The 288,358-nt window shown below is 45.3% G+C and overlaps 4 protein-coding genes, 1 long non-coding RNA gene, 1 other non-coding gene and 1 pseudogene across 24 annotated transcripts; 3 read left to right on the top strand and 4 right to left on the bottom strand.

The window, feature by feature from the left end:
• Positions 1-19,720: 19,720 nt before the first annotated feature.
• On the bottom strand, positions 19,721-72,851 carry KIF14 (kinesin family member 14). 4 transcript variants are annotated; one of them, XM_089906283.1, is made up of 32 exons: positions 72,777-72,851; positions 69,811-72,247; positions 69,093-69,620; positions 68,426-68,993; positions 66,303-66,557; positions 65,692-65,779; positions 61,964-62,062; positions 60,919-60,971; positions 59,606-59,636; positions 59,067-59,174; positions 57,578-57,694; positions 56,731-56,846; positions 55,322-55,494; positions 54,205-54,352; positions 53,847-53,910; positions 53,067-53,251; positions 49,923-50,025; positions 48,933-49,093; positions 46,099-46,246; positions 45,577-45,729; positions 43,969-44,095; positions 41,810-41,903; positions 41,155-41,287; positions 38,137-38,237; positions 34,286-34,371; positions 31,255-31,479; positions 30,900-31,081; positions 28,204-28,362; positions 27,475-27,597; positions 23,779-23,853; positions 22,830-22,968; positions 19,721-22,467 (listed from the first exon to the last, which is right to left on the bottom strand). In XM_089906283.1, the coding sequence occupies exons 3-32, from the start codon at positions 69,505-69,507 to the stop codon at positions 22,085-22,087; spliced, it is 4,812 nt and encodes a 1,603-aa protein (XP_089762409.1). In that variant the 5' UTR covers positions 69,508-69,620; positions 69,811-72,247; positions 72,777-72,851; the 3' UTR covers positions 19,721-22,084. The 4 variants fall into 4 exon arrangements, with proteins under 4 accessions (XP_089762409.1, XP_089762404.1, XP_089762418.1 ...); XM_089906278.1 differs by having other exon boundaries at positions 68,426-69,620; positions 72,075-72,247; XM_089906287.1 differs by lacking the exons at positions 66,303-66,557; positions 68,426-68,993; positions 69,093-69,620; positions 69,811-72,247; positions 72,777-72,851 and having other exon boundaries at positions 19,722-22,467; positions 61,964-62,057; positions 65,692-65,721.
• Positions 72,852-85,706: 12,855 nt separating this feature from the next.
• DDX59 (DEAD-box helicase 59) lies at positions 85,707-110,062 on the bottom strand. Of its 6 annotated transcripts, XM_089906259.1 has the most exons (9): positions 109,886-110,062; positions 108,951-109,016; positions 107,924-108,744; positions 106,703-106,870; positions 103,726-103,815; positions 96,043-96,294; positions 94,658-94,810; positions 94,014-94,142; positions 88,215-89,126 (listed from the first exon to the last, which is right to left on the bottom strand). In XM_089906259.1, exons 3-9 carry the CDS (start codon positions 108,731-108,733, stop codon positions 88,863-88,865), a joined length of 1,866 nt encoding a protein of 621 aa, XP_089762385.1. In that variant the 5' UTR covers positions 108,734-108,744; positions 108,951-109,016; positions 109,886-110,062; the 3' UTR covers positions 88,215-88,862. The 6 variants fall into 6 exon arrangements, with proteins under 6 accessions (XP_089762391.1, XP_089762385.1, XP_022417720.1 ...); XM_022562012.3 differs by lacking the exon at positions 108,951-109,016; XM_022562013.3 differs by lacking the exon at positions 109,886-110,062 and having other exon boundaries at positions 108,951-109,642.
• On the top strand, positions 109,459-152,465 carry LOC149750407 (uncharacterized). Of its 2 annotated transcripts, XR_016391829.1 has the most exons (3): positions 109,463-110,660; positions 126,536-126,703; positions 128,241-152,465. It is a non-coding gene; the product is annotated as an uncharacterized LOC149750407 (long non-coding RNA). The 2 variants fall into 2 exon arrangements; XR_016391828.1 differs by having other exon boundaries at positions 109,459-110,660; positions 126,536-152,465.
• Positions 152,466-164,899: 12,434 nt separating this feature from the next.
• Positions 164,900-267,640, top strand: CAMSAP2 (calmodulin regulated spectrin associated protein family member 2). 10 transcript variants are annotated; one of them, XM_089906240.1, is made up of 19 exons: positions 164,900-165,411; positions 183,810-184,069; positions 221,303-221,464; positions 230,107-230,190; positions 236,024-236,056; positions 238,872-239,013; positions 239,309-239,448; positions 244,172-244,265; positions 246,308-246,392; positions 249,239-249,321; positions 249,590-249,659; positions 249,973-252,136; positions 254,825-254,961; positions 255,377-255,597; positions 257,878-257,950; positions 258,702-258,817; positions 260,358-260,476; positions 264,204-264,261; positions 265,340-267,636. In XM_089906240.1, coding segments are annotated over exons 1-19 (4,182 nt in total). In that variant the 5' UTR covers positions 164,900-165,272; the 3' UTR covers positions 265,342-267,636. The 10 variants fall into 10 exon arrangements, with proteins under 10 accessions (XP_089762366.1, XP_089762349.1, XP_089762356.1 ...); XM_089906223.1 differs by having other exon boundaries at positions 264,204-267,640; XM_089906230.1 differs by lacking the exons at positions 264,204-264,261; positions 265,340-267,636 and adding an exon at positions 261,115-264,038 and having other exon boundaries at positions 249,287-249,321.
• LOC111168358 (glycerol-3-phosphate acyltransferase 3 pseudogene) lies at positions 203,799-205,935 on the bottom strand (annotated as a pseudogene).
• LOC115802237 (small nucleolar RNA SNORA62/SNORA6 family) lies at positions 214,920-215,064 on the bottom strand. The gene has a single exon (XR_004022657.1). It is a non-coding gene; the product is annotated as a small nucleolar RNA SNORA62/SNORA6 family (small nucleolar RNA).
• A 6,224-nt stretch (positions 267,641-273,864) lies between the features above and the next one.
• Positions 273,865-275,949, top strand: GPR25 (G protein-coupled receptor 25). Its single transcript, XM_022561972.3, has one exon. It carries the CDS (start codon positions 273,955-273,957, stop codon positions 275,065-275,067), a length of 1,113 nt encoding a protein of 370 aa, XP_022417680.1. The 5' UTR covers positions 273,865-273,954; the 3' UTR covers positions 275,068-275,949.
• Positions 275,950-288,358: the final 12,409 nt, after the last annotated feature.

The following is a 288,358-nucleotide window of genomic DNA, read 5'->3' as shown; positions in this document are numbered from 1 at the left end:
CTGAAAGGAGGGGAGTCCCAGAACCTAAAGGAGCGTGGGGCGCCTACAAGGGCTGGGATCCCTGAGTGGCTTCATGGAGCAGAGTCCCCGCCCCCGCCCACCCGCTGGATTGTGACCCAGGGAGAAATCAAGGGCTCTGTGGAAGCCACAGAATCTGAGTCCTCCCAGACCAGTAAGACTCCAAGGCAGTGCTTTTGAAGTTATAAACACTGCTTTTTTTTGTACAAGAAAGACATCCTACATTGCAGTCATTTTAACTTAAAGCGCTCACGCCTGAATAAAGCACTCTTGCTCTACGTTTATAATTAATTCACACTCTCACGGGAGAGTTAAGATAGCATGTTTCATGAACTCAAGCACCATCCATTATTTTTAAGATCTGGGCTCTGACCGTGACTCAGCAGAGGAAATCACTTCTTTGATGACACATCAACCCACAGGATGGGGGAGGAGACAAAGCACAAGGGCGGGTGGCTGTGTTCACACCGACAGAGCCCCCCAACCCTGAGGTGGGGAGCCCCGCTGGTTACCTTGGAAACGCAGGCACACACGGGGCGGGGCATTGTATTTACATCAAAGCCACTTCCACTCTGTAACATACACGTACGTGGAGCTTCTCCTTTTGCATTTGCCCACTTACCTCCCTGGTAGGTTTCAAGGCATCCACTGATATCTTTTTCCCTTTCTAATGGTTCTGACAAGGAAATAGGTTCTGTTCGATATGAGTCACCGAGAGAGCTGTTATTTGCCGCTAATGTTCCTGTGTCATCCGCCAGCGACTTTCGGGGGCATCCTTGTGTTGGATTCGAATTAGAAATGCACCCGAACCAAGCGGAGAAAGCGGCTTGGTTTGGTGGTGGTGGTGGTGGGATGAACTGGGACATTGGGATTGACATGTATTCACTGATGTGTATAAAATGGATGACTAATAAGGAAAAATATATTTAAAAAAAGAAAATTATACCATTGGAATTTCTCTGTTTTCAAAATCATATACCTGGGGATCGTTCTTAAATAAGGAATCAGACCAAAACAAGAATAACAACAGGAATTCATCAGTGAGGGGAGAGTGTTAGGGATCTCGTCCCCCACACTCACCAGCTGACCACACCGTGGCATCCCAAAACATGTGGCCTCTCTCTGACCTCAGAAACCTTCTGGGGCTTCCTCATTAAACTCTGGTTAGTTGTTCTCACCATTCAACCATCCACCTGTCACATGTGGACAGAACCTGTTGGCCGCTCTTGGATTCACTGCAGACTTCTGTTTTCTGTCTCCCACGCCAGCCATGGAGCTGGCCAAATAGGTCCCTTCTGCATGTGCTTTTGAGGGAAATTTTCACAAGCGATTGATTCACACCACCGTGAACAGACCTCCAAACCTCAGCTCTATAATCAGTTACCCAACAGCCCTTGGAAACTTTGTTTTGGAAACAGGAAATTTTCAACTATTCATTATCAGTAGAAATGAAAGACGAGAAATGGCATTACTGCTGAGAGAGAACATTATCTGTGAATGGATGAGGACTGAAAACTTCAGGAGAGTCCACATGGAATCAGTGTCGTCAGGGTTAAAAAATAAGTCCCGAAAGGCTTTCACCAGGTCCTTAAGAATAAAATTACAAAAAGTGGAAAAAAAAAAGAAATGCACCCGAGAAATTTCATGGAGAAAGACTGTATTTCCATTGAGACATAGGAGTATGAAATTCAAATACAAAACCATTCTTTAACACTTGACAGAATTATTTTAACATTTACCTGAGAAAATAGACAGTTGAGAATAGGTAGGAAATTTTGGCAGAGAAGAAAAGTGAAGGAGGAGTTGCCTAATTAAAATTAATTTAAAGACAAATTAATTAAAACACTGTGGTGATGACATGAGAATAAATACATAGATCACTGGAACAGGAAAAAATGGTTATAAAATGGGCCCTCAAATATTTAAGATATTAGTGTATTATATTTATATTTTTAATTTATTTTAGTTTTGGCTGCGTTGGGTCTTTGTTGCGGTGCGCGGGCTTCTCATCGCGGTGGCTTCTCTTGTTGCGGAGCACGGGCTCTGGGCACGTGGGCTTCAGTAGCTGTGGCACGTGGGCTCAGTAGTTGTGGCTCGCGGGCTCTAGAGCACAGACTCAGTAGTTGTGGCTCACGGGCTTAGTTGCTCCGCGGCATGTGGGATCTTCCTGGACCAGGGCACGAACCCGTGTCCCTGCATTGGCAGGCGGATTCTTAACCACTGTGCCACCAGGGAAGCCCCTATTATATTTATTTTTTAAATCACAGATCAATGAGGAGGAGATGGAGTGTGTGAAAAATAATTTTTTTTTTAACGGTCAATTATTTGGGGAAAAATTCTTCTTACCTCTTCTCGTACAGCAAAATAAACTCCAAATTCATTGAAGAATTTAAAGTGAAAGCATTAACAAGAGCTAGAAAAATATGATGGTGACTATTTATACACTCTGAGGATAGGATAAGATTTTCTAGACATAAAATTTATGGAAAGGAAAAAATGGAATAAAATACTGATCAATTTTGACCTCATAAAATTTTAAGTGACTGTAATTCAAAGATATAATAAGCAAAATTAAAAGGCAAACCAGAAATTGAAAACTATTTGCAATACATATGACAGAAGTTTAATATACTCATAAATCTACTAAACAAACTGGAATAAAAACAAACCAAAATGAAACAAATAAAAACCCACTAATGCCTTCACAGAAAGATGAGCAAAAAGTGTAAACAATTTCTTCACAAAAGAAGCAATATAGGGCTTCCCTGGTGGCGCAGTGGTTGAGAGTCCGCCTGCCGATGCAGGGGACGCGGGTTCGTGACCCGGTCCGGGAAGATCCCACATGCCGCGGAGCGGCTGGGCCCGTGAGCCATGGCCGCTGAGCCTGCGCGTCCGGAGCCTGTGCTTCGCAACGGGAGAGGCCACAACAGTGAGAGGCCCGCGTACCGGAAAAAAAAAATTTTTTTTTACTCCTAAAAAATGCTAACCATCATCTGAGCCTTCAGCGAGTCCTAATACTTTTGCTGATGGAGGGTCTCGCCTTGACGTTGACGGATGCTGACGAATCAGGGTGCTGGTTGCTGAAGGCTGCTCACACATCTTCTGACCCCTCACACCCTCAAGACCTACAATCTTGTCCCCACTCACCTTCCCCTCGTCCGCTCCGTCCCTGCACCGCCTCTGTGCTCCTTGTGGCTGGGGGCAGCCCCTGGCCCCCCTCCTCCTGGAGGGAACGGTGCCTGCTTTCCCGACCTCCATGCTGCCCTGATCTCCTCTTCACCCTCTCGCCCGCCTCCCTGGGGGCCTCCACTCCCCACCCCCATCCACAGCCATGTCCACCCCTACCGGTGGGAGGAGCCCCGAGGGCAGGGATGCTGGGCCTGACACCGCAGGCACGTGGTTCAGGCTGGCTATTGGGTGCTGATGGGAGAAAAGGACGAGGGGTCAGGAGGCGGGTGGGGAGAGAGGGAGGAGGTTAAAGAAGGAGCTGGAACCAAAAGGCAGCAGGACGCTCCAGGTTTTCTGTTTGTTTCTTTTTGTTTGTTTCAGGGTTTTTTTGGCTTTTAGGTTTTGGGGTGTTTTGTTTGTTTGTTTTTGCAGCTAAAGACAGAGGACTGATAGACTCTGACCTCCATGTTTGGATTGTTTGATGCCTAGTCTTGGTTCTTTAAAAATACAAGAGGAAAAAAAAAAAAATACAAGATGGACTTCCCTGGCAGTCCAGTGGTTAGGACTCAGCGCTTTCAGTGCGGTGGCCTGGGTTCAGTCCCTGGCCGGGGAACTAAGATGCCGCAAGCCGCGGGGCACAGCGCCCCCAAATAAATAAATAAATAAAGTAAAAATACAAGAAAATGGGACTGGGTGAGGGGAAGCATGGAAGAGGAAGTCTTGGAGATGCAGGTACTTACAGCCAGCCGCTCTCGACCTGCTGAAGGTGCTCAGGGAGAGAGCAGACAGCACGTAGCTCAGCCTCCCTCCCAGGCAGCAGCTACCTACCAGACACTCAGCTGGACAGGCCCCTTGTGTTTGCGGTAGAAGGAGGTCTAACCCGCTGGCTTCCTGCTCCCGTCGTCACGAAACTACGTTTGCCTCCATCCAGCTCATTCCTTTCAAGTTTTCTAATCAATTTAGTGAGATTCAAAAGCACGTATGATTCCATCAGACGTACAAAGTGACATATTCCACCATTATTCATTGACGATTCGTTTGTGGTAGCAAAACAACCCAAATGTCAATTAATGAGGGATTTGTTAACTAAGTTACGGCTCACACAAGGGGATTCCATGCAGCCATAAAATGGAACCAGGAAGCTCTTTGTGAACTGACTTGAAGATGATTTCGAGATAATGTTCCATGAACAAAGTAGAGTGTCTCTAGAATGCGCTATTTGATTAAAAAAGAGAAAAATTTAAAAATATATGCATATGCTTATAAATGCATAAAATATCTACTGAAGGACCCATAAGAAACTGCGAATCTGGGTGGCTGGGGTACAGGACGGGAAGAAGGCTTTTTAATCGGAGGTTATTGGGCACCTTTTGGATTTCAAACCGGGTGAACGCGTTGCCTCGTCAGGAAATAAATTAGATTAAAACCTTCATTAGTGACAGTGTAAGTGGTTTTGTCCAGGGACTGTGCACAATGATCACACAGACACAGCCCCCGCCCTCTAGGAGCCTGGGACAGAATCAACTCAGTGCCAGGAGGTGACCCCACAAAAGCCACCCCCCCAAAAGGAGCCTCCCAGCAGGTCAGGGTGGCGCCCCCAGAGCATGTGGCCTCCGAGACCCAGAATGCTGACCTCTGTCTGCCTTGTGGTCCCTCCGGACTTTTGGGTGTTCACGTGTCGCGAATTATTGCAGGTTTATTTTCTTTCAATTACGACCTGCCCTGTTCTGATTCGTACTTGTAAAAGGAATGTATGTAGCACGCGGTCTTTAAGCAGGAACTGGATTCGTCTCAGCAGGAGTGGTGAAGGAAACACCTCGGAGCCAGCTCCCCGTCTGAGTTTTCATATCTGTTGTCACCAGGCTACAAGGCACCGAAGCTGGGAGATTCTGCGGATTTACAGCGGCAGTTAAAGGAACATTATTGGGGTCTTGCTTTCTTCCCGCCCAGGTGCTTCTCAAACGACCCTACCATCCTCAAACCTCAGGAAAAATCTAAGTTAACTAGGATTTTTATTCTACTCCTGCATCAGGGGGAAAGCAGCTCGTTAGTGTGAGAAATGGCTTATTAAATGATGCATTAAAATACACTCAGCTTTTTGTTTGGGTTCTGCTGACACTTCATCCTCCACCAACTCACCTACCCCTGTTACATCACCAGTGAAAATTAATATTCCGGGTGATGCTGAGCCTGCGGGGCCTAAACCGCCGAAGAAAGACCTGCTTGTGTACCTCGTATGAAGACACTGAAGTCGTATTTTAAAAAATGCTTTAATGCCAGACACAGAAGGACAAATATCACATGACATCGCTTACATCGCTTATATCTAAAAAAAGGGCACAAATGAACTCATTTACAAAACAGAAGTAGAGTCATCGATGTAGAAAACAACCTTATGGTTACCAGGGGAGGGATAAATTGGGAGATTGGGACTGACATATACACACGACTATACGTGAAATAGATAACTAATAAGGACCTGCTGTACTGCACAGGGAATTCTACTCAATACTCTGTAGTGGCCTACATGGGAAAGGAATCTAAAAAAGAGTAGATATGTCTATGTATAACAATCACTTTGCTGTACACCTGAAACTAACACAACATTGTAAGTCAACTATATTCCAATAAAATTTTTTTAAGTAATAAAATTTAGGTGTGTTTATTACATTAAAAACTTAATAAACAGGAAAGAATTCATGAAATGTAAAATATTAAATGAGAAAAGCAAGATGCAGCATGCTAAAACCTTGTGTGTGTGTGTCTGTGTGCGTGTACCAAAAAAATTAAAATTACTGGTGGCACAGTGGTTGAGAATCCGCCTGCCAATGCAGGGGACACGGTTCGAGCCCTGGTCCAGGAAGATCCCACATGCCGCGGAGCAAATAAGCCCCTGCGCCACTACTGAGCCTGCGAGCCACAATTACTGAAGCCCACACTCCTAGAGCCCGTGCTCTGCAACAAGAGAAGACACCGCAATGAGAAGCTCGCGCTCGGCAACAACGAAGAGTAGCCCCCGCTCACCCCAACTAGAGAAAAAGCCCGCGCGCAGCAACGAAGACCCAACGCAGCCATTAAAAAAAAAAAAATTAAAACTTTAGAGCAGTTATTATTTCTGTGCAGTAAGGACTATGGATGATATTTATTTTCTTTACTTTCTCAATTTTTCTTACATTTTTACAAATGAGCTTTATAATATTTTCATAAGCAGATCCAAAAAATCTGAGCTTTAGAGAAATGTACTTCATTCAGCATACTCTACGAAGGCACGACATGGGGGCCATAAGTTTAGCAAGACTTCCAGCAGCTCCAGAAGGGTGACTCCTAAATATTCAATTTGCTAGACCCCTGTGTCCCCTGCATCGGCAGGCGGACTCTCAACCACTGCGCCACCAGGGAAGCCCGACCTGATAATTCTTAAGTCGAATAAACTCACTGGCCCAAGATTGCTCTTGGTAGATAAGCTGATCTACCATTTGAACTTCAGCCTCATGTATTTTCAGATTGACTAGAGTTGCACCTAACCCTTTGTATCTCCACCTGAGCCCAATTTGCACTGCAGCTATGACCAGATCTTAGCTAATCAACCTAGACACCCCTACACATTACAAGTCAAAGCAAAGGAGAGATGTTTGCCCTAAACTCTCTCACTTATAGAATTTGGCCAACATTTACGGAATCCAAACATGATACAATTTTGTGCCTGGGGAATTTTGGATAGTATTGTCTCAGAAAATAAAGATGGTGGAAGTCCTTGACTAAAAAAAAAAAGCAGACACAGCCCAGGCCACGTGGGCTCTGCCCCCTGCAAATTCTCACGTGCCTCCGAAGCTCAGTGTAAATACGCAGGGAACTTTGTTTTTAAAACATTCAGTAAAGGTCAGAGAGGAAGACACCTGGAGATTCTCTGACTGCCTGGGGTTACCAGCGCTGCATGTGTTTCTTGCTCTGGGTCAGAACGGATGGAACCCACACTTTCCAGAGCAATGTGGCACGGACTATGGAAATCCAGGGAGGATCTTAAAGAAAATTCACATCTCCTCCTGTTTCAACAGGTCTCCATTAACTAACGAGTAGAAATGGTGAACTCGTGCCTCCTCGGGACAAGAAGAGGATGACCCTAAGCTCTCAGGTCGGGCAGAAAGTCAGATTATTTTCCTATTTATTTTATTTAAGTATAGTTGATTTACAATATCGTGGTAGTTTCAGGTGTACAGCTTCAGATTCTTTTCCATCATAAGTTATTACAAGATATTGAGTAGAGGTCCCTGTGCTCTACAGCAGGTCTTTGTTGGTTATCTATTTAATATAGAGTGGTGTGTATCTGTTAATCCCAAACTCCTAATTTATCCCTCCCCTTCCCCCTTCCCCTTTGGGAACCGTAAGTTTGTTTTCTATGTCTGTGAGTCTGTTTCTGTTTTGTAGATGAGTTCATCTGTGTCATATTTTAGATTCCACAAATAAGTGATGTCATACGGTATTTGCCTTTGTCTGACTCGCTTCCCTCAGTACGATCATCTCTAGGTTCATCCATGTTGCTGCAAATGGCGTCCTTTCATTCCTTTTTACACGCACCCCAGTGTTCATAGCAGCCCTCTTCACGATAGCGAAGACACGGAAGCAACCTAAGCGCCCATCGACAGAGGAATGGATAGAGAAGATGCGGTACATACACAACGGAACATAACTCAGAAACTCTGGCTTTAGCAAGACCCCTGGCGATTCGTGCAGCCCTGCAGCTCACAAGCGCTGGTCTCCGCAAGCGGCCTCCACAGCCCCATCTCAGAGGTCCTTGCAACGAGCGTGGAGTTTGCACGAGGGGACACGGGTTCGAGCCCTGATTTGCCCGGGATCACACGGAAAGACGCAGAGCTGGAAGCAAAACTCAGGTTACCGACACCTTCCTTCTCTTACATCGTCTTTGATGACTGATGACCCAACCTGCTTTTTCCCTTTGCCCCTTCGCCCTGCCTCTCCAGATCCGAGTGCGAGGCTGAGGGAGCCTCTGCTGGTTCACAGCCAGGTTCCGGGTCCCTGGAGCAAGCACAACAGACACTAGTGCTCAGAGAAACTTGAAAGCTTGCGGCTCTCGGGAGGGGTGGGGGGCGGGGGGGGGCGGGGGGGGAGGGGGTCGCCATTAAGAAGCAAAAGGTTTGGGGAGGATAGAGACGGAATTGGACAAAAGTGAAGAAAAGCTTAGACTTTGGATTTGGGCACCTGCTTATTTACCCTTCTCTTCTGTGCAAAACTTGACAATTTAGAAAGCGCTCGGATTCTATCAAATAAGATAAAACAAGATTAAATCCCATCCTGGATGCCTGAGTCTTTTCACTTTAGGGCTTCGCCTAAGCTCTGACCCAAAGGCGGTCACTGATGGTGGAAATGCCAGCACTAGGTGAGGCCAATTAGAGAGAGATTTGCGGAGCCGCCCGCCTCCCGCCACCGTGATCACAGCTCCTGGGGGCACAGTCTCTCTTCAGAAGCCAGCACCAGCCCAGGAGCTGCCGTTTTTGAACTTGGGAAGCTGGTGGGGGCACTTCTTGAAGAACCACTTGAGGAGCCGTGAAGTGTCAGGGAAGAGACGGCCGGGCACTCCAGGCCTCCACCGGAAACAGCACTGGTTACCCTAAAGCTGCCTCATCAACTGGGGCCCTGCCTTTCCTCTACACAAATCTATGCTGAAGTTAGCTTTATAGACCAAAAAGCAAAGGCAAACCTCCGGAGTTCTCCGGTTCCCATTTTGCGCACTTTCGTGTAAAGGGCTTCTTTTGTGCCAAAAATCCCTGCAAAGATCTCTTCCCCAGACCTCTTCCCCAAATGCTTCCATAAGACCGCGTGCTTACGGCTCAAGGAACATCCAGGAGCCAAGGCTCTTTGCATAAATCACTAGGAACTTTAAAGGAGACCATTCCTGCTGTGAGGATTTAGAAAATACCTAGTGAGTAAAAAAATCTATTACGTCACAGTGTGTGCATTTTCCAACAATTACTACCAGGATTATGTTTGGGGGCTGGCAGATTAAAAAGTGTCAGCCCCAATACTTCAAGTTCTTCTAAAGAGAGAGGCAAGAAAACCAGTCACTGAGACATCAGCCTCCTATCTGTCGAGTCAACTGCATAAGCGCCATTGCGCTCATTCTAAATCCTTCCGTGATGAGATGCAAAGCAAAACCAAAACAAAACAAGAAAGGCAGAAACATGAACCGTTACTGTTACAGAAACCAGTGAACTTTCTGATAATTGCATGTATACTTTGGAGGCAAAGAGGCTAAACTAGAAAATTCTAAGCATATGTAAAATAGGGCATGAACCTTTGGGAAGGGCTCGTGTGTTTCTGGCTTTCCCAGTCAACTGATCACGAGACCAAGGTCCAAATGTATCCAGGTGTCACCAGACACATGGTAGCTTCGCTCACTGACAGCGTTTCTTGGAAATATCACATGAACTTTAATTAGACTTGACATTTTGTATGTATTTCCCAGCAGCGTTTGCTGAGCATCAGGCCATGGGCATAAAACATATGAAAGTTCAACAACTCTTCAATGCCAAAGTAGCAATGCATTTGCAAGAGGCGTGTGGTCAAGGTTTTAGACCCGGATGGGAGTAATTCCTATAAACCTGAAAACGTCCTTATGATGATCTAAAGCAAGTGAGTGGAAAAGCATTCCTCCTAATGATGGGCTGCAGGAGGACCAGCCCTGTTGTAGGAAAAAGACCAAGGGCCAAGGAGCACGTTTGCATCTCAGCAGACGTCAAGGGGAGGAGTTTAAGGTGTATCTTGCAACAGACAGGGTAATGGAAACTTTCCTCTGTCCTCCCAGAGCCCGGGAGGTCGTCTCGTCCCCATCAGCCGAGTGCCGGTCAGCTGGTCACCTGCCGGAGCTGGTGGAAGCCATACTCGTGCCAATCAGCCTGGGGGTCTCGGGACGCCCTGCACCCCCACGGCTCTGACCAACGGCACTTCCGGGCTGACCTGGACATAGACACAGGGAAGCCAGGCCTGGAGAGGTCAAGGCCTGCGTGTGGCCCTGGGTTCCACAGTGGCTGAGGGGGGCGCTAGAGGTCAGAAGAGACCCCCCCGGCCCCCCGCAGAGCACTCCCCAACTTAAACCCTTTCCGGAGACGAGATGCGGTCCCCTTCCTGTCCCACGCTGACCTGGCCACCGGCCTGATGGCCACACACATCCGTCAGGTTGAGCCTCCTTGGCTGCCCACCTGCCCCCCAGAGGTTCGTTAGGGCCCTTTGGGTTATGAGTGACGGAAGCACAATTGCCTCGTGGAACTGAGAAGTCCAGAGGAGCAAACCCTGTTCAGACACAGCTGGATCTGATATCATCAGGCCTCCGCCCTTTCCTTCTCTCTCCAGCCACCCCCGACCCCTTGGGCAGGCACAGGTCATGTGACCATCCCTGTGGTCACTACAACGGGCCACCCATCCGAACCACACGGTCTAGAGCCGGGAGGAAGCAGTTCACCACACGCACCATGGATGCTGGACAGACAGGAAAACAACTAACAAGCTGTTCACTACACGACGGGGGAGGCTGAGACCGACTGCTCCCCTGCCTCGGCCACCTGACCGACCCCCATCAGACTCCGAGGGGAAAAGTCCCCCATGGATGCCAGGTCGTCAACAGATTTGCTGGGAGGGAGCTTGACGGCTATGAAGCTCGTTCAGAGGTGCCGTGCGGTTTTAGATTTTTAAAACTTGAAGGGTGACAATCGTTCTTTTTTATTCTGTCCACGTTGGTTCACATCTGACGTTCCCAAGGCTCCTGACGGGTGGACGGGACCCATCGTGCCTAGAAAGCGGTCGCCGTTTCAACCGCAGCGGAAACAGGCAAGCAAGTAGTGACTCCCGGCGGTGGAAGTAGCCGGGCGGCAGCTGTGTGTCACTTCCATGCAGTATTTCTTCCGAGTCCTGCTACGTGGCATCTCCACCCCCGAGGCAGGGTTGCACGGGGGCTTCCCACCGAGCACGGGGTTCAAATCCCGGCCCTGCCCGGTGGCAGCCACGGCACCTGTCCGCCTTCTCGTGTAGGTGTAGGTGAGGTCGATGGGACCCTCGTGAGGAGGAACGGCCAGGGTCTGCCTGGTTTAAGGGCTGTGTGCGGTGGGTCCTCTGTGAGCAGGGCTGTCAGAGGCGGTGAGAGGCTAAGAAGAGGCCCCATCATTTCCGTGGGCAGCCTCGCCAGGCTCTCAGGCCCCGGGTCCCCCTTCTGTCTCTCCTGGACCCGGTAGAGCGCTGCCCTCTGGGGTTTGCGACAGGAAATTCAGGCTTCTTGACATGATGGGGGAAAGAGCAGGAGCCGGAAGGTCACCTGGGTACCCAGCCCCGACAGGTGATTGGTTTAGCGTGAAGGGAGCTGTGCTCTCCAGCCTGTCAGCAAGCCTGTGAATAGAGATGAAGACCCCGGCATAGCCGAGGGCTCTGCTCTGCCCAGGGTGGTGACCCTGCGGTCTCACAGCCCTGAGCCGGGGGAACAGAGGCCTCTGAGTCCACGCCCGGCCCCGGTCACTTCCCCGAGGATGGAGGCCCCGCACATGCCAAGGAGCGGCCCCGAGCAAGAGCACAGGAGAAGGACGACTATGCTCGCCTCCGCCGCCCCGCCCCCCAAGCGCCGGCCACCTCTGCCATGGCCACTCCCGGAGGGAACCAGAGGCCCTGCTCAGCCGAGGGGCCAGGACCCCCGCCACGTGCCCCCTCCCCCCCACCCGGTCTGCTCTGGAACGGGATTCGGAAGCATCCGAGGCTCCACGGGCTGAGGGAGTCCAGAAACTCACAGATGAGACCCTCCCCCGCCCGCGTGCCCGGTCTGCAGATCCAGCTCCTCCGCGAGCCGCAGGGCAGAGGGCTGCTCCGGGAGCTCCCCAGGGGGTGGGCCGGGCAGCCCTGGGCCCCCGCTGCCCCACGGCTCTTGGCGGGGACCCTCCCGGGAGGCAGCCACGTGGTGGGGTACCCGCAGCGGAAGCTGCGCGTGTGTGCACGTGGGCACGTGAGCACGCGCGTGTGTGTCTGTGTGCGCATGTCCATGTGTCTGTGTGTGTCTGCGTGTGCAGGGCAGTGGAAAGCAAGCGCTGGTGGCCGTAGCACACGTCTCCTGGTGCTGACAGCGCCCCGGCGCTGGGCACCGTGACTTTCCCACGGCCTCTCTCCGTCCTGCAAGCAGACCAAAGGGCCTCTCTCCACCCCTGGGGCTGCGCGGGGACAGGGGGTTCTCTCCCCACGTCCTGTCTCCTTCCTTCCTCCCTCCCTCCCTCCCTCCCTCCCTCCTTCCTTCCTTCCTTCCTTTCTTCCTTCCTTCCTCCGCAGACCCTGCCCTTCCCCTTCCCCTAACGGACCACACTCTTCTCTCCCGCCCCGCCTGGGCTCACCCAACGTCGAGTCCCCAGGGCCCCTCACTGCCCCCGGACTTGCTTGGCTTCGGCATGTCCTGGGGTCTCTGCTCACACATCTCCACCCCAGTGAGGCCTTCCTTAACCACCTGGCAGAGAGCACAACCCCTCTCCCACCAGGCCAGAACTTTCCAGCCCCTTTAATCGATTTGATTATCTCCACAGCCCCGTCATTATCCGATACAATATACACAGATCTGTGATATAAAATGTATAACAAACAGCTCGCTGTTATGAAATTAGGATTCATTTTAGATTTATTCAATCACATTTTTAAAAGCTTATTGGTTTCAGTTTCTAAAATTATACATATAAATTTTATAGTCCCATTCAGCATTAAATGTTATTAGGGTCAAAAGCTCTGGGCTAAAATCAAGTGTTATTCAGAACCACCTACAACTGTATTAGCACTGAACAGTTTCATGGTCAGCTTCAGATGATCCCACGTGCTTGAACTACATTAGAAACATTAATAGACTCCGAAGGATGTGCAATATTGGGATGTCCGTTCGTATTCTCGTTCTGCGCTAAAGAGAAAACCCTCAGAGCAATGGATGTTTCCTGATTTTCTTTGCATGAGATTCCCTGCGCCGGGGCCGAGGGGCGGGGCCCCAGAGGGGAGGGAGCCTCACAGGGGCGGCCCAGCCCAAGAGCCTGTCCCAGCTGCCTGAGATGACAGAGCACAGGATCCCGCCATCAGGACTGGAAGGAATGTGGATGTCATCTCAGCTGCAACAAGATACCCACTGCCTTCGAGATAAGGAGTGATTTTTAAAATCTTTCCGAAAAGATTGGCGTGAGGTTTATTATTTCTTTTCCAGCCAGGCTGCGCACGTGTGGAATCTTAGTTCCCCGACTAGGGATCAAACCTGTGACCCCTGCCGTGGAAGCCGCGAGTCCTAACCACTGGACCGCCAGGGAAGTGCCGGTGTGAGGTTCAAAAGTAAGCCCTTTCTACTTTGAGAAGGGGCCGTGAGTTTCAGGGCCTGTTTGGCCACAGGTCTGACGTCTCCATGGCAACGGTGGTGCTGAGGCTCCTACAGGAAAACTTCACCCGGGGTGTCATCGGGCCAATGAGGGTCCCGCGGCCCAGGTGGTACCTCCTTAGCCCAGGGCCCTCTAACTGCTTTGCTTCCCTAGAGCTCATTGAAAAGTGAGCTCTGCCCTTTTTTGGTGCAGTTGCATTAAAATATCGTGATGAAAATAAGGACCATTTATTGAAAGAACCACTGAATTAGTGGGTCTTATCTTTACCTGCACAGTAGAAAATATCTACGAAGCTTTAAAAATGTATTCTTGGATGGACTTGGAGGGCATTATGCTAAGTGAGATCAATCAGAGAAAGACAAATACTGTATGATACCACTTACATGTGGAATCTAAAAAAATGCAACAAACCAGTGACTATAACAAAAAAGCAGTAGAGTCACAGATACGAGAACAAACTAGTGGTTACTAGTGGGGAGAGGGAAGGTGGGGACAATATAGGGGTAGGGGAGTAAGAGGTACAAACTACTGTGTATAAAATAAATAAGCTACAAGGATACAGTGTACAACACGGGGAATGTAGCTGAAGTTTTAGAATAACTGTAAATAGAGTATAACCTTTACGATCGTGAGTCACTATGCTGTACACCTATAACATATAATATTGTACATCAACTATACCTCAATAAAAGTTTTTTTAAAAAACATTTATAGGGACTTTCCTGGTGGCGCAGTGGTTAAGAATCCACCTGCCAATGCAGGGAACACGGATTCGAGCCCTGGTCTGGGAAGATTCCCACATGCCACAGAGCAACTAAGCCCATACGCCACAACTACTGAGCCCGCGAGCCACAACGACTGAGCCTGTGCTCTAGAGCCCGCGAGCCACAACTACTGAAGCCCGTGCGCCTGGAGCCCATGCTCCGCCACAAGAGAAGCCACTGCAATGAGAAGCCCGCGCACCGCAACGAAGACCCAACGCAGACAAAAAAAAAAACCAAACATTTATAGACGTCCCCACTCCATGCCAATTAAATCAAAATCTCTGGTCTGGGAGTCAGGGCTCGGGGGTTAATATTTTTTTAAAAGGTCCCCAGGTGATGCTGACGTACAACCACAGCTGAGCCTCTCTCAGTGGTGAAGAGCAGAACGGCTGCATCCAGATCACTTGTGTTCATCATTTACCAGCTGTGTGACCTTGGGCAAGTCACTCAATCTTTCTGTGCTTTCCTTTTCTCAACTTTAAGATAGATATAATAATAATAGCCTAACTCATAAGGCTGTTGTGAGAACTATATGTGAGATAATGGATGAGTATATACTAAGTACTGATCATTGGGGACGACTCTTTTTGAGAGCCACCAGAAAATTCTTTCCGTGTCCACTCAGAAGCAGTTGGGGGACGTCCATGGGACAGAACAGAGCCTCTTCTCTCCTGAGCAACAAAGGTAGCTACACATCCCCTGATTTGGGTCCCTGATTTATTTGAACCACTTATTGGTTCCTGTCATTGGACTTCCTGTACCCTATTCCTCTGCCTAAACACGACAGTTCTCCTGAAGTCCAAAGTCTTATAGAAACTGTTAACAATTTATGCATTGCAACCGCTGCTTTGTTATCTAAACATGAGGTCAAGAGCAAGGCCCTCTGAGGACGTAGCTCCAGCCACCCAAAACAGATGGTGACGGACGGAGCCTTCCAGAGGCCATGCTTGCCCCACATCTATTTACCTAGCGAGCAGCAGAATGAGCCCGTTTTGCTTTATGTGCAAAACTTTCCTCGCAGGCCAATCTTCTGGTGCCCCTGATGACATATTGCAAAATGAAATAAAAGTATCAAGAACAGTAATTTATTCCTGAAATACATCTTCCAAGAGGTATGGATATCTACTGCAGCCACCTCTCAGCCTGAACCTGAGCTGTCAGCCACATTAAATTACTTTCTAAATCAGAGGTAAACTTTGTATCATAAAATACCACTCACAGCCACATCAATCCAGCCTGAAATCTGCGTTACACTCTGAACTCCTGGATCCCACAGTTCTCAGATGGACCAGCTGGGCCCTCTGTGCGCCTCGCCCTCATGGTGTATTACACTAATAGATGATGGGGCCGCAGCTCCCCCTGCCGATCTGTAAGAGCGATGCTTCAGGGAGGCCCCCGCTCCCAGGAGGAGGGAGAGTTGGAGGCTCGTCAGGGGACCGCGCTGGTGCTGGACGGCTCCAACAAGGGCACCCCCCGGAGAGCACAAGTCCACGTGAGCTTGGTGGAGCCTGTAGGGGGCTAAGAGAAGCCCCACTTGGACTCCAGGGAACCCTGTTCCCACCAGCCTCACCAGGCCTCCCGTCTGCAGCAGAGCGGGCAGCCGCACACCCAGGTAAGGAGCCCATGCTTAACCACCTCTGTTGGGATTGTCTGTGTGTCTGCAATTAACATTCATCTTTCTAGAGGCTTGAATGAAACCAAAGGCATACAGATGCTACTTTTACTTGGGGGAATATAGTATATTTTCATAACAAAATTGTTCAAGGAAATTGCATGAGGACCTTCCTTCTTTTCAATTTTTATTTATATTTATTTATTTTATTTATTTATGTTTGGCTGCATTAGGTCTTCGCTGCTGCACACGGGCTTTCTCTAGTTGCGGCGAGCGGGGGCTACTCTTCGTGGCAGTGCGCGGGCTTCTCATTGCGGTGGCTTCTCTTGTTGCGGAGCACGGGCTCTAGGTGTACGGGCTCAGTAGTTGTGGCTCGCAGGCTCTAGAGCACAGGCCCAGTAGTTGTAGCTCACGGGCTCAGTTGCTCTGCGGCATGTGGGATCTTCCTGGACCAGGGTTCAGACCTGTGTCCCCTGCATTGGCAGGTGGATTCTTAACCACTGCGCCACCAGGGGAGTCCTCAATTTTAAAATATTGAGCCATTCAGGAAACTGTAGATGTGTGCACCAAAAGACAGTTCAAGAATGTTCATGTCTGGGACTTCCCTGGTGGCGCAGTGGTTGAGACTCCGTGCTCCCAATGCAGGGGGCCCGGGTTCGATCCCTGGTTAGGAAACTAGATCCCACATGCATGATGCAACTAAGAGTGCACATGCCACAACTAAGAAGCCCTCAAGCCACAACTAAAAACCCAGAGCAACCAAATAAATGAATAAAATAAATTTTTTTAAAAAAATGTCCATGTCACCACTATTGTAATAACCAAAGCCAGGGGATAAGATGTCTATCAACGAGACACAGCATGGGGCAGAGGAATGCAATGTCAGCTGAGCACGGTGCCCACACAGGCTCTATGGCATCAGCACCAGCGCTTGCTTTTAGCTTACGAATCTATGAGCTGGTCTAGGCTGGATTCTGGGGGTCGGAGCCTCTGCATCACGCACCTCTCATCCTTCTCCTAGGACCAGGCTGCATGTACCTGTCTCGTGGTGACAGCGGCAGTACAAGAGCTACTAAGCCCCAACTTCAAAGCACTTTTCCGAGACTGTGTATCACTCCTGCTAACGTCCTCTTAGCCAGTCAGACGGCTAAAGCCATGGCAGGGGGAAGGCACTGAAAGGTTACAGGCCCAAGGGTATGGCAGACGGGTGGGAGGGGGTGGGTGGGCAGCTTGCGACTTACCCACACATATGTTAAGTTGTGATATGGTCACATAGGGGAATACTATACAGCAGTGAAAATGGATGACTGGCTGCTAGTCACAAACATAACACCGAGCAGAAGTCAGACACTAAGGAACTCACAGGTGTAACGCCACCTGTATGAGGCTCAAACAGGCACAACTAACGATGGTGTTATAAGTAGGGCAGGGGGTCACTTTTCAGGGGCAATGACAGGAGTGGGCATGAGGAGGGCCACTGGGTGTCTGTAATATTCTGTTCCTTTACCTAGGTCGTGGCTACACTGATGTCTTCACATAGTGAAAATTCTTGTAGGACACGTGATTTGTGCATTTTATGTATCTGTCATGCTTCACTTAAAAAGTTGATCTGAAAAAAACTGAGCTTGCCAGGGAGGATGTCACGGCTAGGGCGGATAAAAAATGAGAAGACATTTAAAACGTGAATGCCTTAAAGTTTATGGTCCTCATTATGGTACCCAGAATGGCAGCAAGGCAGCTCTCAGAGGGGCAAAGAAAGGAAGGGGCTTCCCACAGCGAGTAGGTGTCATCCTGCCCACCTACAGTCTTAAAAAAAATGCTTACTAATTATAGAATCAAATGAAACCAGGGAGGACCTGAATGTTGCAGTGGCATCTACTCTCTCAGAGAACTGCATTAATTAGCAGAGAGACTAAAAATTCTGAAACAGGCTTGGGTTCTAAACTAGGCTCCACCCACTTCCTAACCCTATAACCCCAGGAGAATCACCCCCCACCCCAAGCCTCACTTCCTTCATCTTGGCTTGTAAGGATAACAACAGCATCTCCCTCGTACAGCTGTGTGATGATTACATGAGCAGCTGCATGTACACTGCCTTCGTTTAGTAACTGCCCACAGTAAATTCTCAACAAATGTGAGCTCTTGTCATCATCCACCCATCCACGCATCCATCCACCCACCCATCCATCCACCCACCCACCCACCCACCCACTCACCCATCCATCCACCCATCCACGCATCCATCCACCCATCCATCCATCCACCCACCCATTCATCCATCCACCCACCCACCCACTCACCCATCCATCCACCCATCCACGCATCCATCCACCCATCCATCCATCCACCCACCCATTCATCCATCCACCCACCCACCCACCCACCCATCCATCCATCCACCCACCCATCCATCCATCCACCCACCCATCCACTTGTCCATCCATCCGTCCATCCATCCATCCATCCATCCGTCCATCCATCCATCCGTCCATCCATCCATCCATCCATCCATCCACTCGTCCTTCTATTCATCATCCAACCCTCTCTTCCTCCCTCTACCCCTCCATCTACTGAGATTTACAAAGAAGTGTGATATTTGGAGTTTATAAACTTGTATCTGAGGCCTAATTCTAATTATTTCTACCTGTGTGATTTTGGACAAATAGTTCAACTTCTCAAAATTTTTTGTTCATTTTTCTGTAAAATGGGGCTGAGTACTTATGTTTACATGATAAAGCCACTGTAAGAATTAAATGATTCACTAAACTCCCATCAGGCAACATACCTACTGATTGGAGCAATGAGGTTTATATGAAAAAGGGAAAGACACACCACAGTATGAAAATATAAAAGACCCATAAACCCTCTCACGCTTCAGACTCGTATTTTCAACTTCCTATTGGACACCACGCCTTGGATGTGCCCAGAGAACTCAGATCAACAGATCTAAAACTAAGTTCATTACAGCTCCTCTTATGGGTTGAGCTGTGTCCCCCCCCCGAAATTTATATGTTGAAATCCTAACCTCCAGCACCTGAGAATGTGACCCTGTTTGGAGAGGGGGTCCCTACAGAGATAATCAAGTTAAAATGAGAGGATTAAGGGAGGCCCCAATCCAATATGACTGTTGTCCTGATAAAAGGGAGAAATTTGGAGACAGACATGCACAAGCCTGGGGAGGGGAGGGGGGCGCAGGGGGCCTGGACCAGATCCTCCCTTTCAGCCTCAGAAGGAAGCAACCCCGCTGACACCTGAACTTGGACTCTGGCCACCAGACTGGGAGACACTAAGTTCCCGCTGTTTCAGCTGCCGGCTGTGGTACCTGTCACAGCAGCTGTGGTGAACGAGCCCACCTCCCCACGCCCCCTCCTCTGAAGTTTCCTAGCCCGGTCAATGGTACCCGCCCCACCTGGCTGCTCAGGCCGAACGTCTGGACAGCAGGCTTTTCCCTCCGTTCCCTGGTCCTCCCTTCGCCAGGTCACCAAGTCTGGTCCATTTCCCCCCCGCCCCGTGAACGTTTCTAGGACCCTCTCACTGTCTCCATCTGCATCCGTGACCCTGGTCCAGGCGTCCTGGAGATCACCTCCCAGCCGTTCCAACCCACGCTCTACCCCCCACACACAGAGATGCTCATAGAATCCAAATTTGAGATCACTTCCCAGCTTACGACGATTCAAAGGCCTTGCTATGGGGCCAGGCCTCTCCCGATGTCCTTGTGAGGACGCTCCCGGCCTAGCCCCCCCCCCCCCCGCAGCAGCCCAGCCCCACTGGTCAGGCCCCAACCCCGCCGTCCTGCAGGCTTGCACGTGCGGTTCCCCCTGCTGCCGCCCTGTCCCGGGTCCGACCTTGCTCGTCTCGGCCTTCGGGTGGGGAGCCTCCTGCCCGCCGCATCAGGGCACCGGCCACACCGTGTCACCACTGCAGTGACCTGTCGTCCCCCTTCTGAAGGTCCTCTGCCGCTGTCTCCTCAGCATCTCAGGGCCCCGCCCGTCACGTCCCCAGCGTTACAGTTAATATGACTGAGAGACTTCCAGAATCTGAGAGACGGGCAGGACTAGACAAGGTGGAGAGGAGGAGGGATGCTTTCCGAGTCGGCCAAAGCCCGGAGGCGGGACGCACGGGCCCCCTGGGCGGCCGGGAGCGGGTGGCGCATTGGGAGATGTTTATAGGACTGAATGCCACGTGCCGTATCTGGGCATCGCTTGTCCTTGGGGAGAAGGACTCGAGGAGATAAGCTCAGAGGCTGAAGAAGAGTCTCCTGGACGTGGGCGCTGGGCACAACGGAGCAGGGGGCCCGGGGAGTGACGTGGGTCACGAGCGGCCTCCCAGCCGAGCTTCGCCCTCGGGGATGGAGAGGAAGGTGCCGACGGGGGACTGCACGGAGAAAGGGCAGTGGAGCCAGCGTCCGGCCAGGTGACGGAGGCGTGGGGAAGGCAGGCGAGGAGTAAGACTGTCTCTGAAATGGTGACCACCCACACATGGCAGGTGCCCCCCGAGGGCGGCCTTGTGGGCACAATGACAATGGTCTTGTGACTGGTGAAGGGAAAGGACGACAGACACTAACTTTACAAACAGGAGCGAGAACTGAGACCACAAGGCGAGACCTGTTGAAGGCATTTCCTTTACTATAACATGTCTTATTAGCGCACATGATTCTAATAGCAAATATGTTCTCCACCCTTGGTTCAAATATCATGTAACGGTCCAGAGTATAAATATCTGTATATACAAAATTTTACAAAGACAATAAAAAAAAGGTTTCTGACCAATGAATCATGAGTTTAGAAAGCAAAAGTAAAGATTAAATACTGAAAATTACGATAAAACCCACCAAACTAATACTTTAAGGTCTTCAGAGAGGATCCTTGTCTGCACACCTACTCTTCGTAAAACTTCGTATCAAAGTGCCACTTGGTAGAGCACCAGCTATGACAAATACGTACGGAACCTCAGAAGGAATACAAGCTCAAATGCCAAAAATAAAAGAAAAAAGAAAACAAAAGCACATTTCTTACACTGCACCATTTTAAAGCACCTGAAAACACATGGTTCATTAACACCGTAAATAAGTACTGGTTGCGGTGTCAGAACAAGCTCTGCCTAATGAGAAAGTCATCACGCTCGGCCCTGGCGCCAACAGCCGGCTCCCAGCAGCCGCGCGAAGCACGCAGCGTGTCTGCGAGGGACAAGGGCAGAGGGAAAGACCTGGTTAGGTAAAACAATTCTTCTCCAAGAATGCCTGACATCACCCAAGCAAGGTCACTGTGTATCTCTTCAATTCACATACGTTTCTGCCCTCAGAAACGTCAAACTATTTCCTCAATGGAAGACGCCTGAAGTACAACGTCATCTTTATTACCTGACTGTAGATAAAGCTGTGAGACACAGTGAGGACCTTTAATCGTCATCAAATCACATACAAACTCTCATTGCTCGTTTACCAAACAAGGATTATCAAGAAACGACCCAGCCTCTGGTCTCCCAACCTCATCCAACCGTCAAGTCTGCTTCTGGCGGTATTTAATTGGCTGTAAATGATACTCGCACAGCCCCTAATATGACCCCCAACAGACAGCGAAGTAAACTAGTATGCCAGCAAGCCGCACTGTTAATGTAAACTATACTATACTTAGGAAGCTCCTTATAATTTGGAAAGAAACAGGAAACTGTGTCCTGAACACATGACTCAGAACAGCAGCCAGTTAGCCCTTCAAGAAAAGAGCTTTAGATTTACCGGTGCAAGTTAAGCTGCTCTGGTTAGACTTGTTTTAGCAGTTTCACCATAAAACTCATCGTTGCTATTTGCAGGGGAGCGCAGATACAGGCACAAAAGTTTCCACTCGCAGGAAAATAACTCACAATCACCACAAAAACCCTTTACCGACAGGCTAGTGAGCCAACCAGAGACTGCACGTCAGCGTCAAAGATGAACACTTACAATTCAAGGCGATGGAAAACCAGAGGAAGGGCTGCTCACTTGGCTTTGAACTCCTAATTCCATCCTATTGCCACAAAGTTCCAGCATAGTAAATACCTGTTTTAAACTGTCTGCTGGGAAACCTCTGGGTGCACACACAGGCATCTGAAATCAGGATCCACTCCGTTTATATGTCCACACCCAACAGGAGGCCACCCACAGACTAGATGTCTGTGAAGTGGTCACTCTGCTCTCCGGCGGTGGGAGACCCCCAACCAGCGCCCTCCTGAGTGGGCAGCGCGCCCTGCTCTGAGCCCCCCGGGGCCGGGCCCGGGAGCTCATACACCCGCTTGGGTACACCTCGGGTCCTCTGGGGGCCGGGCCTGTCTGGCTCAGGCTGCTCTCGTCCTGCTGCTGTGGGATCCCCATCACAAGCTTCCCAGGGTCCCAACAAACCAGGTCTTTCTTCAAATTCAAAACCCAAGAGGAGTGAGGTAGCTCGAGATTCCAGCTCCCTGTGGCGGGCTCGGTCGCCGTGGAGACCCCTGGCCGAGCTGCAGAGACTCTGGACACAGTCCTGGAGGAGTGCTACGTGGCCGCGGTGCCCTGTGCAAGGAGAAGGGAAAGGCGGTCACCCTTGGCGTTCCCCACCAGGTAGTGAGCGCTGTGATGGACTCGAGACGCCCCTTAAGCCAAAGTGACCCCTCAAGGCAATTTCAAACCACTTATGATTATTCAGTTTATCTGCTAAATAAGCAACCTGCCTCTTAGGATCTAGTAATTGAGGCAGAGGAACTTACAGATGCTAAGTGGGAATTCAATCCCACAAGTTCCTACAGGTAATTAATGTCAGTGAAGGAGCGTTGAGCAGGCCCCAGTGAATGAACCGGACTAGAAACGAGAAGATGTCTGAGATTCCTCAAACTGTCAAATTCTGATTAACCATAAATTCCATTTGCAGTATATACCTCTCAGTGCAGAAATAATCATTTGAATAGTTTGCTCTAAGCAATGTTTTAACTTCAAGAATTCTGGGGCGAAGTTCAGCATCTTCTTCACATCTTGGTATCCAGAGTTTTCTTCTTGTACTTGAGTTCTGAAGCCTTTCTGTGTAAATAAAGTTCATAGTTTAAAAAATACACAATAGGCCACATGGCAGTAAGGCTTATTCAAAATGATTTTAATTGCCAGAATTTTATCTTCAAGAAAGACAATGAGTTTAATTTCCTCACCAGTGTTTCACTTCTACTGATACAAGCAAGACCACAATACAATATTAACAATTACTGTTTTCAAAAGAAATAAAATTTTGAAAATAATTTAAAATCAAAGTCCAATATCCTATTACATGAAAATGAAATAAAACAGCAGTACCTACGATTTATTATCCAACATCATAAAAGATAAATTTATTTAATTTTTAAGAGTTCAACTTTATATCTCCCGTTTATTTTCTTTAAACAAACACTTCCAAGCCACAGAAATTTCTCTCCTTTGTAACACATTGATTATATACTTAGCTTATAATATTTTTCTATTTACCTGTGACATGAGAATAAAATAATTTATCTAATTTGCCTGTATTTTAAAATCTTTGAGCATATTGATTATTAAACACAATTCTTTAGTCCATGCTGACTATTCAAGCAGAAGCTGACAGTTACTAAACCAGTAGCAGGAAGAAACATAAAATACATGACTACTACTCGATTTCTGCACACTATTTTATCCATCGCTAAACCTAGGACGCCAGGACGCCAAGAGGAGGAAGCCTGAGAGCTACTGTCCCTGCTTCTACTAAACGTGCACAGGAGGCACTGGCTAAAGACAGAAACTGAAATAAACACATCCACGCTGGAACCAAATGAAGTACACAAAACAAAATTAAACCTAAAAACAATTTAATGCTTTTCTTACTGTTTTCCACTCAGCAAAGAGGTTTTCAAGGGATTCAATCAATCCTATGGCATTAGCTTTCATCTGCTTGGTAACCTATAGAGAAAGTTAAAATATTTTGTTATACAAATAACTATTTAGAAGTATAAAAACCCTGGAACTCCACGGGATCTGCCAGGGAAAAGAGTTCTCGTCTAGTAGTCACGAGACTGGAGTGTCTAAATCACACAAGTGGAATTTCTTTCTAAAGAAATCACACACAGATTCTACATTAAATGTGGATACCCTCTGATGTTTGCTGTAGTAACAGCATTTGCCTACTTAAATATTTATAGAAAAGAAATTTCCAAAGCCTCCTTTGGAAGGGGGTGAGATAACTAACGTGTCCAGAAAAAGATCACACCCTCAGAACTTTACATGCATTCACCAGTCCCCCTGAGATAAACCGACAGAGACACTGTATTGGTTCCAGGTGTACAGCATGATTCAATACCTGTATGTACTGTAAAATGATCACCGCAAGTCTAGTTAATATCCGTCGCCTCACAGTTACACGATTTTGTTTTTTGAGAACTTTCAGGATCTATTCTCTCAGCAGCGTTCAAACATACCACAGTACTGTCAACCACCACCGTGCACGTCACACCCCCGGGACTCGTTTATCTTACAGCTGCAAGTCTGCACCTCCTGTCCCCCGGCCCACTCTCCCCCCTCCCCGCTCCACCCACCTGTTTCAGTGAGCTTGGGTTTTCTAGATTCTACACACACATGAGCTCACACAGCACGTATCTTTGTCTGAGCCAGTTCACTTTCACGTGCTTTACCACTTGATGCTCAGTTGATTCTCCACCACGGCCCCGTGCTGCAGACGCACCTGTCCTCACTTTACAACATGGAACCAGACCCCGAGGCCTAGGTCAGAACCCTGGTGGGACCCCTCTGGGACCCCTCCCCCTCCCCCCCCATTCTAAGCTGTTGCTTGTGCTGCTTGGTTGTGTCCCGCAGCACTTCTGCCACGCGAGCTGCTGAAGCATGTAACTGGCTTTTCCCACAGAGCCCTTCCCTGGGTCTAACTCAAATTTCCACTCTGTGGTTTAAAAAAAAAAAAAAAGAGCACCCAAATTCTGTTTTTTCCCTCTTGACTCCAGCTTGAAAATACAACTCCAATGCCTTATGTCTGAGCCGATTTTGTATTTCTTCAGATATTTTGTTCTCCTTCTGTGGGTTCTTATGAGTTTAACTTTTAAAAATACGATAAACTAAACCCCCACCGTGAGCACACTGCTGTGGCCTTCTGCAGAGAGGAAAGGAGAGGACGGGGTGGGAGCAGAGGTCCACATGGAAATGCAGATCCCGTCAATTCTGTGACGAGGGGCCTGACCCTTTAGCTGTTTATTTCCTCAAAACAAGACCAGCGTCCCAATCAACAGACGAATGGATACAGAAGATGTGGTACATATACACAATGGAATATTACTCAGCCATAAAAAGGAACGAATTTGGGTCATTTGTTGAGACACGGATGGACCTAAAGACTGTCATACAGAGTGAAGTCAGTCAGAAAGAGAAAAACAAATATCGTATATTAACGCATATATGTGACATCTAGAAAAATGGTATAGATGAACCGGTTTGCAGGGCAGAAATTGAGACACAGATGTGGAGAACAAACGTATGGACACCAAGGGGGGAAAGCCGCAGCGGGGGGTGGTGGTGGTGGTGGGATGAATTGGGTGATTGGGATTGACATGTAGACACTGATGTGTATAAAACCAATGACTAATAAGAACCTGCTGTATACAAAAATAAATAAAATACAATTCAAAAAAAAAACCAGCGTCAACACCTGCACCTGCTTTAGCACCCGCTAAACACACCCACACGCACTATTCCACCCGCACTGTTCATTAACTTACTCTGCACGCTTCTGCACTCCTTGCCAGTGGAAATTCTACTTTGCAAACAGCGATAAGTAAAGTGTTAGTGATGAATGTCACTGCCACTGCTGCAGGGCACAGCCAGGCTCCGGCGTCAGCTGCGCTGGCAGAGCGCCCTGCCTACAGAGCCGCATCAAGGAAGCCAAATCAGCCTCGTGTCCCCTGGACACAATTAGACCCACAGACCTTGAGGCAGTGACAATGTGAGCTCCTTTGGAATGTGTTTATTTTAAAAACAAAACAAGACACAAAGTGAGATAGGAAAGTGCAAGCAGAGTGTCTACGGTTAGGATTTCCTGTACGCTGTTCTTAATCTTGTAGGATGCTCAGAGCAGCTTTAGGAAGTGAGCATGGTCCGTCCTCACCTTGTAAATGGTACAGCCAAGGCTCAGGCGGCTGCTCAAGGCTACACGGGACCTGGGGAAGCAACTCAGCGTTCAGCGTCTCCTAGCTCTGAGCTGCCCTGGGCAGAGATAAAGCCCCATCATCTGACGGAAGGACGGGGAGCCCCTCTGGCTCACACAAGAAGCTTCCCCTCAGCTAAGGGAGCTAGAAATACACCAACGCAAAGGTTTCCCTAAGAGGAAGAAAGAACTCTCACTTATCCCGCCTTCCTGTAAACAACCCCCCAGAGGGGTGGGAACCGACAGCCCTCCACGCACCTGCCTTCCCCAGATCACCAACACGTACGTAAATCTTCACCCACGCGGGTGACCTCAGGAACCCGAGTGTCCCCGGGGAGCTCCTTCAGATGTGGTTCTAACAACAGGTGTTACAACAAGACTCTAGAACAGACCAACCTGAAATCCACCGTCACAAGGTTTGAACTTCTACCTTCCGAATCCCCGACTCACTAATACAAACTCTCAACAGAGAAGACTGGTGCGTGATCAGTGACTTCCACGTGGCAAGCTGACCTTGGGAGTCAAGCAGGTAGAACGTAAGACCCCGACTCAGGGAGACTAGGTGCCCCGGCTCAGTGAAGCCACGGGACCGGCAGTAACCACCGCCCCCCGCAAGGTGGTGAGTGACGGTCGCCTCTACTCCGTGTAAACACCTGGTCCAGTACCTGCTACCAGGAGTCACTTAATAAGTAAACGGCTCACAACCTGTGCCACGGGTGTTATCACACATGACAGGTGAAGAAACAGGGTCAGAGCACTGAGTGACTCGGTAAACAACTGCTGGAAGGTGACGGAGCCGGGTCACACACACAGGTCCTCCAATGGCAAGATCCAGCCGGTCCCCACAGCCCCCCTGTGAGCCAGCACTGGCTTTGTACTGTGACATGAATTAGCTGGAGGAGGTGGGGGCAGGCCTGTCCCAGGAGGCCACCCACATCTCCTTTGGTCCTATATCTTGATACGAGACAACTGATGTGAACTCCCCTTGTTCAAGACAGTGGATCGATAAATGGTAGTTTCCATTCTCAAGTGGAAGAGCAGAGTCCTTGTTGAACAAAGAGGAGGAAGAAAAAGAGAAGCGGAAAGTGGCCACTAGGGGTCGCTGACACACTCCATCCGCTCAGTTTATCCCCAGGCAGCCCCGGCAGGACCGGCAAAGCACGAACCACAAAAGGGGCTGCGGTGACTCAGGTGTAACCTGGGAAATGGCACCATGAGTGATGACGTCAACAGCCTTTTCAGTAAAAAACAATCCAACACAAGCTAAAATACATAGATTTATAAAAACCTCAGTCACTGACTGAGTTAAACTATGTTTAAAAACCAACTTTACATACCGGCTGGTACTATACAGGACATCCCCTTGTTCGTCTTACCTCATCTCGGGGACTCTGCCTTCGGAGTGCACGCTCGAGTTCTTTTGCTTTTTCTAGTCCAGAATCTAGGAGACTCTCCATTCCCAAGCCTACACCATCACAAATAGCACCCATGAAATCATCCTAGGAAAAGTTTTTAAGCGTTAACTGGCAAATTCAAGTTCTATATTCTTTTTAAATTACCAAATAATTAAGTTATATTTTCTGCTTATTTTAGGACTGTAATACATTCCAAGTTGATTAATTCAACAAAAGCTAGAATAAGAACTAACGGTGCATAAGGAAAAAAAATTAGCCAGTCTGTAATTTTGTATCCCACATATTATATGTTAAAGAATGTTCATCCTCTTAGACAGGACACCGCGTTGCTAGAACGTTTTAATAAAATATTATGTTTTCAGTAGCATGAATAATTAAAGCAAGCAAATACACATCTTCTAGAATGACATGCAAACATAATTACATTCTTCACATGTTGGCCAGCTGAGCACCCACCCTCCAGAGCAGATGGCAGACCTTCAAGCCAAAGATCTGGAAGGCACGGCGAGGATCCCAAACCATCAGGTACATTTAACCACTCAGACTGGAACAGCTTTCAATCTCCTGCTAAACTAGTAAAGTATGTGCCGCTTTGAAAAACCAACACTTATCGTGCTCAGTGACACCACTATCAGAAACCTCTCCTGTTCCCCGAGGTGAAGGCTCCCACCACGAACGCTGCCGAGTTACCTGGAGGCCAGCAGCCCCGCAGTCGCTGCTCTCCAGGGAGCGCAGCTGGTCCCCGCTGAGAGCTGCTAACTGCCCCGCGTACTTGATGGCTTGGCGTACAATCTGGATCACCTGCTTTTGAGCCTCTTTCACCATTGATGAAATATCTGAAGAGCATCCCTGTGAGATAAAAATGGACCAGGGTATCGGATACGTGAGATTACCAGGGGAGGTAAGAACAAGACCAGTGTGAAGAAAATGGATTCTGCATTCATCGATACGGTGACCGTGCTTCATCAAAGTCTGATCGGAACCAGACAATGTGCGATCCCATAGCTTCTGACGGTGATGACACGACTAGGATACAGGCTGCCCTCAGAGAGCTTCTGCACTAACAGGAGACGGAAGGGGAGCAGGCAGCAGCCAGAAGTGAGACGGCAGCCGAGCGCTCCCTGTGCTGGGGCCGTCTGACGGATGGGTAACCAGGACGCTTCCTACTATGGGGGGTGGGGAGGGGAAGGGAAAAGGGAGGGAAGACCTGAAACCCTGCAGATGAAAGGCTCCCCCACGTCCCCCAGAGGAGCGGGGAGGGCGGCTCAGGCACCCCTCCCGGGTCTGCCTCCTGGAAAATGCTGCCTGTATCACTGCAAGGTAAGGATGCTCAGGCTACACTTAAGCAGAGCCTAGTTCCTAAATCCAGTTTTGCCGGCTGAACTTCAGCGTCTCCTGAGCTCAGCTGACCTCCCTCCAGGTCACCCGTCCTCTCTGCCCTGATTCCTTATGGAAAGCATTTCTCACAGGGCAACAGGCCACAGCCCAAAGTGCTTTTCCTCGAGACGGAAGAGACGGGAGAACGCTCCACCCCAGGTCCCCTGCGGTCCTTTCTTGTAACACCAGCCAACTAACTGGCCGTCACAGCAGCCTCGCCAGGTTGGCACTGCCGCTTCACTTTCTAGGTGGGCAACAGGAGACTCACAAAGTCTGTGCAAGGACACACGCACACCTAATCCAGCCCCGGTTCACACACCGGACTTCCAAACGCCCGCGGCGGGTTGGGTTGGGTTTTCCCTATCCTGCACCGCCTCCAGGATCTGAGGCTGACCGAGTCACCCAGCCCTCCCGCGACCACGCGGTTGGAGCCCAGGCGGCCGGGGGTGACCCTGCGGCCCGCGCTCTCAGGGCCTGCGCTGTCCGAGCCCTCCTGCCTCTGTCCCCCGTCCTCACCGGTCTGCGGCCCATCCTCCTTGTGACGGTCACTCTGTTTCCTCGTGACCTATATCCAAAGTGACCCTTCATCCAATGTCAGTTTATAATTAATTCAATAACAAGGACCCAACTGAGCATTGATCACACAACGAGCCCTCGTGAGAAAGGACACCACATTCCGTCCACCTGCCGGGAGCTCACTGCCCACACCGACACAGTGCATTAAACGGCACAACGGGTAACGTACAGGGTTATTATCAGAGGAGCTAATAGGAGGGATGTGTGGCCAGGTCTCAGGGAGCCCCACAAAGACCTCCTAGGGGAGAATAATGGACAATGGAAACCACACATCTAGTTTCAACACTGGACCCGTAAGTTCAGTCAGAAAGACAGCCTCCCAGGAGGCATCTGACGCCAACTGAGCATCCACTAGAGCAGAAGGACCGGGAAGTCTTGGGAGGCTCTACAGGGTCTGTCCAAGCATCTAGAACATTCGCTACAAAGCCTGTCCCTCTGGGTTTCTGCCTTGGCCCCTCGTACTACGTGCGGAGCCTCTCAGAGGAGGTGCGGGCATCAGCAGACACGGGGTCTCTCCAGCACCAGCCCCCATGTCCCTCTCCTCCAGTCCGCCCTGGTCACACGGCTGCCAGAATAAAAATGCACTTCCCAGGGACACCTGCAGCTACGTGTGGTCATGTGAGGGGGTTCTGGTCAAAGATACATAAATAGGAATGTCATGTGGCGATTTCCAGAAACCTCCTTAGAAGGCCCCTTCTTCCATCCCGTGCACTGACCTTCCCTGGAGCCCTGGACGCGGTAGACACAGAGCCTGGGGCCATGCTCGGGGCCCAGCCGAGAGCTGCACGGAAGGAACCAGGGTCCCGAGGCAGCCACCAAGCCCGCCTCCAGATTTTATGAGAGGAAGGAAGCTTTCACCTCACCTCTTCCTACAGCCAAGCCTCATCTTATCTGACTTAAGGTAAACAGGGAAACAAGATTACTTTCCTTGCCCCTGTGCCAGCAGGCTTGTGACTAACTCACCCCGCGCTGAAGCCCCGCCCGTAACCAGAGCGAGACCCCGACCCCCTTCCCGGCAGCCCCTGCGGAAGGCAGTAGGGCCCGGGGTGGGGGTGGGGGGGCGGAGGTAGGAGCACACGCTGGGTCCACTGCGACCTGGGCCCAAGTCTACGACCTACTAGTTGTGAACAGTTGACACACCCTCCCGGCCTCCACTTCCTCACTGATAAAGGGTGACAACACCAGTGCCCACGTCCGGGGCTGCGGTGAGGACTGAAGGAGTTAACATTTGTAGTGCCCAGGGCGCAGAAAGCCCTGGGAAGTCTCGGTGCCATCAATCAATCATCCAACATCCACAGTCTTGGGATTTCAACACAGAAAGCGCTTCTGAAAATCCTAAGGGTCGAATTTTGGGCAAGATGCGAACAGGAGAGCGTCGATAAACACTCGCTGAACAGATGAGCTCTCCTAGCGATAAGCCGAGATCACTTTACCTGCAGAAACAGCTGTAAGCAGCCTCCCAGCTTCCTCACTTCCCGTCTCAGCTCGGCCGGCGAAGCCCCCGTGCCGGGCCTGGCGGGGACGCCGCTCAGCCAGTGTCTCGTCAGCACCACGAGCCGCTCGAAGGCGCTCGCCACCTGCACAGCAAGCGACTGGTTTGCTCGATCGGAGAACACTTCGGAAGAAGAAGAAAAGTGATGAGAAGAAGTGACCCCCAAGTACGAGAGCTCACGTCTGATCTGCATGAAGACACTGTAACGCCGGGCACCGCATGACAGAGGTGACAGAGCCACGCACAACGGAGCAGGGAACCGCGGTGCTCGTGAGCGGGCGGCAGGGGCTGCTCACCGTTACTCTGACTGTCTTCGTCCTGTTCTTCATGAGCTCTGGACACGGCGAGTATCCCGTCGTGGATTTTAAGGAAATTACTAATCAAGTTGTCCGCGACAGTGTTTTCTTCATCATCACTCTGTCCAAGAAGCTCTAACGATGAGCCAATCAATTCCTTGCAAACTCCGGGAAGAAAGGATTCTGCTGAATCTGGGTACACGGGGCTTGATTTCCCCGCTAAGCCTGTGTCGACAGAAAACAGCCACCTCAAGCCTCGCTTCCAGGGACGATACTTGCAAACAAACCCATCAGTGCAAGCGGCCACAGAACACTGGCCACACGTTCCAAGTAGGCTATTCCTACTTCAGGACACGTTACTTCCATACACCAAGCGGAAAACACAATTCCACAGAAGAATCAATCAACCTCTCAACAGCATCCATCCATAGCTTAGCAGCTACAGACACAGATGACAGGGAATCCAAACATCCCACGTAACCACTGGCTTAACCTCCTTCTTTATTTACTTTTTGGTAACACCTAAGGAACTGTGAAAACAATGGCAGTTGCATAAAATAATATAAACACATTAAATATAAGTAAAATAAGCTTAATTAATTTATAAGCTGGAAAAGCAGGCAGTAATAGAGCAAACGACATTAGAAGGAAGACCTCTCGGCAGCTCTTCCTGTAACAGCCCCTGCTCTAGGTATCCGACAACCAAAAGAGGTGAAAGCCAAACAGCTGTCTACAGTTAATCTATCACATCTTGGGGAGACAGACTCTCAGCATAATTTTCGAAGCACCGTCCAAACCAGAGGTAAACGGAAAAACTTGTAAGAGCTCATTTGGCGCCTCTGGAAATAACTTTATCCCGGAATGCTAACACGTGAGTAGGGTTCTCATTTAATATGCACGATTAGTTTTCTGCTCTACTCCATAAGCCATTAGAAACAGCAAACTAAAAAGCAGAGTGAAATAAAGGCACCAGGTCGGGACTATTAAGAGTCAAGAGCCGAGATAGGAGATGGATTTGGGAGGAGAAAACAGCTGCCAGCCCAAAGCTCTGTCACTACAGGGTGACGATGACAGCGACGCTCCTCCCGTCACCACGGACAGTTAACCATGTAACGCCTGCTTAGTGAGATACCGGTGTGAATGCATCCCCAAGTCCAGCATCAGCGTGTCAGAAAGACTTGTAAAAATCTGGTTTCGAAATATGGCCCCTAAGGTGTGAGAGGTTCAGACACTGGCTCGACTTTCCGAAGCTGGCAGGCCTGTCCTCCCACACCTCGCAGCCCCCCAGGCAGGTTCGCACTAAATGCACACGTGGGTTTCCAGCTCCCTCTCTGAAAACTGCAAACAAGCAAAGACCTCTTATATGTCTGACTTCCCCTTGTATCTTAACCTTTAAAAAGGGACCTTAAAAAATGACCCTTGAACACCTGAAACTAACACAATGATGTAAATCAACTATACTTCAATGAAAAAAACACAAAAAAACAAAAACGACCCTCAAAACAGGTTTAGTTATCTGGAAAAGGTACCTTTGTAAAACATCTTACTCTCAAATAATACTGAATAAATAAGTTGCTACCACAGATATAGAAACTTTTATTTTGCTGGTAAACATAAAGTCTATATTAAACAAGTAGTAGGATAATAATTATCTTCCTAAAAGATAATTTTATGATTAAAAAAGAAACAGAAACCCCAGTGTCTTTATTTATTTATTTTTTTTGCGGTACGCGGGCCTCTCACTGTTGTGGCCTCTCCCGTTGCGGAGCACAGGCTCCGGACGCGCAGGCTCAGCGGCCATGGCTCACGGGACCAGCCGCTCCGCAGGACGTGGGATCTTCCCCGACCGGGGCACGAACCCGTGTCCCCTGCATCTGCAGGCGGACTCTCAACCACTGCGCCACCAGGGAAGCCCCCCAGTGTCTTTATTTTAAAGGCAAAGATGAGACACAGTTTCCTTCATGGCTACTCATATTCCACTGACACCTTTATCGAAATAGACTGCTACATTACGGAGTCATTTTAAAACTCCATTTACTCAGGCACAAGTGACATTCTGTAAAGTGTAAGCTGTGCACATCTTAAGTGTGCAGCTTGTCTTTACACACGTGTACCCCGCGCAACCCCCGCTCAGATCGGCACGTGCAACACGCCCATCACCGCTTTCCAGCAGGCTCCCTCGTGACCCACCATTCTACCTGAAGTACTCGGCTTCTGTCACGATAGATTAGTGTTGCCTATTTTTGAACTTCCTATAAATAGAATCTTATGGAATGTACTTGTTATCATCTAGTTTCTTTCACTCAACCTCGTGTTTTGGGATTCATCTGGGTTGTACGAATCAGTGGTTCTTTTCTATTGCTGTGCAGTAGTCTGCTGTTACCAGGCAGTAATTTTAATTATTACAGGTACTTACACATATGAATTACAGTGTATCCCCTCTTATGAAAATTAACATAGTCAATATTGGCATGAAATAATTATTCAGTGGAATAATTCCTATAACTTTTCCTTTTAAACTTTTAAAAATTAAAGCAGCTTTAGACAAATCATGCATATTATATAAACTTCAGAAGAAAACGAAGGATATGCTGTGAAAAGGACGTCTTCCTTCCTGTCCCGTCCCATCCCCCAAGTGCCCTGGACAAACCAGCGCTTTCAGGGAGAGCATATTCATTTATAAGCATGTTCGTATACATCTTTTTTCTCCTCCTCACACATACGATATCCTGTAATACATAATCTTCTACACTTTGCCTTTTTTTCACTTAGAAGAACACAACATCCTCATACATTTTTGAACAAACACACGTCTGCCACATTTGAACTAGTCACTCAACTAAAGGCTTGGAATACATCACAGAGCACAGAGTTTCAGAAGTGGGAGGGGTCTCCGGTCTACCCTGTTTACAGAGGAGATGGAAGCTTCCAGGAGATGAAATGATTTGCACAAGAACCGGAAACAGGACAGTGGCAGAGACAAGACTTGGAGCTATTCCCAGTAAACAACAAAGTCTGAAGAGAAAAGTACCTGATGAATGTGAAGAGTGCAAATCCTGGGCCGCGATGCCATGCAGGCAGCTGGAAATCCTCCTGTTCTTCATCAGAGTCCTGCTCCTGGAAAAACAGAAACCGTAAGGCTGGCAGTGACACTCCACGTGGGAAAATGCGAAGGACACAGTTTTAAATTCTCCAAAGAGAATGGACATCGATGAGAACGTTTTCCATGGAAATATTTTCATCAAGGGTTAAATTAATTTGGTTTATCGAACAGGAATTTACTATTTTCAGGTGCTAGTCTAACCCTATAGTTAATGAACTGAATAGAACAAATGTACAGCTGACCCGTGAAAGAGGCGGGGATTAGGGGCGCACAGTCAGCCCTCGGCACACGAGGTTCCTCCACATCCGCAGGCTCAGCCAACCCCAACCCTGTCGTGTTTACTACTGAAAACCCGTGCTGTTCGAGGGTCAGCTGTCCTACTATTCACAGGCTCCGGATACTGTGGTTAAGACACAGCAAACAGGGCTTCTGGGCTCACGGAACTCAGGGTCCACAGAAGTCATGAGGGCACGGAGGGCTGCAGAGGCGCTCGGAGGGAAGGACTCGGCCCCAGAGCCGGGAGGGCCCCCGGAGCGAGCCTGGGGCCGACCTCGGATGCCAGCTAAGGGAGCGTGGATTGATCCTGAGCAAGTTATCCTGGGAAGGGTTTTAACCAGGGAAATGATCCAGGTCAATAAATTCAAGTAAATATTTGCTGCACAGGGCGAAGAGCACAGCACCGGGAAGCGTAGCAGCGGCACAAGGCAGGAGGCGACCCCAAAATTCGACCTTCAGGGCTCTTCCTGCTGCCTCTCCCCTCAGCCGAGGGTAAAACACTCACGTCTCCCCCTGGGGTGTGACAGAAGGAGCGCCTGCTTCCGTATCACCACCCATGCACCAACTTTCCAAAGCCCAGCTCCAGCCCCTAGACATCAGGCTGTGGCCCCAGACCTCAGTCCAGCGGGACCTTTGAAGTCTTCTCCTTAACAGGACCCTCTCTACTGGTGGCCACTCACAGAAAAACGCTATTTGTTGAAAAGATGGTTAAACAAAAGCATTCTATCTGTAGTCGCCTAAATGTTTCAAATATAAAATCTCCCCATGAATTCCTACGAGAGAAACACAGAATTATGACTGACAACAGGGAGAGAAAATATCAATTCTCACAGGTTACAGTTTTTTTACTTAGTAGCGAAAGAAAAGCGTACATTATCCCATTAAGTCTGAACTAGGAAAACTTATTCTTTCAACACGACTGTAGTTAAACAATGTTTAAACTCAAATTAAAAAATGCTTGTCACATTCCTTTCAAAGAATCTTTACTTAACATCGGGGGAAATTTTACTTTTAACTGTCAACAGCACATATCAAAATTTATATGCCACCAAACCGGTCTATTTCACCGCAGAACAAGCATGGCACATCACTGCCTAGAAGCTCCATAATTAAGAGTCCATTACCTTCAGGCATTCTCAAGAGTCTGCAATTCTGTCCTAAACATTCTTACAAGGCTGAAACTTCATACACAAGGCTCCTGACCAAGAGCAATCCATGTTTTAAAAAAAATGATAGTTTTAAATTATAGAAGTTTTCAAAAACATCTCTGCCAAATGAAAACACCTGATTTCGAAATCTTAGAAAATGTTGCTTTGATTTTTCAGTGACAATTTAAGTTTCTGTTGATTCCCTAATTATTCCCTTATTATTAAGTCAGCGGGACTTAAGATGTAAATTACTAACCTTCAATAGGATAAAATTTTAATGTTAATTCTTAATGTTCGTATTTGATCCACACGTCTAAGTACACAAAACTTATACCCGTTTATAATAAAACAATAAGAAATCAGTAATTTTTAAATCTAAAGGAATTTATAAACCACACTCTCAAGAATCTGTAGGTCTGGTTTGAATTCTGGGAGGCTTATGCCGCCCACTCTGGGCTGGTGTAAGTGTCCCAGGCCCCATCGGCCCAATTCCACTCCAGGACGACTTAGCTCATTTCAGTGCCAGAGCCCACCTCGGTTTTGAAGTCCTCGGGACAAATCACCTGAAGATATCACTTGCCTTTTCACTGGAATTGGATCAGAAATCATATCCTCTCTGTATCATGTTATTCAATACGTATTAGGTGCCTGAGAGCAAGAACTGCCATTTACAGCACAGCCACGGACAAGGCTGGATCTCAAACCCTCCCAGCAACGCCGCACCATCCGCGTCATCGGTCCCGTGTCAGAGACCACGGTGGTCACCGGAGAAGCAGCTGCTCCTCACGGATGACCCTGCCCTGTCTCCAGCTCACAGATGAGAAAACGGAAGCCTCGTGACGTCCTGCCCTGGGCCCCCGGCCACGTGGGGCCAGGACGAGGACTCAGGACTCGGTGGGACCTGTGACTCTGCACAGCACGGGCCTGCAGCAGATGCACTCAAGGAGCCCAGAGTCTGTTTAAAGCACACGCTCTGTGTTTCCTTCAGCCTGAGATTCGAGCTGCCACGTACCTAACATATAACATGAACGCGACGTCCCGGCTATTTCTTACTCTAGCTTAGCGGCTAGAATGCAGGAAATAAAGCAAAAGTCACAGGTAATTAAGCAGTTCCACCTCTTTGAGGAGAGTTTATGCAAATGAGTTTAAAATAAGCATGGTCAAAACCAAGAGAGGCCTAAAAAGGTTTAGAACCCCAAACGGACTCTGAGCTGCGCTGAAGGCGATGAAGTTGAAACTACATTTAACCCGAAACTCGCTGTTCTTCCCTCTGCAACAGAGAGGCTGGTGACTCTGGACAAGATCCTTATCTCTTTAAATCCTTAGTTACTTCGCCTGTAAAATGGGGGTAAGGACAGCAGCAGTTCTGCGGTGAATGAGACTCTGCTCAGCATGCATTCAGTACATGTTCTATCTATGGTGATGCTTCTGCTGGATGAAACGCCACTGACCTTTACATCCTGAAAATTCCCGAATCCCTTCTACAAAGCCTTAGACCTCAGTGTACACCTGGATGACCCCCAGGAACCTCAAACTCACCGCGTCCAAAAAAGCCTCCCTACCGTCCACCTCAGGGAACCCCACCCTCCCCTAGTCGCTCGGCCAGGACCCGCCTGCAGCCCCGCATCACTGTCACCCCACACCAGCCACCGAGGCCTGTGATCCTGCCTCACAGATGCCCGTAGACCTACCCTCCTCTGCAGCCCCTGCCCAGCCTCGGGTCAGGTCTTCATCAACTTGCCCCGCCCCAACATTCCTCCACGCCAGGTCTTGGAGGGCAGGGAATATTCTGTACTTATCCCCGTATCCTCAGGACATGGCAGCCAGCAGTCCTGTTCAAAGATCAAACCAAGGGGCTAACCGAGTCCCAGGACGAAGGCCGTCCTACTACAGCGTTCGCCTCTCTGTAACCCAAGCACGGGGGCGTGTGCAGGGGCAGCGTCCTCTGGCGCTGAGTCTTGGATGTTGTAGTTAATAAGCAACATTTGTCACGTACAGAAGTCCTCGTCACCGCGATTTAGCGTTCTGAGGTGCTCATACTAACTTAACGGCATTTCAAACTCGGTAACTTATAATAAAATATCATAGAATATGCCAGGTTTTTGAGAAAGGGTAAAGTAATAAACACTGTTCATCTTTATAGGAAATTAGGTTTATGCCAGTCTAAGTTGCTCTTAAAACTTATATGGTAAAATACTGAGGCTGTTTCTTCGTATTCTAACTGAATATAAACGATCTAATGCCCTAAGTGCTGTAATTTGATCAGTGACCTACTGGGTTCCTTCCCAGATATCCACCATGACAACAGATAGTTCTTTTGAGAAGGAGGAAAGCCAGTAACACAAATGTCCTCACCTCCTTCTGGAAAATGAAGACACTGGAACATCTGTGATGTCGGGTTCCCATTCATCTTCAGGGTCGCAAAACACATCTTCACCCTTGTTACTACAATGGCTCTAAGAAAATTAAATATATAGTTTCTAGTAATTATGGGTTAAAAATGTTTAGCAACTAAGGGAAAAATGTTTACTTTGTCACATTTATAAAATTTGCAAAATTATAGATTATCTAGATAATGTTAAGGGTAAAAAAATCGCATTTCTGATAACATTTTTAAAAATCACATGACACTAGGAATTATATTAAAAGAGATCTACTAATAAAAGCAACAGAAATCATTAAATAATTCAGAAATAATAAACGTGATTTAGAAAACATAGAGAAAACAAAAACGATAGCGTCCTCAGGAGAAAAAGAAAAGAATAATCTGACAACATCAAGGGGACCTGAACAGACACTCCTCCACAGACGACACACAGACGGCCAGCAAACACAGGAAGGACGCTCCACATCGCCGATAATTAGAGAGATGCAAATCAAAGCTACAGTGAGCTGTCACATCACAGCGCTCAGAATGGCCGTCATCAAAAAGTCTACAAACAATAAATGCTGGAGAGGGTGTGGAGAGAAGGGAAAACTCTTGCACTGCTGCTGGGAATGTAAATTGGTACAACCACTATGGAGAACAGTATGGAGGTTCCTTAAAAAGCTAAAAATAGAACTACCATATGACCCAGCAATCCCACTACTGGGCATATACCCTGAGAAAACCATAATTCAAAAACAGTCAATGTACCCCAATGTTCACTGCAGCTCTATTTACAATAGCCAGGACATGGAAGCAACCTAAGTGCCCATCGACAGATGAATGGATAAAGAAGATGTGGCACATGTATACAATGGAATATTACTCGGCCATAAAAAGAAACAAAATTGAGTTATTTGTCGTGAGGTGGATGGACCTAGAGTCTGTCATACAGAGTAAAGTAAGTCAGAAAGAAAAAATACCGTATGCTAACACATATATATGGAATCTTAAAAAAAAAAAATGGTCATGAAGAACCGAGGGGCAGGACGGGAATAAAGACGCAGACCTACTAGGGAATGGACTTGAGGACACGGGGAGGGAGAAGGGTAAACTGGGACAAAGTGAGACAGTGGCATGGACATATATACACTACCAAATGTAAAATCGATAGCTAGTGGGAAGCAGCCACATAGCACAGGGAGATCAGCTCGGTGCTTTGTGACCACCTAGAGGGGTGGGATAGGGAGGGTGGGAGGGAGGGAGACACAAGAAGGAAGAGATATGGGGATATATGTATATGTATAGCTGATTCACTTTGTTATAAAGCAGAAACTAACCCACCATTGTAAAGCAATTATACTCCAGTAAAGATGGTAAAAACAAAAACAAAGACAAATTTGAATTAGCTTTGACACAAAATATTAATTTAATGAATCAGTATTTTTGGAAATGAATACATTAACCAATAACTATAAAATGCTTAAAGCAATATCTGGTCAATATTAACTGTGGAATAAATTATTATGAATTGTTTCTAATAAAAAAGATTCAATCACTTCCTGGTTGAATATATTGATCATGATCATCTATATTTTAATTTAAATATTTAAAGCAATACCAATTGAAGTGCTAGCAAAATAAATATAGAGATTGATTCAAGAATAGTATAACTAAATGGAAAAATAAGTAAAGAATATTGCAACAAACGGTTGAAAGTAGGAATGTAAGGTAACTCACCCATCAGATTTTAATGTATATGTCAAGGCAAGAATTATCAAATGACCTCAATACAGTTTTTTGTTTTTTTAATTACACAAGCAATTCACATTCATTGTGGAAAATCTGGAAATTATTAATACATATAACACAAAGAAAAAAATTTAACCATCTGCAAACCCATCATTTAGAGGTAAACTGTCAGTGCTTTTGTATGATTCCCTTCAGCCTTTCTGTATTTTCTATTGTGAATATACCTTGCATTCCATTCCTGGAATTAACCCTACTTAATCATGGTATAAGTATTCTCTAAATACAACCTTGGGTTTGACTTACTAACATTTCTTTCAGGGTTTTTATAGCTGTGTTCATATTAAGATTAGTTTGTAATTCTCTTTCGAATCATCTTTTCAGTTTTTGTGGGTTTTGTTTGTTTTGATTGTAATCAGTTATTCTAGCATCATAACTGTGATACCTTCTATTCTTTGCTACGTTCTAGAATAGTTTAAATGTAACAGGATTTGTCTGTTTTTTGGAGGTTCAAAAGTGCTTACCTATGAAATTGACTGGGATCAGCATCTTTTTTTTTTTTTTAATGTTTTTGCGGTACACGGGCCTCTCACTGCTGTGGCCTCTCCCGCTGCGGAGCACAAGCTCCGGACGCACAGGCTCAGCGGCCATGGCTCGGGGCCCAGCCGCTCCGCGGCACGTGGGATCCTCCCGGACCAGGGCACGAACCCGTGTTCCCTGCATCGGCAGGCGGACCCTCAACCACTGCACCACCAGGGAAGCCCAGCATCTTTTTTTTTTTTTTTCAGGCTAGTTCACTGACAAACTTTTCAATTTATTGCTTGGTTAGTCACCTATTAAATCAACTTTCATAATTTCTCTTTTTCTAGAAAAATCTTTACTTTCTAGAAAATTATTAAACTTATTAGCTTACTTATTAAACTTATTTACATAAAAATGTAACATAATCTTAAAATGCTTGAGATCTTTATTTAAATGCTACGTCCATTCCTAAAATCACATGTTCTTCTTTTCAAAGAGCCGAAGCCTGAGTTTACTAATTCTAATTTGTCAATTATTCCTTTTATTTTTAATGATTCCTTCATTTACTCTCCTTTGGTTTATGTTTATTCTTTTCTAGATTGAGTTAACTAGTTTATTTTCATTTTTCCACTACACAATTCAAGCATTAAGGCTATAATCTGGCAGAATCCTGTAAGTTTTTACATATAATATTTTTATTTCAAAAAGTTTATAGAGATTTTAATAATATTCCAAACCTCGTAAAGTTCTTTCATTGCCGCAAGCTTAGACTCAAACTTTTCCAGACTCCAGACAGTTGAGACCCCTAGTTGCAGGTTACGAACCTGAATACAAGTGTCAGAACTACTTCCTTTATCTGATACAACATGTCTGAAAGAAAAACCAAAGAAAAAAAATGCTTCTCCTAAAACATACATAACCTAGAGTTTTCCGAATTAGAATGACTCCCATAAAAATTCAGACCACTGATTAAATCTCTCCATAGTTAAGTATTTTTGTTATACTAATAATCATGTCTAGTATATACTATATTAAAATAACTTCTTATATAATAATTTCTGAAAAGTTCTAATAATTGTATATTCCTTTTAAAATGTGGAATACTTATAAATTCTCAACTCAAAAGAAAATTAGTGAATTCCTAAAACATCTAAAATTATTGTTTATAAAATATACGAGTATGTTAATTGCTGAAAGCCTTTTTCACTCCAAAGTGAGCTCTGAGAGGGGAATCTGGAAGTGCCCCTGGGGATTATGACACCCGCTTGCTCCTGGACAGGCATGTAGGATACCATGTCCTTAGAGAAACGAAAACAGAAAAAAATCACATGAAGCGTGAAGTGTGACTAGTTTAAAACAACGAATTACTTTACAAATAAGATAATCACTCACCTGCCAAAAACATAATTCTTTTTTAACTTGTTGCTGATGGTATTGGCTTCCTGAATCATCACGGAGAGTTTCATGGAGCTCCAACTGGGCTGAACTAGCAGAGAGCACACGGAGAAGATTCAGAATACGTATGTGAGCACTAACACGCCACCAGGCACAACACGTCCTGAAAAAAACTGACTTCAAACAAATAGTTTTAACGATACATCACAGAAGGTGAAGGTGATAACTCAGTAACTTTTCTTCAAGCCTCACTGGTGAAATAAAATATTCTTCATACAAAATGAGGTCTTTCACCTGTGGAGGCATGGAAGAAAACTGAAGTTCACAGAGAGAGGATACGGGTTTTGTAAACAAGGAAATGCCAAAGATGCTGCTTTTCCTTCTAATATTTAAAAAAATTTTTTTTCTAATTTCTTTTTTTCCTAACTTCTAATTTATTTAAAGTATTAGGTAAAGTATACTACAGCCTTAACTTAAATAGAACCACAGTTCTTTTTTATTTTGCCTGAAATTTAAAAAATAGATAGATAAAGACAGAAACAGAGATATATTAGGACATAAAAACACTTTCAGTCCACAATTCCACGTTCCTAATTCAAACTTAAGATCTTATCATAAACATTTTCTATATTGTTCAGTCAAACTTATAACCAGCATTCCATTAAAAACATTACTTTGGAAGAGTGAAATTCATTGTTCATGTGGATAAAAAAAATCAAGTATTCATTGCATGGTACTGTTTTAGGACCTAAGAGGAATAAAAACATGTATTAATACAATGTTCTTACCTCTCACAACAGATGTAACTGTTTCAAGGTAATTTAAAAACAGAAGTTATGGAAAGTATACGGCACAACTACCAAGTATTGTTGCTAAAACACTGAACCTGGATGACGGGTTCTTTGCAGGGTGTGTAGAGGCATAAGCAACAGCCTGGACATACAGTCAGCAAACCCAGAATCTGTGAAACTCTACAGGTAGAGAACCTGGCTTCTTCAATACATCAATTACAAGGGGACAGAGAGAGAGGAAGGAAGAGCCAGCTGACAGATTAAAAGAGACTTAAAAGGCACATCTAGGGCTTCCCTGGTGGCGTCCGGAGCCTGTGCTCCACAATGGGAGAGGCCACAGCAGTGAGAGGCCCGTGTACCGCAAAAAAAAAAAAAAAAAAAAAGGCACATCTAGCAAACACAGGGTGTGGACGACCACATTTGTATCCTGATTCAAACAAACCGAATAGATTTTAAAAATTATGACAAAGTCCACAAAATTTGAATAGGGACTAGATATTTAATGTGTAAGAAATTATTATTAATATTTTTAGGTGTAATAATAATATCAGAGTTATGCTTCAAAGAGTGACAGGGAAAGAGAGAAAAGAGAGTTCTTATCTAACTTGGAGATACATAGTGAAGTATTTACAGATCAGGTGATAGGATGTCTGGGAGCTGCTTCAGAATAGTCCAGGGGGGCAGGGGGATTGAGCACGGCTGGAACAAAACTGAACATGTGTGGGTAACTTGAAGATGGATGATAAGTATGGAAGAGTTTACTGTAGCAATCTCTCTGCTTTCATAGTTTATTTGAAACTTTCTATAATTAAAAAAAGAAAAGTTTACATTAAACAGCCTGTGTTTGGGGACTTCCCTGGCAGTCCAGTGGTTAGGACACTGTGCTCTCACTGCCGGGGCCTGGGTTTGATCCCTGGTCGTGAACTAAGATCGCACAGGCGCGGCCAAATAAATATATAAATATTTGAAAAAAAATGCTGTGCTCTACGCAGGAATGTAGAAACGTACAAAAAAAATAACAACTTTCAAGTGAGAAAGAAAACGAAGTATGCAATGATTAAGCACAACTCAGATTAATAATGCTTATAAAATAAGAATTAAGGATTAGAGTAAGACATTTTAAAAAGCATAATACACATTAAAATAATACTTGGAACTCTGTTTACTATTTGCTTATATAACTAAATATTCTAAAAAGTGAATATCCTAAAAATAATCATTCATACAAATTTATCTAGATCCAGAGAAGTCAGCAACATCCAGAAAAAAATGTTTGAATATACAAAGAATATGAACATTTTACTAATTGTATGAAATAACATACATAACTTAAGAAAATACCTGCTAAAATCGTCCTATACTCACTTGTGAAAGTTTTATCCCTACTACTCTGATTTTGCTGTAGAACTTGTACTTCCTTAGCAATCCTTTGTTTCTCAGTTTCTAAAGCTTCCAGAATTCTTGCATGGCGGATCCTGTGGTCTTCTAAAGCCTAATTGATATTCACGCATGTGGAGCCGTACACGAGAACATGCAAAGAGAGAAATTAGAAAACCAGACTGACGATGGTAATGCACTACATAATTCTCATTTCACAGTACGTGTTTTATTAAGCATAAAGGCTTTTAAAAAATGATTTATAAAGTATCTTTATAAAATGATTTTTTTCCCCACAACAAAATCATTAGGAATTTTTATAACATAGATTAATCTTTTTCTCCCCATTGATAGGAACATAAAAACCTTCAGAAAAAAACATAAAAAGGAAAAAAACTACTCAAGAATTTGTTGACTAAATTAAAAAGTTGAATTAAAAATACACCTAAAAACCTCACTTGAGGGCTTCCCTGGTGGCGCAGTGGTTGAGAGTCCGCCTGCCGACGCAGGGGACGCGGGTTCATGCCCCGGTCTGGGAAGACCCCACATGCCGCGGAGCGGCTGGGCCCGTGAGCCATGGCTGCTGAGCCTGCACGTCCGGAGCCTGTGCTCCGCAACGGGAGAGGCCACAACAGTGAGAGGCCCGCGTACCACACACACACAAAAAAACCTCACTTGATACAAATAAGCCTTATAACAGCCCACTAATGATAATTGTTTTCAAGATTTAAACACGTCTGTTTTTCTCTTAAAACTCTCCTGGGTGGTTCACTAAGCCCCTCCGTGCTCTGGAATCGGCTAATATATGTATTCTCACCATTTTATAGTACTGGTACTCTGGGGTTACTGCGAGTATCTTCCTCTACCCCCAGCCCCACCATAAACTTAGGAAGGAAAGAAGGAAAACTGCCGTTTGAGAGTAAAACTTGAAGATGTAGGAAGTCGCAGCAGAGATGAAAGCAGGGGCTCCCCCTTCGGGATTCAGGGCCCCCCTCCAGGGCTGGTTAGAAGGGATTCCGGCCCCACCCCAGAGGATGTGATTCGGCAGTTCTGGATGGACCGAGATCTGCACGTCTCCAGGCGATGCTGAGGCTGCTGGTCCAGCACCTGGAGAGCCACCGTGAGCTGCCCTTGAAAGATGCCTCTGTGCTCAGAGAGATGAGGGAAGTCAGCACCTGAGCTCCCAAGGCTGAGGTAGTTCCCTGAGGACTCACGCAGGCACACGGCCTGCTCGCTGCTCTTTCCACCCTGGCACCGGGATGTAACCGGTCCAGGAGCTGAGCCGTCCCCCCCTCTATATACCACGCCCTAGTATCACCTCACTCCTTACATCGTTCGGCGTGACCGACCACAGGGTCGCTGTGGACCAGGGAAAGAGAACACTCGACTGGAACTCGCTGGAAACAACAGCTCTGTCCCTTTGAAAAGATCTGTGTGAGCACATCGTGAGGACAGAGGCTTTCAGGCAGGAAGCCCCTTCTCACCTGCAGACCTGGATTTGGCCATCACCCATCAAGAGACCATAAGCTCTTTAAAAAAAAAGAAAAATCCAGCTTTTCCTCAAGATAGCTCAGACTAGCTATAAAATGAAATTACCTGTTTCGTAGCCAAAGTCTCCATTTCTAACCGCTTTTTGTTGACATATATTTCCTGTTCAAAACGCTGCTTTGCCTTTTCTAGTTCCTCAATTTTGTAATTAGCCTTTTGGTTATTTATTTCCTGTATCTTCTTTCTTTGACATTCTTCTTTCTTTGACATACAATAATAAAAAATAAATAGGGCAAAGATACAGAGCAATTCTTCAAAAATGATACCAAAACGGTACAAAAGTCCCTTTGTAAAAATCAGTGCACAGGAAATTGACTCACAGATAGAAAAGGTGCCCCAATGCTTCTCCACCCCATCCAGGTTGACTAACCCAACCGAAAATAACCATCACTAGTCAAACCTTTCAGAGCGCTGCCCTCCAGATGGGCTTCTGGGAGGCAGGGCTGCCCGAGGGCTGGGGGACAGAGCCTGTCTGCTTCTCCTCCCCCCCGCCCAGCAGCCTTGATCTCCCCTCTGACGCTCCCCCGGGGCCCTGCACCGGCAGAGAAAGAAAACAGTTCTGCCTCTTACCAGTTCTGCTTCCAGGACTTTTATTTTGCTTTCGTACACAGCTTTTTGAGAGGAAAGCTCTTGCTGAGCCATTTCTTTCACGATCTGGATTCCCTGCATCATTTCTTCCTTTGCTTTCAGCTGCGCCTCCTTTATTTCTGCTTCAAGTCTACAAGTAGCAAAATATTCAATAGTTACAGGGTACTCTGTCAAGAATTCTTCATATGCTATAATAGTTCTTAATCATATTAAGATGTTAAATTAAACAAAAGTTCAAATCTCAAAACCTCATTTCTGACATTCTGTCAGCAGCATTCTGAAATGTTTATTAGCTCTAGAACTGTTTACACAAACAAAACATAAAAGGTTGAAAATGTGCTCATTTCTAACTTAGTTACCATTGCAGATGCTCGATAGTTAAGCAAATGTTCTTCTAATGCTTAAGCTATATAAAAATGTTTTAACTTACATAAAAACATAAAATATATATTTATAACATAATTATGTTACAGTGAACACTGCAGTAAATGTTACAGTTAACATTGTAGTAAACACAAAATATGGGCATCTTATGTTAAACTAACAATGGTTAGGGCAAAAATTATTTCATATCATTATCTTTCAATTCATGTTTAGGTCACAGACTAGGAATATATTGAAATGCCTCTAAGAGCATGATACATGAGCCGATAAAGCAGAGATTGTACCATATTTTTCCAATCATCTATAATAACTTTGTAAGCAGACAGGGTGGGGGGTCCCCCAGAGAGAGAACCAGGCGGGGCTTTCCTGACAGAAGAGAAGCCATGTTTGGCCTGAGCCGTTTTGCGATCTGAGCCTGGACACAGCGCTTGCCCTTGAACAGGCCTCAGAAACCAATGATCTCGAGGGAAAAAAAGAACGACTGTTATCAGGCAAGAGAAACAACAACAGCAAAGATAAGACACCCATTGTGAAGACTCACAGCTCTGAGTCAATGGTGAAGGCTAGCCTGAAGCTCAGCCACCAGGTCAAAGGGAACCTCAGGGATGGAGATGCTGACCTTCTGTGACCCCCGTGGCTTCAGTCAACTGAAGCCTGGACTCTGTCGATCCCTGCCCTGATTCTATGCTGACTTCTCCCCTGCTCGGGCCCCTTCACGAACACGCATGTACCCTTAGCTTAAAACCTCCCCAGTCTTACTGCTGGGGAAGCACGGCTTTGGGAAAGTTCCCATGTTCTCCTTACTTGATGCAGGTAATGCATCCTTCCTTCTCTCCTGATCTTTGGCCTGGCTGTGTCTTTTGGCTCGACACCCACCAAGAGGTGAACCCAGTTTTCAGGTAACACTTAGACATTTTGAGAAGTCAAAATATTAAATTACCTTTCACTGTATGGGGGGAAAAGGATTGGTGATTACAGAAAACCAAAAGCTTCTTTCTTCTCAACAAAACCCGACGCTTTAACAACTGTACTGCATAAAATTTCCGTACCCAATTTTACTGAATTAGAATAAGAATGTCAGGGCTTCCCTGGTGGTGCAATGGCTGAGAATCCGCCTGCCAAGGCAGGGGACACGGGTTCGAGCCCTGGTCTGGGAGGATCCCACATGCCGCGGAGCCACTAAGCCCGTGCGCCACAACCACTGAGCCTGCACTCTGGAGACCACAAGCCACAACGACTGAGTCCGCGAGCCACAACTACTGAAGCCCGTGCGCCTAGAGCCCGTGCTCCGCAACAGGAGAGGCCACCGCAGTGAGAAGCCCACGCACCGCAGCGAAGAGTGGCCCCTGCTCCCCGCTCACCGCGGCTAGAGAAAGCCTGCGCACAGCAATGGAGACCCAAGGCAGCCAAAAAAAAAAAAAAAAAAAAGCATAAGAATGTCAAAAGAAAGAGGACCTAATGGCTACCAGGGCCTGGGGGGAGGGGGTAGCCGTTGCTTAGTGGGTACAGAGCCCCAGTTGGGTGATGAGAAAGTTCTGGAGACAGAACATGGTTGAGGCTGCACAACACTGTGAGTTACTTGACACCACGGAGCTGCACACTTGAAAATGGCTAAAAAGGTGAATTTTACGCTACGTATGTTGTACCACAACTTTAAAAAAAAAAAGAGGGCAAAGCAAGCTCAGACTTTTGACAAGGTGACAAAGCAGGGTTCGTGTGGCCCACCCCGGTCATCCTTCCCACCCCCCGCCTCCATCCTCTGTGCGGATACTTCTCCCCCCGTGAGCCCGAGATGCCCGTCTCACCCCCCAGCCTCCACTGCACTGCAGCCCGGGACCCGGCTCCACCGCCCTCCACCCTCCAGACCTGGGCCACAGCCACCCTTCTGCAATGTGATCCCCATCATATCTGTCTCATGTCTCCTTAAAATTATCTTATGAGCCCATAACCTTTAAGATAAAGTCCAAATGCTTTAGCATTTTATTTCTGTGTTACTTGCCATTTATTTTACAGGGATCCTGCTGAAATCAGAACTCCTACAATATTGCCTCAGCTAAAACTGGGGCAAAAGAAGAAAAGTAAATAAGGGTCCACTCCCCAGGCTTCCCCTGGCCGACTCCCTCCCAGGGGACATCTTCTCACGAGACCTTCGCTGACCCCTGGTCGGGGCAGGAGTCACCCCAGGAGCTCCACACGGTACAGGGCTCTGTCAGGGCACTCTGTCTGTCTGTCCGTCAGCCCCATAAGAAGACAAATTCCTCCAGCGTAGGAGCTAAGTTTGTTTGTTGAGTGAATGCACACAGAAGAGGAAAGATCACGTCGCTAGAAATCGGCACCCAAAGAGTTAACGAGTGCAGTCAGGACAACGTGATTAAGGCTCTCCATAGCCCTCTCCCGTATACTTACTGTTTCATACCAACAAAAATACTTACTGTAATCTCTGTGCCAAGAGCAAGTCATTTTTTGCAGATTCGAAGTCTCTTGGACCCTCACGCACAAGAGTATCTCTACTGGGCGGTCTTTCCCCTTTCTGGACTTCTACTGGATGATTAAATCTAAAATAATGATCGCCACCAAGAATCACCCGATCACCCTAAAGCACACAAGAAATTTACTCCTTGAGGTGAGTCTGAACCGAAAAATTCCGTGGGACAAACCCTTATGTTCAACAATTCAATAGTCTAGTATCACTAATGATAAACATAAAAATCACGGCAGCTAACATTTATGAAATGCTTCCTACAGGCCAAGAACTGCATCTGAGACTCTACACATACATCATCTCACTGATGTCTCACAACTATGCATGTTATTATCCCGATCTTAGGAGTGAGGAAACTAGCGGAGCACAGAGCTTAACAGTAACAGTGGTAGGCGCACGCTGAGCTCACTGTCTGCAGGCGCTGTATTAAGAACTATGCGTGAATCCTTTCACCTACCCTCCCTTATCCCTCCTGAAAGACAGGGTGTATACCAAGTGACCGTACGGCTTGCTTTGCCTTCAACAGAATAGTTCATGCCTGTTCTCCTAATATAATTATTGAAATGCTCTCAAAAGTGTCCTGACATGGGTGATGTGCAATCACCCCGAGCTTAATAACTTTTCAAAGGTCATATGGCAAGTGGCAGGGCCAGGGCTTCGACCCTGTCTGGCCTGATTCCAAAGCCCAGCTCTTCCCGGGACACATAATGCTGCTGCTGGTGGACAGCTCCTTGGGGGCTGGTCCACCCACCATAATAGAACTGCGGTCTCTGCGCAAAGGCAGGCAATTCGTGAAGTAAGAGAACGTTAGAACCAGAAAGTCCTTCATCCCTTCATCAGTTCACTACTGATCTTACAGAGGACAGAACCCGGCTCAGCAAAACTAGATCACTTGCCCAAAGTCAAACAATTTCTCATATCTTAGCAGCAGCCAACTTACATGATGTAATACCGTGGGTTCCAAAATAAGTCTTCCATTTACATATGTCTTTGCTTCCCCAGCTGGGATGATACTCACGGTCCCACCGAAATTGTTGATGGTGCTGTGAAGACAGGATGCACATTGTTACAACTACAGGACAGACTAACAAGTAAGAAAAAGGCAATACAGATAATCCTCCTTGAGTTATTCCCTTAGTGTCAAGGTTCATATCAATTTGTGACCATAATGACTTAGAACTCTCTTATTTTCCTTCAATTAGATTTTGAAGGTTTGGTGAAAAAGCCTGGCTTCTCTAGCAATTCTATCCACGAGTGGTGGGAAAAATTTTCATCGTATGTATTTTGATTAAAACTACTTAAAAAAAATACCAACCCCTCTTCCCCAGAAATGGAAAAAAAAAAAAAACACAAACATTAAAGGAAAATACACTAAAATACTGACAGTGGTTTCTTTATGAATGGAAGAGTTTTAAGTATTTTTATGTTTTACTTTTCTAACTTTCTGGTTTCATTTATGAGTTTTAATAATGGGACAAACAACATTTTCCTCCCATGAAAAGAGGGGTAATACAGAGGAAGGAAAAGCATGGAGATAAAAGCACACTCCTTGGACGTCTAATTAACTGAACTCTGACGATAAGATGATACTGTTGAAACTCAACTATAAATGCTATATATCCTTTTGAGTCTTTTTATTCAGAAAATAGGAAAGAAACTCCAAAATCCAATTATCTTTGGATTAACTGGACAGAAAGAAAGAGAAAACTGTAGCAAAAGCTGAGCCCCAAACAAAACCTCCAGCTCCAGACAAGGCTCCGAGATCTCCAGTTAAAGAATGACAGTTGAACTTGAGCACCTAGAGGAGAGGACTTGGGAAGAACAGCCCACCCTCCCGCCAGCCTAGTGTCCTAACCCCATAAAGGTTTAAACAAGGTCTGCTTGTTCTGACGCCTCCTCTCTCCCAGGCTTTTGATGGCTCTGCCATCAAAAGCCCTTGGCCTTTTAGCATTCTGCCCCCTCCCACCCCCCATCCAGCTTCAACCACCAACCCCCTGATCCACCACTATTTTCCATAAGAACCCCACCTGGATTTGCCTTAACATCAGCTTCTCTCCTTTACCTGAATCGCTCCATCGACATAAGACATCCTCTCCCTTATCTCCATCACTCGTCAAGGCCAGAGCCCTCTAAGCAGCTTCTCTTTAGGGCTCAAAGCTAGAGGTGAACTTTCCTTCTCTTTCTTTACTTTTAAGTACTAAGTAGCTAAGACCCACCTAATGTTAATATAAACTGACGGGTACTGGCGCTCCTTTGTCCACTGAGCCCCACGTGCCAGGTATGTCATCAGTGAAGACAGACGCGAAACCTGCTCTCGTGAAGTTCACGGTCCAGAGAGTGAGACAAACACCTATCCGTGTACTAAAAGGGGAAACACCAAGTGCCAGGCGAGTGGCGGACTTCCTAGTCCCCCTGGACTCTCAACTCTTTGGGGGCATGTTCTGTATCTTTGCTACAAGCATAAATAATTCTGGGTTTATTTGTTATAGAAAATGGTTAATTAACGGAAGAGAAAGAGGATCTGAGGATCAAGAAGCCGTGCCACGCCGGGTACAAAGACAACGCGGGCTCGAGGACCTCAGGCCGTGCAATATTGGTGAGAAAACACACTGCATTTTTGGAGATTTTTTGTATGAACGCTGCAGGTCACAAAAACAGCCATATGTTATTTAATATACGGCACTGGTAGAGTTGGTTATTCACGTGGAAAATAAATGAATTTAGATCCCTACTTCACACCAAACAAAAAATTCCATACGACTTAAGGACTTAAATGTGAAGGCAAAACTTCAAAACATTTAGAAGATAATTTAGGTGACTGTCTCTATGACCTCAGTGTAGAAATGATTTCTTAAACAAGACACAAACACTGACAACCATAAAGGAAAAGACTGACTTATGTACTACACTAACCAAGAACTCTGATCCATCAAAAGGCACCATAAGAGAGTGAAACGATGAGCCACACGCTGGAGAAAACACATTTATAACACATGAAACTCACAAAAGCTGGGCCACCAAAATACATTAAAAAACTCCTAAAAATTATGAAAAAAACCCAACACAATCGAAAAATGGACAAAAGCCATGAACAAGCAGGTTACAGAAGAGCAAACAAAAATGGCCCAAGAACAGGTGAACAGGATTAGTCAAGGGAATGCAACACGCATCCCCCACGAGACGCCATTTCACATCCACCTGACAGCTAAGGGTTGGCAAGGATGCGGGGCCACAGGGACCTCAGCGCCAAGGGCGGCAGAAGTGCCAGCCATTCTGGAAAACAATCTGAAATTACCTCATAAAGGTGGCTATGCACATATGCTGTAGCCTGGTATCTCTGCTGCTAGACACGCCACTTAGGAGCGATTTTCCCAAACTTCACAATGATCACCGTATAGGGAGGGTAACAGGAAGATCATCAGAGACTCGCGCAGCGCAGCGGGGCGGACAGGAGGGCCTGGCCGCCCGGGTTCCCAGCGGCTGCCCCGAGGGCCCTAACTCAGGGTATGAAACTCGCCCCACAGAAGCTCTGCCCGTCTGTACCAGGAGACGCATCCAAGAGCGCCCACAGCAGTACTGGGGGAGCAAAACATGAGACACCACCCAAGTGCCCACCAACCAAGTAGACAGGTAGACTCATACAACAGGATACTTTACAGCGGAAAAATGAGAGAGCATCAACATGGGCAAATCATGAAAACACACTGTGGAGCTACAACAGTTTACATGTACTATCACCCTAACAACACAGTATCATTCAATTCATATGAATGAATTTTAAAATTTGTTCAATTCATGTGAACAAATTTTAAAATTTGTCAACCCAATCAAAAATCCTGCCATAGATGATGGATAGAAGTTTAGATCTATTGGCTGAGGGATAACTTCTGATAGAGCGATACTACATCGTATCTCCTATTGAGAGTAACTGACCTGCCATCCTTACAAAACACTCAGACTGCCTGTTTTTCCTGGCTAAAAGATGCGTTCGAAGACTTATACCAAAGAATCAGTGTGAGTGAATGCCTCATGTGAAGAAAGCCACAGTCATCAAGATCTGGAAAAGTACTTGGCAGGAACGCACCAGTGCTCGTCGGCGATCAGCACCCCCGACAACTGGATGTCACGGCTCGAGTTTGGTTTATACTTTCCGACTGTAGTTGTTCCCTCTTTTATCATATATAACAGTATCTCCGACAGCTGAGGGTCTTCGTTGAGATTGACCAGGTTTGGCAAATGGTTGTCCATTTGAAATGTAATTCCTGCTTTCTAGTAGAAGTCAGAAAAAAAATTAACTTTAATCACAAGCATGAAACTGTTAGATCCACCTAAAACATTAAACATTTAAGTCACGGTATGTGGGACTCAGTTAATTAACGGTCTCTTAGACCCTCTCCTCACGACTTCCCCGTAAGTGTGACCACCATACTTCTTAGACTCCCAGGAAGACGCTGACCTTCTGTCCTGGCACCATCCTCAGCCTACTCACGGCTCAACCCAGCATCACCAGATGTGCCTGATCTCACCCACCGACGTCTACAGCAGGTCAGGTCCTGCCGTTGCGTCTCCACTGCCATCACCTTGGTTCAGACCCGTAGCACCTCCCGCCTGAACCACTGAGGCAGCCTTCTGCCCGCCCTGCCAACAGTCCCTCTTGGCTTCAGTCCTGCTTACACCCTACACCAAAGTAATTCTGAACTAATTCTCAAAATGTCGATTCCCTGGTCAAACACTTTCAATGATTTCCCACTTTCCACAGGATAAAACAAATTCCTTGGCCTGGAATCTGAGAAAGTACATCTGTATATTTACTGTCATATTTCTTTACAAATTTTCAAATCAGTTTAGAGAGTTGAAACGATACCTGTAACTCCTTTGTTACTTGAAGTTTCCTGTTTTCAGCTTGTTCAAGTTTTTCTTTCCACATTCTTACCAAAGACAAACGAGAGTTTAAAAGAGTTAAAAATATCCAGGTTTATAAGACTGAGAATCAAGAGACAATCAACTGAGATGAGGAAACCACTAGGGAATACTTAAAACGTAATGGTCTGGGGATAAGCTGCTCTGTTCACAGGGAAGGCAGGGATAAAGGCAGACTCTGGTACCTCCTCAGCCTCCCGTCCCCACCTCCACCCCCCGCCCCCTCTCCCGACCCTCGCCCCAAGCCAGTCCAGCGATTCCAGGCAACACCCACAGCATCGAAGGCAGTGATCAGAGCCCACCTTTGCATTTCTGCCATGTCTCTCTCCTGCTGATACAGCTTCATTCTCAGGGATGTTATTTCTTGCCGACAGAGCCTATATCGCTCAGGGTCAATGTTCTGACTGTTTCTTTGAGCAGCTTTTAACTTTTCAATTTCTGCTTTCAAGTCTAAATATTTGTAGAAAGAGGCAGGATCAATAACATTTGATATATAGTAATTCCCACACTAGACATAACCCTCCAATCTTCTATTTTATTTGAAGTTTTAAATACTAAGTAAAACAGAATACTTGCAGAAATTTTACTTTACCTACAAATCTCTACCTAACCTTTACCTGAAAAACTGCTCCCCTCTTAATGAATTTCCTTCCCTCATAAGCAGTATGGCCACATAATGTATCGTCCAAAAGAGACACCTTTGAGAAGGACCGGGGGCACCATTCATCACACTGGCATGACAGCCATGAACCAGGACTGCCCCAGGCAAACCATACTCATAAAGACATGTTAGATAAAGATGACAGATTTGCCAAGCTGGAATTCAGAATACTTATTTTTAATGAAAATGGTCCCATTTGTAAACGCGAGGGGATCCAAACAGGAAAAGATAGAGCACGAGACGGCAAATCCATCCTCCTCTGGCCCACACCTCTGAGGGACCTATTCGCCTTCTGCAAGATCCCCGAGCAGGTGAGCAAGAGAAGGCGGACACTCGGCGCTGGCGAAGGGAGGCCCGTGCTGGAGACCCAGGACCAAGCAGCCTTTGGGTCAATGAACCAAGCGGAAGCAGAGGTGAGAGACAGACAACGGCGGAAAGGCCACAGGAGGAAAAGTAAAGGACATTATCGTCCCTGTGCTGCACAGGAGCACGACTCAGTCCATAGAGGGTTTCCTACGCTGGCTCCTTCCCCTTCACCCACCCCATTTCCCAGCTTTTTCTGACTTTCCCCGTTACTCTCCTTCCCGCCGTCCTTCCATCCGCCTTCCTCATCAGTGTGGAATGATGGCTAGCAGCTATTACACAGATACAAGAGAAAAATCTTTAACTTCCTTAAACTGCGTATTTTCATCACTGAAATGAATATTTGAGACTAAACTCTTGCAAGATAATCTTTAAGTCTGTAGGGAACTGCTGACCTCTGATCAACTTGGCGCTCACGTCCTCGTTGACCCTGGCGGCGTTGACTATCATCCGGGCCTGGGTGGCGTATCTCAGCGTGCTCAGGGTCTCCTCCACGCTGCTGGCCGCCGGGCTGACCGTGGCGATCATCGACGTTTTGGAATTTCCGCTCAGACTTTCCTTCAGCAGCCTTCAAGGAAAACAGTCACAATTAGACTTTGCTTCCGCAACGACCTCATGACAACTACCTAGAGAGCACAAGGCAGACCACCGGGACACGTGATGCAGTGCTACGCTCCTCACTCAGACACCGGTTAGAACTATTTGGTATTTGTAGCTATTTTTAGATCTCTGCGCACTTTATTTCATCTCACACTTCTCATTTATTTATTTTGGCCGCACAGCTTGTGGAATTCTAGTTCTCTGACCAGGGATTGAACCCAGGCCCTCGGCAGTGAGAGCGCAGAGTCCTAACCACTGGACCGCCAGGGAAAGTCCCTCGTCTCATACTTTTTATATCGTTCTGTGAAGCGATAGTCTGTGCAAAGATTTTAAAATATGGTTAACTCTCCAATATTTAGTAAAATCCCTCCCCATACTAGACTGCGAGCTACTTTAGGGGCGGGACCGTGTGTCTGGTCACCCTTGCATTTCCAGGGTCACCAGAGCCCTTCAAAGCAGCTGCTCAAAAGTGCAGAAAATGATGGATGAACATATAAACACAAATTTTGTTTTCTATTACATGCAAAAGCCTTATTTTAGAAGAAAAAAGATCATGAGACTAAAAGCTCTGTATTTATGAATGCAGAGTGAATTATTCCCAACTTTCAAAAGTTATTCTTAATTTTCAAAAGGCATTAAAAAAATCATTGTTCCCTTACAGGTTTTGAGGTGGCAATTATAATATAATAAGTCAAATATAATGATACACTGCGGTCAACAGTGATGCAGTCCGTATCAGAATTGGGTATTAAATCAATACAGATGTAATCTGAATGTAATATATCTGAAGTTAAATACATGTTCATTAATGAAAATACTTTTTGAACACTTACACACCAGCCAGTGTGTGCTAAACTTCACTTCACACACATAGTAATGTGTTTAGTGATACCATATATGCTCAAACATCAGGCACTAATAACAGTTCATTCATCATTTAACCCTCATTACAACCCTAAAAGGCAGGTATCGATATTATCCCCATTTTACAGATGAGGAAAGAGGCTGGAGGACTATTAAGTGATTTGCCCAAAGTCACACGGTTTGTAGGAAGCACAGCTGAGATCAAGTCCAGGTAGCCTGGCTCTGGAACCCGTACCGCTCACCACTGCTCTGCCCCAGAGTCGTGAAGTCAGTCTATGCCCTTTCCTCCACCGTACTCATTCTATTTTGTACAATCCCTTATACTCCAAAAGCTACTTGCCATGTGAGGACAGACTCGCGGTAAGGAACGAAGGCTCTCTTCCCGCTGGCCTGCTCGGAGAGCGCACATATGACCTTTCCCAGGGTCAGCAGGGACTTGTTAATACTCACGCCTTCCTGGGGACAAGAGCAAACATTTTAATTGAAAGGAACTGCTCAGCAGTAAATGTATTTCACAAAATATATTTCTTCCTTCATATAATTACTGAGGAAATACTTTCTTCCATAAACTACCAACTTTCTTCAGACTCAGAATTTACTAATTGACTCTGAGAAGCAATCATAACCAAGAACTACGGGTTCCTCTTTAAGTCTCAGCAACACAGTCTATAAAGTGCAGGGACAGAGAGGTTATTCTTGGTTAAGATTACACACTTAGGGACTTCCCTGGTGGCGCAGTGGTTAGGAATACCGCCTGCCAGTGCAGGGAACATGGGTCCAAGCCCTGGTCCAGGAAGATCCCACATGCTGCGGAACAACTGAGTCTGTGTGCCACAACTACTGAGCCTGCACTCTAGAGCCCACGAGCCACAACTACTAAGCCTGCACTCTAGAGCCCACGAGCCACAACTACAGAGGCTGCATGCCCCAACTACTGAGCCTGTGCTCTAGAGCCTGTGCTCCGCAACAAGAGAAGCCACCGCAGTGAGAAGCCCGTACACTGCAACGAAGATTGGCCCCCGCTCGCCGCAACTAGAGAAAGCCCACGCGCGGCAACAAAGACCCAACGCAGCCATAAATAAATAAATAAATTTATATTAAAAAAAAAAAAGATTATGTGCTTAGCCAGTAATCTCCTAAAAACAGTGGCCAGGACTGAGCTCCCCAGCGTGAGGGCTCACCCTTACCTTTAGCCGTTCCCCGCTTGTCTGGGTCTCGGAACAGCGCTCACTGCCCGCCAGGTCCACCAGGTTTATGCGGCTCCGAATTCTGTGATCCAGCTCTTCCCCTTCCACAAATTCTGTCTGGGACAAAAGGACATTAAAATAACACATCATGGGCTTCCCTGGTGCCGCAGTGGTTGAGTCCGCCTGCCGATGCAGGGGACGCGGGTTCGTGCCCCGGTCCGGGAAGATCCCACATGCCGCGGAGCGGCTGGGCCCGTGAGCCATGGCCGCTGAGCCTAAGCATCCGGAGCCTGTTGCTCCACAACGGGAGAGATCACAAGAGTGAGAGGCCCGTGTACCGCCAAAAAAAAAAAAAAAAAAAAAAAACTAAAAATAAAATGGTAAAATAACACATCATAAGTTCTTTTACGACTTGCCATCAATACAAGTCTGCAAAACGGAAAGTTAGACAAGATTACAAACCACTCACATTTTTGAAGCTATCCCTTCTTGAATCTGTGACAATTTATAAGAACATATTGAGCAGTGCTCAGACTATGCAAAATAAAAGGAATGACTTTAAAGGGCTAAACCCATAACTACGCAATTATATTAAGGAAACGGCCACAGATAGAAAAAAGGCTTAATATACAAAGGTGCTGTTCATCCCAGCCCTGAAGTAGCAAAGCATTTAAAAACAACATAAATGTCCAACAGCAGAGAAAATTTTGAGGAATTTCAACAGTCAAAGGAAAATTATGTAGCTGTGAATAATAATGTTTTGCAAGTAATTTTAATAGTATAAAATTGTTGCAGATTTTGTAAATTTGTTTACACGTGACTGTAAAACAACTGAAAGATTATATAACAAACTCTTTAGAGGGGTTTCATTTGAGCAGTGGAACCCTACGGCTGAATTATTTAAAATCTTTTACTTTCTGATATGTTTTTTCAAATACTGTACAATTATCATGTATTGTTGATAATATATTATCACGTATTGATATGACAATATCAATATCATAAGTTAATAATCACGTTATTGATTTTTAAAACAGTGAGGAAAACATACTCCTGTATATGCCACTCAGCATTACTGTGTATATGTCCTAAAATCCAGTTATGTTATATATTTATACGATTGGACTTTTACCTTTGATTCAAAGAAGTAAGAGAGAGGCATGGACATATATACACTACCAAACGTAAAACAGATAGCTAGTGGGAGGCAGCCGCATAGCACAGGGAGATCATCTCGGTGCTTTGTGACCGCCTAGAGGGGTGGGATAGGGAGGGTGGGAGGGAGACACAAGAGGGAGGGGATATGGGGAAAAATGTGTACGTACTGCTGATTCACTTTGTTATACAGCAGAAACTAACACACCATTGTAAAGCAATTATACTCCAATAAAGATGATTAAAAATAAAAAAATAAAGGAGAAAATAAGGAAAACATGAAACTTGAATATAGTGGCTATCTTACCTAAGAAATGAATCAACAACACAGTACCTTGGTCTGGGTCATCACCAGGGTGAACACTGAGTGCGAGCGGGAGCTTTTGTCATTCATGCCAGTGGCCGCAGTTGCCTTCCTCTTATTTCCCAGTTCCAGCCAAATCTAGTGAGAAAGGAGAAAAGGAGGTCAGGCCTGCAGACAGGGGCTCACCGGAGCAAAGTAACGAACAGCAAAGTAGAGTGAGCACATATATACACACATTTATAATCAGCTTATAAAATAAAAATATTAATACATGCTTATTTAAGAATTTGCATTCCCATTGTCTATTTTTTTTTCTGTCACAGAAATTTGAATGAGGAAATAATACCTTTAACAGGCTATTTCTATAACTCTAAACTGACATGATGATGGATTTAAATTTTTCATTTATAAGAGTAATTCTTTTGCTTAAAGTTTACACAAACAAAATCAGTTCCTTATAAATTAACCTTTTATTTATGCAAACATCAAGTAAGGGGAAATATTCTTATGAATATTTATGACTGATCTTTCTATCTAGTGGAGAGAAGATCAATTACAATGGACCTTACCTGGATATCAGAGTAAGAGCTGACAACATTCCTATTTCACAAAAGCAAAGGACAAAGTCAGTTTTACTCATGATCACACTCCCATCCTTATAAAACATCAGCCACCTTTCAACCACATAATTACTCCACTAATACCACAGTGGAATAATCCATAGCTATTACTATACTGATTCTTACAGAATCTTTCATTTTCTCCATTGTAAAAGGGAGGTAATAAAATAATGTTTTCATTTTAACAAATTTTAAAAAGTATGATTTTTCTTAATATAATGAGGCACCTTATAGAATCTTAACATTGTACTATCCAAGTCTAAATCATGAGACCAAAAGATAAACTTTAACCCATATGTATAGGCAAAGGCATAGGTATAGGTACCTGTATATGTGGGTGTGGTTAGGCGTAGGTAGAGGTACAGGTATATGTATAGGTACACATATATATGGGTGTGGTAGTGTGGGTGTGTATGGGTCTCAGCACAGTCCCAGATTTACTAAATGGAGCTGAATTTTTTCTAGCCACTTTTCTTTTCCTTTAAGAAAGCATTTGGAACTTCCCTGGTGGCGCAATAGTTAAGAATCCGCCTGCCAATGCAGGGGACACGGGTTCGAGCCCTGGTCCGGGAAGATCCTACATGCCGCGGAGCAACTAAGCCCGTGCGCCACAACTACTGAGCCCACGTGCCGCAACTTCTGAAGCCCACGTGCCACAACTACTGAAGCCTGCTGCTCCTAGGGCCCGTGCTCCGCAACAAGAGAGGCCACCGCAATGAGAAGCCCACGCACCGCAACGAAGAGTAGCCCCCGCTTGCCGCAACTAGAGAAAGCCCGCGCTCAGCAACGAAGACTCAACGCAGCCAAAAATAAATAAGTAAAATAAACAAATTTATAAAAAATAATATATATATATACATATAAAAAGAGAGCATTTGGAGTTGAAAACCAAATAAATGACTCTCAGCATATTTCTAACTCTAAACATTGAGCTCAGCACCTTCTCGCCTCCACAGCTTAAAGTAACAGATAAAAAAAGTGGCTCGAGAGGGAAGGCTTAACTTAATGGGTTAGCAGGGGAAAGGGAGGAAAGTCAAATATTTCCTACACGGTATAATTAATGCTCTATGCAAGGCACTTCACAGGTGCTGTGAGAGATATAAACAAATATAACAACAAGCGGCTAACACTCTACTTGGAAAGAGGAGGAGCATTTAACTGCATAATATTAAGGGGAGAAGAGTAAGGAGTGACGCAGCGTTTCACGGCTGGGGAGGCTGCTGAGAGCACAGCGGTCATGGGCCCTGGCTGCACACACTCACGTGGACAGGCCCTCGACGTAGGGGCCGGAGGCCGGGTGCTCCCGCACTCTCAGCTGTGGGCAAACATGAGGCACGTTAACAGCAAGACAAATACTTCATATAAAAGAGAATTTCAAATGACCTTCTTTTTCTATATTTCGAGTCTACGGTGAAGAGATTTGTCTCTACCCGGAAATAAATATAAAGGTCCTCACAGAAACACATCTGTAAGGCACTAGGAAACTGCCTCAAGACCACAAACTGTTCACATCGGCACAGCATCTGACAACATACCATAACGTCAAATATCTTACTAGTTTTTTATTCCTAAGTCCTGCCGTAGCTATTGTTTATATGCTTTTAAATAGCTTTCTAAAATACGTGCAATAAAATTCAGACAGTTAACATTTTTTTCCGTTTTACATTATACATTTTAAACTGTGAGCAGAAATTTAAGAACACGTAGAAGTCAGAGAAGGAAACGCCAAGTTTTGTGTGAGTCTCTTGATGCTGCCAAAAGCAGACTGCACGACCTTGAGCGAGTCAAGTGACCTCTTCAGATGTTAGCTTCTCGCTCTCCACAGCCCTTTCCAAAGTCAGAAGTTTTTAATTCTAATAGCGGTTGTTTAAAAAGTTTATGCCTTTGTGAAACTTTCTACTTCACAGAAAATATGAGCTATGAGATATCAATTTGCTAAATAATCGAGTGAAATACATACTCTACAATAACAATACAGTTTTTTAAACTTTTATTCTTTTTTGGCTTTGCAGGCTTTTAGGAATTTGGTATTTGACATAAGTGGTCCAACTAAATCTTAGAATGTTTTATCTTTAACTTCTACACAATACTTGCTTAAGTAAAATGAGGTTACAGTTCATAACTAGTTTAATGTCCATTAACAATAATGTTCAGCTTATTTAGTAAATAGCAATGTAGTTAGACTAGATCTCAAGCATTTGCTATCATGCATTTTAGTAATTAAGCTATATATCATCTTGAGAACCAATATAATTATATGCATCAATAAAAACAGAAATTAAAAACAAATAAGTTTTTAAATCTTACTGTTTGCTTTCTCTGCCCATTTTCACCTTTACAAACCAGAAGGTCGTGGATTTTTTCATTATATACTTCAAAGAAGCTCATTTCAAGGTGATAGCTGACCTAGCAGGAACAGAAACACAGCATACAATTTATTTGAAAAGTTCTTGCACTTTTTACAAATCATATCTGATAACAGTCTAGTAACCAGAATATATAAAGAACTCTTACAATTCAACAACAGAAAGACAAACAACCAATTAAAAAATAGGCAAAGGACTGAACAGACATTTCTGCAAAAAAGATACACAAATAGTCAACAAGCACATGGAAAGGTGTCCAACATCACAAGTCAGTAGGGAAATGCAAATCAAAGCCATGGTAAGAAACCACTTCACACCCACTAGGATGGCTGTAATCAAGGAAACGGAAAACAACAAATGCTGATGAGGATGTGGAGAAATCAGAACCCTCCAGCCCTCCAGTGCTGCTGGTGGGAGTGTTAAATGGTGCAAATGTCGTGGAAAACAGTGGGCAGTTCCTCAAAAGGTTAAGCACAGAATTACTGTATAACCCAGCAATTTCACTCCTATCTACCCAAAAGAATTACAAATAAATTCAAATTAAAAATTACTCAAATAGGGACTTCCCTGGTGGTCCAGTGGTTAAAAATCCGCCTTCCAATGCAGGGGACATGGGTTCGATCCCTGGTCGGGGAACTAAGATCCCACTTAGTTGCCGCGGGGCAACTAAGCAAACGCTGCAACTACTGAGCCTGCGCACTCTGGAGCCCACATGCCACACCGAGAGAGAAGCCCATGCGCACAACAGAGAGTCCACGCGCCGCAAGGAAAGATCCCGTGTGCTGCAACTAAGACCCGACATAGCCAAATAAATAAATATTTTTAAAAATTACTCAAATAAAAATTGTACACAACTGTACAACTGTGTATTGTAATAGCAACAGTATTACAACAGCCAAAAGATGGAAACAGCCTAAATGCCCATCAACTTATAAGGAAGATGTGGCGCATATATGCAATGGCATATTACTCAGCCATAAAAAGGAACGAAGTGTCAATACATGCTGTAACACCGATGAACCTCATGCTGCATGATATTCCACTTACAGGAAACGTCCAGAATAGGTAAAGCCACAGAGACAGAAAGTAGGGGCTGAGGGGAGGGAAGTGGGTTGTAACTACTTAATAGGTACATGGATGGTCTCTGAGGGTGATGAAAATTTTTTTAGACCCAGATAGAGGTGGTGGTTGCACAACATTATAAATGTACTAAATGCCACTGAGTTTTATATTTTAAGATGGTCAATTTTATGTTATGTGAATTTTATCTTAATATAGGAAAATTTCAACAACAAAAGTCCTTGCATTTCTTACTAACTTCTAGGAAATTCACCTAATTCAATTTAACTTAGTATGTGCATGGCTATATGCACATGACTATATGAGAAGGATATACAGAAGCATATGGCAAGGTTCTCGCCCACGAGTTTCCATCTCAGAGAAACATAACATACCCTCCAACAGATAAGACAGAGCAATAGAAAATTAAGAACCAAAATGAGAAATCATGACCATAGATAAAACGGCCAATCAGAAAGGGGAGATGCGGGTGCCAGAGAGGCTGGGGAAGGAGGACAAAAGGATGTGAGGCATGAGAAGCGCAGCGAGCTGGACCCTGTGGGCGAACACTTGATCTGCTAAGTGCGGATCTTAAATCAGATTGTGATTCCTGATTGCGGCAGAAAACAATCGCCAGACTCAGTGGAGCTGAGCTTCTCCTCCTTTTGACTCTGAAAGACAAGGTATAAAAGCCAAAAAGGGAAAATTTGCTTCCGTGTAGCTTTTTTGAGTTAGGGCATGTTCCCTTGTTAGAGAAATAAATTTCATCTACAGGCCCAAAGTGAGTCAGCAAACACCCAGCGCTAACGAAACTAGAAGCTTCAGGGGAGATCAAAGAGATGTAGGTTCAATTCGCCAAATATTTATTAGGCCTGCCAGGCACACAGCACTCTTCTAGGTGCCGTGGGAGAACCTGAGGTGAACTGGACAGGCTTCACCCTCAAAGAACTCACAGTCTAACTGGAGATGCAACACAGCACTTGAGTAACACAGACAGAAGGATACAGCTAGCGTCCCGGGAGAGGAACAAAGCACTTCCGGATAGAGATCAGGTACAGGTGAACCCATGCAATTACAGGTTATTTACAAGGGCTGTGGATACAGGTATTGGGGCTCAGAATTCAACAAACATGCATTAATGTCTATTATATATAAAACAGTGTACTGTGTTATGGGGCTTCCAGGGGGCCTTGGAGAGGAACATGCTGTGGGAGGGGAGCTGCGAAAGGTGGGGAGGTCACGTCGCAGAGGATCATGCTTTGTCTGCTCCTTTGAGGCGCCTGGCATCTGTGGCTATACCCACCTCCGAGACCCCTACCCGCACGTTGTTATCTTCTACCACCCTGAATAATCCCAAATTGAGAAAACCACAGTCACTTCGCTGGGCTCTCTATGTGGCAGGCACTGTTCAAAACCTTTCACACAGAACGCATTTCACACAGCAAACCTAGGAGAACGTCCTCCTCGTCCCCAGGCTCTGTGCTGAGGCACTCAGAGAAGTTAAGCACATTGCTCGAGGTCACACTTCCAGCATGGAAGTGTGGAACCTGGATTCCAGCTCAAGCCATCTCCAAAGTCCACGCTCTGAACCGTTTCATGTGTTCCTCTCACTGACAAAGTCGCTCCCCACAACTGGAGCCCCCCCGGACCCGTGATCACTCCAGAGACCCCTCGCCTTCGCCTGCTCTCCTCCCTGGCTTCCACCACCTCTAAACAAAACAGATGCTAAACAGAGGGGCCTAACCCACGGGCCACGCCTCCTCTAAGGACCCCGTGCCCCCAGCTTACCTGTTCCCATAGCTGCCGCCCTCATCCTAATCTAGTATTTACTTCACTTTATTTAGCATCTCAGTGACTGTACTCGACTGTGTACTGGCCCGTTTCTCCATCACACTCTCTTCACTACAGGCACCGGGTCTTTCCACTCCGTGCTCCCAAGTACAGCACAACACTTTCCCAAGTCCCCTTATCATAAGAATCACTAGAGGAAAAGTATGAAAATTATAAATTCCCAGGCTACCCTCTAAACCAACTGAACCAGAACCTCCAGAAGCTTTTCAGAAAGTACACCCACACACACATTCCTAGGCGCTCTTATCCTCAAGAGAGTTTCGGAAAAACTGGTCTAACTGGCTGCCCGGCAAACAGCTGGCCGCACTAGGACCAGGTGAGGGGGCGTGGGCACCCAGCACTGGGGCTGTGCGGGGCACGAGCGAGGCTGTGACCTCCACTCCGGGCTGAATCTGCACGTCACTCCCCTCTCCGACTGTCGCCGTCCTAATGCTGACGCCTGCCGTCCTTAGGGAAGGCCGGGCCGCCGCCCCACTGCAGGCACGCACGACGGGGCGTAACTACCGCCACATGCACCCCACACCCATGGAGGTGATTGGGCAGAGAAGGCGGAAGAGAGGACCCTGCATCCCTGTCCAGCAGGAGGAACTGCCTCTGAGTCTGGAGCCCCCGTCCCCCAAACCACTGTCCGAAAGGAGAGCGACCAGAAGTTACAACATCTTCTGCTGAGCAGTTCCTCAGCGGCCACGACTCCAACTTTAACTGGTTTGACCGTTTTCTAGTCTAATAAGAAGGCTTACGGATACTATGAGAACATACCTCCTGGGTTTGTTTTCTGGCTATTTCAGCAAAAAGACCTTCACAGAATCTTGGAATTATTCCTGGTTCTTCACTAAATCCCATCATCCTGGAAAATACATTATGAAGAGGGAGGAAGTAAAACTAATTAGGTTTTTAAGTTCTTTGGGGAGAAATTAAACCTCAATTTCCTCTTCTGTAAAATGGGAATAAATAAGAACTATCTAATTCAGAGCCTTTAGCACAGGGCCTGGAAGACAGTAAAAACTTAATAAGTGCTAGCTACTATTAAAATTTGAGTATTTCCTTCTAGGACAGGTATTATTACCATACCGTTGATCAGATGACTTGCTTGTAATTCTCACAACAATACTTCCAATTAACCTCTCTGGGCTTCAGTTTACACAAGAAAGAGTTTATAGTAAACTGGGGCCAACGAAACAATATCTCAGGCATAAACAGAAACCCAGAGACAAAGTAACTTGCCCAAGTTTGCAGAACTAGTATGTAAAACGGTGAGATTTGCGCCCAGGCCTGTGCAGTTGCAAAACTATATTCTTTCTATTAAACTATGCTGCTTCGCACAAAAAATGTAAACATTTCTGGATAATCGGACTTATGATACAACTTACGTATAGGACTTTCCAGAGCCAGTCTGACCATAAGCAAAGAGACAGGTGTTGAAGCCTTCAAAGGCCTGTTCCAGGAGCGGGGCTGCCAGTGCCTCGTACACAGCCGTCTGGCTTGCGAAGCGGGGATGACACTCATCAACGGACCAGAAGGAAAGGTCGTAAACAAAACTGTACACCTGTCTCATGCTGGGATGTTCCACAGCTATTTCTTCCCCGTTCAGGAAGACCACCTGGGATGTTTCTTCACTCTTCTCTCTTTAAAAAGAAGCACAGAGAAAAATATCGTTACTATAATCATTCTGAGTATTATTCCCACAGAATGTAATAAGGACCTCAAACTAGTTAAATACAACATTACTCCAGACCAGCACACGTAATGATAGTGGGTTTCCAAAATCTATTTCCTGCAGCTCCAGTGCCACTGCTCAAAGGGAAAGTGGAGTTCCAGATTGCTTGTCTGGAAAAATGCCCCCTACTTTTACAGGATTTTCCATCTTTTTCCTTTTTCTCTTAAGCTCTCCCTTTTCTCATCCTGCCTACTATAATCTACCTGTCTCAGCAGTTCAAACCTGGAAACTTGTTTGAATATATTATAAAGACATTTTGGAGGTACAAATCTATATAAAGCTGGTAAGAAACACAATTTCAACAAACTCAGTTACATACAAGTCTGAACCATAAGCGTCTTTGGGCTACCAGTTACGTTTCTATGAATCCAAAGGTCCCTCCTCCTTTAAATTATCTCTTTGGGTCCATCCTTCTTCCATCTAAGACTTAGTAGGAAATCTTTCACTGGCTCCAGAGCTGCAGAAAAGCAATCTCAGTCCTTGTCTGGCCCCAGGTCTCTCCTTCTGCCCCCAACTCTGCTTTCGATCAGAAACTACTGCGGAAACCACCTCCCTCATCCTCCCCCGCGGGCCTGCTACAGGTGTGCCTGCTGGGTCTGGAATCAGCACGTGGTCCCTCACTCCATCCTCTCCAGGGCAGCCACCCATCCCGGGCTTGTCCCTTCTGCCCCTCTTCCCCGCACAGTCTTGAGGGTCTTTGGTACTGAGCTCTCTCCCCTTATCACTGACCCCACATTTTCAGCTAAAAGGCCCACAGCCCTCTGGAATTTGCCTTAACTGCTGCCCATTTAGGTTCAAACCAGAGGTCCGTCTGCACTGCCGGGTCACCATACCCTCCTCTAACTCACTTAGGTCCACAACAGAGTTAAAAACTACTGACTCTGTGAAGTCCTCACAGTCATCTCTCCAAGAATGTAAAGGTAACCAGATGCCACATTCACACTGGGCGGGTCGTCTTTTTCAGCACAACCCGCAATCTGTGAGTGTCTCACCCACAAGCACTTTTGGGGAGAGATTTTTTTTTGCCATCAAAATCAAATCTAGGGCTTCCCTGGTGGCGCAGTGGTTGAGAATCTGCCTGCCAATGTAGGGGACATGGGTTCGAGCTCTGGTCTGGGAAGATCCCACATGCCGCGGAGCAACTAAGCCCGTGAGGCACAACTACTGAGCCTGCACGTCTAGAGCCTGTGCTCCACAACAAGAGAAGCCACTACAATGAGAAGCCCGCACACCGCGATGAAGAGTAGCCCCCGCTTGCCACAACTAGAGAAAGCCCGCACACAGAAACGAAAACCCAACACAGCCCAAAATAAATAAATAAATTTATTTTCTTAAAAAATCTAATCTAATAAATGAGCGTATAACCACCACATAGCAGAGATGATGAGGGGGTGACCACCACTCTGGAAAGGGTTTTGGAAGGACCTCTTTGGGGAACGAGTGACCTGCTGTGGCTCTTTTCAAGGGAAAGGTAGAGATCCCACCGTACATTACAGATCTGAAAGCAGACTGAGTTAGACTGAAGTCATTGACTTTTAAAAAGCAGTATAGCCAGAGAAACTTACGTCTGCAAAATACGGTGATTTCGATTCTTTAATTTTACAGCCAATCATCAAAAATAATCCACATACTACAACTGAACCGAGAAGTTCTAGCTATATAAAAGAATCACCAGCCAGTTTGAAAATGCATGAACACACTGACTTCCCAAAGGCAGAGAGGAACTGGACACGCCCCACGCCACCAGCCTGGCCTTAGACAGAAAGGGGAACGTACCGCATGCTGAAAGGCCTGACCCTGACTGCCACCGTCACTTGACTGTTTTCCACTTTTAGGGGGTCTGTTTCTGTAGAGGTTCTCCGAAGTGCAGTTTCTTCTTCAAGAAGGAATATATTTTCTCGTGACCGTTCCCTTTTGTTTGCGAGAAGAGAACTTTTCTGCCTTTGTTTAACTTGAAGGGTAGGCATCCTGTTTTTCAGAACTGACGCAGCTGGACTCTTAAACTGAGGAATGCCATGCTTTGGTGTCGATCTGTGCTCTGTAACACACTTCGAAGGTGTTCTTTTCTCTAAGCTTTCAAATTTAGGTGCAAGTTTCGCACCATCCTTCCCAGCACTTCTGTGATGTAAGCTTCCTGTTCCTGACACTCTGATATCCAACTTGCTCTGAATAGGTTTTGTTGCCAAGCGTCCTGATCTAACAGCTTCAGTCTGACTCTGGGAACCAGCGGGTGGTCTATCACTTAGGGACTTAGGGGCAACATTTTCGTCTGCCCCACCGACAGCGGAAAGCGTTTCTTTGTATTTTCCACCAGCCTTCACTTCAGGGTCTTTTGGGTCTGCAGCTAAAGGTACAGAAGGTATGACAAGAAAGTTTCTATCATTATTTACAGTCTTTACATTTATACTAGTTTCTGGTGAAGCACAATTGTTTTCTCCTTTACCTCCCACATTCTGCGCTGCTTTCCACTTTTCCACAGAATCTGTCTTAGCCCGACGTTGTAACGCAAGATATGTTTCTGCTGTTTTCGCAGTTGTGTCTCCCAACTCACCAAGCAGAGAGGATTCTTTGCTCCTTGTCACTCTCCTCTGAAGTGTTAACCTACCCACAGGGTTAGGGGGAAGGGGTGTATCTTCCGTTTTCTTACAGGCAGAGATAACATAAGTGCTATTTATGTCTCTGGTTTTACGTGCGGATATCAATAACGGATCATCATTTTCACATTCCGACATATCCGACTTTGAATGCCGCTTCAGCCTGCTACCGTGGGGGAGAAGAGGCAGCGATGAACTCTTTGGGGAAGAAGGGATACCAAGGATATTGCTGTCATTTCTACTCTGTGCAGTGTAAACTGACATTGTGGCAACAAGTTATTTTTAGAAAGGATGTTGCTGAAGAAACTTTAAGCTCTTCTTCGGACGTTCATTTAACTTCTGGCCATTCCTTCTGCATCAGTTTCCAAAACTATCTGCTAAAATTAAATAAATGAAATTTAGATGGCACAGCCTACGGATAGGCCGTAAAAACACGAGAACCTCCCACGGTGAAAGTAACTGCTCAGGGCAATACATCAGAGTAGGTCACGATCTCCAGCTCAGATATTGTTCCCATGCAGCTTCAGACAAACCTCTGACCTCAAAGAGCTTACAGTCATTACTTACAATCATTACTCAGCTGAGCTCCCATGAGGTGCCAGGCCCTCTGATGGATACTATGGATTTTCAAAGGCAAGACCCCTGTTTTCATTTCCTTAGTCTAGAAGGAATGCACAGATAACACTTCTATCAGGCCAAATGTACCAGGTGACTTTAAAGATGTAAAAAGCACATGTCGGGGGCTTCCCTGGTGGTCCAGTGGTTAAGACTTCGCACTTCCACTGCAGGGGGCACGGGTTCGATCCCTGGTCAGGGAACGAAGGTCCCACATGCTGTGTGGCACAGCCAAAAAAAGAAAAAAGAAAAAAAAAGCACATGTCAAAGACATAAGAATGGCCAACAAGCACATAAAAAGATGCTCAACATCACTAATGGTTAGGGAAAAGCAAATCAAAACCATAATGAGATGCCACATCACCAGCTCATTAGAATGGCTACTATCAAAAAACACAAGTGTTGACAAGGATGTGAAGAAACTGGTGCCCTTGTGTACTGCTGATGCAAAATGGTACAGCCACTATGGAAAGCAGTGTGGACAGTCCTCAAAAAATTGAAATTACCACATGACCTAGCAATTCCACTTCTGGGTATAGACCCAAAAGAAATGAAAGCAGGGTCTCGAAGAGATATCCTTATGCTCATGTTCATAGCAGCATTATCCACAATAGCTAAAATGGGGAAGCAACCCAAGTGTCCACTGACCAATGAACGGCTTACCAAAATGTGGTATAGTCATACGATGAAATATTATTCATCTTTTAAAAGTAAGGACATTCTGCAATATGCTACAATATGGATGAACCTCGAGGACATTATGCTAAGTGAAATAAGCCAGTCACAAAAAGACAAAGAACACATGACATCACTCGTATCAAGTACATACAGTAGTTAAAACCATAGACAGAAAGCTGCCTGGGGGATCTGCGGGAGGGGAGAGCAGAGATTTAGTGTTTAACAGGTATAGAGCTTCAGATTTACGAGATGACCAGAGTTATGGGTATGGATGGTAGTGACGACCACACAACAATATGAATATATTTAAGGATGTACACTTAAAAACGGTTAAGATGGTAAATGTTAGAAAAGAGAACATGTCAGCAAAGGTTTTTTTTTTTTAAGTACCCCCAGCTTGGGGAGCAGGGAGGGGGACTAACGGGGACACTCCAGCACCAAAGTTAAAGACCAGAGTGAAGCACTTCTACATCAGCTGAATGCACGTTACATGCAAGAATGCCTCAGAGAGATGAGTTTGAGAGGTGTCACAGACAGATTATTCCCAAATAAGTAGCAGAGACAATAAATATAAGTGCTGTAAATTAATTGCTTGTGCTGAGAAAAATTATGCAAGATTAGTTAAGTAGACAGCCTGCCCTCTAGCAGTTAGACAACAAAGTAGACAGGAATGTATTTAACTATGTGTCAACAGTAGCGATCCAGCATTCATGTTTAAGAGAAAAGAGAACTGCAGTAACAGCTAAGAGGTCTGGGTTCTAGTCAACGCTGAATCAAACTGGTTATATTGATGTAAACAAGTCTTTACATTTGCATGCCTGATTCGAACTTGTAAAATGACACCTGATCATTGACACATATTTCATTGTGAAAGTAAATAAAGGAAACCTCATTTAAAATAGAACTGGGGGATCTAAAGAGCAGCTCTCACGCTTTATCCCTTGCCATGTTTTACAGACTCTACAGGAAGAAGCTACTTCACATCCCAGAGCAAAGAGGAAGAAAGGTTTCCTCGTCGCCTATAGCAACCGCCCAGCCAATGAGAAGATGCGCAGCTCAGCCACTAGGAGGTGATCACCACCCCGACTGTCGTTCAATTACCTCCTTTGCTTCACACAGGCAGACCTGTCTTAGGCGCTTTGCTGCCCCATACAGATACTGCGCTTTTTACAAGCTAAAGGTTTGTGGCAACCCTGCATCAGCAAGTCAGAGCCATTTTCCCAGCTGCATCGGCTCACCTCATGTCTGCGTCACGTTTTGGTAATTCTCACAATATTTCAAACTTCTTCATTAGCCCCCTACTTGTTATGGTGATGTGTGATCAGCGGTCTTTGATGTTACTACTAGGACGCACTGAAGGCTCTGATGATGGTTAGCATTTTTACCATTAAAGTGTTTTAAATGAAGGTATATACATTGTCCTTTTAGACACAATACTATTGCACACTTCATAGGCTGCAGTATAGCACAAATATAACTTTTATATGAAACAAAACATTCCTGTGACTCCATGGGTGGTCTCACGGAGCCCACACTACCTGGGAGGTGCCGGGACAGACAAGCCCCTCTCCTCTGCTCTGGACTGGTCCACCCTTTCTGCTCCAGCGAGCTCGCCCTGAGCTGCAGTTCTCTGCTGCTCCCACACGGACTCTTCCTGCTAATCCAGCAACTGGCTGTTGTATTTTTAAAGTCGACCCCAGAGATTACGGCTCTGGAGGAACAAAATAACAGAGGTTCACTTTCAAGCAAGCTTTTGAAAGTTCTAAATCACTAACAATCATTACCGGAAACTTCAGCAGGACCTAAGCATCTCCCGTCACCTTTTAACTGAAAGCAGGGAATCTTCGTGTTACGGAAGCAAATACAAAGGCAAGAAGAGATTGCGGACCTTCGACCGCAGCTGAAAACCCGGTGCTACTTACACGGAACGAGATGGCTCTTTGGGGTTTTTTTGGGGGGGAGGGGGGGGTCGCTGTGAGACCGGAGGGAAGAGGGGCCCACACCCCGGGACCGGTTCTCAGCGGTCACGCCGGGACCGAGACAGCGACGCGCCCCTGAGGCGGCCCCGGCGGGGGCAGCGGCGCGAAGGGCGAGGCCCGGTCCCGCCCCTGTCCCTCCTGGGGACCCCCCGCCCCGTCCCCCGGAGGACCCCTGCCCCGCCCCGCCCGGACTCCCGAGCCGGTCGGCCGCCCCCCGCCGCCGCCCGCACCGACGCGCCGCCCCCAGGCCGCAACACCTACCTCGCGTACCCCACCTAGCAGGCCCCAGGCCTTCCCGCGCCGCTCACGCCTCAGCCGCCGGCCAGCGGTTTGAACGCGCGCCCCGCCCTCTGATTGGCTGCCGGGCGCCGCGCAAGCACGTCCTCCCGGAAGCGCGCTTCCGTAGCGCGGATCCGAGCTCGCATCTCCTAGGCAACGGGCCCGCCCCCCGGGCTGCGCGCACTGAGCTGGGCGCGGCCATAACCGCGCAGGGGGCGCGGGCTCTGGGCGGCCGGGGTGCCCGCCCTCGGGTGGGCTTGGACTAGGAAGCGGGCAGCAGCGCGCTTGTCCAGCCTCGGTGCACAGTGAGTACGGTCAGTCTGCCTCACAGCAGGACTTCTCGGTGCAGAAATGGCTGTTTGCCCCCAAGTGAACCAGAATCATTCACACTTTTCTAGGATTTCCTGTGCAAAGACTGGTGATGGGAAGTGCGCTAAATGTCTTACATGGAATTTTTTCAGTTAATCCTGTATATCTTACGAGGTAAATATTAATATGATTCCCCAGTTTACAGATGAGGGACTGAGGTTTAGAGTTAAACTTGTGAAAAATCGGACAAGTAGCAGGCGGTGTAACTAGAATCCCAAAGCCCACGTCGTGAGATATAACTTACTTTCTATAAATATTACAATAAGATTTTGAAGCATGAAAAAACAATAAAAATACATGCTGAAAAGTAACCAGATCTGTGAGAGGGACTCTGGTCCAGCAAATATTATAAAGCAACTATATTTTTTAAACAGCAAAAAGCGCAGATAATGGAAATGTATTCAGTAGGCTAGAGAAACAGAAATGGACTCCAACTATAAAGAAAAATTGAGTGGATGATAAAGTACTCATTCTAAAGCTCACTTTAAAAATCATGCTAAAAAAATGCTACAATTTATTAAAATTAAGTTATAGAGCAACTATCAGAAAAAAAGAATATTTTATTTATCAGATATATGGGAAATGATCAAGCCTAGAAGCAAAAGAAGATATGGCAAAGGAAGACTGACAAATACATAAAAATTTTAAACTTAAGTATCGTTCGAAATAACAAAAATAAAATGTAGTTAACTAGAAAAATACATTAAGTGTGACAAGATGTAAAGACCTCTTTCAATGTTACAAGGCAAATAAGTTTATAAATAGAATAAGAAAATAAATAAAATGTAAAAATGGGCAAAGGGACTTCACGCAATAAAGAATTCATATACACACAAAAATAATTCAGATAAAAATAGAATGTAAAACCCAGCCATTAAATGCAAGTGTAAAAAAAAAAAGAGGTACAAGCGAAAAAAATGTTTTTTTAATTTTGGTGCTAGTGATTTTGCATCAGAATTAAAAGTACACATTTCTAGTGACAGCAACTGGTAAGCTTCTTGAGGGCAAGGACCACACCCATTCACAGTGTATCCCTACTGCTCAGTGTAAGGCCTAATATATAAAAGACGCTTAATAGATATTTGTTGAGTGAATATCAAAGAAAGCGATATGATAATGTATTGAAAGAACCGTAAAGAGATTCATATTCTTAGACCTAGTTACTGCACTACAAAACTTTATTCTTAGAAAATATCTCAGTGGCATCCTAAAAGTTTGTAGGCCCCAAACTGGAAAAGCTCTCAATGGCCAACCATGAGAGAATGCTTTAAATGGTTAAAAATGAAGAAAAAAATAATAAATTCTATTACAACAATTAAGTGTCATTAAAGTTACAATTACGAATTAACTAGAAGCAGACAGTGTGTGGCCTAAAGACCAGACATCACCCCAGACTGTGAGTCCAAGATGGAGAGGGGCCTCGTCTATGTCGCCCTGTCTCCCCAGTGCCTGGCACAGAGAACCTTCACGGGTCGCTAGCCACACTCCCCTTTTCTTCTTGCTCTGTACGAAGCTCCCGATTCAGTTCCAGCCACAGGGATAATACTCCACAGAATCAAGGGCCACCTGTGAGCCACCTCCGGGTTACACAAGAGGGATTGGGGTCTTTTATATATTACACTGACACGGTGCTTCTCTCTTCAGATCCTGCCCACAGCTGACCAGCAGGCAGAGTCACTTCTGGGGGCCTCAGCTTCCTCATCTGGGAATTGCAGATGTTAATGCCACCTACCCTAAAGAGTTGTCATGAGGATTAAATTAGATAGTGCATGCAAAGTGCTTAGCATCGAGCCGGGTACAGGATTACGTTCCATAAATGTAAGCTACTAAATTGAATCGCCTAAAACCACTCTCCAAAACGCTGCAGGGCCCTGGCCAGTGTTGACAAACCGCGATCGTACATTTACAGGCTCTGTGTAATGACACATCTTACTTTATGAAGGCTGAGGATTATGACTTAATCCCTGGAAATAACCACAAGATGAAACAGCGAGTCCTTTTGTACTGGACTCACTGGAGTCTATTAAAAATCAGGAGAAAGCAGTGACAAATGGTCTCCAAGGGGAAGCAGAACTAATCTCCATTTTGCTTTAATATGATGAAAACGTTTTAGAACTTCAGATCGTCTATACTTTTTGATGGAAGACAAGAGAAAGGAATCTATACACCTGAAACTAACATGATATTGCAAATCCACTAAACTTCAACTTAAAAAAATAAAAATAAAATACTATTGAACTGAAAAAAAAAAAAAAAGGAATGTAGAAAGTTCAGATTCAGTCACACAAGATTCCAGGGCGAGCATCCTGAAGGAATCTCATTTCTCCGCAAATGCGATGAAGTGAAATGAAATCTCGGGGCCTCTAGTCCTGGCCTGCTGCCTGACTTTGAGGACGTGCAGCCCTTCCAACAGCCACACGACACTGGTGGTGTCAGAGCTCTGCCCTCCAGTTCAGGCAGAGGGAATGCTTCCTCACTGGTGACACAGCAGCTGTTTAAAATGCCCTGTAGTTCAAACGTGTTTTCAGATTTGACTCATTAAAATAACGCCTCCTTTGGGAATCTAAAGTTATACAATCTGCTTGCCACTCAGATTACTTTACCTCTCTGACCCTTGGCTTCTTGACCTGTAAAATGAGGGGATATCGTCAACAATAGCTAGAAAAATCAAACTAGATAATGCACGCGAAACCATCTGAAACATGCGACACATTACTGCATGTAAATTTTAATTGGTATATGATTTTTGTTTTTGTTTTTGCGGTACACGGGCCTCTCACTGTTGTGGCCTCTCCCGTTGCGGAGCACAGGCTCCGGACGCGCAGGCTCAGCGGCCATGGCTCACGGGCCCAGCCGCTCCGCGGCATGTGGGATCTTCCCGGACCGGGGCCGAACCCGTGTCCCCTGCATCGGCAGGCGGACTCTCAACCACTGCACCACCAGGGAAGCCCCCTGATATATGTTTTGACTGTATATAGTTAACTGAGATATTTGTGAGAATTAAAATAGATAATGCGGGGAATTCCCTGGCGGTCCAGTGGTTAGGACCCGGCGCTTTCACTGCCGTGGGCCCAGGTTCGATCCCTGGTCAGAGAACTAAGATCCCACAAGCCACGAGGCCAAAAAGAAAACAAAAAGATAATGTGTATGAAAATTGCACACACATTGCATGAAACAAAAGGCCTCCATAAACGGGAACTAAGAAGCAGCTGTGGCTTTTGTCATCTAAGGTAGCTCTACTGGTAATATTTTTGTCGTAGTTTGTGACCTCATATGCCACCAGCTGCAAACATTTCTTCATTTCAGCCCTTGTTTAGGTCTTGGCCTCAGAGAAACAGGTGTCCTTCCTGCTGCTTAGGGCCAGTGCCACACCTGTATCCTGGACGCAGCTTCCACATCTCCCCAGGGACCTCCCTGCAGCACATCCCCGACTTCCCTCCACCTTCAGCATCTCTCTCATAAGAAAAAGGAATTTTTTGAAGATACCCCCAGCCCTCCTCTTGGAGGCCTCTGGCTGCTGTTCTATCTCTTCATGTCTAGGTTACCTTACGGGGGGGTGAGTAGGTGTTGGGCAGGGGGGATCAGCACATTGGGTTCATGTGATGGAGGCCGCATTGGTGAGGGCTGCCACAAGCTTCAACACTGAACAGGGCTCTGCTCTGCAAAACAAGTGCAGACACATCATCACCAAGGTCACCAGCCTCACTGGCACCTCTAATAAAAGTCAACCTGCAGAGCACGTGCAACTTGAGCTCTGTGCAGCATTTAGATGACTGGTCACTGCTCCCCTTTAAATCAGTCTTCTGCTGTTTTCTGAACTCTCTCTCCTTAGCTTCAGAGTCTCCTGAACCTCCCTCTCAGCCTCATTTCACTGCTCTTTCCTCTAGTGAAATGGGAAGCTAAAGAACAAAACAGAAGAACTGGTTTGAGGGTAGGAATCAGCGTATTTTCTGGGAAAGTTGAGATTGAAATGCCAATGTAGATGTCCAATTGGATAAATGCAAGTGACGGCTGGAGCTCCGACAGCTATTTTGGGCCATGAGGACAAAGGCCACACCCTAGGGATGGAGTAGGACTTTTTGGAAGGAGCCTGGATCCCTGATGACAGGGAGCTCTATGTCAAACCCTGGACTGCCTACTTCCTGACTTCTTTTACACAGACAGAAATAACCCTTTTGTTTTAAAAGCTACTTATTTGGGCTTCCTGTTTTTGCAGCCTCATCCTAACTCATGCAACTCCCATTACCTACAAAATAAAATTCAAACATAACTTTAAAAGCCCAATGATTTGGTCCCTGCTCAACCTTCTACTTCATCTCTTACCATCGTCCTTCACCCCTAATCTCTGGTACTTTATTCTCAGCCATTCAAACCACACGTCATTCTCTGACTACTCCTCTGTGTCTTTGCACGAGCTTCTTAGTGTCAGGGAGCAGATGCCCTCCCTGAATCTGAGCCTCTGCAGAGATTCCCATCCAGGAAAGATAGTTTTCTAGAAGTTCCACAACGTGAACCAGGCTGACAACAGACAAACTCTTTTTTTTTTTTTTTTTTCAGACAAACTCTTAACTTGAGCAAAACCTGTTCCAAAAAATCCATGGTTATTCTGAAAATGAAAGGAAGTATTTTTTTAATCCACCAGAGGGAGACAAACCAAAAGAAAACATGTAGAAAGTGTTCAGAAGTAAAGCAAGCACATCTGAAGCCTTCTATTATGTTAAGATTTAAAGAAAAATGATTAACTCATACTAATTAATGGTCTCTTAGGATACAAATCTATTACAATTTACCCAGTTTCATAATTTTTAAATTATTAAAATGAGGATTATTTTCTGGGTGTGTAGGTGTTTGTATCTGGCTGCATTTTGGGGTCCATAACCAAACAGGACTATGGGGATTAATTTTAAAGCCCAGATGGGAAGTGGAGGAGAAGTGATCAGAGCTGAGCTCCGTCGAGGCTCAGTGGAGGGAACTGAGGCGGGGTCTCCGTGTGTAGTTTCCTCACCTGTGAAACTCAATGACTGGATTAAATTATCCAGTAAACCAGCAATTCCTGAGTCTCTTCTTTATGTAAGATGCGTACATGATCTCATTTAATTTCCATAACCCTGTAAGGCAGGTACTATTATTGTGATTATTGCTGTTTTACAGATGAGGTAAACTGAGTTTCCAAGTTGTTAAATAACTTGCCTGATCTTATTAGCCTATTAAGTCACAGAGCCAAGTTCAGAACTCAGGAAATGGGGCGCCATTGCTGGTGTCCCGCATCACTACCCTGACCTGTTGTTTCTACTAAGATTGTTCCCAATTCTCACATTTCTGTGGCACTGTGATAAGCACCAGAGTTAAACAAACGTAAGGGTAGTTTTAAATCTGTCATATTTTCTATTTTCTCTCTAAATTCTAGTGCATGTTAGAGCAACAGTCTTGGAAGCAGGCATATAGCAGGCTTGTATGTTTTGATGAAGCGGATGAAAACCTTTATGGTCAGTTTCATAAGCTAAATACATTTAGCAACACTGCCAGGAATTTTAAAAGAAACAATGACATTAAGTGAGTAATCCTTCTTTTTTTTTAATACGGAAAGAACTCAGGGATTAGTCCAACCGCTCTTTTCTCTTTGAATCCTGCTGGTTTCATTCCAGAGAAGATTAGTAAAATTTAGAACCGTTGTCAACCCCAAAGTCTACCGGGTAACCTATTTCTACGTAAAGGGAGCTCTGGGGCTCACTTAGGAAGAACATTTTTTTTTTTTAAACAGGCCAAGTTTGACCTTCGATCAGGTGTCTTCTCCCCTCTGTGCTTTGCCAACATGGCCCAGGGTCATTTTTGACATCCTGTTAAAAATGGTGCTGACTCTTCTAAGTAGAATTGGAGCTATTTTTCCAAAGTGTAGAATGAAAGATTTTGTGTCACTTAACTTTCAACAAGTTTAAAAAGATGACCTCAGGAAGGATGTTGAATGTGTATAAATCACTCAGTGGTCCATCTTAAGCCCAAAATAGTTTAGAATCACATAGCTTTTATTGTTAAATTGTAATACTAGGAGTATCTACAATTATCTAAACTGATACAAATTTAACTGTTTTTATAACTCCTTTTCAGTGTGTGTTCATATAAATGAGTTTTCTCATTTAAAAAACAGCATAAAAAAGGTTGTGTCGAGTGACTGCTTCTCTTATCTGTGGTTTTCAAAGGGCAGCTGTCAAATAAGAGGCCACCTGGATGGCAAGAATTATACATCATGCCAGGCTTTTCAGTGGGAGAAAAGGCGGGCTTGTCAGTCTCACAGCTTCATGAATCATTCCATACCCGTCCACATGCCTTTACCCGTTTACAGAAGGCTTCATTTTTTTTTCTTTGGTTTAAACCACAGCCTGTTCTCTGACTCACTCAGGAAAAAAAGAAATCCGCCATCAGAAAGAGTTCTGCATTTTTTTTTTTTCGGATCTAATGGTCTGGGGCTCAACAGAGAGTGTAGTGTTCTGTTTGGATTAATGTTTCTCAGTTTCCTGCAGCACAGAGATGAATAATGATGGTATTTTCTGTCCTCTGTGATAACAGTGTTTCCCCCAAGCCATGGTGAAGGTTTGTGTGCACTTTATGGGTTTAATTCATATGAAATGATATGAAATAATGCTCACAGAATTAGTCTTCTCCACTGTGTCCTTTATTTCTCCCAGCTGCATGTCTTCAATATTATCAATTAAATTTCTGTACCGCAACTGTTCATTGGCCCCAAACGTCCACTCCAATTGACAACAATCAGGCCTGAGCAGTTTGGGATCATTTTCCTGAAAAAAGAAAGTGAAAACAAACTTCTGGCTGATCAGTTTGCGCCCGGTCTCCTGAATTTAACAAGGGGGAGTGCAAACTGCAGCCCTAGGAATCTGTTCCACTATTTGAAGGTCTAAAGGAGGGCTGTCCAATATGTCAGCCACGTGAGAACTTTAAATCCCGTAGTAGCCATATTAAGAAAAGGAAAGGAAAAGGTTAATTCATTTTAATAATATATTTTATGTAACCCAACATATCAGAAATATCATTTCAATACATAATCAACATAAATTTATTAAACTGAGGTAGAGTTGGTTTACAATATTATATACGTTTCAGGTGTACAACATAGTGATTCACAGTTTTTAAGGATCATTTATTGTTGCTATAAAATATTGGCTACACCCCCTGTGCTGTCCAATACATCCTTGTACCTTATTTATTTTATACATAGTAGTTTGACCTCTTAATCCCCTACCTCCATCTTGCCCCTGCCCCTTCTCTCTCTCCACTGGTAATCACTCGTTTGTTCTCTATATCTGTGGGGTCTGTTTCTTTTTTGTTATATTCACTAGTTTGTTGTATTTTTTAGATTCCACATATAAGTGATATCATACACTATTTGTCTTTCTCTGTCTGACTTAGCATAATGCCCTCCAAGTCCATTCATGTTGCTGCAAATGGCAAAATTTCATTCTTTTTCATGGTTGAGTAATATTCCATTGTGTGTATATATGTATATGTACCACATCTTCCTTATCCATTCATCTGTCGATGGACAACATAAAAATGATTAATAAGAGGTTTTATGTTTTTTATTCAGAACCCAAGTGTGTACCTTACACTTCCAGGACCAACTGCATTTTAAGTGCCTAAGAGCCATAATATTGGACAGTGCAGGTGTAGGGGATCTCCCTCCCTCCCTCTCCCTCTCTCTCTCTCTCTCTCTCTCTTTCTCTCTCTCTCTTTCTCATTGCATATAGGAATAACAGAGCAGGGTCTTAGGATGTGGGTTCAAAATGTATTTCGTCAATCACAGGGTAATGGCATTCTAGCTGGACAAAGGGAACAGAGTTCCACAGCTCCGATCTCGGGCTGCACACTCCATGGTCTCTCACCTCATCTGTTGGGGCTTTTGTTGGGCCTGCTGCCGGCAGGTCTGTAGTCTGAGGCTGTTTCAGATTTCATGAATTTGTATCCATAGCTTGTTCACAGCTCTTAGGTACCTGACTCTGTTCAATTAATGCTAATTTCAAAATCATTCCATTTCCTTTTTCTTGGTTCAAATCCCCAGCTCTCTCCCTGCAATTGATTTAGAAGCTCTGCTGCAAAAACACACAACAGAGAGAAGAACCAAGCCAGCAAAAGAGTGAGGGCAAAATCATGAAAAGAACTGGGGGAACCCCTCTCAGAAACTCGCGACACCTGAGCTAAAGGGTAAAGGTTCTGTGCTCAGCTCGGGAAGAGGGTGAAAATGCAGGTTCCTGAGCTGCAGGCCAGCCTTCCCTCTCGTTTCTCCCGTTCCCCTTTTAACACAAGACTCTGCCTTGTGTTAAGCCCTTTTCTGAGTAGCTGCAAGCCCAGGGTTGCCCCCCAGATTCTAAATGAGGTGTGAGAGGTGCCTTTATGGAGAGCCCCCAGTGCCTGGGCTGCTGTGGAAGGAAATCCCATTGGCAACTAGACTGTGGATGATATATTTTGCCCTCGGGCTCTTTCCTCATTATTTTCAGCAGTTCTCCCCGTTAAGGCTCCATTTAAATGTATTATGGATTCTGCTTGAATGGCTGACCTTCCAGCTTTGTGAGACTGAATTTCATTAGCCTCGTTTCTGCCCGTTTCCCTAAACTGTTTGAATCTTTAGTAATCTGGCCCATTCCTGGAATGTGGCAACTGATACTCCTTCCTCGCTGGCTCAGCTGTAAACTCACCTTCTTACCTGAGGACACCATGAACTCAATTCTCCCTTTGTGGGACAGGTACCCAGCACAGGGTCATCAGGATGGCACAGGGCCCTGCCTTGCCAGGGTGGTGGGCGCCAGTCTGAGTGTGGGCACCTTGTCTGGACCCTCCGGGCTGTGCTTCTCTCTCTCCCCGTCCTGCAACTTTGAGGTGGAAGGAGGGGAGATGGATTCCACATTCATACACGGAGTTTTCTCTCAATGCCAGGCTCCCTGCCCTGCTGCCACCCTCGGCTCCAGCTAACATTTCATTTCTGCTTCCATTTCTAGGAGGGGAGAGGTTTTTCTTTGAGAAATAAACTAGGCAGTGGAGGGGGGTTCCCTTTCTCTGCACTGTCCCCCACAACTCCCTGCAGGTGCCTCCCTCTACCCCACCCCGGCTTTAATGATCCGTCAGCACAGATTTTGACCCAGTGGGGCTGCCTTCCGGTCTGGGGGCCCTGGGCTGATGCTCTGCCCCACTCAGTGCCCTGCACTCAGCTTTAACCACCTCCCGTCCCACCCAAACCTGTTCCATGTTTAACCACAGCAGCCAGGTCTGCTACTTACAAACACACAAACTCCACAATTCCCCTCCACCTCCAAATCTGAAAGAATTAAAAGGAAATCTAGTAACCATTTACCCATAAATAAATATGAAATCTGTGCATGATTTTATTTTTTTGAACACTATTTTTTTTAATACAAGTATAGTTAACTTACAACATCATATTATCAATAGTTTCAGGTGTACAACATAGTGATTCGATATTTTATAGATTATACTCCATATAAAGTTACTATAGGGCTTCCCTGGTGGCGCAGTCATTGAGAATCTGCCTGCCTAATGCAGGGGACACGGTTCGAGCCCTGGTCTGGGAAGATCCCACATGCCGCGGAGCAACTAGGCCCGTGAGCCACAACTGCTGAGCCTGCGCGTCTGGAGCCTGTGCTCCGCAACAACAGAGGCCACGACAGTGAGAGGCCCGTGCACCGCGATGAAGAGTGGCCCCCGCTCGCCGCAACTAGAGAAAGCCCTCGCACAGAAACGAAGACCCAACACGGCCAAAAATAAATAAATAAATAAAAAAATTTTTTAAAGTTACTATAAAATACTGGCTATATTCCATTTGCTGTACATTACTTCCTTGTAACTTATTTTATATCTAGTAGTTTGTATTCTTTTTTAAAAAATTTTTTATTGGAGTAGAGTTGATTTGCAATGTTGTGTTACTTTCTGCTGTACAGCAAAGTGAAGCAGTTATACATATACATATATCCACTCTTTTTCAGATTCTTTTCCCATAGTGTGCTTTTTTTTTTTTTAATTTTTTTTTTTTTGGCAGCACAGCGTGGCATGTGGGATCTTAGTTCCCCCACCAGGGATTGAACCGGCGCTCCCTGCAGTGGAATTGTGGAGTCTTAACCACTGGACCACCAGAGAAGCCACGCGCATTATATTAAAAGGACATATAGTGAAAATCTCCCAGCTCTCTCCTCATAGGCTACACATTTCCCTTCTTACTATTCTTCCAAAGGTACTTTCCGTGTGTGTGTGTGTGTGTGTGTGTGTGCGCGCGTGCATGCACACACACACATATGTAAGATGCTACTTTCAATTACAAATTTTCTGCATCTTTTATATTTTTGCATTCATAAAAGTCATAAACTACTCTAATTGTGCGAAACATCTCAGAAATCGTAACAATTGTTTACAAACGTCTTAATTTCCTCCCCACAAAGCACCACATTCAATTAAATGCACTCAGTTGCCTAACTCAAATCATAGCAGCTTTGTCAGTTCTAAAATGCTGCCCTGGTTTCAGAATTCACTTTCTTATTATTTCCCGATTCCAAGCATTTGCAGTTGTCTGTAATCCCAATGAAAATATCACCAGGATTCAAGGGAAAAAATGCGAAAACATTCCCTCCCTCATTAAGTTGCCCTTCCGTTAGCAGATTCTTGGCCTTCCTTTATTTGTGCTGGGAGACAGAGCAACGCCAGTGACACATCAGTTCCTGGCGGCCAGCTGCTAATTGTAGCTGCCGGGATGTGTCCCCGTTTCATCTCCAGGCTGTGATGTTCGGTGCTGCCCCAGTGCAGAACAGCTGGTTCGGGCTGGGAGCAGTGGGGAGAATGCTGTACCGTGCACTCAGGCGGTGGAGCGATCCGGACTCCGGCCAGAAGGACTCAGGTTCGCTGTCACTGTCAAAAGCGTGCCGAAGTTTTCTGAGCAAGGAAACATCAGAGAAGTAGTGAAATTATCCTCTAAAAATATTCTCCTGCTCTGGATTGGAGAGATCCTGAGTGACAGGGGTCCTAGAATTAACAAGCCAGTTTGGAAGCAGCTGGTAGAATTTGAGTTGAGGTGATGGAGTCCCGGGCTTCCGTAGCAGCGTAAGAATCTGGACATTTTGAACGAAAACCAGAACGACTCGGTGGCTAAAACCATAACGTAGGCTAGGGAGAGAAATGGGTTGATGATGACTCCCTGATCTTTCTTTTTAATTGAAGTATCATTGACTTACAGTGTTGTGTTAATTTCTGTTGTACAGCAAAGTGACTCAGTTACATATATACATTCTTTTTTATATTCTTTTCCAATATGGTTTATTCCAGGATATTGAATATAGTTCCATATGCTATACAGTAGGACCTGTTGTCCATCCATTCTATATGTAATAGTTTGCATCTGCTAACCCCAAACTCCCGGTCCGTCCCTCCCCCACCCCTGCCCCCTTGGCAACCACAAGTCTGTTCTCTATGGATGGTTCCCTGATCTTGAGCATAGGAAGCAGCTGCACCACAGGCAACGGGGAAATTGGAAAGAGAGAAACTGGCTTTTTGCAAGGAAGCTGGTCAGTTTGCCTCTACACGGGTCCAATTTGAGCCAAAGGCTCAGTGGAGAATTGAAGATCTGTAACTAGGGCACAAATAAAAGGATAGGATTGCAGATTATATATATACGTATATGTGTGCTTTTTTTTTTTTTTTTTTTTTTTTTGCGGTACGCAGGCCTCTCACTGTTGTGGCCTCTCCCGTTGCGGAGCACAGACTCCGGATGCGCAGGCTCAGCGGCCATGGCTCACGGGCCCAGACGCTCCGCGGCATGTGGGATCTTCCCGGACCGGGGCACGAACCCGTGTCCCCTGCATCGGCAGGCGGACTCCCAACCACTGCGCCACCAGGGAAGCCCTGTATGCTTTTCTTATGGAATATAGTGTTTCAGACACATCAGATGTAGACCAAATAATAATGAATTTCCACGCCCCCAGCACTGGCTTCAATAATGATCAATTCCTGGCCAAACGAGTTTCCTCCAGACTCCTCCACCCTGTGTGATTCTGAAGCATATTCCAGACAGGGAGAGATTTAAAAGCAGGAAGCACAGAACATGTAGGTTTGGGAAGACCTCAAAGAATTTTAAAGCAATCCTTTTCTCATCTTACAGATGAGAAAAGCTAAAGATTAGACATAGAATTAATTTCCTCTAATGAAAAAAATTTGCAAAAGGCTTTGCCAAGTTTTCATCTTTCTGAGATGAAGTGAGAAAAAGAAGGATATGCAAACTTTTTGGAAAGCTAAAATTCAAAATTTTAAATCACTGTTTGTAAACATTTTACAAATGACTGTCAACACAACCAAAAAGTAAACATTTGTCTTATACTGACTTTATTTGCAATTCTGTCCAATAACACCACATGTGCCATTATAAAATTGGTCCTCCCACCCACAGCAGAACAAAAGAAGTGTGTTTCCTTAATTATCATTGGTTGGTTTTCACACTGTGGCCCTAGTGCCTCTGGGGTCACTCTGAGTGCGCCTGGGAGACACCAAAAGAGTCCTATCTGCCCGGAGTCATTTTACATGTGTCTTCCAGGAAAGTCACCTTGAATGACCTGTCACCTCTGGATACCTACCTAGTTTATGGAGCGAAATTTGTGTTGACAGTGTTAAGCAGAAAATATAACAAGGCAATAAGGCCTGTGCTGATATTAATTCCAAAGAAGGGCACACCCCGAATAATACTCAGCCTGCCAACAGAAAATAGTATTGTTTTTTTTTTGTTGTTGTTGTTTTTTTGCGGTACGCGGGCCTCTCACTGCTGTGGCCTCTCCCGTTGCGGAGCACGGGCTCTGGACGCGCAGGCTCAGCGGCCATGGCTCACGGGCCCAGCCGCTCCGCGGCACGTGGGATCTTCCCGGACCGGGACACGAACCCGCGTCCCCTGCGTCGGCAGGCGGACTCTCAACCGCTGCGCCACCAGGGAAGCCCCAATAGTACTGTCTTATCAGAAAATATGAGAGTTCATGGAGCCAACTTAGATTTATTCAATTCATCAGTGTGAGTCACAGTTTAAGTATGTGGCAATGTTCTTCATAAAGATGTTATGAAACCACACACAGACACACAAACTTGGGCTTTTGGAAAAAAAATTCTGATTTAACAATGTGCTTGGTATTAGAAATATGAATAGAATGCCATTGAAAGTATCTTATAAAATGGCACTGCATACTGCAGAGTCTAAAAGCTGCTTAATTTCATTAAGGTGTTTGACATACAAAAGATGTCTGCTTCCATCTGGCAATAAAGCAATTAAAAAGTGAATTCTGTACCTCTGTCACGTAACGCAATTAGCAGAAGAGCAAAACAAATGTCTGAGAGCATACATGACTAGTTATTTCAGCTAATTAAAATTTCAAACTGTATAGTAATTCGTCACAAACATCTATTACTTAAAATTTTATCATGTGGCTCATCGGTGTAAGGTTGCCATCTCTCCCTTCTTGGGAAGAAGTGGCTCTCATTCAGAGAGTATGTCCTTCCTTCTTGTTCTAGATCTCACGTTCTTTCTTTCATGAAATGAGAGAAGGTAGCTTTTTAAAAAAAATAACATCTTTAATTGGGAAAAAAATATTAGCAACACTGGGACCAATGAAAACAAGTTTTAATTTCTGGTCTGTAAATTATTGATATATTAAGGGAGGAAACCACTGCCTTGCAGCCACCTGTCCCCAACAGGAGGGGAGATGGGAGAGGTGGAAGGTGTTGTTGCCAAGATCTCAAGGAGTGAGAGGCTGAGATATGGAGAAGCAGGAAGGACCAGAAATAGGAGTGGGGGGATGGTGGGGGACGAGGAGGGAGGGCAGGGCACTGGTGCCTTCCCTCTTCCCTCTTCCCTCTACCCGCCGCTGCTGCCGCCGCGCTCTGCACAGCACTGAGGTCTGGTCCGCATAACAAGCCTGTGAGTCAGGGCTCCCTCCCCACCGCTGTCTCCTCCACCTGCTGCCTTAAGAAGTGAGTCTCCAAGAGCGTGGTCCACATGCCCCACGCAATACAAAACCCGGAATGGAGAGCACGCGGCACGCGTGGCTGGAAGAAGGTGAACAGAGACACAGGATCGTGTGCCCAGCGGTGGGAGCAGAAGCCAGGGTGCCCGCGCGTTAAGCTGACCAGGGAGGTGATGTTACAGACCAACAGTACTTGGTTTTGCTTATTAAATACGTTCCCCTGCAAATGCTGATTTGCAAAGCTTTCTTGCGTTTCTGGTCATACTGCTTTTATCTATAATCACGTCTGAGTCTCCTGAAAAGCTGCCCTTTCTTTGGTATTACCAACACGTCGACAGCACCTGGTGTGTGTGCAGACTTGTGCTCACTGCACCTCTGATAGCGCCCTGGGCCTTAAGGGTTGCCGCAGCCTGGTCCCTTGAAATACCGCTCAACAGTCGGCAGACAGAAATGGGGCAAGAGGGAGTCCTGAGGTTTCGCGCACTCTGGGGAGACTCTGACCCCACTGTTCCCCTTGGGTGGCGACCACAAACGCTAGGGTTTAGTTACCTGCATTGGCCCCTCACCCCCGGGGGAGGATGCTGAGGGTACAATGCTTGTTTAAGTGCCAACACTTACATAACATACTTTCTAACTAACCCAGCTAAACCAATACTAATGGTTTTTAAAGAAATGAAAGTATTGCTGCATCAAAGCAAAATGCCCATCCTTCCTCCCAGTGTTTAAAATCACCAGCTGAGAGGTTTGGAAGCCTGAGCCCAGACGGGCCAGCACCTGCATGTGTTTCTCAGGCCGACCCTGGAGGCCACGTGTTTAAGCCGGTGCCACCAAGAGATGGAAGACCTCAGACCCAGAGGAGAAGCTGCCAGTCCTGCCATAAGTGAGAAATACATCTTGGTTTTGTTAAATTCCCCAGACTTTAAAGTTGGTTTATTATGCAGTCTGTAAGCTCTGAGGGCAGGCACAATGTCCACTTGTGTCCTGAGCACTGAACAAACATCCAGAACATAGTGTGAGCTCAGGAAAGATGTGTGGAGTACAATAATACACTTTTTACATTTATTTTTTAAGTAAATCAACTGAATTAGCCAAGTGGCGTTAACATAAAACCATATATTGCAATGCAACATTCACATAACTCGACATTATTTGATGAGCAGCCCACATCAGATGTAAAATAAATTTACGTTTATCTAGCCGAAAGGAAAACGGAGAGAGAAAATAGATATTTAACATTTCTTTCAAAAGGGGCACTGACCATTTCTTCCATTTTTTATCATTTACTTTTCTCCAATATTCATTGATTCAACAATAATCCAGGTGCCAATGTGCACGCAGCACAGTGGATATAAAACAGAAGAATCACCATCTGAGTCAGGATGTGTGGGTTTCTGGTTCTGACGATAGCTACGAGGAATCTTTATTGAAAAAAAAAAAAAAGGACTTCTTCCAGAGAGAAGAAATTTTTACTTCATTTAGTAATTCACTTTCTGTTGTTGTTTTTAATTTATGAAAATTAAGAAGGAAAATAAATACAATATTGCTGTATAAATTTGACAGTCTATTAAAACTTTTTACATCATGTTAACTTTTTGTTTCATGTGCATGTCACATTCATCAAACCACACAGGAATAATGTACAGAAATTTCACTGACAATATGCAATAAAGATCATTCAACGTGGTATCACAAATCATTTTTGAGAATTACTTTTATCATGTCTTCTAATAATGTCCATAAGATTAGCCCCCGTAACCAGATCATTGTGCGTCTGTTTATCCTTCTGCTGCTCCTTTCTCCTCTGGTCGTGAAGGTAAGGGGAATTTAACAACTGGGGGGGGAGAAGGGACCCTGTGGGTTTCACTCGTTTTGCAATATCCCAGAAGAGTCTTTTCGAGTTGTTATTGATGAAAGTAATCGCTGTTCCATTCTGACCTAATCTCCCCACTCTTCCAACCTGAAATGAAATGCAAAGGACGTTTTCAAAATGTTCACATAGAATCTTAATGTCTCTTGAAAGAAAACGAAGACTAGTATTTACAGAAGCTTCACTAAGATGAACATTTGTTCAGAGAGCATTTTTTGAGTTGTTCACCTCAATATACTTGTGAGATCAATTTAGTGGGCTGCCACTAGCATCGTGTTAAGGAAACAACCCAAATAGAAAATAAGAGAATAAAAATAAGAAAAGTGAGCATCGTTTGTGAAGCTTGTGTTTCAGTTATGCGCGTGTGTGCATATGTGTGCATGTTTGTATGTACGTGTAGGGGGTAAGGAGGCAAAGATATTTCTTATTGTGAGTGGGTTAAGGTAGAAACTTTTTGAAAGCTATTGCATCAAGAGCAAAAGGACTGTATCTCCTTTATAGTACTTAAGTGCCTTGAAATGTGAGACTGAAGCAAGTCCATTTTTGCATAAAGTTACTTCTCATTTTGACCGAGTTAAACAGACACAAATTTGTGGAGACCCGTGAGAAGGAACAAAACGTGTCTCCAAATATGCTGAGAAACTCTTCAGAAGGGAGGGAAACACACAATCATGGTCAATTTCTGCTCCTTAATTGAAACGTAGAACTTAAAGTATACTCAGATTATCTAAATGAATAGATAGTTCCCGCCAATAGACAGAACGTCCTTAACGCCGTAAAAGAAGAAACTTCTAAAAGAGCTGGAAGGGGTGGCCTGCAGAGAGCGAGACTGGGGAGAAATAAGGGGGAGATGCTGTTTTTCAGTATCAGCTTTTGTTTTTACCTGATTTATTTACCTTACTGAGTTGTTTCAATAAAACTAAAAATTAATGCCTGCAACTCACAGAATGGGAGAAAGTATCTGCAAGTCATGCTTCTGATAAGGGTCTCTAGAACATATAAAGAACTTCTACAACTCAAAAGGACAACCCAATTTAAAAGCAAAGGATTTAAGCAGACATTCCTCCAAAGGTATACAAGTGGCCAATGAGTATACAAAATGATGTGCAACGTCATTAGTCATTAGGGAAAGGCAAATCCAAAACACTTCATATCCATGAACCTGGCTATAATAAAAAAAAGAATGTAAATGTCGATGAGAATATGGAGAAAATGGGACACTTATACTTTGCTGGTGGGAATGTAAAATATGAAGCTGCATGGGAAAACAGTCTGGTGGTTCCCCAAGATGTTCAACATGGACCCAGCAAGTCCATTCCTACGTTTATGTCCAACAGAAATGAAAACACATGTCCACACAAAAACATGGCCTTGGGCGTTCACAGCATTATTCATAGTAGCCAGAAAGTGGAAACAACCTAAACGTCTAGCAACCAATGAATGGATGGACAAATATGGTGTATCCTTACAATGGGATATTATTTGTCAATAAAACACGACAACAATGTGTGGACCTTGAAAACATTATGCTAAGTGAAAGAAGCAAGTCACAAAAGACCACATACTGTATGATTCCATTTACATGAAATGTCCAGAAGACATAAATCTACCGAGTTCAGTCGCCGTTGCCTTAGAATGAGGGTGTGTGCATGGGATGAGGAACTGGGGTGACTGTGGAGGGGCGAGGGGTTTCTTTTGGGGGCGATGAAAATTTTCTAAAATCAATTATACGGATGGCTGCACCACTCTGTGAATATACTAAAAACCAATGAACTGTACACTTGAAACTGGCAAATTGTATAGCATGTGGATTACATCTGAGATGTAACTTATACTAGATACGTTATACTGAGATAAAAAGCAGTTAAAAATTAACTGCAACGGTCTCCAAATTCTAAAAGATAGCTAGGAAGTTCCCTGGCGGTCCAGTGGTTAGGACCCGGAGCTTTCACTGCTGTGGGCCTGGGTTCAGTCCCTGGTCGGGGAACTAAGATCCCACAAAGCCACGCAGCCCGGCCAAAGACAGCTAATGTTAACAATACAGAATTATTTCTCCAGAAGCTTAGCACCCCTGAAATTAAAAATCAGACACGTGGGAATACTGACTGTCATTTTAAATACCCGTATCATTTAACCCAGCAGTTCTCCCACTAGGAATTTCTCTTACAGATGCACTTGCAGGAGAGGCCCAGGGAACTGTGTATACAGGTGTCCATTGCAGCATTAATAACAAAACACGGGAAACATCTGATTGTCCAGCAATGAAGGATTTGGTAAATAAATTACAGGACATCCATATAACACACTCCCATGCAGCCACGAAAATAGAATGAGCCAGATTCCACAAGTGAAAACACCTGAAGAGCTCAGAGCAGTGCCTGGCGTTAGGCTAAGCGCTCAGTCCATACCAACACTTATTCAGTGGTGCCTAGTGCGTGCTGATAAGGAAAACCGTCTAAGGCCTCTTCAATAAACAAAGAAGGCACAGGCAGACGAAGGCATAAAGAAGCTGTGGTACATATACACAACGGGATACTCCTCAGCCATAAAAAAGAGTGAAATCGTGCCATTTGCAGCAACGTGGATGGACCTAGAGAGATGATCATACTAAGTAAGTCAGACAGAGAAAGACAAATGTCATATGATGTCACTCGTATGTGGAATCTAAAACAAAACAAAACAAAAAAATACAAAGGAATGTATTTCCAAAACAGAGAGACTCACAGACATAGAAAACAAACTTATGGTTACTAAAGGGGAAAGGGGGAGTGGGATGAGGGATAAATTAGGAGTTTGGGATTAACAGATACTCACTACTATATATAAAATAAATAAAAAACAAGGACCTACTATATAGCACACAGAACTCGAATCAATATTAGGTAATAACCTGTAAGGGAAAACAATCTGAAGAATATATTATTTATACACACACACACACACACACACACACACATAGAGCTGAATCGCTGTGCTGTAGACCTAAACTAACATGATATTGTTAATCAACTATACTTCAATAAAATAAATATATTTCCTCGTTAAAAAAAAAAAGAAAGGCGGCACAGAATAGAGAGTATAATATGGTCCCATTTATGTGGAAGGTGTGACAGGGCATGCACATCACATCTGTACATATGCACACACGCATGCATTTACCATTTCTGCAGTGTTAACTGGGGGAACCACTCAAAGGTAGGAGGGCTTCCTTGAAAAGACTTACCTTTCACTTTATATCTTTCGTTATTTGTGTGCTTTGTTATCGTGTGTATGTGTACTTTGATGATTGAAACAAACAAAAAACACCCAAATACAGAGCTACAAAAGCAGAAGAACCTGTGGCCCCTCTGAGGAGAGGCACGCAGCTCTGCACCTGTCAGCATCCCCGAGGCACGCTGCCTGTATTACAGTGGGTGTAGCCTGATAACTGCCAGCCACAGGGCTGGCCTGGGGACAGCAAGAGACGGGTACATAGGTATAACCAGCATGTTCCATGTAACAAGCAAAGAAGCTTCTTAAGTATTTTAATACTCTAGACAGATTTCTAGCCGAAATTATTATTTTTTTCTTTTTAATTAATTAATTAATTAATTTTTGGCTGCGTCGGGTCTTCGTTGCTGCATGCAGGCTTTCTCTAGTTGCAGCAAGGGGGGCTACTCTTCGTTGAGGTGTGCAGGCTACTCATTGCGGTGTCCTCCCTTGTTGCAGAGCACGGGCTCAGTAGTTGTGGCTCGTGGGCTTAGCTGCTTCGCAGCACGTGGGATCTTCCCGGACCAGGGCTCTAACCCGAGTCCCCTGCACCGGCAGGCGGATTCTTAACCACTGCACCACCAGGGAAGTCCCATCCAAAAATCATTAAATTGAAAGTATGGGGCTTCCCTGGTGGCGCAGTGGTTGAGAGTCCGCCTGCCGATGCAGGGGACACGGGTTTGTGCCCCGGTCCAGGAAGATCCCACATGCCGTGGAGCGGCTGGGCCCGTGAGCCATGGCCGCTGAGCCTGCGCGTCCGGAGCCTGTGCTCCGCAACGGGAGAGGCCACAGCAGTGAGAGGCCCGCGTACCGCAAAAAAAAAAAAAAAAAAATTGAAAGTTTGGAAGAAAATAAAGTTTAGTTACGTGAACAGTCAGCTCCTGTGGAATAGTCAAATCCCTGAGGCACAGGTAAATGAGGTGGTACCAAAAAAAAAAAAAAAAAGAAAAAGAAAAAGAAAAAGAAAGAAAGGGAAAAAGAGAGAGAGAGAAGGAGGGAGAGAGAGAGCAGACTGCTACATTATTAAGTCTTACGAAAAATAAAGCAACAACTCAGTAAGGGCACTACAGGCATTTCAGTGGGCAACTTCAGTAAATGTGACATTCAGAGGTGATTCTAAGAACATCAGAGAAAGGCTTTACTTGAAGAGTCTGTAAGTGATGCCGGAGAAGGAAGACAGGTAGCGGTCAGTGAGATAACGTGGCGCTCAGAGAGGCTTTATTTCTGAGAGAAAGAAGAGCTGCTGTTATCTCTGGCAGCAAAGGAAAGGAACCAAACTCTGAAAGGTGAAAGTCTAGAGCGAATAAGGGTATGAAGAGGAGATGAAGACATGATTCCTAAAAAAACAAACACTTCAGCAGATCGACTTTATTTTGGCCAGATGCAGCAACTTAAAACAACCTTTTTAAACAAAGCCCTCTTTTTCTGCTTATAAAAGCCATTTAATATACTCACTAAGAAAACAAAAAATATAAAGAAAATTAAACTACACCAAAAGCTAATCACTTAAATTTTTTAAATAAATGTTTTAGTTTTTTATTTCCAACTGATTTTTAATGCATTCTACGCATCCATATAGTTGTGAAAAACATAATTTAGTTTATATATTTTAAAAGCAAAAATACATGCAGTTTTACGTCCTGCTTTCTTTTAACTTCCCATTATAACGACAATGCCTTGCATAAGAAAATTCATGAGCAAAACGGTGGTAACAAATAAAATCTCTACCTGATGCACGTACTCATCCATGCTGGGAGGCATGTCGAAATTGACAACCAGCTTGACGCTGACCAAGTCCAGGCCTCTTCCTAGGACCCCCGTGCTCACGACAACTTCATAGTCTCCTTCAAGTAAACCCTTTCCAAAACAGCAACAAAATTCATTATTGGGGATTTTTCTTGAGTGGTTTTCTGTCGTTGAGATTATCCTTCCTTTTCTCAACACTTTCTCCAACACTGGTGTTGCAATACCTTCACAGTAAGTATAGGTCTTAGTACATCTGAGAGACATATGTAGCTTAAAGGCCTTCCGACCCCAACCCCCAATTTTTTCCAATAATTTATTCAGGCAAACCTTTTCCAAAGGTGAGCTACTCTTTGCCTCAGTCCAAAGTGACCTGATTTCAGAAATGGCAGATTCTGAATGATTAATCTATTTAGTAGACAATCCCTAGGGGACAAGCTTATTGCTCCCAAAACACAGAAGGCTGAGCGAGAGAAACAATTCACTTCACACCGCTGCGTGCCTGAAGTTCTCGGGGTCATTAAAAAACAAAGGTCTGCTTTAAAAAGCAGCAGATAATATGGTATCTCTTGAAAATGAGGCAAAACAGATTTACAGGAAAGAGAAGAAAACAGAACGCTGGGTGTCACCTTCAGTATGTTCTTCCTTTCCGGCTGGGACTTTTCCGAGTGCACAGAGGTGCTTTTCAGACCTGTGATTTTCTGAACGGCCTCGCTCAACAGATCTGCTCCTAGTTTGCAGTCCACAAATACTAACACTGGAGGCTTAAAGAGTTTCTTATCCTGAAACATTAAAAACACATATTTAAAATTACTGCTATAACATAATTTACAATGGGACGTTTTTCTGAGAGCATTAGTATAAGCTAGTTATCAATAGGTTTACCAACACTGCTAAGAAGGAAAAAAGGCACATTCTGTTAAAACGAGTGTTTTCTTTAAAATATGCACAAACAGAAGGCAAACAGTGTACGTCCTTCACGCTTCTGCATCACCTCATGAAAACTGCAGAAATGATTTTAAGTGCAATTTAAAATTTCCAAAATTGTTCGTAAGTCAAAATAAACCATATTTAACTTAATACTGTATCTTTAACAACTACGCTTGTACATACCACCCACTTCACAAATTTCTACTTAAACCAGGTACTGTTAAAAAAATCCTATTTCTCAAGGACAGAACAGCCAAGAAAGAACCTGTCTTTACCTTATATATAAAACTACTAAAAATTTTTGAAACAAAAAAATATTCTTTGGGAATAACCTTGATATTTCAATATCTTTCTATAATAATGCGAAAAAAATCAACCTCGCGTCTATACTGCATGTTTTCACAAATAAAAATTTACTTGAACCCTAAAGAATTCTGAAGTAAGCAAAGCAATTTATTATTAAACATCTACAGCAGGTTCCCCTGAAGCTGCATCTAAAAAGCACTCTCTCAAGAACTGTGCAGACTGCTTCTCTGGTGGCCCAGTGGTTAAGAATCCTCCTGCCAAGGCAGGGGACACGGGTTCGAGCCCTGGTCCGGGAAGATCCCACATGCCGCGGAGCAACTAAACCCATGCGCCACAACTACTGAGCCTGCGCTCTAAAGCCTGCGAGCCACAACTACTGAGTCTGTGTGCCACAACCACCGAAGCCCGCTCACCTAGAGCCCGTGCTCCAACGAGAGAAGCCACTGCAATGAGACGCTTGCGCACCGCGACAAAGAGTAGCCCCCGCTCGCCACAACTAGAGAAAGTTTGCGCACAGCAACGAAGACCCAACACAGCCAAAAATAAATAAATAAAATAATAAATAAATTTATTAAAAAAAAAAAAAAAAAAAAAGAACTGTGGAGACTTCCCTGGCGGTCCAGTGGTTAGGACTCCATGCTTTCACTGCGGAAGGCCCGGGTTCAATCCCTGGTCGGGGAACTAAGATCCCACAACCCGTGTGGCCAAAAAAAGCAAAAAAACAAAAAACTGTGAAAAGTGCAACCTACAAAGCAGGGCTGACCGCTTTACCACTCACATTCAAGATTTCAAACAGTTTCTTCTTTTTGGCCGGTTCTTCCACCCATAACACAATCTGGCGCACGTTGGAGCAGGGCAGGTTCTTCTCCCCAGTGATGATTCTCACGGGGTCACGCAGAAGCTGGCTTGCGAGTTGCTCTATGCTGGCTGGAATCGTGGCCGAAGCCAAAAGGGTCTGACAGTCATGAGGCACATTTTCCAAAACGTCAAGCACTTGCTGTTGAAAGCCCATCTTTAACATGGTATCAGCCTAAACAAAATCATTGTAAAGTTAGTCCTACATGAAAACCCAGGGCCACCCTAGAAAAAAAACGGATACAATTAAGAACGTAAAAAACTTAAAACTCTTTACACGGAAAAATACACCACAATGTCAAAAGCCAAAGGATTAACTGAGAAAAAAATATATTTATATAAAACTACATACTGTGTAACTACGTTTATAACGATGTACAAAGATTTTCATTATGGCATTAGTAATAGTGGCCAAAAAACCCCCACCATATACAGCCTAAATATCCAACAGGAGGAGACTTGGTAAGTAAATTATGGTAGATCCATACCATACAACACAGTGCTAGCATGAAAAATGACCAGAAAGCTCTTTATCCCTGCTAGGAGAAAAGCAGCAAAATAGAGAACACTATGTATAACATGAGACCATTTGTGTATATACTCAGGAAAGTTAATTGCTAACTCTGGAGAGAAGACCTGTGAGCGGGGGGGGGGGGGGGGACAGTTTTATTCTTCATTTTATAGCTTTTCGCAAAGTTTGATCTTTTTTTTCTTTTCTTTGGCCACACCGTGCAGCATGTGGGATCCCAGTTCCCCAGCCAGGGACTGAACCTGCACCCCCTGCATCAGAAGCCCAGAGTTTTAACCACTGGACCGCCAGGGAAGTTCTTGCATTTTTTTTTTTTTACCATGAACATATATTTATAATAAAATATGATTTTAAATAAACAAAAAAAATTAATTTGGGGGTTTTCACTTCTGTATATACCTCTGCATTGCTGGTTTCTAAAAACAATGAGGGACTTCCCTGGTGGTCCAGTGGTTAAGAATCCGCCTTCCAACACAGGGAACGAGGGTTCAATCCCTGGTCTGGGAACTAAGATCCCAAATGCCACGGGGGCCCGCGTGCCACAACTACTGAGCCCGTGAGCCGCAACTACAGAGCCCACGTGTTCTGGAGCCCGCACACCACAACTACGGAGCCCACACGCTCTGGAGCCTGTGTGCCACAACTAGAGAGAAGCCTGTGCGCTACCACGAAAGGTCCCGCGTGCCGCAACTAAGACTCTACGCAGCCAAAAATAAATAAACATTAAAAAAAAATAAAAACAGGGGCTTCCCTGGTGGCGCAGTGGTTGAGAGTCCGCCTGCCGATGCAGGGGACACGGGTTCGTGCCCCGGTCCGGGAAGATCCCACATGCCGCGGAGCGGCTGGGCCCGTGAGCCATGGCCGCTGAGCCTGCGCGTCCGGAGCCTGTTGCTCCGCAACGGGAGAGGCCACAACAGTGAGAGGCCCGCGTACCGGAAAAAAATAAAATAAAATAAAATAAATAAAAACAATGAATGTATTGCTGAAAAAAAATTTTTTAAGTTTTTAATTTTAAAATAAAGAAAAGTTAAGGCTATCTTGATTTTCAAATATAATCTGGGTGTCTATAATTTTGGAAAATAAGACATTGAATTGTTTTAGTGTCCACTAATGTGCTGTCGGTTAGACTGAAGCTTGATCACTTGTTTTAATATTATTCACTCTATGACAGTTAAAAAATATGAAATTATCATGATGGGCTTTGATCCCGGCTCTACCTATGACCTCAAGCAAGTTAATGAAGAGCTTTAAGCCTTAGTTTTTCCCTTTATAAATGGAAATGATAATAGTAACTACCTCCTGGGGCTGTGATGAGGATTAATGAGGTAAAGCATATAAAGTACCAGCAAGGTCCTTCTCAGCGTTTCAACTAACTAGCAGACAGAGAGAACACACACCCACAGTGTGTCTGCAAACATCCCCACGTGCCTCAGTAATCCCACTAAGCCCCATTCATCTCAGTAGATGGCCCTGCTTCTCCTGGTTCAGAAAAAATAAGACCATGAGAAATAAACTCCTTCAGTTTCTCTTCTCACCCAAACTTCCTGGAAGAGTCCTCCAGCCCTGCGGTCTCCCTCCCCCGCCTCCCCGCCCTCCCCCCACTGTCCGGTCCAGGGCTCACCTCCCGCCCCTCACCGGCTCCTTCAGGTCTTCAATCACTCCCCAGGTGCCACATTCAACAGCCACTTTTAAGTCTCTGTCTAACTCTTTTTAAGATGCAATTATTATTATTATTTTATTTAAAGAGTATACTTCTTTCTTTTTTTAAAAAAATATTCATTTATTATTTATTTTTGGTTGTGTTGGGTCTTCGTTTCTGTGCGAGGGCTTTCTCTAGTTGTGGCGAGCAGGGGCCCCTGTTCATCGCGGTGCGCGGGCCTCTCACTATGGCGGCCTCTCTTGTTGCGGAGCACAGGCTCCAGACGCGCAGGCTCAGCAGTTGTGGCTCACGGGCCTAGTTGCTCCGCGGCATGTGGGATCTTTCCGGACCAGGGCTCGAACCTGTGTCCCCTGCATTGGCTGGCAGATTCTCAACCACTGCGCCACCAGGGAAGCCCTATTATTATTTTTAAATACTAGAAGTAATAACGTGCTCACTGTAGAAAACTTGGTAAACAAAACAAAGTAGAGAAAACCAAACTCGCCCATCACCCCACTACCCAGACAGCAGCACCGCCTCACTTACTATCCACGTCCTAACTGTGTCTGGAAACCCTCCCCCTCCCTACAGCCACCACCCTGGCTCAAGCCCTCCCCCTCCCTCCTGGGAACCAGCTTTCTTGCTCAAAGGCTATTCTCCACGTGGAGAATATGAGTCTGAGTATAATACACTCAGGCTTAAAATCCGTTAAGGTTTCCCAGCATCTACAGAATAATGTCTGAATTCTCAAGGCCAGGAGAAAATGAAAAAGAAATACAATGACTATGGTTATTTATGGTTATTTCAATGGGAATATGGGTGTTTTTCCTCCTGTTTCTAACTTCTCTTTAATGTACGTGGATTACTCATAGAATACAGTTGTTATTCAAACTGCAGAATGGGCCATGAAGAGCATTTTTTGAAACCACAAAATAGGACAGAATAAAACATATGAGAATAGAGAAATCACATGTCACAAGGGTATTGTTTCATGAAAGTTCTGTTTCATTTACACACACACACACACACACACACACATGCCCCTACCTAAACAATATTCATGACTGGTTCCCATCTAAACTGTACTTTTTGAAAGCCATTATCAATCAGACCTTGGGAAAATCTTACTCTTTCTACACCTCAGTTTCCATTTATAAACCTATTTCCTACCTACCTTAGAGGGATGTTAACAGATTAAAATGTGAGGGAACATGTACTTTAAAAAACCTCTTAGAATTAAAAGCACTACTTAAATTTAAGGTGATTCAAATAGTAGAGCCACTCACAATGAACACAAGGCTACTCTGAAAATCTCAGAGTCCCCGGGGGGAGACGGCACTTGGATACAGAATAAGCATTAATAAGGTAAGAGGTGAACATAGGTGTCCCCTAATTAAACAGCAAACCTGGCCTAATTTTCTGGGGACTGTTCTTGGTGTCACCTGCATTTCTTCACTGCTCGTGATGTCCTTAATCCCAGACAATCTGACGTCCATCTCTGCCACCAAAACTTCACTCCTGAGGGTCCCCAGGCTAAACATTCACTCCACTCAGCAAACCTTAACTCGTAGCCAACGGTGACTGACAGTCCCCATTCGACGGGCATTTACTGGACGCTGGGCACCTTTCAAGGGAGCATGGTGGGAGGTGGGCACCATCGCGACCCCGCTTTACAGATGTGGAAACTGAGGCACATGACACAGTGCCCTACGACGTGGTGGAGCTGGGGTGTGGACTGGGGACCACTGGCTCCAAACCTACGTCACGAACACCAAGCTCAATGCTGTGTGCTCGACGGTGAGGAAACGGAAGGAGACCGTACCTTTCCAGAACTGATGGTCCAGAAGGGAAACTTACTATGTTCGTATCCTTGAAACGCGATACAGTTAAATGACAGCACGGCACATCCTGACCAGCACTCCCTCAAGCCCTGGTCTTCCTTCCCTCCCTGGCTCTCCTTTTTCAGACAATTTCTGTACATCAATGAGCCAGTGGGCTGCGTCCCAGGCTCCCTCCGTCTCAACCCACACTCTCTCTCTAGGAAGCTCAACAAGTTCCAGGGCTCTGAGCACCACGGACACGTCAAAGGCGGCCCAAACCTCACTCGGGGCCATAACCGCCTCCCTGGACTCAAGTGGTGGAGACTCACTGCCCACTCCGTGGCCCCTGCTGGACCTCAAGGCCCCTGGAATTTAACATGTTCAAAACAGACTGTCTCTCCCACTGCCAGACCCAGTCCTACTCCAGCAGCATCTCGGGAGAGGCACCGTCAGGCACCTGTTTCGTCTCTCATCATCACCCCACCTCCGATCCATCAGCAGCCCCGCAGACCCCGCTGACGTCCGTGCGGACCCCTGACTCCCGCCTCGGCCGACCAGAACCCGCTCACCTCAGGCAATGAGACAGATGCCCGAGGACGTGTCACAGGTGCTCCTCCTTGGCCCAAGCCTCCCGAGACCTCCCATCACTCCAGGAGGGCTCCCGCCCCGGCCCGGCCTCCCCCTCACCCCTCCTGCAAGCCCGTCTCCCTCCCCGGACCTGCCCCACTCGCCACTTGTCCTCACCTGTCCCCCTGTGGCCGGCGGCCCTTCTCCCGCTTGGAGTCCTTCCTCCAGACGGATCTCCGCGTGGCAGCTGCTGCTCTTCAGCCCCCCAGAGGCCCCTCCCACCTGAGGGGCCCCCTCTCCTCGGGCGCCTCTGTCCCGTCACCTTGTGTACACGCCTGTGTCACAGCTCACCTCGCTTTCCATCACATCCTCACAACCAAGAACAAAGGCTAGCACGGGAAAAGCCCTAATGGATTTGACAGATAGATAAGCATTCATTATTCTCAGCACTGTGCACCAGCAGGTAGTCCGGTCCGGTCCGTGTGCCCCAAGCCTTCCTAAAGGTAAGCAGTGCAAACATTCCCGGGCTCCACCCCAGACCCACGGAGCCAGAGCATCCAAGCACGAGCTCTGGTTCTCCATCTCAGCCACTGGGGAAACGGCAAACAGTGTGCCTGGTCGCGGGGTGGAGCAGGGAACACACTGCAGAAGGACGGTCTGCGCACGGGTCCCCGGAGCAGAGACGAGGGGGCCTAAGGTCTGCAGGGCGGCTCCAGAGGGAAGGTTCTGAGTCACGGACACGGAACGAAGGAAGAGCAGGCGGAGGGGGTGGGAGAGAATCCTCGGGACACGGGGGAGGCGGAGGGTGGCAGCAGATTTTCCTAATCCTAAAGGACTGTCAGACTTCTGGCCTGACCATTCCTGTGTCCGGCCCCCTCCCCCCGCCCCCGAACAGTGGCCCCTCTCCCCAAGGACATCATTTGTTCCCGGTTCCCTCTGGGCTCTCAGACCACCTCTCTGTTTGCTGACTTGTCTTCAGCTGCAGAAGGCAGAGCCTCAGCCCACCCCTCGTCTCTCTCAACTTCCTCCTTAGAGAAGCCAGCACGTCCCGTGGACTCTCACGCGTGGGTCTGGTACCTGCCCCTTCATCCAGCACCCACGTGAGATTCCACATCTCCAAAACCAACTCGAGTGTGTCTACCAGGCCCCAGCCCGTCCCCGTGGGCCCTAAATCAAGGCACACCCCACCCACCTTCGTCCTCCTGCGTGTCCGGTCATCACACGACCCGTAAGTGATTCACTGTGACCCTCAGGCGAACCCGATGCCTGCCTCCAGTCCGTCCCCGACCCTCCCCCTTCTTCTGGGCCGATGGCTGGCTTTCTTCTTCCTCCTCTAATTCCCCAGCATGGGCAGCAGACCTCGTAAGCCACCACTTCCCACGTGGCACACCCGCCCGTCTCTCCCGCCGGCCCCGCACACGTGCACTGCCCGACCCGACCGCGTGCACTGACCGACCCGACGGAGTCTGCTCGCCTTAGTCTCTTCACCTGGGACGCTGGATGCATCCTCTAATCTTCGAAATCCTTTTCCCTCTTCCGAGGCTCAGGTCAAGTCCCGTGACCTCTGAGAAGCCAACGCGCCCCCTCTCATTTCTCCTCCTGAACCCTGAGCACATACACGGTCCTACTGACAGCTTGCATCGGGGGAGGGCAAACCTCGGCTCTCGGGACGAATTCAGACCTTCGCCTGCTCTTGTGAACAGGGCACCTTGTAGGCTTGGAGGGTGTTTACAGCTTCTTTGTGACGCCACCCATCTCACCTAGGGCTCGTCCCCTGCACCCGAAGAGCACCTCTGTACTGACTTCAGTTTCAGTATGTGACCGATTATGCTGTTGACCGGCTCCTCTCCCTGACCACACAGGAGCCACGTCCCCAGTCACCGAGGAGCTGGGCATCGGTGCACTTCTGCCGGACAGCACTCCTCGGGCACCATCACCTTGAGCGCAGCCCTGGGGTGCCCCGGAAACCTTGTTAATGTAAGAAAACGAAAATGCTCTGAAAAGAGGGGGGCATGAATAAATTCTCTACAAGGATCATCCTCAGGCTCGTAAGACGGGGAGGGGAAACCTAAGGACATGGGCTTATCCACAGGGGAAACCCAGCCACACGTTCAGGGTGGCAGTAAGGACGAGAATTCAATGCAACACATCAGGTCCCCCAAAGGCCGGGCCAGGAAAACGCTGACTTAGCAGCACTTTCTAAAGGACTGGATATTATTTTACATTTATACGGGACTTTTCAGTGCGAGACGTTTTCACAACCACTACTCTTCCTTGCCACGACTCTGGAAAATGAAATGACTTGCCCAAGGTCTCACAGCAGGCGCAGTACAGGCTCAAACCCCCGTCTTCTGGGTCTTGGCTGTGTTGCGGCCACACCCTCTGCTGTCCCGAGGCGACTCCCTGGTGCCACAGACGCAGGCCAGGTTGCTGTCACTGGTCAGCACTGATCACTGCTGGGTAGGCCCAAGCCTCTGCCTCGTCACAGCCAGCGGAACGAGCACGCAGGCAGGACAGCCGTGCCCCACCCCCCCACCCGTCCGGTTGGTACGTGATGGATTATCATCAAATAATAACACTTTTACTTATTAAGCAAGCCCAGAGTATAAAAATGCCTATTTGCTCTATGCAACACAGAAAATCACAACCACAGACGCCTGCGTCCATGTAGAAAAAAATAAGCTCCTCCAACTAGGCATCATTAGCTACTTCCAAAACTCCCCGAGTTATCTGCCACTGATTTCTTTCTTTCTTTTTTTGTAGACAAATGACACCCAGCATGTTTAAAAAAACGTAACACTTGAGAATACAGTATACCTGTTCAGTTTACATTTTCAATCAATTAGGACAAGACAGTGGTGGTTTAATTTTAGTTTAGCTGCAGTGCTGCACAAGGATCAGCTTAAGGACCACTACCGCAAATTAAAAAAAAATCCCTGAATTGTTTTCCTTTGGGAGACAAAATGGCTGAAAATATACAATGCAATTATATAACCATAACGTGCTTTTCACAGATTATATAAAACTCCGTTTTTAAACACCACTACTTACTTCATCCACTACTACAATTTTTATACCGCCAAGTTCTACAGCGCTCTGCTTTATTATATCCAGAAGTCGCCCAGGAGTTGCTATGATAACCTGAACGAAAGAGAAAAGGCAAATTAGAAAGTTCGATCGCGTTCATTCACTCACATATTCCTTCATTCTACACTTACTGAGTGGCCAATGCATGCCAGACTCTGGTGTAAGTACTCGGCACTCGATGATGCGTAAGTCAGACTTGGTCTCTGCTCTCGTGAAAGTCATGACACTAAGGAAGAAACAGAGCCAACACGTACGTGCTCACAAGAATCACGACAGGGTGTTATCAATGGAGGGATGTACTCAGTGCTGCTAAAACACAAGCCAACACCCACAGGAGTAGCGGGAGTGAGCACGACCGGCAGGTCCAGGGAGACGGAAGGGCATCGTGACCGGTGAGCTTGGAGGCGGGGAGGCTGGCGTGGGTGGAGGGGGGAGAAGGCGGCTGAGGCCTGAGAACCTGGCAGGGCCCACGCTGGGAGGGCCTTACGAGCACGCTCACCGCTATCTGGCTCCGTGAACAAGTGCAAACTCCTTGCCCTCTCTGGGCCTGCTATTTCACTTTTAAATTACGAGGCTGGGTACAATGAACTCTAAGGTCACTCAAGGGTCTTAACAGTTTTATCATATATTAGCTGAAGTTGTGGTTAAAAGTAGGGGCTTCGTGAAACTTCAGCAGGAATCGTGGCTCCAGCATTGGATAATGGTGTGAGTCTCTGTTTTCCCGTCGTAAGATGGAAATGCTAAAAACTATCGTGGGGATTATATGAGACAGTGTCGGGATAACTCTGGTGGAGTTACAAATGACCTCCTATGTTCAGCTGTACCCACGTTTCCAGTCCACACCCGCACAGTGGTAACATCGCCGTGGAAGATAAAAGGTCTGTATCCCCAGAACACAGGGTTTGGCGTGGGTACTTCAGACATCCACAGATATCAAGTCAATTTTAATTACTTTGACTTGAGTTCACTCCTTCTCTTCCATTATCCCCTCTGACGGTTTGGAAGTCATCAACTTTTTTTCATTCTTTGAGTGCTTCGCCTTGAATGTCGACAAATCTATAACTTAATATAAAGTTAACCGGCACTTTTAGCTTGTTCTTGAAAGATCCAGGGTGCTGCTTTACCGCGATCGCATCTCGCCTGCCCTTACACGCTGTGGGATGGTATTCACCCCATTATTTTGAAACCACGGCTTGTTCCTGGTCACTGTTCGCTTGGCCTGTGTTTGCTTAGCTTCGCCCACACACTTACTGCCGACTTTGCACCAGCTTCCTTCCACCCCCCACCTTCCTCTCTGGAATCTTCTTTATCGGCAGAAGGGCTTCCTCCAGAAGTTCCTTTAGATGGTCCACTGGCAATACACTCTCTTGGTTTTGTTTATCTGAGTAGGCCTTCGTCTTGTCCTTACTCTTGAAATATAGCTCTGCCGAGCACACAGACGCTTCAGCTGCTTTTCCTCCCAGAGGGTAGGTGTCTGTGAGTCCTGGCCCGGGCGGCAGGGGGTGCGGCAGCCGGGCGAGGAGGGGTGAGGCCGTGTAGGGCAGAGTCCAGGAAGGAAGGCATCGCTGTGAGGGAGGGACACTGGTGACATGCCGGGGGATGGGGCAGATAAATAACTACATAAAGGATAAGGGATGGCAGGTTTCTCATCGTCAGAGTTACCAACGTGGAAACAGAAAACGTAAAAGGAACCTTGTGATGAATGAGAACTGGAAATATCAACATGAACTCATGGTCTCGGATAGGCTGAGGTCCCAGAAGCAATGACAGTCCAACAGCAAGGAGCCCAGGTAGAGCCCAGGTCTCGGTTTCTGAAGACTATTCTCCACACCAAAAGAGCCAGGGCTCCGTGGAGAGAGTTCCAGGGCCGAGGCCAGGATAGAACGAGGTAAGTACGGAACATCTTCTTTAGATGGAAAGTAAGAAAGTAGTCAAAGAGTGACAAGGATATGATAAAAGGACACAGAAACCGACTGGAAGGTGCTTCCACTGGTCAAACAGATTATACCCCTGTAAAAAAAACAGGGAACCATGAGTCCGTACTGATATAAAAAAGTGAGTAAGTGGAAAGTTTGGGGAAGCTCAATAAATTTACAACCTGAAAGTACTCCCCTTAAAATACTTATTCAACACAAAGGGTACAAACAAACTCTACAGTTTTAACTTGACAGATAAAAGCACCAGTAAAAGGACAAATTGAAACTGTGTGCCATCTAAAAGGATATAATGAAAAGAAAAGCATCTCTTCTGTGATGTTCTGTTAAAGAACTAAATTCAAGACCCATAACCTGAATCTAATGAGTTCAGGGCTGTTCTTCCAAGTAAGCGGCTTATAATCCTTAAACAGTGCCAAGATCCTGAGAAAAAAGGAAAGATCGGTTCCAAACTGAGGACACTGAGAGAGACATGACAGCTACAAGCAACGAAAGACTCTGAACTTGATGGAAAAAAGCTGATGGGACAACTAGCAAAACCTGAGTGGGGTCGGAAGCCGTGACACCAATGTTAATGCATCCCAACAGACCAGCGTGAATTTCCTGGGTCTATAACTGGATTGTGATGATGAAGGACAATGTCCTTGTTTGTAGGAATCACACTCTAAAGTGTATCAGCCACGATCCTGAGGTAAGGCCCACCTTTCGGAGATTCACCTTCTCAGCCGTGAAAGAGGGGGTACGCCACCCCACCTCCCAGAGCAAACGCAATGATTAAAGGTGGTAATGGCTGTGAGAACATCCAACAGCGTTGGGAAAACAAAAGGCACCTCCCTAACCTGTGCTCCTGGCCTTCCCCACAGAAAACGAACTTTAAAATTAAGGCTCACGTGGCAAGACTTTAAAGGCCACCTAAAATCACACTCTGAAGTTCCTCAGGGGGCGAAAACCCTTAGTCCCTGCATTGCTTAGGTCCTCTGCAAAGGCGTTCGGTCCAGGGAGCCCACCTGAACGCGCTGGCGCAAGCGATGGAGCTGCGGGGGGGCGGGCAGGCCCCCCACCAGGAGCGCGGTCCTCATGCGGGGCAGGCCGCTCACCAGTTCCTTGGCCTGGCGCTCTATCTGGATGGCCAGCTCCCGCGTGGGCGTGAGGATGAGCGCGGATGGCATCTTGCTCTGCAGAGATGTGAAACACACCGGCAGTGAGCTCTGCTGCTGTGGATGCAAGCCTCAAGGCAGCCCCCGTGGTCCCATCAGCCCACCGGCCTTCTGCTCAACTGCAGAATCCTCCAAAGCCAGCATAAACTGCACCCATTTCTCACATAACACAGACAGACAATGGAAGACCCCACCATCAGGACCAGGGAGAGGCGTCTGCCTCAATCAAGGCGGGAAAACTGAAGCTTGGCTTCCCATCGACTGGCCTGTGCGACCTCCAGCCAGCCTCCTCGGAAGAGAAACCTGCTGGTTGCCCTGAAGATCTGGGTGAAGGCTGGCATCCTACCCTCGATTTCCCCTCAGCGCTCTTGTAGATTCACTTCTTTCTTTGTCAGGAGACCTCACTTATACAAACATTCTATTATGGTCTTCTGGTGAGTGTCGTCTATATTTTGAAAATCTAGTCTTTTATTTTTTTCTCACATTATCTTCTACTACGCTTTAGCGTTCCAAAATTTCCTCTCTCTCTTCTCCCTTCGCCTACATTTCTCACTCCTTTCCCCCCTTGCCATCCTCCAAACCTCACGAACTCCCTAGTACTTGGCAAATAATTACTCAAAACGTGTGTTAAACTAATTATGTTCAGGAGTGCTTATAAACCAATGAGTAAGGCAAGGCGGTATCATTTTAAGATGAAACGCAGGTCACGCTTAGCGGTATATCTTGAAACTCTACAATAGTGTTCTGACTTTGGTATCAGGTTTTTCAAAACACAAAATCGAAGCAGGCTAGATTGACACAAAAATCACAGCTCACCTGGTCAGCAGGATTTTTGCCCCAAACCCAAAGCCTGTTCCTTGAACAGAAAATGTGTTAAAAAGACAACACTTTGTAAGGAAAGCAATTTTTTAGACCTTCAATGAAGAGACTGGTTCAATATAATAAAATTTAGTTCCAGGGACTAAAGATCTAAGTACTTGGTTTCAGTTTGCAATTTTAACGTAGTTGAGGATGACACTTGGTAAACACCTTGACTGTTCTTGAGGCTCATACAGGTGAGCTCTACCTTACCTGAAACAGAGCTCGCATGATGACGGGAAGCAGGAAGGCGGCCGTCTTCCCAGAGCCGGTGTCCGCGCTGGCCAGCACATCTCGGCCCAGAAGCCCCAGGGGGACCATCTGCATCTGGATGGGGGTGGGGACCTCGTAGCCCGAGGTCTTCAGGTTGAGGTTTAAGGCCTCAGGGAAGCCGCAATGCTCAAAGTCAATGATGGGCCTGGGGACGCCTGGCCCTTGGACCACGATTCCCAGCTGCCGTCTGAGGTTTTCAATCTGGTCCTCCCGAAGGTTCGAGATGAAGGCGTGCTCGGTGTAGACATACGAAGCAGGATGTGGAGCCCCTGGCTCAGAACCCGCTTTCTGTGGACCGCCCGGCGCTAACGGCGCCTCCGCTCCGCGCACCTGCAGAAGGTGTTTTGCTTTACACTCCAGGCTACACACGTCTTCATCCGTCTCATTGCAGATGTACTCTCCGTAGCGCCCGCATACCACGCACACCGGCTCCCCGGGCTCGGCCTGGCGCTGCGTTTTGGAGAAGGACTTCACCGGCTCTTCGAGGAGATCGCTGTCCTGCGCCTGTTGCCCAGGTCCAGCCAGACCCCCCTCAGGCACCTGGCTGGCAGGCCCGGGGAGAGGGCACGGCTGGGCGCCGTGATGCGCCGCTAGTGCAGCTTCTTTGGTACCCGAGGCATCATCGGCTGGACCATCCCCGCCCGCACCCAGCTGGGGGTCTTCTGCTTCTGGTTTGACTTTCTTGGCTGCACAACTTCTACCATCATCGTTAGCATTCCGCCTGACTTTCAGGGATCTTGGAACGAACATCCTTCAATATTCTGTGGAAGAAATTATACACTGAGATTTATTTTACCCTCAATAAAGTCACAGATAAAGAACCCTAAGTTCATCATGTCCCCAGGTTTTGCTTCAAAAGAACAAAGAAGGCGATGCTCCCATCAAGCTTCCCTTCCGCCCCCGCCCGAGTCCGCCGGGTGAGGGCAGTTCTGTCTGCATACACTGCACACGGCTTCACACCACTGACCTCCGTCTGTGGACTGACTTGCACTTTGACATACCAGACATCACAGAAATTCTGGGGTAAATCCTTCTGTTACACGTTCACAAACGAAAACACAAAAAGAAAAAGGTCTACTTCACAACTGCAGTCTTTCAAACGAAGCCACAAGATCGCTAGTAATACGTGTGCAGCAGTTACTAGGTTCCAAGGTCAGAGCTGAGCGCGAAGTACACACGCGTGTTCTCTTACGTGGGGTCAGTTCTCACGGGGGACTCAGCACCTGGAGGCTTAGGGACTTGAAGCTCACACCTTCTCAGCGTGTGCAAGGCTTCAACCACAGCGCTTCCTATTTACAACCAAACAGGTTTTTGCAAAATGACAGCGTTTGGTAAACAGGCTTTAACCTAATTTGGGGGCTGCCAAATATGCTAAGAAATATTTTTCTCAAAACAAAAATTCTTAGGATACATTGCCAGATTCCATTTTTCCAGAAAAATTCCAACGAAATTACAAGTGAAGGTCTAGGGTTACCACCTCAAGTCCCCGAAAAGGTCAAGGGGGTGGGGGTGGGGGGCCGCTGCACTCGAGAGGGAGGAGCTCGAAACGCAGGTCCCCGCGACGGAACAGAGGCGGAGCTGGCGGGGCTGCAGACGCGTTGCTCCAGTTCGCGCCAACGCCCCTCCCCTCCCCCTGGGCGTCGTCCCTCCCCCCGACGTCAACCCCCTCGTGCGCCGCCCGCTCCACCGCGGCTCCGCACGCAGAGGCGCGTGACGTCATGGCGCTGCCATGGCCCGGGCGGAGCGCGCTGGGCACGAGGCCGGAGGTGGGGGCGGTGACAGGGAGTGGGGGAGGGGACTGCGCAGGGGCCCGTCCCGCCGCCGCGGCTCGGCGCCCGGGTCCCGCACGAGAGTAGTAGGACGGGAGGCAGGCCCGAGCCGTGGGGCCGGGGGCACGCTCACCCGCGCGGACTGCGGCCGCGTCCGCTCCCTCTCGGGGCGGCTCCCCCTTGAGGCGCTGGGCCGGGCTTCCGGCCGATGAGCCCGGCCACGCGGCCACCGTGCAGCTGGGGAACCGCGCGGAGCGCAGATTCCACTTTTCCGGCTTTTGGGATGCGCCGCTGCGCGCGGGGAAGGCGGGGCCCGACGGAGAGGCCGGAAGGGAGGGGGCGGGGGCGGGCAGTTCCGCGCGTTCTCCACGCCCCTTTCCCGGCTTCCGGCTGGTTGTAAATCCCGGAGACTGGTTGAAGCGGGCCGGTTCCGTGGGGAGGGCGGATGTTGGGATCCTCCTGGAAAAATTCGCGTAATCTAGTGGGCGGGGCTGGAGGAAAAGAGTCAAGGCGCCGGGAAAGGGGCGGGGACGGGGGTGGGAGTGGGGGGGTCGGCAAGCTTGGAGGCGGGGGGAGGGGGGGTGTTGCGGGCAGTGGGTGAGGCCCCGTGGGCCTCGAACCCTGATCTGCTTCTAGCCGGCGAATAACTGGAATTAACGGAGCAGGTTTAGTGTGCACGTGAGATACTCTGGACCTTTCCACCCGCCCCACCCTACTGCGGGGATAGTCACACAGTCACGTGCCGGGTGGGTCCCGGGGGTCGCACTTCGCTGGAGCTGGTCCCCGAGCCGCTGGCAGTGAAGTGACGGGGAAAGCGCGGGACCGGAAGGAGGGACGCGGGGCTCCAGGACTTCCAGCGCTTTCAGGCTAATACTGGATGCACACGAAATCACATGTTGAGCAAATATGTAAGTTTTAAAGCACACTGAGAAAACGGAAGCCTGTGACTCCACATTATCCACGTGGAGCATATATACGGGCGCTTCCCGGGTTGTAGCTACCCCTTGCTTCTTCCCTCGACCACCCCTGTCCTGAACTTTGTCTCTCCTTGACATTCTTAGTCATTTGATTATAGGTGGAGGCATTCCCAAAGGATATATTGTTTGACTTTTCTCTTTTTGAGCTTTATACAAATGATACACAGTCTGGTGGGATTTGCTTTTATCGTTGAACGTTTCTTTGATTCACCCAAGCTGTTAAGTGTAAGCAAGCTGTAGAACATTTATTTTCACTGCTGTAACATTGCGTTTCTGTGAAGTCGTTTATGTCCAGTTGTTTATCCGTTCTTCTGTGGACACTTGTCTCCAGTATTTTGTTATTATTGGAGGCAAACTGACCATGAAGCTAATGAAATTGGAGTTTCAGGGCCCCTCCCATGGGTCTCTCCCATGGACCCGAAAGAAGAACCTTGGCAGTGTGTTCCCATGGTCATATGTTTTTGTAAAATCTACAGAAGGAAGACATTTAAACCACGATGGAAGAGGGCCACTTTCTCTTTACATTCCTGCGCCCCCTCCTTCAGCCCTTTTCAGCTTGGGTGATACACGGCTGCAGGCATTTGGGGTTGAGCCAAGGTGGGTTGCATCAGGGATGCGTTTGAGTTCAGTGGAGAGTATGTGTGAGGTTTGCAGTCTTTAATGTCAGGCTCTTGCTTTTCACCCCAGGGTAGGAAGGTGCATGAACAGATGGTCATATCAGAACAGGAATGTCCCACAACATCCAGCACCTGACCTATGTGTGTGTTGGGGCAGAAACCTAGTTTGAAATGTAGGGAGCTGGAAGCTAATCTGAAAAAACTCAGGTGTGTAAAGTTGTAAGTGGAGGATCCAGTTCTGACCTGGAAGTTCTCTCCTGTCAGGAACGTAGTCATGCTTCTATGTTTATAAATGCACTTTACATGTTTTCTTTAATGATGAGAATCACACAAAGTAAAATTTGTCAGATTCTCTGAGTTTGTAGGTCATAACCCTATAACAGAACTACAGTGAGTCTGTCTGGATGTGAAGACACATGTTTTCTACATCCCAAATATTAATAATAATGTTCAGTGAACTATGTTAGAAGAAGGGCAATCTTCTCATTTTCTCTATGGAAAATGATATTATGGAAATCATTGTCATATAAAGAGGGGATTAAGTCTATGCAGCCAAAAGAATGAAGGAAAAGGGTATAGAGGTGTGTGAGACAGTTAACTTAAAAACTAATATGGTACTTTCCTGGGTTTTGTCACATTTACGATTTGTTGTGATTTTTCTCCAATTACGTAAGCTCATGCCGGACAAAACCTGAGCCTGCCTGCGTGATACTCACAAGGCTGGCAAGGGCCTTCCTGTGCACACCTCTTGCACTTGTCTCATTTGAACCTAGGAGTAACAGGACTGGGTCAGAGGGGCGGGGTATACAGCTTTACACGATGATGCCAAAATGTTTTCAAAGTGCTGGTACCAATCTATACTGCCAGGAGCACGGATCAGCCCTTTCCTGTTATTCCACATTCTTTCCAATGATTGTTTTGGTCAAACTTCTTAATTTTTGCTAGTCTACTGAGAGTAAATTGGTACAAGATTATGGTCTTAATTTGCATTCTCTAATTACTGATAATGTCGAACATTTTTTCATGTGCTGATTGTTCATTCATGTTTCTTTTCCTCTTCTAAGCGGATACCAATCTTCTGTCAATTGTATGTGTTGCAAATATTTTCTCCCTGTTTATAGCGTGTGTTTTCAAATATTTTTTTAAAATTTTGACTTCTGATTTTGAAAAAAAAATATCAAACTTACAGAAAAGTTTCAGGACTAATACAACGAACTCCTGCATACCCTTCACATAGATTCACAGTTTGCTGTATTTGTGTGTAAGAGAGACAATATATAAATTATTTTTGCTGAACCATTTGAGAGTAAGTTGCAGCGTGCACCTCTGAAAACAATGATGTTTCCTTATGTTGGTACAGAACAGTTTTCAAATGTAGGTAATTTAGCACTGATATGATACGTCTAATATACAGTCCACATTGAAATTTCATCAGTTGTTCCAATAATGTCATTTAGACCGGGAGTCCCCAACCCCCGGGCCACACAGCAGGAGGTAAGCGGTGGGTGAGCGAGCGAAGCAGCATCTGTGCTCTCCATGGCTGACATTACCGCCTGAACCATATCTCCCCACTACCCCCCCCAACCCCCGTCCGTGGTAAAATTGTCTTGCACAAAACCGGTCCCTGGTGCCAAAAAGGTTGGGGACCAATGATTTCGAGCAATCCCCCGCACCCCCAGGCCAGGGTCCAGTCCAAGATCTTTTCACTTTCTTTGTTTCTATACTATCTTTAGATAAATATTAAGTTTAGCGTAGTTAAATATGTCTATCCTTCCCTTTGTAATTAGCAAACTTTGATGTCTTAAAAAAATCCTGGTCTTGCCAGGGGTTGAGGGGAGGGAGGGATGAATGGGCAAAGCTCAGGGAATATTTAGGGCAGTGAAACTATTCTGTGTGACACTGTCATGGGGTACACATGTCATTATACCTTGGTCCAAACCCGTGGAATGTACAACAAGTGGAGTGAACCCTAATGTGAACCATGGACTCTGGGTGATGGTGATGCATGTCTGTAGGTTCGTTGAAGCAAACGTGCCATCTGGTGGGGGGGGGGTGCGTTGATAATGGCGGGGCTGGGCCTGTGTAGGGGCAGCAGGTAGACGGGGCATCTCTGTACCTTCTCAGTTTTGCTGTGAACCTAAAGCTGCTCTAGAAAATGAAGTCTATCAAAGAGAAAAAAATATCCTTGTCCACCCTGCTATCTGAAAGGTATTTCTTAGAATTTGGGGGAAAATTTTAAAGTTTTGCCTTCTGCATTTAAATCATTAATCCATAGGGAATTGGGTTTTGTCTGGTATGAAGTAGGGATCCATTTCCTTTCCTTTCCTGTTTTCCAGATAGCCAGCCAACTGTCCAAACACCATATATTGACTGGAATCCTTTCTCCAGTGACCTGCGGTACCATCTCTGGTCATATTATCAAGGCCCCAAAGTGTGAACGTCTGTTTCTGGACTTACTATTCTCTTCCTAGTTTTCTGTCCCTGTGCCAGTGCCCTTCTGCCATTTTGCTGTCTGGTTGAGCAGGTTTGCTTCAGGATTGGCTTGGCTACTCTTGGCCCTTTTTTCGTGCATATACATTTTAGGATCCACTTGTCAATTTCCACAAAAAAGTCCTGATGTGATTATGATTGGAAATGCATTAATTCCGTAGGTCAATTTAGGGGGAGAATTGAAATTCCTATAGTAAGATTTTGCTATATATCTCTAGTTATTTAGGTTTTCTTTAATGATTTCTATAGAATTTCTACTTTTCTCTAGAGATACTTGCTCATCTTTGGTCAGATTTATTCTACATTCATTACAGTTTATGTTATTATCATAAATGTGTCTTAAACTTATGTTTCTGTTTTTAATAAGACTTTTTGGTGACTTTTTGTTTATTTTTTTATTTTTTTGGCTGCGTTGGGTCTTTGTTGCTGTGTGCGGGCTTTCTCTAGTTGTGACGAGTGGAGGCTACTCTTAGTTATTGCAGTGGCTTCTCGTTGCAGAGCATGGGCTCTAGGCGTGCAGGGTTCAGTAGTAGTGGCACATGGACTCAGTAGTTGTGGCACGAAGGCCCTAGAGTGCGGGCTCAGTAGTTGTGGCGCATGGGCTTAGTTGCTCTGCAGCATGTGAGATCTTCCCGGACCAGGGATCAAACCCCTGTCCCCTGCATTGGCAGGCGGATTCTCAACCACTGCGCCACCACGGAAGTCCTTAAACTTATGTTTTTGAATTATCTGCTGGTTTATCAAAATGAAATTGATTTTCACGTATTGATATTTTAGCCACCTTGCTAAATGCTCTTCATATTTCCAATAATATGTAGATTATTTTAGTTTTCTATTTAGAGGGTCACATCTTATGTAATGACAGTTTTGTTTTTCCTTTCCGTTTCTTTCTCTTACCTTATCGTGCTGGCTACCATCTCCAGCACGGGGTTGAATACATGTGATGATAGCAGACATTCTTGTCTAGTTCCTGGTTTTAAAATACTTTAATTCACACGTTTCCTCATTAGGAATGACGTGTGTTGCAGGTTTTTCAAATACCCTTTATCGAGTTAAGGATGTTCTGTTTCATTGTGAATTTGCTAAAAGTTTCACCATGAAAGAGTACTGGATTTTATCAAATGCTTTTTTCCTTTTTTAATCTGTTGAGATCAGCAAAAGCATTTCCCCCTTATCTAGCAATATGAAGAATTATAATTTAAAGGTTTTTCAAATGTTAAACACCTTTGCGTTCCTGAAATAAGCCTAATTTGTCCATAATATATTTTATATATCTGATATTTTATGTTAACATTTTGTTTAGGATTTTTAAGTTTATGTTTATAAGTAAAATTGATCTGTAATTTTCCTTTCTCATGCTATCCATGGTTTTACAGGCATCAGAGAATGAATTGGGGAATATTTCTTTTTTTTCCTCCATTATTCTCTGGAATAAATTATATAATATTGAAATGACCTGTCTGCTGAAAGTTTGGCAGAGCTCCCTATAAATTATCTGGGTGTCGAGTTTTTTTTGTGTGGGTAGAAAGATTTTTACCTTTAGATTTATTGTTTTTCACAGTCATAGAACTATTCAGCCTTTCTTAAGGAATTCTTGGGTCAGTGTTGCTAAGTTATATGTGTTTTAATGTTCTTTTCAACTGTTTCATATTTACTTTCAGAAAGTTCTTCATTTTATCTTTTTAAAATGTATTTTATATATAATATGTCTCTTTTTCATTAATACTGACTTGATCTTTCTCTCATTTTTTTTCTTAATCCATCTCACCAAAAAGTTTGTCTCATTGTACGTTTTCCAAGAATCAACTTTTGACCTTGTTGATCCTCTTTATTGCAAGTTTGTTTTCTGTTTCACTGCTTTATGTTTTTTCTCTCTCTACTACTGTCTTCAGATTATTCTATTTTTCAGTTAATGAGTTTAGCATATTCATCTTTAATCTTTCTGTTTTTCTAATATAAGCATCTAAGGCTATAAGTTTTCCTCAAATACTGCTTTTTCTGCATCCCACAAGTTTTGATACATAGTATTTTTATTCAGTTCTGGTATATTAAAATGTCCACTGTTATTTCTTCTTTAAACCATGAGTTATTTAAGGACTTTTAATTTATTTATTTTTATTTTTGGCTGTGTTGGGTCTTCGTTTCTGTGCAAGGGCTTTCTCTAGTTGTGGCAAGCGGGGGCCACTCTTCATCGCGGTGCGTGGGCCTCTCACTGTCGTGGCCTCTCTTGTTGCGGAGCACAGGCTCCAGACGCGCAGGCTCAGCAGCTGTGGCTCACGGGCCTAGTCGCTCCGCGGCATGTGGGATCCCCCCAGACCAGGGCTCGAACCCGTGTCCCCTGCATTAGCAGGCAGACTCTCAACCACTGTGCCACCAGGGAAGCCCAGGACTTTTTAATTCAAAATATATTTATGTTTTGTTCATATAAATTTGTTGCACTGTGGCCAGAGAATCAAAGATCCTTGAGGCTTGCTGTATGAGCTGGTCCATGGTCAATTTTTAGAAATAGTCTAAACCAAAGAAGAATGTTGATTTCACCAGCAGGTAGATAGGTGTAGGGATGTGTATCAAATAAAGCAAGCTTGGTAGTTCAGACTTTTTACACCTTTACTAACGCTCATGTTCAGATTTGCCTATCAGTATGCCTATCTATCACCCATGAATAGATAAAATAGGTCCGTCAATCTCTTATTAAAATGGTGGATCTGTCCATTTTTCCCTGTAGTTCCAGCAATTTTAGTTTTGTGTATTTGGGGGCCATTTTATTTTAGAATCAGTGTGTACAAAGAAATTTAAGTATCAGTATGTCTTAGAATCTTAGATTTGAATACATTTACCAGAGTCCAATCATAGCCCCTGCCACTCTCCGTACCCAAACAGGAGGAGTTGTGTTACTGCACATGACCAGTTGACTTATTAAGTACTTTTAGAGGCAGTGAACTTCTTACCTTACAGGGAAGCCCAATTCTTCATTGGAGATCTCTGCTTGATTATAATTACCATTTAATTAGCCAGCATTGTGCAAAGCATTTTACAAACATTATGTTTAATCCTCAGTACAATCTTATAAAGTAGGTATTTTATCCGAATTGCACTAATGAAGAAACAGGTAACATTCACAAGTGTTTCTTTTTCTTTCTTTCTTTTTTTTTTTTTTTGCGGTACGCGGGCCTCTCACTGTTGTGGCCTCTCCTGTTGTGGAGCACAGGCTCAGCGGCCATGGCTCACGGGCCCAGCCGCTCCGTGGCACGTAGGATCTTCCCGGACCGGGGCACGAACCCATGTCCCCTGCATCAGCAGGCGGACTCTCAACCACTGCGCCACCAGGGAAGCCCGCACAAGTGCTGCTTTACATTGGGCCTAAAACCATGTCCCCTTAACTTTCAATCAAGGGACCTGGTTCTAACCATCGTTTCTAGCATTCCCAGCACTTTCTAATCCTTTGGAAACCTCAGAAATAGTTCAAACTAATACGTGTTGCATAGCCCTGCCCTGCCTGACGCTCATCAGGTTTCTCATAGAAGATTTGGACCCTTGCTGTATACATGCCTCTTCCTACTATGACTTTAAGAAAACCAGTTAGTCTTTTTCTTCTGTTTTTTCTATTTCAAAAACTAGGCAATTTTTACATGTGGGATGTTTCATTCTTAATATATAGCCTAGTGAGTTAAACTCATTTCTGCACATGAGTTAGGCATGCTACATGAAGCCTACTATTAAACATCAAGCCCTTCATCTTTTGGTGTTAATAAGTCAACCTCAGAACCACTCAGGCCTCACATGTGGCTCTACCCCACCGTATGCTCTTTAGTAATGAGCTCAGAGTCAGATTTCCTCCTAGGTCTCACCAGAGCACAGTCTAATTAACCTAAGCTGCGACTCCTGCTTTCTGCACAAAACGTCTTCACCGACATGGTTTTCAGATGGTCTTTTAACTGTGGGACCACGGGAAGCCTTACCCATGGTGGTTCACATGGGGATCACAGATGGCATGATGAATGCATTGTTCTTGTGCATTATGCTTTATGGCAGGGAGGGACAGGAAACTATCCAGGGTGACTCAGTTAGACAAGAGTTGTGGAATGCGTACATCCTGCATAACCATGCTAAGAGTTTGCCTTAGGCTGTGTCTTAGAACCGGAAATGCTGCAAGAATGTGAGCCGACCTGTATGTTATCCTCATGCGCTGTTCAGACATGTACAGAAATAATAATGCCTATCGTTCTTCGATTCCGGGGACCTTCAGTCTCACACCTATTCGTTTATAGCTACTCCTTTTTTTTTTTTTTTTTAATTGGGGTATAGTTGATTTAAAATGTTGTGTTAGTTTCGGGTGTACAGCAAAGTGTTCAGTTATAAATATATATATATTACTCCTTATTCCTTTAGTATGGGAGGCTTGGAAACCCGTATAACTTACATCGAGGGGAAGACAGGAAAGCACAGGTTGATAGCATTTGGCTGCCATGGATACTTTTTTCACTTGTATCATCACAATGAATCAGACCACAACTTGGACTCAACTGCTTTCTGCTGTCGGTGACTTTTCCCGATAAACACTATGACAAAATCTTCAAGTTCTAAAAATTGATTTGCTCATTCAAGGGATTTCTGGCATCTACCACATGGTGAGCGTAGGAATACAATGATGAACAAGAAGGACATAGTCTCTGTCTTACAGTAGAGGCGGGGCGATAATTACACAGTAGGTGCTGTGACAGGGGACGTACAGGGGACGTACAGAATGTTGGAGGAGTGTGTAGGATGGGAGCACAAACCAGACATGGGGAGAAAGAGAAGGCCTTCCAGAGGAAATGACACCTAAGCCGAGATCTGAAAGGCCAAAGATAAATTGGGACAATTGAAACAGGAAAAAGAGGAGGAGGGAAAGGCCCAAAGTGAGAGTACGGCACATCCAAGGAACTGAAAGAAGTTAGGTATTATCTGCTTAGGCCAGGTTATGCTGCAGTAACAAGTGACCCCAAGTCTCAGTGGCACACGACAACAACAATGGTTTATTTCTCATTCATGCTGCAGTGTGGAGGAAAGATTGTTGGGCGTAAAACTGAGGGAGGAAGCTGAGGTAATAATTCAGGCTGGAGCAGACGGTGGCCTGAACTCAGGTAGAGGCCATGGGGATACAGAGGAGTGGACGGAATCGGGAGATGCATAAGAGGTAGAGTTACTAGCTCTCCCTGGTTGACTGGATGTGGCGGGTGAAAGCAAGGAACCATGGTTGACACTCGAGTTGCTTTATTCTAACCACAGAGCAAAGCAGGAAGATTAAAGCTTTCGTAGAGATGAATTTAATACACACAATAGCGTGATAAATATTTTATTGTTAATAATTTTAGAAACGTCTTCCTACTAATCTTGAACACATCATAGAGTTAATGATCTTGGTAATCATATTATTCCTTCTGCCCAAACTCCTGGCACAGATATATTCACAGAACTACATAAGTCTTGGCAGTGAGGCTTCTGGGATGCCAAATTAGGAGGTGTCTAGTTAAAACTAGGTGTGTGTTACAAATCTAAAACTTGATCCTAAAACTTGAACTTACGGGACTTCCCTGGCGGTCCAGTGGTTAAGATTTCGCCTTCCAACGCAGGGGGTGCGGGTTCTATCCCTGGTCAGGGAGCTAAGATCCCACATGCCCAGCGGCCAAAAAACCAAAACATAAAACAGAAGCAATATTGTAACAAATTCAATAAAGACTTTAAAAATGGTCCACATCAAAAAAAATCTTTAAAAAACCCTCGAACTTACAAAGTCATTGGATGGTTAGAAAAAGTAGACTGGTACTGAGCGATTGTCAGGGAGGAAGAAATTTCCGTCTACCCTTCTAGGTTCTTCTGGATGGTCTAAGAATTAAATTGACATGAAACATTAACAGGAGAAAATCACGCAGAGTTTCATAACATGTCTTCATGGGAGAGATCCACAAAAACTGAGTAACTCCCCCAAACGGCCAAAACCCTCACCTTAAATACCGTCTTCAACTAAAGACAAAAGAGGAAGTTGCGGGTAGTGGTTTGGGACCTCAAAGGGGAGGAAGGCCATTTACATGGAGATGGAAAAGCAAATGCTTGGTGAGCGAGTTTGCTGAGCCAGCAGACACAATGGGACAGAGTGGACTCTGGTCTCCAGGCCCTGCCGACTTCCCCACCACACCGGCCCGGCCCGTATTCTTTGCAGAGATCTCTGGCGATAGCTCTATTTTGGGAACAGGCCCTCTATCGAAATTCTTTTAGGCAGCTGGGGGAAGGTCAGAGTTTCTCCCTGCGTCTTTTGGCCTTGATTGTTTTCAGCTCAAAATAATCCATATCCCAAAGAGACATTTTGGGGTGGAAATTTTGGTCCCCTACACTATAAAGTCTGCATATGTAGATCTTAGCGAAGGGAGGTACATACAGTTTTCATTAGATTAAACACTGCAAAGCTGGTATACTCTGAAGACGTCATACAAGAGCCGTGCCCGTTGGAACACTTAGAAATCTGCCAGTGTCCGTCCATTTTCCAGAGGGAAAGATGCTGCGTGGACTGTCCCTTTCAAGATTAGGCCTGTTTCTGGGACATTATATTCTCAAGAGATCTTTTTTTTTCTTTTTTAAATATTTTTTTTGGCTGTGTTGAGTCTTCATTGCTGTGCGCGGGCTTTCTCTAGTTGCAGTGAGCAGGGCCTACTCTTCGTTGCGGTGCGCGGGCTTCTCACTGTGGCTTCTCTTGTTGCGGAGCATGGGCTCTAGGCACGCGAGCTTCAGTAGTTTCAGCATGCAGGCTCAGTAGTTGTGGCACACGGGCTCTAGGGCGCACGGACTTAAGTACTTGTGGCATGTGGGCTCAGTAGTTGTGGCGCACAGGCTTGGTGGCTCCACGGCATGTCGGATCTTCCCGACCAGAGATCGAACCCACGTCCCCTGCATTGGCAGGCAGGTTCTTAACCACTGGACCACCAGCTAAGTCCCCTCAAGAGATCTTAAGTTTTTCCAAGGCAACTCTAAATTTCTCAGCAGTGGACAAATTGAGAGTGGTAATTCAGATATTCTTTTATCTGGCAATAATCTTCCTTCCTCCCAGCTTTCTCTGCCCTACTTTTCCTGCCGTGATCATTTTTCAACCACACTGGGACCACTAGTCTACTAATTTCTCTATTTTCTCCCAACATGTATGCCATCTTCTGTCTTCCTTTCGCATCGTATCCAACTTAGATTCTGTACTGTGGGGTTAACTTCGGCACACCTGCCACAAACCTTGGTGGTTTCGTTCAGTTGCTTCATTTGAAATGTTCACTTTCAGTGACAGTTTACCTAGTGCAGCAAAACAAATCAGTACTTCATATAGGAGAAGAAAATAACATTAAACTGAGATTTTTAAGACGGGGGAAGAGTTGGTTATTTGACTTTAAGTCAAGCTATCAAAAAGTATTAGTTTTGAGATGTCCCTCTTTGTGTAAGTCTATGATAAAATGTGAATTTAGAATTAGTCAAGATTTCAAAACAGTAATCTCCGTCTATACTGAGGGACGCTTAAGCTCTTATATGTATCAAGGACTTAAAAATATTCTTACATAGCAATTCCCACTCTAGGTTTTTTCCTTATAAACTAATTACTGATACACATAAGGTATATTTTGGGTGTATTTTTTTTTTACGTCATTTGATGATAATGTTGTTGTGGTAACAGCCTAAATATTCACCAAAAGGGAATTAAATTAATATTGTATATCTGTACAATGGAATAAAAGGCAGCCATTAAAACTTATGTTGAATATTTAATGACATGAGAGGATGTTAGTGATTTCTTTAAAAAAAAAAAGGTTAAAAACTGTATTTAGTATGATCCAATTATTTTGAAAAATATTAATAAATACCCAGAAAAAAAGAGGGAGGAGTTGTGGCAAATATTAATAGTAGACATTTAGATCAGTGGAATAAAATTGAAAGTCCAGAAATAAATCCTTACATTTATGGTCAACTGTTTTTCAATAAGAGTGCCAAGAAAATTCAATAGGGGAAAGAATAGTCTTTTCAGTAAATGGTGGTGGGACCAGATATCCACATGCAAAAAATGAAGGTGGGTCCCTGCCTCACACTATACACAAAAATTCACTCAAAATGGATAGACTCAAATGTAAGAGCTAAGATGTTAAAACTCCTAGAAGAAAACATAGGAGTGATCTTCATGACCTTGGGTTAGGCAAAACCTTCTTAGATATGACACCAAAAGCACAAGGGACAAAAGAAAAAGATCAGTTTAAAATTTTTGTGCTAGAAATGATGTGAAGAAAGTGAAAAGACAGCTCACAGATTGGGAGAAATGATTTGTAATTCACATATCTGATAAGAGGCTTATATCCAGAGTATATAAAGAAGTCTGACAGCCCAACAATAAAAAGAAAAGTAACCCAATTTTTAAAAGGGCAAACAGTTTGAATAGACATTTCTCCATAGAAGATATACAAATAGCCAATAAACATAAGAAAAAAACGCTCAACACCATTATTTATTAGGGAAATACAAATCAAAACCACAAGGAGGTACCACTTCACACCAATTAGGATTGCTATTTAAAAGAGAAAAATGACAGACAATAAAAAGTGTTATATGGAGAAACTGGAACCTTCTTACATTGGTGATGGGAGTGTAAAGTGGTACACAACCATTCTGGAAAGCAGTCTAGCAGTTGCTCAAAATGTTAAGCATAGAGTCACCATGTAACCCAGAAATTCTACTCCTACACTCCAAGAGACTCAAAAACAGGTGTTCAAACAAAAACTTGTACAGGAATATTCATAGCAGCATTATTCCCGACCATCAAAACCTGGAAACAATCCAGTGTGTGCTATAAATGGATTTTTAAAAAGTGGCATATCCATACATTGGAATATTATTCAGCAATAAAAAATTAAGTACCGATACATGCTACAATTTGCATGAATCTTGGAAACATTAAGCGAAGCGAAAGAGGTCAGTCACAAAAGACCACATATTGTGATTCCACTTATGTTAAAGGTCCAGAATAAGCAAATTTACAGAGACAGGAAGCAGATCAGTGGTTGTCTAGGGCTGAGTAGGGGGCGCTGTGTGGTAGGGAAAAATGGGAAGTGATGGCTAATGGGTTTCTTTTTGGGGTAATGGAATGTTCTAAAATTATATTGTGGTGATGGTTGTACAACCCAGTACACATATTTTAAAATATTTAACTATACACTTAAAATGGGTGAATTGTACGGTATGTGAATCTCAAGAAAGCTTTCTAAAGTGTTAATAGTAGCTCTTCCTGGAAGGTGAGCTTATGCTGGTTTTTATCTTTTTGTTCATCTGTATCCCCTGCAGTGAACAAGCGTTTCTAGTCGTAAGAAAAAAGAAAGTTATTCGTTTCAGTGGTTTGTCTCAGCGAGGTAACTTCTTAGAATTAAGTATAGAAGTTCTTGGGTTTAAGACCATTCTTTTTTTTTTTTTTTTTTTTTTTTTTGCCGTACGCGGGCCTCTCACCGCTGTGGCCTCTCCGGTTGCGGAGCACAGGCTCCGGACGCGCAGGCTCAGCGGCCATGGCTCACGGACCCAGCCGCTCCGCGGCATGTGGGATCTTCCCGGACCGGGGCACAAACCCGCGTCCCCTGCATCGGCAGGCGGACTCTCAACCACTGCGCCACCAGGGAAGCCCCAAGACCATTCTTAAGTTAAATCACTGTCTTCAGAAGTAAACTGCTCCATTCTCCCAAGCCGTTCCTACATCTTCTAACTGTCCTCTACTATAAAATAGAGGAACGTTTTTGTTTTCTTTTTCCATCAAATAATGATATCTGGTGGGTGTTTCTACTTTTCTCGTCTTGTGTGGTGATTCATTCCAGGCTGAATGCCTTTCCATTTTTGACTTTTCATTGTTTGCTGCATCCCAAGAACCTCTGCACTTTAAAAATCTTAATTTGCAATGGTAATATATTCAGTGTGGTTTCACAAATTGGGTTTAATACTTTAATCCACTTTAACACATCCTTCCCTTACCCCATGACTGGTTAGCATTTGGTGGTAATCCCTTCACAGTGATAAATATAAGCAACAGTGTTTTGCAAAAAAAAACCAAAACTTAAATTTCAATTTGACAGTATAATAATATACTGTGGGAATTAAAATGACTGTGTTAAGATAGATTATAAATAGTCTGAAAGATTATATAAAAGTATGTTAAAGAATTGGAGATTTTCTCTTTATTGTAGCATATGTTAATATGTTGATTAATTCTTTTTTTGCAGGTGGGTAGATCAATCAGTATCATGATAACTGGGCTTAAGGAAAATAACTTTCAAGTCATACTTGCTTAAAAGAGGTCTACTTAGTCAAAAGGCTACATTGCTTAAACAGTGAGGAAAATCCATGAATAGGTAATAATATCAAATTTTCTTCTTAGACATAGGCCATGAAATTAGAAATAACTACATTAAAAAGGGGGAGGGGGGACCAGACCACAAAATCTGCTATAATTCATAGAAAAACACTTCCGAAAGTTAAAAGCAGTATAAAATAGAAATTTTATTATTATTATGTGAAGCAAGAAGATATATGTTCTTAAAGAGCATGAACATAAGCCTTTGCAAGAAATTTCAAGTTGAAGGTTTTTGCTTATGTTTTTGAATTTTTATCCTTGAAGTCAGTGTTCTGAAAACCAGCCGGAGTTCTGCAGAGGCGCCTGGAAATTGGGAATGTGGGTAGCAGCCTTCAGTTTTCTACCAAGGGGTGATTTCATTTAAATACTCGGTCTGGAGCTTAAAAAAAAAAGGGAAAGAAGCTTGGAAACTAACGCTGGTTTTTCAGTGACCACTTACGTAAACGTTTACATCTTTGCAGTTGTGACCTGCCCCTGAATTCTAAGGTGGAAAAGGGAAAGCCCTTATATGGCGATGCAGGCAGACCTGCAGCTGGGCTAGAACCCGCTGTCAAAAGTGTTTGCTACATAACAGCCCAGATTTGTGTCAAAGAGCGGAGGATGCAGTTGTGTGTGTACCCCTTGGAGACTTTGCTTAAGCAAAAGACCAGAGGGTGGCGCGTCGGAGAAATGCTGTCAAGTACAAGATACACGGTTCCACTCAGGATTATTATGTAATACTTATTTTGGAGGAAAAAGAATCACACTGAGGCTTTATCAGAGCCCTTTGCTAAGATTGCTTGCCTGTCTCCTGTCTGCCTCACCTGCTGTAATTCCTTGAGGGTAGAGACCCTGAATTTTCCCCTTTTTGTCACCAACACCTTTGTAAGCCTTGGCACATCAAAAATATTTGAATGATTTACAAGGATGTAATAATCTACCGAGTTACCAACTAAACGATAAGAATTTATTTTCCAGTTTAAGGTAATTGGTGACTCTCAGAGTAGAGAGAGCTGCTAACAGGAGCTGTTTGCAGATTCTCATTGGGTAAGATAACAACCAAAGGGAGTTCCTGGCCCCTAATGTTCTCCACCTTAAACATTCTTGTTCCTACACCTAGAGTATCTCCTTTTTATTTATTTTTAAAATGTTATTTATTTATTTATTTTTGGCTGTGTTGGGTCTTTGTTGCTGCGCACGGGCTTTCTCTAGTTGTGGCAAGCGGGGGCTACTCTTGATTGCCTCATTGGGGCTTCTCACTGTGGTGGCTTCTCTTGTTGTGGAGCACGGGCTCTAGGCATGTGGGCTTCAGTAGTTGTGGCACGAGGGCTCAGTAGTTGTGGCTCGCGGGCTCTAGAGCGCAGGCTCAGTAGTTGTGGCACACGGGCTTAGTTGCTCCGCGGCCTATGGGGTCTTCCCGGAGCAGAGATTGAACCCGTGTCCCCTGCATTGGCAGGCAGATTCTTATCCACTGCACCACTAGGGAAGTCCCAGTATCTCCTCTTTATAAGAGTGGGTCGTACAAAAGCTTGTACCACAAACTTGGTTAGCTTGTTTCTCTGAACGGTAATAGATTTAGATAAGTATGCCACTTGGATTATTCCTAAAAAGCATTACAAATATTTCTGGATTAGGATTCAACTTTGAGAAACGTGAAGATGCTACATTTCCTAAATCAAATAAGATTTCCCTATGAATATGGCTGCTGCAACTTTACCTCACTTGCTTTCTGTAAATAGCCAAGTATCAATTTGTATGTCTATAATTATAATTTTCATCTTGTGAGTAAAAATATCAGTATTTAGTTTACCTTTCAATTACTTTTAAAACAACCATGTGCTATAATCTGAATGTTTGTGTCGTCCCAAAATTGACCTGTTGAAATCTTAACTCCCAACATGATAGTCTTAGGAGGTGAGACTTTGAGGAGATGCTTAGGTCATAAAGGTGGAGCCCTCATGAGTGGGATTAGTGTTCTCATAAAAGAGACCCCGCAGAGCTTCCTCGCCCCTTCCATCGTGTGAGGACACGGTGAGAAGGCACCATCTATGAATAAGGAACTGGACCCTTGCCAGACACCGAATTGCTGGCACGGTGTTGACCTTGGACTTCCCAGCCTCCAGAATTATGAGAAATAAATTTCTTTTGTTTACAGAATGACAGTCTGTGGTACTTTGGTAGAGCATCTGGAACAGATTAAGACACCGTAGTAGCTTAAATATGTTATACAGTAGGATGTGGAATCGATTTCCTTTTACAACGTAAAAAATTGGAAAATGAATGTAATAAATCATTTTACTTAGCCTTTCTTATGTTTATCTTTTATGTAGATAGATTTCATAATGACAAAAAAAAAAGAAGAAAAGAAAAGAAGGAACCATGAGTCACCCACAGAGGATGCCAGGGAACTGTGACATAATAAGAAATATGTATTTGGTGTCTACACTGGCTTCCTGGCACAGAGCTCCTGAAACACTTGGAATTTCTTGAGTGATCGGGTAAAATGAGGCCTCTTTGCTTATTTATAACTAGCCTCTTTCAACCACACCTGAGTTTATGTTAATGAGGTGACTTAGAAAAGACCCTAAGGATGGAACTGAAGGGAGGCTGGGTTGATTAGAGGGTCAGACCTTTCAGCCCCACCCACTGACCTCGGGGGAGGGGCGAGGGGCTGGAGATGGACTTAATCACCAATGGCCAATGATTTAATCAATGACGCCTAAGAAATGAAGCCTCCGTAAAAACCCTAAACAACAGGTTTTGGAGAGCATCTGGGTTGGTGAACACGTCAAAGTGCTTGGAGTGGTGGCCATGGATGCCTGGCCCATGAATTGCTTAATGGGACAGAGAATCCCACACATCTGGCCTCAGAAGTTTTGTGAGTAGAAGAAATAGTCATAGTTTTCTTTTAGGAACCAACCTATCATTCTAACAACTTATAAATAAAAAGAAAGAATCAAACACTTGTCTGGCCTTCCTGTACAAACTGTACCTGAGGGTAACCACTAGTTGATGAAATGGTTTCCCTTTGTAGAGAGATTCCAGCTAAGAAGCGAAGCAGGCCTCATAGATCCAGAAATATCACAGGGCTGCAGCCTCCAGTGAAAGAGCGGGTGTAAGCAAAGATCACCAACGGCTGCTAAAAGCATTAGGTGAAAAAAGGACAGAACTTTACAGTGTTATGAGTCAGCCTGGCAGGGCCTGAGCCCTCTGAACAATCCCAGCGTCACAGGAACAGACAGATATTCCGTGCTTCCCGATGGAAGTACGCAAAACCACTTACACAGTATTCACGCCAAAGAAATTGAACCTAAATCTGATTAAGCCTCTAGATGTATGAATTTACAGAAAATATAAGAGACAGAGGAGGCTTTTAAACAACATCAGTGGCATGCAATTAGCAAGATTCAGACTGTGGAAAAACTTACAGGAAAAAATGACAAATACATTTCAAGGAAAAGAAAGGAAGTGAGCCTGACTGAAACAGAGGAGGAACCCATGGCTTAGAAGAGACATAGAAACTGAATGTAACACGTGACCCTTATTTGGCTCTTAACTTAAACAAACTGGTCGTTAAGAAAGAAAAACATTCAAGAGCTACCAAGAAGGCTTTCTCTACTAAAGGCAGAGACAGGGTCACAAACCCCACCCACTGTCTTTGACTTTTCTTGGCTTAAATCCTGTAATTAAGGAGGTGTGCCTTTTAGTTCAACCTTCTTGTCCAGAACTCACACCCTTTACAAGTCAGCACATCAAACCTCATCAGTCACAGATTCTTAGACCGCTGAGTTCATGAGCTTGTTTCCCAAGTGTGGGCGTCAGTGAAACACCTGACGTCAGTGACGATTTTTCTAAAAGCCACCGACTTCATGAGTGTACTGAGCTCCCTGGTCTTTACACATTTGATTCTTCAGAGTCGATTGCAAGTGATACGCTGGTCAAGGGGGTTGGAGCAGGCCTGGCGAAGATGGTGATGTTCTGATTTCTTGTTTGTTTTGTCTTTGGAATTTTTTTTTTTTCTGTATGTCTTAATAGGAATGAACGAGAGTTTAGAAGACCAAATATTTCAAACCAACCAGTGAAACCCTTTGGTGCGGTTTTGACTCCAAAGCAGCAAGGCCGTCTCCTGGTCTTCCAGGGCCATATGCCACGGGGTCACTTTTCAAATTAAGGTGAAATCCAAGTGAAGGTGGAAAGGCAAGGTGTGAGGTCCTTCGACAGCATCCCTGGTAGGTAACCATCCACTCTCTATAAACACCTCCAATGGCAGGAAATCTCAGCCACATTTTATGAAGCTTCACTGTTGTCTCACCAGGAGCCAGTCTGCCCCATTTCCCAGGACAGCACTTCGAGTCTTAGAGACAGCGTTCTCATCCCCACCCCGAGTCAGTGATTCCTACCTGGAGTCTAGGGAATGTGAGGGGACAGCCATCCTACTGGACAATATCAGCTCCTTGGAACAGCCAAGGTTAGCAGTTGGGGGCTTTTCCTTAGATGCCGTGATGCTCCGTTGAGGTTAGAAATTTATTTCAGTGGTTAGAAAGCAAGAACATACACTAAAATCTTTAAAAATGGTTTTATTTTATTTTTTTAAAGATTTTTTGGTTTTGACATGGACCATTTTTAAAGTCTTTATTGAATTTGTTACAATATTGCTTCTGTTTTATGTTCTGGTTTTTTGGCCACAAGGCATGTGGGAGCTTAGCTCCCCCAGTGCAGGGGGTGTGGGATTGAACCCACAGCCCCTGCGTCGGAAGGTGAAGTCTTAACCACTGGACCACCAGGGAAGTCCCTAAAAGTGGTTTTAAAACCACTCTCTTAAGTTTTCTCTTCCCCAGGGTAAACATTGCTTGCTCTTTGAAATATTGGTAATACAGGTTTATATATTTTTTAAAATATAATAAATAATGAAGTATAAATTATATATAAGAAATTACATGCATATTATATTAAAATATATATGTATATTATTAGGAAAGGGTAGCCTAACCCACACTCACTTGTAGGACAAGACCTAGCGACGGTACACATCACTTGTCCTCGCATCCCATTGGCTGGAGCGTTGCCACGTGGCTGCACCTGCTGTCAGGGAGCTGGGGGAGGTAGTGTGTGTCTGGCAACCCAGGTGCCGGGGTAAAACTTTCCCTGCTCTGGAAGGAGGGAAGAGGCAGCGTGGGGGGGCTCTTGGCATCTCTGGCACGATGGCTGTAAATAGAAGCTATGCGACCACATAGCATAATGACAGTGTGGCCTGGTTTTGTCACCAGGCCCAGCGGTGAGGCTGCGTAAGGGTCACGGGAGTGGAGACACACAGAACGGAGCCAGTATTCAGTTCAGGAATCATCGGATGTAGCGCACGTGATGAGCACACAGCACAGCTTAGTAAGAGTAGGGAAAACAGAGAAGGGGTACCGACCTCGCCAAGGAGAAGTCCGGGAGGAGGCAGCTCAGCGCCAGCAGGGTCCCTGGTCGGTGATGGCTTCAGGACATCTGTGAGTGGGACTCGCCCTCGGCTGGGACAGGGCCTCGGGCGGTGCCTGGACATGCCGCAGTGTCTGGTCGGGTCCTCCAGCCAAGAGCCTTCAGTGTCCGACTCTGGGGGGCGTCTGCCTGGAGGTGGGCAGGTGCTGCCCCAGGGCCTCTCGTCTCCAGCAGCTACTCTGTGCCAGCGAAGGTTTCCGTGATGTTACAAGGCAAGTCCTTAAATTCATTCTCTAAGTCTGTGAGTCTCTTCCTGTTTTGTAAACAAGTTCATTTGTGGCATTTTTCTTTTTAGATTCCGCATATCGGTATCGTATATTTGTCTTACTAACACAACATTGTTAATCACCTATGCTTCAATATACAATAAAAATTAAACAAACAAACAAAAAACAAAGTCCTCATCTAAAGGAACAGCTCTTAGCTCACCATACGGACGCACTCACGGTCCGGCACCCGACGCTTTAGAACAACTAGCCTGGCAGTTGACACTGGCCGTTGGGACTCCACTTTGACTGCTGAACAAAGCTTGAATCCGAGGAGTTTCACACCACATAAGCAGGAAGCACAGACTGCAGCGCAACCGTCCTAAACGGAGAGTTTCACTGAAATATTCAAATACAAGGAACGTGTGTGAAAGACGTTTGCTCTTGGCTGACTAACACCCGTTCAGTCCACCTCCAGTCACAATTCCGGGTTTTATTTGGGAATCTAGTCTTCCTCTCTGTCCATCTGGTTGAGGGGGAGTCTGGGGGTGACTTGTGACCTAGCCAAACCTCTCAGAACCCCACAGTCCCTAGACAAGCGTGACTGGGTCGGGATTGGCACGTGACTCATTCCAGCTACTAGAAAAGCAGGTTCCTTTAATTCTGCTGCCATCTTGCCGTGTGGAGCATATGACAATGAAAGAACTTTTTTTTTAGCCCAGGATCCAGCCACGTTTCGCGTCTGCTCTCCACTGGGGCTTCTTAGCCACGAGATCCAGGAAATCCTCTTCTCCATCCCTGTTTTGTTTTTCTCCTTACACCAGTTTGTAGTGGGTTTTCTGTAACTTGCAGTAGAAAAAAATCCTAATGGATACATTTGAGATTATTCCTAACTCTCCTAAATGGAAAATAACACAATAAACAATTAAAATAATTAAATAAGATAATTAAAAACCAAGTAAACTATCTGACTAGTTCATCTATCTGCATGAATGAACTGTTATATAGCAGAGATATACAAAGCGTCATTGTTCTGCACTGTGCTACCAGAATCTGAAGCCCTAGCCTGATCACAGGCTGCAAGAATTCTTTGCCACACGTTGCTCGGTAACGAATATTACTGTAGATTTAAGAGCTTGAAAATTCCATCATTATCAAGAATTCAGCCTGAAATCTTTCTGGAACGACGTGGGAATATAAATAAGTTTAAAAGGCATCAAGCCATTCCTTCCTCTTTCTAACAGCTTCTTTTCTAGGAAGTCAAACTCTCCTTTTACACAGACCTCTTGTTCTCAACCTGTGGTTCTTAAAAGACGCCAACAATACTTCTTCTTACCACTTACACTGAATAAATAATTCAGGGTAATATAATACCCAGTGGAACTTAGAACTGATAGACTTCTTCCAAGTCCTTTAAGATGTATCTTCAAAAGAAAACACTGAAGGACACTTTTATGGATTCCTCTATTCTTCCTAATAAGGTCAAAATAATAACAACACTCATACTTCACATTGTCTGTTTGGCAAAGGCCCGTTTGACCGACAGGGTGGTGCTGGTAGCAGGCACGTGAACCCTGCAAGGCTCCTGCCTTGTGCGAGATTAAGGGACGCAGGCAGAGGGGAATGGAAAGGTGTTCTATCACATCTTCTCTAACGAACGACCGCATCAGAGTTACCTTAGAAACAAAGGGTTTATCTCATCTTAAAGATGAGCAGGGACTTCCCTGGTGGTATAGCAGTTAAGAATCCACCTGCCAGTGCAGGGGACATGGGTTCAATCCCTGGTCCAGGAAGATCCCACATGCCGCGGAGCAACTAAGCCCGGGCGCCACAACTAGTGAGCCTGCGCTCTAGAGCCCGTGAGCCACAACTACTGAGGCCACGCACCACAACTACTGAATTCCTCGCGCCTAGAGCCCATGCTCCCCAACAAGAGAAGCCACTGCGAAGAGAAGCCCTTGTACTGCAACGAAGAGTGGCCCCCACTCACCGCAACTAGAGAAAGCCCGCGCGCAGCAACTAAGACCCAACGCAGCCAAAATTAATTAATTATTTTTTTAAAAAAGATGGGCAAAGGAGGGAATTCCAGTCCTTTTCAGTAACCCATGTAGTTACATAACAAGCCTCACAAGAAGTTAATCAACTATGTTTTATCCAAATCCGTTGGGTTGAAATTCCTCTGTCCTCAGTGGAATTAGAAAGCTACTGACTGTCATCAGTGTGAGGCCCCTTCATGTATTTGAACCCTGTATTAAAAGCTCTGTTTTGTGCTAAACATCTTTTTTATGATTTCTTTTTTAAATGGAAGTAGAGTTAATTTACAATGTTATGTTGGTTTCAGGTATCCAGCAAAGTGATTCCGTTTTATATATAGATGTATATATATACATTTTTTAATTGTATATATTTTCAATTGTATATATACATAATAGTCTTTTTCAGATTCTTTTCCATTATAGGTTATTATAAGATATTGAATATGGTTCCCTGTGCTATACAGTAGGTCCTTGTTGTTTATCTATTCTATATATACCTGTTAATCCCAAACTCCTAATTTCTCTCTCCCCCTGTGCTGAATATCTTTAACCTTTAACCCAGTCATTCTCAACTGGGGTGATTTTATCCCCAGGGGACATTTGGCAATGTGTGCAGCCTGTTTTGGTTGTCACAACTGGAGGGCAAATGCTCCTGGCGTCTAGTGGGTAGAGGGCAGGGATGCTCTAAACACCCTACAATGCGCAGGGTGGTTCTACACACACACACACACACACACACGGACACACATGGACACACATGCACACAGCCCTCCAAAGAATTATCCTCCAGTGTTAATAGTACCAAGGTTGATAAACTATTTATCTTCTTAGTATATTCTTATTTTCCAGACCTTTAGTAATCATTTGAATTTTCTTTCTGATTTTTTAAAATATTTATTTTATTTTTGGCTGCATTGGGTCTTTGTTGCTGCACCTGGGCTTTCTCTAGTTGTGGCGAGCAGGGGCTACTCTTTGTTGTGGTGGCTTCTCTTGTTGTGGAGCATGGGCTCTAGGCACGAGGGATTCAGTAGTTGTGGCGCATGGCCTCAGTAGTTGTAGCTCGTGGGCTCTAGAGCGCAGGCTCAGTAGTTGTGGTGCATGGGCTTAGTTGCTCCACAGCATGTGGGATCTTCCTGGACCAGGGCTTGAACCTGTGTCCCCTACGTTGGCAGGTGGATTCTTAACCACTGCACCACCAGGGAAGTCCTTAATCATTTGAATTTGCTTTGAACCTCTTCTCCAACTTACATTACCCCACTTGGATTTGGAGCTGTGACTTACACGTGAACCTGATTGTTACTGAAAACTAAGGACACTGACTTCATAATTGCTTTATAATTCCCTCCATCTGTGATACTTGTTAAAGGATAATTTAATGACATGTCCTGTATGAAGGTTATAGACACAGAACTGCTCTGGGGATATAAATGACCCACTTCAAATGTCTGTAGGCATTTGGTTGAATTACTAGGGCACCCAAAGTTCTACTCCAATAAGATCATCAGAATATCCGAACCTGATAGAAAAGGAGAGGGGCTCAGGGTGGGGGCCTGGGAGAGGAAGTCTCCCTGAGCTGTAGCCAGAGGAATAAGGGTGATAGAAACAGAAGGGGGAAGCCCCGCAAGGCTGGCGCTTACAACTCTCTATGTGAGCAACCAAAGAGAGACGTTGGATGAGGCATCCCAGCCTCAGCTACATTTTACTGCGGCCTAAGGACACGTATTTAAGATAACTTTTGGTAAGTTCTTAAACTTCTGTAACTTTTCCAACATTTGTTTACTTTTAATTCCCTATTTCTCAATAACGTGGAGCAGTGAAAACCCTTCAAATGAAAAGGCTTGTTTCTGGCTTAAAAAATGGCAGGAGTAGCCCCCTTTGAGGCTAACCTTGGAGAATGGGATTTCTGGAAGAGAAACCAGACTGTTCATAGCCAAGAAGGGGAGCCATCTGGGGAAATCCTGGGATCAGCAAGAAGAAATTTGGGACAGTGAGGGGCTGATGCTGGGGTCAGAAAAAGTGCTTCGAGTCTTCAGAACGGTTGCTGGGTTCTGCTTTACATAGTGCCTCACTCATGAGAGGGTTTAATGTATGGTTTTCTGATTTTGATTAGCATTTTGCTCCTAACTACTGCTCTTAAATTCAAATTATAGCTTTCCAGAGGATAAAAAAAGGGAGAGAGAAGAAATATGCTGAGGTTTGCACAGAGATCAAATAACCGTTCCTTTCTAAAACCATAGATTCTGCCGTTTGTTCCGTTTTTATGCCAGGTCTGACATTTCTCATGCTTGATGTCTACATATAAACATTCACATTGGAGAGTCTGAACAAAAATCATTTGGTTGGCTGGAGTTCTGTAAGGTGTCTATAAAATGTTCTTGGAATTTTAGTTCCAAGTATGTTTTTATATTTAGATGACTCACAAAAACTTTATTTGCACTCTGTCTACTTAGCATGAAAGATGATCTGAATGAATGTGAAAAAATAATTAATTTCAAATTTACGCAAGGGAAAGATTGTAGCTTACTGTCTCTCACGTTCCCTCTGCTTCTAACTCCAACTGCATTCCAACTCCTTCTGCTGGGGCCACTCAGTAGGCAAGAGGGGTGGGAATCACAGACCTGTGTGATGCCTTCTTCACTCTGGGCAGGATGGGGGTTGGGGGTCAGGGTAGGATAGAACTGATGTAAAGAACTAAAAACGATGATGTCTAGTAGACAGACCATCCTGATTGTGCCATGATAGTTGGCCTGCCAGCAGGTTGATTTCTGCCCCTTGTACATGGGTATATTCTTGTTGACCCCAAAGAGCTGGAGAAGAACCAAACCGAGGCCAGGAGAATTAAAGGAGATCAGGGAGCAAAAGGGTTTCCTTCCTGAGGACCTGTCTGCTGCCATGCCATCAGACAATCAGAGACCATTGTCCTTCCATCCTCCCTGGACCACTGATACTTAAGCTTCTCCCAGGATTCCACAACCAGAAAGAGAAGGAGCAAATCAAACTATCAGATTAAGTCCCTTAGGAAATAGAGCCGCTGGAAGAGACAGACAACAACTTGTAAGAAAAACAGTAAGAAAAAACTAATAAGAACACGAAGGAGATCTATGTGCAGCATAAAAGAGGCTCTCTAGATAAATCAAACCTTTATTTTCGACTAAAATTTTAGTAAAATGAAGGCCATTGCTGAGACTCAAATTAGAGGCCTGGAAAATTCAATGGAATAAAATCTCAAATGACAGAGCAAAAGCACAAAGAGATAGAAATTGCATAGACAAAAGCATAAAGGTAAGAGATTTGGAGGATAGATTCTAGAAGGCGGGCAAGGAGCAGGTGGAGAAGAGATAAAAATAGAAGAAAATATTTTTGCGTTGAAGAAAGACCAGAGTCTGCAACTTCAAACGGCTGACTAAGTTCCAGGCATAATAACGAGAACCATATCTAGGCATATATGAGTAAAATTTTTGAACTTCAACATAAAGATAAAGTCTTATGAGTTTCCAGGAAAATAAATGAGCAAACTATAAAGAAAGAGAATCAGACAGGCATGTGATTTATCTTCAGTTCTGGAGGTTAAAAGACAGTGGAGCAAACTTTGCAAAGTACTAAGAGAAAAGGATTGAAATCCAAGAATTCTATACCCAGGTGAATTATCACTTACCCATCAGTTTGAATGAAAGATACTTGTAAATATACAAGGATTCAGAGAATGTATCATAGACAAACCACCACTTGAGGAAAAAACTTGAGAAAGTGAGCAAAAATAACAAATTAATCTGAACAGAGCTTATATTGTATTAATTATCCATGATAGATAACAATTACCCCATAACTTAGGGGCTTGAAGCAATACTAATCATCTCTCACAGTTTTTGTGGATCAAGAGTGGCTTAGCTAGGAGGCTACAAAGATGAACTCACAGTGGGGCCAGGGCTACAGTCACTTAAAGACTTACCTGGGGCTGCAGAGTCTGCACCCAAGATGGGTCACTCATACGACCAGCAAGTTGGATGGCTGTTGGCCAGAGGTCTTAGTTCCTCTGCACATGGAGAAATCAAGCAACATAATTCTAAAGAACCCATGGGTCAAAGAGAAAGTCTCAATGGAAATTTTTTAAAAACATAAATAATGGAAAGTAAAAATACAACATATCAAAATATGTGTGATGCAGCTAAAGCAGTGCTGAGAGGGAAATTTATAGCATCAAACACACACATTAGAAGCAAGTAAAGGTCTTAAACCAGTCATCTAAGTGCCTACCTCAAGAAACTAAAAGGAGAGAAACAGAATAAGGCTCCAGCAAGTAGAAGGAGACTTAAAAAAAAAGAACAAAATTTAATGAAATTGGAAATAGAAAAACATAGAAAATCAATGAAAAAAAAAGCTGGTTCTTAAAAAAAAAAATCACTAAGATTGATCATCTCTAGCAAGACTGACAAAAGTAAAGAGAGCTGACACAAAACAGAATATCAGGGATGCTACTCTAAATCCTTCAAGGAATCCCATGAACAGCTTTATGTTCATAAGTTTGACAACTTAAAAGAAATGGACAAATTTCTTAAAAACCACCAACTACCAAAATTCAATCAAGGTGAAATAGAGAAACTAAATCATTCTACAGCCATTAAAAAACTGAATTTGTAATTTTAAATTCCCTAAAAGAAATCCAGTCCCAGATGTCTTCACTGGAGAGATCATCAAACATTTGAAGAAGAATTAATACCAGTTTTACATAGTCTTTTCGAGAAAATAGAAACATAAGGAATATTTCCTGACTCATGTGTTAGGAGGCCAGTATTACTTTGATATAAAATCAAAGGCAGTAAAACAAAACAAAACTGCAGACAGGTATCTCTCTTGAACTTAGATACAAAAATTCTGACAAAATGTTAGCAAATTGATTCCAACATAGTATCTAAAACAAATTATCCACCATGACCAAGTGGGATTTACTCTGGGTATGTAAGACTGGTTCAACATTTGAAAATCCATCAACATAATCACTATATCAACAGACTAAAGAAGAAAAATCATAGGATCATAATGATCATATTAATTAACAAAGAAAAGGCATTTGACAAAATCCAACACCCATTTATGATTAAAAATAAACTCTCAGCAAGGTAGGAATAGAGGAATTAACTCATCTTCACAAAGAATCTACAAAATCCTATGGCTAAAATGTCACTTAATGGTGAAAGACCAAATGCTTTCTCCTTAATATTGGGAACAAGACAAGGATGTCCCCTTTTATTACTATTTTATTATTCAACGAGTACTGGCAAGTCTAGTCGCTGCTCTAGGGCAAGAATAAAATAAAAAGCATATCATCTGGAATGGAAGAAGTAAAATTATCCCCATTTGCAGATAACACGATTGTGTACATAGAAAATCGAAAATCCCAAGGAATCTGCAACAAACAAACAAACCCTAGAACTGAGTTCAGCAGGATCATAGGATAAGAGATCAACACACAAAACACAGGGTATCTCCACATACTAACAATGAACATGTGGAAAAGAAATTTAAAACACAATACCGGGCTTCCCTGGTGGCGCAGTGGTTGAGAGTCCGCCTGCCGATGCAGGGGACACGGGTTTGTGCCCCGGTCCGGTAAGATCCCACATGCCGCGGAGCGGCTGGGCCCGTGAGCCGTGGCCACTGAGCCTGCGCGTCCAGAGCCTGTGCTCCGCAACGGGAGAGGCCACAACAGTGAAAGGCCCGCGTACTGCAAAAAAAACCCCCACAACAACACAATACCATTTACAATCACCCCAAAGAAAATGAAATACTTAGGTATATATTTAACAAAACATGTAGATGATCTGTACACTGAAAATTGTAAAATGTTGATGAAATAAAAGAAGACCTAAATAAATAAAGTGACATTCTGTGTTCACGGACTGGGAGACCAAACAGTAAAGATGTCAGTTCTCCCCAAATCAACCTGTAGCTTCAATGCAGTTCCTATCAAAATCCCAGCAAAGATTTTTTAAGACATAGACAAGCTTATTCTAAAATTTATATGGAACAGGTCCTAGAATAGCTAAACTACCTTGACAAAGAAGAATAAAAGGGGAGGAATCACTCTACCTGATAGTAAGGCTTGTAATCTAGCTACAGTGACTAAGAGAGTGTGGATTTGGAAGAGGGAAAGACACGTAGTTCAATGGTTTAGAATAAAGAACTCAGAAATAGAGGACTTCCCTGGTGGTCCAGTGGTAAAGAATCTGCCTTACAATGCAGGGGACATGGGTTCGATCCCTCGTCAGGGAACTAAGATCCCACATGCCGCGGGGAAGCTGAGCCCGCGTGCCACAGCAACTGAGCTCGTGCACCCCAACTAGAGCCCGTGTACCGCAAACTACAGAGCCCACCCACTCTGGAACCGGCACACCACAACTAGAGAAGAGAAAACCTGCATACCACAACTAGAGAGAAGCCTGTGTGCCACAACAAAAGATCCTGCATGCCTCAATGAAGATCCCGCATGCAGTCATTCATAGTGAAAAAGATTTGAAACAAAGTGTCTGTCCACTGAGAGAGGAATGGCTGAATATGTTACATTCATTCACACTGAAATATTGTGCAGCCATGAAGAATGCATTAGCATTCTGCCAGTCGACACAGAGGGATTTGGATGAGACATTATTGCAAGACAAAACTAAGGTATGAGAGCAGAGTATATAATATAATCTCATTTTTGCAAAGCAAATAATGGTTTAAAATCTACATATCTATGTATAGTTATATGTCTGGAGAAAAACACAGAAAAATATGCATCATCTTGTTTGCACAAATTCTCTGGAGGAGAAAGGGGTGGTCAGAGGGATAGGGGAGCAGGAGAGGAGAGAAGGAGAGGATGCAGATAAATAAATAATATGGAAAGACTAAGCAAAGTGAACGTACTCTAGTATACACGGAATAAACTCTTCTATGTAAAATAGCGTGTGTGAGGGAGATTGTGTATGAAGAAATTAGAAAACATTGTTACAGACATAGATCTACTAACTTGCAGAGAAATCTATGACAGACTGTCAGATTAACAAAACGTAAGTTGGGCTGCATGGGCTGAGGGTACTTAAAATCAAGTTGGGATTCAGTACTGAATCTTGGAAAATCTGGAACTGTATAAAGTATGATAACAGATAAGCCCCCAACGTATCTGAATATATATTTGTATATGTGTTAAAATACTGACGTTGGTTATCTCAGGGTAGCAGCAGTGAATGGATGGCGTTGGGGCAGAGGTAGAAAAAAGAGGAGACAATTAGCTTTGTCTTTTATATATGTTCGTTCCATGTTATTGCACTTGTTATTAGAAGTGTGGGCTACTGCTATAATGTTCAAAACATTTTTAAAAATTAAAAACAACATAAACCCCAAGTTTTCCCACATGACGCCTCAAATGCATGCCATAATCTGTGTGGAGAGCACACATCAAAGAGGAATGTACTGAAAACTCATTTTGGAGATGGGATACAGGCATTCGTGGCTGAAAACGGATTTACTTTAAGGAACATAACTTGGGAGAGAAAATAATACCCACATTTAGGTGCCTAAATATTCATTTAATCTCAGCTTGAAAGAATATTAGATAGCAACTGCTCGAAAATAAAGCATCAGAACGATCCTTAATGCGAAGCAGGAAAGAGGTAGATGGACTCGTGTGGCTGGACATGTGATACCGATGATGCAAAGAGACAAAACTGCAATCTTTAGGGCCTGTGAGTGCTCTCTCAAGTTCAGTTCAGGCAGCCACAGCCCAACAAGCCAACAAGCCAATGGAATCATTTAGGACGGTTTGCAGAAGCTCATAGACAGACCACTAGAGTCCTAGGCAAATTGCAATGAAGAGAATTTAAATGTGTTCCCTTTCCTCGTGTCTTCCTCCTCCTTGGACTCCCACTTCCCATGTCACAGGATGTGAGAGGAGATTTTGTCTCAATATTTCAGTGAAAGCCTCAAGGCTTGGACAACGGGTGACAATGCACCCATATTTAAGAAAGAGACTAGACACGTCCCTGCAGGACTAACTAAGAGGTGACCAAACGGAGCCATCAATAGTCAATACCATCCCCCATTTCCAACCTTTATAACAGAAGAGATTCCTCAGTGAGATTCTTGGTAGTAAGGGAACTCAAATGTGAGTAGAAAGTCTTGTAGTTTTGCTTCCCCTCCCACCTCCAAACCAAAAGAAGGGATCCCAGTTGACCCATTTATAGAGATTGGCGCTATCTACAAGAGGGGAGATTGGAATCTCACTTTCCAGCCGGCTGTTTTGCTCCTAATGTGGAAACATAACATTTGGGGGAGAAAATGTTCCCAGGAAATTGGGTCATATAGGATGAAGGTAGGGACTAGTGTCTAACTCTCCCCTGGAAAATTCATCGGGTGGGGAGCTGAGCTGGAGTTGCCCATGGTGTCAGGGCAGGAAGAAAAGGCAGCAGTGGGAACAGTCTGCTGTTCTGGAGAGCATCGTCCAATCCTGGAGCAAGGATGTGCAATGTTTCCGGTGGACAAAGTGAGTACCATGGCGAGTAGCTGGGAAAGGATGATCTTGGAGGAGTCCCATCCAAGAGAACCATCTGCCTAGATCCCTACAGAGGGATACTCTGGGTGATCCACCAGGGGATGGAGGTGATAAAGGCCAGGAACAGTGCTGTAACAGGACATCCAGTGGGACTTCCAAAGACCTCGCTACATGCTGTGTGAAAGAGCCAGCACTTGGATGCGCGCCACACATTAGGTGGACAAACGAGAATTACAGACATCACCAGATGTGAGAAATAGACTTTGCCACTTTCCCTCTAATCCCTTACCTGCCACTGTCTCCAACCCTAAAGAAGCCAAGAGCAGTGGTGGGTAGGATATAGAGCAGGAACAGACCAGACGCCCACCCATTGCTGGCTCCCAAACCAGAGGTCTGGCCTGAGCTGAGGGCAAGAGAGGAGCTCTGACCGGATGAGGGATTGGCATGTTTATTTATATTTACTCAAAGCCCTAAGTTTGCCCTGAAAACTATGGACCTTGCTCAAAAAGTCACTCAAGGGGTGAAGAAGAGAAATCCTATTTGGAGTATGTTTTCAGCAAGTGGTGATAAGTAAAATCACTTCCTAATTGCATCCAACCAAGTTCAGCCCATTCGCTACCTGTAAACTCGTATGTCCTTAGCTGACATTCAAAGCCCTCTACCACCTGGCCCTTACGTGCTCTTCAAGTTTCTTTCTTTTAAATTTAGTTATTTTATTTGTTTATTTTTGGCTGCATTGGGTCTTCGTTGCTGCGTGCGGGCTTTCTCTAGTTGCGGTGAGCGGGGGCTACTTTTCGCTGTGGTGCGTGGGCTTCTCATTGCGGAGCACGAGCTCTAGGCGTGTGGACTTCAGTAGTTGTGGCACATGGGCTCAGTAGTTGTGGCTCACGGGCTCTAGAGCGCAGGCTCAGTAGTTGTGGCGCACGGGCTTAGTTGCTCCGTGGCACGTGGGATCTTCCTGGACCAGGGCTCGAACCCGTGTCCCCTACCTTGGCAGGCGGATTCTTAACCACTGCGCCACCAGGGAAGCCCCCAAGTTTATTTCTTAATGACTTATTCCCTCTATTCCAACTAACATTACGCTGAAGTCCCACACCCATGCCATCTCCTGTTTTGTTGTTATGCCTTCCTTACCTCCTTTCTGCCTGTCTATGCTCCAATGTTCTTTGAAGGCTTCCTTTCAAGCCACGCCTCCTCCACAAGGTCTAACCAACCAGCCCAGGTGCTTAAGAATCACCCCTTCTTCTGAGCTCCATCTGCTGACTGGCAATAAAATAAGAGGTTCCACCCCCATAAGTACCCGTAGTCCACACCACCCAAATTTCATTTGAAAAAAGTGCTCACCGTACACCTAGCCTTATTACTTTACGTTGTCATCTACGTTTACGATTATGCCCCACACCTCATTAGAAACTCCTTGAGGGCAGTGTTTACATCATGATTATTTGTTTGTCTGTTTTGGTCTTATGTCTCCAGACTTAGCCTGCAGTAGATTCTCGGGAGTGTTTGTTGGTGGTGTTGACGGTGCTGATAATTCAGTGCTTTCCCGCCTCCTGGGAGCTTCCTGCAAGTCCTTATTGCCCGTAAATTATCTCCTGGACCGCCCAGCTCTGAAACATCCCAACACAAACCAAAACACGAGGATCGGTCATTTTACAACCACTTCCAAAAGGCCAGAATGACTAAACTGTATTTCTAATGAAGGCATTTCCCGACTGAAGGCATGAAGCGTTTCAACACAGAAGAGCCAGGAGATAGGGAAAAAGATAGCACTTCAAACCATGGCGGGCGGGGATCCACCGGCTCACTCCCTGTTTTGCCAGCGATCTGTGGGCCAGGACTCTAAAAGGGCTTTGTGCCACTTTCTCTATTTCTGAGACGGGAACAACAATATATTTTCCTCTGCATAACCAGTAAACATATTAGTAGAACCAAATGAAATGATGTGAACTGATTTGCTCTGTAAATCTGATTATATATCATTAGCCTTTTGCAACATCATTTCTGGAGAGATACAGAAATGATATGAAAGGATACCAGTTTCTCAAAGAAAGACTTTCACTTTTTACTGTTGTCAATTTAAAAATCAAGATGTCAGTCCTTTAGACATAAAATAGCTGAGGGGCTTCCCTGGTGGCGCAGTGGTTAAGAATCCACCTGCCAGTGCAAGGGACATGGGTTCGATCCCTGGTCTGGGAAGATCCCACATGCCGCGGAGCAACTAAGCCCATGCGCCACAACTACTGAGCCTGTGAGCCACAACTACTGAGGCTGTGAGCCACAACTGCTGAAGCCCACGCCCCTAGAGCCCATGCACCGCGACAAGAGAAACCACCGCAATGAGAAGCCCGCGCACCGCAACAAAGAGTAGCCCCCGCTCGCCACGACTGGAGAAAGCCCGCGCGCAGCAACGAAGACCCAACACAGCCAAAAATAAATAAATAAAGTAAAAAAATAAATAAATAAAATAAAATAGCTGGGCCATGAATCAGTCGTGATTCATTTCAAAGATTCAAACGATGTAAGGAGAGCCTTAACCCAAAGGCTGCTCATCCTCTAAAGGCTGAAACTTGTACCTAACTCCCGTTTTCCAATTCTTTCTCTGTTAGTCACCAGGAGTCTTCTGTGCCCTATGACGGCACAGGGCAGGTTAAGTACAAAATCAGCATTTGCTCCCAATGAAGCAAGTAGCCATGCTTTGTCTCGAGAAGCTGCCAAATGAAAGATGATGAGATTATCTGGTGAGCTTTAATTGCCGAGTTAATTGTCTGGCTAATTCAGGAAAACAAGTCCAGAAATGGAATTTGGACTAGATTATCTGTCATCACCTGGATCTGAATTTGCCTATTCCACAGATAAGTCAGTCCAACCTCCATCTTCCCCTCACTTGTTTAAAGCTAATTTGTAGTGTTTAAAGCAACATGTCCGACACGTGATCTTTATCCCCGGTGGTGGAAAGCCCGGGCTCTGACCTCAGCTAGTATCTCAGGAGGGGCAGTTAAGAGTGAGCAGTCCTGCCTGGGATGCAGGCAAAGAGCAACGGGGGCCAGAGGCTGGGGACTGATGAAGGGGTCCTGGGAAGAAGGGACGGAAAGTAAGGCAGGATCAATACACGTGTGATGACAAGTATTTAATTTTCCCAATGAAAGATTTCTTTGTAAAATTGGAGCATGTCTTATATTTCCAAATATGGTGGTTCGGAAAAAGAAACCATCACATCCCTCAAACTTGCTTTTAATCTCATGAAACTCCAGCAATAAACCAACTCGAAAATTAATAGTTTCCTTCCTGAGTTTGGTGAATGAAAATAAGAATTCTAAACTTTTTAGATAATTGTTGAAAAAATCACCTTTACTCCTGAGCCTTGAGTCTAATTGTTAGATATGACTACCTGAAATTAGAGAGTCCTTTCATACATTTTCAGGTTTACGTTATGATTATACTTGAGAGCAAATGGAGGCAAATGTTTGACTATGAGCACAGGGAAAGAGGTCTGCAGAGAGAAAGAGAGAAATGTGATGAACACAGGAAGCCACAGAGTCCCCAAGTAAGAATGCAGAGGCTTAGCTTTCTAGTTTAGTTGTCTAATTCTTCACATTGCCCCATTCTTGAGGTTCCTTGTGATAACCTAATTACTTATAATAAACCCCTTATATAGTATATTTTCAAGATGGCTCGAGTAGATTTCTATTGCCCAAAACCAAAACAGTTCTGATTAAGAAACCCTGCCATGTCATTGTAGCTGAGTATTTAGAAGTTGATTTCACCCAAGCACCACTTAAAGGACTTAGGACAGTTTTTATTGCTAGTGTAGATGTACGTCGGCTCTTTCAAGGTTTTTGGTAGGCAAAGTTGCGCCTAAATGCAAGTACTGGAAATTGATTATTGAAAAAATGGTTATCATTTCAAGTATCTTATTTAAAACACTTTCTATAAAATATTTAAAGCAATATGTTATTGATTTGTCATCAAAATTTCCCTCTCTGAATATTGAATAAGAGTAGTAATTCCAGGACTTACCTGGTGGCGCAGTGGCTAAGAATCCTCCTGCCAATGCAGGGGACACGGGTTCGAGCCCTGGTCCAGGAAGATCCCACATGCCGCGCGCAGAACAACTAAGCCCGCGAGCCACAACAACTGAAGCCCTCGCTCTGCAACAAAGAGAAACCACCGCAATGAGAAGCCTGTGCACCACAATGAAGAGTAGCCCCCACTCGCCGCAACTAGAGAAAGCCCAAGCACAGCAACGAAGACCCAATACAGCCAAAAGTAAACAAATAAATAAATAAACTTATTTTTTATAAAAGAGTAGTAATTCCAAATTTCCTTTAAGAGACACTTTAGAATTTAGGCAAAACAATTATAATTGATATTTAATTTTAAGGAATGAGTTACAGAATGCATTAAGATGATCTCATCTACTTTGCTGTATATTATAGATGTTATGCAAGATGAAACCCTTCTTGGCTAACATTAGAGTAATAACAGAATGATTAACGCTTCATGTGATAGTTGACTTAGTGCATGTTCAGATTTTCATACCAAATTTATTAGGAGATATTTGACTAAATGTTTCTGATAAATTCTCTAAATTTAAATAAATATAAAAATAACCTTACATCATTTACCTTACCTCTCACTGCTTATACTGGAGTTTTTCTCAGGCCTTTTGTATGGCTCTATTTGGAGGTGGGGTCTTTAAGGAAGAATTAAGGTTAAATGAGGTCATAAGGGTGGGGCCCTGATCTGATAGAATTAGTGTTCTTATAAGAAGAGACATCTGGGGAGCCTGGGGGGTGTGTGTGTGTGCACGTGTGTGCACAAGTGCACACCAAGGAAAGGCCATGTGAAGACACAGCGAGAAAACATCTGTCTGCAAGCCAGGAAGAGCACTTTCACCGCAAACTGAGTCATCTGGAGCCTTGATCATGGACTTTCAGCCTCCAGAACTAGGAGAAAATTAATTTCTGTTGTTTATGCCACCCAGTCTATGGTATTTGTCCTGGCAGCCTGAGCAGACTAATATATACCACTAGGTACATGTGATGGAAAATTAAAGTGCTGTTTGTTGAGGGAACTTAGAGTCCGAGAACAACAGAGGGCACACGATCTTCCCATCTCTCATTATCCCCCAGAGAAATGTGCTCAAGTGGGGACTTTGTGATGTGTCACAGGATCCAAAAAGAGGCCCCCCCTTTATTGTTCTACATATTTCTAAGGATGTTGGAGGGAGAGGCAAGGAACATCTATTTTACAGCAAAACAGTGGGACCTTCTTGATGGAAGAAATGGACTTACTAGGAAGAGGAAGCTGGCACTACTAGGATGTGGTATCAGCCTGTCCTTCCATCGAGTTAATCTGCTGAGCTACTTTCTCCTTAAGCTACCAAATGTAGGAGGGAATGAGCCTCAAGGACGACCTGCTTGTCTCTCATCAATAAGCAGGAAACTTAAAATGTAAGGACACCAAAAGGGTGAAAAGGTAAGATGGGAAAAGCTACGTTAGGTAAATTCTAACAAAAGAAAGCTCCATGATTAAGCCGAAGAGCATTATCAGGGACAAAGAGAGTAACTATCCAATGATAAGAGGAAACAATTTTCCAGAAAAATATAATAACACTAAACTTGCAGGCACCCAATAACATAGCTTCAGAGTATACAAAGCCAAAGTTGTCCAAAGTACAAGGAGAAACTGAAACATGAACAAGCATATTGTTGAGGTATGAATATGCTTCTCTCGGTAATTGACATAGAAAGCAGACAAAAATTGGAAAAGATACAGATGTTTGGAAAAAACATGTATCAACCTCAATCAAATGCACATATAAAGAACCTTGCAACAAATAATTAGATAAAATCCAGTCTGTCCAAGCATGCATGGAACATATATAGAATACATCACACAGGAGCACAATAAAAATCCTAGCACATATCAAATAATCAATATCTTACATAGGATGTGCTCTTGGAACATAGTGCTTTGAAATTTTTCTTAATAAAAGCACAAATAATTATCGTGTCAAGAAAGTAATAATATAAACTAGACAATTCTTATAACTGGAAAATAATATACATCAGCATTTGTGGGTCAAAGACTAAGGCGTTCTTAGAGAGACGTTTACGGCCTTAAATAGTCACATTAAAAAAGGAAAAAAAGTAAAGATTAGTGAGCTAGAATCAACTTTAGAAGTAATAAAGAGAACAGCACTGTAAACCCAAAGAAAATAGAATGAAGGAAATAAAGGTAAGAGCAGAGATTAACAAGATAGGAAACAAAGGGAGACTAGATCAATAAAAACAAAAGTTAGTTTTTATTTTATTTTTATTTATTTACTTATTTTTTTGGCTGTGCTGCATGGCTTGTGGGGTCTTTGTTTCCTGACCAGGAATCAAATCCGGGCCCTGGCAGTGAAAGTGCTGAGTCCTAGCTACTGGACCACCAGGAATTCCCCAAAAGTTACTTTTTAAAACTATTAATGAGGGCTTCCCTGGTGGCGCAGTGGTTGAGAGTCCGCCTGCCGATGCAGGGGACACGGGTTCGTGCCCCGGTCCAGGAAGATCCCACATGCCGTGGAGCGGCTGGGCCCGTGAGCCATGGCCGCTGAGCCTGTGCATCCGGAGCCTGTGCTCTGCAACGGGAGAGGCCACAGCAGTGAGAGGCCCGCGTACCGCAAAACAAAAGAAAACAAAACAAAAACTATTAATGAGATAGACTTGCTTCTGGCAAGACTAATCAGAAAACAAGAGAAAAACACAAGGAAGAAATATTGGGAATGAGAAAAGGGAAATAACTAGGAGATTAAGCAGAAATTGAAATAGTAATGAGAAAATGCTATGAGCAAGTCTATGTAAATAAATTTGAAAACATAAATGAAAGGGAAAATTTTCCTAGAAAAAATTCAACTGATCAAAACTGACTCAAGAGAAGTAGGAAGCCTGAATAGACTTTTAACCTTTAAATACATTAATTCAAAGGTTAAAATCCTTCCTACAAAAACACTATCAGGCCTGGACAGTTTCACAGGAAAGTTCAGTCAAACTGCCAACAAGGAGATAATCCTATTTTACGGAATCAATTTCAGTTACTAGAAAAAGAATGTGTACTGACAAAATTTATGAAGCTAGTGTAATCTTTATGTTGTGGAAAGAATATGAAGGAAACTTAGAGATAATCTCAATTATGAGCATAAGTGCAAAAATATATTAATGTAGCCCACACCACAAGTGATAATATTCACTTTTGATTAAAACAAAACAAAAAGCTTTTTGAATAAAAAGGAACTTCCTTAATCTGGTAAAGGTTATCTACCAAAACCCTATGCAAACATGGTACTTAGTTGTGAATTGTTAGAAGCATGACTTTTAAAGTCAAGAACAAATCAAAGGTACCTGTTATCACAACTTACATTCATCATTGTATTAGAAGTTTAAGCCTCAGCAGTAAGAGATGAAAAAAGAAAAGTGCAAAAGTTGGAAAAAAACAAACTAAACTATAATTCCCAAATGACCAATTATCACAGTTATCATAGAACATCCAGAGAATCAATAAATTACTAGAACTAAAAATAGAGTTTTAGAAAACCAAATTGCATTTCTACATATCATCAATATAATAGTACCCAAACCCATAAGATTCTTAGGAGTAAATCTAACAAAACATGTTGGGAACCTGTAAAAAAAAGATCTGAGAGTAATCAAAATAAATAAAAGGAGACATATAAATGTAGAGCTATATCTTGTTTATTGGAAGATTCAATATTGTAAAAATGTCCATTCTCTTCCAATGAATCTCTGAACTCATAGTATTTCCAACCAAAATCTCTACAGGGTTTTCGCAAATGAATTTTAAAGTTTATATGTAGAGATGCTTTCAGAGAAAAAGAACAAGGTAAAAGAATTTTCCCTGCCATGTAAGAAAGCTTATTATAAGTTATGACTGTGCCTATTATAATTAATGTTGGTTCAGTGATGGGAAAGTAGATCAGAAACACCAAACAAAAATTTGCAGAATGAAACCATTCCTGCATGGAGACTGCATATGACATTACAAATTTGCGGGGAAAGGACAAACACTTCAATAATTGATGGTGGCAAAACTGATCAATCATGTGGGAAAAAATAAAATAACATACCTATCGCACACAATGCACAAAGGAAAAGCCTAAATAAAATAAAGACTACTCAAAAGCAAAATGAGTGAGGGGTGAAAATAGGCAAGTCACAGAAGAAATTCAATTAACATGAAACAAGAATGATCCAACTCACTTGCAATCAGGGAAATGCAAATTCTAACGAAGATGATCTTGCATTTCCATACATCGGATCAGAAAAAATGTAAACATCTGATGATGTCAAGAGCTGGTATGGATGCGGACCAGGAGAAACGCACACACTTTTTTGCAACCGAGGAGACATCTTTTTTTTTTTTAATTCATTCATTCATTTATTTATTTTTGGCTGTGCTGGGTCTGTTGCTGGGCGCAGGCTTTTCTCTAGTTGCGGTAAGCGGGGGTTACTCTTCGTTGCGGTGCGCGGGCTTCTCTTTGCGGTGGCTTCTCTTGTTGCAGAGCACGGGCTCTAGGCACACAGGATTCAGTAGTCATGGCACACAGGCTCAGTAGCTGTGGCTCGTGGGCTCTAGAGCGCAGGCTCCGTAGTTGTGACACATGGGCTTAGTTGCTCCGAGGCATCCAAGGGATCAAACCCGGTCTCCTGCATTGGCAAGCAGATTCCTAACCACTGCCCCCGCCACCAGGGAGGTCCCCTGAAACTCACACGCTTTTGAGAGCCTTTGAGAAATACATATTTAGGTTGAAAAGGTGCATCTTTGTAACCCCCAGCAACTCTCACACACGTGCCCAAGAAAACAGGTACAAGAATATTTACTGTAACACTTGGCAATAGCAAATAATTAGAAACCACCTAAATATCCACTAATAGTAAAGTGGATCAATAAACCGTAGTATATTCATATAAAAGGATGCTATACAACAATCAAAATGAATGAACTTGGGCTTCCCTGGTGGCGCAGTGGTTGGGAGTCCGCCTGCCGATGCAGGGGACACGGGTTGGTGTCCCGGTCCGGGAAGATCCCCCATGCCACAGAGCGGCTGGGCCCGTGAGCCATGGCTGCTGGGCGTGCGTGTCCGGAGCCTGTGCTCCACAACGGGAGAGGCCACAGCAGTAGAGGCCCGCGTACCGCAAAAAAAAAAAAAAAAAAGAATGAACTTGAGTTGAGTGGGTCAACATGGGTAAATGCTAACATTTAAAGATGGTCTGATATCATTAATATAAAATTTAAAAGCATATGTCAGTAATGTGTTTTATTTGTTACACACTCATATGTAATAAAATTATAAAAAGAAGTAAGGGAAAAAACGTTCAGTGTATAATGTATACATGGGAAGCAGAGGGTGAGGAATGAGATGGGGAAAACATACAGAAGGTTTTGACTGTACCTGTAACATTTTATTTTTAAAAACTTGGAGCAAATATAGCAAAATATTCAGATTTGACAAAGATCAATGGTCAGTACTTTATGCTATTTTCTGTAACTTTCTGTAATGTTCTTGAAATATTCTAAGCAAGTTTCCTGAAATATTTTAAAACAAAGCAAAACCAGTCCTGCCTGATTTATACCTTCGAACAGTAGTTGCTGAATACAAGTCCTATTACTCTAACATTTTGAACTTGAGTAGGAATGTCTTATGATACATTGATTTAATACTAGCATTTTCTACTTATAACACAGTAAATGAAGAAATCATTTAAAATCAAGCAGTGTTTTCCAAAATTACTTTACTAGGGTGAAAGAGTGAAGACGCAGTCGTATTTAACAAAATTGGGAGAACGATGAAGGGAAAAGTGAACCAGGCTTGGTGGGGAGCACAGGGATAGAGAGGAATACAGCTGAACAACCGGGAGAGAAGGGAACCAGAGGAAAGGAAAATAAGTTTTAAATAAGCAGGCCCAAGACCAAAAATAAAGGGAGCAAATTGAAAATAATACGAGTGGGTAATTTTTTTTTTTAAGTTCAGAACCTTAATTTTCAATTTAAATATTTTTTATTGAAGTAGAGTTGATTTACAATGTTGTGTTAATTTCTGCTGTACAGCAAAGTGATTCATATACTTTTTTAAAAAATATTCTTGTCCATTATGGTTTATCATAGGATATTGAATATAGTTCCCTGTGCTCTACAGTAGGACCTTGTTATTATCCATACTATATATAATAGTTTGCACCTGCCAACCCCAAACTCCCAGTCCATCCCTCCCCAATCCCCTCCCACTTGGCAACCACAAGTCTGTTCTCTATGTCTGTGAGTCTGCTTCTGCTTTGTAGATAAGTTCATTTGTGTCATATTTTAAATTCCACATGTAAGTGATATCATATAATATTTGCCTCTCTCTCTGATTTACTCCACCTAGTATGATAATCTCTAGGTCCATCCATGTTGCTGCAAATGGCATTATTTCATTCTTTTTTTGTGGCTGAGTAGTATTTCACTGTATATATGTATAGAGTGGGTAATTCATCACGTAATTATAGAAACGATTTTAAAAGGCAGACTTAGATGCCAAATGTGATTTAATTTAACTTAGGCCATTCCTAACGCCTTCTTCAACACCCTACTTCGAAATGGGAAAACTGAGTCCCAGTGAGGTAAGTCACCCTGTGGTCAAGTGCAGAGCTGGAAGAACGCACGGCCCTGAGGGCACCTGGATGCAGTGATTCTTTCTCTTCACAGCACCACCTCATGCACCTGGGTCTCCATCTGCCACGAAGGGGTGCTGGGTGACAGTGGGGTGCGAGGGCAGTTCAAGGAACACACCCAGGCTGAGAAAAACCCAAAAAAGGCAGCAGAGGGACATAGTGAGTTAAACTTTTACACCTGTGTAGTCTTCCTCTTGTATTTTTAAGCCTTCTTTTTTTTTTTTTTGCGGTACGCGGGCCCCTCACTGCTGTGGCCTCTCCCGTTGCGGAGCACAGGCTCCGGACGCGCAGGCTCAGCGGCCATGGCTCACGGGCCCAGCCGCTCCGCGGCATGTGGGATCTTCCCGGACCAGGGCACGAACCCGTGTCCCCTGCATCGGCAGGCGGACTCAACCACTGCGCCACCAGGGAAGCCCTAAGCCTTCTTTAAAAAGGCTAAGTGGGCATGCTTCTTCTGTTTTAGGTATTTAAATTGACAAATGATATAGGGAATTAAAAATGGACAGCTGAGAATAAAAAATGTTGAGAACTGTTACATTAATCCATTCTTATACTATTTTTATTTCTGCTTTTCCGGGAGAACATTCTCTGTAACTCATTCCTTGAAATCCAGTAAAGTATCAAAAGGGAATCTTCTCTAATTAGGCCCTAAAAGAAGAGTACAACCTGCAGAGGAGAAGCTGGCCTCTGCACACCTCCAAGATGATGGCAATGATTGCCTTTTTTAAAAAAGTGACGTATCAAATTTAAACAGTAAACTGTGGTTTTTGATGATTGTTTGACGTTGATGGTTAGGAAGTGGTTATGTGCTTTAAGACAGAATGTGAAGTTAAGGGAAAAAAGCAAACAAAAACCAAATGGGGAGCATGATACACTGAGCTTGAAGTGTCTTAGTTTTGCTGGATGGTAAAAGCTCATTATTAGCTAATGAAATAATCCATTTGCCAAAATAATATTTGGTCTATCAGAAGTGCAGTGCATGGGCAGATGCCAGGCACCCTTCAATGTGTTTCTTTCCATGCCTTTGAGTTTTCCAGATAAACCCCGCTAACAGCTCCAGCAGCCTCATGTTTAGCTGGTGACAGACTGGAGCGTGCAGTGTCCTGGAGACTCCTGAATGCTTCTTTGTTCCAGGGGCTCTGCTGACCTGAGGGCTCCATCCTGCCCAGCACTTGCCATTCAAACCTCCCTTTGCAGAGATGTATAACTTGGCTGGAACACTTTATTTGTCATACAACTTTGCTTCAGGGGATCGTTGTGGTGGTAGGTTTTTTCTTTTCTTTTGTTTTGTTTTTTTTTACAAATTCTGAAAACACACCAGGTAAAGCAAACCGAACATGTTGTGTAGAGCCTGACTTTCTCCATTAGTTATGCTTTCACTTTTTATTGTAAGACATTTTGGGAGAGGATGCAATTAGGAAAGTGTGTGTTTCAATAAGGCCTTTGATCAAAACCCAATCATGCTCTTGGCAAGCATCTTTTACATAATGTAGTTTTAGTTCCATTTGGGATTTAGAAAGAGCTAAGATATTTGCCTGGAAAAAGTGGTAATTTGTTTTCTTTTAGAGAATTTCCTCTGCAAAAAAGTACCTGGGGTCCTACTGAATCAGTTAAAAAAAACACCTTGTAGTAGAGACCATGTAATGTTGTTCTAAACGACAATAATTAATAGATTTTTTAAAAAAGAGGATGACAAAACCATTTTTGTTAACTTTCATGAAACTGTGAGAAGCCACTGAAGTGTCACAGAGCTCAAGGGTTGGACAAGCCCTCTGAGGCCACTCAGTCTGTCTTTCCACCAGGCTAGACTGTCCCCTTCGTTGTTCTATTCAGTATTGTTCTCTGGTCCCCTTGGAGTGTCTAAAGCAACACAACACAGTCCTTGGAATTACAGTTGTTATTCCAGCATTTCATCAACTGAAGCAGTGCTGAGTGGTTTTCCTAAATTGAATGCGGCTTCTAATCTCCGTTAAGAGATTTAAAATTAAGGCAATGACCCTCTTTTCTTACGTTGGAATTCTGTTTGGGCCTGGATGTTAGGGTGGTATGCAACTTATAGATTAGCACAATTCCAACATTTACTGTATTTGGTCATTATGTTTCAGAAGAGATAATTCTGTGTGGAGTCATGCTATAATGTGGTCCTGCTACAACACATCATTATTTTGAGGTTTTATTGCTTTCTTACATACAGTTATTCTGTAAAATGACATACTATCCTTTTGGATGTTTAGTTGGAAGTGTCTGGTGGAAAACAGTTTATTGAAGGAAAGAACTTACCTCAAGACACAAAACATATTGTAGCTGATGGCCCCCAAAGAATATTTGTCAAGGGACCTATTTTAAAAAAGGAAGAGGCAGGGCTTCCCTGGTGGCGCAGTGGTTAAGAATCCACCTGCCAATGCAGGGGACATGGGTTCGATCCCTGGTCCAAGAAGATCCCACATGCCACGGAGCACCTAAGCCCGTGCGCCACAACTACTGAACCTGCACTCTAGAGCCCATGAGACACAACTAGTGAGCTCCCATGCCACAGCTACTGAAGCCCGCGCGCCTAGAGCCCGTGCTCCACAACAAGAGAAGCCACCGCAATGAGAAGCCGTCACACCGCAACGAAGACCCGACGCAGCAAAAATAAATTAATTAATAAATTTTTAAAAATACATTTATTTTAAAAAAATGCTCTAAGTGGGAATTCCCTGGCGGTCCAGTGGTTAGGACTTGGTGCTTTCACTGCCAAGGGCCGGGGTTCAATCTCTGGTCGGGGAACTAAGATCCCAGAAGCTGCGTGGTGCGACCGAAAAAAAAATGCTATAAGTAACATTAAAAGAGAAGTGATACTACCATGTATAAAATAGACAGCTAGTGGGAACCTGCTGTATAGCACAGGGAGCTCAGCTCAGTGCTCTGTGAGGACCTACATGGGTATGATGGGGGGTGAGGGAGGTCCACAAGGGAGGGGGTATAAGTATGCATATGGCTGATTCACTTCACTGTACAGCAGAAACTAACAACATTGTAAAGCAATTATCCTCCAATAAAAAGTAAAATAAAACAAATGGTGCATCCATTTGGAATAATTTTAAAAAAAAAGAAGTGATAAATTTGGAAAAATGGCTATTTGAGAGACAAAGCTAATATATTTAATATATAGTATGTCTCCCACAAATCAATACAAGAAGATGAATACTGTAACAGATAAATGGGAAACTAGTCTTATAAGAGAAAAAAGGCAAATAAAAGTATGAAGAAATGTTTAACATCATTAGTTAGCAATTAAAGAAATATAAATTTAAAAAACAATGTGTACTCTTACCTGTTGCTGGTATGCATGAAAATTTGTATAATTTCTCTGAAGAACAGTATAGCATATATATCAAAAGACAACAAAAATGAATACACAATTCACATTTAAGAACTTATCCATATCTAAGAACAATCAGTGAAGTAAGCAAAGATGTATGTTCAAGGGTATTCCTTACAGCTTTATCATAAAAAGAAAAATTATCGAAATAGCAAAAATATCCTGTAACAGGGGTTTGGTTACAAACAAAAAAAGTAATGCATCCAAACAATGGAATTCTAGTATGCATTAAATTGATGTTTTAGATGAATAATTATTAATATCAAGGTATATTAATAATACTATTATGTGAAAGAAACAAGGTACAAATGGGATATACAATATGATCTCACTTTGGTACAAAATATATGGAAGTATATACAAAGCATATCTCTGGGTGGTGAAATTACAGGTGTTTCTTTTTTCCATTTGCTTTTCTGTATTTTCTAAATCAAAGAAATAAATGTGGATTGCTTTCGCCGTGAGAAAAAATTGTGTTTTAAGTTTAAAAAATATACTCAATTGCAATTAGAAGAAAGTATTCTAAATTGTTTTTAGTATTAATGTAGGGTTCCTGAAGTTATTTGTACTGTGTTCCCTTTTCCTAATGAAAAAATACATACTTTAGAAAGTGCTGGCCACGATTTGGGAACAGGCTGTGGTTCCGACCATTTTTTTTCCGATCCTACCCACCCCGTCTCTGCTCTCATCTCTCACTTCCACCCTCACTCCCAAAAGTTAACCAGACTAGCTAAGTGGCCTGTGGAAGGTAAACAACAAAACTCATTTCAAATGAAATCAAAAGTTAAATGATGTACAAGTATCCAACCTGCTTGAACCAGCCCCGCTCTGTGAATATTCATGTGGACAAACGAGATCAGTGGTGAGAAAATGGTTTGCTATTCGCACATGTCCAGGTGGCTCCGAGCATTTCCGATCCTATTTACCTTCAAATAAAAATCTCCTGATCCTCTTTACAAATGGTTGTTATTATTCTGAATTGTGTCCACTAATGTAACAAAAAATGTTTTAAAATGCAATAAGAAACAGGTTTAAGCAGATTTAAAATGGATTAGCTAAAGCTCCAGTCTTTCTTCTGTTTTCAAGGACACCTCTCTTGTTTGGGAATCGTGGAGGATGATCTCTGCACATTTTTAACCCTCTGGGCCATTTGTTGCTTTTCCTGCCTTTTCAACTCCAGCTTTGATTTTGAAGACCCCAAATGTTTCTCAAGTGGCAAAGATAATGTTGAGTTACCCAAGTGCCATAAGCAATATCATTTTGGATGCCACAGGCTTTTTCCTTTTCAAATGCTCAAGCTCAAGCTGTAATTTTCCTCTTCCAGTTTTATCCAGAACCTTTAAATCAACAACAGAAGAAACTAAACAGGAAGCTGCATTTCTTTGATGTAGAAAATGGGAAGGAAGATGGGGACAGATGAGAAAACTAAATCTGGAGAAGGAAGCCACCATATTTTGTTTCTGTTCATCAAAATCGTATATTCATTATCCTCTCAGTAGCCTGGCCCAAAAGATCAAACATCAGAGGGGGGTGGGCAGTACATTTTTCTAGCTGTCTATAGGGCATCACGAAAGGAACGACCATATCCTATCTTCAGCAACAGTCCGAAATCCATTTAGAAAGAGGTCCACAAAAGTTGAAGCATAACTCCTAACAAGAGGTTTAAAGGAAGAATTGATTTATATTTTTAATGACTAAAAAAGAAGGAAAATTTAGCCCATATGCCATCACTTGTCCAAATACGAACATATTTGAAATGAGAGTGATCACTGTTTCCATAGCAAATATGATAACACAAAAATAACACATCTGTGCTTTGTTTTTCTGAATGCTATTTGGAGCCAGTTTTGTTTAAGAAGGCTAGGCAGGACTAATTCACTTAGTTCGGTCGATTAGAGCAGTGACCTCCAGACTGGGATTTCACAGAGCAGCGATGGTTCCCAAATGAATGAATAAGTAAATAAACTGGAGAGGAGCAAATACAGGGTTGTCCACTTTTCATTTCTCTAAATGATACAAAAAGCTCAACCATTGTCAATAATCATGGTTATTCCCTGAGAGAAAGGACATTTTAACAGAAAAAAACCAGGAAGGGAACAATCTCATAATAAAAAATAGTCCTTCAGAGGAAGAAAATTCGTTTATGGAAAAAATCACTACATTTTCTCACTATAAATTCTAATAAAACATAATAGACTAGTGTTTAGGAACCAATGGAAACGACTTAGTATAGCATTAAGGAGATTAACTTTCCATTTTTAATTCCCATATAAGCTAGTTAAGTTATATTGGTCTGTTTAACGGTCTTAGAATGTGTGTTAATGTGTATTTTTTGTTACCTGTTAATTCACTGATTCTTTCTTCTATTCAACAAATACTTGCTGTGGTCTATTATATATTAGGCACTGATGGAGGTTATGAAGCAGAATAAGATTGTCTCTTTTTTTTGTTTGTTTTGTTTTTTAAAATTTTATTTTATTTATTTTTTATACAGCAGGTTCTTATTAGTTATCTATTTTATACATATTAGTGTATACATGTCAATCCCAACCTCCCAATTCATCCCACCACCACCACCACCCCGCCCCCCGCTTTCCCCCCTTGGTGTCCATACGTTTGTTCTCCACATCTGTCTCTATTTCTCCCTTGCAAACCGGTTTCATCTGTACCATTTTTCTAGATGTCACATATATGCGTTAATATACGATATTTGTTTTTCTCTTTCTGACTTACTTCACTCTGTATGACAGTCTCTAGGTCCATCCACATCTCTACAAATGACCCAATTTCGTTCCTTTTTATGACCGAGTAATATTCCATTGTATGTATGTACCACATCTTCTTTATCCATTCGTCTGTCGATGGGCATTTAGGTTGCTTCCATGACCTGGCTATTGTAAATAGTGCTGCAATGAACATTGGGGTGCATGTGTCTTTTTGAATTATGGTTTTCTCTGGGTATATGCCCAGTAGTGGGATTGCTGGGCCATATGGTAATTCTATTTTTAGTTTTTTAAGGAACCTCCATACTGTTCCCCATAGTGGCTGTGTCAGTTTACATTCCCACCAACTGTGCAAGAGGGTTCCCTTCTCTCCACACCCTCTCCAGCCTTTGTTGTCTGTAGATTTTCTGATGACGCCCATTCTGACCGGTGTGAGGTGATACCTCATTGCAGTTTTGATTTACATTTCTCTAATAACCAGTGATGTTGAGCATCTTTTCATGTGTTAGTTGACCACCTGTATGTCTTCTTTGGAGAAATGTCTATTTAGGTCTTCTGCCCATTGTTGGATTGGGTTGTTTGTTTTTTTAATATTGAGCTGCATGAGAAGACTGTCTCTTATGGTGCACAGAAAGAATTATAATTCAAGACAAAACTTACCATGAGAGGGCACAAGTCGATCCGGGAAGCCAAGGGTGGGGCAGTGAAGGCTTCATGGGGAAGGTGGCATTTGGGACAGATATTGAAAGATGAGAGGATTTCCGTAGCTCACGTTGGTCTGGTGGAGGGTGTTATGGAAGGAGGTGAAAAAAAAAATCATCCAAACCAGTCAGCCTGGGAAAGGATTCAATATGTTCAAGGTCCTGAGAGCAGTATGGCTCGATATGTACTGGAGAGTCCTGGGGAAATACGAACATAGCGAAGGCCATTTCGTAGGGGATCCTCAGAATCAAGGCAAATGTTTAGACCGCATCTAGGAAGCCAGGCAGAGCAAGCAAGCAGGTGTGTGTGGATGGAGAGATTCCTGACCTTGAAATCAGGAGGCGTGACTTTGAGTGTCCGCGCTGTTCTCCCCATGAAACCTTGCGGAATTCTCTTACTCTCTCTGGGCCTCCATTTTCCAGCTGTAAAATGCGATTAATACCTCGATGACGTGCTATCGTATTATTCAGTTCAATAAGCCACAGTATGGGAAAGGCCTAGGACGGTATCAGACACATAGTTGGAAACCATGACAGTTTGCTGGTCGTGGATATTTGCTGAATCACCAAAATCCAGGTTTAGGAAGATTCTCACATTCACCTGTGGACTCAGAAAGTGAGAAATAGAGGGAGTGGATGAGAGGGAACGGAAGTGAGAGCTCTTCGGATTGGTTGGGTGCAGGACTCAAGCACAATGACATGTGTTAGCAGCACGTGCGAGGCAGAAGCTGAGACGCGGATTAGGGAACCGCCTGGTCCAGTGATGAGAGCTGAAGCCATAAAGACATCCCTGTGATGCCAAGAGCAGGAGTGTGGAGGAAGGAGGGGACCAAGGGCTGAGTTTTGACCATCTCCTCTGCTGGGCTCGGAAGGACAGCAGAGAGAACAACGGTCTCCCAGAGCCCACGGAACCTGAGAGAGAAGATGGCCTCGGGAACAAAGGGGCAGTTGTAAGTGCCGCACGTCACAGGGGCCAAAGAAACAGGAGCACAGGAGTCACAACGGGAGCTCCTGAGGGACTTTTGTGAGCACAGTGTCAGTGGTTCCGGGGGAGCCGAAGCCACATCGCAGGAAAGAGTGAAGAGGTGAGTTTAAAATAGATTAAGTTAATATTTGGAATAAGTAAAGCTGCCTATGAACCAAAAGGTACCAAAGCACATAAAGAGAAACCTAGGTCTCTCACCTACTCCTCCAATTTCTGTTCAAACGTTCAGGAATATCCATGGAGAGTCAATGAATAGGTATTTCTGGTTTTTGTTTTCGGGTTTTTTTAGTCCTGAGAATTTTTTTTATTGTTATTTTATGATAGTTTCACACATTTTAATATATACCTGATTCTTCATAATCTGAATTTATAGTAACATATCAGGCACGTTTTCGAAATACCAACTAAAACGTACTGCTCTGCACCCCTCTTTCTACGTCACATGGTGTCTTGGAGATCTCTCTATGTGATCCCGACGTACAGCGTAATTTATTTCATCAGTCTTGACACAGTCCTCTACTGGTGGCTATGTGGGATGTTTCCATCAAGAACTTGATAAAAAGAACAAAATCTTCATGAGGGACTAGGTGACGTTCTAAAACTCTAGACCTTGATGACTCAAGTAGCAGAACTACCGGATTTACCCACAAACAGCTGCATCCATTCCCTCTTGCTAGACTCCTTCCAGTTTTTTTTTTTGGCCGAGTCATGCAGCATGTGGGATCTTCCCCCACCAGGTATTGAACCCGCGCCCCCTTCCCTGCTGCGTTGGGAATGCGCAGTCTTAACGACTGGACCGCCAGGGAAGTCCCCTTCCAGTTTATTTTTTGTTTTTTTTTTTGCGGTACGCGGGCCTGTCACTGTTGTGGCCTCTCCCATTGCAGAGCACAGGCTCCGGACGCGCAGGCTCAGCGGCCATGGCTCACGGGCCCAGCCGCTCCACGGCATGTGGGATCTTCCCGGACCGGGGCACGAACCCGTGTCCCCTGCATCGGCAGGCGGACTCTCAACCACTGCGCCACCAGGGAAGCCCCCACTTCCAGTTTTTATTTGGTCCTTGCCTTCACTGGAGGACCCCATTTCTTGTCCTGTAACCTCCCCTAGCCTTTTTGCATTATCCTATCATAATGCTTTCTGGAAATAAAAAAAGTAACTTCCGCTCTAAAGATTTAAATCTTGAGTGCCAGCCAGCTGACTGATTAAACCTTCAGTTATGGTCTGGTAAAGTACAGAGATGTCACCCTCCCATTGTGGACTGTTGGCATTGCGAGTGCCTTAGAATTTGCGTAACTCTACCTCCTTTGTTTTACAGAAGTGGAAATCGGAGAGCAGAGAAGTGACATGTGTTCCCCCAAATCATGTGGCCAAAGAGTAGTGGACCCCAGTATCCTCACTACCTTTTTTTTTTTTAATAAATTTATTTATTTATGGCTGCATTGGGTCTTTGTTGCTGCATGCAGGCTTTCTCTAGTTGCAGTGAGTGTGGGCTTCTCACTGCGGTGGCTTCTCTTGTTGCGGAGCACGGGCTCTAGGTGCGCGAGCTTCAGTAGCTGTGGCGCAGGCTTAGTTGTTCCGCGGCATGTGGGATCTTCCCGGACCAGCGCTCGAACCCGTGTCGCCTGCGTTGGCCGGTGGATTCTTAACCACTGTGCCACCAGGGAAGCCCTCACTCCCTTTTTTGTTTCGTTTGTTTTTTTGGTTTTTGGCCACGCCATGCAGTTTGTGGGATCTTAGTTCCCTGACCAGGGATTGAACCCGGCCCCGGCAGTGAGAGCGCAGAGCCCTAACCACTGGATCACCAGGGAATTTCCCCAGATTGGCGTTCTTTCTGTTTCCTCCAACATCCTTACCTGTCTTCAATGATTCTGAAAGTGGTAGAAGCATTGCCCATTACTGGAGACTCAGGTTTGAGCAGGGAATAAATAAAGGACAAATGTCTTAGGGATCTGGGAAACGGGAGGGCCGCCCCTGGGAAGCTGAGGGCGCCAGGCTTCACGGTTGGGTTTAGACACTGACTCACCTCCCGCCCCGCTGGGAGGTTTCGGGGATCCCAGTGTTTCAGCTGCTGCAGCTCCACACTTGGCCTCTGACCACACAGGCCTTGCTGGAGTCATTGTGAAGGTTGATGAGGTAATCCTTGTAGAACTCTGTTAGCTCTGCGGACGAAAACCACAACCGTGTGTAGAAATGATGGAGTGCCCGCCATTCGGCCCACACTCTTCTACCCCAACTTGGTTTATCGGATGCGGCTATACTTCAGCCAGTTTAACATCTTATTGTCATCAGTTAGCTTAGCATTCTTGTCTTTTTTAAACCTACCCCACCCCTGCCGGTCATTCTTAACTTGGATGATTCAAAGGTGACTTATTCTAGTTCCTTGAGTTTCAAAATAACATAAGGTCTCCACCACCTCCTTAAGTCCTCTGTACCTTGGTTATTCCATTTGCCAAATGAGGAAAATAGGGCTGTGGTGAAGGTTAAAAAAGTTAATGTATGTGGAGCAGGGCCTGATACGCAGAAAGTGTCAATAAGCGTTAGCTCCTGTCAGTGTAACTAATTGAAAATGGATGACAGTATGTGAATACATGCCTTCAGTTAAAGAAGTAACGTGCACTTACTGTAGTGTTCAGTGTAGTGTAGTGTATAGTGTTTCTCTGTTTCCGAGGGGACGCAATGAAGATTTCTGTGGGCGAAGTACCAAGGCTTTGAGCCTACGAAGATGTAATCATGACAACGGGAGGAGAGCTGGGCTGCCCAGGCCCCGAGATCTCTCAGTTTTCCCATTCAAAATTTGCTTTCTCAGCTGTCTTGTTCGACACTGCAGCCTCAGCACCCAGGTACTCAATCAATATTGGCTTATGAATGAATGAATAAATGTATGAGTCTATCCAAAGACAGAGAAATGGAGGATGGCCCCAAGGAAGGAAGTCTGGCTGACACTGTGGATTTTCCAGGAGAAAGGAGATCAACTTTTAAAACAGAGAGGATGAGGAATAGACATGTAGGAATAGTGTAACTGTTGCCTGATGGCTAGATTCCAAGCCTGGAGATAAAAAATAGAGGGATGGCTGTGCAGTTGGACAAGTTGGCCCAAAGAATCATTGGGTTTTGTTTCTGTTTTTTAATGAAGTCAGATACCTCAAGAAGGCCGCGGAGAGCGTTTCTTTTTGACAGCGGTACTCTGCAGAGATTTCCAGTTGTTAAAAGGGATCATTCGGAAGGTATCACAAAGAGCACCCTATTAGAGTGTCTGTCTCCCTGAAAGTAAATCCTTCTCCTTTGTACTCAGGGTGTTTCTCTGTTAATAATAGCCTCCTACTATGACCCCAAGTTTCACAGCCTCCCTGAAAGTAAAAGCTGCTCTTTGTGTAGGCATTTTTTTGTTTTCCATTCCTACACACACTCCTACCCAATTGGGGTCATAGTTATGCCACCGCTACTAAATGCATCACCACTGAATCAAAGGACAAGCAGAACAACTGTCTGTGCTCCCTTCTCTTCCTCATTGTGTTTATTTAGGTTGAAATTGTTTTCCGTAAGATTCAACAAGCATTCACCCAGCACCCTCTGTGAGTGAAGCGCTGTGTTAGGTCACAAACACAGCATAGAGTTGGTTGGGCGTGGTTTCTGGCCTCGAGAATCTTGCATTGGTTTGCAGATGGTCACGGTGACTGGTGAAATGCTTTGGTGTCTCTCTTCAACCTTTCCAGTATATAGGTTTCTCTTAATTTGACTTGTCACTTTAGGATTTCATTGAAGGTGAACTTGAGTGCATTCGGTTTAACAGAGTCTCTACGAAACCCCCCTGATTCCTCTATCCGGATGTCCCCTCTGCACTTTATGTGCACTTACATCATTGTATTATATTTATTTATGTACATGTCAACCTCCATAATCTGGGGAGGGAACAGGCACAGGGAAAGGAACCCTGGGAGTGGAGCCAGAAGACCTGTGCTTGTTTTTGAAGCCAGCCCCAAGTATGAATCAGCCATGAAATCTTGCCCACGCAACTTAATCCCTCAGATCCTCAGTCCTGTATCTAGAATTGGAAGATAGTAATAACGCCTATTTCACAGCATGGATGTGAGAATTAAGGTAGTTATCATATGAATGGGCTGTGTCAACTATTATTCATATGCTAGTTTTATTATCTCCTGAATGATCTAGCAAAAGGCCTGGCCCATGAGAAATACTTTATTAATATTCATTCACTCATTGAAAAATGACATCAACCACGCTGTGGTGTATTATTCTTGTCACTCACGTTCTTTTTGTAGCCCCTATTGTTAGTAGGTTTATCTGTAATGCCCTACTAGGTTCCGGGGGAGTATTTGTAGGGATCAAAGGGGCCTGCTTGCCAGCGGAGCTGCCCTTTTAGAGAGTAGGGTCCGAAGCCCCCTCCCCACCCCCCATATTTCATATGTCCTGCTTCTATCTTAAGGGCAGGGAGTACCAGAGAAGCCCTAGTAGTTAAAGCATGGGCTTTGCAGTAAGACAGTCCTGGGTTCAAATCTTGGGTCAACCAGTTTACTAGTTGTGTGATCTGGGGTAATTTTCAAATTTTTCTGAGCTCTCCTTTTTTTGTATGTGTGTGAAATGAGGATAACACAGGGTTGGACAATTAAAAGTCAATAATGTATTGAAAGGAGATAATGTGAGGAATTCTGAGTTAAATAAGCTCAACAAGAGTGAACTACAATGATATCCATCCCGAGTCCCTGTACATTAATTGAGCAAGTACTATGGGTTGGGCCCTAGTACGGGTGCGGGAGATAGACGCCGTCATCAGTGGGAAGACAGACAAGTCCTAGATGATTGCATGTACAGTATGTGCAAGAGCTGGGACAGAACAAGAACACGGTGCTCTGGGAACAGGAGAGCACCTGCCTGGCAGCCCTGACCGGGAGGATCAAGAGCTGTCAGGGAAGGCTTCCAGGAGGAGGTGATTCCTGTGAGAGCCTTGCGGGCCGAGTAGGAGTGAGCCAAGGGGACAGAAGGAGTACGGCCGAGCCAGGACACTGACATCTGAGAAGACGCCCCTTCGGGAAAACGGAGCGGCTCTGACAAGATGCAGCCACGAGGGTTTGTGGATGCCAGGTCATGCGGTTGGCTCCGTGCAGGAACTGATGCTTTGTTTGGAGGCGCTGATGGATGTGCCCCCTCCCGAGAGAGGACATTTAAGTGGAGAGCATGGAGTAAAGTATCCTGAAGTCGTGAAATCAACACCGGTGCGGAGCTTCCCAGATCCTCAATCCTGGTCAAGCCCCACGTGTGACTTAATCACCCCACGTTAACCTCTACACCTTTGTGGTCAACCAGCGATCACACCCACCCCCTCGGGTTACTTCGAGGACTAGATGGAATTGTTTAGGCACAAGTTGGTAGCAAAGTGTGTGTCACCGAATAAGCATTTTACTAAACATCAGTTCTCTGTGCCTCAGCACTGCGTCGCGAAAACACGAAAGCCACGGCGAGGCCCGTCTCCCCCTCCCTCCCCGCCTCTCCAGCAGGGTCAGCGGCCGCCTCACGCCGGGCCAGGACGCCAGGATGTGCACTCGGCTGACCAGCAGAGCCACCGCCGCCACCGCGCATGCTCCGCGGGCCGCCTGGACCCCCCGCGGGGCGGCGGGCGGGGCGGACCGCGCGAGGACGCATGCGCAGACCCGCGCCGCCGCTCGGTCCAGTGCGGCAGCTGGAAAACCGCAGCTGCGGCGGCGGAGGCGGCTACGGCGCGGGCGGCCGCAGGGGAAGCGCGGGGCAGGGCTGGCCGGGCGGGGCCCGAGCTCCGGGCTGACGGCGTCCGCAAGGCGGAGGGCGCGGGGCGGCAGCGCGGCGGCGGCGGCGGGGAGCGGGCGCCAGGAGGGACGGCTGTCGGCGCCCGCGCCGCAGGGACTTTGACGTTCTCCGCGGCGGCTCCGGCTGCGCCGGGTGGGGGCCGCCCGAGTCCCCCGGCCGCGTCTCCGGCGAGTCCCAGCGGCCCCGCGCTCCGGCCGGCGGGCGCCCCGAGGGCAGGGCCGCGAGCGGAGGGCGGCGCTGCGGGCGGCGCGATGGCGGGACGGCCCCCGCGACGTGACCGCTGAGGACGCCCCCGCCGCGCCCGGGCCCGGCCGCGCCGAGACAAAGGGGAGGCGCCCGCACGCGCGCTCGCGGGAGGCTCGCGGGACGGCCGGACGCGGCGCCGCCTCATCCCGGGCCGGGCGCGCGGGGCCGATGCTCTGAGCGGCCCGGACCCCGGGCCCGGACCCAGACCCCGACCCCCACCCCCCAGCGCCTACCCCGCGGCCGGCAGCACCATGTGAAGGGCGGGCCGGCGCCCCGAGCGCGTGAAGATGGGGGATGCTGCGGACCCCCGGGACGGGAGGAGGACGTTCATTGTTCCAGCCATCAAGCCCTTCGACCACTATGACTTCTCCAGGGCCAAAATCGCCTGCAATCTGGCCTGGCTGGTGGCCAAGGCCTTCGGGACAGGTACGTGGTGCCCGCCCCCCATCCCTCCATCCCTCCCTCCCCGCAGGCTGCGCGCGTCCCCGTTTTGTTTCCCATCCTCTGGTCCCCTTCGCGCGTGTCTCCGCGCACAGGCTCGGGGACGCGATGGGAGAAGAAAGGAGGGGGGATAACGCAGGTTTGCTCTTCGGTTAGGAGCCCTTGACTTGGGCAGGTGGGATGCAGCCAGATTTCTTTTATTGGAGAGCAAAAGTGGGTGGTTTTTTCCCCCCTCCCAGTGAGCAGTTTTGCCATGCTTTTGCGTGGGGTGGCTTTAATTTGTGGCGTTTTCCTCATTGCGCTGCATTCGTCCCCAGTCACAGTTGTGATTACACCGCCGAGACATCCGAGTTGGCTTCGTTATCATTGGGAGGCGGTGGACGGCGCACAGGCTACATTGATTTTGACATTTGTAGCCATGGCCGCGATTCAGGATCCGTGGACTGTACCGTGGCCTCTGTCGGAGCGCAGTATTAATTTTTGTCGTCATTTTTGAAGCCCGTGTCCTCCCGTACACGTTTCAGTCTCTATTAAACCAGCTATTTAATATTTAGCTTGCTGAGTGTCACGTCCTATTTTTACTTCGTGTTCAGACACATTCCTTTTCCCAAACATTTTGGCTTCATAAATTAAGAAAAACAACAACTCCCTACTGTGTGATTTTTTTTTTTTTTTTAATAGAAGAGTTTTTTGAGGGCATGTGCTGTTGACACAAATTGTATAGGACAGTAGGCGTCAGACACTCCCACCTTTACCCAGTCTTTGCAAAATGACAGGAAAAGGGCCTCCTGTTGTAATTCCTTAGCTGTTGCTTTAGGAGCCCATGTTGTGGAGCTCTGGAAGCATCACCTTCTCATGTGGAGATGCTCCTGGAAGGTAATTTAATCTGATAAGCTTGAGTTATTTTGTAAGATTTCTGTGGCCTAGTTCATAAAGATTGGATGTGTAAAATATTTATTGAGAAGTTTCTTAGTATTTACAGACTTTTCTCCGGATGCTAAATACAGGGTTTATTTTGTTTTGTTTTGTTTTTTTGAGGGGAAGAGGATGGCTTATTTCCAACTTTAGGAAATTTGTGGGTAAATGTTTTAATTCATTCTTACTGTTTAAACATACACAGCTGGATACATACACAGGTGACTATCAGGGCTGCATATTTAGTTAACTAGCAAATGAATCTCAGTGTTTAGAAAACTGTTTGAATTAGTTTTGAGGGAAACTTCACGTTACAGTGACTTTGTGCTTATGACAGCTTCTGTTTTATTTGAATTATCATGCTTTGATATTGAAGTAGAAAGATGTTAAAGGTTTTATTTATTTATTTATTTTTGGCTGCAGTGGGTCTTCGCTGCTGCGTGCGGGGTTTTCTCTAGTTGCGGCGAGCGGGGGCTACTCTTCGTTGCGGTGCGTGGGCTTCTCATTGCGGTGGCTTCTCTTTGTTGTGGAGCATGGGCTCTAGGTGCACGGGCTTCAGTAATTGTGGCGCGTGGGCTCAGTAGTTGTGGCGCGTGGGCTCAGTAGTTGTGGCGCGTGGGCTTAGTTGCTCCGCAGCATGTGGGACCTCCCTGGACCAGGGCTCAAACCCGCGTCCCCTGCATTGGCAGGTGGATTCTTAATCACTGTGCCACCAGGGAAGTCCCGATGTTAAAGGTTTTAAAACTAGCATCAGGAGTAAATATAATGAAAAATTTATTTTGAAATAATTTAGATTTTAAAGATTTCTTTGGAACTAAATGTGTAGAGTAACACCTCGGAGGAAACACAAAGTGTTAGTATATTTTTGTTTTCTGGCACCACTGATATCGGTGGTGAAAATAATTGATGTATTTTGGTTTTAACTTAAGCAGCATACTAAAGCTAATATCCGTTTAGAAGAGAAATGAAAGCTATTTAAGTTTTGTTTTCTTTTTAAAGAGTTTTTTTGATGTGAACCATTTTTTAAAGTCTTTATTGAATTTGTTACAATATTACTTCTGTTTTATGTTTTTGGTTTTTTGGCTGGGAGGCATGTGGGATCTCAGCTCCCCGACCAGGGATCGAACCTGCACCCCCTGCATTGGAAGGCGAAGTCTTAGCCAGTGGACTGCCAGGGAAGTCCCTATTTAAGTATCTAGAAAAGATGGAAAGAGTAAAATTGATATAGCGACCTCTGTGGAAAAGCAGTGTGTACAAAATGGAAGGCAGAGGGAATAGCAAAAATATTTTCTTTCCTTCTGAAACTGAGAGGAAACTTGTAGTACAGATGTCACAACGTTGCCCTGGATTCACAAGGGTTCCTAACCAGAAAACGGCCTACTCTCTGGATGCCTGTCAGGCAAGTTTACTAGATCCTGGACCACTTGAGAAACAAGTGTTGAACACACTTGGCGAAGAAGAGAAGAGGAAGGAGCAGAGTGTCCTGCAGTGGAATGTGTGCTGTGCCTGGGCACTGCGCTAGATGCTTTGCATTGTGTTGTATGTTCGGGACTACAGCAGCTCTGTGATGTAGGTAGCGTACTCCCCATTTAAAAAAGAGAGGACGCCAGTGCAGAGAGAGGTTAAACAACTTCCCCACGGTCACAGTTTTAGTACGGGCAGACATGAGCTTTGATTTGATTGTCTGCCTAAAGGGTATGGCGTTGGTGAGGGCAGGCATGCCTCTTGTATGCCCGATACCTCAAACACATTGCTTCGTTTATTCCCACAGCATCCCTCTAGAAAGATATTGTCCTCATTTTGCAGGTGAGGGAAGAAGCTTAGATGAATTTGCTCAAGGTTAAACATCTGGCGAGCGGTGGATCCTGCGGGCCAGTGCAGGTCTTTCTGACTCTTAAGTCTGCGCTGTTTACCCTGCTCTGCAGAGTAAGCCTCTCATCTGCCAGTGTGTAGAATGGGCATACAGCACGCGTTAGAAGTCTTATTGATTTATTTTCTTTAAAGGATGGGCAGATCTTAACACACTCTCAGATGGCTTAGATGAACGTTGTTGGTACTCGCAGTTGTCTTGGCAACAGTTAGGGTGGATGAAAGTCATATTCAAAATGGAATGAAAATCAAGCTCAGAAGACCTTAAGAGTCACTTAGTAACGAGAAATTATATTATTAAGAATGTTATCTTTGTGCATTCTGTTTATTCTTTAATCAACAGTATTTGAAAGTATAAATTTATATGGAGTGAGCTGAAAAAATGTCATGTTTCATTTCTTTTGACGTAAATTTTGTGCATTTGCCGCAGACACTGTTGTAAGGCAGATGTTAGTAGACAACGCATTTCAGAGGTGTTGCTGGTGGTGTTCAGCTAATCATTCAAAACATTAGCCCGAATTGAAGTTATGATTTACTAAAATCACTTCTTTAATGATGACATGTCCGGTCCTCAGTCACCAGTTTAGTCTTTTTCTGTGAGAAAGTTTCTAACTTTTGACATATTAAAAAGAAGTCAATTTAAAACCCTATGTTGGAAAATTCATTTAAAATGATAGCTAGAAATCAATTTTGGGGCACAGAATGAAGTTACTGAACTATAAAAAGTAAATAAAGCGCTAGCATTGTAGTACCTAGAAAGCAAATAGAGTATTTACTTAATTTGAAGTCTTCTGTCAGAGCTTGGAATCGTATTCTTTTTCTTTACGCTAAAAATATTCCACATAACTCAAATCTTCATAGTTTATTTTGTGGAAGAATGCAGGTACGGTTTTGATCAAATGAAGAATAAGTTTGTTTAGGTGAATTTTAATCTGTAAACCAAATAGATACTTTAAGCAAATTGCGGAAGAGGGGGAAGTTAAACTGTGCTGTGTCTGCTGTATTTGAACAGCTGAACCCATCTAGCAGTGATATTACTGAGGTTGCTTTAAGTGCTTTGGGGAAAATGGTGGGTGCAAACCCTTTTATGACCTTCTTCCTTACTAAATTCTTGCATTCGGAGGCAGCTCTGTGAGGCTTGCAGGATCTCAGCTCCCCAGTCAGGGATCGAACCCAGGCCATAGCAGTGAGAGCACTGAGTCCTAACCCCTGGACTGCCAGGGAGTTCCCAGCATTTGGAGTTCGTAACATGGAGCTCAAGGCCCAATTCCTAGTGTCACTTTGTCATTTCAACTTTATCAGCTACCATTCTCCCTTTCATACAGTGTAGTTTGATACAAACTACAAAACATAGAGCAGAATATAAAATCATTTGCTATTTTAAATACCCCTCATCTCACCCCTTTATATACCCCAACACGTTGCCTCAAAACTCCGCCTCACACCTGACTCTCATGCACGTGTGAGGGATGTGCTGTCAGCGGGCAGCACTCTGGTTAAGAGAGGCTGATTGCAGAGAGGCCTGTTTGGGAAGTCCTTGTAGGAGTCTGGGCAGGAGATGGCGAGAGCTTGAAGCAGCCGCGCGGAAATGCTGCTAATATTTACTGAGTACTTACGGTGTGTCGGTCACTCTCCACGTATCATCTCATTTTAATCCTCATGGCGGCCTCGAGGGGTGGAAACCGTCCATCACTCCAGTGTTACTGATGAGGGAATGAGGCCCAGAGGGTTAGGGACTCACGCAAAGCCACCCAGCTTATGGTGCTGTGCTCTGAACCTGATTTCAGGCCGCCCTCTTTACCACGTGCTGTTTGGGGAGAAGTCAAATTAATGGAAAAGAGGCAAAAGATAGAAAAAACATTGCGAAGGTAGAATCCCTAGTGTTTCTAAATGACTGAATTCGGGGTGCATGGGGGGAGGATGAGGCCCCCTGAGGTGGCAAGGAGAATGAGGTTACTTGAGCTTTTGAGATCTGGTGACTGGGAAGGGTGAGTCCAGTGCCGTTGGCAGAGATGGAGAGCAGCAAGTTAAATGGCAAGTCGGCTTTGTTCTGGGGAACCTTAAGCTTGATGTGTTGGCCAGATACCTTAGCTGAGAAATCTAGTAAGGTAGGTAGCTGTAAGTGTGGGTAGGGAGTATGATTGACCCGGTGAGGCTACACAATAGCACTTTGGGAATCTTCTGCGTATAAAGTGTGATTGGAATCAGAAGTAGATGACACCACAGAGCGACAGAAGAGATTTGAGACAGAATCTAGGGTGGTGAACACTTCGCATAGTTTTGGGAGGAGGCTGAGGAGAAGAAGGTAGAATTAGAGCAGAGACTTAGGAAGAGAATTAAGAAAGCGTAAAGATACTGAGGCCCTGGAAGGAGAAGGTTTCCAGGCGGGTGGTCTTCTTAACAGTGTCAAAGGCTACAGGTATTTAAACCATGCCTGAGTGGCAAATACGGGTGGCGGGTGGAGCACGTGGTCTGTGTGCCGGCACAGAGCTCGGAACCCGAGTACCGTTAGTGCAACAACATAGACCAGTAGGATTGGAGGAGGTTTATGTGATGAGTAGTGGGAGATGCAGCTTGAAAGGTAAAGTGGCATTGTTTGAAGGGCCACGTTAGGGAATTTGGTATTTGCTTAGTAGATAAATAAATTATCCTAAGCACGTTGGATTTTTGAAAAAGCTGCTATGATTTATTGAGCACGTACTTTGTATTAAGTACAGTTTTGAACATTTTATATGCCTTATTTTAATTCTGAGAACGACCCTATTAAGTAGATATTATTTTATTTCTTCGTCTGCCACTCTAAGGTAGGGTTTCCCACTGCAGAACTACTGGCTGGCTCCTTCCTTGTTGAGGGGGCCGTCCTATGCATTGTAGGATTTTAGCAGCATCCTGGCCTCTACCCACTAGGTGACAGTGGTATTCCCCACTCCTACTTCTTCCCCAGTTGTAACACCCAGAAATGTCTCCAGGCATTGCCAGTGTCTCCTGGGGCCAATACGACCCCAGCTTAAGAATCACTGCTATGAAGACTGTGAGATACACCTTCAATTTAAAAAGGTTTTTTGGACATTGAAGTACAAATTTGTTACAACATGTCCTGATTTCACAGATATTCCAATGGAAAATAAGAATTTAGGAAATATGACAGTTTGCCCTTTTAATAAAAGAGGAAATGGGTTTAGAGGGGTTAAATAACTTGCCCTTGATCATCCAGCTTGTAGATGGTGGAACACAAATTCGAGTCAAAACCTTTATGATACTAAAGTTTGTATTTTCACCTCTGTGTTATACTCTTCCTAGAGTTCATTACAGTTTTGTAGTATAATACTGGAAGTGAAGGCACAAAGAAAGCGTGAAAACCGTTCAAATGTAAGTCTTAAATTTTTTGTTTTTTGTGGAATTTAAAAGTATATTTAATTTTTCTTCAACAAACCTGTTTGTATTTGATTAGTTAGTACAGAAATAGGAAACATATTTAGCATCGGTCTGTCATTTCAGGGTCGTCCCCACCCCCCACCCCAGTAGTTTTTTAGGTACTAGTTCATGGACCTTTTCTATTGGTAAATTACAAATAATGATCTTTAAATTAATGTTACACATTTGTTAGTAGTCACAGCGTGGTGCTTCTGCTGAGACAATAATTGTATTCGCTGATCACGTTTAGCGCTTTCCTTCCTGTGCCTTGCAGGGTCTCTCCTTTTCTTTTTAAACACGGATTCTGCATCAACGTAACATTCTGGGTTAAAGGGCGACACCCCAACACTGTAGTGTCTTTCCAGCTCTCCTTCTACCACCTGCTCCCTTTTTGGGGGCCTTTTTCCTAAAGTCTTTGTCTCAGTTTCCCTGCTTGCCAAATAGTCATGATAATAAGCATTTGTTTTGCCTTCTTTAGAAGAGAAAGCATATACATTGAAACATGAATTGATCCATCTCACACTTAGGCTACTTTTGGATATTCTGTTTCCCATTGTGGAATGGGATTGTATTTCTTTAATAATTTCAAAGAATTCTTTTTATTCAAAATACTTTTTTCAGGAACGAAATTGGGTCATTTGTAGAGACGTGGTTGGATCTAGAGACTGTCATACAGAGTGAAGTAAGTCAGAAAGAGAAAAAAACAAATATCGTATATTAACACATATATGTGGAACCTAGAAAAATGGTACAGAGGAACCGGTTTGCAGGGCAGAAATTGAGATACAGATGTAGAGAGCAAACGTATGGACACCAAGGGGGGAAAGCCGCGGTGGGGGCGGGGCCGGGGGTGGTGGTGGTGGGATGAATTGGGCGATTGGGATTGACATGTAGACACTGATGTGTATAAAACCGATGACTAATAAGAACCTGCTGTATACAAAAATAAATAAAATAAAATTCAAAAATTAAAAAAAAATAAACTTTTTCAACTATGAACTGGGAAAAATAAAACAGAGGCTGGGAATCCAGCACTAGAGAGAAAACCGAAGTCCCTCTGTAACCCTCACGGTCGCACCCTGAGTGTTAGGCCTAGTCGTGTTTATGAAGCACCTGAAAATGGTTTTTTGAGGTAAAGAAATAGAATTTCAGTTCACTGAAAAAGTGTTCGTCTCCTTACTCCATATTTAACAAATATAGGTTCCTGGGAACATGTGTGTATGATCTTGAAAAGTTATTTTGAATCTACCCCCGCTCCCACTCCCAGCCCTCTCCTTCAAACCATTTTCTGTCTCTAAATGGGAGTTACAAGGAAATTTTAAGTACTTTAGGCTCTTGGAATAAAAAATATTTGAAATGTTTGAAATACTTTAAAAGACATTTGTCCTCGGCAAAGGAACGTTTCAAAGTAGATGGTTTCATTTTTTTCTGCTGGCATTTTAATGCTACTTTCAAGATTCTCTTTCAACTGTCTTCTTGTTTTCCATTCTTTTTGTTTTATGACATTCATATGACCAGGGCGCTGACTTGTAAATTTTTCTCTAATTTACGCGTTTTGTAGAATTTTGTATTGTAACAGATTTTGAAACAGCAGAAATAACCTTTTTTCTTTTTTAGCTACCTCCATTTTTTTTTTAACATAGACTTTAGAGGGCTTGATTATAAGTTCTTGAAATTTTACTTTTGACACTTAATAGTTTTTGAAGAGGTGAGACAGGCACCGATTCAAAAGTCCAGAGGTGTAAAAGGCTAGGTCTAGTGGAAAATCTCCTTCCCTCCTGGACCCTGAGCCACTCAGTTTGTGTTTTAAACTTGGTAATGTTGCTGGAAGACTGTTTCTCAAAAGATCTCTGGGAGTGCACTTACAAATGGTTGACATGGTGATTTTAATGTTACGTGTATTTGGCCACAACAGGGAAAAAGATCTCTTGGATACAGAGCAGGAAATGCATTGGAGGGAGACGAAGGGTTGTAAAGGGGGAACAGTTAGGAAGTTGTTACCGTCCAGGTGAGAGGTGGCATCGGCTTGAAGGTGGATGCATACGGAAGGAAGTGGATGCGCGTCAAAGGTAAGACCTGGTGGTTGGTTGGACACGGCGAAGGAAAGATGATATTGTGGGGCGTGTGAAGACTGATTTTCCTTACTGGGGAACAGAACAGTGGGAGAGGGCCAGGTTGTGTGTGCGAAGGAAAGAGGGCGGGACAGAGCAGCGCCGAGACGGTGGGGTGTGTGCGTTGGGCCCTTGAAGAGTCCCGCTCAGGTGGGGCTCAGAAGATCCCGGGGATGAGAGGCGAGGTGGTGATGGAGACACACAGGGTGGGTAGGTGCCAGTCACCCCGTGGGAGAGTGTGAGGAGGCCCCCAGGACAGGAGAGCCACAGAGAGTGACCAGAGGGGAAGCGAGGAAGCGGGACAGGAGGCCCAGCCTGGGGGGTGAAGGCGCGGCCGGAGGCACCTCGGGATTTCGCAGCTCGGCAGAAGGTGTGGAGGGGAAGCGGGGGAGCGAAGCGGGCGGGGCGGCCGGGGCGTGTTCGCTGCGGCACGGAAAGCGCACCTGGGTCGGCGGACGGCAGCGGCGGGCGGTGGGGGGGGGGGCCCTCCTCCCCCGCCCCGCCCTCTCTCACGTCCTTTCCCACGGCACCCAGGGCTCCTCAGAGAAACTTCTCTGCCCTTCTCCCGCCTCCTCCTTCCTCTTCGAGCAGACAAAGCCGTTTGACGATGGCACATCCCAAACAGCTACGATGACAGCGAGCTCCCTGTACCCCGCGTCTGACCTCCACGGCCGGCGGCTCACCCCCGACCCAGCCGCCGGTTATTTAAAGCAAGTCCCCGACATCGTGTCATTGCATCTGTAAACATACTAGTGTCTCCGGCAGCCAGGGGCTCCCTTTTTATTTTTTTAAATTTATTTATTGTTTAAGATTTTTTGATGTGGACCATTTTTAAGGTCTTTATTGAGTTTGTTACGGTGTTGCTTCAGTGTGATGTTTTGGGTTTTGTTTTGGCCCGGAGGCATGTGGGATCCTAGCTCCCCAGCCAGGAATCGAACCGCACCCCGTGCCTCGGAAGGTGAAGTCTTAACCACTGGACCGCCGGGGAAGTCCCCAGGCGCTCCCTTTTTAAACTTTGCCGTGGTGCTGCCGTCATCACGCCGCTCCCCATCACCAGTCATCTTTCTGTTTTCACTTTTCTGTTTTACAGTTCATTTGTTCTAGTCAGTATCTAAATAGGGGCCAGCCTTTGCAATTTGGTATGTCTCTCTAAGTTTTTTAAATATATAGGCTCCCCCGCCATCTAATTTTGTTTTCCTTACAGTTTACTTACTGGAGAAACCATAGTATTTGTCCTGTCGTTTCCCACGGCCTGGATCGCCACGGGATGGTTTAACAGGTGTCATTTTGTCCCCTGTATTTCTTATACATTGACAGCTAAATATAGAGAATTGTACAGATTCAAGTTTGATTTTTTTTTTTTTTGCATACTCCATAGGTTTGTGTACTTCCACCAGGAGGCACTTAATGTCTCGTTATTTCTCTTTGTGTCATGGCTTCTTTGTTTGTTAGTGGGAATTCTCTTCCCTGTATTAAATGTCTGGGTGCCCTGGGGGAGAAGTTTCCACAGCGAACTGCCAGGCAGCCACCCTGGAGGTCACGGAGCAGGAATATTCACAGACAAACTCAGAGAGCTTCAATCGCCGGGATTGTTAAATCGGTTTACAGTGAGAAGCAAGGGCAAAGAAAGGTGGGGTGAATTAACACACCCTCCCCGAATCCTGCAGCACACCACACCTCGTTCTTTGTGCTCCATCAGCCTTGCCCACAGATGGTACGGTTGCAACAACCAGCGCTGGGGTTTGAACAAGGAGGCCCACAGTGACACAAGGCCGCACACTTGCTCCATCAGAGACGCAGAGGACATGCATGCCTGCCGCAGCTGTGGCTTGTCGGGAAGCCTGATGATAGCCTTGGGTCCTGTGCGCCTTGGGCAGAGCACACGCAGGCCAGAATGTGTGTCACTGATGGGTGGCCCAGTCAAGCATTCATGAATTTTAAGTGTTCATGTATATTTAGTGTTCATTGCCTATTGTTTGTTCAGCCTCATGTATATTTAATATATCATGAATATTTATTGCCTGGTGTATCTTGTGTATCATGAATAGTTAGCACGTTGGGACCTCATGAATATTAGGTATCTTCTGGTTTTTCCATTCCTTACTATGTTTAACATACATATGCTGCTAACCACTTACCTTTATTTGGTACATTCTTTGAGTTCTGTCCGTGATTAACAACTTTTTGCTTACTAGTACTTATCTATACTTCAAATATATTAAAAGGTTTCACATATATTTTACAAACTTAAGCATCTTTTATAACAGAATTGGATAGCCTCGGAAGTAAAAGTGCATTTTCTGAGGTACAGGAAAGGCAGGATAACTGTTCTGTTCTTTCCCTTTATTGGACCAAACTGAATGGATCACTGGCCCCCGAGAATCTGGAAGGGAGTAAAGAACAGGGAGGAAGGGCATGTGAACAGTGGTGACTAGAATGTGCAAAGGCTTTGCGGGGGGAGGGAGCGTGCGTGGTTCCAGGAACTGAACGGGCCGCCAGGGGCAGGGCCGTGTCTTTCTTGTAGGTCAGAGGAAGGCTTTGAGTCCTTAAAGAAGCAGAGGTCATTGAAAACCCTGAGGTCTGGCAGGGTGTGTGACCTGCTCAAGTTTGCCTACGGGAAGTAAGCGGATTCTGGCTACAGTAGAGAATGGTTTGGAGTGGGGACAGGTGTGAGCATTGCAAAGACAAGTTGAGGAGTGATGCAGTAGTGCAGACGCAAAGTTCCGAGAGCCAGGACCAGGAGGTGGGAGTTGAGATTGCGAGAAGGGGAGGGTTGGGCTGGGTTTGGTGATGGATTTGGTCTGGGGCTTGAGGGACGACGCCTAGATGCCGCTGTACTTCTGTGACGCAGGGAACACCGGGAATGATTACGCTTGGGGAGAAGATTGATTTGGGGCACTTTGAGGTTTCATGGCTCTCTTCAGTGTAATTTCAAATGCATAAGAATAGTACAAGGAATTCCTGCATACCCTTTCCCCAGGGTTACCAGTTGTTAACCTTTTGTCCCATTTTCTCCCTTCCCCTTCCCCCACACAAATCCGTGTGTGTCTGTATACACACACACACACACACACACACACACACACACACACGTAATGTTTTCTGAGCTGTCTGAGAAAGAATTAGAGACATTGTACCCTCTACCCCTAAATACTTCAGGCTCTCTTCTGATGAGAGATGAACGATAAGTCTCAGGTAATCTCAGTAAAATTATAAGAATAAGGAAATTTAACTTCGACCCCGTATTATCTAATCCACATCCCCTATTCAGATTTGCCATTGTCTTAATGTCCTGTGTTGCTGCTTTTTTCCCCCATTCCAAGATGCAGTCCAGGATCGTGCATCACATTTAGTAGACTTGTCTCCGTCGGCTCCTTAACCTGGAACGGCGTCTCAGTCTGTCTCTGTCTTCCATGATACTGACATTGTGAAGCCTCAGCACCCCAGCTGCCTGCTGAGCTGGGTGGCAGGCCCCTGCCCTGGGCACTGTCTTTGCCCTGTGCCCCTGGCACAAGCAGGCAGTTCCCTGCAGGCTCCACCTGGGCCACCTCCTGCCTCGTGGTCCTCTGCCCTCTCTGGAACGCTGGGCCCTCATTCCGCCCCTGGGCTCCATGACTGGGACGACGATGAGATTCTGGTGTGGCTGCGGGCAGTGTCCCAACAAGAAAACCTAGACAGTCTGAAGGAACAGTACACAGACCCCTGCCCCAGACAAGAAGTGATGGCGACCCAGGAACCAGAGACGTTTCCCGCCCCCCGCGCCCCCCCATCCCCCCCCCAGCTCCTGTCCCCTGGTGCCACCCCGTCTTCTTTGGCTTTCTTCCTTCTTGTCCTTTGACCACCTACTCTCTACTCTCCCTCCTTCCCTCCCTGCTCGCCTCCAGCTGACCTGCCCTCGCACCCCCTCTCATCCCTGCCACCTCCGTCACCTGTCTCTCCAGCAGCAGGTGTGCTTCGTTGCCCCCTGCCTGGCCGCATCCCTGCGTTCCTCAGGGGGCTTGGGCAGGGATGCCCGGGAGGCACCAGAGATGAACCGCTGGGCAGCCAGGCAGCCTCAGAGGAGAAGTATCTAGACAGAGCGCAGTTTCCTTACCCTCTGTTGCTCCCAGGATCAGACCGCTTGACATCCTCCCTCATGCACCGAGATGCTGGGGAGGGGGGTCAGGAAGTAGGAAATCCAGGTTCTCAGTACCCCCGAAATGCCTGAGCCTGCAGTGTCGATTTGCTCCCTTTATTAAAATGTATTTTTATCTTATGAAAACAGTAGGCCAGTTATTTTATAGAATGTCCCTCATTTGGATCTAACGGGTCTTCTTGATGGATTCAAGTTATACAAACCTGGCGGGACGACCACAGAAGAGGTGCTGTGTTTTCAGTGTGGGTTGTGTCAGGGGCACGCGATGTACGTTCAGTTGGTGGTGCGGATTTTGATCACTCGCTTCAGGCAGTATCTGCCACTTCTCTCCGCTATGAAGTTATTATTTTCCATCTTTAATTAAGAAGCAATTCGTAAAAAAAAAAAAAAAAAAAAGAAGCAATTCGTGGGGAGATAATTTGAAATACCCTGTTCATCAAACCCACCAATTTAGCATCCAAAATGATTCTTGCTTGAATCAGTTGTTATCCCATTTATTTTATCCCATTTTTAGTTGGTATTCTACTACAAAGAAGAGTTTTCCCTTCTTTTTCTTTCACATACTTATTCATTTATTTGTTTCCATCAGGGTGGACATTCTTGTTTTATTCAGTGGGTTCTAATCTTTTATTGTCATTATTTATTTTGATGTTCAGATTGTCTCAGATTTGGTCAGTGGGATCTCCTTCCGGCTGAATCCTGTGACCTTTTGACATGGTCCCATCATTTGTTAGCTTTCGCACGTGCACGCGCGCGCGCACACACACACACACACACACACACACACACATATGTTCTTAGCTGATCTTGAAGTTTTCCTGCTCCAACCCGGGAGGAAACAGCCATTTCTGGAGGAGGCCTGGTTCGTTTTAATGGGAGGCGTATTAGAAACTGAGATATAGGTGCGAGGCTTATTGCCGCTGGGATTTAGCAGACAGAGCTAGGAAACACGCATGTGCAGATGTGACTCTCTCTGTCACAGATACATGCCAACCACCATGTGTCCACACTGACACTTCCCATCTCAGTCCAGCCCCATAGAGCTCGCTCGGACTACCCCCCCGCCCTTTCCATGTTTCTGAGAAACCAGGCTCTGGTTTGGGGTTCGTGAAGGGTTGTGAGGACCTGGAGCTCAGGAGAGGTCCCTGCGTCTCAAAGTATCCCGCTCTCCTCCAGGCTGCATTGTAGTGGGAGGGGGTAGAAATAGGCTAACCTAAATATTATGGGATAGTAGTCATTGAAACAGGACGACTGCGTGGGGTCAGGGAAGGTGTATCTGGGAGATGACCACTGACTGAGCTCCCCATGGGAAGGGCCGACCACGGGAGGAGGGTGAGGGGCCGGGGAGTAGCTGGTGCCCAGGCCCCGAGGGACAGACGTGGCACCCTGTAGCGTCTGCGGTGTGGTGGGCCCAGAGGTGGAGGAACTTGAAGTCAGGAGCGACCATGACTGCACACCTGTGCAGGCTGGGGAGCCCGAACTCAGGACAGACAGTTCCTGCACTCACGGTCCCGGGTCAGGGAAGACACAGCTTTTAAATCCAAAGCCGCAGTTTTCCCCACTCTGTCGTGCTGCCTCCTGCTGGTAGTGAATGTACGTTAACTGGAAAAGGTTTGGTTTTGAGAGGGATACTATTGCAGAAGTAAAGAGTGGCCTAGGGGAAAACTGTCAGGTTTTTCAAAGCAGGTACACGGAGTAAATTAGGATTACTAGTACAGAATCTGGGAGTTGAGGGGAAATTTGAAATCTGGGAGTCCCTTTAGGACAAGACTGATGACTAAAATTTAAAAAAAAAATAACATTTTCATTCATCAAATATTTATTTTGTGCTCGCCATGTATCAGGCACTAAGATGCTACGGTTTGTATTATGGGGAATAATTATGGTCCTTGCCCTCTGGTCATGTAGGAGGTACTCTTTTTTTTTTAATTAATCTTTATTGGAGTATAGTTGCTTTACCACGTTGTGTGAGTTTCTACTCTACAGCAAAGTGAATCAGCTATAGTATACATATATCCCCTCTTTTTTTTTTTATACTAGTGTTTACTTTTACTTGTTGACAGTTTTGCTTTATTTATTTATTTATTTATGGCTGTGTTGGGTCTTCGTTTCTGTGCGAGGGCTTTCTCTAGTTGTGGCAAGCGGGGGCCACTCTTCATCGCGGTGTGCGAGCCTCTCACTGTCGCGGCCTCTGTTGTTGCGGAGCACAGGCTCCAGACGCGCAGGCTCAGTAATTGTGGCTCACGGGCCTAGTTCCTCCGCGGCATGTGGGATCCTCCCAGACCAGGGCTCGAACCCGTATCCCCTGCCTTGGCAGGCAGATTCTCAACCACTGCGCCACCAGGGAAGCCCTCCCCTCTTTTTTTGGATTTCTGTGAGGTACTCATTTTAATACATCCTTGTCAACTATGGGTTTAAAAATTACTTGCCATTTTGATAGGCAAAGTCTCATTGTAACTTTCTTTGATTACCGGTACTATGATTTTTTAAAAAAATGTTAACTGACCATTTTTGTGTCTTTTGGTTAATTTAGAGTTCCAGGTGTAGGGCTTACTTTTACTTGGAGTTTTTGAAACTCACAAATTCTGTCTTGGTAATTGCCTTAGACATAATTTTTAGATTTGGAAAATAAGGCCGTGTTCCGATGGTTGAGTGGTGATATTTCTGAATTGCATTCCCCTTGTAACCCCTGACCATTCACTGTGTTAAGGAAATCTGTGTCATTTGCTGGTGCATGGATGCAACTAGTACTAACTCAGCTTTATAGAAAAGTGCCTTGGGCAAGACTGTTTCTGTGCCCTCTGCCTGTGCCCAAGCATTTCAGGTGATTGTTAATTTCAAAGCTTAGCTCTAGTCAGGATTTATAATAACATGAGTAAGGTAGGTTCTTGCTTAAGTCCTGGTGCACGAGAAAAACTTGTCTCTTATCCTTTGCAATTCTGGGAGTTTCAGTTTCTTGAAGTATTAATTTCTTACCTTCTTGTACTCTGGAGGTGAGGGGCAGGGTGAAACCTCTTATCTTTCATTTTGCCTGTTTATTTTCTAATATGTGGTTTCAGGTCATTTGTTTTAAAAATGTGATACAAGTCCAAACTGTTTTCTAAAAAATGGTAGTCTTGTACTGTTGGCAAAATGATAGACATTTTCGAAGTCTTCTTTTAAGCATATTTAGTTCTTGAAGACTTGTTCTTAAAAGTGACCTACTTTACAATACTCAATATGCAGTTTTGCATTCTTTTGGGGTGGAATAATCTGTTTTTGTCATATTCTTGAAACATTCTTTGACTTGCTGGATTCCTTCCCTTTTCCTTGCATTGAGATCTTTTTTGAAACTTACATTTTCATCACTTAGATTTGTGGGTTCGTCATAATAAAATGAAAATAGCCCCTAAGCTGTATGTTTTCCACCTTCCAGCCTGTTGATCCTGGCAAACGATTGTTATTTTTGAATCTGTTTAGCTACAAGGTTTAGAGCTAAGACTCTGCACTTATCGGCTATGTGTCCTCGGGCAAGGTAACCTTTCTTGAGTTCCTTATCTGTAAAATAGGGACAAGAGGGTTGTTAGTATTGAACGACAGAATGCATGTTTGTGACAGTGCCCGCACGTAAAGACCCTTATTGAGTATTATACATTCCTGATGTTTTTCTGCGTATTGTCTGATTTGACAGTTCCACCAAGTTGTAATAAAGATCATGTGTGAGAATGGACGTAAAAGCCGTAAATAAGTGTAAGCGGGTGTACAGGTGCGGTGAAGTTTGCAACCCTGATGATGAGCCGTCACTTTTCTTTGCACAGCAGATGTGTAGGTGCCAAGTCACCGCGTTAGTCACTTTTTATTGTTATAGGGGAAAAAAATCTATTATGTATACATTTTATAATAATTGTCTTCAAATCAAATAATTTCCCTTTAAATTTGCTCTACGAGTAGCTTCCATTTAGCTCCTGTGATCCGAGAATTTGGGTGAGTGCCAGCGCCCGTGTCCTGTAGATTACAGCGGAGCTCACGTGTCACCCTGGGGCAGCTGCTAAGTTTAAGGCTGGCTCACTACTGGTTAATGCAGCTATGAAGGAAGGAAAGTGTTTTCAATTATTAAATGAGGATGCTATTTTTAGATGTCTCCAAAATCCCAAATTGGTACATCTACTCTTGACCTCTTTCCAGAGTCCTGTATTCCCAGCTGCTTTTTGGATATTTCCACTTGGGTATTTTTGCTATTGTTTCAAACTCAGCATACGTAAAACGTAAGTTTATGATCTTGCTTCTGGAGTTGATGCTTCCTCTGATTTTCTTTTCTCTTTTATTTATTTTTATTTTTTCCATTCTAAATTTATTTATTTATTTTTGGCCGCATTGGGTCTTAGTGGCTGCGCGCGGGCTTTCTCTAGTTGCCGCGAGCGGGGGCTACTCTTCGTTGCGGTGCGCGGGCTTCTCACTGCGGTGGCTCTTGTTGTGGAGCACGGGCTCTAGGTGTGCGGGCTTCAGTAGTTGTGGCACAGAGGCTCAGTAGTTGTGGCTCACGGGCTCTAGAGCGCAGGCTCAGTAGTTGCGGTGCACGGGTTTATTTGCAGTGCGGCATGTGGGATCTTCGCAGACCAGGGCTCGAACCCGTGTCCCCTGCATTGGCAGGCGGGTTCTTAACCACTGCGCCACCAGGGAAGCCTCTTGATCATTTATTGCTCACTGTTGTCTCCAGTTTCTGAACTGCTGAACTTTACCTGTCTGTCTAGATTATTTGTAGACTACTGGCTCCTTGAGGGTAAGGATTATTTCTAAATCCTTGAATTCCCCAGAACCATACTCATATAGAAAGTGAACGTGCAATCATTATGATACTGTTATTTGATGAAAATATTTTTCTAAATGATAGGACCTGTCAAGAACTTGAAGGTAAAATTGCTACGTTGTATATTAATACTCGCGAGTACACCTTTTGGAAGGCTGACGTGGCTGAGCGCTGTGGCGTCGTCGGGCTCACGCTGAAGCTGCCTGTTGAGGAGGCTCCTCAAAGCCGTGATGGGTGGCGGGTGGCCCCGAGCCCTCATTCTCCGGAGGAGGCAGGCGGGGGCCTGGCTGGTGTCGGGCCAGAGCTGCCAGGTTCTGTGACTGTGGCTCTACGCCAGCTTCCTGCTCAGATGCCCGCCTTTCCTCGCGGGGGACGACGCCCGTCCTTGCCTGGCGTTCTTCCCGGGCGATGGCCTGGCCGCCAGAGAGAAGCTCAGAGACCGTCCCATCGCCCAGCTGCCCTGTCTGTCTCCCTCGAAGGGAGCAGCTGGGTGCCCAGGAAGGCTTTTTGGGGTTGGGGTGGGGTCGGTGGGAAGGCGGAGGAAACAGGGCTTGCTGGCGTTCAGGACTTGTAAGGGTGGTTCTCCGAGAACCGCAGCTGTAGCTGCCCCTCAGCAGCCTCCGCGGGCCAGCAGGAAGGAGAGGCCAGAGGCGGCGGGGAGGCGGAGGGACGGCGCGCAGTGGGCGCGTCCTGCTTGGCAGCCGGCGAGCCGGGCAGCTTTGGGCAAAGGATTTTTTACTCCCAGGCGTCGAGGCCTAGCGGTGCCCGGAAGCAGCTGTTATCGTGAGCGCTTGAATGTGAGCGGATCCGCTGGAATGGGCTTTTCGGAGCCTTGTAGCTCGCTCTCTGTGTTCCAGCGTGCACGTGGGAATACTTTCCGCAGACTGCCCGGACTCAGAAGACGTCTCTTCCTTGATGGCTTGGTAGAGTCGCTTTTTAGAATATTCTCGGAACCGTATCTTCTGTAAAGGAAAATCCTCTCTCTTTCTCGTTCCAGATTACCTGCCAAGGTCGAATAAATCATCTTTTCAGCTAAAGGGTTATTGTTATTTTTAGAAGGAATCTTAACTTTTAAGACATGAATGATTATTAGATAAACTGTGTTTCTTTTATAAAAACCTTGTAAGAAATTGTTTCCCCTTAATCTTTGTAGAAAATGTGCCAGAGGAGCTTCGAGAGCCATTTTACACAGATCAGTATGACCAGGAACACATCAAGCCGCCTGTTGTTAATTTGCTTCTCTCGGCTGAACTGTACTGTCGCGCTGGGAGCCTCATTCTCAAGAGCGACGCTGCCAAACCCCTTTTGGGCCATGATGCTGTCATCCAGGCTTTAGCACAGAAAGGTCTTTATGTCACTGACCAAGAAAAATTGGTAACAGAGCGAGATCTCCACAAGAAACCCATACAGATGGTGAGTCTTTATACACCCAAGATTATTTTGTTTCAAGTGTGTACGTTTGTGAATTGTATTATAATACAGAGGGACATAGGTTTTACAATTGCATTGTCATCTCTGCCTAGAGTTTAAAAAATACCTTTTCTCTTACAAGCCTCATTTTCAGATTAAGGAAGATTTTTTAAAATTGAAGTATAGTTGATTTACAGTGTTGTGTTTCAGGTGTATAGCAAAGTGAACAAATTAAGGAAGATTTTAATAAACTATTTTGGAATGTTTGGTGCTATTATAATGCCTGGGAGAAACAATTACATAATTTCCAAGTAAAGTGATTTCTTTTTTGATTTAAAAACTTTTTTCCATCATAGAGACTAGAAGAGATGTAAAGTGCATCCTTTTATTCTCATTAGGAAAGAGATGGGATTTGTAAGTGTTCATTTACATGCTTGAATGACCTCTTGGTAAATGTCTGTATATCAGATCCTTTAGTTTATTTAACAACTTGAATGCGTTCTTGTGGAAAACACACAATGAAGGGCTCTGCGCTGGCTTGGGACTAGCAGGCAGGCCTCTCTCGTGATAGTCTGTGGAGACACACAGACGCTCAGGTGCATCGTATGCCGCTTCAATCTGCGGTACCGCTGTAGCTCAGGTTTACAAAACGCTGGGCATCGTCGAGAATGGCATTACAACAGCAGATTCGCACGTTTCATTAAATCATGCTCTTGTATGAGACATTCCTTACTTCGGAGGAAGGAGAGAGATATACAAGAAGAAGATGTGAAGTTTTGAAATTGAAGAATTTCAAAGAATGAACGAAAATTAGTTTACCGAATATAGTGCTGAAAGAGACGATTGACCCGCTTTTGCTTTCTGCCTATTTTCCTTCTTAAAAAAAACAGTTACTTTCAAGAAATGGAGAATAATGTCTCAAGAAAAACGTAATGAATTTAGTAATAGATTTATAATAGAATTATTAAGGAAAACTAAGAGTGTTTATTATCAGATGTGAGATTTTCACCTCTCACTGACGGCTTCAGGTCCACCTTGCGGGTTCCCCCTATCGTTGTGCACCTGTCTCTGTGCTCAGGTGTCCCCACAGGCGCTCACCGCCACCTCTCTGCAGTCACTGCGCTAGTGGGATGCTTCTGCTCTGATTATTTTTGCTTCCATCGTTCAGGCCAAATGGATGGTTATAAAGCACGTCCGCAACGTTGAGTCTGTGTCTGTGTTTGCTCAGTACCCGTTCTTTCAGGTACCAAAGATACACGTCACATGACCTGGTCCTTCTAGCATTAGAGGAGGTTATCTATTTTAGATCCTCTTGAATAAGAGTGAAACAAACCTACCACATTTTCTTCATTATTTTTCCTAGTGCAGCTTGTGTGTGTGAAGATACAGGTTTGGCAGACGACTAATCGCATTCCTGTCAGGTTTCTTTCACTCTGTATCGATCCTGCTATTAAATCTGACTCCAGTAGATGAGATTTAAGGAACGTGATGTAAATGATACGGCCTCTGGTCCTCTGGGTCTGGCTTCTGTCTGTGGGCATCAGGCACTCATGCCTGACTACATCACCTGCACCCTTGCGGTGTCACACCTAATGATCTGTGTTTTAATCGTATACTTTCAGTTTTTCTTACAGTTTGATTTAAAGTTTTCCAGTTGCTGTGAAATTTTGACTGATGATGCCGTACTCTATTTTTCTAAGACCCATGTGAGAAAATTTCTCAGAGTACTAGTAAAAGCTTTGTTTCCTGAGAAACTGTTTGGTCTGGTTTTAGAGGAGTAAGAATCAGTTTCCTGCCTTGTCCTGCTTTTTGAGAAGTCTAATGAAAACTGGTATGTTTAACTGTACTGAATATATTGACCCCCACCACACTTCCCACCTCTAAATTATCTTGGTATGTTTGAGATCTTTTATTTCTGTATGCTGCCTCACAGCCTCTTGGGGGGAAGAAATGTGTGGTGGTAGCAGAAATATTCTAAGGCAAGTTTGACTAACCAGATTTTATTAACTCGGGGTGGGTGGGGATTGAAAGCAATGCCTTTTTTAAAAAATGACAGCACCCGTTGCAGAGCACATGCTTTCTATCACAGTGCTTTTAAAGACAGATTTTGAGAGTATAGCCTTTAAAATGTTTTCTTCTGTATTTATATCCATGGGCAAGTGTTTTCAGGCATTACGTTTCAAAGCCAGGTGATAGTTATGATGTATTAAAGTTTATTCATAACTATTAACTGAATTATCTGTCAGATCGCTAGAAGGGGTTGTAGAGTCGTGGTCTGCCTGATGGCTGTCACACATATGTGAGTAAAGGACAGATTGTGAACCAGGCACAGTTGCAGGGCTGGAAGCACAGGCTCTGAGAGCTGACGCTAACGTGTGAGTCAGCGTTAAACGTATGGCGAGTTGTGTGCATTAAAACCACAGGGGATCGCCTTCCACCAGAAGTGTGTTCTGACCCAAATCAGGTTAGCTGTCAGATTATTTGTCAGCACAAATACTGGTATGTAGGATGGCTTGAAAGTTGAGGGACTTGTACAGCAAATGGAGCCAGATGTTAAGAATGATAGCTTTTGAACTTTCCTGCACAGCGAAATGAAGTTGCGTGTGGACTGTGTTCGATATCATCAGGTTGGGCTGGGGGATTTGATCCATGTCATAAAATCTTAAATTCATAGAACTTTAGAGCCATAAAGAGCATTAGAGATCAGAAACCAGTGTGTAGTAGAAGACTTCCCAAACAGGAGGAGCCTGGGGAACACGCGTCCGTGGGAACTTTGAACACAGACCCCCTGGCCCCCAAGGCAGAGCTGCTAGCATAGAGCCTTTAGAAGAGGGGTCAGTACGTGTATTTTCAAACAAGTGTTCAAGGTGATTTGTATGATAAGAATGGGGTCTGGGAAATTTGATCTAATCCAGAGTCATTTCAAATATGTAAAACTTAGAATTTAGAGAGGTTAAGTGATTTGCCTAGGGTAGCACTGTTATTTAGTAGCAGAAGTAGAATTAGAATCTGAATGAGCTAAAACTCTGACTTTCTAATTTAGACTGCTGTAATTTGAAGCGAATTTGAGCACTTTAATATTTGGACTCATGCTATCTAAACCGTAGACTGCTTATGAATCAAACTCTTGGTTGTAAATCAGCTTTCCAGCCATGTTTGTATATGTGGGAAATAAGAGTTGATATTTATATTTATAAAACTCCATAAAGTAAATGTATATAGTATGTGTGATATGAAACAAGGAGATTGATTTTCATATTTGATTTATAAAATAACGTTTATTATTTAATCAGATCTTGTTTAGGAACAATCATCCTCATATAACAAAAATTTTATTTTGAAGTGCTTTCTTTTAATGAGTAGCAAAAAGATTTAATACTCTGCTTAATTAATGGAAATTAAAGTGGGCTGATAAATCATTTGATAAGTAAGGCATAAAATGTTCTCTCAGTGAACTGTCAGGATTGTTATAAGAGATGTTTTTGGATATTCAGAAAACATAAGCTAAAAAGTTAGTACGTATCCCTGCTGCTGTCCATTACACTGCTTTGTAGTAGTGACAGGCCAGTGAAGCTGTGTTTAGAACACAGAAAGATGATGGAAATATTTGTTTACCCTCAAGAAGGACATTCCTGTAGGTAAAGAAGTGTTACTTTATTTTATTACGTCTTGCGGTCTGTGCATTCACCTGACCACTGACCCCTCCACTTGAATGATGTGGAACTTAGAATCCAGTGAGGAAGAAGATTGGAAAAAATGCTAATTAGCATGAAACAAGTGCTCTAAGTATGAGTTTAAGCAATAGGCGTTGGGAACGTACAGATGGGCGTGATGATTTCTGCCGGGGAGGATGAGGAAAGGCTTCAGAGGATGAACGATTAATGGGCTTTCGGTGGTTGGGAAAAGGGGTGGGTGACAGAGGTGACTGCCCTGAAGGAATTCTTGACCCAAGTTGGAACTGAAAGCATATATGTCACTACTTACAGTGTTGCCCGTGTGGAGGCATAAATGTGAGATGAGGCTGAAAGATAGGGTGGGCTTCCTGGATGGTGAGGAGGCTCTGAGCCGAAGTTGAGGGTCTGTAGCTCTTTTTGTGGTTACAGGCTCATGGAGTAAGTTTTCATGCTGTTTTTCTGGGGTTTTTGTCGGTGGTGGTGGTGGTGGTGGTGGTTTGTTGACTTTTTTTTTTCCAGCCTGCGTCAAGCAAGCAAAACATGGCAAAACACCGTGAAGCCCTTTGCGTGCTGATTTGCTTCTATCCATCGGTATACGTGTTCACGTACCATCCCACCTGGAAGCCCCTTTGCTTTAGCTTACTGTGTGCCCGGCAGTGTGCCCCCGCCTCACATAATTTAAATCTGACAACAGTCCTTAGAGGAGAGCGTGTGGTCCCCGCTGTACGGATGAGGAAGCTGAGGCTTTGAGAACGCGGCCCCGGCCTCGGAGCCAGCGCAGGGAGGGGCGGAGGCGGGATCCAGGCCAGCTCTGCTGCGGCTGGCTGTGGTCTCGTCTTCGCCCGGTACGGGAAGTCCTGGGAGGTGGGCCGACGGGAGCGGGTGGGAGGAGAGAGGGGCTGTAGGCGGGAGGGAGCAGGGCCGTGTGCCTCTGGAAGCCTGCGCAGCCCTCTGCCCTGGCTTCTGCTCCTGTAGCCTTGTGTGAAGGGCTGCGCACGGAGGGCGGGTGAGGCAGGGTTGTGATCAGGTCTCCCTGGGGGGTGGTTTTAGACTGTGCGTGGAGATCCCCCGGTTACCGCCGATTCTGCTGGGCACACGGAAAGCGCGGAACGGACGAGCCGAGCTGGGGGAGCGTCGTGCGGTCCTCCTTCCTCCTGTTTTCCTTCCCTGCCTCCCTGCCAACTGCCGGCACGCTGGTCCGGTCAGCAGCTGCTGTTGGGGTCTCCTTGGCACCTCTGTCGCTGGAACTCGGGGTCCTGTACCCATGTAGAAGCTTAAAAAACCTTTTCCCCATGTAAGAAGGTTAAAAATTGCACATTAGAGGAAAAGGATTATATACATGCAACATGATAGCAGTGGCTGAGAAGGTACTTATTTCTAGTCACCCTTGTATAATAGTGCCTTACAAACTTAGGAGCAGAGCTTGTCTGTGAAAAATTATTTTAAATTCTCACAGCCATTGTTGAGCAGGGTTTTTTCTTCATGCATAGTGCCGGGTCTTTCTGTTTCCCATGGATCATGTACCTAGTTTGGGCTCCATTAGTATTTCCGGGTAGCATATACGCCTCAGTTACAAAGTCACAGTATCTCTTGATATCTTACAGCCGTGTTTATTGTGTTTGAGTTTATTTGTAACAGTTATTTAGAACTCCAAATTACTTTCTCGTAGAAATAACTTGACGACTGGTGCTTACTTTACCAGATGATCTCACAGTAACCTTTATATTTATAATAAAACTGAAGTCAGTCAGGCCGTGTATTAATTTATTCAGTTCAGTTACGGAGCTTCCGTCGTGTACTCTGTATTACCTGCTGTGATGAAACAGAGTCCCTGTCCTTCAGTGGCTCACTTTCTACTGGAGATTATAGAAACATAAGCACACTGTAGTACATACGTTTCAGGAGTTCAGAGGCACCAAACTCAGTCCTAATCTTAGTCTGAGTCTTGACGGCTCTGAAGGGGTTGCCAGGTGGGCACAGAAGCGCCTGTTGTAGGTGGTGCGTGAGTGCCAAGGGTGTGAGAGCCGTGTGCACCGTCACAGCTTTAGCCCAGGGTACGTGTCGGGGCCGATGAGAACCGAGGCCAGACCGTTGGATGGGGGCAGGGCACGGATGAGCTTCTGTGCCCCCCAAGTGTCACTTCATCCTGGAAGTGATGGGGCTTTAAATCGGGGAGGAGGGCATCAGACTTGTGTTACAGTCACTGTGCCATGGGAGAGACACCGCTGGAGGCCGTGGAATTTCAGGAGAAGCGTTTTTGAGGTGGAATTGAGATGATTTTCTTTTTTTAATCTGTCCCTACCCCCCACCCTTCCCCCCTGGTAACCGTAAGTTCCTTCCCTAAGTCTGTGAGCCTGTTTCTGTTTTGTAAATAAGGTCATTTGTATCATTTTGTTTTAGATTCCACATGTAAGTGATGTCATATGGTATTTGTCTTTCTCTGTCTGACTGACTTCACTTAGTGTGATAATCTCCAGGTCCATCCCTGTTGCTGCAAATGGCATTATTTCACTCTTTTTTATGGCTGAGTAATATTCCATTGTATATCTGTACCACAGCTTCTTTATCCATTCATCTGTCGATGGACACTTAGGTTGCTTCCGTGTCTTGGCTATTGTAAATAGAGCTGCGATGAACACTGGGGTGCACGTATCCTTTTGAACCAAGTTTTCCTCCAGATATATGCCCATGAGTGGGATTGCTGGGTCATATGGTACTTCTACCTTTAGTTTTTTAAGGAACCTCCATACTGTTCTCCATAGTGGCTGTATCAATTTACGTTCCCACCAACAGTGTAGGAGGGTTCCCTTTTCTCCACATCCTCTCCAGCATTTATTGTTTGTAGATTTTTTTGATGATGGACATTCTGACCTGTGTGAAGTGATACCTCACTGTAGTTTAAGTATGCGTTTCTCTAATAATTAGCGATGTTAAGCATCTTTTCATGTGCCTCTTGGCCATCTGTATGTCGTCTTTGGAGAAATGTCTCTTTAGGTCATCTGCCCATTTTTTGATTGGGTATTTGTTTTTTTTGGTATTGAGCTGCATGAGTTGTTTGAAAATTTTGGAGACTAATCCCTTGTCGGTTGCATCCTTTGCAAATATTTTCTCCCATTCTGTGGGTTGTCTTTTTGCTTTGTTTATGGTTTCCTTTGCTGTGCTAAAGCTTTTGAGTTTAATTGGGTCCCATTTGTTTATTTTTACTTCCATTACTCTGGGAGATGGATCGAAAAATATATTGCTGCGATTTATGTCAGAGAGTGTTTGGCCTATGTTTTCCTCTAAGAGTTTTATGGTATCAGGTCTTACGTTTAGGTATTTAATCTATTTTGAGTTTATTTTTGTGTGTGGTGTTAAAGAGTGTTCTAATTTCATTTTTTGACATGTAGCTGTTCAGTTTTCCCAGCACTGTTTATTGAAGAGACTCTCTTTCCTCCATTTAATAGTCTTGCCTCGTTTGTTGTAGATTAATTGACCGTAAGTGTATGGGTTTATCTCTGGGCTTTCTATCCTGTTCCATCGATCTATATGTTGGTTTTTGTGCCAGTACCACACTGTTTTGATGACTGTAGCTTTGTAATATAGTCCGAAGTCAAGTCCTCAGTCGGGAAATGAAGAAGAGAACCTAGGATAAGGACTGGCCAAAAGATTTTAGCCCTTATATCAACTCCAAGTAATTAATTGTTGGCTAACTGCTAGAAGCTGGGAAAACCAGCTCTCTGGTTTCGCTTCGTTCTGGGAGCCTCAGGCTCTAGATTTTAGCTCCCCATCCTCTGTTGCTTCTGGTGGTTTTGAATGCTGATACTTTTACCTAATAGGTTAAAAAAACAAAATAAGTAAAGGGACAGCCTTTTAGTTTAAAAATCTTGAGCTGATGGTCTTACGTCTTATTTTTGGTCAGAAAGGTAAAGGTTACTCTAAGTCTCGTCTTAAGCTTCTCTTTTCTTCTTAGCACCTGTTGAAAAACATAGGGATGTATGTAAGTGAAAGTGGGTCTTCGTTGTACTAAGGAATGGAGTAAGATTGATATGCATTTTGTTAGAAATGTCTGGTTTTTTAGTTTGTTATGTTACATTTATGTTTTCACCAAGAAGTTGGATGGGAATTCACTTCTTTAATGTACTTGCTGAGCTCCCACTGTGCACTCTAGGCTAGGCGTTGGTGATGAAGTCTATGGTCTCTGCCCTAAAGATGCTCCTGGAGACCTGAGGTGAGGAGTCACACGGATTGAAGGATCTGTAGTGTGAAAATGGGATAGGACCGAAGGTGGAGAGTTGTGGGGATAAAGTCAGGTATGAGGAGAGTTGAACATGCTTTACAGATGTTAATTATCCATATGCAATATGTGATACAGGTGTTAGTATCACTGTTCTATAGATAAGGAAACTGATACTCCAAAAGGTGAGTTGACTTGCCCAAGGCCAGACAGGTGAGAAATGCTGATGCTCGGGCTTAGCTTGTATCTGCTGACTCCCAGGCCCACGCTCATCCCGTTTATACGTATGGCCTTCCCAAAACCCTAAAACACACACAAAAAAACCCCTACTATTTCTGTAGTGCTTAACAGCTTATAAAGAATTTACACTTTTTTTCTTTTTTTTTGGTAACAACTAGGAAAAGTAAATAGGGCAGTTATTACCATCTCTTTTTATAACAAGTAAGGAAACTTTATGGATGGATGTTGTGAGTAACTACTTGTTCGGTTCCGACTGGAACAGGTGTGCAAAGAGGCAGTGAACAGATGGTGGTGATTGTGTAGCCAGTTGGTGACAGAACAGTGACAGGCTCAGGCCTCCCTGACTCCTGACCCAGTGCTTGTTCTGCACATACACTTGTTCCTGTCCTTGTGGATTTTATTCTGCATGGGTTCTGCGGAGACCAGCAGAGAGTGTCGGCGTGAAGCAGGATGTGACACAGTGAGAGGGCGTGCAGCAGACACACGGAATGGTGAGAGGGGTGGGTTAGGAACCCCAAGAGCAGGGGAGGTCGGCGCGAAGGGGAGTGGTTCTGGTCGCTCAAGCGAGGGGCTGTCTTAGTCTCTTCAGGCTGCCATCACAGAATCCCCCAGACTCCGTGGTTTATGAACAAGCGAAATTTATCCCCCCCAGTTCTGGAGGCTGGGAAGGCCAAGGTCAAGGAGTCAGCATGGTCGGGTTTTGGTGAAGGCCTTTTCTGGGTTGTAGGCTGCCAGTTTCCCGCTGTGACCTCACGTGGGGGGACAGGCAGGGAGCTCTCCGGAGCCTCTCTTACAAGGGCACGAATCCTGTTCACAAGGACCCCACCTCAGGACCTGACCACCTCCCAGAGGCCCCACCTCCTCATACCATCACCTGGGGCTTTAGGGTTCAGCATAGGAGTTTTGGGGGAACACAGACATTCAGATCACAGCAGGTACTCTTCTTACATAGGGACGTCTCATTTAGTGACAGCTGACGTATGAAGATACAGACTTTTAAAAATAGAGTGATTCACTTTGCAAAATAATTTTTAAATTTTAAAAATGCTTTACACCAGGATTTATTTTCACAACATTGCTTTGGAAAAATACGACTTTTAATAACCCAAGTTTCTAAGAATATGTGAAATGAAAAATATCGTCCATATTATAATGTTCAATGTAATGTTCATTATTTTAAAAGACTTGCTCTTACATATAGTGCACAGTCTCCTTTATCTGTTGAAAACATATTTTATATTTCTCATTTTTCCCCAGCTTTATTGATAAAACTTGCATATATTTAAGGTATATAATTTAATGTTTCAATATACACATACACTATGTATACTGATCATATCGAACCAAATATTATGCCTAGTACATAGTGCTTAAAAATGAAATGTTAATTTCTGGCCATAAAAATCAGATGTTTTAGACAAATTGGGATGGTGGAGAGTTTGTTTCCCCAGAGACCATGTCTGCACTCCCTCCCTGCTGTCGGTGGTTTATCCAGGAGTTAGGCTGCCTGATGTAGGAGGGCTGATTGCATTGTGCGGGGAGAAACCCACAGCACTGTGGTGGAAGGCGAGGCCGAGCTTGCAGGTGCCCTGCCGAGGCCCCGGAGCCCTTCGGTTTCTGTCCTTCCTGAGCCCACTGGTCCAGCGCTCCCAGAGTCTGTGCGCTGCTTCAGCGTCCCCACCAGTAAGTCCCAGTTGTTGTTTAAATTAGCGTAATTAATTCAACAGACTCTGTTGCCTGCCATTAAAAGAAACATAGCTAAACATTAAATAAAGAAGCCACTCTTTTCCCTTTATTTCCAGGTGAGGACAGACTTAACTGTAAAAGTAAAAGTTTTAGAGCAAAGGGACCATCACAGCCATCTGGCCTGGAGTTTTGAAATTCTCTTGACTAAGACTCACAGTTAGAAATACATTCTGCCTCAGGACCCACGCCTGGTCTAGCTGGATAAACGCATGTGACAGTTATCCTTGTAACTTGAGTTTCCTCCTGTTCTATTTGGAAAAAATGTGGACTGCAATCGACTGAACCTACTTCACGCGTGACCATGAGTGGGGCCTAAACCCATGTTTAAAATTGCTTGTTTAGTTAAGTTTTTTTTTTTTATAGAGAAAAAATGGTGAAATGACAGTGTTGGTACTGAAAACTAAATAACCATACTCATGTTTTTCTTAAAAATGTATTCTAATATACAAGTTACCAACGTGTATCTGTTTTAATGAACAGAACTGTGGGAATAGAGTTTGTATGTGGACTTGCCTCCTTGAGATTTATGTTACCTAGAGACTTCCCTGGCAGTCCAGGGGTTAGGACTCAGCGTTTTCACTACCATGGGCCCAGATTCAGTCCCTGGTCTGGGAACTAAGATCCCACAAGCCACACAGTGAGGCAAAAAATATCTATATCTATATCTGTATCTATCTATCTTATCTAATTTCTGTGGTATACTGCTGCCAGATTAATTTTCCTGAAATGACACTTTGATACCTGTCTTATTTTCCAATTAAAAAATTTTAATCATTTTATTTGACTTGAAATGCAGTATACGTTACGGATTCAGATGCGTATTCTTTTGAAAAAATTTGACTTTCAGAGCTAGTGTCTAAAGTGTGGTGTAACAAATAACTTCAAACTTTGTCTGTAAAATAGATAATTCACTTGTAAATAATGAAAGTTTTATTCTTTCTGTTTGTAATCTCTTCTTCATAACATATTCAAAGTAGAAAAAGCTAAGATACTTAGGAAGTTGTCTGATATTACAGACCTGCCAGCAGTACTTTTTGATGATTATTGAAGATGAAGTAAATGTATATTAACTAGGACTTTTCATCTTTTAAAAAGAGAAGAAAGATAACTATTCATTGTAGGTTACTAAACTTAACGTAGGTAGTACTGTAGAGGGTGATTTTTCTTTATTTATATGATATATACAGCATTAGTATACATAATTGGAGCACCGAGATTGAGCTGTTTTAGCAGGTTTGGTGTAGAAATGCGGATTTTTCTAATCTACACGCTTACAGTCCAGTGCTATCTAGCGGTGCACGGTCCCAGCAGTGGTTCGCAGCCACCGACACCCCAGTCTGTGTCGAACAGATCGATCCCCGCATCCCCATCCCCATGACACCGACCCATTTTGGTAGCTTGGTAGATTGTAGTAGTTTAGCAGATTGTTTTTAATTAATGTCAGTGATGAGCTTTAAAGGAGGAAAATAGATGATTATTTTAAAACTTTACCAAAAAAAAAAAAAAAAAAAAACAAACTTTGCAGACTGTTCCATTTGAATGCTTGCCTGTGTTTAGACACCTGGATAAATGAGCTTCTGTAACGGGGGAAAGAAAAATCTTTGTAATACTCGGTTTCTCCTGAGCTCACACTGTTCTGTTGTTGAAAAGAGGGTTTTAATGAGCTGTGTTACAAAGCTGTCCCTGGGGCCTGTCTTTTCAGGAAGTTCTTACATACTTTCAGGGATCTAAGGATGCTAATTATTGTTCTCCTGAAGCTAGCATATTTAGTTTGTGGCAAACAGTCCAGCTAGTAAACAGATTAAAAAGGTAACTTTAGAGAGTGATGAGGAAGGACTGTGAAGCATATAAAAGCGGGGTGATGTGACGGAGCGATCGGGGGAATCGTATGCAGGTCCATCGTGGATAGAACGGTCGGGGCAGCCTTGCGTGCGAGAATGAGCAGAGGTCTCCATGAGGGTTCAGTTAGGCCGAGACAAGGGGGAGAGCATCGCTGACAGAGGGAGCCTCAAAATAAATCAGCTTCACGTCTGGATGGTAAAGTTCCTACTAAGAGTTTCCTGGACGAAACATGTTCAGGAACTTGAAATTTTAGGGCCACATTTATTTGACTTGTAATTTGTACAGTATGAACTACTTGATTCAGTCAGTAATCCTGGTTGAGAATTACTGTGGGCCTAGGCGATAGGAGACAGAGATGAGAAGACAGACCAAGCCTTGCTTTCACAGAGCTAATATTTGAGTAGCAAAGATGAGCAATGAAAAGCTAAACCAATTGTAATAATTGCAGATGGTAGTAAACGCTCTGAAGAAAATAAATAAAAAAGAAAGCGGTGGAGGGAGTGAAGAATGCTGTTTTCATAGGAGGTGGTCAGGGAAGGCTTGTCTAGAGAGTTGACATTTGAACTGAGACCTAAATACCAGAAAGAAGCAGCATGTGTGACATCTGGGGAAAGAACAATCCAGGGAAAAGGGACAGCAAGCTAAAGGCCTGGATGCGTGTTTCAGGAACTGAAAGGCCACTGAGGTTGGTCATGAGCAAGATGATGAGTGATGTTCAGCATCTTTTCATGATGCCTGTTGGCCGTCCATATGTCTTCTTTGGAAAAATGTCTATTCAGGTCCTCTGCCCATTAAAAAAAATTTTTCTTTTGGTTGCTTTTTTCTGGTCTTTTTTTTTTTTTTGGCTTTGTTTTGTTTTTGATTTGAGTTGTATGAGTTCTTTGTATATTTTGGGTATTAGCCCCTTATCATTTGCAAATACCTTCTCCCATTCAGTAGGTGACCTTTTTGTTTTGTTGACAGTGTCCTTCACTGTGCAAAAGCTTTTAAGTTTGATGAGGTCCCATTGATTTATTTTTGCTTTTCTTTCCCTTGCCTGAGAAGGCAGATCCAGAAAAAGATCACTAAGACCAGTGTCAAAGAGTTTTCTGCCTGTATTTTCTTCTAGGAGTTCAGGTCTTACATTTAGGTCTTTAAATGATTTTGAGGTTTATTTTTGTGTATGATGTGAGAACATGTTCTAATTTTATTCTTTTACATGTAGCTGTCCAGTTTTCCCAGCACCACTCATTGAAGAGACTGTCTTTCCTCCTCTGTATTTCTTGCCTCCTTTGTTGTAGATTAATTGACCATAGGTGTGTGGGTTTATTTCTGGACTCGTTATTCTGTTCCATTGATCTATATGTCTGTTTTTGTGCCAGTACCGTACTGTTTTGATGACAGTATAGTATAGTCTGAAGTCAAGGATCGTGACACCTCCAGTTTTGTTCTTTTTTCTCACAATTGCTTTGGCTGGAGTCCATTTCTTATCAATATTTCCCTTTCCTGGGTATGGACTAAAGGGAAGGATGTGAGGGCTTAGAAGAGAGAGTGTATTTCCTTTTCCTTAAGCCAATTTTATGATTAAAAGGGTTTAGATTTTTGTTGTTGTTGTTTGTCTGGATGATAAAGCTACTTCAGAAAAACACTTAAAACTAACTGGAAAAGCAGTGGTGGAAAATCTTGGATAATAATCTGGAAGGAAATAGAATATTGTATTTATCTCCATTTCTTTCTTACAGTGTTTTATTTTTATTGAGATACAATTGACATAGAACATTGTATTCGTTTTAGGTGTACAGCATATATGTTTATATTGCTGGATTGCAGTAGGTTCCGTTTTATCCCTACTCTGAAGCCTTTTGGGTTTCTGTTTGGGAGATGAGGACACACAACAAACGGCTTTATCTGCTAAAGCTTTTTTCCTTTTTCTTTCTTTTTTTTTTTTTTTAACTCTATAAGAAGTCGTTTTTTTAGAAAGAGTGAATCACAGAGTTCAGCTTATTTTTGCATGCTGGAGCCAAAATGAAATTCCTCAGATAAAGTCTAAATAGGGAGAAATCGTTTACTACTTCGCAGTTCTCCGTCCAGCCGACAGGGAGTGCACTTTTTGTGCAGAATCAGCTCGACAAAATCAGGGCTGTGTTGATCATGTTGTGTTCCCAGCTCCTGGCCCAGAGAAGATGCTGCCTCAGTGAAGGAAGAAGAGATGTTAGTGAATATTTAAATTAAGAATTAAATCTATTTTGAAAGAGAAGTCATTCAGAATTACAACCGAGAGAGTGGTAGAGATGTGGTTTTTGTTTTTGTTTGCCTACAGATTTGAAAAGCGTGAGCTGTGATTATTCATGACACGACACGCATGTTTACTGAGCTTCCACATGAGGTCTTCTGGGGGAGGGAGGCCCTGAGAATCTAATTAAGTGATGAGATTGTTGGCTTTCTACTTTACCGTTTTAATATAGTCAGCGCCTGTCTGCTTTCAGATAGTCAGCTGGTGAGCATGTGCTGACTCCCCTCTCCACCTCTGCTTTCTGTATCCAGCTGTGCCCTTTAAAACGTCACAATTCAGACCGCCTGGGGTGGTGGGAGGGAGGGAGACGCAAGAGGGAAGAGATACGGGAACATAGGTATATGTATAACTGATTCACTTTGGTATAAAGCAGAAACTAACACACCATTGTAAAGCAATTGTACTCCAATAAAGATGTCAAAAAACAAAACAAAACAAAACAACTTCACAATTCATATTCATATATCAAGTCACCAGGATGTACATTTTAAATGTCTTCACAATTTTATGTCGGTAAAGCTGAAATTTTTTTAAAAATCACATGAATTAATTCTGTTTATAACACAGAATTAATTAATGCATTTTTACCAGTTTGTTTTCATGAAGTGAAGTATGCTTGAGATATAATTAGGTCTATTAATACCAAGGATATAGTTTAGAAACTAAATCCAGTTACAGTAGATTTTAGGTTGTTGCTCAGATTCTTTCATTATAGAGTTACGTGGTATTTCTCTAGAAATAGTTTAATTGTAAAGTAACTTCAGAGTTTTATTGCATTTGGCCAGAGCCATTTTTTGGTAAGAGCAGATTAAATCCAAGGAGTCGTTGACCCCTAGCTTCTGCCTGGTTGCTTAGCCCAAGGTGATAAATGAAGCCAATGAGAGTCTCTGCTTCAGAAATCTGAACAAACCATGGAAGGAATTTGCTTGTTAGCAGATTGAGAAACTAAGCAGAGAGTCCTGAGGAGGGAGAGTTAGGGCTGGGAAGGCATGGCAGACTGTGGAGTTAGGGGCAGGGAGAGCGCCTGGAAAGGGTCATAGCCATCTTTCCATATTGATGAGTATAGACCCATGCCATCATTTTTCAAGACCGTACAATACTATGTGGTGTGAAAGGACCATAATTTATTTTTTTAAATTTTTTAAAAATTTTATTTATTTATTTATGGCTGTGTTGGGTCTTCGTTTCTGTGCGCGGACTTTCTCCGGCTGCGGCGAGCAGGGGCCAGTCTTTATCGTGGTGCGCGGGCCTCTCTTGTTGCGGAGCACAGGCTCCAGACGCGCGGGCTCAGTAGCTGTGGCCCATGGGCCCAGTCGCTCTGCGGCATGTGGGATCCTCCCAGACCAGGGCTCGAACCCGTGTCCCCCGCATCGGCAGGCAGATTCTCAACCACTGCGCCACCAGGGAAGCCCAAAGACCATAATTTATTTGCCCAGTTCCTTGACGGATGTTTAGAACCTCCCCGCACTGAAAGGTTTGTAAGTATAACAATGACATGATCAGAGTTCCGTGTTCAAAACATAGAAATAAGAGACTGTGTCACTAAGACTGAGCAGGCTGAGTGCATATTGTAGTGACCTTTCCTGAGGTAGGGAAACGGGGAGAGGAGGAATTGCAGTGCGGGGAATGGCCACGCTACAGTGAAGAGATGCCTGTTGCGGTGTGTGCTGAAAATAGAGATTTGGGGATCACCTGAGTAGTCCTGGATAGCTGAAGCCATGGGATTGAGATGACCGGGGAGGGCGTGTTTTAGAGGAAAGAGAGAAGGTTAGGGATGGAATTGTTAGAAGCAACCAATGTTTAAGTAATGCACAGAAGACACTGTGGAGAACAGACAAAGGTGTGGGATGAAGAACTGAACATTTCTGGATAGTATCAGGAGTCTTCTTGTTCTGATGACATCTATTTTTCTTAATGATTTTTATCCTCATTTTGCTCGGTAATTATTCTTTTGGTCTTATGTCCCAGACTGGGAAAATATTTTAACCTGTCTGTTCAATATGTAGAACATCCTGATATATTAAGAGTGATCTCATAGATTTTTCTAAAGTAGTTTTGAAAAAAAACCTTAAAAGTTTCCTTTAAAAAAAATGATGAGGCATATAGGTTCAGAAATGCTTTGGGTATTTTGACATTTTATTAATTGCAGTATGGTGCACTGGTACCACTTGTTTATATTCAGCTTTTCCTTCCCATCTTTGGCAGAACTGATGCCACACCGCTAGTTTCCATATAGCTATAAGAACGTTACTGAAGAAAGCCTGAAAATACAAGGAAAACTGATTTTTTTCTATCCTTCTTTTGTTAAACAGCATTGTTATTGATAAATAACAGCATTATTTCTTGTATTTTTTAATGATCTAAACTAGAATTTAGATTTGAATAATGTCAGTACTTAATGGGTCATTAAAAATTAATGTTTTAAAGGAGTTATGTTTGTTATGGTCTACCAAAATTATAGTGGTGGCATTTTATGTGGACAGTAAGGGATTGTATTACCGGCTCAGAGGGTTAACAAAAAAAGTGATAGTCTTTTGGTCTCTTTACACATTTCTTCACCTTAGAATGAACACAGGGGAGATTTGACAGTTTTTTCATAGGTAGGAGCATTTCTCGAGAGTTACATCACCAGATTAGTTTGGGGGTCTCGTGCTGACAGCGTCTGTTCTAAGTGCACTGGCTCCTATACATATTGAAACTCCTTTCATGTAAGCACTCGTTTTCCTTCCAGTTACCTAGTGAGGTACCTCCCAGATCTACAGCTCTTTACCTCTGGCCAGTATCTATGTGTAGAGGCCGTGATGCCGGCCTCGGTGAAGTTAGGTGTCTTAGTTCTGCCGCTGTGGCATGTTTGTCTCGGCACTGCTTGCCGACAGGCCTTCATCTGGAAGGAAATGGTGACCTCTACTTGGTGGCTTGGAGGAAAGGTGTTCCTACTTCTTACTTTGCTGTTTGAGTTTCTGCCGTAGCTGTGTCCAAATCTTGTGACATTTTGCCCACTGTTATTCAACTTTAACTTGTCTTTGTAGTTTCTGAAAACCTGGGTGGTAACCTTCCACGTCGCCAGGGAGAGACATCATGACCTTCCTTTTTCTCTTCCCCGTAGACAGTGCTTGACAGATGAGTCCTGACTGCATGGTGGGCAGATCAGGGAACAGCTATGATTGTGTCAGAACCTCGTGTGGTTCACTTTCTTTTTTTCTCTGGTAAAGCTAGTACTGTCAGGTGCAGTTTTCATACGTACCCAGCTGAAAGAAATCTGCTGACAAACTTCCTTTCGGGTAATTTTTTGAGTGTTAACTGGAGCTTTTACTGATGGTTATTTTTATATGATGAAGCATATTTCGGTGTATTTTATGCAACTTGTTTTCGATTTTGAGATTTGAGGCACAGTTTTTGGCTCAGCATATCCATATGCCTGGAAAACCTTCAAATCTGGAAAGCTGTAAAACACAAGCATACTTTGAAGTACACCATATGTGGCTGGTTCAGCTGTACTAGGAATGTCACATTGGTTAGCAAGTGAAACAACATAGCTGTCATTCTACGTCGTTGGCATGAGATGGCAGCAATTATGTCGAGTGGTGGTGGATGAGCCTGAGCTGCCATATGTAAACGGTCATAAAAATAAAACTTGCCCAGGTCACTATGGTTAGGACGTTTGAAAAACACGAACGTTCTGTACTTAAATCGTGGTGTGTTGGGTATATTCATCTACTTTCGTGGGTTTTCTGTAAAGCAGCGCACGCTTTGCTGTCCCCGTGGTGGCTGTCTTTTCCTGCTTCCACTGTCTTTGGTGGCTCATTGCAGCCCCACTCTTAGTGGGCCAGGCACACTCCTAATTTCATTCCTTAAAGTATCGATCCATGTAGCATTTGTTTGGGGGAACATAAAAATAAATGATTACGGGGCCTTCCCTGGTGGCGCAGTGTTTGAGAGTCCGCCTGCCGATGCAGGGGACACGGGTTCGTGCCCCGGTCCGGGAAGATCCCACGTGCCGCGGAGCGGCTGGGCCCGTGAGCCATGGCCGCTGAGCCTGCGCATCCGGAGCCTGTGCTCCGCAACGGGAGAGGCCACGACGGTGAGAGGCCCTCGTACCACAAAAAAATAATAATAATAAAAAAATAAATGATTACGATGAAGTTTGAAGATTATCTTTAGGTAATAAATTATTCTGCAGGCTAATCCCATAGTCATACACTGACTAATACCTGAAGTAATAAAACACTACAAATCATTGTGTCACATAACAACTTCTAGAGTACTTTGATATACTTTGGTCTCATTTGATGCCTTGTGGGGTGAGAAATTATGTATTATCCACATTTAACAGATGAAGAAGAAGACTCTCAGTGAAGTCTGAGTGACTTCCAGGTCAGAGCTTTCTTTTTAAAAATCAGCTTTGTCGAGGCATAATTTAAATAAAGTGTACCTATTTAAAGTAAATAGTTTTGAGTTTTGACAAATGTATACACTCATGTAAATACTACTCCAGTTAAAATATAAAATGTTTTTATTGGCCCCCAAAATCCCTTCGTGCCTCTTTGCTGTCAGATCCCTATCTGCATCCCGTGCTAGATCTCCATCAGTCTCCTTCCTGTCCCTGTAGGTGAGTTTTGCCCGTTCTAGAATTTCATATAGATGAAAGCATAATGTATGAACTTTTATTTTTTTAATTTATTTTTTTTTTAGAAATGTAGAATTTATTTATATTCACCGTAAAACGGTGTCACATTTTGTACATGGTTACCAGAAGAGCAGTAACACTTGGATGACACTATATTGCTATCAACATTGCTTATGCTGCAGAGTCGGGAAACACTTACTTTCCCCTTTAAAAAAATTTAAAGCTCAGTTTCCAAAAGGTAGTTTTACCACTTACTTTCCTGTTCAAGAAACTGGGAAAATTCTGCAATAAAGGACGAAGGGGTGGAAGGGGAGGAACAGTGCTTCCTTCACTCCTGCCCCTGCTGAAGACACTCAGTGGGATTCGCAGTTGTCAAAGGTTCCTGTTTGAAATGTGTTTGGTTGCAAGATAAAACAAATCAGTAGATGGGAGAGGCCTTAAGTATAGATCTTTAGCATACAAACAAGGAGGACTAAAAACTTTATCACCTATTGCTGGCTAACTTATTCGCAAGCTGCCTACATACAGATGTGCACACACAGTAACATGGACTCATTTTCTTTGGTAAAGCTCACCAAATAGAAGGTCTCTTCTAACACGCTAGTAAAAAATATTTAATTTCCTTTCAACTTTCAGATCAAGTGGCCACAAATCTGTCCTTTCTCCTAAATACTGTCCTCCATTTTTCTTTTCAACCTTGTGGTAGAACAAAACCATAACAGTAACTCGAGTGATGTGAAATCCATGTTTAAGTGATAGAAGGAAATGGGAGGAGGGGGCCCGAGAAAGCTAACCATGAACACAGCTCGGGGTGTTTTCTTGAGAATTACTGTATCAACGAGTTCCAAACACAACTGAGTTCCACAGATGTTTTAGAAGTACTTTTTCCGGTGCAAATATTTCATTCAATTCACAGTGACACAGTCGTTTTACAGAAGGCAGAACATGTTGAAACTCAGTAAACTACTTAACAGCTCGTGAGGCTAATGCTGTAACAACAACAAAAGCCAACAAGGGCACCGTGGATTCTGCCTCTGGCATAAAGGTCGAGACAGTCATCCAGTAGAAAAGATTAACAATAAAAAAACAAAAACGGTAAAACAAAACAGTGCACCCCCCCCCAAAAAAAAAAGCTTCACCACATTCCATTTCCGAGGGCTAGTTCTGGAAAGCCTGGGTGGCATTCAGTCTGCTTCCGTGTTGAGATACCCATTGCCCACAGTCATCTTGCTGTGCTTCTTCTGTGGCTCTTCCTTAGAGCCGTCCTTCACCTAGGCTCTCTTCAGCCCTCCAACCCAAGGAAGCTCAGTCAGCCCTCCTTGTACAGCAATAGCAGACTTAACCCTATTAGCAAACTGGGCTGCATCTTCTCCTTTCTCTCTGGTCACGGGGGGCGCGTACCGCACAGCACAGACAATGGCCCAGCTGGTCATCACTCAAAGCAGGTAGCTCACCGTGCTGTATTTACTGCTGTTCCAAAATGCATCACCAAACTAAGGATCATACTTAATTGCAACTGGGTGTATGGTTCCTCCAATCTTAAAGCTTCCCTTTTTAAATATCATGACTGAAGTATTGTTGATGCAAGTTCCTTCAGGAAAGATGAGTATGGGTAATTTTTTCTTATCAGCAATATGTTCTTTTAGTCTGTTGGTAACCAGGCGTCAGGCCTTCATTTCTGAGCGTTCGGACCAGACATGTGGACAAGCCTTGACCATAGCGCTGAATAATTCCCATCCACCATGCATGCACCTGGCCAGCCGTAGCATAGCATCCATCCATTGTCAAGATAAAACATCTACAGGGAGGTGTGGTTGCAACACAGATGCCTCCCTTCTGGGGTCTGTACTGCGTGTTATGATAGCGAGTAGTACAGGGAGGGCATGAACATAGATCCGGCAGAGGACCAGTTCGCTCAGCCGGTTTTTGAGGCTGCTTCCTGACAGCTGTCCAACCAGGGTACTTGCTGTGAACCAACAAACTGATCCTAGTGAAAGCCAAGGTAGTTCTCAGAGGTAGTAGGCCACGGTAGCGCACTGTGACGCCCAGCACCACACCATGGTGAGCCACGGACTGATGTCTGGAAATTTACATTGGTCCTTGCGAGGAGATTCCATGACACTAGCTCCTCTGAGGAGAACCGCTGGGTCACTTCATCTTCCACAGTGGCCTCCAATACCTTCTTGGAGGAATAAAACACGTCAGACAGCTCCAAGTCCCTTCCTCACAGACCGGACAGCCCATTTTCCACGGGTGACTCATCTCTGGATAATACCAACAGAAGCTGAGTTTCTAAGAACTGACTCCTCTGAAGCTCCTTTTTCAATCTGTAATGTGGTCCACTCTCAAGTTTTCACCAGGGTCTTCACGTTGAGCTCGGAGATGCCCAGAGACACCCCAGAGGCCGAAGCTCCTAGCATCAGAGTCAGGCCGGTGTGAAGGATCTTCCCGGCCAGCCCCACACCATCCATGGTTCGGCGCACCCAGAAGGGGTCCCTGGAGGAGGTCCGAGTGTGCCGGCTGTCCCTGTGCCCGGCTCCCAGGAGTCAGTGCCGCCACCTCCCAGCACTTACCGCTGCAGGGAAAAACGAACTTCTGAAATTGGATTCTTTCGCTCATACTTTGTTGATTCAGTCACGTTGTTATGTGTCGCCTGTTCCTTTTTATTGCCTAGTATCATTCCATTTTATGAAAACCACAATATTCATTCACCTATTGGTGTACATTGATGTTTACAGGGTTTGACCTATTATAAATAAAGTGGCTGTGAACATTTGTGTACATTTTTGTGAGGACATATATTTTCATTTCTCTTGGGTAAATACCTAGGAGTTGAATTGGTGGGCCATATGTAAGCACGTGTTTAACTTTTAAGTAGCTGTCCAGCAGTTTCCCAAAGTGGCTGTATTTTTTTTTTTGCGGTATGCGGGCCTCTCACTGTTGTGGCCTCTCCCGTTGCGGAGCACAGGCTCCGGACGCGCAGGCTCAGCGGCCATGGCTCACGGGCCCAGCCGCTCCGCGGCATGTGGGATCTTCCCAGACCGGGGCACGAACCCGTGTCCCCTGCATCGGCAGGCGGACTCTCAACCACTGCGCCACCAGGGAAGCCCAAGTGGTTGTATTTTTAATTTTGCCACCAGCAGTGTATGAGGATTCCAGTTGCTCCACATCCTTGTCAACACTTTTGGTGTTGTTTTTTTAATTTTAGCCATTCTAGTGTGAATCAGTATCTCCGTATGGTTTTAATTTCCGTTTTCTTTTTTTTTTTTTTTTTTTTTTGCGGTACACGGGCCTCTCACTGTTGTGGCCTTCTCCCGTTGCGGAGCACAGGCTCCAGACGTGCAGGCTCAGCGGCCATGGCTCACGGGCCCAGCCGCTCCACGGCATGTGGGATCTTCCTGGACCGGGGCACGAACCCGTGTCCCCTGCATCAGGAGGCGGACTCTCAACCACTGCGCCACCAGGGAAGCCCTAATTTCCGTTTTCTTGATGACTAATGTAGTTTAGTGTTTTTTATATGCTTATTGGTCATTCATACGTTGTCTTTTGTGTGTTAAATCTTTTTCTCATTTTCTTATTGGGCTTTTTATTTTCTTACTGTAAGAATTCTTTTATATTCTGACTACAAGTCCTTTGTCCGTTATATGTATTACAGATATTTTCTTCTAGTCTGTGGTTTACCTTTTCATTTTCTTAATAATGTCTTTCCAGAAATTTTAAATTTTGATGAAGACCAATTTATAATTTTTCTCTTTTATAGTTAGTGCTTTTATGTCCTAAGAAGTCTTTGCCTATGTCACGGTTGTAAAAGAGTTTTTTCTTCGAGTATTTTATAGTTTTAGCTTTTACATTTAGTTCTGTGACTCATTTTGGATTGTTATTATTTTGTATAATGGGAGGGAAGCGTCACGGTTTATTTATTTATTTAACCAGAATATTTAGTTGTTCCAGAACCATTTGTTGAAGACTGTCCTTTCCCCACTGACTGACTTTGACACATGTGTCTGTTAGGCCAGTACCACTCAGTCTTGATCACGGTAGTTTTACAATAAGTCTTAAATCTGGCAGTGTCAGTCATTGAGCTTTGTTGTTCTTTGTCAAAATTGTTTTAGTTATCCTAGGTTCTTTGTATTTCCACATAAATTTTAGAGTCACTTGTCAATTTCTACAAAAAAGCTTAGATTTAGCTTAGATATCGATTGGAATTGTGTTGAATCTATACATCATTTTAGGAAGAATTGATATTTTAGCACTATTGACTCCTCCTGTGTGGACATACTGTCTTTTCCCAGTTTACTTAGGTCTTCTTTAATTTATTTCAACAGTGTTTGTAGTTTTTAGTATATGAGTTCTACACATATTTTGTGAAATTTTACTTTATTTCATATTTTTTATTTTGATTATAAATGGAATTTTAAAAAATTAATTTCCAATTGTTCATTGCTAATATGGAGGCATACAGTTGAATTTTGAACATTGATTTTTGTATGTTGCAACCTTGCATTTGTTCCTGGTAGGTTTTTTGTGGAGTAGTCAGAATTCCCTACATGCATGATCCTGTTGTTCATGAATAAACAGATTTACTTCTTCCTTTCCAGTATGTTTGCCTTCTTTTTCCTTCTCTCATTGAACTGCCTGAGATTTCCAGACAATGTTAAATAAAAGTGGTGAGACCAGACATCCTTGCCTTATTCCTGGTCTTAAGGAGAGTGTATTTGGTTCTCATTGTTAAGCATGATGTTATCTGTAGGAATTTTGAACGTCTGTAGGATGTTCTTTATCAAGTTTAGGAGGTTCTCTTCTATTCCTGGCTTGCTAAGAATTCTGTGTATGTGTGTGTTTTAAATCATGAATAGGTGCTGTATTTTGTCAACTGCTTTTTTTGCCTCTGTTGATATGATCATATGGCTTCCTCATTTATTCTGTTAACATGTGAATTACATTGATTGATTCTCAAATATTATACCAGTCTTGAATTCCTGGAGTTAAATTCATTTGGTCATGATGTATTATCTCTTTTATATATTGGTGGATTTCATTTGTTAATATTTACTCAAGGGTATTTGCAGCCATTTTTATGAAAGATATTCTTCTTCTAATTTCTTTGTCTGGTTTCAGAATCAGAGTAATACTGACCTTACATGTTGAGTTGCAAAATGTTCTTTCCTCTTCTGTTTTCTGAAAGACTTTGTCTAAGATCGGCATTGTTTCTTCCTTAAATGTTTGATAGAATTCACCAGTGAACCATCAGGGCTTGATGTTTTCTTTGCGGGAAAGTTTTAAAATTACAGCTTCATTAAAAAAAATAGGTTTAGGTGGGTGGTGAATGCTATAAATGCTGTAAATTATATTTACAGCTATAACTTTTTTTTTGTTTCTTATGTCAGTTTTGGTTATCTTGTGTCTTTTCAAGGACTTTGTTTATTTCATCTAAATTTGTCAAATTTACTAGCACTAGGTTGTTCATAATATTCCCTTATTATCCTTTTAATATCTGTAGAACCTGTGGTGATGCCCCCTTTTTCTTTTCTGATATTATTAATTTGTGTAGAGGTTTATCAAGTCTATTAATCTTTTCCAAGAACTAGCTTTCATTTCATTATTTTCTTTTTGCTGTTTTACTGTTTCATTAATCTCTGCTCTTAGTTTTATTATTTCCTTTCTTCTCCTTATTTTGATTTAATTTGCTCCTCTTTTTCTAGCTTTTTAAGGATGGAATCATAGGTAATTGATTTTAAAGTATTCTTTTCTGTTATAAACACTGAAAGCCATAAGTTGCCCTCTAAGCTCTGCTTTAGCTGCAACCTGCAAATTTTGACATGGAGTCAGAAACCAATGAATGTTGTTCGTTACCGTTCAGTTCAAAATATTTTCTGAATTCCCTGGTGATTTCTTCTTTGCCTCATAGAAATTCAGATGATTTAATTTCCAAGTACCTAGATGTTTTCCAGATACCTTTTTTTTATTATTGATTTCTAATTTACATCTGTTGTGGTTAGAGAACATATTTTGTATGATTTCAGTCCTTTTAAATACGTTGAGACTGTTTCATGCCTCAGCATTTGAATCTGTCTTGGTGAGTGTTTATGTGTGCTTGAAAAGAACTGTTCTTTGGTATCGCGTTCTGTAAACATCAGGTCGTTTTGCCTGATGCTTTTCAAGTCTTCCATACCCCCTCTGATTTTCTGTTCAGTTATTCTACTGATTCTTGAAAAAGAAGTATTAAAAACTTCAACTAATTGTGGATTTCTCTGTTTCTCTTTTTAATTCTGTTTTTCTTCATATATTAATATTTTGGCTTCTTTCAAGATTTCCCCTTTTTTCAGAAGTTTGACTATGAGATGCCTATGTGCATTTTTCTTTATATATATTCTGCAAAGGGCTCACTTAAATTTTTGGTTCTATGGGTTGAAATCTTTCATTAATAATGGAAAAATCTTGGGGTTTTTTGGGTTGTATGACCAGTTTATCTATTTATCTGTTTATCATAAACTATATAAAACATAGAACTTACCATTTTAGAGAGTACAGTCCAGTGGCATTAAGTACAGTGTTGTGCAGTCATCGCCATCACTTAGCTCCAGAACTTTCCACCGCACACCTGAAAGCCTATGCCCATCAACAGTTACTCCCGAACCTCCCCACCCCATTGCCACAGCCCACAGCAACCATTAGTCTCCTTTCTGTCTCTGTGGATTTGTTCATTCTGGACATTTTATATAAAAGGACTCATACGATATGTGGCCTCCTTTTGATTGGCTCCTTTACTTTGCATAATACTTTCAAGGTTCTTCTATGCACGTAGCCATACTTCATTCCTTTTTATTGCCAACAAGCATTCTGTTGTAGGGGTAGAACACATTCTGTTTATCCATTCATAAATTGATGGACATTTAGGTTGTTTCTACTTTTTGGTTACTATGAACAATGCTGCTATGAATATTCATTTGCAAGTTTTTGTTGGAATACCTGTTTTCAGTTCTCTAGGGTGTGTCATGAGAGGACTGGTTCTCCCAGTCAGCGTTACACTGTGTGTTTCTTGCATGCTCATTCGTCGGCAGGCACATCTCTGTTGATCACCTAATGTGTGTTAATACGGAGCTACACCATCGGAACACGTAGAGTCCAGCAGGAGGGACAGACAGGGAAGAGGCAACTGCTTCATGGTACCTGCTGCTGCTATAGGTGCTGGGGAACCTCCCAGAGACGCGCCTAAGCCTAATCTAGTCAGAGGTGGGGAGTAGTGATCAGGGAAACCTTTCTGGGTGATGCCATGTTTAGTCCAAGACCTAAAGAAATGAGTAGAAATTAGCTTAGATTTTTTTCTCATGAGTTAAAAATAGTCAACTGAAGATTATATACAAAAGCACAAGAACTAAGATGTGCATTTTATCCACTGCCCAACAAGTCCTTGTGAAATCCTTAAGGCTTGGCATTTTTCTGTATGTGTGTACAGGTGCACACGTGCGTGTGCTCGTCCGTTTCGGGCTGAGCACGCTTGGTAGGAAGTGGATAACCCTGTGTGTACAGGTATCTCTGAGCCCACCGCCTCCTGTCGCCGCTTGGAGAGCCTGACATGCCACTGAGAGCTGGAGCGGTCTGTTACATTTCTAGACTTTTTCCTGTGCTGTCCATCGAAGACGTGTTCTGGGGCAGCTACCACCTATAGTTATTATTTCCTTAAACACCTTCACAGACATTTACCTTTCGTATAAGCTGGTTAGGTTAAGAATTCAGTTAATACTGACCAAAAATAAACTGCTTCTTACTTTAACTGTGCCATTACAGCCTTCTTTTTAAGAGTGCAAACTTTAGTTAGAGCTTTAAACGTTCATAAGAAAGGTAAGTTAAACTGGGAAAGTTCAACCACCTATGATGTTGACTAATTTAGTACCTCAGTGTAATCTATTTAGCAGGCCCCTAAAAGTGTAAGTGAGATAGTTTCTGTTGGATGTTCAATGTGTAGCTCAAGCTGATGTGTTTACATTTATAAAAGTGTTAACAGTCATAATCTCAAGTAATCAGTGTCTTAAGAGCTTTACTGGGACTCAGCAATAAAAAGGAACAACCGATTGATAAATATAGCAGCTTGTATGAATCTCCATAGAATACGCTGAGTAAAAAATGCCAATCCCCAAAGTTTCATAGTGTGTGATAGCATCCGTGTAACGTTCTTGAAAGGACAAAATTGTGAAAACAGAGAACAGATTAGTGTTGCCAGGGTCCGAGGAGAGGGAGGGGCAGGAGGGAAGTAGATGTGGCTGTAAGAGGCCAACAGGAGGGACCCTTGGGATGGACAGGTTCTGCAGTTTAATTGTGTCAGTGCAGTCTCCTGGGTGTGACATTACGCTGTGCTTTTACAAGATGTTACCGTTGGGGGAAACCAAGTAAAGGGTACGTGGCGTCTCTGTGTTAACTTCTGACAATTGCATGTGAACCTGTAATTATTTCAAAATAAAAAGCTTGATTTAAAAAAAGTTTATGAAGGATGGACGTTTAAGATTGAAAGGAAATGCTACAGTTTGGAGCAGAAATGGTTTGTGCCCTTTGGCAAACGCGTCTCTGCTGACGAGGCAGAGTGGTGGTGCTGGAGCCCTTTGTCGCTAGAGCAGGACAGGCTCGGGTGGCAGCAAATAGCTGTCTGCCTTTGGACTGGTTCTGAAGCTCTCTGCGGTCCAGTTTCTTGTCTGTGTAAGGAACGACACTGTTGTGAGTTGTGTGTGAAGGTTGTCTACCTTCCACAGTTGTGAGGGTGAATTAGAGTAGGCCGGGGAAGCGTCTAATGTAGTACTTGACCTGTGATAAGAGGTCAGTAAATTTTAGCAATTGTGATCGGTTTCTGTTGCCCTGTTTCTCTTCCTAGGTCTTTTGTAAACTGAATATTAGTATGTGAATTAATTCAAAATAATATATTTACATATGTATTGTTATAAAAATCGTTACTTAATGTGTGGTAAAGCAAAATAGTAACTAAAAGAAGTAAAATTTATTTTCACTTTAGATCCTAAAATTTCTTAGGAGTGGCACTGTTTCTAGAAGGGGTGCTGCAGAGAAGCCTGCCTCATCTGGATGGCACTGATGCCAGGACAGTTTTCCGACCGCTTTGCTCTGTGTACTGACGAATCGTTTAGGGGGCTTATATGTAACCTCTGTTGAAGGCCTTTTATTCTTTAAGCCTTTTTCTTGATTTTACATATATTTTCTTTTTGGCTTGTTGAAAACTCCTCAGTTTCTGTATCTAATTGTAGCAACAGGACTGGCAAGTATCGCTTAATTAGAACTTCATTAAGGCCGTACATTCTCCTGTACCCATCTAATGACTTGTTTAATGGACAGATACACATTTGGAATGCATTCCTTGTGTGGTATGGTTTGGGGAGAAAGCCACCAACAATTACCTAGGAATTAAGAAGGTAAACAGAAACAGCTTATTCTGTGCATGTATCAGCAGCTCCTGTTTTAGCTAGACAGCATTTAAAGCTTGCTCTGTAAACGTAATTTTGTGGGATAAGAATATCAATACAAGATTCAGAGTAAAATCTTTTTCTTTTTTTGGCGGTACGCGGGCCTCTCACTGTTGCGGCCCCTCCCGTTGCGGAGCACAAGCTCCGGATGCGCAGGCTCAGCGGCCATGGCTCACGGGCCCAGCCGCTCCGCGGCATGTGGGATCTTCCCGGACCGGGGCACGAACCCGTGTCCCCTGCATCGGCAGGCGGACTCTCAACCACTGCGCCACCAGGGAAGCCCGAGTAAAATCTTTTGACATGAATGCTATGACATGAATAGGTGATATGTTATACTCTTGATTAAATCTTACCATGTCCCATTACTGGTGATTCTAAGTTTGACCACTTTTCCCTTTGTAACCGGGGGCATTATGTGGAGTGATACTTTGACATTTGTTGCATATTGTGTTTCCCAGTGATACACCACCTAGCGGTTTTAGCATCTCTGGGCGATCTGTGACTGAATGAATTACTGCAGTGGTGGTTGGAATATGGTGATTTAAAAATTCTCTCATTCCTTTTATATTTCTTACCTGGCATTGTTCTGTGGAGAAAAGCTTTCTCATCCACCTTTCCCCTTTAGTGATTATCACTGTGGACTCATGGATTCATCTTGGTTTTGATTACTTGTGTTATGATTCATTCTTGTTTTTAATCTTTTTTGTATTCACGTGGGCCCATATTTGGCCAATGGGACCCCCCACTAGGCTGACTCCTGTATCCTTTTAACAGCTCCCCAGCAGTCTTTGAATACTTTTTTCTTTCTGACCCAACTAGCTATTCCAGGCTCACTTTGTGCTTTTCCTGTCTCTGACTTGGAATCAGCCATTCTCTAAAGAGCCTTGGGTTTATTTTAATGTGGAGATGTTATTTAGAAACCAAGATCTGGGCACAGGTATATTTATTGTGTTACTGCTTCTAGGCTAGGAGAGATGTACACGTAGGATAATGAGCTCTTAGGGCAACCTCCAATCCAAAACTGACGCCACAGCCTTCTCTCCTGTTTCATTCTTCAGAGGGGCATCTGCCCAGGGCCCTTTCCCGAGGGCAGCCCCGGCCGAGTGCAGTCTTGGCTGGGGACAGCTGCACTGCTTCCCGGGTCCACCTCTGCTGGCTGGGGTCCACCTCTGCTGGCTGAGATCCACGTCCATCTGTGTCATCATGTCATCATCCACCAGCCAGCCTCTAATTAGAAAGCACGCAGCATGTCCACACTTGCTTCTGTGCACTTTTCCCTGCGCACTGGGGCAGCTTCCAGCCCGGTGGAAGCCGGGCTCTCCAGGTTACCTCCTGGTCACAAAGGTGCAGATCTTGCGAGTGGTCTACCCCAGCCCTGTTCTTGATGTAAACCGTGTTGTTGTTAGGGCACGAAATGCCCGTACTATTGTTGTCAGCCCACTTTGCAGTTGAGGGTAGTGAAGCATAAAGAAATGGAGGGCTTTGCCCAGGGTTACGTAGGAGGTGTAGAGTCAAGGCTGAACGCAGGCACTCTGCTTGCTCATCACCTGTGCTCCTGGACCATAGGTTCACGTAGAGAAGCAGTGAAAGAGGAGACCCTGGAAGGGTGGTGGGCCCCGGGAAGCCCCTGACGGCGTTGGGTTGTGGAGTGATGTCATTGTCAGTCCGTCGTGCTGAGGGCCTTTGGGGGCAGGATTCCTGTTAGGATGCTATTCTGGGGCCCCTCTGACGTTTGGGGCCAGGAAATTTGTGATTTTTGATGATGAGCCAGATTCAGAACCACTGCTGTGAACCATTTCCTGTGTTTACCGTATTTATTTGCTACTAATGTGCAGTCCCTGTCTGCGTCCGCCCGGTGCAGCCTCAGGTAAACATCCTTAACTTGCCAGTTGAGGTTAAATATAGTCCAGAGGAAGTGATGGAGCTGCTCAGGAGACATCATTTCTTTCATTGGTCTGGGACTTGCAATTTGATAGACGTTTGGGCTGCACTGTTTCTTGCATGTATTCCTTTTGTAATAAAGCTTGATGGCAGTTTGGTTCAACATTATCTTGGAAACAGTTCTCCATTGGGTGTGTGATGATCAGATTCACCAAATGCAAATGACAGAATGTAAGCCAGATGCTCGTGCCGCCCTTATGGACACAGATTAAAGAGAACTCTCGACTGCTTTATTGTGTGTCCTACGGTATGTTTTCAATTTAGGCAGAGTTAAATGGCAGCTAAATAAGTATCACTGTGCTTATAGTTCCATGCTGGTAATCGTACTTTTTAACTTTCTCTCTTTACCCCATTCACATGGCTAACCAGATGCGTCCAAATAAAATCGATGTATCATTTTGTGTGGTGACAAGCAAATGTCATTCATGTTAAGAGTTTGAATCTCACGGACATCACCTCCCTTGCCAAGGCGCCCAGTTCCACCGTTCCGTCTGGTGTAGCAGAACGACGCTGGCCCGCTTTGGTCCTGACTGTGTTTACTACAGGTTGAATACAGCATCATTATGACTGGAACAGCCATGCCTGGATCCTCCTGTAGGTTACAGCTAAACTCTTTGCTGTCTCAGTGATAGTCTGCCTCTGTTTTTTTTTTTTTTTTTTTTTGGCCGCCTCTCATGGCACGTGGGATCTCAGTTCCCCGACCAGGGATCGAAGCCATGCTCCCTGCAGTGGAAGCGTGGAGTCTTAACCACTGGACCGCCAGGGAAGTCCTGCCTTTGTTTTTAAGGCCAGTGCTTTTTGCTCCTTGGACCAGCCTACTTTTTTTTTTACATTTGTAGCAAGTATTACTATCGAACCCCACTCATTGGGCCAAAGACCCTTGTGATGTTAGCAAAAAACTTGCCCCTCATGTAGCATACTACCTACACTTGTGAGTCCAGCCTACTTTTGATAGCCTGAATTTTTGATACGCTAAGATTTTCTTATCATATAAGGGGACCGACATTATGATTGGAAATAAATTGTTTTTCTGGAAAATTTCTATTCTCATACCAACTATAGAAATCTATCGCTAAGATTCTAGCTACTAAAATAACAGTATCTAAGAAAGATCGTAAATAATAATCTTTTAAAGTAAACTATATATACCTTTTATCCAGATTAGTTGGAGCCTTAAGAAAGCGAACATTAAAAAAAAAAAAAAGAAAGTGAACATAAATATCTGTGGGAGGAAAATAGAATTAACTTAGCATATTTATTTATTTTACTTTTTGTCATCAATTCATATATAGATGTTTCCTGCTTAACGTTATGTAGACAACAAACTTATGGTAGTAAGCAAATGTTAATTTATTTTTTAATAATATCTAAAATACTTCACTGTCCAGAAAAATAAGTGTCCCTTCACCCTGAAGTCCTTCTGAAGATACTTTGCAAACACATGGATATAGCTAACTGCCTGACTTAGACCTAAACGGTCATTTTTGAGGTGTTTACACTGGAAGAGGGTCGGCAGAGCATCATAAATCAATCTAATCTTTTGGGGGGGCTAACGACTTGAGGTATAATCGGCACACCAGACAGTTCATGCATTCTAAGTGTACAGTGCAATGGTTTTGGTATATTCAGAGTTGTGTAAGCACTGCCACAATCCATTTTAGAAAACAACATTGTTTTCCAGGCTCACACATGTTGTGGCCTATGTCAGGCTTTGTTCCGTTTTATTGCCGAATTATATTCCATTCAGAATATCACGGCTGTATCATTTTTGCTTATCCTGTCATCAGTTGATGGACGTTTGGCTTGTTTCCACCTTTTTGGCTCTTACAAATAATGCTACTCTGAATATTTGTGTACAGATTTTGTGTGGACACGTTTTTTGTTTCTCTTGGATATAATGAACGTAAAAGCAGAGCTGCTGGGGCAGACTCTTTGAGAAAGTGCCAGACTCTTGCACAGTGGCTGCACTATTTAACATTCCCGCCAGCGGGGCACAAGGGCTCCCATTTCTCCACATCCTTGCCAGTGGTTGTTATTATCTGACTTTTTAAATTATAGCCTTCCTGGTGGGAAGTGGTATCTCAGTAGGGCTTTAAGTGCTGTTTTCCTTGTATCTCCATGTAAATGAAGGGTAAATGAAAATTTTGGTGAACTTGTTTATATAAATAAATGATGTGTAAAATATTATTTTCTGAATCGGAATTAACTTTGACAAACTATAGCGTGATGTGTATATGCTGTTGTGTGCCATTTTAGCAGAATAATTCCAATTCTTCCTGTTCGTGTCCGTCTGTTAAGTCTGTTCCCTCCCGTGTCCCTCTAGGAGGGCTTGGACACGGTTGGTGCACTGGCCACTGCGCCACAGGCCTGAGTTCAGTTTAGGAAATATTTTCCTAGTCCTACGTCGGATAAAAGAATAAAAAAGCCATGAAATAGTAGAACTTGGATGTTATTCATCTGTGAGGCTCATTAATAGCCTTCTTACCTACAACACTTCGATGCTCTTCTTTATTTAATAGCCTTAACCTTCATTTCTGATACCTAAATGTAAATCATTTTTGTCTAGACTCCACTGGTCGGAGATAACAAAGTGTAACCTGTAACCCAGATCTAGAAGCTAGTAGAGGCCTCAGTGAGTTCCCGGGCCTCCTTGTCCTTGCCTTTTTCACTAAAATGCAGGGAACTTTCCTGCTTTCCTTCCCCACTAGCCTTTCTGCTGCTGCTCCTGGGTGGCGGGCTCTGCACTGCCTCCGCGGCGCCCAGCGCTGGGGTCTGCAGGCTGCTGCTGGGCCCTGTGAGCTCCGCGCCTCCTGGCTCTGTAACCTCGGACGGGTGGCTCCGTTCTCTCATCTGTAAAACATATATACAATGGAATATTACTCAGCCATAAAAAGAAACGAAATTGAGCTATTTGTAATGAGGTGGATAGACCTAGAGTCTGTCATACAGAGTGAAGTAAGTCAGAAAGAAAAAGACAAATACCGTATGCTAACGCATATATATGGAATTTAAGGGGAAAAAAAAATGTCATGAAGAACCTAGGGGTAAGACAGGAATAAAGACGCAGACCTACTGGAGAACGGACTTGAGGATATGGGGAGGGGGAAGGGTGAGCTTTGACAGGGTGAGAGAGAGTCATGGACATATACACACTAACAAACGTAGTAAGGTAGATAGCTAGGGGGAAGCAGCCGCAAGGCACAGGGATATTAGCTCGGTGCTTTGTGACAGCCTGGAGGGGTGGGATAGGGAGAGTGGGAGGGAGGGAGACGCAAGAGGGAAGACATATGGGAACATATGTATATGTATAACTGATTCACTTTGTTATAAAGCAGAAACTAACACACAATTGTAAAGCAATTATACCCCAATAAAGGTGTTTAAAAAAAAAAAAAAAAACAGGTTTAATAAGAGTGCATCTCACAGCGCTGTGTTATCAAGTGAGTTGACACAAATGCGGGAAACATTGCCTGGAGCATAACACTCAGCGCTAGCTGCCGTTATTGTTATTCTGACCTTAATGCTTTGGGTAAACAATTAAATGCGTGTATTTTATTTAGAGACATAAATCGTTCCAAATGGATTGATTGTAGCCTACAGCTTAGTTTTCACTGTCGATGCTTTCTAGATTCATTATGTATATAGTTTCTGTTATATATAATTTCTAAATTTACTTCTACCTCATAAAGTTAAGGGGTAAAAAAAAATCATAATAAAATTTGAAGGTTCTCAGTTTAAAAGTGGGTGAACATCTTATGGAAATATCTGTAAACACGGTAGTGGAATTTGTTTAAGTCTGTTTTTAAATTTAGGAAGTGAAGTAATCAGTGAGATGAGCTTTGTTCTGAAAATGTATTACTAATTATACTTAGTGTTTACTATCCTCTAAGTTTTGAAGTAAACTATAGATTTTATATGTATTTTTTGCATATTATAACACGGTCATTTCTAAGTAAGTTTTATTTTTATTTATTCCTTTTCCCTTCCTGTTTTATATATATATATATATTATATGTATATTCAAGGTGTATACGTACATACACTTGTGTCTGCCCATTTATATGTGTGTATTTATTTTGAGCGTTGTTATAGCATGGCGTTGTTTCTTCTACTCAGCATTGTATTGTGCACATTTTCCCCTGTTGTCAAAGAGCTTAGGATGGCATAAATTGCTAATTCTGCTTGTAACATTGCTTCCTTTCTTGTTATATACAATTCTGTAACGGTCAGTTTCATTCCTGCAGCTCCGTTTTCTCTCTTAAATTGTACCTGTAGAATAAATTGCCAAGGGAAAAGAGTCTTAGTGAAGAGGAGGTGGATGGTCTTACAGCTCCTGAGATGTTTTCCCACATTTTTGTTCAAAAGAGTTATGCTTTGTAATGCTGTAAATACTGATTACTCAGACTTTGCCCTCAAAACCTTGTGCTGGGAACAAAGATGAGAAAGACGGGACCCCGCTCCCTAGGGCTCGAGTGAATAGAGAGAGGACACAGAAATCACCTGAGTGGAAGGGCGCGCTGCGGTTGATCCCGTGTCCACTCTGAGTCTGAAGAAGGAATTGGGGTCTCTCTCTGGACAGTAGCCGCCTGAACAAGAGGGAGAATGTGAAAACATGACTTGAGGTGCAAATAATGATGCTGAGTTTTCTTTCTTGCATATGATGGCTGTTTACCATTTCCAGAACGTATTTCTTGCCTAACTATTGGTACGTGACTTAGCTTCTGCCAACCGCACGACACAATAGGAGGAGCGCATGGGTTTGGACAAACTATTTAATTTCTGGAGCTTCAGCTTCCTCACATTAAAAACATAAACGATGCTTCCTTCAGAGCTTTAAGGGTTGTAACAAATGTATATTATCTCCAGCCTCACTTCCGCAAAGATTGGAACTGGAAGAGCTAGTATGTTAATAAAGCCCTCAGCACAGCACCTGGAGTCACCGTTGGTTTTCTGATTGCCGTAATCAGGCATTCCGCTTCAGACAGAGCACCTGCCTTCCTGTAAACACCGCTAAGTTTTCAGTACGCTGGTCCATCACGTCCAAGTCAGAACCCACTTCCTCAGCCTCCAGAGTCAAGCTAGCTCTTCGCCCTTTACAGTGAGCAGTAGGCCAGCTCCTTTCCTTCCTTTAGCCCGTGCTCGCTGTCAGGTACCGTGTGAGGTGTAGGGAGTGCGAAGATGCTCAGACAGTGCCCTTGCCCTTGGGGTCTCGCTGTCTCACCAGGGAGATGGTGCCTGTCCTGCAGCCAGACAGTCTATGGTCCTCAGCCAGCTTCTCGTTAGCCTCATCCGGGGAGCTTCTTACAGATGCTGTTTTCCGTGCCCTGCTTCAGATAATGAAGTCAGAATTCAGTGCACATGGCACTAAACCTGTTGTCAACTCACACAGCGTGGTATTTCAGTTACATCGCAATAAAACTCAAAGAAGAAAAGAATTTCATGCAAGTATAAATAGTATACCCACTCTGTAGGAAGAATGATCCATCTTGATTGGAAAGGGGGTCGGAAAGAGGGTGACAGTCAGACCAACAACAGGACTTAGTCTGCAGTGTGAGGCGGCGACAGCAGGGAGGGCATGGGAGCTTGAAGCCTGGCGACAGGTTTGGGGAGCAGCAAACACTCTTCTGAGGCTGTTCTAAATGGAATGTAGATTGGGGGAAGGAAATGCGGGTTGTAAAACTGGATGGATAGGGAGGGGCCTTAGACTTTATTATGTAGAAGATGAGGTAGACTTTAGGGGAGCATGATATGATGACGTCTCTGATATGATGACGTCTCTGATGTGGAAAAATAACTAGTCCCTAGTTGATAACATCTTCAAAAATACATTCCACGTGGATTTAAAGTATCAATAACAGAAAAAGTAGAGGATACTATTTCTCTATTCTTGGGGGTGTGCGGGGGGAGCCTCTTGTAAACTTGGGAGAAATTCCAAAGTCGTGAAGGAGAACGTTAAGATTGACAGGTTTTACCGAGTAAATACTTAGAACTTCTCTGCCGCATAATACATTCCGAATAAAGTTGAAAGTCCAAAGACAGGCTAGGAAAAAGTATTTGCGACCTGAATGGTCCAGAGCTCATGTACCTAATAAATAATGAGCCCTTACAAATCAAGAAGTAAAGAAAGGTGAGCATACCTAAGAGAAAAGTACCAATAATTGCCAAACATACAAAAGATGCCCGTCCTCAATCAGAGAAATGCAAAGCCTGAACAAGAGTGGGGTTTTTAACCTTCAGACCGATACAGATCATAAAAAGGCAATGATGTCTAAGGTTGGCAAACAGTGTGGGGAAACAAGCACCCTTGCTAACATTCTTGGGGGATGTGAAAGTTGCTGCAGCCTTTCTAGAGAGCAGATAAGTGATTGATTATTCATCAAAACTTAGCATGAGGTTGCTCTCGGGCCCAGTAGCCCCACGGTGGAGAATCATCCCTGGAGACACACAAGGTTGTAGCGTTGTTTGTGACGCCAAAGAATAGGAAGCAGTGTAAATTCTTACCAAAATTACATTTTTGGTAAGAATACGTACCAAACCGTAGACGCTGCTTGGGAAACAGGAGGGGGAGAGGGTACTTTCGACTTTAGATACTTTGTAATGTTGGGAAATGTTAAGGAACACCCCCCCTCCCCCCATATAACGTTTCTGTTTGAAACCACCACCCTCCCAAAAAGCAGCCACAAAGGAAAGACTAGAAGTCCTGTGCCGGATGCAGAGCGTGAGGAAGAAGTTGGAGCCACAGGAAAATCAGGATTTTTGCCTTGTTCAGGGGAGAGACATGGTGGTGTCCGAATGGGAGCGGAGGCCACCAGACCAGGAGGGTAGCCTTGAGAGACAGCTTACAAGTAGCATGTGTACATTTCTGCCACGTGGAGGAGAGGAGCGCGCAGAGCACTTACTCAGAGGCTGCTCTGAAGTCTGAAGCTGCGTTGCCGAGCCGATGATTGCGACATTTTCGAAGGCAGGACACGAGGAAAAGGAGCGTGCTCTGAGCAGGAGACAACGAGTGTCTTGAGCATAGATCCTCAGGAAGTATCTGAGTGACAGATGACTTGGGTTCCGTCAGCTCACCTCCGGCCTGGACCATTTGTGCTTTCTCACCAAGGCTCGTCTTCCATAGCCTTGAGTTCTGCTCCTGTTCGTAGGGAAATATTATTAATATGTAAACTGATATAAGCAGCAGTTTCTGACGGTTGTTCTCGGTTTGTTTCCAGAGCGCTCACCTGGCCATGATGGACACCCTCATGATGGCTTACACCGTGGAGATGGTCAGTGTGGAGAAGGTGGCCGCGTGCGCTCAGCAGTACTCGGCTTTCTTCCAAGCCACAGACCTGCCCTATGACATTGAGGATGCCGTCATGTACTGGATAAATAAGGTAGGGATATGCTCCCTCGGGTAAAAAAAAAGTCTCAGAAGCAGAAAACATCACACATCCCCACTCTGCTGCACACTGAATGTTTGTGTCCCCCTGCCCCCCAGTTCATATGTTGAAGTCATAAGCCCCAGTGTGGTGGTGTCAGGAGGTGGCTAGGTCGTGAGGGCCTGGCCCTCATGCGTGGGACCTGTGCCACTGTCTTTATCAAGAGACCCCAGAGAGCTCCCTCGCCGCTTCTGCCGTGTGACAAAGCGGGCTCACCAGACACAGTCTGCTGGCGCCTTGATCTCGGACTTCCCAGCCTCCAGAACTCTGAGAAATACATTTCTGTTGCTTACAGACCACCCAGTCTGTGGTATTTTTGTTGTAGCAGCCTGAACGGACTAAGACAGATTCCATTAACTCTTTTTGTTTGAAATCAAAGTGAAAACGAAAGCTGTGCGATCTTACTTGAAATTTCCCGTTCCCTTTAGACTTAAAAATATATATATACTGTTAAAATGATGGAAATAGATTTTATGTATTCCACAGTATCTGTAGTTACATTTAATGATTAATCTAGTTCATATTAGATTATTAGAAAATTCAGAGCCCTCCACGTAGGGAACTAACTATACGTTGCAAGCGCTCAGTAAGTATTTTTTATGTCCAGGAATGAAATAAGCTTCTCATTTCCAACTAGATGATTTTTAGGTTTGCTTGGCTGACTTGCATAAGACTATATAGATTGTAGATTCCTCCTCTTGGAAATTTTTATAGAGCTGTGATTACTTATTTGTGCTCTGAAGATGCTCCAGTTGTCGATTTATCGCTCCCTTTACCAATTTGAATAGTTAATTCCTCTTGACTCTCTTTCGTTTACAACTGTAACCCCAGAGAAAATCAAACCTTATCTGTGAGCAAGACAGACCTGAACGGATTTAAAAGAAGTTACATCTTCAGGTGTCCCCCCCTTGAGTGCTTGCATGGAGCTTGTAACAAGAAGCTAAGTGTGAAGACTCCTGCGTCTGCCATCGTGGTCCGTAGTATCAGTGTCAGTGTCAAAGGCCCATGTGGCACTCTGCCCTCCGCTCGTTAGCTGTAGGGATCACGGTCCTATCCTGGACCCACTCATCGTCAGAAACCACGTGACCTTCACGACCCACCGCAGACCTTCCGTTCTTGTTTAACTCTTTTCCCTCACTCTCACACCCCCACTATTAAAAATGTTCACCTTTGGCTTCCCTGGTGGTGCAGTGGTTGAGAGTCCGCCTGCCGATGCAGGGGACGCGGGTTCGTGCCCCGGTCTGGGAAGATCCCACATGCCGCGGAGCGGCTGGGCCCGTGAGCCATGGCCGCTGAGCCCGCGCGTCCGGAGCCTGTGCTCCTCGATGGGAGAGGCCACAACAGTGAGAGGCCCGCGTACCGCAAAAAAAAAAAAAAAAAAAGCATCTACTGGGAGCTTGTAGGTCTGGGCTGGGGTGGAGAGTCTACGTTTCTGAGACGCTCCTGGCAGTGTCCCAGCGCTGGTCTGTGGGCCACACTCACGCTCCTCCATCACCCGACTCCCTCCCTGTCGGGTCATCCTCGTAAGAATAAGGCTGCTCTGCTGTCTCCCGTCCTGGTAAACAAAGCTTCCCCACCCAACTCGGGCCCTGTTTCTCTGCACACAGGACCTCGCCATCCCCTCCCCCACTCCCACCCTGAAGCCGCTGCTGAGGCCGCTGTAGGCTCCCGTTCGGACAAATCCAGTGACTGCTTTAATGTCCGCGTCTCGAATTCACATGTGAGCCTTGTGAAGCCTCGGGACCGCCAGGCGTTCTCCAAGCCCGGGCGCCACGCCACCTCCCTGCCGGGGTCCCAGCAGTTGTCCCCTCCCTGGGCTCCGGGACCCCTTCCTGCTAGCACAGTGCAGGCCAGCCAAGGATCTGTGGCAGTTTCCGTGTGGGTTGGGGTCCCCTCCATGAACGAGTCCTTCCGGCCAGGCTGCTCCTTGGTACCCAGCCACGCCGGTGACTGCCCCCTTTGCTCCTCAAGCCACCGAGGCTGCAGCTCCCTGCTTGAGTCCAGCCACTCAGCCTCGCGCGGGTTGAGGGCAGAGCCACGCAGGCCGACCGCACTCGGCGCGCTCCTCCTTCAGCGGCTCGCCCTCCCGGTCCTGCCGTCGCGTCCAGAGCTCTCCTCGGTGTCCCTGGGAAGCTCCGGGTGACACCTGCTGCCTCAGCAGGACCAGGGCCGGGACCCCCAGGATGTTGCTTTCAGGCCACTCGGATCATGCTGAGTTCACATTTTACACTGAAAATGTCAAGTGGACCAGTGCCGACAAAGTACCCCCCAGCCCGACCCCTGTGTGCACCTCCGTCCCAGGTCAGGGCCACTGTTCCTCTTCTTCCCTCCCTCCCTTCATCCCAGCTGTGGGGATCACCTCTGGCCCTTGGACGCGATGCTTCCCGTTCCTGGGTGGCCCATCGCCCAGCCTTTTGTGCGGCTCGGTGCCTCTGCGCTTATCATTTCTCAGCTTGGATGGCGCTTTCTCCTCGCAGCCTGTCTAAAGTAGGCACCTGGCAAGTCTTATTTTGTACTGTGATGCTCTGTTTCCTTTATAGCACTTTTCAGAGTTTAATCCTTTGAACAAACTAGAATAATCGATATGAGGACAAGTACTGTGCTCATCTTTCTTTTTTAGTGCTAAGTGCCTGGACTAGTGCCGTGTTTGGCAAAGCGATGGTGTTTAATACATCGAAGAGGGAGTTTAAGCCACAGAATCAGGCTCGGCACTGTAGAACTTTGGGAGTCTACGGAAAATAAGGAGATCACCTGATTCAGAATGTCCAACACCTTTAGGCAGCCGTGTCCACCCTCTTCAGTTTTCAGGTCATGATTGGAACCAGTTGATTGAACCTGCACCTCAGAGTAGCTTTTTCTCGCTGGTTCCACCAGCCCCGGCGTGCATCGGCGTCTCTTCTCTGGGTGTGACGTCACCTTCCGCTCTCCAGTGGAGTACGTACCGCTTCTTCTGGCTCTTATTTTGCCTCATCCTGACCTAGTTGCCTTTTCTTCTGGATAATACAAGTATTAAAAAAAAAAAAAAAAGCTACCATAGAAAAATGGGAATTACGTGGCTAGAATAGTTATCAGCATTGTTGACTGTAAATGAGTTTAAACTTAAAAAAAGCAAGATCACAGAGGACAAGATTGTAATGGCTAAGTCAGGAGAGGTACACAAGAGTTGTGAATACAGGAACCTTCTGTTACTTGGCCCTACCTCTCTCTAGTTCCATCTGTAGCCTCCCTTGGGTTCACCAGGCTCCAGCCTTACTGTTCTCTTTCACTCCCTCAAACACCGCAGGCTTTCCCACCACAGGGCCTTTGCTTGTGTTTCATCCTCCTCTCTGTGTCGTGGCTGCAGCTTCAGAGGCCACCTCTGGGACAGCGTCCCTGCCAAGATAGGTCTCCCCACTCCCGTGATTTTCTACTCACCTCTTTATTGATTTGTACCACTCCTTACAGATTGCTTTTGTTGGGGGGGAGTTTTTCACCCTTTTTTCCTTTTTTGTTCCGTCTCCCTTGTTCCATGAGGACGGGGACTAGACTGTATTGATGCACCATTGTGTCCCTATAGCCTCTTAATGTCCGGAGTTCAGTAAGTCACTGTTGACTGTGTGGATGAGTAAGTGAAGGAATAGTGGTTCAGAATGCTCACGTGTGACCAATTTGCTTTTCGGAGAGAATCAGATAAGGACTTTTTAAAAAATCATGAAGATATTTCCAAACTGACAGATCAGTTACAACTACCTGATATTGAATTTGAAAGTGTTTCTTTTTTAACTTTAAAAAAAAAAAAAGAAAGAAAAGAAAATGCTAAGAAAAAGGACCAAACCAAAAACCCAGAAAAAGTTATAAACTTTCCCAAGTTTGGGCCCTATCAACCCCTCCCCCCCATAATTGGTAAATCCGTCAAAATGCTTCAAGATGCATGGACGTTATGACGCCTTTAACACATGTTGCCGGGACAGAACATTTTAGTTATTTTGGCAGCGTGTCACATTCAGCGGTAGCCCTTCCTGTTACGAACTCCTGGACATGTTTGATAAAATGCAGTTGGAAAGGTTTATGCTACAGAGCTGAGCATCAGAGACAGAAAAGGAAACTGTCGGGTGCCAGAAACAAAGCGGGGCTGCAGGCTTTGGTGGCCTCTCAGGGGCCGTGGAGCCTCTGCCGGGGCTCGAGAGCCGCTAGATGCCAGATGAGACCGTGGGTTTTGCCGGTTACGGGAAGCTGGAACCGTGACCTCTGTGTAGACCCACCAAGAGCTCGCGCCCTCAATGGAAACGAGCACACCAGCCGCGATGTCGTTGCTCATAAGTGCCCCCTGGAGGCGGGCCTTGTCGGTGTTGGTATCATCAGTAATGCAGGGGTCCCAGCTTTGCCACGGGGCTACTTCCACGCATGGTTTTACGATGGCTGCGGTGATTCCAGAGGTCGCACACGTGCAGTCATAACGATGTCCAGCAAAGATGAGAGTAGGGTCTTCTGGGCGCTGCTGTCAGCAAAGGAACCTTCCCCCGGAAGGTCTCCCCCAGGAGGGTGGTTCTCAGGCCCACACCTAAACCACCCCCTGGCGAGAAGATGCGGCCTGTCGGGTCGTCTTGGGCTGACTTTGTGTCTCCCTCCAGGTCTGGGGAGGAGGCCTCCTGGACTGAGCGTGGGGTGGGGGGGCGACAGATGACCAGAAAGCCCAGTGCCAGGCCAGTGGTATCTTCCTGGCACCTGGCAGACCAGCAGAGGTAAAGTTGCTCTGAAGGTCACTTCTACACCCAAACCGTGGGAGTCCCCAGCAGTGGGGGAGGGATACTCTTCTCGCAGATGCAAAAGTACCAACGACAAGCGTTTAGGAAATGATGAAGATGCCGTCACGTACACGGGAGAGTCAGCAAACCTGACAAACAAGGCCCACACGCTGAGAGCTGCAGAGAGGAGAGCAGCCTGAAAAGACAAAAATAAATGCTTGAGTGGCTGAAAATAAAACACGGAATAAAGGCCATAGGAAAGAATAAGGCAGCGTGGAGGGTATATTGGAAAAAGAATAAAATATAACTTCAGGAATTGAAGATTTTAGTCGTTGAAATAAAAAACAGAAGATTAGACATAGTTGAAGAGGGGAGTTAATTAACGAGAAGAAATTACCCAGAATCAGCCCAGAGAGATGAGATGGGATATATGACACTGAGGTTAACAGACTTGCCTAGAGGCCTGATTGGAATTCCAAAAGGAGTTAACAGGGAGTGGGTGGGCTGGGGAGAGAATAATTGAAGAGACGATGGATGAAAATGTTTTACAATAGATGAAAGGCATAGACGTTCAAATTCAGGCACCATCGTGAGTTGGAAGCAGGAGAAATTAAAATAAATCCACGCCTACATATATAGCAATGAAACTGCAGAATCCACAGATAAAAAGACAGTCTCTCTCAAAGGAACGCGATAGTAGACATCTCAGCAGTAATAGTTGAGCCAGAAGACAGTGCAGCAAAATCATCAAAGTGCCGAAGAAAAATAACGATGAACCTAGAGTTCTGTACTTTCGCCCAGGACCAAAGTTGTAATCGAGATTTGTTCAGACAGAGGTGGTTTATCATTCAGACCTTTGCAGAAGGAAGTGCTGAAAGGTTGTACTTCAGGAAGAAAGAAGGGGAACCTGGAGGAAGAGGTGGGGTGTAGGAAGCAATGATAAAAAGGGGAGTTGGTGTGCACATGGGTAAATCTAAGCAAGTGTTATTAAAAAATCATCATCGTGCCTAATTCTGAGGCCCTTAAAAAGGAAGAACTATGTTGCTAGGTTAAAGTAACATGAGGGGTGAGAGGAGGTGATTTGAATTAAAGCCTTTCTACGGTTTTTGTATTATTCAGGAGGAAGGAAAAAGTATTGACTGACTTTTAGACTTACATCAAGGCAAGGATACACATGACTATTTTGTATTTTTAAATGAAAAAAAATTAAATAAAAGCTAGTGTCCATTTTTAAATTAATGGATATTTAAAAATGCATGTGACGTTTTAGCACATTTATTTTTAATTCATATGCCAGCGCCGGCTGTGCGTTGTATGTTCTCTAGTTCACTGGTCCTCAGCACTCGTTCCAGTGGTGAACTGCCTCCAAGTCATGATGGGCTCTCTGATACACACACATCTTTAACTTTTATCCGTGAGTTGCGCAAAGAATGTCATGACTCAACTTTAGTGCTAGAACTTTCTAACCAGCATCTGGGAACTGGCTTAAGAATTACTAAGCTAATTATCTCATTTATCTGTCTTGTGTACCCAGGTAGGTTAAATAACTTGAAGTGACCGGGTCTTGTACTTTCCGTGTAGCTTCCCTATTAGAAAGTTAATGAATTATCAACGTGTAAAATTTTCTTATAATCATGAGTTCGGTATTTTGGATGATTTATGCCATTGCATCAGCTTAAAGTATTTTGAGTAGGACTTGTTAAGGCCCTTACAGACATGTAACTATCTGGAATTACGTTGGGGGTGTATCGTTTCTAAGTAATGGTAGTGGTTTCTATTTATGGGGTCTGTGCTCTGTATTATGCACTTTACTTGGTACATTTTATACATTATCTCTTTTATTCTCTGTATTAGTTGTTTTGCCGTAATAATTACCACAAACTTAACTGCTTAAAACTTCTGGTAGCTCAGTTATTTACTCACTTATTATAATCATCTCAGGATTACCAGTTTCTGTGGGTCAGGGATCCAGACCTTGCTTACCTGCATGCTCCATCTTCAGGGTTTGTCACAAGGTTGGCTCAAGGTGTTGCCCAGGCCTGGGGTCTTATTGGAAAGTTTGGGTGTGGAGGGTCCACTCCAAGCCCCCATGGTTGTTGGCAGGGCTTAGGTCCAGCAGTTGGGCGGAGAGCCTCGGTTCCGTACTGGCTGCTGGCCGGAGGCTGCCCCCAGCTCCTTACCATGCAGGCCTCTCTGTAGGGCAGCTCGAGGGATGGCTGCGTGCTTCCTCAAAGCCAGCAGGAGAGAGTGGGGCTTAGTGTGCGAGACATAAGCGCCAAAGTGGTATCCCATCCCTTTAGCTGTATTCTGTTGGGTAGGAGCAAATTATAGGCCCTGCCCACACTCAAGGGGATCATTGGGGACCGTCTTAGAGGCATCGTCTCCAAACCTCTTGTGAAGTAGGTTTTATTCCAGCTGGCAACGAAGGCTCAGGTATCAGGAAATTATTAAGATCGTGGTTTGTGAGTAGGGGTTTTGAGTCAGAGCCGGGTCGCTTCTGCTTCTGCTGTCTCTTCGGAAGAGTGTTTTACACTGCCAAGTCGGTGCCCTAAGATCTTAGAGCACGGCAGCCTACTTGGCAGTACAACCCAAGATGAATCTGTGTGTTGGTTAAATTCCTTCTAACGCCTCGGAGTGTATCGTAACTGTTAGTTAAATTTATCATAAATTCAAATTCTTCAGTCTTTTTTTCTTAGGCACTGAACTGAATTTTAAGCAGCAAGAGGTTAGAAAATTATTGATTTAGTTTAGAGTTACAGTGGTTGATAATACCATTCAGAGTTTCCAGAATGCCATTATTAATTAACTTGAACATTTGCTTATTATTACTGGACTGACCTTAAAATCAGTGACTCAGAGCCCAAACTTGTCTAGACTATTCTGAAGAAATACTTTTGCACTAGACCAAGTGTCTCTTAATCATCTTGAATTATGGGTTGTTTGAACAATCTGATAGATAAATCAGACCTTCTCCCTAAGAAGTTCCCATATGCAAAAATTTTTCATGTATTTTAACTGTGGCCTTATGACCACACTAAAACCTACTCATGATCCAGGGACATGCCTATGAGATCACAGCCTAAGAATTTGATTCAGGGCTTCCCTGGTGGCGCAGTGGTTAAGAATCCGCCTGCCAATGCAGGGGACATGGGTTCGAGCCCTGGTCCGGCTCAGAGATCCTACATGCCGTGGAGCCACTGAGACTACGCGCCACAGCTACCGAGCCAGCGCTCTAGAGCCCCCAAGCCACAACTACTGAGCCCACGTGCCACAACTACCGAAGCCTGGGCGCTTAGAGCCCGTGCTCTGCAACAAGAGAAGCCATTGCAATGAGAAGCCTGCTCACCGCAATGAAGAGTAGCCCCTGCTCGCCACAACTAGAGAAAGCCCACGTGCAGCAACGAAGACCCAACGCAGCCAAAAATAAATAAATAAATTTATTTTAAAGAAAAGAATAAAAGATAAGGAATACATTTGAAAAAAAAAAAAGACTGTTTGATTCCGAGTGTTTTTGAGGAAAATAATTTTCACTTAGCAGTTCTAAAAGAGATTGTAAACTTTTTACTGAAAAAAGTTTTATTGTTTCCCAAGCATTAAAACAGAAGTTATCAAGTACCTTTTTTTCCCCCTAGCACTCCAGCTAGTACCTGACATGTACTAGGTACTCAACAAGTATTTGGTAAAGTCATGAATTTTAGAATTTCAAACAGAACACCTGTAAAATACTTTTTTCTGGTTGGGAAAATGAAATTCTGTTCATTTGCATGGTACTGGTATTTGACATCAGAGATCTGAACACAGGCATTTTAAGGTACATGTTATTTTACTGTTATATTTGACTATAAATTCAAATTAATGTTTTTATATTTTAAGGTAAATGAACATTTGAAAGACATAATGGAACAAACACAGAAATTGAAAGACCACCACACAGTGGAAGCTTCAGGAGGCCAAAAGGTACATGTTCTTAAGAAAAAAAGGCGCCTTTGTGAGACCCTGTGTTCATATGTGTGTGCTGTTTGGGGAAGCGTTAAGAGTGTGTTCATCAAATTAGTTTTTGGTGATCTTAACTGTACCGTAGAAAGCCTTTCCATAAATACCAAGTAAGTAGCAGTGCAAAATGAAGGTTAATTGGATGACGGTGTTTAGGAAAATTTGTTAATGACTAGAGCTCAGCTTCTGACATTCTTTTGGCAAAAAATAATGGGTTTGTCTTTGTTTGGTAAAATATATGAAACAGGAAAACATTTTTCAATATATCAACCTTATAATGACTTGTAGTAAGACCAGCCTCTAAAATTACATTCCAGGAATTATGAGTTGTACATATGGTTATTTTGTGAAGGAAGAAGAAACAACACGGATTAATTCTTTAAACTTCTTGAACAGGCTTTTAGAGTTTTTTTTCTCCGAACAAACACTTGTGTGTTTGTGTTTGTTATATACTAAGACCTAAAGTATATTTCCTACATCTTTTAAAATATATTATAATGAGAGCCCTTTAAACATGTTGTCTAGCATTTGAATTGAGGTATAAGAAATTATCGTATGCAGAGACTTTATTTTCCATCTGGGTTATTTTAAGTCTCTTCATTATTATACAGCACTTCTGTTCATTTTGGGCGAATGCTGCTAGTTACTGATACTCTGTAAGAGAGGAGACCGGAGGAGGGAAAGGGAAAAAGCTGGTTTGTGCATCACCAGCTTCGCCAGGCAAGTTGTGTGGAGACCACCTACACTTCTGTCTCAATCTGGTGCTCGGGATCACAGTGGTTTCCCTGGGCTTGATTCTTGTCTTTGTTGACCACCTTCCCCAGTGGAGATCTGCACCCGCTTCCCTGCTTCCCCCAGCTCTGCCCCCGCCTTGTCCCTCGAGTCCCCCAGCCCTCTCCAGTTTCCCCCCTTGCTCTTTCCCTCCCTTTAGTAGTAGAAATCCTTGCCCTGGAGATGGATTTAATCCTGCCCCCCTCACCCCCCATTTTGCTCCTGGCTCTAATCAGGAATAAGGTTCAGCATCATCCTGTGTTACAGGATTTCCATGGAAACCTCGTTTATTATATATATGATTGAGTTCTGTAGCTTTGCATACACATTATGAACCAAATGGGGATTTTATATGCTGACACAGGATCCAGTAAACCTTGTTTCTATGGAAAAAAATGCTATTTGTGTTCCAAACAACTGCAGATTAAGTGACCTTTAAGAAAAGCAAACTGTGGTATCCGGACACTACTGGATCACGTCACTCTGACTTTTTCACGGCACTTGGCCCACGGAATTGTACATACTGACCTCACAGCCAGTATTTGCTGAGTGAGTGATTGAGTAAATGAATGAATGAGTGGCCTTCACTTAAATATTTGGGTCAGTACACATTTTTACTTGAGCACAAGCATAGCATTTATACCTTCATTTGCTTTTTTTTCCTCTTTTATTATTTGTTTTCATTTACTTTTTTATTGAAGTCTAGTTGATTTACAAAATGTTGTGTTAATTTCTGCTGTCCAGCAGAGTGACTCAGTTATACACATATATACATTCTTATTCATACTCTTTTCCATACGGTTTATCCCAGGATATTGAATATAGTTCCCGGTGCTGTACAGTACGACCTTGTTGTTCACCCGTCCTATATGCAATAGTTTGCATCTGCTAATTGCAAACTCCCACTCCATCCCTCCCCCATCTCCCCTCCCCCTTGGCAACCACAAGTCTGTTCTCTGTGTCTGTGAGTCTCTTTCTGTTTCGTAGATAAGTTCATCTGTGCCATGTTTTAGATTCAATACCTTCATTTACAAATGAATTTTATCCTTTTTCTCACTGTGAAAATCTTTGTGAAGGTAAGTGTTCATTTCACATAGTCTGTGAAGTACAGGGGTCCTCATGAAGAGCACACTGCCAAGCACAGAGTAGGTGATGAAGCCTTGCTTTGTTACCCAACAGTGGGATTTTGGGCATTTGAACTATTTGGTTTGGCTAGAAATATAATCATTTTATTCTTGATTTACATTCTTGTAAAAACAAAATTCTTCCTTATAAACTTTCACATTTATGTATATATTTAAACATTTTTAAAATTCAGAGATGGTACCATAACTTTTTTTTCTCCAAGCAATGTTTTATAAAGATGATTTGGTCTGAAGAAACTTACACATTAGTTAGATATCCTAGTACCGTGATTTTAATCTTTGCCTGAGTACTATGAAAATTAGATTTCTTCAGCAGCTTTATAGATCAGTAGTCTTGTGCATTTGGATACAAGACCCTACAAAGATTTGGATTGGTATGGATTTAATATAACTTGTTAAGAACATTTATTTTGAAATATTTCTGATTTAACAAAAAGTTGCAAGAATAGTTCAAAGAACCCTTACATGTCCTTTCCCCATATTCATCAGTGTAACATTTTGTGTGCTCTGTGCATTACATGTTGCACACACAGACGTATATATGTGTACATTTTTCTGAAACATTTGAAGGAAGTTTGCATGTATCATACCCCTTCACCCCTAAATATTTTAATGTATATGTCCTAGGAAGAAAGCTATTCATTTACATGACCACAGGATAGGTAACAATGTCAATAAAGTGCTTTGATCAGACTTACAGCCTATGCTCTAGTTTTGTCAGTCATCCCAATTGAACTTTATATATTTTTCTAGTCCAGGGTCAGGTAAGGTATTTAGCTGTTGTATCTCTCATCTTCTTTAAACTGGAACAGTCCTCAGCTTTTCTTTTTCATTCGTGACCTTGACATTTTTTAAGAGTACAGGTCATTTTCATAGAATATCCCTCAATTTCAGTTCTTCTGATATTTCCTCATTGTTAGATTAAGTTGTGCTTTTTTTTAGCCTAGAATACTATGTAAAGTGTGTCCTTTTCCCAGTATTGTGTCCAGAGGCGTGTGATATCCACTTGCCCCTACTAGGTGGTACTAATTTTGATCAGTTGGTTAAGATGTTGTTTGGGTTTTTGACTGCGTGATGATTATTTTTCCTTTCGTAATAAGTAATTTGAGAGGAGGGTACTTTGAGACTGTAAATATTCTGTTCCTCTTCAGTGTTTCCCCACCTCCTAGACTTAGCATTTATTGACGATACCTACTTCAGTTACTTTTTACTATGGTGGTTACAAAATGGCAGTTCTCTAACTTTATCATTTCTTCTACGTTTATTAGTTAGGATTCTATTATAAGCAAATTTGACCTCATCTATTTATCAATCTGCCTATCCTCTCTTTATTATCTGTATGAACTGATGGATTCTTATTTTATTTGATGGGTTATAATCTGTTTCTGTCCATCATTATTCATTTGTTCATTGATTCGTTCATTCCCAGTTTTATTGAGATCTAATTGACATACAGCCCTGTGTAAATTTAGGGTGTGCGCCATAATGATTTGACTTACATACGTGGTGACCACAATAGATTCAGTGAACATTCATCCTCTCGTATAGATACAGCATAAAGGAATAGAAAAACCTATCTGTTCCTTGTGATGAGAACCCTTGGGATTTACCCGCTTAGCGGCTTTCCTGTATAACATGCAGCAGTGTTGACAGAACGCTGCACATCACATCCCTAGTACTTATTATCTTGTAACTGTTTGTGCCTTTTGACCACCTTCACGTAATTTCGTGTGCATTTATTTTTGAAATCAACTTTGTTGTGGAATAATTTTAGATTTACAGAGAAGTTCCAAAGATAGTACAGCTTCATCCAGTTTCCCCCAATGTTAACATCTTACGTAATCGTGGCCTATTTGGCAACACCAAGAAAATAGCATTGGTGCATTATCATTGACTAAACTACAGACTTTATTTACATTACACCAGTTTGTGTACTGACCAGCTGTTTTACCAGTGTCCCTGAACTGGGGTTTGTCTCCTGTGTCCTGTGATGAGGTTGGGCCTGTGGGCCTTTTGAGAAGAACGCCACAGAAGTGGCTTCACGTCTCATCACGCCACATCAGGGAGCACGTGGCATGAACACGATCTGTCACTGATGGTGTCCACCTTGACCACTTGCTGAAAGTGGTCTCCTTCATTGTAGAGTTTCTGTTTCCCCCTCTGATGCTCTTTTCTTTGGAAGTGGGTCGCTAAATCCACCCCATGTCCCAGGAGAGGGAGGTTAAGCTCCCTCCCTGAAGGGAAGAGTGTACACACCATCTGGAATTCTGTAAGTGAGATTCGCACTTTCTCCATTTATTTATGTCCTTCAGCCGTTTATTTCTATCAATGTGCATTGGTGTGTGTGTGCTCTGTACTTGGTGTTGCAATCCAGTCTGTGTTCATTTGTATTGTTATGGGCTCCTGTGTATGTATGTGTTGTATAGTTTGGGTTACGATCCAGTCTGTGCTATTGACTTGTTGTTCAGTTTTTCCAGCTGCAGCCACTGGGAGCTCTTTCAGAGTTGTCTGAATTAGTAAAAAGGTCAAGTATTGAATATTTTGCAAGAAATGCAGACTCATTTGAACCACGAGAGACTCCTTTGCTTATCTCCTGTTTTGTACAATCCATAGTAATTTCTTATTATCATCAGTTTCTGTGTTATGGATTCTTCTAGTCTCAAAAGCAAGAAAACTCCTGTTTTTGAAAATTCTGTTATTCACTGGGAATCCTGACGCGTTCACAGGGGCTTCCTGCTCTTTGGTCCTGCTCGGGCACTTTTTATGGCTATTATACCTGCGGCTGCCAAAAACTTTTGGTTAAACGAGAGATTCAAATACATGCAAAAAAATTATTAGGGTTATTCTTCCTGATGCAATAAGAAAAAATTATTGGAAATATTATCTCTTTGTGGGAAGCTGGTATTTTTCTGATTCTTGAGATGACATTTTTCTGATTTTTGAAGTTCCTGAAAATACCTCATTTATATTATTTTTCCAAATAATGTTATTTGTGCTATTAATTTCTGTAGGAAAAACTTTCTGCATAGAAGTTGAATATGAATTTTAACTCAGACCCCATTTAGTTTGGTTCACTTCAACAAATATTTATTTAGGGCTGCCAGAAAACTGTGCTAGGAAATACCAAGATAAACAGTTACAAATTATGCTCATATTATCTGAAATTATGGGCTTATTGTATATTCATCTTCTTAAAGACATAAAATTATATTCTTTGGAACACCCCTAGATAGTAAAATTAATAACATGTACGTTCTCTTTGTGTTAGTAGCTACTTGCCTTAGAGACTCTATAAAAATACTAACTGGTGAGAATTGCCAACTGGTTTTTTTATCCCCCATTAATTGAAAGAAATTCTTTATGTCATTAAAAGAAATGATCATTGTGTTCAATTCTACATTGTTATTTGCTTTTATTCATGCACTTATGAAACAGTCTTTCTTCTTTTCCTTCTGGGAAGAAGTCTACCTTATCAGACTTGGCCTCCTAATGTCTAAGAATTTTAATGATTGCAAGTCCAGCCCTAGAATCTCTCTACTCCCTCTTGTGATATAAATTTAGTTTCTAACGTGATGTGTGATCCCAGAACTGGGAGGTAAAATTCTTTGCTGCCGAAGTACACAGCACGTCCTGGGTACCCTAAAAACGCACATCCATGTTGGGAGAGGAGAGAGGGGAGGGAAGGTGGTGGTCTTTATCGTTAGGAACCTCTATAGTTTAAGCTAAATTGTAAAGTGTTAACATTTAAAAAATGTTTTGAGAACTATATACTTGGAACTCCACTAACGGAAACTTTACTATAACTTGTTAATTTTAAAAACTTATGATGAATTTTCCCTTTACCTTTTGCTTCCCCTTTTTTCCTGCTGCTTCCTCTGAAGTCTCCTTCCAAATGGTTTTGGAAATTGGTTCCAGTAAGTTTGCACATCTTCTTCAACTTGCTCTCCAGAAGTGTAATTGTAGAATGGTATCGTTTATGTCTTGCCGATATGGTCATTACGTATAATTCTGTTAGTCACAAGTAGAGATTGGATTTTAAGGTGTTTCTGATCATAATGTGAAACAGAAAGATTTTTAAAATCTAGTCAAATTTTGGATTAGAAGCTTTAAAAATAATTTAAAGTGTAAGCTAGTCTGTCAGCATTCACAGACCATCAGTAACTAGGTAACAAAAAAAGTATGGATATAGATTTGCATTAGTTTTAATAATGTTAGTAAAAGTGAATATGAATTGCACGTGTAAATTATTTGTATTGTAAAGTCATCTTTTTGAAAGGATCATTTCCTTTTGGCCTGAACTGTAGAGGATACTTTTTGTGTAATAAAGAAGTGACAGGTTCTGTGTCCCTCCCAGCACTGGACCTGAGCTAGATTCAATTCTGGTTTGACTTGAAGAGTTGATCTTTCACGGTGACATCTGGGGGTTAGACCACTTAAGTATTTTACACCCTCAGAAACAGAAATGTAACTTAGAAGTGCACCATAATGTTGAAAGATAGAAAGTATGTCCCTTTTAAATGCCAGATTTCTCCATTTGTAGAAAGAGCAGTAAGTCTGTAAGGCATAGAGCATGTTCAAGTATAAAAGACTCTGTAACCTTTGTGAATTGCAGATGAACTTCCAGGGAGTCCCACGTGACTTCAGTATTAGAAGTTGGTTTACCTGATGCCTCTCCTAGGATATAATCTTCAGGAAGATGTTTCGGCATGCCACGTATAAACCTCTGATTGGTCTAAGCCGTGGGCCTCTGTGGCTGCAGCCTTATGAAGCTCTGTGCGTGTGTGTCTGTGTGTGCCTTGTGCAGGGTGCGGTACAACACAGCACACAGTTCAGTTCTTTGTTCCACGACTCTGGGCACTCAGCTCAGTCCAGTTCAGACCGTGGGCCGAAAACAAGGGTAGACCTGGAGATCTGGGAAGTTTGGCCCTGAGCCCAGCCCATGTGGGGGATTCCCAAGAGGTGACTCTTTTGTTTCTAGCCGGCCCAAGAGGACCTGGAAGGGTGCTTACTACCAAGTGTGAGGGGCAGCAGCGTAAGGCCGGAAGAGGCCACCGGCTGATTTCTTTCTCTCTCCCCCCTTCCTCCCCTCCTCTCTCCTCTTTCTTCATGGCTGATTTTTAAACCGTCTGCCAGCAGCAAAATGAGGACGTTTTCTAAAGATTATGTAAAAGTCAGTAATCAATTAAAGAATTTATGTAGTGTATCTGTGTGATTTTTTTTTCTGAATATAGGTAGTCTATGAGTTTGGAACATACCATTAAACACAGATGTCTAGTCCCCACTGATTCATAAGAACAAGCTCCTCTGAAAATCTTCGGAGGAAGAGATGTTCCATGACCCTTGCTCTTGAGTAGCCAGTGACAGGGAAATAGGGATAAATGTCTCCTTGAACGTGTGTGCTCTCCTGAGGGATAGCATTTAGAGGAAATCTGACCTCACCACCAAACAGTAAATTTTCTCTTTCAGTAAATTATAATATTTTTCTGTTATTCTCACGAAAGTATTATATTTCGTAATTGTATTTTAATTATGAAATATAATCAGGTTAGATGGAGTTAGAAGAAAAACTAGTTTTGATTACTTAAAAAAAAACTCTATTTAAATATCAGTAACCACTATAATTGTAAAGTTTGCTAAGAAAGTACTTCAGTGTGCATCTTCATTAAGCCTTCGGCATTACTCTTCTTGGCCTGAGGAGAGCTAATAGCTAGTAGCAGCTGACCACTGGCGATTACCCGCTGTGTGCCCGTGTGTGCATCGCACTTTCTGTCCATCATCTTCTGTAATCCTCCGTGCTGCTGTGAAGTAGGGACTGTGATTGTCCCCAGTTCACAGATGGGGAAAGCGAGAAATGAGCACTGAAGTACCTTGTCCAAGATCACAGAGCTAAGAAGTGGCAGAACCAGGACTTGAGCCTAGGTAAATCTGGCTTAAGAGCTCGTTCTCGTAACCTCTACGAGTTCTACGGCATGTCTCATTTCTAGAGAACCGCCTTACACGTTTGTATCCACTCACGCCAGCCAATCTTTAGGAAACAAGAATTTCATCTGTTTTTCTGCGAGGGAGCAGAAACCCTCGTACTTGCTCTGTTATTGGTTAATGCAACCTCAACCAGGAGGGTGTTTTTCAGTTGCAAAGTCAGAGGGTGCTTTATTTGCACTGTCTCAGCATTCAGATGAGGAGCCAGAATATCTTCATGGTATTGAATATTATTCCAGTTCCTCAAAGCGATGTTTCTTCTCGCCACATTTCCTTTAAGAATGGTTTCACCTTCTTCTGCCCACTCTCCCAACTCTGATGCCCCTCCTCATTCTTTCAGCTCGAGTCTCACTCTTTCCACGTAAGAACGTGTGGTCTACGTGAAGTCTAACCTTAAAGTGAATGCATTTCATAATCTGCGAAAGAGCAGAACTGATGAGTCGGATAACAAACGCTCAAAACCCATTTCGTGACGCTTTTACATGTAAATTCTTAGGCTAAGTGAATTTCACGTAAATGAGCGCTGTAATGTTACGTTAAGTACTTGGCTTCAGAACCAAAGTGCTGTTGGTAAAGTGAGGTCTAGTGGTAATGTTTAGAAAAGAAGGATGTTGGTGAGTAGTTCTCATTTCTCTTGAGTTATATTTTATTACTGACACATTGGAATCTACAATACTGTCTTTTTCCTGTATGTTGCTTAGTACTTATTCATTTTCACCTCTTTCTTTTTTTTTTTTTTTTTTAACGTAGGCTCGTTACAGGAAAGAGCAGACATTGCTTAAGCAACTGCCTTGCATTCCGTTGGTAGAAAATTTGTTGAAAGACGGCTCGGATGGCTGTGCGTTAGCTGCCCTTATTCATTTTTACTGTCCTGGTGTCGTCAGATTAGAAGGTAAGTGTTCCACTGAAATGTCTCGAAACTGCGGATAGATGGTAAGAAGTATTTAAGACAGTAAATTTAATAAGTAATGACGGCTTCTTTTAAGAAGAACATTTACGTATAATTCTAGGAAGTAGTTGAGCGAAGGAGTGCTTGGCCTCTAAGCCTCTGTGTAGTGATCACTGCCGTTACATGTGTGGGTCAGACAGATTCTACATAGTTGTGTGTCCGTATTAAGGTAATAATTACAAAATGAACATGAAATGTACATTATCAGAATTAACCCTGGCTCTTTTCCTGTTTGAAGATATTTGCCTGAAAGAAACCATGTCATTGGCTGACAGCCTCTATAATCTGCAGCTGATTCAAGAATTTTGCCAAGAGTATTTGAACCAGTGTTGCCATTTCGCCCTGGAAGACATGCTGTACGCCGCTTCCTCCATAAAGGTATTTCAACCGTCCTCTTCCCCTTGGTTTGTTCAGGTTTGCTGAAAAAACATATAACCGGGTACATAAACAGTATAGCTGCTTTAAGCTTACAAAATTAACTGTAATTTCAGGCAAAAGAACTCTTGGAAAAATCGTTTTTGTTCGATTTTTCTGCTGATTTTATTTTATTTCCTATTTCTTAAAAACCCACACTGTCAGCTACAGGTTTCTTTTGTAGCGCAAAGCTAAACTTAGTGTCATAGTACAGAATTAAACCGTTGTTCTGATGTTGTTAGCAAAATAGAGGACGAGCCAGTAAGCGTTTCTGGGTCCTGGAGGGCTGCTGCCGCTTGCGGGGAGCGTGCGGGAGGTGTGGCCGCTCGGGACACTCAGCAGGACTGTGGACTCTGTCTGGGAAGAAGGGGCCCTCAGGTCCCAGAACTTGAGGCAAAGCCTTGGGAAAAGGAAGAGGGAAGGAAATATTACAGTTATCTGGAAATGAACCTTTTAGGAAGTCATCGCATTTATTAGCCATACACTTGTCCCTTGCTTCAGGACGTCACACGACCTCTTAGCTTCGGGGCCGTTGCTTAGTGCCTTTCTTTCAAGAAATGTTTATTGAGCGCCTCATAGTGTTCTAGGTGGTTGGGATAACTCAGCAGACAACACAAAGGCCCCCCCCCCCCGCCCCCGTCCTTTTAGGGCGTTCTTTCTAGTGGTGAAGACAGACGCGTGTCTAAGGCGCGATGGCTTCTGAGCTACAGGTTCCAGAACTTCATGGTGGGAACGCTGCCCTTGTTGTTACCGGCAGCTGCAGCTGCAGAATTCCTTCACGGCTCTCGTACACCTGCCTGAAGTTAACACTTCTGTTTAAAGGCTTTAGGAATAAATGATCTTACAATCGATTTGTTTGAAGTCTGAGGGGAACAGCTTTATGCCAGTCCTAATTGTACCTGCGATGCCCACCTTCATAGAAGCTGCTAAAGGACCCCTCCCAGCGTAATGCTAGTGCCTTGTGATGCTTTAAATTCTTGTTCTCCGGTCTCTCTCTTTTTCCTGTACCCGTTTCTCGGTTACCGCGAGGCAGATTGACGGAGCCAGGGGCAACGGCGTTTCCAGAATAAGCCACTGCCCCTGTTGACCAGAATAGCGCTCACTCCCCACTGTCCAGCACATCACGAGAAGAACCTGGACTGATTTTGAATGTTTACACTTCGCCATTTTTACCAAAATGGAAGTTAGGAGATATTTTCATATTTATCTTAATACTTTTTCTGGCGCTTCCTATTAAAAATTTTAAATACTTTTACTGAGGTCTCAAAGAAAAAAAATGACCTCACTAAATACATTGAGTTGTAAGGTTACATTTGCTTAAGTTGTATACCTTGGACTTCCAATAAATAACATATATCCCTGATGTTTAGATCAACTTAGTCTGGGCATGATCCGGATACAAAGACATTTTCTTCAATCAGGCACTTGAAAAATAGATACTTATCTGCAGAGAAGACTTTGGTCACTTTCTGTGCTCTCTGCTAAATTATTAGAACCACAGTTTTGACCTCAAATGAGTATTTTAAGGCTCTAAGCCCGCAAGAGGTTGCTCGGTCCATGGTGCTGGCCACCGTGTCATTTGTTAACTTGAGTAACAACTGTCTGTGGGGAATAGGGAGTGAGCCCTCTCTTCCCCTCGTGGCGGACTTGTAAACTGGTGTGCTCTTTTTAGAGGGCAGGTGGGCGTTCTCTAACCACATTTAAAGTGCACAGAAGGACGTATAAGGATTGTTCGTGGTGGTGAAGAGTTGGCGGCAGTTCACCTTGGGAGGGCCACACTTGAAGCGTCTTGTCAGGGAGCTGTTTGAAGGAGGCAGGGGTATCTTACTGGTGCGGAAAGCTCGCTAGGAGTTACTCAGGGAAGCGTGCGGGGAGCACACATTACATACGGCATGATGCAATTTACATATATTTTAAAAATCCTTTTTCTGTTTGTATGCACATATACACACACACAGAGGCGTGGGAAAAGGTCTGTAGAGAGATGAACACGGACCTGTTAACAGTGGTTTCTTCTGACTGCAGTATTAGGATTTGAGGGAGAGGAGTTAAAGCATACTTTTACTTTTTATTCTATGTTCCGTATGTTTGTATTCTTTGATATCATTTACAGTGTTTAAGAACGTTAATGTAGAGCTGCATGACTGTCTTACCTGAAAGAAGGAAAGAAGAGCTCTTAAATGAAATTAGTCTGGTACCATTCCAGGAACATGGTGACAGATTTATTGCTGTTTAATCATCGTAAATTCAGAAGGACATTCTCTTCGTAAGCTAGTTACTGGGAAAATTATTTCTTACTATGCTGACATCTAGTGGCCAGACACAGTACAATTATGTTATTAGGACAGTTATCTCACCAAGGTGCTTAAAATAAATTTTTTCCATAATTGACATATAACATCGTATAAGTTTAAGGCGTACAGCGTGTTGATTTGATTCACTTATATACAGCAGAATGATTATCACCATAGTATCAGTCAGCACCCTCATCACGTCACATAATTACCATTTTTGTTGTGAACATTTAAGATCTACTCTTTCAGCAATTCTCATGGGTATAATACAGTTATCATTAACTATAATTATTTGATCCCCAGAACGTATTCATTTTATAATTGGGAGTTTGCACCCTTGACCAGTACTCCCGCATTTCCCCTACCCCAGTCCCTGGGAACCACCACTATGTTCTCTGTTTCTGTGGGTCTGGCTTTTTCAGATTCCACGTACAAGTGATGCCGTACAGTGTCTGTGTTTCTCCGTCTGACTTATTTCACTTCACACAGTGCCCTCGAGATCCGTCTGTGTGGTTGCAAATGGCAGACTTCCCTGGTTCCTCGTGGCTGCACGTACACCACGTCTTCATCCATTCACCTGCTGGTGGACACTAGGGTCGTTTCCATGTCTTGGCTGCAGTGAACGTGGAAGTGCAGATATCTCTTCAAGAGATCTGTTTTCATTTTCTTTGCTTATGTACCCAGATAGGATTGCTGGATCATATGGTGGTTCTGTTTTTAATTTTTTGAGGAACCTCCATACTGTTTTCCATAGTGGCTGCACCATTTTACATCCCCACCAACAACGCACAAGGGTTCCCTTTTCTCCACACCCTCGTCAGCGCTTGTTATTGCTTATCTTTTTGACGATGGCCATTCTGACAGGTGTGAGCTGGTACCTCCTTGTGGTTTTGATTTGCGTTTCCCTGATGACTAGTGATGTTGAGCTCCAGGGTCCTTAAGATAGTAATTAATTTCCTATCAACAGACAATTATGGGGTACTTAAACAGTGTTTTTCCAAAAGATATACATAGCTTTCAGTGAACTGTACTAGTAGAGCTGGAACCGAGCACCAATGCTTTAGATATAATTTTATACTTTGGTTTTAGAAAGTATACTATGGGATAAGTATAAAGAAAAACTATAAGTCACGATCATCGTACTACCCAGAGATACTCCGTATCAGCATTTCGATGCTTTGCCAGTGACTGGCCTTTCCTATAATATGTTTGTCCGTTCATTTATATGTTCATTCAGTACATATTTATTGGACATCTATTATGTACCAGGCACTGTCTTAAACACTGAAGATGTAGTGGTGAGCATAGCTTTGTCCTTTTGACCATGTAGTCTGATGGGTAAGATGAGGAACCCTGGAGAATATGGTATTAGATGAAGCTGGGGAGACTGAAAAGGGACCCAATCAGGTACCCGCCTGTAAGCTGTAGTCAGTCTCCCAGGGGCAAGGGCAAGTGGGGGAAGGGGTGTTGCATTTTGAACAGCTTGGCTTCATAAGCCGAAGAAGGAATGGCCGTGTGCGGAGCAGTTTGAGTGAGGGTAATGACGATGCAGGTGGAGAGAAGTGGGTGGGTTCCAGGGCTGTTGAGGCGCAGAACCTGCAGGCCTCGGCGGTGAATCGGGTGTGAGGGGAGAAAGAGGCCGGTGTCGCGGTGACTCCCAGGTTTGCTTTGTGCACCGGGAAGGTGGCTGCCATTCAGGGAAATAAGGATGGGATCTGATCAGACTTGTGGGGAAGACGACTGGCACGGTGAGAGAAACAAAGTGCGTGTGCAAGTGCAGTCGTGCCTTTGGGGGCCGTTCGATAGCTGGTGGGTGTGGGCGGCAGTTTTCAGACATCGGGGGTATCGAATGCTGCTGAGGGCTTGGGGGCAACGAAGACGAAAACATCTGTTTCGTTTAGTGACACAGACATTGGTGACCTGAGCAAATGCTGGCTTAGAGCGAGGGCGCCTGAGTGCCACGCTGGAGTGGATTAGGGAGAGGAGGGCTGAGAGCAGGTTGTTGGGAGAGGCCGGTGTTACAGAAGTCCGAAGCGATAAGCAGGCCGGGCGGACGCAAGCCGGAGGGTGAAGGATCGCGTGCGGGTTTCGGCCGCGTTCTTTGGCAGAGGTTTGAGCACGTGTAAGAGCCAAGCAGGAAGGACTCAGCTGAGGAGAAGAATAAACGTATAGGAGAAAGAAATATAACTGAGAATGGAAAGCTTCTGAGAAGGTAACCCACAGCACAGCCTTAGGGATTATAAGCTTTATCATTTCTTTAAAAAAAAAAAAAAAATCACAGATTTTGATGGGTGAATGCTATTTCGAGCTGTGTTTTAATAGGTAACTCTCTGTCATTGCTTTCTGGTCGGGCGTTACCTGCTTTCTCTCCTAACTTCTTGCCTCTCGCACAGAGTAACTACCTGGTGTTCATGGCGGAGCTCTTCTGGTGGTTTGAGGTCGTGAAGCCCTCCTTCGTCCAGCCCCGCGATGCTCGTCCGCAAGGAGGTGATCAGTGTTCCCGTAGACAAGCAGGATGGAGCGTTCAGATAGCCTCACCTGGTTATTCTTTTACAGGGAAGCCTGTTGCTGTTTCCCAGTCTAGCCTTGATAAATTCTCTCTCAACGTTTAAAGCCACTAAATTCTCTGTGACAGACATGGTGTAGGGGAGGAAAAGGGGATGGCGAGAATAGCCCTGCATTCCACGGCTTATGCTGTGGAACTTTTAGCTTTAACTGTTTTCCCACTTTCCTCTCTTTGCATCTTTTACCCCCATCCCTAGCTTTTTGTTCCCTGTTAGAGTCTGAGTTTTTAACACTGTTGCCCAGAAGCCACTCAAATTACGGCTTGGCTTTAATCTGTAATTTGGACTTGCCCTTAAGCCATAAAGGGCTTGTTATATTTATTTTTAACCCTCGTAGGTTTTGTGATTGTTAGAGTACCGCGATCTATTGATTGCTCACAATAAGGACACTGGTAAGAAATAAAGGGGTAAGTTACTGTAAAGATCTCTGGAAATGAAGAAAAGAAAATCTTTCTGTATTTTCTCTAAAGCAGAACAAACTTTCCATCAGCTTCCATTATAAGACCAGAGTTTTATTTCTGTAGGGGAAAATCAATTCCACATGATAAGTGTGGGCCCACTAGAGAACCTGCCCCCGTCATAACTCTGGGTTCTTCCTGCTGCCAGTGGCCTGCCCAGCACGAAGTGGGATTACTGTGCCTCCCAGCTAGCTAGCTGCTTTCCTTGGTGCCACATTTTTGTATTTTCCCTTATTTCTCCCCATCCCCACCCCTTCCCTCAAAAAATATTAAAGAAGAGCAAGAGATCAAGAAGGAGGGAAAACTGCGTCCTCAGGCGGCAGTGGGTAAGGGACGTGGGAGGGCGATTCCACTCTGGTGAGCAGAACGAGCTGCCTTCAGTCGGCTGGCCCACTGCGTCCCAGGCCAAATTCTGTAAAACATGCAGGAAATGAGTGTTTAACCTGTTGTGCCTCCGAGCTGCTTAGGGCAGAGCTGTCATGTAACGAGGCAGACCTAGAGAGCAGCTGAGGCCCTTCCCGAAGGCCACTGCGTAAAGCCAGGTGTCTTCAGTAGTTACCACAAACGATACCGTACAGCTTTTCACCGTTAACATAGAGTTTCCATGTACGTCGCTTTGTGTGATCTCATCTGTGAAGCCCACTATTCAAAATATTCAGCAGCTGTTGTATTAGGCCTCCAAAGCAAAAAATAAATGAGCGTTATTTACAAAAATGTAAACTATACCAGTGGTTTTAATTACTAACCAATGAAATTCTGTCTCTAATCGATTACCAAAATACCAACTATTTCATAGACGTAAAAGTGACCATGTGTAACCGAAGTTCTGTGAAAGCTTTTAGCAAAATTAGACACTCGTTTATTTTTGTTTTAAATACATTTATTTATCTTATATTAAGCCTTTTTTTCCCAATTAGCCTTAATCAAGTGGATTTTTTAAAATTCATGTATTTATTTTTGGCTGCGTTGGGTCTTTGTTGCTGCGCGCAGGCTTTCTCTAGTTGTGGCGAGCGGGGGCTACTCTTTGTTGCGGTGCACGGGCTTCTTATTGCAGTGGCTTCTCTTGCTTCAGAGCACAGGCTCTAGGGCGCGTGGGCTTCAGTAGTTGTGGCACGTGGGCTCAGTAGTTGTGGCTTGCGGGCTCTAGAGCACAGGCTCAGTAGTTGTGGTGCACAGGCTTAGTTGCTCCTTGGTGTGTGGGATCTTCCCAGACCAGGGCTGAAACCTGTGTCCCCTGCATTGGCAGGCGGATTCTTAACCGCTGTGCCACCAGGGAAGCCCCAGTCAAGTGGATTTTTTAAGCCAGAACACTTCCAAGAACAGTTTAAAGAAAATCTGTCCTTTTGAAAATTATTTAAGGAGAAAATTAAATATGCTAAGATTTCTCTGTAAGTAATAAGGAAAATTGTGGTCCAACTTAAACATTTATTTGTGGCTCATAATTCCTGAAGCAGTGTTGGAAACCTGCTAACTATGTAATTCTGAGGGTTTTTTTCCTTTCCTGTAGCTGAACCTGTGGACGATCTGCCCTCAGTTCCTGTCTTAACTGCTGCCCAGAGAAACGCCTTGGACAGCTCTGACTTCACCCCAAGGTAGAGTCCAGAACATCGATTCCATTCACTCAGGAAATCAAAATCTTATTACATTAGAGTTTTTGAAGTTTCAGTTGGACTTTGAACTAAGTAAGTTTCAATTAACTTACCCTATTAAAGCCTGTTTTAACAACACCGTAATTGAAATTTACACTGAAATGAATGTTTCATAAATAGGCTTTTATGAATCACACCGAAAGGTGGGGGAATATTATCCGAAGGTCCAAATAATCAGCCTAAAACTAAACTTTTGCTGCACAACTTGTTTATAATTGAGATTATATGATGCTTAAACGATAGGTAACTCTTAGGCCAGGGGGAAATTTTTAAATTTCCCATTTTTTAATAATTTTTTTAATCTTTGAGGCAGTTTTCCCTACTGTTTTGTTTGCTGGTTACGGTAGCTATTCGTAGAGCACAGTGGAATATTTATTGTCCTGTTGAATCTTTATCTCATGCTTTAGTTCTTAGTATCAGGAACTGAATTGGAAGCAAAGTGAACATTTAGTAGCAGGGTAATCCTGACTTCTGACCCAAGTATGTGATAGAGACATTCATTTGTTTAAAAATGTCTTTCAGCAGATCCTATAAGCACCTTTAATGCGTATTTATTAGAACCTAAAATGTGTATTGACTTTGGGCTCCCTGACTTACCTGATTTTTATTTTTACTTTAAAACGGATGTATTTTGGGATTTTTTTTTTTTTTTTAGAAATTCAAGCAGATCTATTAAAAATACATTTTAAAAATTATGAGTAAGAAATTGAATCTTTCTGCGTGAAATATGAACTTGTACTGAAGCTGTCACCCCCTCCTCACATCTAAGAAGTTTCTCTCTCCACTATGTGCTAATGAGCATGGACAGAACCCTTACAGGACTCTTCCTGCCTTCGGTAGGGCTTCTTAGCGCTGTGAACTTCTCATCTCGCTAAGTATTTCCTTCAGATTAAGAAGGCATTTTCCTCCCCTTACCCTCTGATTGACTCCTATAAATTTTCTTACTTCCACTAAGTTTTCTATTTCGTAACCACCCCTGAGATTTACCACAAAGGGATTAGGTTAGAATGTGGCTGATCTAGGAGCGTCTCTGTTTTATCCCGTCGGAAACTTCTTTGTACACGCTACTTCCTCGGTGCTTTCCTGGGTTGGTTAGATAGTGGCATTTCCTTCCGTGAAAATTTAGAAAACACTCAGTATTCTGGGTCGTAACTCTTGCACTGTTAAATCTTTAAAAGCTCTGAAACTTTCCAGTTAAAGACTAGGTTATTCCACGATGATTATTTCTAGGAACTTGAGTGGACGATCTTCCACCTTTCTGACACTGGGAAATGTCTTAAGATTCTCTGGAAGACTCATCCCTTCTCTGTCTCTCAGATATCTGAGTGGCTACCTTTTTCCTTTCTCCCAGCAGAAGAACTTCCTATAACCAGATGGATGTCTGAATCCTTTTCCTTGAAGAGTCATTGTGTAATCCTTTCATTTCTATGAGTTTCCATATGGTCCATTTGTAGTTCTCCCATTGTAGAACTTTTGGGGAAGGATTCAAGGATTTCTGCTCTTCCTGGGAATAATGCAGCCACATTTACCAATGTTATCGCACCTGAACGGTGACCTTACGAGGAAAAAAAGCCAAAGGAAGAAGACAGCAAAGCAAGACATTGGTAGCAGCTACTGCACACGCTTGGCTACTAACCTGTACGGGAATCACCCCACATCAAAATCCTCTGTGCAGGCGTGAAGTAAGGCAACTGTAGGAAGGTACCACAGTTTAGCCATTACTTGGGGAAGAAGAAAAGAGTGAACCTATTTTAATAACTGAACTTGCATCTCTTCAGGATTATGCTCCTGTTGTAGATGTAGGAAGGGTAGAGGTTGCGGAAAGGCTACTGGAGCAGGGATGAGAGAGACGGAAGAGACAGGGAGCAGCGTGGGGTCCTCTCCCCGGGTTTCCCAGGAAACGACCCGGGACGCCAGTGAGAGGAAACTGATGTGCGGGGCAGGGGCGGGGGCTGTGGGAGCTAAGCGACAGCGAAGGTGTGCACGTGCTCCGGGCGTTGTTGCTTCTGGAAAGCTCGTGAATTAAGCTTTCATTAAATAATAAGGATGCAGCATTGTGGTTTACCTTTGTATCCTTTAGCTGCTTGTTCACCTTCGCAGTTTGCATTAGCCAAGAGGTAGTGTGGTCGCAGAGAGCTGCAGAGGTCACGGCGTCCTGCTCCCAGCTTGGTCTCCGCCCATTGGGGTCGGGATGCTTAGTTTCACCTGCTACAGGGTAGGCCGTGGTGGACTGAAAACGTAGAAAAAGAAAAACTAAATTGTGGCCAAATGTCATCAGAAACTGAGAAGTAGACTGTGTGATCCGCTGCATTAACTGGAACAGGGTGGAGTTAAATCAGAAAAAATGTAAGTGTTAAAGACGTGCAGACTGCCCGCGAGCAGGAGGTGCCAGACTCTTTCACAAGGATTCATCGTTCCTGTACTTTTAGAGATTGAGATTCGACCAGAATACTGCAAGTTGACGACTTTACTTTCTTTAATTCTCAGTCTTTCTATTTGTAAAATGAAAATAATGTGCCGTATCTTGTCTCACACGGACATTGAGCTGTACGTGAAAGTAGTGTTTCAAGCTCTTGGGCTAAAAGACATAAAATACATAGAGCTACGTATAATCACCGCCATTCTTTGGTTTAAACACTATATTATGTTTTCTTATTATTTTTTTTTTCACTTAGGATGGAGAGTCGGAAGTGACAGTGTTGTTTCCGACTTCAGCTGTTGTATCTAAAATTTATATGCAAGAGCTAGACACTTTATGACATTTGATTGACGTGTATTTTACGTTGCAGTGGGGAAGGAGCTGCGCTTACACACTCTCGTCCTCATTTGCCTTCTAGACACTCACGTCCCCAAGCTCATCCTTCAGCCTCAGGTAATGTATTTGAAAAAGCCTAGGAAAATGCCATTTAAGTGGTTAACTAGAAAATGATTGAGAATAAATGTAAATAGAAGTATCCAGTTCTTTTTTCTAAAAAGTGTTACATATGACACACTAAAAGGGCTGCTTCTCTGTGCTTGCTTTTAACAAAATGATCTTTATTTCTCCACATGTACTTACCTTATGTGAAATCTGTTAAATTGTTGTAAGTTAAATTTTTTTTTACATGATTTCAATGACTTTTACTTTTATGCATTTGAAGGAGGAATAAGAAGGTCTTCCTCTATGTCCTATGTTGACGGCTTCATAGGGACATGGCCCAAGGAGAAAAGGTACACAGAGACTTATTTTTAGGGTACTCACGTTCTCAAGAACTGCTCATCCCCCGCCCCCACCCCCTTGTTAGCCAGATTGCAATTTAATTAGTACCAGCATTTGAAAAGGGCAACGTGGGCCGATGACAGTGACCAAAGGGGCCAAATGTGACGGGTGGCCCAACAGCCTTACCCTCGCCTTGAGGACAATGTGATTATGAGAAATGGGAAAGAAAGGAAGCATAATTTCAAATAACTGTTGCTGTTCAGTGATATCAGATTGTTTCCTTTCTGGGATTATTTAAAGATTTTCTCTTTAATTTTTTTTTAGATCATCAGTGCATGGCGTTTCATTTGATATTTCTTTTGATAAAGAAAGTAGTGTACAGAGATCCACTCCAAACCAAGGAATCACTCGTTCTATTAGTAATGAAGGACTTACTCTGAACAACAGTCGTGTATCCAAGAACATTAGGAAAAATCTGTCCTTCAAGCCAGTAAATGGGGAGGAGGGAGCAGGAAGCATTGAAGAAGAACTTCACGTGGGCTCTCACGGCCACCTGGCGGCCTACGTGCCCCTAAACACAAACGAAGTAGGTCCTAAGCAGAACATGGCTCACAGGCTTCCGAATGGAGCTCTGCAGGGCAGAGTGCTCCTCGATGAGTTCGGCAGTCAGGTCGGGACCCCCAGCATCGAAGAAGCGTTACAGATAATCCACGACACCGAGAAGCCTGCCCACACCCCTCGGCCGGAGCAGCTTGCGAACGGCTTCTTCCTCCACAGCCAGGAGATGGGCGTCCTGAACTGCAGCGTCCCGCGCAGCCAGTCCAGTCCCGAGAGCATGGCGGACACGAAAGGCGCCTCGAGCCCCGCCACTGACAACACGGAGGTGGACACGGGGATCCACGTCCCTTCGGAGGACATTCCGGAAACTATGGATGAAGACTCTTCCCTGAGAGACTACACCGTGAGTCTGGACTCTGACGTGGACGACACATCCAAATTCCTCCAGGACTACAACCCCAGAGAGGCCTTGAGTCCCTGTCCCAGCACCGTCAGCACCAAGTCCCAGCCCGGTAGCAGCGCCTCCTCCAGTTCCGGCGTGAAGATGACCAGCTTTGCCGAACAGAAATTCAGGAAGCTGAATCACACCGACGGAAAAAGCAGCGGCAGCAGTTCTCAGAAGACCACGCCGGAGGGCTCGGAGCTCAACATCCCTCACGTGGTGGCCTGGGCACAGACCCCAGAGGACACGGGCCTTCCGCACGGCCGGGACACCACGCAGCTGCTGGCCTCCGAGGTGGTGCATCTCAGGATGAAGCTGGAGGAGAAACGGCGGGCCATCGAGGCCCAGAAGAAGAAGATGGAGGCCGCGTTCACCAAGCAGAGGCAGAAGATGGGGCGGACGGCCTTTCTCACCGTGGTGAAAAGGAAAGGGGACGGCCCCTCCCCGCCCCGGGAGGAGGCGGCTGGCGCGGAAGACGGGAAAGTGTACGCGGAGCGGCCGCCGGAGAAGGAGCCACAGAAGGCGAACGGGCCGAGGAGCGGGTCCCCGGCGGACCCCAAGGAGGGCACGGAGAGCCCCGTGGGCAGGTGGCCGCCGTCCCCGAGCGCGCCCGGCGACCCCGAGGGGCCGTGGAGCCCGGCCGGCCCCGCGGAGGAGCCGCCGCAGGACGGCGAGCTGCTGGAGCACACGCGCTCCATCGAGAGGCTCAACGCCTCCCTGCTCGTCCTGCAGCGGGAGATGCAGCGCCTGGCGCTGCAGCAGGAGCTGCTGATGCACATGCGCGAGCAGCAGGCCTGGGTCATCTCCCCGCCCCCGCCCTCTCCGCACCGGCCGGCCCGCGCAGGGAAGCCCCACCGGCCGCCGGCCGAAGCCCCCCGCCCTGCCCACCCGTCTCCGCAGCCCGCTGCCAGGAAGAGCGCCTCCTTCTCCGTCAAAACTCAGAGAACTCCCAGGCCAAATGAATTGAAACTCACGCCCTTGCACCGAACGCTGACGCCCCCTCGCTCTGTGGACAGCCTCCCTCGGCTCAGGAGGTTCTCCCCGAGTCAGGTCCCCATTCAGACCAGGTCCTTCGTGTGCTTGGGGGGCGGCGGAGAGCCGGAAGCGAAGGAGTCCGGACGCAAGGAGGACGAGGAGGGGGAGGAGGAGGGGGAGGGGTCCACGGGCCCTCGGGAGCAGCACGGGCACATCCCGGAGGACGAGGAGGCGCGGGCTCCGCCCCCTGCGGCTCCCGAGGGCCTGGCGCGGCCCGCCACGGAGACCGCGTGGCCCACCCGGAGCGAGGACTGCGTGAGTCAGCCTGCAGAGCCTCCTTGCAGACCTGCCTTCCCACCTGCTGCTCCTAAAAGTGCTAATCTGATTGAAGTCTCCCTCTCAGATTTGAAAGCCCCTGAAAAGGCTGATGTATCTGTTGAAAAATATGACGGAGAAAGTGATAAAGAACAAGTTGACGACGACCAGAAAGTATGCTGTGGATTCTTCTTTAAGGTAAAGCTAACCCGCGTGGCCCTAGGCCTCTTCACTGGTGGGTGTTTTCAGTTGGCGCGCTTGCTTCTTTAGCAGCCGCCCTTCTCGTTACAGGTCTGCCATTAATCCTAAAATGTATTCTGGCCCGCCCCTTGTGGACTGCAGTTCTGTTCGGGCACGTTGGTTTCTAGAACAGCCTTCCTTTCATCACATCGTGGTACATGTTTAGACGTGCTGTTTTTGTCCCTCTGACTCTCTCTCACTTTCACCAAAGCCTTTTGAAAACCAAGTGATTCACACTCTTGCAAAAAATGTTCAGTGGCCACTTTGTAAAAAGCTCATAACTTGGCATTGCATGTAAGTCTGTTTTAGTTTATTTTCTTAATACTGACCGTCTTCCCTCGTATGTATTGTTTTTTAAAAAATCTTTTGAAAACTGACCAGATAGACCCTTGCAAGGTGAAACATTTAAAAGTATATAATTGGAACAGTTGTCATTGAAATAGCTTCTCTAGAAGCATTGGCGAAGGTGTAGCATATGACCCCCGATCTCAGGATCGGTGTTGGATATGACATGTGTTTAAACAATACTACAGCCAACTAACACAAATACTGAACAGTATCACCTCGTGATGGTAAGATCTTGAAATTTATCATAGATATTAGAACCAGAAAAGGCTAATATTATTTAAAAATGTTTCTCCTGTCATCCCTTTTTTCATCTTTGTATTTTTCCAAATTCCCTATAGGGAATAATATAGGGTTTTTTATAATCAGAAACATGTATATGTGTGCTACTCATGTTTCTTTTTTTAGTTAAGGGACTAAAGTAAATAGTTTGTGATCCTGAATAGCTCCGCAATTGGGAACATAGATGGAAAGACAGCACTCAGTGGCAACAGTTTATAATTTCGGGTTTTAAATGAAACGTACAGCAGTCCTATTAGGGTCAAAACCCGCGAATACTGAAGTGGTTACAATTGCTAGTTTTACTAAGGATCATTAAATATTGGAACCTGGTAACTTACTTTGAAGTTGGTCATAGAGAGATGGCCCTCTCGGCCCTTTTTAATGTTTAGAAATTTGAATGTGGGTTGTGTTTTGTCTCTTAACCGTGTAGAACTACTATTTTTTTTTAATAGGCTGCTACTGTAGACAGTAATAGATGTGTTTAATTTTAGAGACCTTGCTACCTCTGCTCCTGCAGAGAAAGGAGATCAGAGGGGCATCCTTGGGTGTAAAACGTACAGTCCATCTCTACCCTCGTTTCCTCACTTCAGTTTTCACTGCCCGGTACTCCCCCCTTGGACCGTGGTCATAGCTCATTCACGGGGCTCCCTGCCTCTGTCATGGTCTCATTCGTCACACTGCCACTTGGTAGCATAGCTCGATGGAGTCTCTTAGAGTTGCCTGTTGGATAAACTTAAACCCCTCAGCATGTATTCAGGGGCCTTTCACAGACTGATCCAAGCCTGTTGGTCCACCCTCTCCCCCCATAACTCTGTTTGGGATGTTTTGTAAGACTAACTTCAGGCCTCATCTGTTTGCTGCAGCCTTTCATGGTTCCTTGGGTGGATGTGAATATGTTCTCCTCTGTGTCTCTTGTATCCTAAACATCCTCATAGTAATGCTGCTGACCCAGAACTTCCAACTACCTTGTGATTTGCTTCTGTTACGATTTCTCTTAGACTGTGAACTCCTAGAGACACTGCATCTCCTTATCCCCAGAGCATAGTAAAGTGCCTGGCAAATTGCAGTGTGTGTAGTTTGTTTGACACAGACGTGTGAATGTTTGGACTGACTGTTTGAATGGTATCTTCTGACTTTCTCCATTCAGAGTTCATCTCTCTCTGGGTTTCTGTGCAAAGCACCTTGTTTGTACCTCTTCCCCGTGGGATCTAGAAGCTCCTTAACCTAAGGTGCCCTATCTTTTTCATATTTTAGTATCTGTAACGTCCGACACTATGTTGTGAATGTATTAGACACGCAGGAAACACTTGTTGAATTAATAAGCAAGGCATCGTTAACGACGGGGAACCACTTCTACAGCTGGTTACTTTCCTGACTTCTGAGCTCCCTGAGCGTTCAGGTGGAAGCTGGGGCAGGCTCAGGACACCTACAGGTCATGAACTAGCTCTGGGGTTAGGAGTATAAGTGTGCTCGTCTTCTCTTCAAAGGAAAAACCTGTGGTATAGTTCAGAACCCAGCAAGCAAACTGTCAGGACCTCAACTTTTTTAAAAAAATCATGCAGCAATAGCTTCATTTATGTGATACAGCTTTGGGTAGCTAATTTTTTTGATGCTTTTACTTGAGTTTTCTATATTAAGCATGTATTTAAATACAATTTAAATGCAGTTTTAAAAATTGTGGGGAAACTCTCCACTCTATCAGTTATTTATCAGGGCCCAAAAAAACTTTGTCTTTTTTTTTCCTTTTTATGTTGTTCTTTGCTAACTTCCTAAGTTTTGAAAACATGTAATCAAAGAAGTTTGTGTCCTTTGTTACTTGATAAAAGTATTACCACTTTAATTCATTTCTTCCCTCATAATTTTGGAACATGTCCATCTATGGTGCGGTTGGAGTGAGCTTCACTAGACAGTTTGGATTTTCAGTTATTAAGAGTGACCCCTCCATGTGGCCACAAGCATTGAACATGAGGATATTGGTGCCTCAGATGTTTCCTCTTTCTCAATGACATTCACTCTTAGGATGATCAAAAAGCAGAAAATGATATGGCAATGAAACGGGCAGCTTTGTTGGAGAAACGACTAAGAAGGGAGAAAGAGACCCAGCTGCGGAAGCAACAGCTGGAAGCTGAGATGGAGCACAAGAAAGAGGAGACCAGGTGGGGGCCGCTGCGCGGGGTCCGTGGGAGGTGGTGTCCCCCGACTCTTGTTAACGGTGTTTAGGGACCTTTGCAGAATATAGAAACAACGCTGATTTGGGGTGCTTTTTAGAAGTTATTTTCCTAAAGTGTCACTTGATTGCATATTTTTATCCTGAGTTTGAGGCATCTTAAAGTTCTCCGGAAACATTAATTGAAAGTAATTTTCCTGGGTTTTACACACACACACACACACACACACACACACACACACGCATTTTTTAAGTACTTATTAATGGTATATTTAAGTGACCTAGATTATCTCAAGTACATTTTAAGTGAACCAGTTTCCCAGGGGCTGAATCGTTCTTCCTTCTCACGTAAGCGCACACCTGACAGTGTTGTGCACAAAGAAATGTACCCGCTTGTTTCCTAGGCGTAAAACCGAGGAAGAACGTCAGAAGAAGGAAGATGAGCGAGCCCGCCGGGAGTTCATCCGGCAGGAGTACCTGAGGCGCAAGCAGCTGAAGCTCATGGAAGACATGGACACGGTCATCAAACCTCGGCCTCAGGGAGCAAAGCAGAAAAAGCAGCGGCCGAAGTCTATCCACAGAGACCACATTGAATCCCCCAAAACACCCGTAAAAGGTCCTCCAGGTAACACGTACATTGTGAGGAGTCTGTCCATAGCCACAGCAGCCCGGGCAGTCACGCTGGCTGTGGGGTGCTCGGGGCTGAACTGCACACTCCCTGTGTGCAGAACCAGAACGAGCAGAGGATGCTTCCGGTGACTTGAGTGTACCATGTGTGCGTGCATATGGCCAACAGAGCAAACGCAGGGGCTGAACATCCACCTTAAACACTAACCTGGCAGGGAGCTCGCCCTCAGACGCCAGCTCCCTGGATCATTAACTGCCCTTTCCGTACTGGTAAATTTAAGGATAAGCATTGTGTGCCTGGAATGTGTACAGAACATGTCAGTATAACCAGGAATATAAGATCAGGAGTTCACGAGTCCCTCCTTTAAGATATAAATGGTCAAAAATCCAAATTTATAATTTCTGGAGTTGAGATAATATTTTTTTTTTCTAAATTCAACATGCATACTCTTATTTTGTTAATGTTTACTTTATTAAAACTAAATGCCACGGAAAATTTTAGAGAATTCCTAGAGTAATTCTAAAACTGAAGGAAAGTAACATAACATTGACTGTTTAAAGAGACCTCTAATGCTCACAGACATAGAAAACAAACTTATGGTTATCAAAGGGGAAAAGGGGCGGGGTGGGTGAGATAAATTAGGAGTTTGGGATTAACAGGTACACACCACTATATATAAAATAGAGAACCAACAAGGACCTACTGTACAGCACAGGGAACTATATTCAGTATCTTGTAATAGACTTATAATGGAAAAGAATCTGAAAAAGAATGTGTATATATATATATTATATATAACTGAATCACTTTGCTATACACCAGAAACTAACGCAACATTGTAAATTAACTATACTTCAATTCAAAAAATAAAGAGAACTCTACCTTTTCCAGTCAGTGAAAATTTTTTTTTTTTTTTTTTTTTTATTTATTTTTGGCTGCGTTGGGTCCCCGTCGCTGCGCGTGGGCCCTCTCCAGCTGCAGCGAGCGGGGGCCACTCTTCGCTGCAGTGTGCGGGCCTCTCATTGCGGTGGCCTCTGCCGTATCGGAGCACGGGCGCTAGGCGTGTGGGCTCAGCAGTTGCGGCACACGGGCTCAGTTGCTCCACGGCATGTGGGATCCTCCCGGACCAGGGCCCGAACCCGCGTCCCCTGCACCGGCAGGCGGACTCCCAACCACCGCGCCACCAGGGAAGTCCCTAGTCAGTGAAAATTTTTGATACCCAGTATTGGCTGAAATTAATAAATTAATTTTCTACTTGGTAATTAGATACTCCTAAATATATTTTATTCTTCTTGTTAATTTCTTTGTTAATTTTTCTTATTGTTGACTTTTTTCTTATAATCACTGTATTATATCTCATATTACCACGTTGTTTCTGGAATAAATCCTAACAGCAATTAATTTTGTCATTACTTCTTTTTTTTTCTTCCAGCCTTACTGAGATATAATTAGCATACAGCACTGTATAAGTGTAAGATGTACAGTATAATGGTCTGACTTACGTACATCCTGAAATGATGACCACAGTAAATTTACTGAACATCCATCATCTCATCTCGTATAGATACAACATTAAAGGAAAAGAAAAACATATTTGTTCCTTGTGATGAGAACTCCTAGGATTTACTCTTAGCAGTTTTCGTGTCATATATCACACAGCAGTGTTAGATAAATTATAAACCGTAATCGTCTTGCTGTACATCACATCCCCAGGACTGTTTGTCTTATAACTGGAAGTTGTACCTTTCCACCACCTTCTTCCAGTTCCCCCTCCCTCCCCCCACCTCTGGTAACCACAAATCTGATCTCTTTATCTATGAGTTGGTTTGTTTGTTGAAGTATAATTGACCTACAACACTGTGTTAGTTCCTGTTACACAACGTAGTGATTCATTTGATGTTTCCATACGTCTCAAAATGATCACCAGGGTTAGTCTAGTTACCACCTGTCACTGTACAAAGATATTACACAGTTATTGACTATGTTCCCCACCCTGTACATTTCATCCCCGTGACTCATTTATCTTCCAACTGGAAGTTTGTACCTCTTAATTCCTCACTTATTTCATTATTCCTCAAAAGCAGTTCCTTGCTAATTTTGAACAAATTGTGCGTACATGCATGCAAGCATATTATGCATCTAAAAAGGAAAAGAGACTACGTGAGCTCCGTTTTCATATGCTGGTGTTGCCTAATGAGCAGACTCTTTTCCAGTTGTTCCTTTTGAATTTCTAATCTCGTTTTTATTCAGGATCACAAATTTATCGTGTCTTTTCAGTCTCTAGCCTTTCTCTGGCGTCACTGAACACAGGCGACAGCGAGAGCGTGCATTCAGGCAGGAGGACCCCGAGGTAAGTTGCAGCATAAGTGTTTTCATAGAAAACGTTACTTTATATTTCCCAGTGAACGGACCATAGTCACAGATGTTGATAAGTGTTGCTCGCTAGGACAGTTTGGGTTTCTGTTAAAAGAAATTTATATGGAAAGAGGTCTGTTCGTCTTTCAGTTTTTTATCTTTCAGAATTTTAGAATTATGTCACCAATAAGACATTAACCGTAATTGTACACCAGTCGTTGTCACTACGGTTGTGATATAATCATGGTAAAACCAGAAAGTACCTCATCGGTATAGTGCCATCCTCTAGTTTTCTTCCCCTTTAGAATAATTCCAGGGTAAGGAATTATTGCTCGTGACTTAGGAAAGATCTCTTTTGTACGCTGTCTCTTTCTTTCTCTAGGATATATGTACCTTAGAAGCTAAAAATCAGTATTTCATTATTTTATACTATAACGCCCATATACAGAAAAGAGCGTTTCTAGGGACAGTCATCAGCTCTGAGCTCTGATCTTTGTATTACCACCCTACTGCGTTAATTGCCGATTGTCATGTGGACAAACCATTCATTCTGTCATTCAGCAGACACTTAGGGAGTGCCTGCTGAGTTCTCAGGACTTGGATGTATAGCTGTGAATGAGACGAAGTTATCACCGTCCTCTCGTTTTAAAGCCTCTGGGTTGAGTTTGTTTGGTGCTCACGTATACCCTTCTGAACCCCAAATGTTTTTCTCTATCTGAGGCATTAAAATGTTATTTATTATTTAGATCAGAGTCTGTAGAAGGCTTCTTATCTCCAAGCCGTTGTGGCAGTAGAAATGGCGAAAAGGACTGGGAGAACGCTTCGACCACTTCTTCTGTGGCTTCTGGAACAGAGTACACAGGTCAGTGCCTGTGCATTTTTAGGGAAACAGTTTAACATGGGGCTGAGACTAGCCGCAGGCTGTGCTAAGAAAGGTTCACTGACTTGCCTCTCGGTCTAAACACGGAAGACTGATCCGAAACAGTGAATGCAGGCGGTCACTTTCGGTTTCAGTGATATGGTTTGTCCCAGAAGAATTAAGGTAAGTTTCTAAAAGGTAGCAGTACCACTTAACACCTCATTCCTCTACCTCTCCCTTAAAAATGCAGGCCGTTTCTGTGTTGTAGTTTGGGTTTGAAGAAGTTTTAGAGAGGGTCCCTCAGCAGTGCATCGGTCCTGAGTACTGGGAACAGCTAGAGTCCACCGAGCCCCTCCTCTAACGCTGGGATTTCAGTATCTGGAACAGTGCGTCTTGAAAAAGTGTTGAGAGGCTCTAAAAGACATGGGAATGCATTGGCTCTAGGAGGGCACCCGGCCTTGCACGTCCCCGTCAGGCCCTCCTCCAGCCTCTGTTTGCAGAGGTGTTATTGAAGGAAAAGCTCATAGAATGGAAAGAAGGTAAGAACTAAAGAAAAGAAGCAGGAGAGGAAATGTGAGCGCCCTGGAGGGGTAGATGGGAGGACAGGAGAAGTGCGGAGGAGCAGAGACCGCCCGCGTCCCGCCTGCATCCGTGTGGCCCTGGAAGTGGCCCCCAAAGGCCCAAGGAGGCAAAGCTGGCTGACTTGGTGTGAGCTTTCCCTGCCTGTTCTATGGCTTCTAAGACAGCCCCCTTCAGCAGCGTGTCGGCCTTTAAGGCCAGCTTAATGGCCGTGTTGCAGCACCGCTGGGAGCCCAGAGCTGCAGGCCTGCGGCATGCACCTGACCTGCTCGGACCAGCTCATGGGCTGACTGTTAAAATTCCAGGAATTATGCAGCTGCAGAACAATTGCTGGCCCTGAGTCAGCCATGGTAGGAGTAGTTTACTCTAGAAATAGGTAAAGATCAGGGCTCATGTTTTTTCTTTCCCAAAGAACCAGTTTCTCGGCACACTACCGAGGGCCTTTCGGGGCAGAGCTGAGTTAGTGTGAGGGGGAGGGAGCCTGCCAACACACGGCCCTTCACGAGCGCGAATGTCCCAGCAAAGTGGCAAAAAGGGTTTCTGTGCTTTACAGACATCGTTGTGAAAAGAAAATGCTGAGAAAAAAACCCCAGAGGTGTGGAAGAAGAAAAAGATGAAGCTTTTTCTTGTCTTTTAAAAGCTAAAGTTACTTGCGGTCCCATTGTGCGTTAAGCTCACCAATAACCTTACCAAACCCGAGAAAGAGGTGAAACGGGCAGTGTGACGATCACAGCAAGGCCCGCGAAGGCCCCCAGGGGTGTCCCTGCGGATGCAACAGTGCTCTGAGCTGCGCTCTGACCTGCTCTGACCGCTGCAGAGCAGCCAGAGGCCCTCAGGCGCAGAATGTTGTTTTCCATTACAGAGTTTAATCAGCGTAGGGACAGTCGCATCGTTTAAACACAGTCGTATTTCCGACTTAGGAATGCTGTTTTTGTTTTATTACTGTTATTAACTTCTGCCATAGGACCAAAGCTCTTCAAAGAACCCAGTGCAAAATCCAATAAGCACATAATACAAAATGCTTTAGCTCATTGCTGTTTGGCTGGCAAAGTAAATGAAGGTCAGAAGAAAAAAATACTGGAGGTAAGCACGTTTGCATGAAAATTAGATTCGGCAACTTTGTAAAACTGTAGGGGTCTTCTCTTTCAGCTCAGGAGGACATGCTCTTCAGGGGACTCCCAGAATTTCAACAGCGTATGAAAGATCTGTTAACTATGTTCATTGTTAGACTGAGTTTACCTTCAAACGGGATTCTGGAAGGCCGTAGGTTTTGTTAAAGGCCAGGCATAGACTTGAGATGCTAATGTAAAATTATCAATTATTCTCTTGCCCGGAGTCACTCACTCACGTTTCATAAACGTAGATAACATGATCTGCCTTTTTTAAAAATGAAGCTCTGTTGCGAAGGAGCTCGCCAGCGCCTGGTCGTTAGTGGTAGAGACAGTTTGACCGAGACCAAGAGTTAGCAGACCCTGCAGCCCTTTTAAGTCCCTCCGGGGTTACAATTCCGGCACAGCCAACAGGACCTCAGCGGTAAGGTCTCTGCACACATCTCAATCCCCGTGTGCTGGACGTGGATTGCATATGCCTCATTTTGGCTACAAAGAAACTTATATTTTAAATTACATGTCATAAAAACTGGCCAAGAAATGTAACACAGTTATATAAGTTATATCCAGCAAAATGTTTAAGGGCTTTTATTTCTGTTTCTTATCCTAAAGGAAATGGAGAAGTCAGATGCCAACAACTTCCTAATCTTGTTCCGGGATTCAGGCTGCCAGTTCAGGTCTTTGTATACTTACTGCCCAGAGACTGAAGAGATTAATAAGCTGACTGGGATAGGCCCTAAATCTATCACTAAAAAGATGATCGAGGGCCTTTACAAATATAATTCTGACAGGAAACAGTTCAGCCACATCCCCGCTAAAACTTTATCTGCCAGTGTTGATGCCATTACCATTCACAGCCATTTGTGGCAGACCAAGAGACCAGTGACGCCCAAGAAACTTTTGCCCACTAAAGCGTAGGAACCGGGAAACACTCGCTTCAGAACATTCACGCTAAATTTGCACTTCATCTTTCCTGCCTATAGAAAACCTTTCTAATTGCCAACAGACTTTTATTAATTGAAACTGGACATCCAGCTCTGTTGTCATGACAACTGGAATGTAGACCGCAGCGTTTGGAGTGCAGGAGGACCCACACGGGTGATAGGCCAGGCGGTGACGCGCTGTCCAGCTCACAGGTGGAGGTTCGCCTGCTCGGTATTCGACACGTCGAAGCACTGAGTTCTCATATGGACCCTAGTTGAAATACGGCTAAGATTACGAATTGTGTGTTTTGTTTGTTGCTTTTTTTTTCCCAAGAACTTTTTAACGTACATGCCTGTCTCCAGATGGTTTATTTTGCTGTTTTTCTCTGCTGGGGGTTTGTTCCAAGATACCTTTGTATTTTGTTTCACGTGGAGATCACGCGAGTGGGAAATAGGCCTTCAGAGGTAACTTGCGTCTTTCTTAGGGTGCTGAGAGAAACACTAGCGTTTAGTTTTACAGCAACCCTCATGTTTTAATGGTGTTAGAGCATTTGCAAGAATTATTCTGCTAAGTATTTACAAGTCCATATTTATTATTCACTCAAGTATTAATGTTTCTCTATTAAATGAGAGGAGAAGTTGTGAAGAGCTGCTATAGGTTCACTTAAACCACATGAGCTTAACCAAGAGGATGTTATAAGAAGTTGCTAATTAAATCAGTGCTGGTTTTACACCACTTCTGGCCAACTCAGAATAACTTGGATTGTTCTTTTAACAGAAAGGCTTTCTATCATCTCTCTTAAAGCATGTCACTTTATAAGCTGGCAGAAGTGAAGGACACTTGGAGAAGAGTCTCGGAATCTGAGGATGTAAGACTTCCTGCCATGAGTTCTCAAGAGGTCTTTACGTTATATTTATAACTGATATAAAAAATGATATTTAGAATTTTTAAACGTGTACAAAGGGCTACGTTTTAATTTTAAAATGGCTTCACGTTCTTTTGCTTACGTTGAGTCTTTCTTCTTCTTTATCCTTTTCAAGTGGCTCAGCTTAGGTTAAGTACTACACACTTGAACTCTTCTCTACGTGGTCTTTGTTCCTTTAACAGTGTACACCAGAGGGTTAGTTGGGGGAAAACTTCATTCTCAGGAAAAGACTTGAATGATTCTGTGACCCTGTCACGTTTCAGTGTTGTGACAACCGTGTAAACTTAGAGGGAAAGACAGTATTGTAGCGTATGTGAGATGTGTAGTCTGTTTTCTTTCACGGGAAGTAGAGACTAAAATTTATACATTTCTCTAATTGAGTTGTTTAGAGAAATAACTAATATCTCATATGATGTATTTACTTATTTTTTAAAAAGAGTAGGAATGAGATGTCCCTGAACTGTACTTTTCTATTATTATAAGGCCTTTAGGCATCAGTGCATCTGGGTTATCCACATTTTCTCAAATGCTGTCAATATTTTACTGTAATTTATGTTCTTATATTTATGTATATTTGTTAAAACTGTAAAAAAAAAAAATTTCACAGATTTTTTCCAGTACCTGTGCAAGATATATGTGTAGCTCAGAACTATTTGTGATCTACTGTTTGCATGTAAGAGACCAGGATATATGTAACTCTTATATTTTAAGTGTATACATACTGTGTATATAATATATGGAGATTTAAACTGGGGGACTGCACATGTTACCTTTCAGACAACCGTTTCTATCACAATGAGAAGGAAATGATTGTCAAATACATGTTTAGATTGACTAGTTTAAAAAAGAAAAAGTAAGTGAATCTAATCAAAATGTGGTAAATAATAGAGACAAAAGGAGAATTAATGAGCGTTCTACATTACTAAATTTGTTCTTTTCAATCAATTAGATTTCCTTTATCAAAGCAATCTTCTTGGTGATACTACTTGGCCATAAATTTTTTTTTAATTGGCTGCCAGACAATGGAGGGACTAACTGTGTAAAACCAGACAGGACCACCCTTTATTCTCAAATTTGTGTGTGTCCAACAACGTCCACAGTGTCTAAAGGTAGAATGTGAACGTTGCCACAAAAGTTCCTTGCTCTCGGTATGTTTTACTTTCTTCATGCGGAAAGAATATGGATATATTTAAGTCTGCAGATGTTTTTTAAATTATGTTTTGAAAATTATACACATGAAAATTACGCTATTTCATAAAGTCTGGAGATATCCATCAACCTTATTGAAACACATTGGTGCTTCTCATCATTGGAGGGTCACATTATTAGGACAATTATTCAGTTAAGTTTGCCAAACAAACCCGTAACGGTTACCAGTGCGGCCTGTCAAATTCTGCCACGTGACACAGCCTTGGAAAGCTTTTCATTCCTCTCGGCTTTTCCCGTTTGCTTTAGAACGACTGTTAACCGTTTTTATTTGGCTGTTTTTAAAGCCGAATTCAGCTTTTTGACTGTGGTTTCATGGGCACTTCGGGCGGTGCGCAGTGTCTGGTGTGCTTACTGTGTACCCCGGAGCATCGCTTACAGGATTTTTTACGATGCTGTGCTGTAAAATACTGTCCTATTTGCTACTTCCTGGTACCGTGTAGTTTTTCCCCTTTCATTTGAATAAAAGCATGGCACCAAATGACCTTTTCTGTTTCTTGAATAAAATACGGGTTTGGGGGTAGTATTTGAACTTGGGCAAACTCACCGTATCGTTTTTCCTATCTCTTCACCTCTGTTTAAATTGAACCGTTGAGATATTCATAAGAGGCCACTAACACTAGGTGTTGTTTGAACCCTGACTTAGGCAATGCTGAAAGTCTGCTGCCTTCCGTGCTCGGCTCAGACGGTCTGTGTGGTGGCGTGTAAGTGTTTGTGCTCGTCCTACACTAATTTTGTCCGTGTTGCTTCACTTTCTTCTGGTGAGTTAGTAATTGTGTCAGAACTAACCCTCTGTACCTTTGGAACTGAACGGCTGCCGAGGCGACCCCCTCACCGCCTACCCCGCTGTCTCTGGCAGCAGTGGGAAGCCACGTCTTGGCCATTATTCTCTAAGTTTCACTTTGATTTTGCTGATTCTCCTCGTTCAGAGCAGAGCAGTTAAAAAAAAAAGAAAGATCTAACAACCGGTTAACAACAACAGAAATCCTTCCTGCATATTCCACACCTGAAGAAATGTCTGCAGTTGCCGAGCCCGAGTGCGTCCTCCGCCTTTGGTCCTTTGACAGGACACTCGGGCCTCAGTACAGAGTTGCACTTCCATTTTCAAAACTGAAAGTATTTAACCGTGAGACTCAGGCGACACTAGAGAAGCGTGCGCAAACCGTGGTGCCCGCGAGTGTGCCCCCTGGCCTGGCTCACTGGGAGTCCTTACTTAGAGCAGAGGAAGGTAGCCTGGTGGATAGGAACAGGCGCCTTTATTTCGTAACCTGTCCACGCGGAGAGAGAACAGCAAAGGGAACACGGCTGTGAGGCTCTGACCTAGGAATCGGGCGTGAGTTTGAAACTCTGCCCTCCCTCAGAAGTCACGGGTGCTTAAAAAGTAGACCTGCATCTCCTTAAAATGGCAGTTTTGCTTTTCAGAGACAAATGAGAAATTAACTATTTGTGTCGTTTGGGGGGGGTACGTCAGCTGCTCTTCACGTCGGGGCTCTAGAACCTCGTCTCGGTGGCCCGCTCTCTCCGGGTTCCCTTCCACGTGCCCCGACAAGAGTGAGTTCCTGTTTATGTCGGAAAGAAAGAAAAAAAGGATTTTTTTACTTTCCATTGAAGAGGGTAAAGGCAACTGAGTTAACAAAAACATATTGTAAGGCCCGCTAAGGGTTTTTGTGGGTTTTTTACCGTATGAAGCGAAGCCACTGTGGAACCTCAGCTCCTGATGCATTTTATTCTGCTTCACCCCAGTCTGTGGCTTGAGGTGGTTGAATCCTTGCCTTCCTTCAGGAGCATCTGCTGGGGTGCGAAGCATCGCGGGCTGAAGACACGCAGGGTGGCGTGTGTCGCCGACAGTTACACTCGGCTGCGGTGGTTCGTTGTTCGGGGCGTGCACGTCGATGTGAGAAAGGAAACGTGGCTCTCGGCCCCGACCAGACAGAAACCGTCCCCTTTCACATCGCCTGAGGACTTAAAGGGTCCTCTGATTTGCTCTCCGAGGGGACGCGAGCATTGACATCTCCATTTTACAGACAAGGGTGACGAGGCCTTGGAAGGTTAGTGACTCTGTCAGGGACACAAAGCTAGGAAGTGGCGGCGTCCCAGCCGGCGTGTCAGCCTGGGGATTTCAGATCCCCTCCCCGCCCGGGGCCACCCGCGGCAGCATTTCCCGCTGCTGTAGGTGCTGTGGCATGAAAAGACAACGGAGTCTGACGGTTGCGAAAGGCGGTCACACATTCACCGGCGGTGGGAAACAGCCCTTAGGGTTGAGGTGGGCTTCCCTCTGGTGCCCAGTTCTCTAAACGTCCACACAGCAGCAGCTAAAACCAGCCGGGTGTGTTCCCGTGGCCTTGAATACCTGGATTCACAAGGATGGGAAGACGGAGAGATCGCGAGTGTACTGGAGATAAACGAAGCCTGCCAACAGGTTGACTACACGTATCGAGGAAAGAGTCGTCAGGTGCGAGGGTCACCACGGTAGGGTCCCTTCCGTCAGGGAACTCGACTGCCTCCAGGCAGACGCACTCAGGCCTTGAAAGCAGCTGACAGAGTCTCTGCTGTGATGGGGGCAAGCGAGTCCTTTTCTCCTTAACGGGCAGCAAGTTCAGTCTCATGAGAGCCGGTTTTGTAAGGAACGTAAGACGGTCCTACAGTATTAGCTGGTAGGTCGCACGTGCAGCGTGGTCTCAGGCCTGAATTTTGAGTCGCCGTAAGGGCCTACTTTTACGACCACGGCCCTTCAGCAAGGTAGCGGCTTGTAAACTGCACCCTCTTGACTCGGAGCCAGAGGCAGCCACTGTGTTGCCCGTCCCACGTCCCACAGGGTGTGGAGGCGGCGGAGCGTGGGGTCCCGGGGGAGCACACAGCTGTGTCTGCGGACACTGGAAGCCTGTGCTTGCATCCCTGACCCTGCGATCCGTGTGTAAACATAACAGTGCTGAGTCAGTATTCGCCAGGTGAGTCAGTGGAGGCCCAGAATTGAAAATCAGACCCAGACCTAGTCTGGTCTCTGCTGGGCCACCCCTGCTTTCCTACTAAAGATATTTCTGCCCTCAAAATAAGAACCCCACGTCGGCTTTCCCGCTCTGACGCCTCCGGTTCACACAGCATTCCCTGGGACCCGGGGGCAGCTCGAAATTCCAAACTGCCGGGTCATCACGACGGTGACCTTCTGACCTTCTCTCTGGGCCCCCATCTTCCCCCCGCGAGTTATGGGCCTGCCTCAGAGCTCCGCTCTCCCCGACGGCCACCCCAGGCCCTGCTCACCCCCTGCCCTCCTTCGGGGTCTCCAGCCCCTCAGGGTCCCGGCCCCCCGCGCCCCGCCCGCCGCCACCATGCGTCTGACCTGTCCCCTGGAAGTTCACGGCCATCCCCAGCTCAACCTGTTCAGGAACCGAACAGCAACCTCCCGGTGGAACCAACTCCCTCCTGGCAGCCTCCAGCCACCAAGGCCGAAACCTTCAAGAGCATCCTTTCCTCCTTCCCCCGTGCAGCACGGAAGGCACCCAGGCCCGGACCCCCGTCACGTGTCCCATCCTCGCCTCCCTCCGCCCCCAGTCCCCTGTCGGGCGGCTCTCGCAGGTGAGCTCGGGTCCCGATGCATCTCGAGTGTCTCCCCCCCACAACCCCGGGGCCGCCTCGCCTGGGCCCGGACCTCGCCTCGGGAGCCCTCCCCAGCCGGCCGGGTCACTGTCATGGCAACCGGCAGGGAGATCCCCAGTAGACACCGCGAAAACAAGACAGTCTGACATTCCGAGGTAAGTCATCAAGGTAGTCGTAGAAAAGGTCAAACTGTAAGGACGGTCTTGGGCTTATCTTAACAACTCCTCTCGTGTCTGTCGAGCTGCGGGGAGGATGGTGCTGGGGCCACTCAGGACATCACCCCGCTTATCACGTTGCCCCCGACGCAGTCCTCTTCTCTGCGAGGCCGCCCCGCTGCCCGCACCCGGGACAGGATGCCGCGGGCTGCCTCGAGTCATGCTGTTTCATGTGGTAGAATTCATCCTCTCCAGTAACGTGAGAGCGGTTCTCAGGGAAGCAGTGCGTCATTTTCTTGTCTTTTGTTACCTGACAGGTGGGGCATCCACCCGGTGGTAGGAGGGGCAGGACGGGGTGGGAAGGGCAGGGTCGGATGGGAAGGGCAGGGGCAGGGGCAGGATGGGGTGGGAAGGGCAGGGTCAGGGGCAGGATGGGGTGGGAAGGGCAGGGGCAGGGGCAGGATGGGGTGGGAAGGGCAGGGGCAGGGGCAGGATGGGGTGGGAAGGGCAGGGGCAGGGGCAGGATGGGGTGGGAAGGGCAGGGTCGGGCAAGATGGGCTGGGAAGGGCAGGGTCGGGCAGGATGGGGTGGGAAGGGCAGGGGCAGGGGCAGGATGGGGTGGGAAGGGCAGGGGCAGGATGGGGTGGGAAGGGCAGGGTCGGGCAGGATGGGGTGGGAAGGGTAGGGTCAAGGGCAAGATGGGCTGGGAAGGGCAGGGTCGGGCAGGATGGGGTGGGAAGGGCAGGGGCAGGGGCAGGATGGAGTGGGAAGGGCAGGGTCAAGGGCAGGATGGGGTGGGAAGGGCAGGGTCACAGAACCAAGAGAGCCGCCCCCCAACCCCCACCCCGCTCCAGTTCCTACTGAAATGACTAGAAATGTGCACCCACTTTCCCACTCCAGCTTTCAGTGAAATCACTGGAAAGTAATGGCGGGTCCTAGCGAGCAGCCTGTGTGGGCTGAGTAATGGCTACCGAGAGCTGTGACTTCCTTTCCAAACACGTTCTGGGGTCCTGGTCCTGCCGAGGGACTTCCCTGCCGCCCATCTGTCAGGTTCCTGCCGCCTTGTGTGCGCCCCGGCCGTGGAGGGGATGGAGTCTCCCTTTCCTTGAAAGCCACCCTCCGCCCCCGACCCCCACCCCCACCCCCGACCCGCAGGCTGGCAGTGAGGTCGCAGCCCTGAGGCGCTTTCACGCTGAGTCACCTCGGCGCACCTGGGGTACACTGATGCCCCTTCCCAGCCACCCAGGTTTATTTCCTGAGAGTTTCTGAAACAGTCGAGCATGTGACACACTGCTCGGCCGGCAGCCAGGGTGGGGCCCCTCGGCTGGGCAGGCTGCAGGGCAGGGGCAGGACCGCCGCCTTCCTTCCCTGGACACCCCTCCCTGCCCTGCACAGGCACACATGCTCGGATGCACACACGCGCACGCGCGATGCACACACAGGTACACACACGGGCCGTTAACCCGTCGACCGCAGAACTGGCAAAATGCCACCTGTCTGCGCCTCAGCCCTGTCAGCATCTGTAGCAGAAGCCCCCTCACCCCGTGGAGTTCACCACCCATGAGCCCAGTCCCAGGGACCTGTGGTGGCCAGGTCTACAAGCCCCCAGATGGGGATGATCCCTTGGTAGGTTCCCAGAGCAATTCCAAATCACTACCCACCACCCACTGTGTGCACAGAAAGCAAAGAGGGGATGGGGCTGGGGGAAGCTGAGCCTGGCAGCTCCGGGTGGGGAGGAGCCCTTGACCCCCCCTGCTCAGACCCTGCTGGAGGGGGGCCTTCCCCAGGGCTCTCTGATGTGATCCTCACCCGCTCAGGGAGACCCTCTCCCGCCCGCTCTAAGACACAGGAACTGGAGCCCAGCTGCACACAACTGTCAAGTTATAAAACTGACGTGGGAGCCAAACTCAGGTCAGTAACAATCTGACCCGTTTGTTCACTGGCCAGAAGCAGACACTCGGACACAGCGTGTGAAGCGTGTACATGATGAGCTTGACATCACAACACAGCAGGGTTTTAAAAAATATTTTTAATTTAGTGGTGTTGGGAAAGTTCGACAGAAATCTAAAAAGAATGATGACACTCTAGGTGGATTAAAAAAGATACAAAATTTTAACAAGAATAGAATTGAATGTTTTTAGATCATCAAAGAGAAGATAACATTCCAAACTCTGAAACTGCTAAAAGCAACAAATGACTATGGAAATGTAAAACAAAAAATTAAAAATCGCTAAGAAAAAGGTCTGGAAAAATATTTAAACCAAATGGGACAATGGTTTATCCTAAATAAAATAGTCCATACACATTAATAAGAAATACAAAAGATTGTAATAGATAAATGTCTGAAAGATGTAATTAGGCAGTTCACATAAGAGGAATTACATCTAGAAAGATTTTCAGTCTTATTGTTTTCAAAGAAATGTAGATTTCAGTGAGGTACCATTTGACCTCATTACCTATTAAAGTGGAAAAATATATTTTACTGATGAATATCTCTGACAAGATCGCACTGAACCCGTACCCTCCTACAATGCCAGATGGTTACTGATCACTGCAAGCATTTGTATCAAGCCAGGAAAATGCTTATAGCCTTTGACCTTCACGAGGGCATTTATACCCTGAAAACCGTGAAAGAAGAAAAAACCTGTAAGTGCAGTTACTCATTACAAATCTCTACAACAGCAAAAATTACTGCAAACAACCTAAATGTCCAAAATTAAGGGATTAGAAAATTCAGCAACAGAGAAAAATGTGAATTTGCATGAATTGAGAAAAGCAGACTGTACAACAGGGCACATTCTGATTATGTACACGCCCCTGAAACAGTTGTGTAAAATATATGTACGTGGAGAACATCTGAAATGGAATGTTGACAAAATAGAAAACCCAAGAATAATGGGATTACAGACGAATTCTCCACTTTTGAAAATGTCTTTCACTGGTAGGAAAGAAATTCACCACGTCGTGCTTCACGAGGGCTGGGACGCCCTTTCTTATTCCACGTTCTGCGACGTGACTGTGGTTTTTATGATGAAAAAGGCGAGATAATTTTCAAAATTTTTCCGAAAGAGTTAAGATGATTATTTGTACAGAAAAATTAACATTAAGGGGGAAAGTGGTAAGGGCTTAAATATACAGCCCATAAAGGGCCAGAAATAAAAATACTCCTGGAAGCCATCTAGTTCAAAGCACTGGATATTTACTTACTAAGTATCTCCTCTGATCTCAGGCTTGTACCAGTCGCGGTGAGGGCGAGCCTCCCTCACCCCAGGAGCTGATAATCCCACGGGCAGGGTGAGGCTGACCCAGGTGACCAGGCCACCCGGGCTCCAGCCGTCCAGAGGGAGGAGGGCCCGTTGGCGTAGGAAGGCCCCCGGGTGGGATGGAGAGAGGGAGGACCATTTCCTCTCTGCTGTGTTGACACCCATCAGCAGTGGCCTGGATTCTCAGCTGACCGCGATGAGTTTCCACTAATGGACTGTTTCTAACCCTGAGGGGGGTCCCCTGAAGAGGGGAGGAGAGACCAGTGTCATGGAGTTGGCCTTAGTCACTGAAGCCAGGCTGAACACGTGGCAGGCCAGGCGCAGAGCGGCGCCCCCAGCTCTGGCCCGAGCTGCTTCCTGCCACCAAGAGACATGCGGAAAGGCCCAACGCCCAGGCCCTGGCAGAGAAAATCCGCCATGTGCTCGGGACCACAAGACCACAGCCCAGGAAACAAGAATCTCTGTGTTTTTAATAAACAGCCCACTCTGCCTCCCCTCCACCCGCTGCCTCCATGATCCTCTTGGTCTCTTTGCCCTATTCTCTTCCACCTGGAGGTTTCCGGCCGTTCGTCTCGAGCTTTCAGATTCACGCCCCTTCTATGCCCCAGGCTGAGAGGCGCCCGGGCAGGTCTGGGCCTGTCCCTGACTGTCCCGGGCTCCTGCAAAGCAGCACCACCTCGGCTGGCCTTCTGGGGAAGGAGGCTGTGGCCCCCAGGCCCCCCAGGACGAGAGCGTCCCTCAGCAGCAACCACGTGATCAAACATCAGAAAAATCGCTCCACATCTCCCGTGGCCCCTCAGGTGTCCATGCTGTATGTGGGTCTTGAGGAGAAACCCAGGCTTGGGGGCTGGGATGCCGTGGAGGGCTGGGCCAGAGCCATCCATTCCCCAGCCTCTTCCCTTGCCTGCCTCTCCCGTCTTGTAACCGGCCCAGGAGAGAAATTCCTGACCGGAACGGCGTGGACACGCGCGCCCACCCCTCCTTAGGCTTTGCCACCCCTGGGGATCTCCATGGCCCAGAGGGGCCACAGTTAGGGTGACCTCATGTCCCAGTTTGCGCAGAACGGGCCAGGTTGATCGTGATAATGCTTCTTTCACGCTCAGAAGTGCCTGCTGTGGATCAAGAATTATTCCGTCAGGGCTTCCCTGGTGGCGCAGTGGTTGAGAGTCCGCCTGCCGATGCAGGGGACACGGGTTCGTGCCCCGACCTGGGAAGATCCCACATGCCGCGGAGCGGCTGGGCCCGTGAGCCATGGCCGCTGAGCCTGCACGTCCGGAGCCTGTGCTCCGCAACGGGAGAGGCCACAACAGTGAGAGGCCCGCGTACCGCAAAAACAAAAAACAACCAAAAAAGAATTATTCCATCACCCCACCTCAAATCAACATGAAACGGAATGCACACACAAGCCGTTCCGTGGCCCCGACCTCAGTGGACGGGCAGTGCCCATGGCGTTCCCCACTAGCCGTCCAGGCCCAGCCGACTCCTCTGCGCTGAGGTCCTCGATGCCACAATTCTCTTGAACAGATCCTCTCCTTTCTGTCCCCTCGTCCAGTTCCCTATGTCCGACCCTGCCTCTCCCCAACACAAACAATGACAACAGCCCACGGTGGGGTCCCCCGGCTGGAGCTTCTCCCCGTCCAGTCCACAGTTCTGCACTGACCTGTGCAAAGCAGATGGGGGGACTGCCCTCCTCAACATGTCCGGGGGCTCCTACTGGTGACATCCAAGTCCCCTGTTGCCTCTCCTGCGTCCCCTCCTAACACCCTCCTCCCACCTGGGCTCTGCTGCTCGAAGAATTCACCTTTCAGCTCCTTTCCGGAACTGACCTCAGGTGCCGGGAAAGGTTTCTGACTCTTCCCATCAGAGGCAGCTGCTCCCTCCCGTCTGAGCTCCAGGGGGACTTTGCTAACATTCACTCCAGGCCGTCTGACCTCTAGCACGCTGGCCCCTGCACGTCCTACACATGAATCTGTCTCCCTTGCCTCCTCATCAGACACCCTCCAAGGTCAAGGACGGCATCTCTGTGACACCCAAACAGGGCCTTGCGCACGGAGGAGCCCGCTGTAACGGGACGGTATGCTATAAAATGCATAGATAATCCACCTCAAATTTTTAACGCCAGATGGCCCAGCAGTTCATTCATTCCTGGTGGCGATGGGGCGGGGGCTCTGGGGGGGACACGCACACTGTCACATCTGTTGCTACACAGCAGCTCATGGGAGGAAGTCTGCGAAGAAGAGTTGGGACCTAACTGGAGTCGTCCAGCATCCCCGCGCATCCTTCCCCATCCCCTGCCTGGCCCCACCGCCTCCTTCAAGGCCAGGCTTCACGCCCACCCTTCTCCGTGTATCCTTCCCCACCTCTCTCAGTGCACGAGGGATCTCGCCCGCCTTCTGAGCTCCTGACTCCTGATTTAGGACAACTAATCTGCTGAGTCAGGTACCGTCTGGTGTCGCCTTTCGTACTGAACTTACATCTGTGTCTGGCTTAACAGGTAGGTTTTGCCGATGCAGGAAGGTGGGGAAGAGCTGGGATTTGGATTCCAGGCTCTGCTCCTTTCATCTGGACAGTCTGACCCTCCCTCTCCAGGGTCAAACCCTCCCCTGTGGCTCCCTGGGAACCTGAGTTGGTCAGAAAAGCCACTCTTTGGGCTAAGGCACGCGGCCCAGCATCTCAGGGAGCTAACACCATTTGAGGGCCTGGTGGCCAGTCCCTGATAGTAGGTAGGCCCTCCAAGGGCAGGCTCCCCGCAACATGCCCGCTGTGCACAGATGGCAGAACCCCTCTTTCCTAGAAGGCAGGGGAACCGCGGCGGCAGGCTCCTCCCCAGATAAAATACCCCTGGTCCTGTCTCCTCCCAGAGACAGACAGCAGCGGGGAGCGGGGGCCAAGCGGGGGTCAAGCGGGGATGAGGACCGCCTGGGGCTCTGGGCGCCTCTTCAACCGGCCACCAGACCCCTGAGACGGTTGCCGTTCTTGGCTCATGAACAAAGAAACCGAGCGACTTGCGGAGAGGGACGGGCTGGGCTCCCAAGGGAGGCAGGGCCGTGTCCCAGCCCTGGGGACTTTTCCTCCAAGGACCCAGCTGGGAAGCCCCCCGCCCCCGCCTCCGCCTCCGCCCCAAATCGTCGGCCACCGTCTCCGCCCCAGGAGCCTGCCCCTCCCCTCCCCCTCCCCCTCCCCCTCCCCTCTTCCTCCCCCCTCCTCCCCTCCTCCCCGCCCCCCTCCCCCCTCCTCCCCGCCCCCCTCCCCCCTCCTCCCCCACCCCTTCCTGCCCACCCAGTCGCCTCGGCCCGGGGTGGGTGACAGGAAGGGAGGTGCTGGGCACCGGCCGTGAAGAGCCACCCTCCCTCTCGACGCCGCGTCCGCCCGGGCCTCGCCAGCCATGCGCCCCACCGAGCCCTGGAGCCCCAGCCCGGGAACGGCGTCCTGGGACTACTCAGGGTCGGGCGCCCCGGAGGAGCTGGAGCTGGAGGAGGAGCTGTGCGCGGCCCGGGACCTGCCCTACGGCTACGCCTACATCCCCGCGCTCTACCTGGCGGCCTTCGCCGTGGGCCTGCCGGGCAACGCCTTCGTGCTGTGGCTGCTGGTCGGGCGGCGCGGCCCGCGGCGGCTCGTGGACACCTTCGTGCAGCACCTGGCGGCCGCCGACCTGGGCTTCGTGCTCACGCTGCCGCTGTGGGCCGCGGCGGCGGCGCGGGGTGGCCTCTGGCCCTTCGGCGAGGGCCTGTGCAAGCTCAGCAGCTTCGCCATGGCCGGCACGCGCTGCGCGGGCGCCCTGCTGCTCGCCGGCCTCAGCGTGGACCGCTACCTGGCCGTGGGCCGCCCGCTGGCCGCGCGCGCCCGCCGCACCCGGCGCTGCGCGCTGGCCGCATGCGGGGCCGTGTGGGCCACGGCGCTGGCGGCCGGCCTGCCCTCGCTGGTCTTCCGCCGCCTGCGGCCGCTCCCCGGGGGCCGCGGCAGCCAGTGCGCCGAGGAGCCGTCCGACGCCTTCCAGGGCGTGAGCCTGCTGTCGCTGCTGCTGACTCTGGCGCTGCCCCTGGCCGTCACCGTCGTCTGCTACTGCCGCGTGTCGCGCCGCCTGCGCGGGCCGGCGCACCTGAGCCGCGCCCGGAACCGCTCGCTGCGCATCATCTTCGCCGTCGAGGTCGCCTTCGTGGGCTCCTGGCTGCCCTTCTGCGCGCTGCGCGCCGTCTTCCACCTGGCGAGCCTGCGCGCGCTGCCGCTGCCCTGCCGCCTGCTGCTGGTGCTGCGCTGGGGCCTCTCCGTCGCCACCTGCCTGGCCTTCGTCAACAGCTGCGCCAACCCGCTCATCTACCTGCTGCTCGACCGCTCGTTCCGCGCGCAGCTGCGGCGGCGCGGGGCCTGCTGGCGCTCGGCGCGCGCGGCGCGCGGGAGCAGCTCGGCGTCCTCGCTCTCCCAGGATTACGGCTCTCCGTTCCGGAGCCCGGCCCGCCGAGCCCAGACGACGAACGCCTCCTCGGCCGTGGGCCCATAGCTGGCTAGCCCGGAGGAGCGCGCGGCAGCGGCGCGCGGAGAGGGGCGGGAGGCATAGCGAGGTGGGCCGCCCCCAACCCCCTACCTGCCTTCCCCGGACCTGCCTTCCCGAGCGCGGAGAGCGGCCCCGCCGGCACCGCCTAGACCCCGCGGGTCTCGTTAACCAGCTTTCCCAAAACCTCAGCGTTTCGAACTCCCCCCACGCCAGGCGGCTGAGACCAGGCCTTCTCCCGCTCGACCCCGCGGGCACCTGGGCTCTTTGTCTCCAGCCCAAGAAAGGTCCTGCGAGATGGAGCCCACAGCAGCCCGGACACCGCAGGGTCCGCCGAGTAGGGGAAAGGGAAGTGGGCCTCCCTTCTCTGCCCCGTGGATAGCAACACTGGCCAGAGCCCCCCAAAAGCCACTCTTGTCTTGGGCTCTGTTACCTGTGGTCCCTACAATCGCCATTGCCGTCTGAGAAATACCTCCTCCAAGCCAGACCCTCTGGCCCCTCACTTTCCAAAAGATCCTACAGACTATGAAACCGACAGCCCTTTATACTCAGCCGTCTTGGTGGCAGAGTTTGCTGAATCATTAGTCACCATCAGTTCAGATCTTCATTTTCAAAGCTCGCCAAAGCGTGGGAACCAGTCCTGCTGTCGGCTCACCCAGCCATTCCTCCTGAGTTTCCCCAGAAGCCCGGGCCTGCCCCAGTTCTGTATCTTCTCCCCTCGCCCAACAAGCGGCAGGACTCACCCTGGAAGTTATCCTGGACCTTCCCTCTGGACAGAGAGTTCCGGCATCTCTCATCAGGTGTTTGGATTCTCTCTCCCCTAGCCTGGACACCAGGCCCTTCAGTGTGAGTTCCCCTTTCTCAATAAACACTCTCGCTGCCCTCGCCCGACAGCTGTGTCGGTCTTTACTTGAGCAGAGGCGAATGGAACACTGGGTCAGACAAAACTCAACCCAGGAGTTGAGGTTGACCTCAAAGTGATCAGAATTTGGAGTGAAGGTCAGGGACCGAGAAAGTTGATCCCACCGTGGGCACAGCAGTCCCACAGGAGGGCGGCATAGCTTTTAATTCTCATTATTTTAAAGGATGCTTCACATTTTGAAGGTTTCAAAGAGAGAAGAGAAAAAAAAATAAAAGATTTAAGGTCATCTGCCAGCCAGGCGTCACTTCAAAGAGGAAATGTGTCATTGTGATTCTCAGATCAGCACAGGGCTTTTTCTCCTACCCCTTTTGAGACCATCCAGTACAAATGTTGAGGGTGTCCATTTTCTGACTCTGTGACATCGTTTGAGGTTTCTGGAGGGGTTGAAATTTCAGTGTTTCTACTTTTAAGAGGATTTGGCCTGAAGAAGTGTCAGTCGTTGCGGAAAGGAGCTCAGAACTTCTGTCTGAGGGCCTCCCTCTCCGCCAGACCCCCGGACAGGCGTGGAGTCCAGTCTTTGGGGCTGATGGGTTAGAGCAGTTCAAACCCGCCTGTCAGCGGCCCTGGGAGGTCAAGCTGGGAAGAAGCACACCTGGGCGCGTCCTCCCCACGCACCCGAGGGAGGCAGGCCTTGCGGCCTGTGGGGTCGCCGAGCCGGCAGGACCGAGTCCAGACACTTTAACCTTGAAGCCCTCGGTACATCGGGGCTGCCCCCATCCTCACCTCATTGCCCTCCGAGGCAAGAGGTGACCGTTTCATATGATGGGACCTCAGCTTACAGCAGAAGCGCTTTTCTGGGCTGTTCGGACGGAGCCCCTACCTGGACCCCTGTCACCTTGCTTCTCCCAACTTTCTGATGAACTGAGTTCCCTGAAGACAGACAGACAGACAGAAAACTTCTCCATCTCCCCCCAGCACAGCAGTTATCAAAGCTCAGCATTTCCCTCCCGCTGCTGGGAGACTGGAAAATGCTGATAAGTGAAAAGAAAAAAGGGGTAACAGAGCTGCTTGTGTTAGATAAACACCCACACACTTCAAGGCTGGAGGATATAAAATAATTGTTAGCCTTGGTGTTGTCGAAGCAAAGCATTAGGAACCACAGAGTCCTTTGGGTAAAAACCACCTTCTGTGCTTTCCCTTCTCTAGCTCCAGTTAAGCGCCATAGGCGTCTCTCTTCTCAACTAGTGGGAAGCCGTCCCGTTTCTCTCTGTTTTTGTTGTCTCTCCCTTGAGAATGCGAGCTCCATAAGCCAAGGGAGTATGTCGTTTGGTTTGAGGCTGTGTCCCCAGTGTCTGGTGGGGAAGGGGACACGCATGAACCACCCCCGTGGAGGGAATGGTCATCGGGACCCCGTCGTCATCCGAAATGATAAGAAATAACGCGAAGCGTAAAAGCGGGGTTGTTGCATGGTATTACGATCTAGGCACACAGGAAAGGGCTGTAGGAGTGAGGGAGTGGTAGCCCCTTCCCCTCCATGTCTCTGTCATGAAATTTTCTGCGAGCTTCTTTTAAGGTCAGCGAACAAAGAGCAGTCACCGTGCCCCAGTGCTGGAGCTGAAGACAGAGCCGGTCCTGACCTGGCTCAGTCCCGGCGGGGCCTTCCTTGGGCATCTCTGCCAGCTCCCTCCAGCCTCTGGTTCTTCATCTGAAGGATGGAGATGGTTCTATCTGTTTTACTCAGGCACCTCACAGATCAAGGGAAATCACGTTCTTTTCTTTAAACTATTTTGTATTGGAGTATAGCCGATTAACGACCTTGTCATAGTTTCAGGTGCACAGCAAAGCGACTCAGCCACACATGAGAAATCACAGGAGCCCCACCCTCAGGATTAGCTGGGTCCAGGCCCGGCTGCCCTTGCCCCTCCCCTTCCGAGGGTGCCCCCTCCCCTTGCCCGAGGTTTTTTGTTTGTTTGTTTGTTTGTTTGTTTTTTGCGGTACACGGGCCTCTCACTGCTGTGGCCTCTCCCGTCGCGGAGCACAGGCTCCGGACGCGCAGGCTCAGCGGCCATGGCTCACGGGCCCAGCCGCTCCGCGGCATGTGGGATCTTCCCTGACCGGGGCACGAACCCGCGTCCCCTGCATCGGCAGGCGGACTCTCAACCACTGCGCCACCAGGGAAGCCCTCTCTGGGTTTTTTAAAGGTCAACATTTGGGCAAAGGCTGGGCACATCAGCCTGTGTGACTCTGATTTGAACTTGTGACTAATTCTGGGCTTTCTTGGGCCCTTTCTCAGGGCACCGTGTTGTCACCCAGACCCCTGGGTGAGTGATCTGGGGAGTTCATGGGAATGGCAGAGTGGGTGAAGCCACGCTTGGTGAGATGACTCAGCCCCACCGTCACTCTGGACATGGTGAGGACATCTCGTTTGTCAGAGCCCACGGGGTCTAAATGCTGCTCTGCCTTGGCTGGGTGGCCTGTAGGAAGCTACTCACCACCCCCGCCCCCATCAAGACCCCCGCTCAGTCCAGTGGGGCAAAGGATGGAAAGAGCCGGGAGCCAAAGGGCAGGGATGCTGGGCTCGCGGGAGGGAAGGAGGAAGTGGGGAGGTGAATTGTCACCAGAGTGTCTGCTGTGCGTACCATTGCATCTCTCATGAGAGCGGGCGCTGTGTGCGACCCCTAAGGACGTCCATCGCAGGCCTGCAGAGCTGGAGGCCCGTTTTGCTCATTCCAAGTCAGGGACAGGGAGGGCCAGACCCGGAAATTCACCTGCTTAAGGTAACGGCGACCACTTGCATCTCTGCCGCACAGCACACGTTTGTAAAAGGCACGTAGACATGCTTTCCTTGGCCCTCATGACCCTGGGGCAGGCAGGAACGATCCATTCGTTTAATTGATGGTGGGGCTGGGCTTGGAAGCAGCCTGGTCAGGGTCGCAGACCAGCAACAGTGCAGCTTAAGCCTCTGTCTCTCCCTCCGACTTCTCTGGACCCTGTCACCCCCTCCCGTATGACACCCAGCTCACGCCCAGGGATGCCCAGGCCCAGGCTCTCTCTTACAAATTGTTAAGTCCCCCCGCCCCACGATTGTTTAAGTAATGCAGGTTCTTTGTTTTTTTTAAAAAAGGAAATTACAGGAAGATATAAAGGAAAAATATGGAAAACATCCATTATTCCACCTTGAAGATACCTTCTTTTTCTGTGTATATAATAACACACATGTACATTGTTTCCCAGCTAAATTGGGGTTTTCCCTGGCGGTCCAATGGTTAAGACTCTGCGCTTCCACTGCAGGGGGCATGGGTTCAATCCCTGGTCAGGGAACTAAGATCCTGCCTGCCACGTGGCCAAAAATAAATGAGTAAGTAAATCAAATGAAAATAAATAAATAAACCAGTAAATTGGGGTCAATCTGTATGAGACCAAAAACTGAGTTTATTGTGCTCCCAAGTGTGTACCCAGTGCCTGGCACAAACTTGGCATTCAGTAACAGTTTGTTGAATATATGTTATATACTTTATTTTGTGGCATGCTTCCTTCACTTGCAAAATGCCGTATTTTATCAGGGCGTTAAATATTATTCTAGGGCTTCCCTTGTGGTGCAGTGGTTGAGAGTCTGCCTGCCGCCTGCCGATGCAGGGGACACGGGTTCGTGCCCCGGTCCGGGAAGATCCCACATGCCGCTGAGCAGCTGGGCCCCATGAGCCACGGCCGCTGAGCCTGCGCGTCCGGAGCCTATGCTCCGCAACGGGAGAGGCCACAGCAGTGAGAGGCCCATGTACCGCAAAAAAAAAAAATATATATATATATATATATATTATTCTAAACATCTTTTTAAGGTTACATTACATCATTATATGAAATGTAACTGCATTTATTTAACTAAGCCCCTAAACTTTTTTTCAAGTTTTCATTCTTATACGTAATTCTGTGATGAACATCCTTGGACAAAAATCTTTATATTCACTTCTGATTCTTTGTGCAGGACAAATTCCTAGAAGTGAAATTATTCATCAGAGATTATGAACAATTTAAGACTTCAGTACACTGTGCCAAAAATGTTGAAAAACTTACATTCTCTCTGGAGGTATGCGGGTACCCGTTCACCACACCCTGAACAAACACCAGGCGTTATTATCGTAAAAAAATATTTGCCAATTTGGTATCTGCCCAAGTTTAAAAGAATACAATATTACCATCTTATTATGTTATTTCAAATACCTTTTTTATACAACATATTATTACAATATCACTCTGAAGTAGGTGTTAAAATAATGGCTAATATTTATTGAGCACATACTATATGAGAGGTGCTGACCTAAGGGTTTTTTTTTTTTTGCGGTACGCGGGCCTCTCACTGTTGTGGCCTCTCCCGTTGCGGAGCACAGGCTCCGGACGCACAGGCTCAGCGGCCATGGCTCACGGGCCCAGCCGCTCTGCGGCATGTGGGATCTTCCCGGACCGGGGCACGAACCCGCGTCCCCTGCATCGGCAGGCGGACTCTCAACCACTGCGCCACCAGGGAAGCCCTGACCTAAGGGTTTTATATCTACTATCTTATTAGTCCTCACAGCAATTTTATGGCATGTATATTATTCTCCCTGTTCACCAGATGAAAAAATTGAGCCTTGGAGAGTTCATGTAACTTGCCTTAAAGACTTGTGTTATTATCCCCACTGTATAGATGGGGACTCAAACACCAAGGTGTGTTGACTTGCCAAGGTCACGCCCAGGGCAGGACTTAAGCCCATATCCTGGTGCACAGCTCAAGCCATCCTCCACTTCCTCTAGTTTGCTAGTGCCCGGCTTACCCTGTTTCTCACCGATTAGCCCTAAACCAAAGGGTGACCTGGGGTGAAGGCCACCGGCACTGGCCCTGCTTCTGCTCTCAGAAGATCCGGATGTGACGCTTAACCTCATGTGTCAGCTTGACTGGGCCACCGGGCGCCTGGGTGCTCGGTCAGATATTATTCTGGGTGTTTTGGGATGAGATTAACATTTGAATCAGACACTGAGTGGAGCGGATGGCCCTCGTCACAGGGGCGGCCTCATGCCTCCCCTCAAGGCCTGACTAGGGCACAACGGCAGAGTCAGAGAGAACCCACCCTCCCCCGACCAGCTGAGCTGGGACGTCAGGCTTCTCCTCCCTTCGGACCCGGACTGGCACTGGGACCCCTAACATCGGCTCTCCGGGGCCTCCAGCTTGCCTAGTGCAGATCTGGGACCTCTCAACCTCCATAACCACGGGGGCCAGTTTCTTTGTTTTGTTGTGTCTTTTTGGGGGGGGGGTGGCCGTGATGAGCATGCGGGATCTTAGTTGCTTGACCAGAGGTCAAACCTGTACCCCCTGCATTGGGAGCACGGAGTCTTAACCACCGGACTGCCAGGGAAGACTGGGCCAATTTCTTATAATAAACGTCTTTATATATATTCTGTTTCTCTGAAGAACCCAATCTAATACAACCAGGGTCCCCTCAGGAGATGGAGTTTGGGCATCCGATTAAGAGGGGGAAGGGGGCTCTTCCCAGGCGTGCTGGGCTCGGGGTCGGGATTGGGAGAAGCAGTGCTAAAGCCCCACCCCCACCCCAGGGCTGCCTGCGTAACCCCACAGGCGGGTGGAAGGTGCTGGGCTTTGCTGGGGAGAAGCCTCAGGCACCGGCCCGCGAAGCAGCTGAAGCAGTGCAGCGTCTGGGAGGCTGTGGTTTGCCCAGGAAGAGGTGCCAGACGAGGGGTGATTCATCTAGCTTGCTCTGCTCTGAAAATGACTGTCTTCGGGTGTGCACACTCCCCGTTTCCCCTGCCACACAGATACCCTAAAACAAGCAGCTCACGCCCGGGCTGTCGCTACCCCAGATCCCGTGCCCACAAAGTCACAGCACCGGGTAGGGTCGCAGGTTTGCCCAATTCTTTCTATCTTTTCAAACAAAGTTTCGGTTTTTATATAAGCTACTGCCTCAAACCTTCTCAGGTCTCATTTTCTAAAACTGTGATCACTATAAAGAGAGACAACGCCCCATTCAGAGTAGAATAGCTCAGGATCCTGCAGCCTAACTTCCCTCCCCAGCCCTTCTCCTCTCATGGTCCCAGGTCACGTTACTGCAATCACAAGGTGCTCGGCTTTTTTTCCCCGGAAGGTATTAGAAGCATTTTTCTTGGCCACCACGTAGATGTCACAGTGGTCCTTTTGAAGTCTCCATCCGGGGCCAGGCTGCGTGTAACTAGCGGGGCCTCTGCTGTCAGACAGTTGAGGTGCCAGCACCCCTGCTCTGGTCAGTGTGTGCAGTGATCACCTCCTCCTCCTGGTACAGGGCTGGTTTGTACGTGGGTCCCAAACGCCCTGCCACCCGGCCCTCCTCGGGGCTCCACGGCCCTCGGGCCCCGTGTGACCCATCGCCTCTGGAGACCGCCTCACCTTCTCCAGGAGCAGCAGCTTCGGGAACAAAGCACTTTGAAAAGTAGCACAACAACTATGTAACCAGGTTTTTGTCAGAATTACCATGATTATTTTAGACCCTAGGCGCTGACTGTGAAACACACCAGCAGCTCTCAGCTTCTTCCTCCCCGTCTTTGTCTTGTTATTCACCTCAAAATCCTCATGCTAAAATGGGAATCATGCTTCTTATCACAAAGGGAATGTGAAAGAGTTAGATGTGTTAACATGTGAAAAGTGCTCGGGACTATACACATATTAAAAAAGCATCGTATGTTTGCTGTAATTATTGGGAGTAAAAAACCCGAGAAAGACATTCGTTAAATAGAATTGAGTCATACCATCGTTTTGGATTTCTGTTCTCAAAATCACTGATTCAACTCATTTTCATTTTGAGTTTACTATGTGCCAGTCAGTGTGCAAGACCACGGGACTACAGAAATTAAAAAGAGTCTCAGCTCGCCTCCAGGACAACCCCGGTAAATTGAGTCTCCATCCGCGACACAAAAAAGATGGGGATGGTAGCCTCACTGACATCAAAGAAGGAACTAAAGCCATGCGGACCTTTAATTTGGGTAAAGCTTTATTTTTCTTTTCCTAGTTCTCTTTTCTTGAAACTGAAAATCACACACAGCATTCCGTCTTGTGACTGAGCCACTTTTGTACATCACTGATTTCCAGGGTGTCGGTTAATCCCAGGGACCCTTCAGTGAAAGCCTTCGAGTTGACCGAGGACATTTGGTCCCTCCGGCCGGGGAATGTCCTGCAGAGGCCAGAGCGTTCCCTGCAGTGAGAGGGGCTGAGAGCCTCACCCACGGTCACCACTCTGCTGAGGCGCTGTATCCAGTGCTGGACAGTCGGGCAGCTGTGGGCAAGACCCCAGCACTGGGGCTCCCCAGCATGTGGTATAAATAGGGAGGTTATTGTAAAACCTAATAAACCAGTGTGGACGTCTTCTGGGGGTTTCCTTGTGTCACAATCTGAGTTGGGAAAATGGATCACGAAGAAGGAAATTGCTCACATCATATGGAATTTATTGCTTTTTAAGAGAAAAAATATTTTAATTAGACATAGAAAATCTCCTTTGGCAGCCTCAGTACAATAACTGACTCAGGCCACAGTGATGGGTGTTTGTTAGATAAAAAGATACTAAAACCACTCGGTGGGAGCTGATGGGGGCTGGACGTGTCACCTCACCGATTATCTCCTAGTGACAAGGGGAAAACACAGTCTGATGGTGGAGGATCGCTGTCCCCCGGAACCCCCATGTCAGCTCCACATCGTTGCTGTAAGAGAGGCGACCAGAGGTTACCTGCCTCCGGGAGAGGAGGGGGACGGAGCATCGGACACCGTCTGTGAGGTGTTCTCACCCAAAACACAAGCCAGGATCCCGGTCTAAGGCTTTGCCGATAACTTCCAGGTTGCAGGAAATGTGGGGTTAGGAGCAGGTTGAACGCAGCAGACGAAACACAGAATGTAGGCCATTTCACGAGGCGACTAACCCGATTTCAAAAAGTCACTGACATGATTAAAAAAAAATCAGGGTGGGGAGGGGACCCACACAAGATTAAAAGAGCAGAATGCAACGTGTAGGCCTTACTGGATCCAGATACAAAGGCTGACTTTAGAAGACAGTGTTGGGACAACGGAAGGACTCTGAACGGGCTTGGTATTAGGTAGTGCTACTAAGGAGTTATTGTGAAAACGGCCACATGTTTATATAAGAAAAAGGTGCAGTGTTTTGTGTTGTTTTTTTTTTCTGAGATGCGTTCTGAAACATTTAGAAGTGATAGGTTACCAGGCCTGGGATTTTTCTTTAAAATATTTCACTAAAGAAAAAATAAGCTATGGAAATACAGGGAAATGTTGATAATTACTAAGTTTAGGTGATGGATAAATGGGAATTCACTATACTAGGCTCTGCTTCTACTAATGTTGGAAAGTCTTCATATTAAGTTTTACACTATTTTCATTACAGAAATTGCACATACACAAAGAATGCATTTTCGCAACAGAAAGCTCACGCAGAAATGGTAAAGCTTACGTCCCTCTGTCCTCTCACCTCCCCCCACCGCCCTGTTACCCTGTGGGTGCATATTAATTGCTTCTCAATTTCTTACCTATTCCTGCTGGAAATCCCAGCTCTTAACAGTGCGTAAGAATATGGAAATCACCCGCTTTCCAGCCTCCAAGACAACAGTGAAGTTTTGACGTTCCTTGAACAAACCGGGTGGCATCTCCCCCCGATTCCAGCCTGGGACCTTCTGCCCGTCCCGTCACAAGTGCCCAGCCGGCCTGAGCTCCTCCTGGGGCCTCTCGGCCACTCCATGGAACCCACCCACCCCCTACAGAGTGATCAGAGCACCTAGAACACTTTGGTGAGTGCATTTATGAACAAATCAATGGAAATGCATTGACCTAAATCACCAGGTCACAGAGGGTGAGGGCACGAGTGACTGGAACCAGAGCTCTGAGGGAGGTGCCGAAAGGTCACACGCAGCGGCGTTTATGGACCATTTCAACAGCATCTGACCTCAGTTTAAACCAACTCCCCTTCAAAACACTCCCTTCCCTTCCATTCTCATCACTGAGGAGTTTAAGAGACGCCAAAGGTGTGAGGCACTAGCTTGTTTTCAGTTAACCGGTGCCAAGGCCGCAGGCCCGGCGGCCTGGTCACAGGAGGAGGTGTGCCTTCTGAAGCCTGAAGCTGCTAAACCACAGGAAGTGGAACTTGGTCACCGGTAACAGGTTTGGAACATGAAAGATGCAATTATCGTGCAGAAATATTATTATTTTTTCCTGAGAATTGAGTGCGAGAAAGAAGAAAAACTTTTTTTTTTTTTTAAGACGAGGAATGTCGGAAAAACATCTTTCAACAAGTCACTGCCTTTCTGAGAGCTTACTCTGTGCAGAGGACATTCTATCCGCGCAGTTTCATTATTCTCATCACGGCCACACGCGTGATCCCATCCCCACCATTTTACGGAGGAAGAAACCGAGGCTGTTTGACTCCAAAACCCACGTGTTTTAACATCTCTCCTAAATGATGAACCTGAGCCACTCTGCACGCTCGCACCTGCCAGGTAAAGTGATGCAAGGGCCCGGGGGATGGGGAGGCTCTGGCGCTATTTCAGAGGCACCTCCAGCCCGGACCTTTGAGAAGGGCAGGGGTTACTGGAGTACTGGCGATAATCCAGCCCTGGGCAGGGCACACACACACACCCCGCCCTCCCAGCTGCACGGTTCTCAGCATTTTCCGGGGGCAGCACCATGGGGTCCTGCGGGCGGGTCTGCTCCCGGGGCCTGGGATTCTCCAGCACACCCACCCACCCAGGGGCCACATGGGTGGGGGCCAGGAGGGCAGTGACCACTACTTGCCATCTGACAAGCAGACACGCTTTCCCGCTGGGGAGCTTGGGGCGGAGCCGCCCTCTGGACCCGCCCTCAGGACCCGGGTGTCTTCTGGTCTAGATGCGGGTCTCTGCCACGGTGAAAAAAGCTCCCCAAACGCCTGTCTCCCCTTGTTCTGGTATCTAGCCTTATCTCTGCAGTTGTATTATGTTCAACACCATTCACTGCCTTTTCTTAAGTTCCCAGTTCTCTTTGCGTCTCCAGAAAGGAAAGGGGTTCCGGCCAGAGAGGCCAGGGCGGTGGGGCAGGCTGGACACGTGGCCCCACGGCGGACGCAGGGGAAGCGGGGCCAGGGGGCTCGCGGGCGGGAAGCGAGGCAGAGACCCTGCTGGATTAGAGCCCCAGGCCCCGGCCGGCTCTCCATCCCTGTCCCCCCGCCGGCGCACGGAGACCGGAGGCTCCGCCGGGAACTGTCGCCCCCTGGTGGTCGAGGCGGGGGGAGCAGGGCCGGGGAGAGGGTGGCGCCTCAGGGATCCTGGTCCAGGCAGTGCGCAGGCCGGGATGGAGGCGCTGGAGATGAAGCAGAGAAGGAAGAGAGAAGGCACAGGAAAAATGAAAGAGGAGAGAGAGGGCAGGCGGGGAGGGTGCGGGGCGGGACCCTAAACTCTGGAGAGAAACCAGCGAGAGCCGCCGGCCTGGAGGATGCTGGCCTCTTGGGCGGTGGGTCCTTTCCCGCCCTGAGCCTGAGCCCCAGGCAGCAGAGCTGCCCTGCACTGCAAACAGCTCTGACTCCTGTCTGGCCCCAGTGTCGGGGTTCCCTTCCCTTGAGAAGAAGTGGAATGAAGTCCCCTGCCTTGGCCCCAAAGTCAGTTGTCTGAGTTTCGCTGAGCTACTCACCAGCCTGCGGCCGTCCGGACAAGTTCTAGCTTCTGGCAACCGAGACAGAGGCCCGGGGCAGTGCCTCCCCTGCACCTGCCCCCGCCGCGAGCTGCAGGATGCGGTCAGGAGAGGAAGCAGGGCCTCGGCTCCGAGTCATCCTGGAGTCTCCAAAGAGCTTCTGGCCGAGGGCACTGACAGGGCACCGTCTGGGCCGCAGAGCAGGGGGAGGGGTGGGCAAGGGGAGCCACATCCTCTCTGCTGGGCCTGAGGCCCCAGGGGACGAGTCAGCGGGACCAGGGCAGCTCCCACTGGGCAGGGAGAGGTATGGGTGAGCCCCCTCCACTGGGGCAGGGGTGTGAGTGGGTGGGTTCAGGGTGCAGACGGGCCGCTGCCCAGCCACCAAAAGCCCCTCTGATGGCTGATGGAGGCGTGCACTTGCCCCCTTCAGCCAAAGTGCGCAGGAGGGAAGGCTGATCCGGGCTTGGTAGGCTCTCCCAAACTGCACCCACCCCTCCCTCCACGGTCTGGGCCGGTCAGTCCCCAGTGAGGGCCCGGCTTCTGTTTCCAAGCCCAGCATCTTCCAGTGTTCCGGGCCTCCTGTCCAAACCAGTTTCCGACTCGGGCTCCTAGAGGTGGCGGGTCCCGCAGCAGCACCTTGCCCCACAGCCCAACGCACGTAGACACGGTTTGCTTGACCCCTGTGAAATGTTTTTTTACCTATACTTTTTAAAAAAATTTATCTTAAATTCATTTATTTTTGGCTATGTTGGGTCTTCGTTGCTGCGCGCAGGCTATCTCTAGTTGCAGTGAGCAGGGGCTACTTTTCGTTGTGGTACGCAGGCTTCTCATTGCAGTGGCTTCTCTTGTTGCGAGCACGGGCTCTAGGCGTGAGGGCTTCAGTAGTTGTGGCACGCGGGCTCAGTAGTTGTGGCTTGTGGGCCCTAGAGTGCAGGCTCAGTACTTGTGGCACAGGCTTAGTTGCTCCGCGGCATGTGCGATCTTCCCGGACCAGGGATTGAACCCGTGTCCCCTGTATTGGCAGGCGGATTCTTAACCACTGCGCCCCCAGGGAAGCCCAGACGCTTCTGAATTTTTAACAAGAAAATCGAAGGTGTACCCATCTGATTTCACATGGAAAATGTGGATTTCCAGCTTTGTCTTTGAAACAGACGCCTTTTTCTTATGACCACATTTGCAGCGACGGCCCCTTGAGACAGAGCCTGAGTGTTTGAACTTTGCCTCCATGAAGCCCTCCACAGTTGCCCCGCCCCTGCCATACACACCAAGGCTGGGTGAGAGCTGCGGTGACCAGCACTCGTCCCTGACACGCTTCCTCCCTTCACTGTGTCTGCCTGGTCCCTTTGCGTGTCTGCAGTTTTTCGGCCACGGGTTAGGGCTATGGAATCAGAAAGGTCTACCTCGCAAAAAGCACATCAGTCCCTTACTGGCTGTGTGCTTTTAACACAGCTTGAGCTCCTCGGGGCCTCAGTTTCCTTACCTGTAAATGAAGGTAACAGCGTTGCTGCAAATCTCAACCTACAAGCGCAGGCTTGCAAGACACATGTGTTACTTAATTTATTTTAAATCAGTTTAATTCTGTCCTGGGCCTGCTGGGATGGCAAAAAATTGCATTTTCTCATGCAGTATCCTTTAAGGCTTAAAGGAGGCCGGAAGGCAGGGGGAAGGCAGCCATCCTAGTTGCTCTGGCCCCCGGGGGTCTCTTGTTGCCAGGGCTCCTGCCCCCTGGATGCGTGCAGTGAAAGAATCTGCCGAGGCCAGAA

This window comes from Delphinapterus leucas, chromosome 1 (assembly GCF_059928025.1).
Source record: "Delphinapterus leucas isolate spDelLeu-1000000601 "Yukka" chromosome 1, BTC_Dleu_Yukka2, whole genome shotgun sequence".
In the NCBI taxonomy this organism is placed as follows: domain Eukaryota; kingdom Metazoa; phylum Chordata; class Mammalia; order Artiodactyla; family Monodontidae; genus Delphinapterus; species Delphinapterus leucas.
This window is presented reverse-complemented; position numbering and strand designations above follow the sequence as displayed.

Coding starts and splice junctions, on each gene's coding strand:
- KIF14 (XM_089906278.1), bottom strand. CDS start 69,507: ATGTCAGTTTACACTGCACAGAGTAGAAATGACAGCAATATCCTTGGT. Junction 54,353..55,321: donor GAGCGCCAAGTTGATCAGAG/GTCAGCAGTTCC, acceptor ACAAATATTTAG/ACTTGAAAGCAGAAATTGAA. Junction 53,911..54,204: donor GACATGGCAGAAATGCAAAG/GTGGGCTCTGAT, acceptor GTCTTTGGTAAG/AATGTGGAAAGAAAAACTTG.
- DDX59 (XM_089906259.1), bottom strand. CDS start 108,733: ATGTTCGTTCCAAGATCCCTGAAAGTCAGGCGGAATGCTAACGATGAT. Junction 96,295..103,725: donor AAATTGTAGTAGTGGATGAA/GTAAGTAGTGGT, acceptor GATTTTGTTTAG/GCTGATACCATGTTAAAGAT. Junction 94,811..96,042: donor AACTGTTTGAAATCTTGAAT/GTGAGTGGTAAA, acceptor TTAATGTTTCAG/GATAAGAAACTCTTTAAGCC.
- CAMSAP2 (XM_022562040.3), top strand. CDS start 165,273: ATGGGGGATGCTGCGGACCCCCGGGACGGGAGGAGGACGTTCATTGTT. Junction 184,070..221,302: donor ACAAGAAACCCATACAGATG/GTGAGTCTTTAT, acceptor GTTTGTTTCCAG/AGCGCTCACCTGGCCATGAT. Junction 255,598..257,877: donor ACCCGTAAAAGGTCCTCCAG/GTAACACGTACA, acceptor GTGTCTTTTCAG/TCTCTAGCCTTTCTCTGGCG.
- GPR25 (XM_022561972.3), top strand. CDS start 273,955: ATGCGCCCCACCGAGCCCTGGAGCCCCAGCCCGGGAACGGCGTCCTGG.